The sequence below is a fragment of the Aptenodytes patagonicus genome, chromosome 7 (genome assembly GCF_965638725.1).
Source record: "Aptenodytes patagonicus chromosome 7, bAptPat1.pri.cur, whole genome shotgun sequence".
NCBI lineage: Eukaryota > Metazoa > Chordata > Aves > Sphenisciformes > Spheniscidae > Aptenodytes > Aptenodytes patagonicus.
Window position 1 is genome coordinate 53,456,091 of NC_134955.1, and position 288,358 is coordinate 53,744,448.

The following is a 288,358-nucleotide window of genomic DNA, read 5'->3' on the forward strand; positions in this document are numbered from 1 at the left end:
TGTATGCATGTGGATACACACCTACCCCTCCCACACCTACCCCTGGCAGTGAAGACATCGTGTAGAGTCCAACTCAAGCTATATAATTCCGTCTCCTGTCCTAAAAGCAGCTCCATCAGTGGAAGGAGACAAGGCTGGGGGTGGGGAATTGTCCAAGACAAACATTTCTGGCATTTTGGTTGTATTGTCATTCAGCTGTTTGGAGCACTCAGGCCACACAGTACTTTAGTGACAGCTGGATTTCAATTCAAACCTCTTCTCCAACCTCTGACAACTCTGGGGGAGCTGCCATGAAGGTCAAACACTGGAAAACTCTAAGGGCAGAGGGGGGACTCCCAAATGTGACCACAGCCACAGAGAACCCAGCCTGGCCATTGTGATGTCCTCCTACCCCTGAAGGAGTCAGAGGATGATGCTAATGCTTCCCGAAGAGGGTTGAATGGAGCAGCCTTGGGAAGAGGGGGGCAAGTAAGGCTTATCCCGGCCTGTATATCATTGATGGCAAGTGATCTGGTGCCACGTGCTCAGTAAAAGAGTGATCAGCACAGCCCAGGGAAAGCAGCAGAGATATGACAGCACATCTGTTATCCACCGAACACTGGTAACAGAATGGAATATAATCTGCGTGTTTACAGTCAGAGGTTAAAGACAGCAACCGGCTCCAACAGGACGTGTTGTCCTGCGATGGAGAACAGAAAAGGATGCTTACATAAAATGGCCTGGCAGCAACGCACAGGAGGTACAAGTGGACTCATTTTCTCCTGCAGGCAGCACAGAAAGGGATTACTATTGGCAGGGGAGGGAGGCAGGAACAGGGAGAGAGAAATTAGGAGTCCAGATGTCTACTCTCTATATACAGTTTCCAAGGGCTTTGGAAATAAAGTAGAAAAAACCATGCTGTGCCACAAAGTCAGACAAGTATGCAAGGAGTCCATATTTATTCAGGACTGAGGTTGTGTTACGTGACTGTCGTGGTTTAACCCCAGCCAGCAACTAAGCACCACACAGCTGCTCGCTCACTCCCCCCCACAGTGGGATGGGGGAGAGAATTGGAAGGGTAAAAGTGAGAAATCTCATGGGTTGGGATAAAGACAGTTTAATAGGTCAACCAAAAGCCGTGCATGCAAGCAAAGCAAAACAAGGGATTCATTCACTGCTTCCCATCGGCAGGCAGGTGTTCAGCCATCTCCAGGAAAGCAGGGCTCCATCACGTGTAACGGTTACTTGGGAAGACAAACACCATCACTCCGAACGTCCCCCCCTTCCTTCTTCTTCCTTCAGCTTTATATGCTAAGCATGACGTCATACGGTATGGAATATCCCTTTGGTCAGTTGGGGTCAGCTGTGCCGGCTGTGTCCCCTCCCAAATTCTTGTGCACCCCCAGCCTACTTGTTGGTGGGGTGGTGTGAGAGGCAGAAAAGGCCTTGACTCTGTGTCGGCACTACTCAGCAGTAACGAAAACATCCCTGTGTTATCAACACTGTTCCCAGCACAAATCTAAACATAGCCCCATACTAGCTACTATGAAGAAAATTAACTCTATCCCAGCCAAAACCAGCACAGTGACCTTAAGTAAAACCAATCAGCTGGACTGAGTCTCCTCAGTCTTCTCTAGCACCTGTGAACCTGAGAGGCAGATTTTGCAGAGCTAAAAGTCAGTCCCTCCCTTCCACTGGGATGCAGCTGTCTAAATGTCTTGGTCTCTCTTAGGAGGTCTCAGAGTATAGGGTGGGAGAACTGTAAGGGAAGCGGGGGCTGGTGTGATCCCCTCATTCACGGCTTTGGCAGCTACAGTCCATATTAACCCTGCTTCAGAAATCAATGGCCATGGAATAATTCAACCCATTCGGGAACCTAAGTGCAAAAAGGGGCAAGCTTAAGTTGGCCACAATATAGTCAATCAGAATTTAAATAGTATTGTAAATAGTATTCAAGCTTAATTAGGGCTGAGAGAAGGAATGCCAAAATGCCAGAGGCCGCCTTACCTTACCCCTTGGAGGAACACGATTCCTGACACTAGCAGACTAGAAGAAAGAAATCGTTTAGAAGCCCTCATGCCTTCCAAACACCAGGTGCGGCACTATCAATATCTTACCTGGCCCACGATTGACCTTTTAGCTCCTTTTTGTGTCTTTTCTCATGGGAGATACCAGTCATCTCTGCCATGATGAAAATAGAAAAGTTGCCATCTGCGTGTGCCCAAAGGTTTATGAAATAAGAGAAGAGTGTAAGAAACAAAAGCAAGTGGCGCTCTTCTTGCTATCACTTCCCTGCTCCCTTCTTGAAGACACTTTCTGTATCCTTAAAGATGCTGTCCTACTGGTGGTAAGCAGCAAGGTGGGAGCCTGTCACAGGAAAATGTGCCGAAGTTTCCTATTTTATCACTGCCAGTTGACAGCAGGACAGAAAATCATCCCTAGCCAGTCAGCATAGGAAAGTTACTTTTTAAGTGATGTGCACTGCACAGTATATGGAGGCTGAGATCAATGGAGGACAATAGAAATCTAAACTGACAGTACACTAATAATTGTTGGCATTAACTAATCAGATGGGATTTTAAAGTTCACACTGTGAACACTGATATTTTCTGTGTGACGGGAAGACAGTTTGAACTGATATTTTTTTCTATTAATAAGTGTTTGAAAGGCTGTTAGAAGAAATTATTGCTGTAGTAATCAGAGCTCTCTGTGTGAAATCGCTTCATAGGCTTTGAGTTTCATAAAGCAGGAGATAGTCTGTATTGAAAATAGTATGAGCCTTTACCTGGCTACCTAATAACAACGTGAAAGTTATCTTTGCTTTAAATAATCTTTTAATTCATTCACCAATATGCTGTTTTAATGATAATCTCTGGAAGACAGGCAGGGCCCAGGGCAAGGCCGCTGAAGAAATTTTGGGAGTTATCCGGAGAGGGGTTTCTGCCACCTTCCACTGATGACCAATAACGCTGCCCTGCTGCCTAGTCCCTCCGCAGACTTCATCAGGCAGTACTCTGCCAGGATGGAGCTACCCATATAGATTATCCCGGGTCTCTGGCGAGAGGAACAGGAACAAAGGACGCCAGCCCTGTGTGTTTCCGATAAAACTGCTAGATGCCACTGGCTTATATGCCTGCAGCCCTGAGGGATCCTGCATCAACATTGGAGTGGGTGCAGTTATGTTTGTCTGAGCAAACACTGTCACGTTTCTCTTCTCACTAATGAAAGTCAAACCATATCAGATTTAATGGCATCTTTAGACTACAGGGCACATCGGGTTAGACATTTCCCTGTGTTTGCACAGGTGTTCAATACATCAACTAGGGTGTATGGAAGAGCCCTGCTGGTGCTTACAAATAAACATGTTGGTTCATAAAGATGAGAATGTTCCTAGAATCCTAGAATCATAAGTTGGAAAAGACCCTTAAGATCATCGAGTCCAACTGTTAACCTAACACTACCAGGTCTGTTTCTTGCATCAGTTGTGTGGTTAGTGCACATGATTTAGCATGCACATGAACGAGCGTTTGACACTCAGTCCGTATCAGAATAGATCTTCAGTCAAGAAAAAAACAACTGTTAACACCTTCTGATATTCCTTCCCAGCAGCCTGCTACAGGGGTGAGCAGATTCAACCCTGCTTCAAATCAAAGCCTTTTGTTTTCTCCTTGCGTTTCCCACTCTCCTTTCTGCCTTTACATTATGATCAATACAGTCTAAGCTTAGGGAATATTATCAGAGCCATGATTGCAACTTCTAACATTATAATCCATAGGGTTGCTGGGAGCATTAGAACATCCAGGAGAAATTAATTCAGTGTAAGTAAAAGCTTTGAAGCTAGGAGCATCACCAGGCTTTTGAAGCTTAAGCCCTGTTTAGATTACTTGATTAAAGTAGGTCCAAAGCTTCACCAATCAATATATTTTGCTTAGGAGCAGTGTTGATACAGAAGCATATTTAATTGGATCTGCAGTACCCCGCCCAGAAGATGATCCTTTAGAGCAGAACGAGATAACGTGCATGGGAGGGAGAGGGGCAAAATCATTGCCACGTTTTTGTGCGTGCCTGCAGAGATTACTTGCAGCAGTTGTACAGAATAGCCTGTGTAAAGGAAAAGGGGGCAGGGAAATGACAAGAAAATTACTGGCTTGGAAAAGAAGTAGCTGAATCTTCTATTAGTCTAAAATTGTAAAAAATGACCAAATGTAAACAGATGTACCTACAGACGTGCATTATTAAAGGGACAGCCTGGCTCTTCGGCCAATTTAAGTTTTGCCACCAGCTTCAGAGTAACCAGGACTGATGGTTTGGTTACCTGGATGGCAGCATCTCTGACAAGATAACCAACATCATACCCTTGGGCCAATATTGACAAAAAGGCAATTCTTTGTACTAAAATTAAGAAAAGTTTAGCCTGACCACTAGATCATAGTTGAGAAATGCCAAAAATACAATAATCTCACAAAATTTTTTGTCACCTGAGAATATGAATATACAACAGGTAACGGGGGAGAGCACAGGTTTCATTTTGCTTCTCTTGCTTCCTTGCTTTACCTTCAGATTTAGCTACATGTTTGGTGATTCACATATAAAATTTCCTTCAAGTGAGGATCCAGGCAGGGCAAAGTAAGGGGTCAAGCCAAATCAAAGAACACCCACAAAAGTGCTTTGCTTTTTTCAGAGAAGGGAAGAGTTGTTTTATGTCAGTAGAGTATGGATGAAGTTAGTGGTGCCGTTGGCAGGATTGTGGGCAGCCCTCTGGTTAAGAGCTGCTGAAGCCTTGGTTACATGGCGAACAGTTTGGCAAAAAGTGCTTGAGGTCCTAGGTCCACCCAGCAGACTACGGAGCTTGCCCACTCTCAGCTGCGCAGCAGCTCTGCGCCAGGCAGACAGGAGGTGATCTCCAGCAATGAGCTGCTCTGGTAGGAAAGAAGCCGTGCATGCGTGAGGTACGCCCTCAGGGCTGCGGGGAATGCAAACCCACAGCTTCGATACCAGCACTGGTGATTAGAAACAAGGCTGTCGTTTGTATCCCAATGGAAAACATAATCCATTTAGATTTCTAATTGGACTTGATTAGACTTTTAGACAACTTTTTTGCAGTAGCAATTTAAATGAATTAGTTATATTTTCCAGCCTACTGAATAGATTAGATGAGCAAATCGTGTGCTAGCTTCATGGCACAACATGCCCCATCTGCAATGCCCAAGAGTCCTGTAGCTCTTTAAGGAGCACCGTGAGGCCTGACTCCACCTTGGTGCCAGCGAGCTGTGAAGGCAAGCTGCTCCCTAAGAGACAGGGACCTCTCCAGCCAGGGCCTGGCCCCCACAGTGCCTGAGAAATGGGAGCAGGGCAGACCTGGCGACACTCGCCAGGTTCTACCAAGAATCCAGATCTCATCAGGCAACTTTGTGCTTATGAGGCAGCTCCGAAATCAAGCTGGGAAGTCAATCAGCTGGTCAGAGTCAGGTTCAGTGATGGCAGCCAGGGCCAGATACAGCCCAGTGATTGCTGGGCAGGTCCACAGTGACAAGGTAGCTCTGGGATCAAGGTGGGAAGTCAGTCAGGGTCCAGATCAACAGGGTCCATGGCCAGGCACAGGCATGGCTGTGGCTGAGCTGGAGACTGGTACTCCTACAGCATAGCGCAGGCAAAGACTGACAGCCCACGGCTGAGCTGAAATGGGGCTCCTGGGTCGATGGCAGGGGTGTAGGTGGAGACCCCAGATGAGGCTGGTCAGGACCATTAAGGTCTCTTAGTGCCCTGACATTAAGTCTGATTGTGCAAGACAAACGTTTGCTTTTTCATTTCAGCAAGAACCTCAGTTTGGAGTTGGTGTTTGCTCATGTCACAATAGTAAACATTTCACGTGCAGGAAGACTCACAAAGAGAATGAAATGAGCACACTAGGATATTTTTTTATGTCTGAAAAGGATTTTGCTCTAGAGCATCCACCCCTGCACTGAAACTTGGAGCATAGCACAGGGTGGGTTATCTTAGAGAAGTGCAGATGTTTGCTTAGAAGACAATGCAAGGCAGTGGATCCTTGCTTTGCCGTGTTCAGGATCTATGCAGAAAGCATTTCTGCCCATTTACACACCTTGACCAGCACAGCTGCTGGCTGACCCACTGGCACAGCACAGAAATCCCCCCATGGACAGTGAAGTGCAAAGGTACCTGAAGTGTCTCACGGGCACTGATCATCCCTATTGCCAATGTAAGACAACAAATGCTCTAAGTACACAGTCCCGCTGATGTCTACACAGCAATGCCACACAGAGGTGTCAGAGCTGGTCCTGAAAGTGTCTTCCTGCTGTACTATTCTTGAGGTAACCGAGCTCTGCTGCTCAGAGCACAGCACAGCTGGGATGTGCTGACCTGTCCCCCTGGGTAGTTCATTTGGCACCAACAGCCTTGTGTACCTGCGCTCAGGGGTCCCACCAACCAGTCTCCTATCCCCCCTGCAGCTTGAGTGTGGTTAGCTGTGGCAGGCTGAAGATTTTCCTCACCAGTTAGCACTGGAAAACAGTTTGCATGTTGCACCATATCCCCACACACCTCCCTGGATGTGTGACAGTCCACCCATCCGATCCATACCTCTCCAGTTTAGAGAGAAGAATGTTGTGGGGGACCGTGTCAAAGGCCTTACAGAGGTCCAGATAGACGACATCTGTAGCCCTTCCCGTGTCCACTGATGTAGTCACTCCATCCTAGAAGGCCACTAGGTTAGTCAGGCAGGACTTGCCCTTGGTGAAGCCACGCTGGCTGTCTCAACTCACCTCCCTGTCCTCCATGGGCCTTAGCATAGCTTCCAGGAGGATCTGTTCCATGATCTTCCCAGGCACAGAGCTGAGACTGACTGGCCTGTAGTTCCCCGGCTCTTCCTTTTTTCCCTTTTTAAGAATGGGGGTTATGTTTCCCCTTTTCCAGGCAGTGGGAACTTCGCCGGACTGCCACGACTTCTCAGATACAATGGATAGTGGCTTAGCAACTTCATCCACCAGTTCCTTCAGGACCTGCGGATGGATGTCATCGGGTCCCATGGACTTGTGCACCTTCAGGTGCCTTAGATGGTCTCAAACCTGATGTTCTCCCACAGTGGGCGGATCTTCATTCTCCCAGTCCCTGCCTTTGCCTTCTGCGGCTTGGGCGGTGAGGCTCGAGCACTTGCCGGTGAAGACCGAGGCAAAAAAGTCATTGAGTACCTCTGCCTTCTCTGTGTCCCAGGTAACCAGGTCTCCCGTTTTGTTCCGGAGAGGGCCCACATTTTCCCTCATCTTCCTTTTATCCCCAACATACCTACAGAGTCTTTTCTTGTTGCCCTTGATGTCCCTGGCCAGATTTAATTCTATCAGGGCTTTAGCTTTCCTAACCTGATCCCTGGCTGCTCGGACAATTTCGACACACCAGAGGGATGGGACACCATCCAGAGGGACCTGGACAAGCTGGAGAAGCGGGCCCCTGTGAACCTCATGAGGTTTAACAAGGCCAAGTGCAAGGTCCCGCACCTGGGTCAGGGCAACCCCCTGTATCAGTACAGGCTGGGGGATGAAGGGATTGAGAGCAGCCCTGCCGAGAAGGACTTGGGGGTACTGGGGGATGAAAAGCTGGACATGAGCCAGCAATGTGCGCTCACAGCCCAGAAGGCCAGTCGTATCCTGGGCTGCATCCAAAGCAGCGTGGCCAGCAGGTCGAGGGAGGGGATTCTGCCCCTCTGCTCTGCTCTGGTGAGACCCCACCTGGAGTACTGCATCCAGCTCTGGAGCCCTCAGCATAAGAAAGACACGGACCTGTTGGAGCAGGTCCAGAGGAGGGTCACAACAATGATCAGGGGGATGGAACACCTCTCCTATGAAGAAAGGCTGAGAGAGTTGGGGTTCAACCTAGAGAAGAGAAGGCTTTGGGGAGACCTTCTTGCAGCCTATCAGTCCTTAAAGGGGGCTTATAAAAAAGATGGTGGCAAACTTTTTAGCAGGGCCCGTTGCGACAGGACAAGGGGGAATGGCTTTAAACGAAAGGGGGGTAGATTGAGACTAGATATAAGGAAGAAATTTTTCACGCTGAGGGTGGTGAAGCTCTCTGGCACAGGTTGCCCAGAGAGGTGGTGGATGCCCCATCCCTGGAAACATTCAAGGTCAGGTTGGACGGGGCTCTGAGCAACCTGATCTAGTTGAAGATGTCCCTGCCCATGGCAGGGGGGTTGGACTAGATGGCCTTTAGATGTCCCTTCCAACCCAAAGTATTCTATGATTCTATGAACTAACTTCCACAGTCAGACTCTGGGTAAGCGTGAGCCACAGTATAAGAGAAAATACAAGTCTCTAAGGCCAGAGGTGACTAAAACCCAGCCAGGATGTGCTGTGTATTTAGAGGCAATAAATTCACATAGTATTTGCCTCCATGACAGCCAGAGACCGAAACAAAAAATTTGCCGTTTGAAAGTTCAAATCCAAAGATAAACAGGCAGTGAGATGTCTTGGATAATGTCGGGATTGGGACTGGGGTCTTTTCCATGAGTTCACACATCAGAAGCCTGAGCCAATGAAACCCAGCAGTCTGATAGGACTCACTGGTAAGCAGATGCAAACAATTTGATAAGACTGACTGGTAAGGAGATGCAAACAAAACGCCCTGGCCCAGATGAAAAAGTTGTCAGGGGAGGACCCTCTCAGCTGATTACCCCTTCCCTCGGCAGCCCCTTTGCAGCCCCGTTCACACCGCAGCTCCAGGCTCTGTCCGTCTCCCTACCTAGGCGTGGGCTGAGCCTTCGCCCCAGAATCCCAGCACTGGCTCCCATGCAAAATTTCTGTCCTGGCGACATACCCCTTCCCTTCGGCAGCCCCTCTGCAGCCTGACTTGTACCGGGGCTCCAGGCTTTTTCTCCCTCCTAACCCTAACCTTAACAGTAGGAGTGGGCTACGTCTCATCGGACAAACCCTGGCCATGCCCCAGTGAAAAACTTCTGAGCGGCTAGTCCTTCTGGCAGCCCACCCCTTCCTTTGGCAGCCACTTTCAAGCTTCTCATTTTGTCTCAAAATCTATATTTTCTAGTAACATGTCTTCTTTCTAAAATGAAATATGTCTGTCTTTTTATTTTTATACGCATCAGACAGTTGTCCTCATAGTGAGCTTTCATGTATTTTAGTGGAATTTACAGCCTGCATGAATAAAAAACTAGAGGCACTTGCACGGATACAAGCTTTGCCTGCCTTTCAGCAAATAATATTTTCGTCTGCCCCTGAACCCTGAACCAGAAATGATTATAATTCTACCTTGCAAACACAGCCAGGCACAAGTTATTACTTGGCTGTTTCAAGATGAATTGCTTAAAAAAAAATAAAGTCTCCCAACTCTTGGAAATAATTAATCCATTTTTTTTGCCACTGCTGCTTAACCCTAAAACAGGCCACCCAATGTAATCTTTGAAGCCCAGCGACTCATGGCTACTTGGCTATGCCCAGTCCTTACTTCTTGAGCAGTGATTTGTCCTATAGACTGGGGTCCCTGTATGATCCCTCCAGTCGCTGTAAACACCACTGTTGATGGAGATGATATTACCAATGTGATGGAGTTGACTGATTTGCTTCCAGTTAGATACATTGTCACAGCCTATTAATTTTACTGCAGCCTCATTTGAAGGGAGTGGTAAAGCAGCAGGGCAAGCAAACAGCTACTGTCTGCGTGGGAGCACGAAATGCCGGAGCAATTAGGCTTCCCGTTCACCACATTTAAGCAGTCCCTGTTTTCACATTTGTTTACACTGCAGCTTACTAAAGCAAACACAATGCCTGTGTAAGGTGAGACCTTTCTAAGAGGTCAGAGGTTGCGTTAAGTCAGAGGGCTCTCTTTGCAAATAGCTGTAAAAACAGAGATAAAAAAAATGGCGAAAGGTAGTTAGTACCCAGATCTCGTGTTTGAGGCAGTCAGCCTGCCACCACCTAGGATAGGGTTCAATTGCCTGAAGCGAAGCAAAACAGGGTAGTGAGGAAGAAGAAAGGAGGCTGGAGACATGACTTTTCAGCAGCAGAGATGTATCCTGACGCGATACCCGGGAATGGGTTGGTAATTCTCTTCAAAGTCATTTAACAAGTGGAATAATTTCAAGGCTGTGATTTTGTTCTCACTCACATCAGCATTCATCAGTCTCCATCCAGCCCACTGGAGGTAACGGCATTTAGCCTAACTGGGGTTCAGGGAAGCCCTCCAAGCAGTTTTTTAATATCATTTAACTTTGGTACCTGGTGAGGAAGTCACACAAGGCAGCTAGGCCCCAGATGGCCAGGAGCAGCTGCAGTGCCAGGATCGTGGCAGTGGTGGCACAGAACAGGCAGCCACGATGCTTCAGAGTAGGCAAAATGCTTTAAAAAGTGGTGAGGAAGAAGTCCCTCAGAAACAAAAGGGCTAGCAGAGACAAAGCCATGTTGGCTTCCTACGTCAGATGCCAAGCACTCACTTCTGACAGGGCTTCTCACCCAGTCCTTTCCCCATGGCTCCTGGATGCCTCAGGCAGCATCAGGAACCTCTCATGTTATCGCCTTTTCCTCCTCGGCAGCCAGCAGAACCTTTCCCTTTCCTTTCCTTTCCTTTCCTTTCCTTGCCTTTCCTTGCCTTTCCTTGCCTTTCCTTGCCTTTCCTTGCCTTTCCTTGCCTTTCCTTGCCTTTCCTTGCCTTGCCTTGCCTTGCCTTGCCTTGCCTTGCCTTGCCTTGCCTTGCCTTGCCTTGCCTTTCCTTGCCTTTCCTTGCCTTTCCTTTCCTTTCCTTGCCTTTCCTTGCCTTTCCTTGCCTTTCCTTGCCTTTCCTTGCCTTTCCTTGCCTTTCCTTGCCTTTCCTTTCCTTTCCTTGCCTTTCCTTGCCTTTCCTTGCCTTTCCTTTCCTTGCCTTTCCTTTCCTTTCCTTGCCTTTCCTTTCCTTGCCTTTCCTTTCCTTTCCTTTCCTTGCCTTGCCTTGCCTTGCCTTGCCTTGCCTTTCCTTGCCTTGCCTTGCCTTGCCTTGCCTTGCCTTGCCTTGCCTTTCCTTGCCTTGCCTTTCCTTGCCTTTCCTTGCCTTTCCTTTCCTTTCCTTGCCTTTCCTTGCCTTTCCTTGCCTTTCCTTTCCTTTCCTTGCCTTTCCTTGCCTTTCCTTGCCTTTCCTTTCCTTGCCTTTCCTTTCCTTTCCTTGCCTTTCCTTTCCTTTCCTTTCCTTTCCTTTCCTTTCCTTTCCTTTCCTTTCCTTTCCTTTCCTTTCCTTGCCTTTCCTTGCCTTGCCTTGCCTTGCCTTGCCTTGCCTTGCCTTGCCTTGCCTTTCCTTGCCTTGCCTTTCCTTTCCTTGCCTTTCCTTTCCTTGCCTTTCCTTTCCTTGCCTTTCCTTTCCTTTCCTTTCCCTTCCTTGCCTTGCCTTGCCTTGCCTTGCCTTGCCTTGCCTTGCCTTGCCTTGCCTTGCCTTGCCTTGCCTTGCCTTGCCTTTCCTTTCCTTTCCTTGCCTTGCCTTGCCTTGCCTTGCCTTGCCTTGCCTTGCCTTGCCTTTCCTTTCCTTGCCTTTCCTTTCCTTGCCTTTCCTTTCCTTGCCTTTCCTTTCCTTGCCTTTCCTTGCCTTTCCTTGCCTTGCCTTGCCTTGCCTTGCCTTGCCTTGCCTTGCCTTGCCTTTCCTTGCCTTTCCTTGCCTTTCCTTGCCTTGCCTTGCCTTGCCTTGCCTTGCCTTGCCTTGCCTTGCCTTGCCTTGCCTTTCCTTGCCTTTCCTTTCCTTTCCTTTCCTTTCCTTTCCTTGCCTTTCCTTGCCTTTCCTTGCCTTTCCTTGCCTTTCCTTTCCTTTCCTTGCCTTTCCTTGCCTTTCCTTGCCTTTCCTTTCCTTGCCTTTCCTTTCCTTTCCTTGCCTTTCCTTTCCTTGCCTTTCCTTTCCTTTCCTTTCCTTGCCTTGCCTTGCCTTGCCTTGCCTTGCCTTTCCTTGCCTTGCCTTGCCTTGCCTTGCCTTGCCTTGCCTTGCCTTTCCTTGCCTTGCCTTTCCTTGCCTTTCCTTGCCTTTCCTTTCCTTTCCTTGCCTTTCCTTGCCTTTCCTTTCCTTTCCTTTCCTTTCCTTTCCTTTCCTTTCCTTTCCTTTCCTTTCCTTTCCTTTCCTTTCCTTTCCTTTCCTTTCCTTTCCTTTCCTTTCCTTTCCTTTCCTTTCCTTGCCTTGCCTTGCCTTGCCTTGCCTTGCCTTTCCTTGCCTTGCCTTTCCTTTCCTTGCCTTTCCTTTCCTTGCCTTTCCTTTCCTTGCCTTTCCTTTCCTTTCCTTTCCCTTCCTTGCCTTGCCTTGCCTTGCCTTGCCTTGCCTTGCCTTGCCTTGCCTTGCCTTGCCTTGCCTTTCCTTTCCTTTCCTTGCCTTGCCTTGCCTTGCCTTGCCTTGCCTTGCCTTGCCTTGCCTTGCCTTGCCTTTCCTTTCCTTGCCTTTCCTTTCCTTGCCTTTCCTTTCCTTGCCTTTCCTTTCCTTGCCTTTCCTTGCCTTTCCTTGCCTTGCCTTGCCTTGCCTTGCCTTGCCTTGCCTTGCCTTGCCTTGCCTTTCCTTGCCTTGCCTTGCCTTGCCTTTCCTTGCCTTGCCTTGCCTTTCCTTTCCTTGCCTTGCCTTGCCTTGCCTTTCCTTGCCTTTCCTTGCCTTTCCTTTCCTTTCCTTTCCTTTCCTTTCCTTTCCTTTCCTTTCCTTGCCTTGCCTTGCCTTGCCTTGCCTTGCCTTGCCTTGCCTTGCCTTGCCTTTCCTTTCCTTTCCTTTCCTTGCCTTGCCTTGCCTTGCCTTGCCTTGCCTTGCCTTGCCTTGCCTTTCCTTTCCTTTCCTTTCCTTTCCTTTCCTTTCCTTTCCTTTCCTTTCCTTTCCTTTCCTTGCCTTGCCTTGCCTTGCCTTGCCTTGCCTTGCCTTGCCTTGCCTTGCCTTTCCTTGCCTTGCCTTTCCTTGCCTTTCCTTGCCTTTCCTTGCCTTTCCTTGCCTTTCCTTTCCTTTCCTTTCCTTTCCTTTCCTTTCCTTTCCTTTCCTTTCCTTTCCTTTCCTTTCCTTTCCTTTCCTTTCCTTTCCTTTCCTTTCCTTTCCTTTCCTTTCCTTTCCTTGCCTTTCCTTGCCTTTCCTTGCCTTGCCTTGCCTTGCCTTGCCTTGCCTTTCCTTGCCTTGCCTTGCCTTTCCTTTCCTTTCCTTGCCTTGCCTTTCCTTTCCTTGCCTTGCCTTTCCTTTCCTTGCCTTTCCTTTCCTTGCCTTGCCTTTCCTTTCCTTGCCTTGCCTTGCCTTGCCTTGCCTTCCCTTCCCTTCCCTTCCCTTCCCTTCCCTTCCCTTCCCTTCCCTTCCCTTCCCTTCCCTTCCCTTCCCTTCCCTTCCCTTCCCCCCCCCCCTTGCTTGGAAAGCTCAGCAGTTCAAAATGGCTGACTGAATGCTGTTTGCAGCCTTTTAGACAATATTCTGCAAATCCATTTTTTTTGCATGGTGGATCACCAGCTAGGTCTTGCTGCGGGCACAGCTCCTCCCCACTGCTGTGCCAGGAGGAGATAGAGCTGGGTCTCTCCCCCGACTGATGATCTGCTTCTTACAATACTGTACTATGCAAAGGCAGTTGTATTTGATTACACCCCAGGTAGCGTGGCTTCTGTAACTGAGATGGTGAATGAACTAGATTGGAATAAGCAAGTGTATTAATTAGTATGCTGATAGCAGAATAAAGCTATTTTTAAAATCACTGAACAGCACTGCTCTTTACTATGATTGCAGAGATTATGTAAGATGATGATTAAAATCAGGTCCCTGCATCACAGACTGATGCATGTTTTAGAGATGCGAAAACAAAGCTGTAAAGGAATGAGGGGAGCCTGTGTTATTTTAAGGCTCTCTTTTTGCCTGTCCTAATTAAGGGCAAAGCAGTTATGTCATCAACCTCTTCGTTGTCATTCTAACTCATCCTACTTTTTCTTTTGTATTTTGCCAATAAGCCATTTGTTTTTTAAGACTGGGTGTGTACTTATGGAAATGTCGGCTCAGGAGGAATCTGCTGCGTCATCCAACAGTATGCAGCTGAGTTAGAGGGTGTCCCTAATGCACAGCTTCTGACTCCTAAGGTGCATCTAGCAAAAGTGTTTTCCTCCTATTTTTTGATGTACTAACATTCATCTAAAAAAGCAGGAGAAGAAAAATGTCTGCGCTTTTTATATTGTCTAACTGATTGAAAACAGACAGATAACAAGAAGTTGTGTCTCAGCAGCAGGAAGATACTGCATTTCAGGACCAAGCTACCAAAAAAGATGCTGTTGTTTTCAGTGACAGTTATTTGGGAAAAGCCTCTAGAAATTGATTGTCATTAAAGACCTGGAGAGAACATCGCTTATGATGATAAGCAGAGATTCCACAATTTTGTGTTTACAGTCTCCTGAACTGTAATGCTTAGATTGCCGTATATACACAATCATTATTTGATTTCTTACACCACGGTGAATAGCAGCACTGCTGATCAAATATAAAGCAGCAACCAATCCTAATGCAAACAGAAACATAAACAAAACCTGCAGATTTATAGGCAATCAAAATTATGTCAAACAGCATAAGATTAAAAGCAGAGTGTATGTTTGTTATTAATTCTGACAGGTGTTTGCCATAGAGTGTTTTCCAAGGAGTTTCTCACCATTGTTAATCATCTGTATTTTACAATGAAGTTTAAAAACTCTTTAATTATCTTGTGTGGATTGAACGTGCCCAGTCAAAGCATCACACTGTGTTAAAGCTGAAGATTTATTCCTTTATAATATTTCTTTAAGAAGTGGACACCACAGAAACCATTGGTATTTGATTTCCTGGCATAATACAGGATCTGCAGTACATAGAACAAAGCCTTTTGTCATTATTTACACTCTCTTCTTTCTTTCTAGGCAACTTCACCAGACAGCGTGCACACGCGAGCAGAAGGGTCAAATGCAGCCTCTTTCCAGGGGAGTCCACAGTAACAGATGTTGTTGTGTAAAGAAAGGAATTTAACATGGAGGCCATACAGACTTAGGCATTTTGTGTGTACCCATGTTGTGCAAGACACCCATTAGGTACCTGCTCCTGCAAACAAGCCGGGTGAGCCTGGGGACCCATGGTTTCTCCTGAGTGCCCTGACCAGGTGAGGTCTGCTTTGCTTGGTCTTATTTGGGTCCCAAAGCCTCACGCCTCCGGCCATGCAGCAGCTCAGCATCAGTGAGGAGCTTGCAGGGGCATCCGGGTGGGGACACGCGGTAGCTCTGCTGCCTCAGTGGGAAGGACCCTGTCTGTGCTCCCTGGGCTGTTTGGACTTCTGTAGCCAAAATTTGCAATGTAAAAGTTCATAGTCCTGTGCATGCCCTGCATTACACACTTACACAATCACACCTATTCAACCACATCTATTTCTACATGGTGAGGAGGGGCAGGAGCCCTACCATCACACTTTACCTGGGGACTACTAAAGGGGAGATAAGCCGGGGGCTGGGAGCACAGAGACAGCCGCCCTGGGGTAGGTGCCCGTACCAGGGGTGGGTGTCTCAGCCAGGAGGGCAGGCTGGTGCTCTCCCTCTGCCCCACGTGGCCTCCAAGGGCTCCATCCCAGAGCGCAGCCATGTTGCCTGCCCCCCAGGTTTCTCAGGGCCAGGGCAGGGCCAAATACTGCCGCCACCATGGCTGAGGTGCTGAGGGACTGAGGTGCTGCAGTGGCGAGGAGGGACCAGATTTCGGCATGGGGGTGGCAGCACCACACATGTGGAGCCGGTTCCAGCCAGCTGAGAGCTGAGGTCAAGAACAGGGAGGAACCCGCTGCGTGCCACCGCTGTGGGCAGCCAGAGGAGCAGGGGGTACTCCTCCTCAGCTGTATTTAATAAAGGAACCAGCAAGTGGAGGGCTGCTGGAGACCCACTTGATGTCAAAAGGGGTCTGTGTGCCCCTGAGGGACTGCTGCCATGCCAGGGCAGGAATGCCCTGGAGCAACTGCAGCCTGCAGGCAATGCATGCTTGGAGCAGGGACACCCCTGAGGGACTGCAGCCTGTGGGCCACCCATGCTGGAGCAGGGACTCCCCTGAGGGACTGCAGCCTGTGGGCCACCCATGCTGGAGCAGGGACACCCCTGAGGGACTGCAGCCTGTGGGCCACCCATGCTGGAGCAGGGACACCCCTGAAGAAAGAGGAGCAGAGGAACCGAGCATGCCCAAAGCAGTGGGACAACCAGCAAGCACCAAAAAGCAGCAGAAAGAGCTGGTACATAAATCACTTCAACTGCTTACACTGCCCAAAATGCCCAGAGGCATTTTGACAAACTGAGTGTAACCCGTGGTGGAAATAAGGGCGTTGAGGCTGGAGAGGAGGTAGGACAGGTGTTTATGTAAGTGGTTGGTTTTTTGTGTCCTTTCTAAATACTCAAATGAGCTATCAGAAGTCTGTGTTAATCGGCAATGAAGTAAAACTTGCAACTTGAGACTGTTTTGCCCATGACAGGCAAATTGCAAGGTTGCACAAAAAGCCTGTAGCACAACTGGGATTCAACAGATCTCAAATAGTGTGCCTGATCTAAATGGTTTAAAGCCCTCATGTAATGCCCTACGCTGAAAGAAGCCCAAGACCAGCCTCTTGGCAAGCTTGCTGGCTTGCATATAAAGGCTAAAACATTTTCTGTGGAGTCTGTGTGTCTCCCTGCTCCTCTACACATGTTGCTACAGATCCATCCACAGACGGTGGTGTATGGTACTTGCTTAACTGGCAGGGGACGGGAGGGGGGGATCCATTAGAGGAAGACGGTCCAGAGCATAATTAAGTGCTTTTTCCTTCTCACCAGTCTCCTCTCATCTTGTCTCCTTGGCCGAGGTTTTTTTTTCTCTTCTTTGTTCCATTGCAGTGGCAGCGGACGCCGAGGATAGATTACAAACTGAAACTTTCTCAGGCAATACACTGAAGTATCAACTGCCTGGTCGGATATTGGGGCTGGGCATTTTTGTGCTCTTTTGTGTATGTCATCTCGGACATGTGTTTCTTCTGCCCCACTCCCCGCAGGACCTGTTTACATCCATCTTGTCCCTCAGATGCCTACTGCAGTGGTCTCCAATACCAATCAACCCCTCAGGGTGGCGTCGAGACAAGTGAGGGGGACACTTTTATAGCTCTGGGTCAGCTGGAGTTCCAGCTTCAGCAGCCATACATTCTCATTACACAGCTGAGAAACCATCCTCCCCTGCTTCAGCAGTGTCTCAAACCAGGTGGGGGAAAAGATTTTAGTTTGACAGAAGAACAAGGGCGCTTTTTTTCTTCTCAATCCTTTTAAAAGTATAATCTACAGATACATAAGGCTGTTCATAGAACACTTTCAAACCACAGTGTTTGGGGATTGATTATAAGATTTCACTATTCAGTTTAATTTTAATTGGAGAAAGCTATGAGGCAAGTACAATTTTTTTATACCCTCTATTATTCACTCTCTGAAGAGATGACTTTTGCACTGTTTTCTTCAACTCTAGACTTAGGTTGGATTGCTGGACCTATACAGCCTGAATGGGCTGGTTTTTAGCACCGGTGAACAAAGAGCATTACTGATTCCTGCAGCAGCCCAAAGGTGACCAGGGGAGGTTCCAAGTATTTGAAAAGCACGATACCTCGTAGGGGGCTATGGATTGAGTCAGTTTAGGCAACTAGCTTTGAAACTCTCAGCTCTACAGGATTTCCTCCTGCAAACAGTCCCTTCATGCCGCAAGGTGAAGGAATAATGTGGCAAAAGAATTAAGAGTTCTAGAGCTGCAGAAACCAGAATAAAGCCTGGGGAGGGTTGATGCCAAGATTAGAAAGCGTATTTTTCGGGATGTAATATATACAGTTACACGTCTTATTACTGAATCCCTTCTGGTTGTTGCTAATTTAAAAAAAAAGATACAATTCCCAATGAAATCAGCTTTGTTTCCAGGCTGCAAAACTGGTAAGAAAGAAAGAAAGATCAGGTCCTAACTTAACAATTTCGTATGTCTAGCCATTTGCACGTGACAGCAAATTAACGTGAGCTGGTATCTACTGCAGTGAAGATACAGGTAACATCCCACGGGGGCTAGAACTATTTAATAATGAAAGAATTAATGTGTAAAAAAATCACTGTTGTTCTTCCTTAATATCTCGGCGTATTTTGAAGCCAAAATTCACACAACTACAATTGTTCAATTGATGCAACTCAGTAATTTTTATTGCAACTGGAAGACAATACATCACAGAAACTTTATGGTAGGTTTTGGGAAAGTGTTATTTACAATAATAATTGATGAAATAGTTTGTCTTTGGCAATATGATTACACATCAAGAAAATGTAAAATGCAAGTATGCCTCTAAATCAACATTTTCATATTTCCTAAAGATCAGCTGATTGCACTTGCCTTCGGACTGCTCATTTAGGTAAACACAAATACAACTTAACATCACTGTTCATTCCCCATCACAGTTTGTATTTTAATATTGATGAAATTGGCAGTTTCAGACGCCAAGTACAGGAAAAAAAATTGGCTTATCACTGTACTAAATTAACTTATTGGCCAGTTAAGGTCCTGTGACCCTTAAGCATTGATACTAAATCTCTTGGTCTTTTGATTGCTTTATCACTTTTTTCTGTAAAACAAAATATTTCAGAAATTACAGATCAGAGTATAAAAAAAATGTACAAGTCCATAATGCTTTTCATACACACACAAATCATTCCCCCCAACATTTTACATCATGGCAGTTTTAAGTAGTGAGTGTGAATGATGCAGGCATGGAACTGGTTATCAAATACAGGTATGACTTTCAATTGTTGTCCCACACACATACTCAGGAAATGTACAATGCTCTAGCAACTTAAAGATGTACTCAAGTTCAATGTCATCTGAACAAAAAAAGAAAGTCTTGGGATTTCAGGCCAGAGTAAACAATGAAAAAGATTCCCATTTCTAGACATCAGCCATCCCAGAATCCAGCATGTAATTTTAGCATCCGGCAAAATCCCTTCTAGCACTGAGGGCCAGCACAAGTTGTTTTTTATCCCTTAAACCCTCAGATGATGAGCTCTTGTAACTGCTGGCCTGATCCGAAGCCCAATGAAATAAACTGAAAATAAAAAAGTGAAACAAAACCCCCTTCCGTTGACTGTGAAAAGATGTTACATCAGGTTGATTTCCCCTTTGCAAAAGGAAATGTGATACAGTAGAAAAACCATTATATAGCTTCAGATAAATATACCTTGTTTCAATGCTAAAACAAAACAAAACCCAAACTCCCAAAACCAGGAAAGGCTACTTATTAGAACAACTCAAAAGTGACCTTTAAATCATTTCTGGTTTTAAATGTACACCAGCAAAATACAGCACCATAGACACATTAGGTTGAGACTTCTTTTTTTGGTCAGTGAAGCTAGTACTTGTTTGCTGAACTGTGGAAGAATTATAAGGTCACGTACATGATCAAAGATAAAGCAACCCAGCTGACAAGTCTCTGCTTAATTCAAGAATAACCAGTACTAAAAATAAAAATGCAAAAAGAAAAACCCCTAATAAACCACCATCAATTAATACTTTCTAAATAAAAGGGGATTAACAGATGAATTCACAAATGTATGCAGATTTATACAGAACACCGAATGTTGTGTGTAAATCCTTATAAACTCCAGCTCAAAACAGAAACACAAAATGTATAGTTTGACTTACACATCCCATTTCAAAGGAAAAGAGACATCATTACAACTTGGTAACTGTGCTAACTGCAATATAAACCAAACAGAAATTCAAAGTTTGGCAGATAACTAAGAAGAGGGTTATCACTTAGGTTATATAGCAAAGTGTTGATGTATATTACATAGAGTAGTATAAATAATAAAAAAGTATTATTTAAATTAGATCACAGTGCTGCATTATGTGCATAACAGTGTTTGATATATTACTGGAGGGCTGTGAAGAACACTACTAAAACTTAACTGGTCAGACGGTCAACACTGATACTCTGTTACAATCAGGAGGATGTATGGTTCAAATGCTCTTTTGGTGGCAAAGTCAAGAAAACGTTTCAAAATATTTCCTATAAAATATGCCAATGAGCTATTCAGGCAGTAGTGACATACCTGAAGGAGCTGGGTTTGCATTCTCCATGAAGTGAAGTAAATTGCATTGCATCTGAAACTGGAAATGCATTCTCTTGATAGTTTTATTCTGATCCCGGAGCATGGGAGAGTAATGTTTGCAAAAATGCCTAGGGCCAGATTCAAGGAAAAATGGTAGTAATAGTGAAACGATAAAAGATTTCCAGGAGCACTTGGGTGTCTATAGCTCCACTGACCGCAAAGGAGATCAGACACCTTCAGGTCCTAGAAAACCTCAGATTGCACCTATCTACATCTTTAGATGATTTGGGAGCCAAAATCTCAGTGAAAATCAATTGCGGCCACCAAGAAAATGGGACAAAGCGTTGTTTTGGTCATTTTATCCCTGGTGCCATTTGGCGTACAATTTAGGATTTCATTCTCTGCTAAAATATGTTGATGTAACTCTACCTCACTCCAGTGAAGAATGCAGCCCCCCCGAGTTTCTCTGTATCTTTTCCAAAGGTAGACAGTAATTCAGTCGAACACTGGGAGCCGATGCACCTCCTTTGGGACTCCCTTCTCCCATTAAGGTAAGAGAGGAGCCAGAATATGGACCTCAACTGAATTGCCAGAGAGAAGAGAACACAGTCACAGGACAGTTCTCTAGTCCTACACAGCACGCCTCCTCGCTCCCACATCAGGCTTTTCAGCTGTAAAACCCTGTGATCTCAGTAGAACTACTGCTGGTTTTGCCAGGAGAAGATCAGAATCAGACTGCTTTCAGAAACAGCTATGGGGTGATACATTAAAGCTGTTCAAGACCTGTGCTTGAATTTTTAAACGCAGGCAAAATCTGCATCAAAATGCAGTAGGACATCCAACTGCTTGCAGAACGCAAGCACGACTGGCAGATTTCACCTCCCTGCAGACACCAGTGAAATCTGCTTGTGGCATTAGCTCTGGCCTGCAAGAGCTTCTTGCTGCAAAAGGCATATTCCAAAGGAACCCCCCATGAAGTCCAGCGACCCTTACAATTCACGCCTATGTGAAACTCGTCACTGAATGCTTGCTGACCTACTGGGACTCCCCTAGCCCCCACCTGTCTTGGAGAAACGCTAATTTGGCAATACTGATAGAGTGAGGAAAATGGAGAGTTAGAGATTCGACGACTTCTCACCCCAAAATGGCTTAGTAAGGAAACAAACAAGCAAAACCAAACCACCTCATGTCTGGCAAGTGAGAGAGTTCGTAATACAGTGCAATTGCCACTCCGTTTTGGCATGATTCAGTCGAAGTAGAGACAACTGGATTGAAAAGCTGACATATTTTTTGGAAAACAAATCGGTCTCAATTCTCATTAAAAAAAGAGAACTTCTCTGATGGAGTAGAACCAGTTCTGACAAAGCTGCCATTGTCAGCCAGGCACAAAAATGGTTTAAAAGGTGACTCCTAAATATTTTATACAAATCCAAATTATGTACTTCTCATCAATAGTCAGAGTAAGGGTCAGTAAGGACAAGTTGTTTTTAAACTCTGGAAACAATCTGTTGATGGCGTTAGCCCTCAGCCAAGCTGCTGGTTCCTGAACATAACTTTGTAAACTCCTACTGAATAATACCTCCTTAGTGGATCAGACTAGGAGCAACAAATTTTACATGAAAATAGATGCTTGCCAACATTTTAGGTTTACCACCAAGTATATAAAGGAGTTGTTGAAGTCTTAGATTTTTTTTTTTATATATATATATATGTATAAAGATAACCTGCCTAATTAGATATTTATGCAAAATGACTGTTTTCTAAGGTGAGTAATACTAGTGGTAATTATATATTTAGCCACCAAGAGTCCACATTAATGAATGGTACTTGTTGTTCAGCAGATACCAATCTCGTTTGCACTGACACACTGCAATCAGTGAAGCTGCTCTGGAATTAGTGTCGTGACTGTGGACAAAATCTGGCCACCGGCACACAACCACATCACTTTCTCCGGAGGACAGAGATGGCTGAGCCATGGTTTATTCTCTGCCACTAACTTTGACTTTTCAATGCTGCTTTTTGATAGATATTAAACCACTCGCAAGCTGATACAACTATGCATTAATGAGCAAAGGTGGTGGCAAACTGATATTGTAGTATTTTATATTTCAAATTACTCTCCCCAAAGTCCATAAAAAGATGAAGGACCAAGTTTTCTTGTGCAGGGGTTGTGTAGTTCACTGCCTGCAGACTCCGGCTGTAGGAAGCATGGATCTGGGAAGAAGCCAATTATCCCAGTCCAATCACACAAGGGAAAAGCTATGGCTCATTCATCTCTGTGCTACCTGGCCAAGGGACCAGTCCTTCCTGTCTTCCCCAACTTTATCTTAAGGGCTGTGGGCAGGCAACAAAAGTTAGTATCCATGTACTCCTGACTTAACTAACGCTGGGAATCAACCCTGCATGCATCGGCCCCAGCAAACCGAGGGGAGCGCAGAGCTGTCCCTTGCACCATCCTTGGCTCTCTCCTTCCTTATCTGCATAGCTGGCAGCTGTGCTGGGCTCTGGCAGCTCTCAGGCAGCTCCTGGATCCCAGGACACGCTGGGTGAGAGGCACCGTTTTGCTGTGCTGCCCCCAGCGTGGCCCTGTTCTTTACATGAAAATGCTTGTGGAGCACAGGAACAGGTCCAGGCCAGCCCACCCTTCAGTCCTTCCACTGCCTAAATGAACACGCACCACGGGCATCTCCAAATGCAATTTTTAGTTCACTCCACTGAGTAGGAAGTCAAACCCTTCTCTAACTCACTCTTCATAAACTAGATCCGTCTTGGTGAAACTGCTGCCTGAAACAGCTGTTAGGGATAAACATAAACCTATATTCTTTTTAAGAAACAGACCATTTTGTTCTGTTAAGTGGTTGGTTCCTGGGATTTTCTTCTTGCCTCTAGGATATTCTAAGTGTAGAATTTTTCATGCCAAATTCATGAATCCAGGTGACAGAGACTGTCTTATTTATTTCACAGCTTCCCTCTGCTGTAGGGATCGCCAATCATTACCAGGAGAGTAGCACTATACCTGAATCACACTCTCTGTAATACTGTTTTTTCTCTGGACACCTCAGTAAGGCTCTTTACTGACTTCATTTTCTCATGGCAAATTAGCAAAGCTATTTTCTTGTCTACTTATTCCTGAATCAAATCAGAGAGTTTTCCTCAATTAACCTCCCGTTATTCTCTTGATTCTGTCATACACACTCACTACTAAATTTGCCCTCAGATTATTGCGTCATGTTACACATGTACAGACGAAGAAAGGACACACTTTTACTTTTTTTTTCTTTTTTTTTTTTCTTTTTTTAAACAGAAGTAGGGAGAGGGGGGCTGAATGTGCAGACAAGGCAGTATAATTCAACCATCCAAGCCCTACCAGAGCATGAAGATTTTATTTTTTAATATTGCAGAGTAAGTTCCCCAACAGTCAGTGTTTGTCCCTGAAGAAGGTTAAACCTTAAACACCTGCTTCAAAAAAACCCCAACAACAACAAAAAAGAACCAAAACAAAAACAAAAACAAACAAACAAAAAAATAAAACCCCAAAAAACAAACTCTAAGCCTAAGGGCTTAAAAATTAGAGGCATAGCCTTTTTCGCTATTTTCTATATTTATATGAAAATAATTCATGCTTCATGCTAAATACATTATTTACCTTACAAGAACTGTCATCTTTGAATAAAAAAAATTGTTTGCATTTTGTATTCCCGCCCTCCCAAAAGGAATCCATGCAACGTGGATCAAATTTCTTCTGCTGGCTACACTGGTTGAATCTGGAAACCTGTTGTCATTTTTGCACAGATGAATCCTGACTGATGGTAACTGCACACTCATTTCTGAGGGCAGTGTAGGAGCTCTCTTTGTTGAACTTCTGAATTTTACTGTTCACCAGTATGCTTTCCTTTTTTTTGTTTAGTACAGAATACTACTATGGCAGGTTTTGTAGCTTTGTTTCCCCAGTTAGATCAAGGATTTGATCCACAGAAAAAGATTCTGATGTATTTCCTTCCTTAATATCTACTGTAATTTCTTAGACTTGATTGCTTTTCACTCAGGCAGTTTAGAAGACATAGCTTGTTTTTCCCTATTACTATTATTTTTTGCACGCAGTGCCAATCTTCGGGCTTATGGCTTTTTGAACATTCTTTTAATTTAATATAGAAGACAGAATTCCATGATTAACGATGCTACTAACCGTGTGTCCCCCCCCCCCCCATTTCTTCTCTTTATTTCACTGAAACCCATTGCATACACAGTTCAAATTTCCCCAAACTTAAAGTTATCAGTCTTCACATTATGAGCCACGTATAGTAGGTGAAGCACTAAAAGTGCATTACGGTTTGCGCAGTTGCCACCAGTGGCTGTCCAAAGACTTCTATGGCACAACGTATCCAAGTGCCACTAGATGGTTCTTGGTTTGGTGTTGAGAAGTACGTGCCTCCTCTTTCCCCCAACTCTCTTTATTCACATTCACTGCTAACCCAATCGTAAGGCCATTAAACAAAATTCTTAAGGGCCAGGGCCTGAATGATTACTAAATTATGCACAGCTCTTCTAGTAAAAGAGCCCAATTTTACTCCCATCACATTAATGTTGATGTCACTGCATATTCAACCATGCATTTTTGACAAGCCGGAGAAAGCAATGGCGATTTTGGCTTTTTTTTTTTGTTAACTTTTTGTCTTCAGGTAATGAAAAGCTTTTGTAAATTAGCTGAGTGTCAGTATGAGTTCTATGGCTTCAATCTCCTTTAAAAATAAAAATCTTAAGGGTCCAAAAAAAAAAAAAATCAACCAAACCCCAAAGAAAAAGAAAGAAACAAAAACAAATAGAAAGAAAAACAAAAAAGGAAAAAATTGCTGATATTGCCACAAATCATTAGAATTCACCTGACGTGCTGAAACAAAACTTTGTAAGTTCAAACAAATCATTGATTTGTTCTAATTTTTTGTGGTTTCCTTTTGCTCTTTCTGCCCCTTTGCCGTCCGATTGGTGATGTTGTTCAAACAGGATCGAATTCCTGCTAAATGCAGGAGCGATCCTGCTGCTTCTTTCATCTCCTCATCGTCACTCTCAGGGGGCTTTTCTGTACGTCTCTTTTTAAGAGGCAGTGTGTCACTTGGTACTTTTTTTGCCTTCATTAAATGTTGCCTTTTCTTGTGCTGGGATGCATACCCACTGTCAGCTAAAGAATCCTTGGTCTCCTTCTGATTTTGCTTTTTGTCCTCCTCTTCTGTTTCACTATGGCTCTCATGGCTCTGGAAGCTAACTTCACTGCCTTCACTGCTGTCTTGGCTACCTTTAGTTGCAAATTCATACTGGTCGTCAGCAGAGGAAGAGGAAACGGAGTCACTAGCAGGTGATGTGCTCCTGTGGTTGGAAGATTTGGCACTGCTGTAGTTGTGATCCTCCTTTGGGTCACCGCTAACAACTGGAGAGCCACAGGACTGTTCGCTTTCTGTCCGCATCCGGCAGTTTGTTATACCATTCCTGTAAAAACAAATCGAAGCAGTCTTAGAAGCCACAGAGATGTGATCCTGCTTCAGTGCAAAAGATGATAAAGTAAAGCCAACTGACAGATCATCTGAAATTATGACTATCAAAGTAATGTCCATGCAGGCTGGTTTCAAAGCCTGACTCAAATTGCTTGTGGATTGGACGCCACACATAAAACAAGCCAAAAGACATGTAACAGCACAAGAGACAGGAGCAAGTAGGGGACGGTCACAAATAAGTGATGTCTGAACGGTCCCGATTTACACTTCAAAAAAAATGAAAAGAAAAAATCCCCATTATTTTACTGACTAGATATTAAATAAACTCCCATGAGTTGCATAAATATCCTCTCCCCTTTTTCATATAAAATGATACTACCAAAAATGTGGGGAAGAGACACTAGCTTTCTGGAGTACTTCTTTGCCTCCTCTCAAAGACTCTTTTCCAGCTAGGACTCTTTCTGATGGAGGGAGCAACTAAGTATAGCACCCAGGTAGTAGTCCAGTCCCATTTCTGATTGTGATCAGTTTATAAATAACCTTAAAAGCAATATAATATTAAGCCACTAGCTGCCAATAAAGTATTAAAACATGTTTAAAAACAAACAGTAGGAAAAAAAAATCTGGTTTTGCTCTAGAAGTTGTCATTTTCCCCTTTGGTTTTATGGCACTCAGTGCTGTGGGAACTACTGCAACACGATATGTTTAAAAACTAAGTGTCCTCTTCTGCACTGGAAAATATTAGAGCATTGCCACTGATTTTACAATACAGAATGCAATACTTGCAAGTCTGTTAAAGAAGGGACTGACCCTGTGCAACGCTTTATTCCTGCTGAAAAAAAGGAGAGAGGGCTGTTCATCATTGAGTAAAGGCATCATCGTTGCCACCCACCAGTTCACCAGCCTTGAACCCCTCTATCAGTTAAAAAAATAAACAAACCAAGCAAGACTGTTTAAACTATCACATAATAAACTGCTTTAAAATCTAGTCTTGCCATCTTCATGCTACCACTACAGTGCTTTTGCACACTCACAGCAGTGAGGATTAAAACCTTTTCTTAAACGCACACACTGAACATAGATATTTCTTAAGAGGAATGGCACAGTGGCGTGTCCAGAGTATTACTGGTCTTCTACCTAAAAAATGGGAAAGTGCTTTAGGTTTCAAGGAATGGACCTCACATCTGCTTTCTTTACAGAAGAAACAGCAGAGTATTACCCATTTCTGAAAGGTAAGGCTGAAAGGTGGAAAATACAAGAGTGGTATGTAATTCACAGTTCCTGTTCATCTAAATGCTCGTCTGTAGAGCTTGCTGAAATAAGAAACAGGCTTTTGTGAACCAGTGACAGGACAACACTAGAAGGTAGCAAATTAATCAGTCATTCCAAATGTTCTTATTTACAGTATTTTCAAAGAAATGTATATAATAGAAGGCCCCAGTTATTAGCAAAGAAAGCCTCTTGCTAACCTCTTGCTCAACAGAATTATTTTCCCCTAGATTTTCGAGTAGCTTTATGATCCATAAATTATATACAGAACCCAGAAGGAATACACAAAGCTCCTTCAATTATTAATAACTAAATGCAATGTCATTCATGATTGTGCAGCAAGCCAGCTGCATTTACTCTGTGATGGTTTGCCACCGCAGGGGTTGTCATTAGAGGATGCCAAATGCTTAAAAGAAGTCATCCATACTAAACTAGTTGTAAGGTGAATTTATAACCAACTCCTTAAGATCAGTCATTACAAGAAAGCATGTGATGCATTTTAAGTGACAGATTCTTCATTTTTAGGGTAAATTTACATTTAAAGATGGTAAAAATTATCATAAATTAGCATAAAATTAAAGTTACTTGATTTTACTAGGCAGCTAATAGTCAGAGCAATGTGGCTCAATAAAAATCACATGCTACTAATTTTCCATTAAAAAATAGCAATAAATTCTTGCTCCAAGGAAACAAACACAGGACAGAATAGGTGGGAACTGAAATGGGATTCCTACTGTCTAGGTTATTAGTGAACAAGGCTTCTAACAGATGGCATTTAAATCAAGATGCCCATTTTCATGTTATTAGTTCTACTCCTATTTGTTAGTTTGTATTGAGAGACTCTCAATAAAAGGAAAGCTATAGTTCCATGGAGCAGAGCAACCGCATGCCAAAAAGACATCCCTGATCTGCCCCGCTCTCGAGTCTCTAGTGTTTGCTTTTACATAAAGGGGCTATAATTTGGATTCAAAAGCTCTGCCCATGGGACTTACTCCTGATCCCAATCCTCTCAAAAAAGCATAAAAATAGAATGAAAGGCCCGGGGATTACAGAAGCAATGTCCTGGGGGAAGGTGTGCTACTATGGGGTTAGCATCCCACAGGGAGTGACTGCAAATAGGGATGATGACAAAGAAAAGCAGAAGACCACAGAAAGGTGAAAAAAAGAAATCACTTAAAAAAAAAAAAAGGGAGGAAAGGAAATACCAATACACTTCAGAAGAAAAGCATCTATGGTAGAACTGGTCAGGAAATGGACAGCATTTGCATCTCAGAAAAATCTTTGGTTTTCACTTACATTTTGAAAGATTTCCAACCAGTTCTGCTTGGGGAAATAAAAAAGGAAGAGAAAGCAGGTCAAGGAGAGAATTAGCAAAGGATATCCACAGAAATGAAAATGAGTTACACAGGCAGAGTGTTTTAGGATATTCACAAGATCAAAAGTCATGTACCCTGAAAGTAAATTAATCTGATTTGTATCTTGATATGCAATAGCTCAAACATAAGATATGAAAAATTACTTATAATTAATATTAGTAATTAATAAGAGTTGAATAAACTATCTAAACCATTCATATTCTGCACACGCTTCTGAGACATTCTAAAGCCTTATATTGCTCTTATACAGACACATACTAAGAAATGACTCTGTGATCTACTTAGTTCAAGCTAGATCATCAGTGGACAGAACTCCCCTGGGTTTCAAGGGATAGATTTTGGCCAGCTGAATCTATTTTTGCTCACAGTTCTGGTTGTAACTCTAACTTTGTTACTGAAACAGTAACAGATTTTTTAAAACAAGCGCTTGCTCTGATGTTTGGATTATTTTTAAACTACAGAGGGGAAGAAAAGGTATTTAAGAATTCTATGTGTACTATGACAGTGAGGGGAAATCTATTTCAAGTAATACCTTATTTTTCCCCCCCTTTTTTTGTTCAGAACTTTATTTCAAGATTTCCAGAAACTGACGTGTTTTCAAAGGTTTTAAAGCAGTGGCTTGCCCCTTCAAGAAAGTCCATGGGACAGTCTCTAGAGCTTTTCATCCTACTGACATGGACTATTTTATTCGCTTGAGGGATCTTAACCATAGTTATACAGATGAAAGTACCATGCACAGATTCTTCTTAAAATATTTCCATTTGGCTGTAGCACAATGACACAACCCTCAAGCACCGCAGAGGTAAATTTGGACTTTTGAAAGCCCGACTCCATTCCCATTGTTAATGGATAGGAGTTCTGCCACTAATGTCATCAGGAGCCAGATGGGACTCACAGCAGCTGGATCTCAAGTCAGTAAGGAAAAAATGTCCTTCACACAGTGTTAAGTGCCTCTGCCTTTCAAAGGGGTCTTTGAGAGATGAGACGAAAGTAAGTCTCAGTCATTTTACCAAGGGCAGATATATCTTCCTTAAATTTCTCTTCTAGCTTTAAAAAAAGATAGGTAATTACATTCTGTCTGCAAAATGCCAAAAGTTTTGCTGAAAAATACTTACTGTATTCCACACCAGAGACAGGTATATTCCTTTGATGAACAAAGCAAACCTATGTGGAGTTTAAATATCACCTTATCTATCTCTGATCCTTCTGGATGACAGATATTGTACACGCATAGGTGACAGTTTTGGTATGTAATTGGAAACACCCAGTTAAAAGATACGAAGAAAGCAGTACAGGTAAGTTGGGTTTGTGGATTTTGACAGGTTCCAGGTTTGCTAAAAAACAATAACACTCTTTTTTACTGTATAGGTAACATAATTTCAAAGGGAAATTCAGGACAGTCAGAACTTTTAAGCTACAGGTAGTTGAACTGTTACTTAAAACCACTACATACCAGCAGACAGGAGGATGAGCAAGCATATGAGAAGTTAGTGGTGCTCACTTGCTGTACGATGAGATTCTATCAGGGGTTATTGAGTTAAAAGTCAACAACAACAAGTTGGTTACACTATTGATAGAAGCTCTTACAAAGGTACTTCATGGCGTAATTGTATGCAAAGGACCACAGTAAATGCAAGTCCTGAACTGCCAGCAGAAAGAGCACTTTGTCAGTATCAACAGCAGATCTGATGTTAAGACAAATGCAGCCCTCTGCATTTTGCAAAAAAAAGAATAATTAAGTCAGCCAGTATTTTTGTCCTTTAGTTACTAAAGAATTCCTTCAGCTCCCAAAGATAACTCATCCTGCCTGTACAGGTGGGAAGGGGAATGCAATGCAACAAGGATGATTTGGAGTTTGTTAAGCTGATCATGCCAGTAATAAGCAAGAACATTAAGAAGATACAATTAAGAATATATAAAAGGAAGTACCTACCAGTTCCTTTACCTAAGCAAAAATAATCATTCACAGATAATGTAAGTATATAATTTTACTTATGCTTTGGCATCCATACTGCACGTTACTTATGTTTCGTTTATTTAATCACTGCTTGAATGGCTGCTGCAAGGGAGGAAAAAATATGCAAAAATAAAGCAAGCATGAGAAATAAAGTCACCGTAATGAAAGTTAGGCCTGAGGAATAATCTAGTAATTTCCCTATAAATTTAAAGTGAAAATAATCATAAATAACAATCTTCCATCTTTGAATAAAGTTAGGCACAAAACTCATTCTTGAGCTCTGCCAGTGTGGATGCACTTGCTTTCCCTAGGAAGAGGGAACATTTTGTCCTGGAAACTTGAATGGAAAATGTCTTTTACTTAGGGAAATTCCCTGGGAAGCCTGTGCTTGCAATTTACAGATAATTGTGAAGTTTCTTGAGAAGCTACAAATGTTTGGTGAGAAAGGAGAGTTGAAAAAAAAGGGGAAAAACCCAAGTAATTTCCCATTCATTTTTATTTTTAACCTGCAGTAATTTAAAAACCCAAAGTATTTCTAACAAACACTACTGAAAGTAATTTAACCTATTACCTAGGCATGAGTTGCATATAAAGAAGTTTTGCCTAAGTTTTCAACTAGCCTGAAACAATAGCTTGGATTCATTCTGGGGAAATATGAGCTAAAAAAGGCAGTTAAGCAATGGAGTCTATGCTATCTTCCATCCCAACATTTCTAACGGATTGACAAACAAAGAGAATGGCAAATCCAGCCGAAGCATCTTTCCTGGGACTGGCTCTGCTTAGCTCTTCTCAAATCCTAAAGGTTTTACCCGCTCCTTAAGGTTCCCCACCAAGGTGGCTGTGAACTCTTCTTCCCTCTTATTCACCTCCATCTCACACACATTTGCTGGCTAGTGTTATGGGATGGGGCTTTCATTTGGCCATCCCATCAGAACAGACCACTGAACAGGCCATTAAGCCCCATGGGCCAGGACTAGCAGCACCTTAATCTGGCCAAAAAAATGGGGAAGCATGGCCTACGCAGTACAAAAAGCACTGAAGACCAGAGCTTCATAAACCCTGGATTACCTGGGAGCCCATGTGAACGCTGTTCAGCAGCCTCTGTAGCAGTGAACATTTGGGGCAGAGGAAAAGAAAAAAAGGCCTAATACATAAAAATTACCAAGGATATTTTGTAAAACATCTTTTGCAGAATAACCTGGACCAAATTACAAGGCCTATGCCACACAGCTGGTGAGATTCTCTGTGGAGTGAAACTCCATCAGCCTCGTCTCAGCGGATTTGCCCACATCACACAGATGAGGCTTAGGCTCAGTAGGTCTACTGCACTGCGGCAGGACGTGGACATAGACACAAACCACTCATGCACTATGGATAACCAAAGAAAATGACAAACATCATGGTGGAGGCTGTCTGCTGAATCTACTGAAATCGTAGTTCAGACAGCTCTAATATTACATCAGCTTCCAAGCTTGTGCTCTTCCAAAGGGTTGGTGTAACTGGTAACACCTTACTCAATGTGGAAGGTGATTAAGTATGATAGAGCTTCTTGCACCTTGCCAAGATGCACGTTGGCAGATGCACTGGCCACTTTGATAGAGGCTATGCCTACTAAAGTGGACACAGAAGTCCTCCTAAATAAACATTTAAAAGGCATTTTCCAATGGATGTACATAGTAAGAGCAAAAGCTCACCTTCAAAGCACAACCAACTCCTTGCTGCATGTAAGGCACTAACTACTGGCTTTGCTTGCTTTCATTTAATACCTTTGTAAGCCAGTATTTTCTTTTCTACATATCCAGACTGTCACTCCATTTGCTTTTAGATTCTCTCAGGGAACTGTATAGGGATATGGTCTGCCAAAAATATATATGATGGATCTCATGTTAGAGACATGCTACATGCTGTGCAGCTTTGAAGCGTTATTTTCCCCTGCTGTCTTCGGGTGGGTCTTAGACTTGTCAGCCACAACATGGAAAATATGGATGGTAAACAGGCTAAAAGTGGTGTGAATAAAGTAAATAAAAAACTACTGTCAAAACATATCCAATTATGCTCTGCTGTGGAGATTTAACACCAGAGGATGATTTTCAAAGTAAAAATAGTGTGGGATGCCTTTTCCATTTGTAGATTAGTTTGGAACGAAAGGCCTATTTGTGCAATTTAAACCAAATGCACTACAACATAATGATGCTCTCCTCAATTGCTATTCTTTATTGATGGAAAGTGGTAGATTTGTCATGTTTGTTAAATACTTTCCAGAAGGGTCTTTTAATCCAAACTACTTAATTCAATCGTACTTTATTTTATATAGGAAAAATAAAGTAATTACATGTAATTACATGGGGAAAGCAACACATCGATACCTTGTGCAGGAACAAAATACGCTAACACATTCAGTCACACTGTTGAAAAAGAATAGCACAGTAAACTTTCCAACTGATAGGAGCTAACACATCAGAAATCACAGATTTCAGCATCTTAGTCCAATGCTAGGGTTTTGGCCTCCTTTCTGAAAAATAGATTAGTCAAAACACTCCACCTAGTCACAACTGCAAATTTAACCCAAGACCAAACTTTTTGTTACTCTGTTCTGACACTAATGGCAGTCTGCACAACAGGACAACATACTGCAAGTTATTCACACGCAGTTTGGGGGACAACAAAACCAAAGACCACTAAGACATTGAGGAAATAAACAGCTCAGACAGCAAGGAAGTGCCAACAGAAGACCAGCATCTTACAGAAGAACCCACAACTCCTCCATATGGTAACTAAAGAAAACCAGTTAACAGGTTTAATTTATTACACAAGGATCCACTACCAAGAAAATACTAGAGGTCCCCTATATGAATGATGAAAACCACCTTTTTAGGTGGTTTTAGGCCTTTCATTTAGAGCACCAAAGGAACTCTTCTCAAGAAAATATACATTTGACTAAAAGCTTCTTGGAAAGAAGCTGCCTGGCTTCTCAATATATAGGCAGAGGCACATAACTTCTGCAGATAACCGTAACAGGAGACTGCACCACCTCCCGTGGCTGCCCAGCAGACCACCCTCCTGGTGAAAGCAGGAAGGGGCAATCAACCTTCTTGCACCTGAACAGGTCTAAAAACATCCCCTGCCAGCCTGACTGGAGCATCTCTCTCAATGCAGGAATGACAGCTCCGTGTGAGCAGTACTCCTACTCTTAACTGCAACAGAAGAAGGCTGCATGGATGCTATGGTAAATTCCCACTGCTGCACGTGATAAGCAGAAGTTATTCTCATGAGATGCCATGAAAGCTCAACATGACAGGTCCTATTTAGCCCTGTGTATCTGAGGAGAGGGATAAGCACCAAGAAACAGGGTGTCATTTTTACAGTAACTGATAACAGAAGTATCCAGTTTTGAGAGGACCAGATGATGTTCTAAGAGGCATTGTGCATCCAGACTGACCTTCTTCCTAAAGAAATTCTGAATCTTAATATTCCCCAGAGAAACAAGACAAAACTGCCTGCTGAACTTGCTCTATTGCAGAGAGTCCCCTAACTTCTCAAAAGCTTTCAAAGCTTCTTCCCGCCCCCTTTTCAAGAATTAGAAGAGGGGATATTGCAGGAGCCCTTAAATATGAGCAGAACCAGGAATATATTCATAGCAAGCTATTTCTAATACTGCCTAAGGCTGGAGAAGAGAACAAGAAGAATTAGAAATGTCTGCATTAACTAATTATAAATGCTTTTCTCTGAGACAGAGCAAAAAGAACACAAGCAAGAGAGGGATAAAATCCCTGATTTCCCAAATCTACATTAGCAGGTAGCTGGTAAAGATCCTGTTCTACCTGCTGGGAAAAAACATGAGAGTAAGCCCTCAGAAAATGCATAAAATTTAACTATATACAGCCTTACAGCATAGTAATTTGAGGATGTCTACACAGAAGGAAGTTTTCAAGTGGCCAGGAAGAAAAAACAGTTCTATCTCCTCGAGTCAACCCTGATTATGAGACAGGGTCTAAGCAGGAAATGCAGATAAGCCAGGACCAGCAGGACCACAAGTGTGGGAACAGTGACTTTCCATTTGTGGACACTAAAATTGTAAGGGACCAGCTGTGTCAGCTGAACGTTCACAAGTCCATGGGGCCTGAAGGGATTCATCCCAGAGTTCTGAAGAAGCTAGCAGATGTTATGGCAGGACCCCTCTCGATCATCTACCAAAGGTCTTGGGAGGTCCCTGCTGACGGGAAGCTAGCCAATGTTATTCCAATCTACAAAAAGGGCATGAGGGAAGACCCAAGGAACCACAGACCTGTTAGTCTAACCTCAGTTTCCGGAAAAATTACAGAGAAGATTACACTGGGTACTACTGAAAGGCATTTAAAGAATAATGCAATCATCAGGCACAGTCAACATGGGTTCACAAAGGGAAAATCCTGTTTAACTAATTTGATATCCTTCTACGATAAGGTCACCCGCCTAGTGGATGAAGGGAAGGGGGTGGATGTAGCTTTTCTGGATTTTAGTAAGGCTTTTGATACTGTCCCTCACCGCATCCTTCTGGACAAGTTGTCCAACTGTGGGATGAGTGGTTTCACGGTGCACTGGGTGAAGAACTGGCTGAAGGGCAGAGCTCAAAGGGTTGCAGCGAACGGGGCTACATCTGGCTGGCGACCAGTCACCAGTGGTATTCCTCAGGGCTCAATTCTAGGGCCAGTTCTGTTCAATATATTTATCAAGGATCTGGATGCAGGAGTTGAATGCACCATCAGCAAGTTTGCTGATGATACCAAACTGGGAGGTGCTGCTGACTCTCTTGAGGGACAGGAGGCCTTGCAGAGGGATCTAGATAGATTGGAGCACTGGGCTATGATTAATGGGATGAAGTTTAACAAGTCAAAATGCCAGATTCTGCACCTGGGATGGAGTAACGCCCGGCACAAGTATAAACTGGGAGAGGAGTGGCTGGAGAGCAGCCCTGCAGAAAGGGATCTGGGGGTGCTGGTCGACAGCAGGCTCAGTACGAGTCAGTGGTGTGCCCTGGCAGCCAAGAGGGCAAACCGCATCCTGGGGTGCATCAAACACAGTATCACCAGCCGGCCAAAAGGGGTGATTATCCTGCTGTATTCAGCGTTGGTGCGGCCTCACCTTGAATACTGTGTGCAGTCCTGGGCCCCACAATTTAAGAAGGGTGTGAATATCCTTGAATGCGTCCAGAGGAGGGCAACAAAGCTGGTGACAGGGCTGGAAGGAATGTCCTATGAGGAGCGGCTAAGGACTTTGGGCTTGTCTAGTTTGGAGAAAAGGAGGCTGAGGGGCGACTTCATTGCTCCCTACAGCTTCATGAGGAGGGGAAGTGGAGAAGGAGGTGCTGATCTCTTCTCCCTGGTATCCAGTGATAGGATGCGTGGGAGTTGTTCAAAGCTGCATCAGGGGAGGTTTAGACTGGACATTAGGAAGCATTTCTTTACTGAGAGGGTGGTCAAACCCTGGAACAGGCTTCCTAGAGAGGTGGTCTATGCCCCAAGCCTGTCAGTGTTTAAGAGGCATTTGGACAATGCCCTTAACAAGATTCTTTAACTTTTGGTCAGCCCTGAAGTGGTCAGGCAGCTGGACTAGATGATCATTGTAGGTCCCTTTTAACTGAAATAGCCTATTCTATTCTAATTCAAGAGAGAATATTCAGACCACTATGTCCTCCATTTAGCTTGGACAACTCATAAAAACTATATATAATTAATGATCTAATAGTCCTACAGCTCTGCAATCCCCACTGGAGCAGAATACAAGTCCTGGCTAAAGCCAGCGGCAAAGCTACTGAAGATGGTTGACCTCCACTGCTAGCAAGGCCAGACTGTGGTACAGCGAGATGGAGAGGAACTCCGCAGACTTCTGGAGGATGACCCTCAGGGTTGCATCCCTTCAGCATAGAAAATGTGAAAAACAGCTGAAACAGTTGCCCATCAAAAAATATGGATCTTATTCCAATTAGTGTCTTCCCCTCTATGCATTTTAAGCATCAAGAGTAAATTAATGTCACAGGTTCTCTCTCTCTCTCTCCATTTATTGGATGGAAATACTACACCCAAAGGGCTAGACACTGATTCTGAAAAGGGATTAAAAAAAAAAAAAGAGCAAATGGGAAAAAAATCCCAAGTAAACAATAATGGGATAAGCAGCTATCCAGATACTTTATTTCACTGTCTTGCATCCTTTTACTGAGATCAGAGGGTGTAACTGGAACAGCCCAGCAAAGTGGGGTCAGTGCTAATTATGAAACCCCACCCAGAACACCCAACTGCCTGAGCTGAAATAGCTTTTGCAGATACTGAGAGTTCTGAAAGAGAAGGGCACTGGCAGCACACTTGACCAAATTAATCTCTGTTGTGACTGACTGAAAATGGAGCTACACCTGAGGCAAATTGTTCTTCCACCAATAAACCATCACTGCTTTAATTAAAGCAAATGACTGAACCACAGTTCTTATTGCCATCACTAGATGTCTCTTACTGCCCTGCTTTCTGAAAAAGTTGAGTATCTTCAAACAACATTTTACCCTTGAATGTTTCAGTATAACCTTGAAACAGAAACTGTTGTAAAAGAAACTGCCTCACAAAGACCCAAGTTATTAACACAATGACAGCTATACGTTTAGATATCTTTCAGAATTTGCTTTAATATTATTGATATTCTTCTCACTGGTATTTAATCCAAAAGGTCTTTAGGAAAAGGGAGGGAGGGAGGAACAGGAAAAAGCATCTGCACTTAGAAAAACAGGTCACTGCAGGAGGTTCTCACCATAAAATGCCTGCAATTTGCTAGTGAAAATAAAACTGCTTTTTACAAACCAGTGTGCAACAGACAGATATGCTATAGCTATCTTGCCAAGAATGATAACGCAAGAATTTTAGGTGGCAGAGTTTTATTTCGTTTAGAACCTCAGAAGTATTAGCAAGCAGCAAAGTGTCTGTTGACCAGAGCTTACATACACTTTTACATTCTCTGCAAAATACTGATTTATTTCATAAAGATCCTGCAATGAGCCACTCTTACCTTACTGCAACAGCCATGCTTCCTATAGGGTTGATTGGCAATGGCCTGGCTCCAGGAAATATTCCTCTACTCAGAACTCGAGCTCCATTTTGTATCACTCCCGGAGGAACTACAAAAAAAACCAAAAAAGGAACATTTTTTCTTTTAAAGGAAAAGTTAGAAAAATGTAGGAGCAAAGTGTGGAACTTAAGCTTTTCAATGAATTGAGAAAACATTAGAGAGGCTCATGTAGTACACTGCTTACCTTGAACATCTCAGCCTCAGTTCTTGTGAATGCCATGCTATTTCCAATGCTATTTTCATGGCAAAAAATTTAACAGCAACCAATGATAACATGCCTTGTGGAAGCCACTGCCTGACCCAGTTGCTGCATATCATTCCTTGTACAACCGAATCACTTTTGTTTTGTAATCGCCGTTCTGCTGGGAATGCATGTGCTTAGAGTCAAAACCAGCTATGAGCATAGATGTAACTATTTCGTCTACAATAAGAAACAACGACCCTCTACAGATAAACAGAATATAAGCACTTCACTGCAAGAACACAGGTCATAGCTTTTTATCATCCCAGCTTACTTTCTGAGCAGCCATCTCTTGGCCTCTGTCTCCTGCAAAATAAAATACTAACTACAAATGTGGATTTACCAGGAAAGCAAAGAGAAGAGGCTAAAAAGGCATTAGCTCCATACCACTAATTAGCCCCTCTCTCTTGCCACCGATGACCTCTGTCACCCCGCCTGACAGCAGTCATGTGCCTCCAGCACACGACTGGGTCACAGCCAAGCCTCCCCTCATCCAACACGGCGCGCTGATGCCACTGACACCGAACTGCGTAGGTACTGGCCACTACAGATGAGAGATTTCACTGGGGCCTTTTAACTTGGCTGTATATTGAAAACTGCAGCTCTGGCCAACAAGATTTTAACCTACAACCGAGTCCTTCTCTTCTATCCAGGCATGTTTCCGTGCGCTGCTCAGCCTCGGGCAGCCAACCCCCCAGCTGAAGGAATAGCAGAGGAAGCACTACCAAGGCACCACCAAAGGAAGAGTCTGTCCTTAGCAGGTCCTCAGCATTTTCCTCCTCCACTGTGGGATGCAGGACTGCTGAACGCAGTCCTCATCCTAGGCACTTACTAGGACTTATGTGTAATGCCATTTGTTTGCACAGCTATTATGTCCTTTCAGGTTGGAACAGTAACCTCCAACAGCCTCAACCCGAACTTGCTTCTTTAACGTCCACAGCTAGCCAGTTTGCTCACTTTTTCTTTACTATAAGTCATCGTTCATCCTGTAACTTCCCCTGATGGGGAACATCCAAAAAGAGAATGATGATCATTACTCTGGATGTATTATTTTTAAACATACAGATATTGTACAAATACATATAAGACAAATGTAAACCATATCACTTCATATACACCTACAGAATTTTATTTTTAAACAAATTACAGGGAGACCAGAAAAATCATTCAGCCTAAGAATCAACACATACACTTTACATGCCCAACTTCAAACGCTCACACCCAAAAATATTAGTGTATTCTGAAGCAGAGAAATGTAGTCTCAGAAGTACATTACTTCTAAGCTGCTGAGGTACATTTCAACTTCCTATCAGCACCAAGCCAGATCCACACCTCCCTTCCTGCTATCCTGATGCTCACCTTGCTTCACTCCAGACCACACAGATTAGTTCTGGGAAAATAATCTTCTCTCTCCTGCTGGTGAGAGCACATCACCCTCCTAATCAAATCCTGTCACTGCGTTATACCCACCCTTGCTTTTGAGCACCTCTGAAGAATAGGTCATTTATATTTAGGTGCTTAAGTACAGCCTCAAATGGCTAAAATTACAGAACCTACTTTATAACAACTAGGGTCAGCTTTCAATGACCAAAATAATTTAAAAATTGCTTTTTGCTACTTATACTTCACTACTTTGTGCACTTTTTCCTCCAGCACTAGATTATGAGAAATCGATCAAATCTGTTTCACTCAGGGGACACTATCAGGCTTTCAATGCTCCGATGTTTGGGTTTGTAGATATTGTAGAGGAATGTTATCTTGTTAAAAACTCCAAAATCTGAACTTATTATATTTGTTTCAACAGCATGACCTTAAGATGGCCAAAATACCAGTGTCATAAAAGAAAAGCAGTCTGCTCAAGGATATGGCTAACCTAAAATGCACAGATAACAGATAAATTCAAAGCAACAGATAAACCTACTAAGTATCAAGAGATGGATAAAAAGACATCATTTCCAATGGGCATGGTTTTTCCAACAGGCTTTCAAGAGGGACAGATTTTGTATTGCACTACACAGTACAGTTTCTCTACATTTACAAAGTCCCGTTAAAAGAAATGAAACAGGAGTTTTGACCAAGAAAGATCCAGGGATTTTCTCTTTACTGTGATACAAACCATAGAGTTTTATACTGAAATGAAACGTTTATGCATACACACAGAGCCACATGTCAGTTAGCTATGGATGTTGCCTAAATACATATACATATAAAACTTCAAAGCAAACACACTGACAGTTCTACTGCAAAAAGAGAGCAACAGGCTCCTCAATGCCCAAACTCTTCTTTCCATGGTTACCTAATTATCCTGGTCTGTTGGCAGAGTTAGCTGATGCTTACCTTATCCTCCTCTCCTACCCTCTCTTTCTGCCTTATTGACAACTCCCATTGCTTCTTTAAAAAATCCTGTTCACTTCCCCATGACTTCTTTAAAAACGTTGTCTCACGCCTTTCCTTCTTTACCTTCTCCGAGTTTCCTTTTTTCCTGCACTCATATATATATATGAAATACACTGCCAAGTCTCATAGCTTAGACTTTCTATATGTTGACATCCCCACTCGAACCCATCCTCCATCTTCCTCAACCCTTTGCAGGTTTGTAAGTCACAGTGTGCTATTCAGGAACACTTTCTTTGAAAGCTTCACATTTAAAAACATCCCCACCTCAACACACACACTCCACATCTTCCCTTCAGGAATTAAAAGTAGAATTTTGCTGTCCTCTGAAAATATCCCCAAAGAGACAACTTGGTACCTATTCCTGCCTATGACATTCACTTCAATCATGTCTGGTCTGTTCAGCGTGCCACCACTCATTGACTATTTGTGCCAGAAGAGGCCTTAACTTTTCTCTGAAGTACACCACAGCTTTGTATATTGAAAATCACCACTCAGAATTCACTAATTATTTCAGCTTACAACAGCAGTGTTATTGCTCCTGATTTTTATTTTTGTTTCCCCAAACTCTCTAAATTATGATGCAGCAATACCACTACATCACTAGTTAAGTTATGCAGACAAACAGATGCAAGGGATCAACTGAAGAAGGACACTGGGTGATGCAGTGTATCCTTTCAGTAAACATCTGGAACCATAATTAAAAAAAAAAAAACAAAACACCACAACTTGCTGGTAAATTAGTTTCTGTAGCATTCTAAACCTAAAATGAAAAGGAGGATCAAAATAATTCAATGGTAGAAGTTACTAATTTCTAGTTATCCACATAACCGATGTACCACTCTAAGACTGATCTCTATTGCTCACGCATCTCTACTCGTAGCATTTAAAGCATCAGTACCCATCCTTCCCAAAATGACACTAATTATTTAAAAAAAAATCTATTTATATAAAGTGCTAATACATTGTCCCTGGTACTCAGACACTTTCCTTGCCTTTGTGCAGGCTGTATGAATATGGCTACTTATTATCCAAGGAATTATTTTCACATGTTGGTACTTTTGAAGGGTTGTGGATTATTTACTGGAAAATACGTGGCGCTTTCATTCCAAAGATACATTTATGCCTTACAAGCTTTAATTACGTTTCAAAACCATACTTTGAGGTGAGGTATTTATATTTTAGATTGAAGATTCAAGGTGTGGAGGTAAGATAATTTACTCTAAGCCATATCATCAATCGGTGCCAGTCCAGACTAACACCTTACAGTCCAGACTCCTCTTTTCTAATGCTTCTTTAACCAACAGTACAGGCAGGTTACATGGTTCCCAATTCATAGGCAGAAGTGTGAAATGTAATTTACACCTTTTCTGTGCAAGTGCCGAGAGACGTTTATGTCTGAGAAATTCAGCTAAAGAAAACAATGCAAAAAGATCTGTGCATCTGTGATAAAGGCTTCCTCTTTCACAAAACATTCCTAGTGAAACTCAAAGAGTCTGAAACAACAAAATCATTATTCACCTTTCCGCTTTCATCACTGCTATGTTTTCAAGGAGGCATTGGATCTCATTCTGCTCTCAGGAAGCTTAAACCCAGGAAATACTTCCACTGGAGTAGAGTTAAACCGTGTACAGAGAATCTGCCCCTGATCTGCTGCATGAACGGGGAAACGATTTTTGGATCTCATGCTGCTCTGGTGGAATTCTACAACCTGAGTAGGATCTGCCAGCATTTCAAGTCTCCACCGATTAACTGTGGAGAGAAGCAATGCATCCAATGTCAAAAATCAAGACTGCATCTCTGAAATTCTCTAAGGGGGAAAATGATCTCTCTGTCTTTTCTAGCAAACTTTCACATTACAGTTTAACAGACAACAAAGTGAGTGCCATGTAGGAGAATATACCATAACCTGAACCCATCAAAACACTACTTTCAAATAGTATTAGAAAGATCCAACAGAAGTCCTCAAAAATCCAGTGTTGTTTTGTAGCCCGTACTCAGCCTCTGAAGGTGGAAAATAAGTAGAAGGCCACATGATCACTCCACAGCCAGCGCAGGACTGTTTCAATTCAGAGCATGGTCTTGTGTGCACGTTAGCTGCGTAGAATATCCCAAACTATGGACTTCTTTCATCACATCCCTTGACAGATTGCATCCATCTCTTACTTGCAAGCGTGCGTGCAGGTAAAGCAAACTTCCCCCATCCAGCTGAGCTAACAACCTCATCCAAGACCTTCGCAACAATCAAAACCACGTTAGCCTGGGTCCTTCCCTGAAGATTTGATTGTCTAACACACAATATAGCAATTTGGCAAAATTGAAATGGAAAAGAAGGAGGAAATACTCAATGGATAGAGCATTCACGGACACACTGACACCCCAACAGCTCACTAAATAAGGAAACCAACTTCTTGGTTAAATGTTGGCACATGGAAGTTAAATGAAATGTCAGCGCTGAAAGTGATTTGTTGTAAATCAAGGAAATGAAAAAGAAAGGGGTAACAAACATGTTCCTTATGTCATCTGGGAAACAACCATACACTTCATTAAACTGTCTAGCTCAAGGTAGCAAACATTTAGACTAGTGAGGAAGACTGAATAGTATTTATTGAAAACGAACTTTAAAAAAGTGGAAAATTAGAGTATGAAGGTATCCTGTCGGGACAGACTGGTTCTCTGCCTCTTCCGTCATCATGTGGCACATGCATTTATCTCAAGTTCTCTTCCCTGACCCATCTCTTCTAGCACAGAAGAAATCATTATAGACAAGAGAGACTCAGTTTCTGCTAATATCTGTCAGCTTCAGCTTCTTTCTGCCAATCTCTCTTCCAGGACAGTGTATAGCAAAATACTTCATCTCAGGCTTCAAGAACTGAAAATAGGAAATTGCTAATGATGTATAATTGATGGGATATCAGAAGTTGCCAAAAGCAAATGTTATCTGCCAAATGTGTAACTTTATTCACTTCAACTCTTTTATCCCATCATTTGGTGGGATAAATCCCATTTATTTGATGCCATCTGCCTAACTTCTTCCATTTTACTGCTCAAGGACAACTTTACAGCTCTTAAACTCCACTCTGTAGTCCTAACAAACTACAAATCAAGGATGCATCCAAGAAGATATTTACTCTAAACAAAAATTTGAGGGGGCGGAGAGAAGTGTATCCTGATAATCCTATCACACTCATACCTTGTCTAAGGACATTTAATAAAAGTAATTCAATCTTCCGAGTTATTTTTTGTGTAAGTAGAAAACCACGGCTAGCAATTCTTCATTTTGGTGATGCTGGAACTGCTCAGCAACAGACTAAACCATGCTGCTAAATCAAAATATGAGGAATAGGGAGAAAGAAGTAGAAAGTATTTCATAAAAGTAAGTTTTCTTTCCAATTCTATTTCCTCACTTTAATGACTTAATACTGAAACACTGAAGTAAAAAAAAAAACAAAAAACAAAAACCTCTTTAATAGAAGTTGAGGATGCCATTACCCCAAAAATCCCAGCAACTGGGAAGTTTCAACCCTATGAAAATGTCTTTTCCCAATTTTCACTTTGACACAGAATTGTCAGCAAAAATAAGTTTATGAAACATTTTACAGTCAATGATTTATCATTTTCTGATATAAAAAGTTAGGCTGGAAGCTGTCTAATAAGTTGGAATAAGTGACTTGTCCACAAGCAGTACAAACAGAACATTACAGTTATCAAGTTTCATATACGATAAAAAGTCCCAAGAAAACAGCATGTTCTATTTGATCCAATTTGGAGGATTTCTGTTATTAAGCAATTTTATACCAATTTTTTGTCTTGATTCCTGCAAATGTATCTTCCACATATAGAAGCCACTTGCATTAGCTTAAAAAGCAAATTTCATCGGGGTACAACTTTAGAAGTATAGAGGTACAGTATTAGTAGATCTCTTTAGGGAATTACTTCTCCTCCCACCAAATTTAAAATATATGTACCTATTCTGGGTTTTATATGCTTTGAGACAAAGATTAATAAAGATTTCCAAACCAGAGAGATGTTGATCTCACCCTTGGAAAGCCTGCTTTGTTAAGAAGCACCCAGCAAAACTCCGTGCTCATTATCTTCCCAGACATCTTTACCACAGCGCTTCAGACTCCTGTAAGGAACCACCCACAAAAACAGTGTTGCCAAGTCTCCTGAAGGCCACCACTTTCCAGCTAACCTGGGTGAGTAGTGGTGAGCAGTATCAAAAACAGAAGATGGATGTTCAGAGCTGAGGACTCTCAGTTTCCTGGTTTCTACCCAAACCCTGTCTGCAAGCACTGTTTATAGCTGTTTGCAGTATTAAACTTCAGCTTGAGCAACGTACTTACATTTGTGTGCAATTCCCAAATTATACAGCAACAGGCAAAGGACTACTCATGAATTTGAAGCCATGTATAATATCGCTGAGTCAGGAGCTTCTTGAATTAAATCAAGATTTCCAGTATAATCACTTTGACTGCCGCATTGTTTCACCAGCAGTAGCAGCAGCAGCAATACACTACACACACTCCCTTCTTACTGGTCCTTCCCTCAGAGTAAATGGTTCCAAGTTCAGAATGACCTCACCAATTAAGAAGGTATGCTACTTAAAATGCTTACAGTGACTTGAACCTCAGGAAATCCAAACACTGCAAAACCACCAAAACCAATCTCCATTTTATTCATGACAAAACACAATGGTTTGGCAAGACTAAATGACATGCTCAGGATGATACACTCTTAAGAGTGACTGGAGTGACAGCTGGTAACGTTTACTTTCAAATCACTGGTAAAAATTGAAGTATTGAAAATCTTAACAATTGTCCAAAACTAACCCACGGGCTTCACTGAGTTAGTAGTCATGACTTCTAAATTGAGCTTTACCATTTGTTCCATTTACCATCTCCTTTTCCTCTGCGCACTCTGTGAATTAGATTCCCATCAGGGAAAACAGGCCCAGAAATTTGACGCACTTGCCCAAGATGGCCCAGTACCCAGTCCCCTGCGGGTCAAAATACAGTTTTCAATGCAAGTCACATATTTTGGAATTAATATTAATGTACTGGCTACTAATAAAATCCAAAGTATTTGTAACTTGTGATAGTTGCTAATGAAGAAAGCAGGTGTTTCAGTTGCTGTTTCTTTTTAAACACAATCAAACCATACAAAACGATGAAATACAAGGACTTCCATAAACTGAAGCAAAAAAAGTATTAAAACTATGTTCCTACATGCCCTTTCTTAGCATATCACACTATCTTTCATGCTTTATTCTTGGTGCCAGCTGGATTGTATGTTTCAGTAGAGTCTTGCACAGAGCTGGCTACTTTGAACTTCTGCCTTTAGTTACAATCTAGAAGTATTTGCTCTGTGAAAATACTGCAAAGTGTTAATGTTTTAGAAATTGATTTCTGATGTCAACACCCCAACTATAATTGCATTATTTCCGACCTTTAGTGACAATGTGAACAATCAATTTCATGAGTCTATAAAGTAAACCCCCCCCAAACACAAAATAATCCTAATAACGGTGTTTTACTCTTCTATTCTGCCACCTTTTTTTGCATGAAAACTAAAGCATGGTGTGATTGGGGTAAATGGCAAGCAATGTTTATGCCAGCTCAGACACCATATCAGGATTTCCTATAAAAGCAAAAGCTGATTTTAAAATTCATGAGTGGTTGTTAGCAGTGTTTCACACATGGGTATGGAATTTTAAATGGTCATTTAAAACCATAAAGCTAATTAATCAATCTGTTACAAAACAGGAATAGTTTACTCTGGATTTTCTAATACCACTGAGATGGCATTCCTTTCTGACAGACTATATAAAGAGAATAAATTTTAATAAGACTTTGAATGATGGCTGGGGCTAACTTCTTCCTAAAGATGCTTTTAGCATCCACATTGCCTAGATGAGCACGGATTTTTATCCTGCTGGAAAGTTAGCTTTTAATCCAAGATGATGCCTTCAAAGTCAAAAGCTAACACATGTAACCGTCCACAAAAACATGAATCCAGACTCTGCCAGAATCCACTTTAGAGGTATCCATGTTTCACGATGGTTAAATGTTTGTAGGACAGGCAAAGGCCTTAACGGACTGGAGTTTTAAACTTTCTGACTTGTCAAGTTGTTATACTGTGAAATGACACTCAGGTTCTGCCTCCGTCTGACCATCTTTGTTGTGGAAGTAACTGGCACACTCGGAGTCAGACTCTCAGACCAAAAGGGGTTTTCAGTCAGGTATTAACACCTTTTGGCCAAACTGTAAACTATGTCTCTCCCTCTTCAAATCACTTCCAGGCAAGCTTGTCTTCAGAAGATGGGGCATTTTGCAGCCCTGATGGCTTGAGCACATGCTTGACACCACAGCCTGATATGACGAACGGAACTCTAAATCTTCAAGGGATCAAACAGTACCAGCATGCTTACTGCCCTGATCATTCACAGCTTGATTTACAGACCACTTGTAGTCACCGACAGAGAGCAGAGAATGAACTGTGAGCTTCTAGACGATGCTCAGCATTGCGATGAAATTTTTATAGCCCAATTGCCTTTTGTTTGAAAACTAATTTTAAATGTGATTTTTCATGCAATTGTTTCTTAATGTGCAGTAGTAATTAATATGCTTGAAGTTGCCTAAGATTTTCCTAACATGGTAGGTAAGTGAGACCCAACTGCAATTCATAGGACAGGCTGATTTACTTCCTCAGGTACCCATTCACACACACACACAAATATTTCTCATTTGTAATTCAGAGGATCTCTGAGGTTACGATAAAAACTTCTGCCCTTTCCTCCTGGCGCCAGCCAATTCTACCCAATGTTTGGAAGGATTCATGAACTCTGAGCAGACCCTGCATTTCAGTTTAAAGGCACAGAGGAAGGCCTCGTTATTTGCAGACGTTAAGGAGGGAGCAATGTGAATGAGGAGCTTTCTGCTTTCATCTCCCTCTCACTTTTGATGTCCTGACACAACAGCCCACTGGGAAGGTGACATGGAGGGAGAGATATGCCAAACTCGTAGAAGGCTAGAATTTCCTTCCTCAGAGCAACCTCTACAAACTAAAATAGCAATAAGCCATTTGCCAACCTGCAAGCTATGATCTCTATGAAATGGCAGTGCCCAAGTCTCCAAATCATTTCCATGCAAACACCTGCAATGCTGGCAAACATGCGCATGTGATAAAAATCTGCAGTGCGTTTAGTACATGCAGCTTACTATGGATCTCCTCCCTTACTTGTCTGCGATCTTCTCTTGCTCTCCAGTTCCTCCAGGAGTTCAGATTATTCTGTGTTTTTCCCATCCTTTTCCGTGCACATAGTGCTTTATTTCTCCTTCCCTCTCTCACATACCCTTTTACCCCTGCACTCTCATTCTACCCCACCTTCTTTTCCCCTTTTCTCTGCCCCACAAACCTGGCTTCTTTAAATTTCGGATCCTCTGAAGATCTCTCATTTTATTCTTCCCACTAAGCCAAATGATAACCTCCTCTCCCCGATAAGATCTTTCCTTTTTCCTACCTACACATAGCTGGGATTGCTCACCCTTTTACTGTGCGCAGTCCCTGAAAGCTGTTCAGGAGAGGAGGACAAGGACCACTCTTCTCTCTTTCCGGAACAGACAGTTTCTTCGTACATCGTGCTCTCCCTTGAGAGGAGCTTCTCAAGAGGCATTTCTCTGGCAGGGTCACAAAGCAGGCTGACAATAGCTTTCCTCAGCTGCACAGGAAATGCTTTGATGGTAATTGACTCTCTTCCCCAGGCAGAGTATCAAAGCGCAAATCCAGGCTTCCCCTGGAATTTGGATTTGGCTGCGTGAGCTATAACAATAGCGGTGATGCTAGACAGGCTTGATAATGGCTTCTATTTTAACTTCTGCCTTTATTTTTTAGAGCTGCCTGTCACTTGGCATTACTACCATGCTTGCTGACCAGCAATATGTTTGTTTTCTTGTACTCTCTGCTTTTGTACGGTTGTATTACTCTACGGATTCCTCTAATACCTTCACTGCAAGCTCTGTGGGGCAGGATGATTCCCACCCTATTTGCAAGCCCAGTACAGTAGGGGCCACGGCCCCTTCAGTGCTGTGTTAGTACACAGCATCAAAACCTCGGGTCCGGTCACAGAACAAGGAAGACAGTATTGGCAGGAAATGAGACCTTTCCTTGCTCCCCGGAGCCTGCCTACTGCCTTGCATCAGATAGAGCAAAGCAGCAAAACGGGCAGGATGTGTGCAAGGAAGGAGTTGAAACAGTGCCCAAGTGAATGGAAAGTATCCAGATGGCTGTGGTAACTCACACGATGGGAGTCAAATCAAAACAAAATGAAAACAAAACCATATGCCATCTACCCTTCGCTCTCTTGCTCTCTTTCTCTCTCTGCCTTTCTCCTGGCTGTTGCCCCAGGTCTTTCTATCAGTACGGATAATAGTATGTTACTCAATTATGTGTATGTCATGAATAACAATAACCCCTCTTTTACATTAGAGATCATGGATTACTATTATTCATGTAACAAAGAATGTAGTATGAACCACAAAATTATACTCATGTAAGGGTCAAGGAAGCGTAAGGGTCTACAAGGGAAGTTATATTTCTTCATTAAATCCTTCTTTTTATCTGGTATGCTGTATACTTATAAAAGAGAATATTAACTTTACACGTCTATGTTGCTATATGCTATAGAAATATCTACTCACAACCTGCTTGTATCTCAGGGGGAGTATTCAAAAGCATCATGGCAGTGGCAGCATCAATGTCAGGATCTGGAAAAATCAACCAATAAATACATTATTTACAACTGGGCTAATCTTCTTGCCCCCGTTGCTAAACTATAGGTTCAACCAAATCTCTGCAGTGAAAAGGTATAAGAGTTCATTATTCAGAGGGCTCGTTGATCACACATTGAATTTACCCCCAAACTTGCATGTAATCCCATTGATACTATTAAGTAGAGCGCAGCGATGAACGTCACCAAACCGTACTCATGTGTGCATGATTCCTTCGCTGTTACCCTCATGAATTCACTATTTAGTTCTGTGGAGAGTATTTAGATTTTCTTACAAAGGATCTGTGAAAGCAGATGCAACACCACAATTTGGAAGCAACACACAGGGATGAGCTGACAGTAGAGTGGGAAAGCGTAAGGAACAGCTACACCTGAGCAAGTACAGATGACACTCAGTCATTTCGATTTGTCGGTAAGGATTTCAGCGGTGTTTGAGAAAGTGTTGGAAGCCAAACTGCTACAATTAAGGGGGGGGGGGGAACTAGCATTTCATTGAAGCATCAACTTATTTGCATCCTCATCCATTGTCACTTTAATATAAGCAAAAATCATCGGCCGGCTGCTGTTATTCTTAAATTGGTTTCTGAATCCATCACGAACAGTCAGTTGACAGATGGTAAGTTATAGAGACAGAACAAGATATGATCCTTTTATAACTATATTCACTTGCTTCACACACAGCAGCTCGGCTGCTATGGAAATGTAGGTAGCTATGACAACAGTAAACAACCCCAGAACGGCCACTGAATAAGCTGAAAAGAACATCTGCCCCAGCAAAGCGTCCCAGCTGCCCTGGGGCGCAACTTGCTAATCGTGCAGTGATGCCGCGTGACAGAGAAAGCCGCCTATGCCATGTCCAAATAAATGAAGTGTGCAATTGAAGCAGACATAAAAACACACACCCTGGCCGACTGCTGCCTCTGCGCTGCTAAACTGAATGACTAATGAGTATGCATTTGTTGTTTCGGGTTTTTTTTTATTTTTCCAGCTTGTCAGTATTTATACTAAATTACATACCAAAAAATTCAATTTACTGCTAATAGCTTCATGGCACTTTATTTTGGCTATTATGTTAGAAAATTACTTTTCACTGTTAAAAATATATGTATATTGTACCTTTATATATTTCAAATCTATTGCCAGTAATGTGATGTGGTATAAAGTCCTGCAATTTATTAACAGTACAAATGACGCAGAGAGGATTTCAGTATCTGTTTAAGCAAAACAGAAATTCACTTGACCGATTAAGGAAAAAAAAGGGGTTTTTTATTAGTTTAAGTATGTACTATTTTTCCGTGAATAGCTGGAAACACACTTCTAATGGCTACTCTCTTATTTAATTGCTGAAACAGTAAACAGAGCAACAGTGTAGCAGGGGTAAAACTAAAATTGAAGCAGCAGCAGACTAAATTAGTGTAAAAGGTGCCCACATACTAGAAAGCAGGTGCCCATCTGTCTCCTGCACAGGTCGGCATATCCTTTTCAAAAGTCACCAGCAGACTCCTCAGAAAAGCAGCTTTACCAACTTATGTTCATCTTCAAGTCTGAAGATACAGCCAAAGCAATATTCCCGCTGCGAGCATCTATGCTAAAAGTGCCATTTCCAAACAGCTTCACTCCTGAACACGTGCCATGTTGCAGGACTGGATCCATACAGCACACAGCCCACATAGCAAGTTTCTCTTTAGTCAAACTGAAGAGGGATAATCTATCTAACATTAAAAAGCAAGACAAAAAGCAAAGAAGCCTGAGAAATAAAGCCAAACCAAACCAGAATTCTCCCATCTCTTTCATACCATAAAATCAGAAGATTGTTAGAAGTTGAATTTACTGTATCATAATTCATACAGCCAACTTCAGCATTTGTTTATCAGCTGTTCCTAAATTTTGTTTTCTTGTTTTACTTTAAATAAGGTCCCACCACTGGGTAACATTGTAGCATAACGTTAATTTTGCTATTGAAAGAACAAAAGGACACAACCAGAAAAAACACATTTCCTGCTGACTTCGGGTTTTGTCTGTGTAACACTCTGTGCTTTGAGATAAAATTGATGCAATCAGTTTATCTTGAAAGGTGCGTTCTTAGCCTTCGGACCACTAATGGTACCACCGTGTTTCTGTAATGACTTCACAACACTAACGAGCTGTTTACAACACACAACTGCATCCACAGCAGCTGTTTTCCAAAGCACAACCATGATTCAAGCACATCCACACCTGCTATGGCATCTAGCTCTGTTCCCATTGGTATATTCTTGAAGGAACCAGACAGCTATTCCATAATGCCTTGGCAGAGGTAAGAGGGCTTGGAGACACGCACCCAGGGTGGTGTCAGTAGGATCGAGGACACTGTGCTTTGGGTTGTCCTTCTGCAGAGAGGAAAAAAAAAAAAGGAGGGACTGGCTGCATAAGGAAGTCAAGGGCTGAGGGCCAGCAGTCAGAGACCACACAAAAAGGCGCAGAAGCAACATCCGAGGGCAAAACTGAAAGGCCAGTTCATTCTTGCGCAGCGTTTACGCTCGCAATTTGCAAGTGTTCTCCTGAGAAGGACATCAAGAAGAGCCAAAAAGTAGTCACGAGGAGCAGCACTGAAGCCAGGCAAATGAAGGGCGTCTTTCCTTGGACTGGCATTTCCTCCGTAGACTCCTGGTACCCACCAGTGCCCCCACGCCGACTGCCCTTTCCCCACAGTTGGCGCCTTGGTGAAGACTCTTCCACGCGGATCCTCTCATTTGTAGCAGTAAGGGCTGACCTCGCATGGCAGCCCGACCAGCCTGGTAACTGGATCCTCTCCCTTCTACCCGCCTGTCTGCATTTGTGAAGCTGTGGATTTCATTACTGAGATCTCTGTCCTACCTGAAGTCTGCGATCAACACAAAGGCTCCTGAATTTATTAACAGTGGGTGGTTAGTGAAAAATGATTGCAGGAACATCTTTCCCTAGGAAACCAGGTTAAAAATAACTACATACAAAGTTTTGGAATTTAGAAAATTAAGTATTTAAATGAATGCATTCTGGTTTCTTTTTGATAATTAAAGTGGTGGCTTGACTGCATACACAAACTGTATGTTCATTTTTTGCTAGTGGAAAGCAGAAGATGCCCAACTTTCCCAGTGAAAGAGGAAAGTAAGGAACAACAAAGAAGAGGAAGGATTGTGGGTGTTGTACGAAGAAGGAAGAGTACGTCAAAGTCTCAAACAGGCAACATCGGAGAGTGACAAAAAAATAGCGGCAAAAATTGCCAGCAGCCACAGCTCTCCCTAACAGATGACTGCCGTCTATATACTCAGTGCTTCATGCTACAATCTGAAGTTTCAGTGCTTGGTCCCTCATCCACCAAGTGTCCTTCACAGGGTTATCAGAACGGACCTGGAAGAAACGTTAAGCACTTACACAAACTCAGAAGGCATGAAAGCATACATCCCAACGCAGTTCAAAGCCAACAAGGGGCAGGAACCCCACCACTGCTGCAGAACCTCCCCTTGCAGTGGGAGCCTACTGTTATTTTTGCCAGCATTGCTTTCAAAGACAAAAGTTCTTTTGATGAAGACAGTATCAACAAAGGGTAAGTCACAAACCTCATGGCAGGTCTGTTGGCTGCATTTTAGATTCAAACCCCTCTTCAGCTAAGTGTGCCAAAGTGACCACCAAATCGCTGAACAGCATCTAGTTCTTTCACTGAGGAACTAACCTACAAATTATCACTCTGTGGAATTACTATCTAGTCCATAATGTCAAGACGTGCTTTGAGCCAAACTTCACTCTGCACATTACCTGTATAGATCAGAATCTGTCCTGCACAGGCATGTGAAGTGGCGAAATAGTAGGCATGAAATATTTTGGCACGAGATTACATACAAATGTTCAGCAATGCAGAGGATAACCCTCAGGTAGCAGACTGTTTACTCTAGAATTGACAAAAAATAATTAAAACCGAACAGGGTACCTGAGAAAGCCGGATGTGACAGCTGTCCTTTTATTATGTTTGTGATCTCTGATCAGAGTTCATTTCATAGAGAGAGGAAGTGTTTTATAGTAATTCATATTATTTTGATATTTTTATTTCAAACTTTGATCTAATTTCACTGAATGCTTCAAGTCCATCCCCTTCCAACTAAATCATAATAAAAATTAGGATAACACGGTCCCTCTTGATTTTGCTAGAGGGTATTTATTTTTATAGCCATACTATGAGGTTTTAAAGGAAATAGCAGTTGAAGCAGTTCAAAGCAACCATGGCCTGAATTTTCCAGCACAGATGCCTAGAGAGGCACTTAAGATGCATATTTAGGTACTACTAAAATGTTACCGCCAACTGACGTAAAAAATATAGTTAGTAAATAAACCGCACCATCTGTACACTACAACCATTGCCATGTTATCTCATCAGGAAGGAATTTATAAGATCTTCTTTTAATTTAAAGTTACTACCTCTAAAATAGAACTATTTTTGTAAAGAATTTCACTTCACCATTCAGTATGCTAGCTTTTGGCCCCTTCTGCTTCTGCCTCAGCACCCTCCACTGCTTTTTTCCATTCAAATGCTCTACTCTAGCTGGAATGCATAAAACTTGGAATGCCACTGTACTCAGAAGATAAAAGTCCAGTTTATTCCTTTTCTACAAGATCAGTCTTTTTATTCCCTGCTTCAATTCCTAGCACAGCTCATTCCTACATGTTTTTTGTGATCTGATTCTTTGATATTTTCAATTTTCAGCAGCAGGAAAATGTTGCAGAAGCAACACTGTCTTCCACCTTTTACCTTCAGGCTTATTAAACTGCAACAGAGCAAATAGCAGCTTGCCCCTATATAACTTGTCTGCTAATAGATGTGCCTTTTGCCTTCCCACAACATGATGGTTAACCTTGGTATGAGTCAGGTTAGGTCAAAGACATAAAGAATAATTAATAGAGTTAAGGCTTTTTTCCCCCTGGTTTTTTTTTTTCTTTTCCTATTTTTAATGTATTTTGCCTGATGACAGAATAAGAACATAGCTGTTAAAATAAAACTGCAATGTGCAAGATAGAAAGAAATACCTGAAGAAAACTGTAAGTACTGTAACTCTGTCAAACTCCTCGGTGTAGGATGCCACTGAGTCCACTTCTGAAATATTTAAATAAGGTTGAGTAGAGCTCTTAAAATAAACAGAATACTTGTGGAAGCATACGGTAAGCCAACAGGATTCAGAACCAAGATCTTGGGAAGAAACAAGAAATTATATTCGTACCTCAACAACAGTGCACGAAAGACCAAGAATGAGAATTCTGGAAGCTATATAACAGAGGCCAGGAGGAAGCAATTTCACTAGCAATACAAAACTGGTCTGTGGCAGTCACAGTGGTTCTCCCACTCCTTTGAAAGGATCTAGTATGAGACACAGAAGAAGAAAGGTACGGGTCTAAACGAACCAATAATTTTTCCCGTTTTTTAAGTTCATTTCCAGCACTGCCAAGTAAGCTATGGCACAAATTATTCTGAGAGGTCTAATTTTCAAAAATACAGAACATTTGTAAAAGAAACCTTCTTCCTGCTCCTCTAATTTGTTAAATTTGTACCGTCGTGAAGCTACAGATACAATTTCCATTCTCTAACAATACCATTTTATCAGCTGAAAAACTGTATAAACAAACAGTTACAACATATATTCTTGTTAAAAATATTAGCTTTAATAAAAAGAAAGATAGGAGGAAGAGTTACAGAAGGTCTTACACATGCCCAAACTCAGTGGTTCATCTATCATTTGCAAAGCTGTATGACACCAAAACATATCATTCTAACTTTTCATCTCTGTAGTAAAGATTAAGATCAATTAACTGTTAAAAGAAAGACTCACAACACTGATATATATTTTACCAGTGCAATACAAAAAACTTTTAAGAGACAGCTGAATAAAGAGAGATGAGATATACATCCTATGCATGAAAATGGCGTATTATAATACATTCTCTGCTTAGAAACAGGGCGGAGATGTTTGCTTTGGTTTTGTTCCTTTATTTTTAAAATAATTTTTCCTTTTGGTATACATTACTGGCAAGCTTAATTTTCAGTGCTGAAGGATGTGAAAATAAATTTTATCCATCACAGAGGCAACAGTAAAATCTTTTTTTGACTCCATGCAGCCTGTGCAGCTTGTAGTACTGAACAGAAAACATCAGCTAGAGAAAGCACTAGCCAGTGAGCCCAGCACAGAAGAAGAGAGAAACAATTTGCTGTTCCATCATGTACTTACCTAATTTGTGATCAGGAATTTCAACCATCTTCTTAACTGACTGCTGCAGCCTCAGCTTCTACAGTGGAAGATGGGATTATGAGGGCTGTAACTCCTTGCAGCCTTACAGGTTGCACACGTATTTTTTTTGACCAAAGGATACACATACACACAAATACACATGCTCTTTGTCCCCAGTTATGCAGATGTCTGTTATCTCTAACTGGGACATCAAGGTCATCACTGCTCAAGCTCAAGCTTTCATAATGGCCCTGCTGCTAACAATAGGTTTTTCTTCCAGCAAAGTGGGAGGATGGCTGGCAGGAGGAAGCCGTCCACAAAACTCTTGACCATTTAAGACCAAATAAACCATACCTTATTGTCCCATACAAGTGTTTGTTGCAAGCACTCATTTCCCTCTAATGCTATTTCAAAATACATTCCTGTCCACCAGACCCTGAGAACCAAGGATGTCTTTCAGTCCAGCATGCACAGGACATGCTGACTGGAAAAGAACCGATGCATCTTGCACAGCCCGAGTGACCCTTGGGGAAATGCTTACAAGTCCCCCCCTCTCTCAGCCACTGGTTCTGCAGGAAAAGGTGGCTTTTGAGTACTTTCACTGCAAGATGAGTCTCCAGGACAGCTTCACCCCTAACATCCCAACTACTGGAACCACCATGGCACAACCCACAGCATAAACACAGCAGGGGAAGGCTGGGGGAGGCAAACAAATTCCACACCGGATTCAGGGTCCAGAAAGGGAAGGAGGAAATGTCAGATAAACATGAAAACAACAGTGAGAAAGGTATTTCAGGGATTTGAAGGAAAAAAATGCTACTAATGATGAGAAAAGGGGTCAGGCATGTGACACTGCCAGTGAAAGGACTGTATATAGTCTAACTAGGGAGCCAAATGTAGTCTAAAACCAAAAACAAGAGCAGAAAAGGTGAACAAAAAACCCAACAGCTAAAATAGTTGTGTGCTAATAACGCAGGCAGACTGACATAAAAAAAAGAGGAACTCAAGGCACGAGTGTTATTACAGGAAAATTCACAAACAGGGTAGAACGGCAATTATTATTGAAACAGGTGTCAAAAGGTCTGTGCTTTTCAAGGAAAAGAAATACGGGTTTTCTATGGAAGGATACTGTCATGCAATAATGAAACAGCAGACTTCAGAAATAAAGAAAAGAGAAGAAAACAGAGTATGTTTGGAAATGCTGTGGAAAGATGGTCAAAGACGACTTCTAAGAGAGAGACACTGGGTCTGCTCTTGTCTTCTTGCACCAGATATGGATCTGGATAGAGCTCTGCATCATTAAAGAAATGGGCATTATGTCAACATGGGAGACCAACTTCACAGTACAGACTGGAGAACAAATGCTATTAACCATGGTAAGGCCAGTTATTCCTGGATGTGACAGTTGACAAGTTTCTTTATCCACGTTGCTGAATGAACAAGAACAGATTCTTTTCTGCTTTTTATCTTAAGTAACGAGAACAACTTTGGAACAGGGGACCATGAAGTGATTCAGTTTAGATTAAGTAGGAAGGATAACAGCAAGCCTAATTTTCTTTAAGATCTAGGATTTCCAAAGAGCAAGTTTTTATGAACTAAACGGTTTCTCTGAAACCTCTGGGAAATAGACTGGGCTGAGGAACTCTAGACCTCAGCCTGCGGGAGGCTGCAGTTCCTCCAAGTCACTGCGCAAAGAGCTCTCTCCAACTTGTATCCTGAGAAAAGTAGGAAAGATTCATTCTTTGGAAAAAAGAAGAAAAAAAGCTAAAAACCCAAGCTGGATAACTGAACCGACACAGAAACCTACTTTAGGAGAGAAAACAGAGAGCTTGGCTTGCTCAGTTAAGCAAAACAAAGGCAGAAAAGAAGTAAGACTCTATGAATACAATGAGGTGACCACAGGATGCAGGGCGGGGGAAACAAGGAAGAAGAACTATTAAGTTTAAAGACAGCTTCAGTGAAGCAACATTGGTTGAAGACAGACTGGTAACCAGAACACTTCTAGACAACACAGCAACAGTATTTTGGAAAACTCTTCTAACAGGAGCTGGAGCAAAGTAAAAAGATTGAATGTGAGTTTTCAGAAGTATTTACGCAGTGTCGCTGCTCACAACGTGACCCAGGGAAAGGGACTCTCCAGAAGCTGCCTGCCAAACTGTGCTTCTCTAGGGCAGGTAAGTCCTCCGCAAAACGCTATGACAGAGAGGGAAAGAGCACAAAAACACAGTCATGAAGAAACTATACCAGTGGAAGCCTATTTACACAGAGGCTCATCTACCTAAACCTGCAGAAGCACCAGGATGATGTCTGACACTCCAGAATCAGACTTCGCACCACTTCATGACAAAGCCGACCTGCAAAAAGCTTAAAGGCAGCGCTATGGAGGCACAGGACCCATACCTATCAGCTTCCAGCATGCCATGTGCCCTGAGCTGCTGAACTCAGGCAGGATGCCTGAAGCTCGGTGGCTATCTGCACTTGGAGGAGAGCGGCACAGAGCTGGAGCCTCATACCTGACACTCAACGCAGTGCAGAGTGGTGATGTAAGCCCACAGCTGTCATATGCGGCCGGCCTGAGCACTGTGGCAGCAGCTTTAAGCATGTAAGCGAGACTCCCGGTATAATGAAGAGGAGCTGGCCAGAGGCTACTCCAGTAGCACTTGAACCACAGCACTGTGAAGGAAAACCAGTGAGCAAGCCATGCGAGACCTGGCTTGCAAGTGGTCTCACCTCTTCCATTGCACTCCCATGCCTGCATATAAACTTCTGTTCAGACTCTTGCCTTCTCTCTTCTGCTCTCCTCTGCAGGACAGCAGAGCAGGTCCAGGCAGGAAGGTGCAGAGAGGTGCCAGCAGGCAGAGCCTCGTACGTGGGGGACTGGGAGAACCAGAGGGGAAGGATGGTGGCCCACAGCTTAGGGAGGTCTGTGCACAGGGGCTTCTTCGTGAACCTAGGAAAGGCTGGGAAAACTGGCTGCAAGCCCGACAGTTCCTACTCTGGTGTACGCTGTGCAATGCTGGGTTTCAAGGCGTGGATGTAGGCAGGACAGCTAGAATTGCCACCAAAAGTATGTTTAAAAAAACAGTATAAGCATGACCAACTAGCAGGTACACAGACCGGCAGGTATGCAGTCTGCTGGGGCTCAACTCCATACCACACAGCCATGACAGCCAGCCGAGGCTTGCCCTCCAGTTTTAGATTAGGTATGTTTTCCCCAGGAGGGACAGTGGATAAATGGAGGTGTGTTAATGCTAATTCTTGAGTAAAGTCACACCTGAGAGAACAGATTGCTTTTTGTTTGTAGAATTATGTCCAAGACAAGCAGGCATATTATAAAAAAAGAAAAATCGAAGTCCATACCATTTACTTCCCTTCTTCCTGAGATTGAGACCAAATAACAGTCACTAGTATGAATCAATCAATAAACAAATAAATCAAATTACTAGTTTTGAAAACCTATTATTAAACACATTGGAAAACCCTGCTGGGGCAACTCTTTCTCCCTTGCCAATCTTTTGCAAGTGTATCCCCATTAAAGACCAACAGGACTAGACACAAACTTACCCAAACAAACAGAAGCAGACTAAAGCCTATTTTCCATCTGAGCACATGACAACCATTATTTTGCATTGCTATGAGCCAGCTCCAGCCTGTACATGGAGACACTAAAGACTCGCCCAGGTCTGTGGATGACGGCTGAGCACTCTCCCCAGGGAGTGATGTTCAACATGGCTAGAACAAGCTGCTCTTCTGCTTCTCAGAAGGAAATCAATGGAGGAGGGAAGACAGCCCCAGCAACACTGCCATCATCTGACAAAACTGGTTCCACTCTTCCTGCAATACTCCTTCTAAAACTTCTTTAATTTTCAAATAAAGGAAACGACAGAAGAGCAGGAATCTAGTGTTTAGGGCCTTTTGACTTTTTTTGCTGGAGAGCTTCCCAAGTGGGCTGAGAGATGAGATGCAAGCCAACGGTAAGGCAGTGCAGGAACTAACGTCGTTTTTGAAGAATTATTATAAAGACATATGAAAACAAAGATAGCCTTTGAAGATCTTGACATTTCCACTGCAGATGTCTACAAGATAACCAATGGAGTAGCAGAATTACCTTCTCATTACAACAATCAATATTCTGAGACCATACTGGCCTTTTTTAGTGAAAGCTCCTGCTGAAAGCAACACAGTGAACATAAGCTGCCTGAACACCGAAGAGACTAAGAGTGAAATTAGTCAGCCTTAGGTTAGGGCTTTAACTTAGCTTAAAAAGCATACATAATAACAGGATTTATTTAAAACAACTGCAACGCAGTTTGTTTAGACTAAACATAGCATCCTAGTTATTAGGGGTTTTTTGTTTCTTACTTCAATACTTCATAGAAGAGATTTTGTAGAAGATACGTTGCAGACCTGTAAAAATCTATCAAACTTGCTTTCGCTTACATTTTTCTTGAATTCGGTTGCATATGCATCTCAGATCTTCCAGTAAACACTTTGCTAATGCAAAGATTTAGTACCATCTGCGCTATATAGAAGCAAACATCTAAGTTAAATATTGGCTTCGCTGGATTTTTTTACTTAAACATTTCAAAAACAGAGGAAATATGAAATACCATGAACTGAAATGTGACAAGAGAATAATTCACTCGAGTCTCTAGAAGGTGAGCACTCAGGCAAGACTTTGCAGCTAAGTCACATTTACAGGCCCCTTAAATGCTTCTAACATGCCAAACTGCTATCATGTAGCTCCTTTCTAACCAAAACAGTTGAAACAACCTTTTACTTACTATTATCTGTTACGTTTTAATTAAAAAAGAAGGGGAGACACAGGATTCCACTCTGATTTGCTATGAATGATGCTGTTCAAACTCCTTGGACTGTCAATCACTGCTAGCTGACAGGCGAGATTATCGGAGAAGTAAGGAATGAGTGGAATACAACCAGAATTCCTTTGCAAACTCTTTCAGATCCTCAGCTGAAAGGTGTAAAGCATATTTACTTCACAAAACAGAGTGGTTAAGCTAAGGGGCTCTTGTCCCGTTCTCTTTATGCGGTGAACGGGGACCCAAACTGACCACGTGCACAGGCTGTGCCTAAAAGAAGTTGGTAGACATTTAAAAAAAAAAAAAAAAAAATTATTTTTTATCCAGATAGTAGTGAGAGCTGTGGCTGTAATCCAGGAAAGCACTTATCTGTGTATACAAGCCAGAGAACAAGTAGTCCCTGTGGAAGAGGATCAGAGTACCAGCATCCTGCAGGGCTCAGCCCCAGACTGGAACAGCTGGGCAGCTTAACTATAGCTCAGGACAGTTTTGTAAAAACGTTAGTGCTTTCATTAACAAGAATCACAAGTGAGTTTTGCACCATTCTCACGGGCACACAGCAAGGCCGGAGAGGAAACCACCTTTTAAATGGTGTTAGATCTCGTTTCCCCTGCAGCTCCCCAACATAGCTCCCCATCCCAGGCAGCCGTGTCCCTGCCAGGGAGGAACGGCCGTCGCTCCAGCCAAACAGGTGGCATGACAAAAGCTGCCATGAAGAAAGGGTGGGCTTGCTTTTAGTAAGTATGAGGTCTTCTTGTCAATTTTGTGTTTACAGCCAAACAGAAAAAATGCCCACGTTTCTTTTTGTAATCCAAAATTTCAACAAACTCTAGTGAGAGCTGGCTTACTGATTTTAACCACAAGTTTCTGTAATCCTTGTCAGTGCAGCACACAGGCATCTCTCTGGCCTTTTAGAGAGTTCTGCTTCACGTACGTACAGCAAACGATTCATGCTAACTCTGCCAGCCCAAATTCAATTTACTAGCATGATCTGTGCGTCAGATCTGTGTGTCTGTGAGAGCAAAGCACCGGCTGTCTGGGAAAACAAATCTTAATAATGTTTGGTAATCAGATCGATTACGACAAAACAAAACAGAAAGAACACATTCATCTTGCCCCCCTCCCCATCTCTGCCCTCTGATCTTTAACGATCGCCTGCCCTCTCATGGAAGAGTCAAACGAACTGACTACCCACCACCGTACAGAGGCCCTCCCGACTCATCTCATCCTGACTTCCACGGCCAGAAGATGAAGAGTTTCTAAGCACCCCAGTGTCTGTTGAAGATTTCCCTCCCCACGCTGAACCGCCCTGCTTCTCTTCTTCCTGTCTCTAGCAGGGGGTAGAAAAATCTCAAATTATAAGGGTGTCGGACCTCCAGAAAAGGAAATGCAAAAAGAAAAAAGCTCCTATGTATTTTTCATTTTAATGTCATCATTTATAGGCAAACAGCTGTCTTGCATGCAGTCAGGAATAGAACTGAAAACCTTATAGGGATCCTTTCCTCTCCCCTCCCCTAGCACATACCTGATGCCCCAATTTAGAAACAATTCTTCATAAATCTGGTGCAACATTTCATCTGGTACAACATTTCATCTGGTACAACAAACATGCTAAAGGCATGTATAATACATGTCTTTGTATAATATAATACAAAGTCTTTGTAGAGCCTTTGTTATAAAAGCCACAAATATTCTTCCATTGGGAACACACCAATGAAAATATTTCTATTTTATGCAAATTTGTCAGTGAAATTCCAGTAAAGTTAGAGACCTGGTAGTTACAGGACTCCTTAGTGCAGGGAAGCAAGTGCTAGATTGTACAGTGATAAAACAGTTATGGAAAACAGTGTAAAGCCTTAAAATGGCTGGAGATAAGTCGTATCACTCACTTGTTTCAGAGGAGACTAACAGTGGTAATTATGCCTGATTAAAAATCAATGTTGCTGGACTTGTTGTTGGCTGGGAAGGGCCTGGAATATATAAACCCCCAAACTCTTAATGCTGGGAAAGCATTGAGCTACATCTTCCTTTATCAAGGATGAATGTAAACAGCTCCCTTCCTTTTAGTTTCAAGGCAAAGTATCTGGAAACAGTTTGAGGTTGGTTGTCATGTCATTACTGAGTATTTTAGCAGAAGTGTGAGGATGTATCTGCAACGTTACAAAGAGCTTATTTATAAAGTTAGTTTTAGAAGTGGGAAAACTTCCTTTTCTACTCCTCTTTAGTCAGCCAGCAACATCAAATCTGATCTGGCCCTCAATCATGATAATGCAGCACAGCTTGCTTAGGCTTTTTACTGATGGGACTGCTTTGAGATTGCTAGAAAGGATGCTGATGAGTATTAACTATGATGTCTGTCATTTTGTATCTCTGGGTAATCCTACAGCTCTCTCATTATGATAGCAGAGTGCCTCTCAAGAATTTAAACGCAGAAATTCTCTCTTTTCTTTCCAAACTTTTAGATTAAGTAGTTTGACTACGGGTATATGTGTACATCAAAGAAAAAGAGACACACGCGCGTACAAGGTACCGGAGAAAAAGTGCAAAAGGTAGAAAAATGAATTTTGCAGCAAAACCTGTGTAACACTGGCTGAGCATGGATCCTACGTGAACTCCACCTTCCACGGTCCTCAAAGCTAAGGCTACACTGCAATGTAATCTCCGAAGGAGGTCACAGCTTTTCAGGGGGCAAAACTGGAGGAAATCCCTTGGAAAACTTTGACTATTTGGATAATTATCTTGGCTTTCCAGGCAGGAAACTAAACAGATATATTCACAAAAGCCTCTATATAACGTAGCAGAAAATTTTCTTTTAAATCAGCTGAAGGGTTCTGTCAAAGCAGCAAATCCATTTTTACTGGAAAGTCATGTAAGAGTATATATTCCACCCAGACCAACAGAGAGGGTGTAAGTCCACTGTTACAGATGGATGGTAGCAGGTACTTCTCGCTGGCCTAGCAAAATGGGCATCCAATAGCTCTGAAAAACTGAAAGGCCCCCAGAGCAGAGGCAGAAGCAACTGTCTGCCACAGAAAGGACATTTCCTAGTGCATCTTCACCACCACACTTCTTATCATTTGTTCACAGAAATCTGGATTTGCTAAAACAGACCAAAGCCCTGGTTGGAAAGAGCTGCAGGACTGCCTCCCATCTTGGCTGATGCCCTCATCTCCATGAGATGAGATGCACAAATCTTACATCACCACAGTGCCACCAGCTGACCAAATCTAGAGAAAGCTCCTCACTGACCCCACACAGATGTTTAGTCTTCTCCAAACTTGCTCATTTACACATGTTCTTATCAAACCAACCCTTACCTCGCTTTACGAATGTGGCTAGGGAAGGGCAGCTGACTACAATCACCTATGAATTTCACAAGCTGGCAAAACAATTTTCCTTTCAGACACCTTAAGCACACCCACAGCTATTGCCATTAGTGACTTGCCCCTCTTTACCCCACAGAATGCAGTCAAAAACACATTTCTGGTCAAAAACTTTCATAATACTTAAACATCACTCCACTCCAATTTTCCTTTCTTTCTATTTTCCTGTTCCTCTTTGGCATGTATCAGTCCTTCCAGCAGGCTTTTTCCCTTTTTCCACGCAGATAAGTGTGCGATGCCATCGCCATGGTACCAGAGCTCCTCACCACCAGACAGACGCACCAACACGCACTGCCCAAGACCCCCAGCAAGGCTGGGACAGGGCCGTGGCCCGAGTTTTGGCGGGGTCGGAAACACAACCCCTCTGGGGCAGACAGTCATAACTGAACACTGAAATACAATGTGTTAATAAGTAGGTCAGCTTGTTCCTATAAAAGTAACGGGTTTAATGCCGACTGTGCCTGCCAGCAGGAATAGGAAGCAACTGCAGTTTTCCCCCGTTTCCCACATTCAGCCCCTTCAAAGCCACAACACTCCTCCTCTGCCGTTGCCCTCCCGGTGGCAGGACAGGGCTTGTGGGGTGCCCACAGCCCCGCCGCACCTTGGCCAGCAGCAACTCCACCTTTGCAGGGCTGCGGTCAGGAGCCACCGCTGAAACCTTGCACCAGAAAGCAAATTCCAAGAAAACAAATACTATCACTAGGCAATTGAAATGCAGTTGGTAGCAACAAATAAACCATCTGCAACGAGGATCTAGGGCTCTATTCTTGCCAACAGGTTCAACAGGTTTTGAACATTAAGTCACGCGGAGCTTTCTTAGTGCCTAAAAGGGAAATGCCGCAAAGATCTTGTCACCTGGGATTTCACTGCCATCCCTGCTTTAGTGCAGCTCCCCCACTCCGTTTCTCTCCCGTCAGCAAGGAAGTATTTTGACCCTCTTTAAATTAGTTACGAAAAACATTTCTCTCCTGTCCAACTAAAACATTTAGGCATCCCAACCTTATTGTGCGCACCTGAGGCAGGGCTGCACACGGGCACCGTGGGAAGGGGAGGTGGAGGGGGCAGCACCCTGCCTGCAGGGGAGTGGGAACACTTTTCAGTTCACACGAGTTTTCACTTGTGCAAGGAAGCGGACGCTGGACTGAAACATGGTGCCGAGGCAGCGTGCTGGCCCTTCACACAGCTGAAGCACACCTGGGCTGCCCGCTTGCCAGGCCCACCACAGGCGACCAACACAGTCCTGCGTGATCCCGCCATAAAAACCTGGGGCTGAACCTTACCTGCACAGCTTCTTCACCTTATCACAGCCGACACAGAAAGCTCTCCTTAACAGAAGGATCATTGCTTGCAAGGGACACCAGTTTATTTTAATAAAGGCTCTGATATACTGTTGTCATTTTCTTTAAATACAACAGCAGTCAATGGTATTTACTAAAAATAGTGCAAAAGGCAAGAAAGTTCATTCAAATGTTTCTTCTGTCAGTGAAGCAGCTCACTATGATACCTCTGCAAAGGGAGCTCTATGAATCAGCCCAACATAGCATCACGTGGACTGCAAGACCACAACACAATGCCCAAATACCATCTGCCCCTCCCACGAGCTGGTCTTGAGAGCCTTTAGCTTTCATAAAAAACTGCTGGTCCGTTTTATTTTGAGATGCTGCACAACGTAGCAGAACACACTTACAAGCTGACTATAATCAAAAGCTTTATAGTCTGCTAAACTTGTTTTAAATAATGCATAAATACCAAAAAAGATTTTCATGCAAACTCAGTTCTCTGTTTGTTGCATTTTCTGTTTATAGCAGCACGGCTTTAAACCACAGAATAAATAGTATTATTTTCCGTTCCATTTTCGCTCTAGTCCAGAAACATATACTACATTTAATTACTGTTTTGGTAGAGTCCACCTACATAGACGGGCTGTTCTTGCATGAATCAACTGGTATCTCTGGATTCAGAGCACAGAAGAGGTTAAAAAAATGAGGGCACTTATGTCAGCCCCTCCTTCCTCTCCCCTGCATTTCATCACACTGAAAGGGTTTAAAAGTAAAAAATTCCTTCCACTTCATATAATCCTGGCATCTGCTGTGCAGCAAATCAAGCTCACTCATTTTGCTGTGTTATTCCCAAAAGTAACTGTATAGATTCGGGTCTAGAACTCCATTTTCCACTCCCTGAAGTTTCCAAATACCTGTTTTTCCTATTTGGACACATCAGAAAAAGCAGTAAACACGGCTAGTAAATACAAAGCCATCTCCTCTGTCTAAGTGCAATTCTGATTGCATTACTTAAGAAATATAATTTCCTGAGGCTTTTTACTGCCTTACTTTATGATACACACGATATGGTATCAATCTACCAACCTCCTTCTGCTGCCCCTTTCTTCAGCAGCCCGCAGCTCACCCGTGACATTATGTAGTTCAAATACAAAGCCATTACCAAGATTAAGCCACAGAAGGAATCCAGTCTAGAGAGTGAGTAGGTCGCTGTGGTCATGTTTATTATTTAATAACAGTGGGAATAATTCATATCACAGCAACAATTCTCTACCACTCCATTTATCAATTTCAAAGTAAAGTACATCAGATCTCCAGGCAGTGACGGAAGACTGAAGGCTCAGTCCATCTGGACTCTCTCTGTTAAGCCCTGGGCCCATATTCACGTCTGGAATCCAGAGTAAGATACATTGGAACGATCCTTCTTCACCGACACCTATGTCCAGCAAGCCTGTTCCAGCAAAACCTTGGGAGTAGCACAGCCTCAAATTCACATCCTATTTCCATGCAGACACTGTGGTTTCAGAGAAGGTTTTTCATCCTCCCTCCTAAATGAATGAGGTTTAATTTTTCCTCCTTTGCACGGGCTGCCTGGCTGGTGTACTCACTGCAAACTTTTTGAGGCAAAGACTGTCTCTTACTACATGTGTCTCGGTTGACAGTAATTGCTGTAGTTGTCCTGAAGTCTGTAATTTCTCAGATTTTTTTTTTTAATGTGATTGAGTAAGAAACCTAATGTCCTCACTAACACCCTCCTCAGATATGTCGTCTTTGCAAACAGGGCAGTGTCTCAGTCATTAAGCTAACATAATAATTGATTTTCTTCTTTAACATGCTTTCCTTCACACCCTCGCTATTTGTTAATATGATTTTCAATACATATTGAAGCTGCAACGAAACAGAAACAGAAGAGAAAGGAAGAGATGACAATAAAACTTAAAACTTTATTCCAAGAATCTTCCCATTTCTACAGTTCTCACAGATGAGGCATTTTTACTTTCAGCTTGCTTTTTTCCTACATGCCTTTATCCTGCGGCCTCAACAATTGATGAACTACTAGCTGGGTTTCCAAATCCTTACAACAGGGCCAAGGTTTTTGCCTTTTTGTTTGGCTAATCTTTTCACATCTATTTGCCTGGCTGCCACGACAACTAAACAGCAAATAAGTGATTTAGGTTCATTCAATAGATTCCAAATTGGGAGCCTGCCTGTTTTGTTTGCTTTAGGGCAAAAGGAGGAAGCAAACAGCAGCTTTGTAAGTGAAGTTGCCGATATTCTTCTCTCAATTATGGCTGTGAAAAGATATAGAAATGCAAAGTACTCTTTACAAACAGAGTCACTTCACGCTGATCCAACTTGTTTCAATTCACTTTAATTTGATTCCGCCTCTAGAAGTGGTTTAACTTTGATACCTACTATGTTTTTTTACATTTAGACAGATTGTTTTCAACTCACCAGAACAAACTAATGTTAATAAGTTCCATTTAGTTTTCAGTATTTGCTTAAAAGGGGGGTGGGAGCTCATAACCAACAAACCCTGAGGCTACAACAAGCTCTCTGGGTGCCCAGTGCCATCTTCTGATTTGGATCATCTGAACAATGCCCAGTGCTGACAGTGTTTAATACTTTCAAGACTTTTCCACTAAGGTGGAAAGGAAAAAGCTACTTTAAAAGGTCTAAAAAAATCCCACAAAAGCATTTTTTAATAATTGCTTGCCACGGGTGTACTGCTGCATAATAATTTTGCAGAGTAGCTGCAGCAGGCAATCAGGTCTGGCATATGGTAGTTCATCTGCAGTTTGAAATAGGTACTGCTTTGAAGCACAACTTTACTGGCAGTAATTTGAAGACTTCTTACCGAACATAAAAAAAAAAATTAACAAAAAGAACCCACTGAAATCAACGTATTCTTTAATAAAATAAATGGATTTTGAAACTTTCAAGTTCATTCAGCTTCTTCCCAGCCTGGCCCTGGCAACTAAACAAGTACAACACCCATCATGGGAAGAGGCCAGAGTAGTATCACAGCTAGGAATCCCCCTTCTTTGAAAGTCCACTCAATTGCACGAATGAGATTCAGCATTTCTTACGTGGGTTTTGAAAAACAAACAATTCCTGCATCTTCACTGAAAGGGAACTCTCGCTCTTATAAAATTCTGCAAGGAGCAGAGTCCAAGAGCAAGGGACACAGAGAGGCTTAACTCACTTAGCCTCTCCAGCAGACTAAAGGCATCTCCCCTTTCAGCTACTCCATAAGCACCACAGGCATTGGCAGAGAACTGTGAATTCAGCATCATCATGCTGGAATATAAAACCCCATAGCCACTAACACACAACTATCAGGAAGTCCGTAACGGTGCCTTACTACTCCAGTCCTTATTTAATATGTGCTTGAAAACAGCCATGGCACCTATATGATTAAAAATTAAAAAAAAAAAAAGTAACTGGGATTTTTGTTGGGGGGGAGGATGGAGGAATGGAAGAAGGGGAGAGGAGGAACAACACATTTCTTACCTGGTAACACCACCTGAAGACATATGAGAAAAGAATCAAAAAAATGCCACCTCAGAGGCCCCAGAAATTCTGGGCAACTGATCAGGCAAATACAAAAACGTACAACCCACACAAGATTCACAGACCTGGAGGGGGATGGAAGTTTGCCCCTTTGTAAGCTGAAGGTAGAAAAGTCAACCAAAAAGACATGAACAGACCTCCACAAAGTTGACCCAGCTCTAGTTTCTGGTGTTGATTACAAGCCCTGTAGAGATACCCCCTGCCCCCCCCCGGCACTTCCCACACGAAGGTTCTCGCATTACACAAACACTACAAATGATTAAAAATTACACGAAATTTTACAAAATTACATGGTATGCTCCTGCTTCTGTTGCCAGCCCCATGTTTAGCACACTGTTATGCTATCAAGTTTTGTACTCTGTGCCAGTCACTCCCCAAGGTGTTTATGTGAAGCACTCAGGCAAAATGAACAGAACATCTGTATTCTATTTGCTAATGAGCAATCATCATTTCTACAATTCTCCAGCCAGGGATTTTGCTGTTTGGAATACTAATGCCATTTAAAAAAATTCAAGGGGAAAAAAAAAAAAATGTTCTGCTCATTAGTACTACAGTTACTAAAATACTTTTGCACTATTTACAGTGCAACCAGGCTTCTATTTCCATTGCTTTCCAGTATTTTTACAAAATTAGAGCTTTCAGAAATAAAAACTTTCGATGATATATACTTAATGTATTTTCAGAATTAGCATAATTTGCAATGCAGTTCTTGCTTTAGTTACATTTTACCTGCACAGAGGCAAGGATTTAAACTAAACTATTATAAAAGCTTTTCAAACACACCGTACTGAAGATTCCCTTCATTGCTTGCTTTTTATATTGTGGCAGCACCCACAGCAGGCTAGATGAGGTAAAAAAAAGAGTTATAAAAATACAGGCCATGGTCTACAAACTTAATTATATGAAATTCTTATGTGTGCAAAAAGAGTGAGGGAATACAACAGCTTTGAAACTTGGGACATTTCTTCTGCAGACAGAAAGAGCTATCAGTTTCCCTTCTGACCAATGGATAGTTGCATCATGTGAGGACCAGGATTATTCTCTGATGGAAAGGCCACATCGTGAAAACAGCAACATGCAAGGGAGTGCTCCCGGCTGCCTCCCCTCACTGCAGCACTTGGGCATTACAGATGTGAACCTCCCTTACCTCATTCTGCTGAAGTCAGTGAAGTTGAAGAGCAGCAAATGAGATCAGAATGGGATATTAAAGTCAACAAACTCAATTAAAGTGGCTTATATAAGAATCGTCTTTATACTTGCTCATGGCATACTGAAATGTAACTTACCAAGCAAGAGAAAGATGACTAAATACAGGATTTGATTGATCTATCTAAGAAAGTCCGATGTGGTACTCATGCTCTCACGTAGGAGCAGGTGAGGGGAAAGCATCCCTGCTAGGCAGAAGGAACACAGTACACCAGAAATGTCTGTTTTTCCACACGAGAGCAGAGATGTATTTCAATATGCCGTGATGCCCTTTCAGTCTAAAAATAAACACCCTCATCCTATGATCCCCAATCGCATCAGGTAGGGTCAGTACATTTCAAACACTGATGAGATACTCAAAAGCAGCTCTGCTCCCCAACAGGATGAGAAGTCTCTGCTGGTGTAGCCATTTCCCAGCAAAGACATCACGATAGAGCGTTTCTGTCCTCGGCTGGGGAGGCTTTCTATCGCCATGGCAACTGGCAGCGGTCCACAAACCACAGAGGACCGCATCGCATCACCCTGGCAGGACAGGAAACGCCATGCCATACTTAAAAGCCACCTTCCCTAAAGACAAAACAAAACAACACAGGAGAGAGCGAGAGACCCCGACTCTCACGGATGCCAGATGAAATAATCTGCTCATCACAAACGTCTCCCTCTCCCTCCATGCTTGGCTGCAGGCTGTGCTTTAAATCACTCCGAGGAAGGTGTTTTCTTTGACTGAAATACCCAGCTGGCCTCATTTCCGTCAGTCAGACAGGAGGCAGCCTTTGCGTTTTCAGTATTTATCTCTCTCCTTTTAAGCAGTTGCCAATCAACTTGGAAATACACATCTCTCCTCCTCGCAGAGCTTCCAGCCGGCAGCAAAGCCAGACCCAGCATGTGCAGAGGAGCTGCCTGCCTCGGAAAGCAGAAGGCCCCCAAAGCCCCCCACCTCTCAGCTGAGTACGAGGCAGACTGAAAACAAGGGTAGATGATATGCAGGAGCAAATAATTGTTTCTTGTGCCATGATAAAGTAACTTGCACCTGTCCCTTTCTGCCCTCAGATTGCAGGCTGCTCTACCCAAGCCAAGGAAAAATGCACTACCAGGACTACTTCAATTTGGTTAAAGCTTTCTACATCTGTTTAAAGAAATAACACAAACCTATTTTAATACATAGATGACCACAAACCGTAACTCTCTTTCGCTTCCCCAGAACTAATTATATACATGTCACCAGAGTGTCATACATCTCTCTCTTTCCACCTAGAGAACACATTTTTCACTGCCGCAGTCTAACACATTATATACTGAACAGTACTCTCCGTGCAACAGTTCAGGGAAAAAAAAAGAACCCTAGTCCTTCAAGTGATGTGTGTACTTTTATAATGTTACCTAGAAATAACACTGAGCTATAGTGGTTATTATTTAACAACATGTCCAATGGGGAAAAATAAACCACACACCTTATATAAATATCGATAAAAATGTTTCTTCTTACTGTGATAGTAGTAACCTACATCCAAACCAACAGCAAATAAAAAGGAACACCGTGTACTTGCACTGAAACAGCCAGCATGCCTGTACTGTGAAAGTAAAGCATGAAACCATGTTTAAAGGCAAACAAAGTTAAAACACAAAGTTACAGTTCACTTGCAGGTACAGAATTTGTGACCTCACAGTTTGAGCAAAGCTGCAAAATTATCTTTAGAGGGACAGAAGATTCTTTTAAAGGGAAATACAAGACTAAGCACCCAAAAGAACCTGGAAAACCTCAGAAACTATTGAAGGAAACTGTTAAACTGACCACGTACGATTGCCTGCAATAAACAAAATAGTGAGGAAACACCAGACTGAAAGACCAAAAAAGAAAACAGCTTACACAAATACAGAGTGCCCTTCATTTGCACATCAGGATTCCCCTTCTCACTGTGAATAAAATGGATACCCAGAGGCAAAATTAGTTGTTTTCATCATGCAATGCCTATGCAATTTTGCTAGAATATACTAGCAAAGAACTATGCCAATTCTGTTTCAAAATGTGTTAGAATCATAAATATTGATGTGTTTCCCCAACTTCAAGAACAGAAAAAACAAAACTAGCCTTGGAAGTTGAATGGCTCACACTTATTAAAAAGCAATGAATTAGAACTGAACAAAAAAGCCCAAACAAACATGGAAAAAGTACAGACAGGCCTTTGCCTCCTCTCAAATCTCCAAACATCCTCTCCTCTCCCAGTATGACAGTGTGCTATATTGGGCCACGTGCTGGAGACACACTACGAATAGAACAGGCTGCAGTACTGAACCAACATCAAGAAACCACCTCTTAAAACTAAATTTTAAACGAAGCACTTTCATGAAAATTGAAAAATATAAGGACACCAAGAAATCTGATGGAATTTGGCGTAACACAAGTAAGTCTGATAAAATTTTCAGTTTCTGTTTTAAGTCAAAGAACCAGATCTAGAGGATGTTCTCACAATAAGTCCACTAATGAGGAAGTTTGATGTTTTGAGCGTAAAAAAGATAGCATATTCAAATTTTAAGCGTGGGAATAAAGTCACCTACCTTCAAAGTACTTGTGACCAGCACAAGTCAAGAGAGTGGAATCTCACTTTCTTCTTAGACATTAATGAAGTAATGGCCACTCTCATCGTTACTAAACTAGTTTAAGCAGTGTAAGATTGTAATTAGGGGAGAAAATTCATATGCTAGTCCCAAAAGGAGACACATACAAAAAGCATCAAGCAGCAGGACTGCAGGAAACATCTGATAACCAAATGTGTGCACACAACATAAAATGGAGACATTTGTTTATTGACAGTTGCAAAGTAGGCTGAACATTTTATTTACTGTTATCTCATTTTCAGTATTACACAGATCATTTGAAAGAGGGCAGCAGGGATATAAGTTTAACAAGCATGAAGCATGTCCACGTGCATATGTTTATGCTAACAACCATGGGGAACTTCAGCTCTTTACCTTCTGCCTTTTCCCTGCACGGGGCTATGACAGCAGAACAACTTCAGTGCATGCCAAGCACGCAGCACTGAGTCTCTCCTCCCGACCTCTTTAGGCAGTTGCTGAACCAGGCTAACTGCTGGCTGCCAGGGCCATTCCCTCTTTGGCAGCAGCGCTGCCCACTCCAGGCAGAGTTTGCAGCTCTCTGGCTTCTTCCCTCCCCACCCCTCTGAAGCGAAGGTTCAGCTCTTTTTTCCCAGTCAAACCTTGTGTCATGGTTTAACCTCAGTCAGCAACTGAGCACCACACAGTGCTCGCTCACTTCCCCTCCCCACAGTGGGATGGGGGAGAGAATCGGAAGGGTAAAAGTAAAACTCATGGGTTGAGATAAAAACAGTTTAATAATTGAAATAAAATAAAATAGTAATAATAATAACAATAATAAAAGAATATACAAAGCAAGTGATGCACAATGCAATTGCTCACCACCCGCTGACCGATGCCCAGCCAGTCCCCGAGCAGCGGCCCCCCCCGGCCAGCTTTCCCCAGTTTATGTACTGAGCATGACGTCACATGGTATGGAATGTCCCTTTGGCCAGTTTGGCTGTGCCCCCTCCCAGCTTCTTGTGCACCTCCAGCCTTCTCAGTCAGTAGAGCATGGGAAGCTGAAAAGTCCTTGACTAGTGTAAGCACTACCTAGCAACAACTAAAACATCGGTGCGTTATCAACTTTGTTCTCATCCTAAATCCAAAACACAGCACTGTACCAGCTACTAGGAAGAAAATTAACTCTATCCCTGCCGAAACCAGGACACCTTGGCTCTCGGTACAGAGAACTAGCAGAAAACACTTCTGCCAGCAGAAGACACAGCCATGCACTCAGTGTTCTACAGTCAAACTTTTCAGGGTGGGATAACGCACTGGTAGGTCATCTACTGCTATGGATATAAAGGCTTGAAATACTAAGTCCCCAAAACATCCAGCCACCCCACATTGTCTGGATCCCTTTTAAGATGGAGCATTCAACCAAGTTGTTGCATTTAAGTTCAAACTAGGGAAAGAACAACCAAGCAGATTTTGAACAATCAGGGTTCTGATAGAGACATGCTGACAAAATCAGAAGGCAAAGTCAACATGAGTGCCGTGCAAGCAATGGAGGATGTCTCTTACTCCTTCCTGCAAGACAGCATGCACGACTGCATAGACCCAAAGAGAGACAGACACAGACACCCCCAGTCCTTCCAAGCCAGCCCCTCTCCAAGTAGCTCGGCACTAGGTGAGCCTCGTCCTTTAAGTGCACTGCATTAGACGACGCCGTTTCAGAAGAGCTACTCACTGAAACGATTCTTGCTCCACAATTAGCACCCACGTGAGTATGGAAAATCAGACCTAGGGCTCTTGTCCAGTTCCAGCCCTCCTGTACTGAGTCCAGGACAACAATTTTATAACACGCTGCAGTATTCCGTACAGCTGTGTCAAAATGGTGTAACACTGATCGCCCGTGACAGGAGGCATTTGTACTAAGAAATTTCTGAAAGCAGTACAGTATTTCTTTGTGTGAAGTAGCTGAGAAATAATACTCTCAACCCCCCCCCCCAACCTTCTTTTCCTTTGTGCACTGCCAAGCAAAATGGGCCCAAAACCATGCTCTCTTTATTCTTTAACTGATGGAAATTACATTAGAGAGAAGCCCAGCACAAAGGAAGTTTTGGCAAGGAATGTGCCTTTTATGTTACATTCCATAAACCACTGTGAGATGTATCGACTGATATTTACAAAAAGATGTTCTTCATACTTCTATACATGGTGGCTGCTGCAATGCTGACTTGATCTGCACTTCAAACTGGCAATATAAACCAAAACATTTTTAAACACGTTTGATATAAGCAATTTTTTAAGAAACAAGGACTTGAAAAAAAAACCCAACACCAAACCCTATTCCTTTATGCCTATATTTTAAACTAATTACAGCAAAGAAATTCCAACTTACAATGTATTTGAGTATTACTGAAAATAGAAGTGGTCTACATTATAAGCAACTGGTTACAAATGTATATGGAGTCTTTGGTCCTAAATAAAAACCACCATAACTAACCATAACCTGGCATAGGGAATCCTTGTAACCTCCTTTTCTGAGCCTTAGAGTCGGATTTATTCCCCCTGCTTGTTTGGTGCTTTGCCACTGGCAGCATTGATTTTCTGCCCTCCTTGATGATTGCCGAAACTTGAAAACCAGAAAGCCTTTCGGTTTCGAAGTTCTGCTCCATTTTCAGCGATAGCAACAGTGGTCCGGAGTAGTTTTTGTTGAGAGACAGCAAAGAGCCAACAAACTACACAAACATGGGGAAGGTGTGTAGCAGTGTACCAGAATTAACAGTCCTTCCCGCTAAAATCTTTCCATCACAGCTGTGATCTAATCTATAGCTACAGAGTTTTGCTTAGCACTGATACTACCACTGTGCTCTCAAATGCTTTAATAGCGGCAATTCTTCCCCAAAAGGCAGTCTTATCTGCACAACCATGAAGCTGTTCAGCAGTAACAATGCTAAGAAATTTTCCAGTTTTAATAAGAATAAATAATACACTAACACACTCGCCAATTCCAACTTCTTGCCCAGGTATAGCTGGCATATGCTGGTGGGGTCCCCCCGGGGCGGCGCTCACCTACTGCTGCATGTCCCAGTGCAGCAGGAGCCCGTCCCACCGCCGGGGAGGGACACATCCACGTCACCTTCGGATGAAACCAGGGGCGAGCAGAGTGCAGCAGGGCTGGGGCACGATCCTGGCATGCACCGTCTCACACTCCCAAGGAACCGAATCACAGCCCAAGCAGGTACCCAGGCTTGGTGAGGGAGTGCTGCTTCAGTGTAACACAGAGAGAGTCACTGCGTGCCAATTTGTATTTGGTGATGCCTCTGAAGACATACTCTAGTTAGTAAATGCAACTGTGCCAGCCAAAAATGCTTTTTGGTGGTATGCAGTGGTCTTGCCAGGAGAATTTACCTGTAAAACCACATTAACAAACCCTCACCAACACAAAATTCACCCAAGACTAGTGCTCAGGAGGTACAGCTGCAGCTCTGCACTTTTGGTAGAATAAAACATAGCACAACCCATCAAGCAAGAAAAAGTGCTCTGAATTATTTCCAAATAAGTACTTTTAAATACAGTAATTGCAGTGATGCTTTAAAAAGTTACTCATATTTCAAAATATTGCTGCTTTGCATATTAAATCATTTCTACTGCACTTGCAAGAGTTAGAAGCTTAAAGACCTGGAAGGTCTTTAAAGAAATGAGTTTTCAAAACAGGATGGAAACTTAATTTTATTTCTTTTGGCAAATTGAATCAGTATCATAACTTACTCTCCCTAACTTTGGTAAATCACAAGCAAGGATTAAAACCATTCCAACATTTGGGAAGAGTTTTAAGGTTACAGACAAAATAAACATTTCAAAATATAGAAACTGAACTGAAGTAATGACTCATCACCCATTACATCTCCCTAAATTTACTTCACAAATTCTGTTACTTCAGGTTTTGCCTGTTGTTTCTGGAAGGAAGGGAAATGCTTGCTTGAAAGATCCAACTAAATAAAAGCCATGGGGTCTGTTCTCCTCCTACGGTACACTTGTTGCCCCCAGTAATGTGACTGGCAGTCAGATACATCAGCATGGACGAGAGAACTGCATACAAAGAAAATTTTTTAAGTTGATTAGTAGTCAAAAGGCCCCTTAGATAACATGATAGCACTGCTGCAACCTCTTCAGTTTCAGCGTGTTTACTTTTGAACACGTGCCCCAGCTGTAAATCATACAACTATCAGAGTGCTGCATAAAGGTCCATGAGTCACTAGGAGGAAAAGTTAGACGGATAGAAATATCACTTCTTTAATGTCTTCCAAAACCACAATAAAACCTAAACTTTTTATAATTAAAGTTATGTTATATTCAGTAAATGATGTTTATGTAATTAAACACGTGTCAATACTGTGGGCAAAGTAAAGCCACTGGGAAAGCCAAAGCTGCCAGCTGAAGCCTCGCATACAAATGTTACGCTGCCACAGGATACGCCTTGTGCAAAAGTCCAGCAGAAATTCAGGTGATGCAGGAGTCATTTCTCTACTGCACCTCTTGAACATTAAACCGTTACAGCAAGATCATTTCACTTTCAGTTGCCTGCCTCCTCCCCCATTTATCACCCAGTACACCTCTCTGCGTTAATTGCTTTTTAAACATTGCTCACACTTAAAATTCAGACTCAGCCTATACCATTTACTTCCCAATATAACTCAATGTTCAGAGTAAAACACATAATTACTGTATAAAAAGTTGTACAAATATAATTAAAAATAAGGTGGAAACTTTTTCCCCCCTGCAATTTATTTTACAACATACATGCCATAATTAAGCTTAAAGCCCCCAATTTACACTAATATTTTGGAAAGAGCTCTTTTTTGCCTGTTCAAACTACAGCTACATGAAAGGGATTTGTCAGCACTGACTCCCACAGCAAACTATCAGCCTTTATTGGAAAGTTTTCTTTACATTTCCTTTACTGAGAAATCCTTTGGTGAAAGCTCCTGTAACTCAACAGAGTTCCAGGGGCCAAACAACTGGTTCTTCATGTGACATAGCTGAACATCACTGCTGGTGTTTCTGCCACCTACAGATTAGCCCACCAGCAATCACGCTGCACTGTGTGTACCAGATGTGCAGGTTGGTATCAGGACTCCACACAGGGGCAACAAAGAAGTGGCTTTAGTACTATTATTCATAAACTGTGTAGGTGAAAGCTTTTATTCTGCTGTATTAGTTGATATACCGCTCCCTTATAAAAGAAGGAGAACAATTAAAACCTGTATTTAGACAAGGCAACACTGGAAGACCGTGCTCTGCATCAACACTAGTAAATATGCACAGTGCAAACCTTGTGCAAACTTTTCTTCTTTATTAACGTGTCTGTGTGAAATTAGGACTTCCCCAAAAACTAAGCAAATCAACACCGTCAAAAGGTTAGGGGAGGAAATATCAGATTTGCCACCTAAAAAGAAATGGCAAAAATTTGCCCAAGACTACTCTTACCAACATCCCTGCACTGCTTGCTGTGAACAGTGCCTTATACCACAGACTCAAGTAAGAGGAACCTGTTTCCTTTTATTCCGCTAATGGCCGCAGGAGAAAATGACTGCAGGAATTATCATCAAACCTGGAGCATCATTATCTTGAATTTGTTTACCCTCTCAGGAAACGTAAATTTTTATTCATGCAACAGGAAGCTCAGTTCTTCACTGCAAAGTTTGAGGTGAATTATTCTTGGAAAATAAAGATTTTCAGGAAGAACTGAAGTTGTAAGATGTTCTGGTTTTAGCTCAACGGGGTAATACTGACTTTCTTCCCTTTTTAATTGATCTCCCATGTAGTGTTTTGGGTCATTTCTAATTTTTTTATTTTTATCTAGCAGCTCAGGTACTTCTTCCTTCTCTACACCACCTGCATCTGTTTCCACCATCTCCCTTCTAGGACAGGACATCATGCCTTGGGAAGTGTAAATATGAAACGCCCATTCTTCTTTCTTGATTCAGTCAGTGGCTGCTGCAGAAATGGAGGCAATTCAAAAGTTCAAACATTTTCAGAGTGCGAGCCTACTTCTCACTTCAGAGCAATAACTTCAAAGTTGAAGCGGCTGCCACAGCAGATTCAGATGCGCAACTGATAGGTCGTCCCAAACTTTAAGTAGTTGGCACCTTATTTGAAGCTTTTGATTGGAGATCTTGTTAGCTACTGATGGATCCCTCCATCAGCCACAGCAGACCTTCTGAGCAAATTTAATCATAAGTGACCTACAAAATCATCTTTTTATAATGCTGGTACAATGACATGTGCCCTCCTCTACAATTACATGATTTAATTGGAAGTGGTAGAAGAGAGAGGGGAAAAAAAGGAAAAGCACGGCTAGGAAACCATGATCAAAACCAGCTAGAGTGGATCAACAATTTGCTCCTGCTGTTTTTCCTGAGCAAACTGGTCAGTGTCTCATGGAGTGGGCAGGTATCACCCCCCAAAAATAAACAACCAAGCTGTGCTAAAACACTGCCAATAATATGTATACAGCATCAATGCAGCAAAATACTCTTGTCAGGGAAGAGAAAGTTAGGCTTGCAACAGATGCTGCAATTAAACTGAGAAGAGCTGCAAAGCTACTCTTCATTTCACTCCAGAAGTGAACTGTTAAACTGCAATTAATGATCAGTTTATTAAATAACAATCAGGCTTTTACGTCATAATTCTCCTAAAATCCTCAGCTGTTACATAACACGTAGGACTGAATTTACACAGGCTACTTCGATTCTGAAACATCAATGTTCATTTATCCATCAGGGGCCCAGCAGGATAGAGTTTACCATTCCTTTTAAAGTCAAATACAATGTGATTTTACTTGCTTTTCAAGATTAGCTCAGTGTTTGCACTTTTATCTGTCAGGCCAGTTTTAAAGACCCACTTTCAGAAGTCCCTGGAAGCCACTGCATTTATCACAGCAACAAAGCCACAGGAAAGGTCTTTTTGTTTTTTTATGTTTGCCTTTTTTTCCCCCCTTTGTAAAAGTACAGTACTTTCTGGCATTCTTTTCTTTTCACAGTCACTTTTAACAGACCAACACTCCAACAAAGGCAATCCGTTTCATCACATTTACCGAGTCCTTATTGTGAGGAAAGACTATAGATTTGTCAGTGAAATGCTGAAGTTGTTATCCTCTGCTAATAAAACTCGCTGTAATACAGTGCAATGCACATAGTTAATCCTAGCTAGTTTGCAGAACACAGTAAAAACAAGCATGTTCTCAGTGGCGACATTGTTACACTTTCTAGGGTACTACCAGACATCTCAGCTTCAGTACTAACAGCGAGAAAAAAATCTCCAAGTTATGCTTGAAAACCCCTAATCCACAGCGGAGCAAAGAATCACAGGTTTTATAGCCCTTTCCACTAACTCCAGAGAACACGAGCAAAGAACAAAATACCACCCTGTCAGCTTTGAGAGAGCCGTTATGCTCTGCTACCCATCAATGCAGAGAATGATTAAGTCTTGATTCCTGGTGCCAAAGACTTCAGATAAAGAAGCGAACCATTCATTTCCAGCCAGGATCGCACTCAGCAAAGCAAGCGAGGGAACCAACAGTAAAGTACGTTTGGCTACTGAAGTTTATTGTGAATCGCTTGGAAGTAAGATTTCTTTCTATGATGATGTCAAAAAATCCATTACATGGAGGCACCAGCAGGTATTTATTTATCTGAGGTTAGCATGGCTTCATGAAGAAGCAAGAAATACTTAGTTTGGATGACAAATCATTCCACAAACATTATTAATCCTCCAAGCGGTAAATATTTCAGGTTTCAAGAGCCAATTAGAAAGGTCAGCATTTATCTTTTTGTCTGTTTCTAGCCTTAATAACTTTTGCACTCTGCCTGTAGATTAATCATTGAAGGGAAAGATACAGAGGTTTATAAATAGGAAAAATAACCTAGGCATAATAAGAGAGGGTCTAGACTGGACAAAAATTATCTCTACCTGTTCTGGTTTTGATGACTATAGCCTACCTTAATCCAAAAATCTTATTATTTGGATTAGATTAGGACAGTGGATTTTCCTGAAATGCCCAGGCAAACCACATGCAATTTCATATTTAGGGCACAGGGTTCCATTTCATTTCCAAATCCCTTTTAATTCCGCACAGGCATTTGTAACTTCTTCTTCCCATGACAGGAAATATTTGTCCCTCTGCAAAGTTTAAAAAAACAAAATCCCTGCCTCTAAACCCAGCAGAAGACTGTTATTTGGCTTTCATTGTTATTCATTTGCTACACCTGAGGTGATTGCAATTACTAAGAATCCGAGAAATTCTACAGTTTTTCAAGTGAGAAATATTTTGCAGGGGGATTGGTTTGTTGTTTTTTTGAGGTAGTATGTGCCTATGTTCCATAAAAAGGCGAAGTGGCAAATAAAATATCAGCAGTACCCACCTCTGCTGGTGCATGAGATCATTCCACCCGAGACGCAGAATATGGGCTGTTACGCAGAAGCAAGGATGCATACAAATCAGAATCATGAATGCACAATAAAACAGCAAAGAAAGCAAAAGTGACAAGATAATGAAAAACATGCCTCCCATGTAAACATCTTCTGATTACTAAATGGGAACCTTGTTTCTACGCTTACCAGAAATACACAATCAGACCCACCTATAACACGTTTAACTCATCCAAACCTGTTCCTGGATAAGTTTGTTCAAGTAGTCTTCACAAAGAAGAAACATTAAGAAATAAGTAAAATTTCTTAACTGCTATCAAAAATTTTCTTTTAAAACTGATGACTCCTTTCTGTATTCTTGAACCAGATTCCTCCATCTCACTGTGTTAATCTCTACTGATTTGACAAACATGGTTTTGTTCCTTCCTCATTGAGAGAATGAGGATACCCAAACCGCATTATTAAGAACAAAATAAAAAGTTCCCCCAAAACTGTCAACATACATAAAACCCCATTGCTTAAAGAGAGAATATAATTTGGACTGTTTGCTTCAGTACAGTTCTCAGAGGCTGCACTGAGCAGGCATGTACAACTCACAATTTACTTCCAAAACATCCCCTTAGGAAAAGATCCTCCGAAAGATTTCCTAAATGCTCGTTTGTACACTATGTGTTTTAATTAACGTACAGAATAGAAATTACCATTTAGATAAGATAAAGCTCCCCAGCCACCCCACCCTTGCATTCTGAAACTCTGCCAGGTTTCTCAGTCCCTCATCCACTCGCTCGTATTTCTAGCAATCCTCAGGCCCTCGTTAGCATTAATTCAGCTGCAGTTGGAGAGTTTCTCCAAGGCAGTCTCTTCAATTCCAAAGTGCATGAACTGCTTAATTTGAGTGCTCTGCGATTCGAGTACTTTAAATAGAGAAAATACTGCAGGAAATGACAGACCTCATACTCGCTTATGTGACTGCTCCAACAGCTGTACGGACAGAGTGAGCTGCACGCGCATGTGCAGCCCCAGCTGCCAGCACAGACACCCGAGCAACGACACCTGAGAAGTCCTTAGTCCGCTGGCCGAAATTTCAGAGAGTTTACATGCCAAAGTTCAGAAACCCACAGCAGAAGATGTCACTGGGGTTTGTCACATGGAAGCTAGCCCAGATCTTACACAGCAGCCATGCCTGCAGTGAAGAGTCATACAGATTATCGGAGATAAAAAGATACCCTCTCTGGTCATGCAAGTACTAATGGGATTTACAACCACTTCAGACAGATAATCCCTGGTTCCTTTCCCCACTCCTTGGTCATGATGTGCACTTTCTCACTTGGCCAAGTGCAAGAAGGTCTTTCATCCCCTCTACCACCTGCCTATTTCTGGTCTTCTGTGAAGCAATCTTGCAGTAAATGTCCATCACCAGCACAGAAAACCTATGGCAAACTTCCTACCAAACTGAGAGACCGTGCAATTATTCATTCAGGCCTCCAAAACTCAGTGTCCAAAACATACAGGCAGATACTTAAGAATTCTGGGGCACGTTTCTAGAACACGAGGGGAATCTCTCTCAAGGTGGATTTTTAAAAAGTATGCAGGAATCAAGGAGGGATCAGGGATCCTGTGCCTCCTGCCACACCTGATGGGCATGGGCTTGCCCTGAAGAAGTTGCTCAAACTTTCCATTTAAGTCAGCGGTACTGGTGCTCACCCAAACCCACTAAAAAGGGTGCTGTGTGATTTAATTAGATAATGCTTTAAAGTATTTTGAAGATGAGAAGTGCTGTATGCGGCAACTGCTCAGTTATTATCACGATCCAAGTAATTTAACATTGTTGAAAATATTTCATAATTTTTGAGGACAAAAAAAAAATATCTAAGGGGTCTATTTCGACATGTTACATTTAGACTCTGGATATTGCAGGGCAAAGGTCTGTCATTTTGATTTTCTGCAAAGTGCCATGCCACCTACAGAAAAGTACTGCCTAAATAAACTTAGGTATAATATATTATACTTCTATCAGAGCGACCACATTATGAAGTCCTAAAAAATGCAAATGGTTTTCCTCAATAACAGAAACTGACCCAGAGTTTCAAATTCAGTGAAGGAAATAACAAATAATGACACCAGCACGTGTAATGGGCAGAGGCAAAGGGAACAACCCCCCGACTAAACAACTAAGCAACAGAATAATCTTTTTTGTTAAATGGATACCTCAGTCTCTACCTGAGTAGATTCAAACTTTTAGAATGGATGCTTAAGAGTTCCTTTTTTATTATTTTTTGAGCACCTCAGATAATATAATAAACAAACTCATTCTATCTCATACAGAATTGGCATGCAGTGTGCAAAAGCATGGCAGAACCGGTAGTCTAGATTTTCTTACATATACAAATAACTAACCTAAATGAAAGTCATGAAGGTGGCAGAACCAAAAAACCCCAAACCCAGCTCCACCCACCAAAAGGTGAAGCACTTAAAAGCCTGGAAATGCTACATTTCGGTAGATTTGCAGTAGCCCCCCAAATCTCAGCTTCCACAGTTAATGCACTGAATAAAGCAGGAGGCTAATGGCCAGAAAAAGATTAAGCAGTTACATAGTAAGAGGAACTGTATCCTAAAGTACACATAACAGGAGAGCTGAATTAAAACTGCATGGAAAGATATAAGCTCCCCCCCCCCAGCCTATACTCTACTTGTAGTAGACAAATCACTACCAATAGCTAATTAACGTAACTGACAGTCAGCTTTGTCTGTAGCATATATTATGGCAGAACAGCAGCCTGACGGGGTTCAGCAAGTGTAGAAGAAATATGAGTTGTGAAACCACCACCACAAAGCAGCGCAACGAAAGCTGGGACGAATCTTTGTGTTGGTGTAACAAGAACAGCATGTCAAAATCTTCCCAAACTTCAGCATTTGTCCTGAATTCATGCGAATTAGCTAAATCGTGAGTCATTTAGGAAACTTAGTACTCAATGTAAAACTTCCTTGCCAGCTCAGGGAATCTAAGAAGAGAAAAATGTACATCCAAATTCTCAGACAGGTGAGTTGGATGCAATGGGGCGTTTCTAAAGACATCTTTAACACTAACTGTAGTTTACCCCAGTTAGTCCTCACCCCCCGGTTTCTCCTTTCACAGGTCTGAATGTTGCTTTTCAGATTGCCTCTTTTGAAAATGGTAGCTGCTCACACGAATTGTGAGATCAAACTCAGAGACTGTTTCCTTTTACAGAGGCCACCTTGCTCTGCCCCTTTGCAGGGGCCTCCTGGCACCGGCCAGCTGAAGATCATGACCTTCCCCAAGAAGGGCTGACTGACTCCCCGCCAGTCTCCTGGCCAAAGGCAACTGCCACTTTCCAACCAGTGAGGACAAGGGGAAACCGTCATCTATTATTTCACATGCAGTTTGCATACCTGGAGCTACTTATCACACGGGCTTTTTTTGCTTCTGAATGACCAAATGTCACGCCTGCAGGGAAGAACTTCTACAGGCTTCAGCTTGTTGGCTTGCTATGTAAATTCAACAGCATTTCGCTTCCTGATTTTTGGTTAATAAATACTGGAGAAACAACCTAAATGAAGAATCCAGGAAAGCTGAGGTGTTGAAAAAGACACCTGTAATAAGACAATGCCTCAAGTGTGTCGGGTGCTGCACTTGAACACAACAGGCAGTCCCAAACAGCAGTGCAGGTGCCTGTTTTAACTAACACAGACATACAAGTGGAGGCTCATGATGCTAATTAGAGTTGGCACACCGTGATTCACACAACTCATGTCCTTTGACAAGAATATTCCAATTTTCATGAAATTATTTGTGAAGTAATATAAGTAAAATAACCTGACGTGTGCGAAGCGTGGCGGAGGGGTTACACATTTACAGACACAGTTGCTCACGTGAGTTAAAGAGTTCAAAATGAAACCACGTCTAGTCGTTTTCAAACCAGTTTTCCAAGGCGGCAGACAGGCAGCATGAACTGCTGAAGCTTGCAGCTCCTCTCCTCTCTTGGGACCCTTGGCCAGCCGCTGCAATACTTGGGTGTGCCCCAAATTGCAGGTTACAGGCTGTTCCAAGAAGCAGTTTTAAGATTCTTTGCATATTGTCTTGGGTCTATAAAGCTGTCCCTCCTCCTGTCAGGCTTACGGAGCACACTCCCCTAGGATATTATCTGGAAAAGAATTTCAGCTTACAAAACAGGCTTACCAGCTGAATAAAACATCTAGAGGAACTGTATACTTTAGGATCTGTTTTCACATAACAGATCTGTTCTAAGGTACATTTTTTCCTTATTATTATTTTAAACTAATCTTCAGTGGACGAGATTATTATTCCATTCAAAGTACTGCCAAAACATCGCTATTTGTTCAGATACACTCAAAAAACCGAGGGATGCCTTTAGTTAGACTGGTAGTTCACTATCATCATCTTAAGCTATTTTACTCAATCCATGGATTGCTAAACAGCTGTTCAGCAGTCTCGTGTACTAGCAAATCTCATCTGGACCTTTACATTTCATTTTCCTCCTCTTGCGAAACAAACATTTAAGATTTGTTGTTGCGGTTAATCACAGAGAAAGTAAAACAACAGTGAAAAACTCAGCGATGTTTGTTTTATAATCTTTGCTCGCTGTCCTCCCAAGGGTGGAAACTAAGGGCTACCTGGAGGAGTTTAATGTGTGTCACTCTTCAAGAAAAAAACATCTACATGTAGACAGAGGGGGCATCTCTAAAGATAGCAGTCAAATCATGAAATGTTTACAAAATAAATCATGATGCAAATGACCTATATGCATTTGCATGTCTGGCAAGAGAGTAACTGCTGATCCTAGCAACAAACTTTCAGAAGGATTCATTTCAGAAATCTTCCAGTAAATTTGGATCCTGTTCTTCAGAAGTAATTGGAGCTCTGCTAGCCCCATCATGACTGAACAGAAAAGCCAGGGAGTCGTGACCTTGCAGCACCGTGTGCTCACTAGGTTCTATCCCCATCCAGTTCTGCCCCTTCTCATTTCTGCCTCTGAGCATTAAGCGGTTCAACAGATGGTATAGAGAAATTAAAGGTTTGCTAAGTATTTTAAATATCAATTTGAGTAAACTGTACCAAGCTGCTTCTCTTGCCTTTCTGTATGAAACTGCACTCTGAGCCCTTATGTCGTACACAGGTTGCCTCGTCAGTGATGAATACCGTCCAAAAGCACTAAGAACAAGTGTCAGTGCTGTACTCTGCACCAGTCGTGTCAAACCCTCACTCGGACACCGGTTCACATGTTTCAGGCTTCATCTTCTTACAAATACTACACCGGCTTCATTTGCACAGAAAGGGTAGAAACAGATTATTTGTGCAAGATACTGTAACCCATTTAAAGAAGCAGCTAAGTTACAGACACAGTAAAAGGAACTATCTAAAAAAAGCCAAGAAGCAAAACCAAACGGACAGAACACCTCAGAGACTGACTACAACCCAATAAAATAAATAAATAAATAAAATTCTCTAATTTCTTAATCGATCATGCATCTTGGCCAGCATTTGCTATTTTATGCTTTTAAGCCACTAACTCATTTCTACAAGTTTGAAAATGTACACCTAGTTATTCTTGCGGTTTATCAGTGTGACCAAGGCAAGTTGTGATATTATTAAAAATAAACAAAAAAAAAAATCTCATCTCTCACCAGCCACTATAGCAAAATTTGCGAGACAGATGCAGAAGTATACCTTGACCTCTCTAGACATCATACAGTGAATAAGGTGTTTTCTACCTAAGACACATACAGAAACCGATCTTTGTTTGGTAATAGAGTAAGTTGTTACTGACATAATGACATCCAAGGGAATTAGGGGGGAAAAAGTCAACACAAACTCACGGCAGTGTAAGATTAAACTAATTTATTTAAAAAAAAATAAATAAAATTTTACAGTACACCTAATTTTTTTAAACTCCAAATTGCCTTAAGCATTAGCAATGCCTGCTGCAATGATGAAAACTGGAACTGCTTGAAGGGGAGAGAGGAAGAAAAAATCATCAAGGGAACAACTTCAGATTTGCTCCAAAGGACCAAAAGGGATGACTGACAGAAACACAAAGTACTAGAGAGAAGAAAATGTTTACAGAGAAAAAATTCAGGAAAAAGGGAGAGCTATAACACATGGTGGTGGGAAGGACAATATTTGTCACGAAAAAAATAATAAAACTTAGTATGTTGCTGTATTGATATCTCAAGCATAGCATTTGGATGACAGAGAAAACATTTCCAAACAAGAATGGAAATATCCGTGTTTCCCAGAAAAACATTAGAACATATTTACAGGTAATTTTTCCTCCATGGATAGGTTTCAGAGTTTACGAGAACAGGGCCGACGCACCAAATCTCTAGCACCAAAAGGGGTACTCTTCTACATAACTGTGTATTTCTTTGTACATGTTCAATACATTAGATAACCACACATACTTATATTTAAATGCATTTATTTAAATATACACAAGGGCACAGACGTATTTGTACACACAGAGCTGATCAGGTGGTCTGGCCTTAGCTATTTTATTTTTTCCATCTCCAGAAGAAACAACTTACTGTTCCTGTTTCTCAGGATAAAACAACTTCCTTAATATATTAGTATCAGAAACTGAGTGCTGAAACTCAACATGTGGTTCATAAAGCAGCATATCCTATTTTATTATAAAGAAAAACAATGTATGTATTCACACAAAATAAATAAATTATGTTTAAGAGCTGCAAAGCAAGGATGTACTGTAGAAATATGAAAATGAAAGATATGCAGGAAGTGTTCTTAGTATCTTCATTCAAATTGTGGATATATGTAAAAATCAGGACTGGAATTTCCCATCACTCTGTGAACAATTTTAATTTCAATTTCACCTTATCCTTCTCGTGCACCAGACAGCAGTATGATGGGCTAGACATAGAAATAAATATTGTCAGAGAGAAAGAGAATTTATTACCTTTATTGTATGCAATTGCAACCACTGTGAGACTTTGACCTATAAAGAGAAAGGAAACTAAGAGAAATAACATGTAAGAAGCAGCCAACGATCCTATAATGGTATTTCCAAATTGATGGAGGTTGTCCTAAAATAATTTAAAGTCATGTTTTATTTACTAATTTGTGGTTGGTATTAGTCCCAATTCAGTTTTGAGTCTGTTATAACTTGCAGGAAAATCAAGAGGTGCATTCACCGCTGTAATAATGAACTTGGCCATCCCAGAGCTCTGCATACTCTCAAGTGTACAGCTGAAGAATTTCTAGTGGTAAGATTTATTCCAGTAACAAACTAACGGATTTTTTTTCACATTTAGGTTAAGTAACGCACAGCAGTGAAATGTGCACACCACTGACCACCCTTCCAATTTAACATAGCCTCTAGTTTTCCCAACTGTTCAAATAAAATTAAGCTCTCTTAATAATATGCCATTTCTATTAATTTGCCATTTCTTCTAGATGTTTAAGAAATGCCTTTTACAGAACCAAAAACTTACCAATCTTTAACCAGCAGCACAGAGATCTGCTCTGACCAGCGGGGAGAAATTCTTAGCATGTTAGAGAGGAAAAATTATTGCCAATGTTAACCATGAAAAACAACACAGACAGCATACAAAAAACACAAGACATGAACATTGCTTGGACTTGATCACCATCACTGTTTTTCCCATCATTTTCTTCTGTTTACTAGTTCTGAAGCTTTGGTTTCCCCAGGGATCCAAAAACATGTAACCGTCCATCACACAAGCAGGTCATAGCAAGCCAGCATCTTAAAAATTCCCAGAGCTTCTGTTTTAATTGTCTCAATACAGGTCTGTCTCAAGAAACCCGACATGCAGTCAAGGAACAGCCCAACTTCACAACAGCTTTCCCTTGCTCATAGCAGTCTGCACGTCACCAAAACTGCTCGTAGCAACACAACTGCAATATTATTCTTATTTTAGTAATCTCCATGTAAGCACTTGTTACATGTTAGTAAGTTACAAGTTAGTAAGCACAGGCTTACACTTCTCTCATAGCTGTGCTTTCGAACAGACTCTACAATTATGAAAGCCAAGATTACTTCTAATATCAGCCACCTTCACATTTTAAGAATGCTTAACAGTCACAGGCTCTCAGCACGAAGCATATGCTCCAGCTCATCAGCCCAGAGATTTTGATGGCAATAATCACAATAATTTCACAGTTATGGAAAATAAATCTTTACATTACCATTTTCCAAGTTACTGTAGAAATTTTACCGCTAGTTTCTAACCGTGACTTGTTCAGAGAACTGCTGTTGCAAAATGGGATCTAACTGGTAGTACGTGATGTCCCTGTCACAGGCCACTAAAATTTCCTACTCTAAGCCCCAGCCTAGCCAGAGGTGGCCTGGTCCCAGATTCCACCTACAGAAAAGGTCTGACACCAACTGCTGCCAGACTTGTCTCTGTATCTGCAGTGATCACGTCCAGGACTTCCCAGCTACCTGACAGCCCCTTAGGAGATGCTCTCACCATGCTGCCAGGCATCCAGAAACCCTGGGCACAGGCAAACAACCCCCATGCTCTGAGCAGATTATAGCTCCTGGTGGTGAAAGGAAAACATCGGAGGAATCCTGGATGAATGGCAGTCCTGGTAAAGGAGAAAGCCACTGAACAGGAACTTGCCATTTCTCTTGCTGTATCTAGTCTGCATCTTGCTTCACCCAACTGAAATCCAAGGGCAGCACAAGCACAGTCAGTTTTCCACCTGTAAGTCAGTCCCATATGCATGTTGGGGGGGGGGGAAGGGACATGCCTCTGGACAAAAGCACCCATACTGATGCCTAAAGGGCCAGTCACAGAAAATACTTTTCCTAAAAAAGCTGAGATCAGCTACTGGTGATTTACAAGAAGTGGATTCCAGCGCTCAAATTGCAAAGCCACAAGCACATCACCTACAGGACCAACCTGAAAAGAAGCTAAGAACATGTTTGAGGCCATTTAGCAGCATCCCTGAAGCAATGCTACCTATAGGTTACCTGGGCACTGAACTCTGTCTGGGCAAGGACTATTAACTCCTCACCTCCTCCATACTTTAAGTAGCCTCCCCTTCCTTTCCTACACTACACCAGTTATTGGGGAAGCCAGGCCAGCACTGCGGGGACTTGCAGCAGCAGTTATTTCTCTCTTCGGTGTGTATTGCGAAGTGCTGTTTTACTGCCATTGCTCACACCACAGTTGACGATGAAGGTAAAACAGGTGGGTACACACAGATGTATCCTCTCCTCTGCCCAAGGTTAGCACCACGGTAGGACTTGCCTTGCAGCACTCACCCACACCCTCCAGTCGTCAAGGAAAGTAAACAAAGCCAGTAAACTTAATCTTGAGTCACTCAGAAGTAATAATTTCAAAGTCACTATGTGGAATTGTTAGAAAATAAGCAAAGTTATCTGTAAAGATAGTGAAGACACCTATGCAGATCTAAAACATAAGTCACTGAGTTTAAGCACGGTAGGAATTTAACTTATCTTTGTGTACTCTGCAATGTGATCTACCATTAGCAAGACCTGTCTGCCGCAGTTCAGTTTTCTTCCTTCTCAACTTTAGAGGCCAAGGGTAGCTCAGACATTTTGGTCACAGGGAATATAAACAGCCAGCGGTCACATTTCCTTACTAATGGTTCTAACATCAATGTTAACAAGACCACACTTCAGGCACTTAATAAATTACACCTTTTGCCACTGCCTTATACACTCAACTAGAAAAAAAGGAATAAAAAGACTACATACATACTGCACAGCTAATGCATAGCACCCTCTATACAAATGTCCTACACAGAACACATAGCTAAAAATGTCACACCAAAGTGACTATTTCTGTATGAATCTCTGCAAATGCTGTCTCTCACTGGGATTTTTTTATTGAATGCACAGTGTTAAGGCCATTTTAAAATCCTCTCACAAACATGGGCCCTTAGCAGCACCCTCAGGACCCCAGCAGCCCCACTAGGGTTTTACCCACTTTCCCAAACAAAGGAGAGCTCTGCTGTTCAAATTACTCCCTTAGGGACATGCTGCACAACCCCTCTGACTTAATTTTACTTCTTCAATAATACCACTGCAAACACACTGAATGCTAATAATAAATAAATTATTCAAATATTTGGTCTCTACGGAAGCACCACATGAATCATCTTCCTGAAAAGAAACTCCTGAAGAGATTGTCAGGTACCCTTCGGGGTGGGGTGGAGGGGGTGGGGGGGGTGGGGGGGAAAGCTGATTTAAATAATAATGCAACGTGAATGAAAAGTGATTTATTGTAACAAGGAGATATAGCAGCTTTGCTGTTAATTCAATAGGTTGACCAAAGCCAAGTCACCAGCAAACACAGAGCATGACTGTCACCACAGTTTCAAAGAGGGTGGAACTGGAGGCTGAAGAAGCAAAATTTGAAGAGAAAACATGGTGAAGTCAAAAGATTTGGAGCTCTTCTGATGAAGATAAATAAATTGCAACTAAACTGGATGCTGAAAACTACACTCCACAAAAAAAGTCATTTATAGAGCTGAAGAGTCAATTTCCAAGTGTACCTCTAAGATTAAGGAGCTTAACTGAAACTTCAATGGGACATCCCCCCTGCCCCCCCAAAACCTAAAACACACTTCCCTGCAAAAGGTAACAAACAGTACTGTTGCTTTTTACAGTTAGGTTCCCCCTGTTTAAGGTTCTCCCATTAGTGGAGCATCGGAATATAATACAGAGCCAGTATTTTGTAGACTGACAGCTCTGGGCAACGAGAAGCACTATTATTATCCTCATTTCATAGAGCAGAAAACCATGGAATTATAACCCCAAAGCAAAAAAAGTGTTTAGATTCTTGGGGAACGTGAGAGGCCCAAATACACATTAGGAAACTAATGTTTAGTTGGATTTGGGCATAAGGGTCTTGCCCAAGGTCATGTTACAGATCACAGCACCTAAGTCTACCTATCCTAAGGCTGGACTGTCTTGCATCACTTTTGGCCTTTTTTCTTATAGTCATCATTACATTTAGTTATTATATAATATTAAATTATCTGTAATATATATATGCTACCTTGCCATGTTAGTTTTTCTTTGCACCTCCAGATAGTAGAAGAAAACAGAGCATTTCTCTCCAAGTTTGGTTTTGAAGTGTAAGACATGCAATTCTGAAAGTTAAATGCACGTAAGTCTTACTGAATCCTCTTGTCTTGCAGCTCTCCCCTGCTCCTCCTTTCCTCACCCCTGTTAACACCAGCAGGTACGGACACCTTGTGTCCCAGGATGGGCTGCACCTCTCCCCCACATGCCCAGGACTTGCACCTGTCCTGCTCGTGCAGTGGAAAGAGCAGATGAACTGAATTTGCACCAAAAGAAAGAAGCCCACTGTGGCTGCAGGGGCCCTTGGGTGTTTGTTGGTGGGTGCTGACAAACACATCCCAATTTTTCACATTATTAGAGAGAAAACGCATGTGGCTGCATGCACGCAGGAGTCTTCTCTTGTGAATTTGTTGTCAACTTCCATCTTGAAGGTAACAAGAACAACTCTTCCCAAACCTCTCCAGAGAAAAGACTGAGTAGCTGGTATGGGCAGTACTTGTTGTCCAAAGAAACTGGTCCCTACTGTTGTTACATTTTTATCCTAATGTCACTATTAACATAAAAACGCAGGCTGGATGTCTTCATTTATAAGAGGGGACGATTCTAATTTAGCCTTCACAAGGGAAACCAGCAACAGTTGCCCCCTTTCTGCCTCCTCCCCGCTGGCTTATTTCCACCTCAGCAAGTACTTCTATTAATAGCTAACACTTGGAAATGTGAAGTCCCAAATCTGCTCTCTCATTTCATACAATTATTCAAAGGACGATGGATTAAACAAACTGTTTGGTCATTTCAAGGATTCTCATGCTTATTAGAGAAGAAAAAAGATCTCTGTACAAATGTGTGCATGTGTTCATAAACGAGCTGGTTCCCCATCTTCTTCTCTAGGACTTCTCAAGTCTGGTCTGTCCACATTTTGTACAAAATAAACTTTCAGAATTAGGGATGCAATTTTCTTGCTCTCTCAAATAAATTACCATTCTCATCCAAGAATAAAGTGATCCGTGTGCTTTGGCAATGTCCTTAAAGTCTCATGTTATGGTCAGATACCAGTACACTAAAATGTGAATACCACCATCTTAGACTGAGGGCATCAAGGGTTGATATCTTGCCTGCAGCAGCAGTGCCCAGAGTTTCAATTTCTACTCTGCAATGAGCTCCGGAGTCACTGTCTCACACTGGTTTTGGTGATACCTGACCCTGTGAAGACAGTGTCTTCCAACTCTTTCCTGCCGGAGCTCCTCACAGGTGGTGCCAGCTAAAGCCATGGCAGCTGGACCAAGGCAGATCACGCATGGGCTGCTGGAAGCATCAGTCAGAGATGAAAGTGGGCACTGAATGCCCAGAGTGGGCACACAATGCCTTCCCAGAGGAGAAGAGGCCAAGCCATCCCCATGGTTTTTTTTTGCCTCGGTCTTTACCAGCAAGTGCTCGAGCCTCACTGCCCAAGCTGCAGAAGGCAAAGGCGAGGACTAGGAGGATGAAGGAGCTGCCCACTGTGGGAGACCATCAGGTTTCAGACCATCTAAGGCACCTGAAGGTGCACAAGTCCATGGGACCCGATGAGATCCATCCACGGGTCCTGAAGGAACTGGCGGATGAAGTTGCTAAGCCACTATCCATCGTATCTGAGAAGTCGTGGCAGTCCGGGGAAGTTCCCACTGCCTGGAAAAGGGGAAACATAACCCCCATTCTTAAAAAGGGAAAAAAGGAAGACCCGGGGAACTACAGGCCAGTCAGTCTCACCTCTGTGCCTGGGAAGATCATGGAACAGATCCTCCTGGAAGCTATGCTAAGACACATGGAGGACAGGAAGGTGAGTCGAGACAGCCAGCGTGGCTTCACCAAGGGCAAGTCCTGCCTGACTAACCTAGTGGCCTTCTAGGATGGAGTGACTACATCAGTGGACACGGGAAGGGCTACAGATGTCGTCTATCTGGACCTCTGTAAGGCCTTTGACACGGTCCCCCACAACATCCTTCTCCCTAAACTGGAGAGGTATGGATTGGATGGGTGGACTGTCCAGTGGGTGAGGAATTGGTTAGATGGTCGCATCCAGAGGGTAGTGGTCAACAGCTCAATGTCCAGATGGAGACTGGTGACGAGCGGCATCCTGCAGGGGTCCATACTGGGACCAGTACTGTTTAATATCTTCATCAGTGACATAGACAGCGGGATCGAGTGCACCCTCAGCAAGTTTGCTGATGACACCAAGCTGAGTGGTGTGGTTGACACGCCAGAGGGACGGGATGCCATCCAGAGGGACCTGGACAAGCTGGAGAAGCGGGCCCCTGTGAACCTCATGAGGTTTAACAAGGCCAAGTGCAAGGTCCTGCACCTGGGTCGGGGCAACCCCTGGTATCAGTACAGGCTGGGGGATGAAGGGATTGAGAGCAGCCCTGCCCAGAAGGACTTGGGGGTACTGGGGGATGAAAAGCTGGACATGAGCCACCAATGTGCGCTCACAGCCCAGAAGGCCAGTCGTATCCTGGGCTGCATCCAAAGAAGCATGGCCAGCAGGTCGAGGGAGGGGATTCTGCCCCTCTGCTCTGCTCTGGTGAGACCCCACCTGGAGTGCTGCGTCCAGCTCTGGAGCCCTCAGCATAAGAAAGACATGGACCTCTTGGAGCAGGTCCAGAGGAGGGTCACAACAATGATCAGGGGGATGGAACACCTCTCCTGTGAAGAAAGGCTGAGAGAGTTGGGGCTGTTCAGCCTAGAGAAGAGAAGGCTTTGGGGAGACCTTCTTGCAGCCTATCAGTACTTAAAGGGGGCTTATAAAAAAGGTGGTGGCAAACTTTTTAGCAGGGCCTGTTGTGACAGGACAAGGGGGAATGGCTTTAAACGAAAGGGGGGTAGATATAGACTAGATATAAGGAAGAAATTTTTTACACTGCGGGTGGTGAAGCACTGGCAGAGATTGCCCAGAGAGGTGGTGGATGCCCCATCCCTGGCAACATTCAAGGTCAGGTTGGACGGGGCTCTGAGCAACCTGATCTAGTTGAAGATGTAGGGGGTAGGGGGGTTGGACTAGATGACCTTTAGAGGTCCCTTCCAACCCAAACTATTCTATGATTCTATGTAAGCATCCTATCGCTTGCTCTGTTCTGGAGCATGAGGATGCCTGTTCCCTGCAGCCAATGGTAAAAAAGAGAACAAAGCAGCTTGTGAGCTCTGGGGAAGACAATCCCTCCTTTCTCAGGCTCCCTCAGCCAAGTGGGACCGGAGGCCACACGCGACTCCTCACTCCTCCCCTCCCGTGTTCTGCAAATGGGATTTTTGCCAGTCTTTTTTTCCATTCTAATTAAAAGAGAATTGTGGCTTCAAAGGAAAGCCATGCAGTCTGAATTCAGTTTACTGACTGCTGCAATCCTGTTCACAGGTGTGAGTCTGGGTCTGCAGGATCTCTGGAGCAAGAGCTCATATCTTTGATTTAACATCCACAGGCGGCAGATTTAACTGTACTGATCATCAGAAGAGGAAGTGGAGGACCTTGCTCACACAAGAAAGCAGACAGCACGGCAGAGATCATGGCTGTACGGCCAGTTGGTCAGGAACCACTGGAAGCAGCAATCCAAGGCGGACCATCTAGTTGCAGTGATGAGGGCTGTCTCTTTTTTCAGCTCCAACAGCAATAGGGACTGGATGACCCAGGTTCACTTTCCTTCCCTGGACAATGAAGAATCACTAACTGTGCTACCACGAGGGTCTGCTTCTTCCAGGCTTTGACTAGAAACTCAGGAAGCTTATCCAAGAATGGCATTAAGCCTGGCAGATGTGTACTTGCTGTAAGCCAGAGAGGAGGCATTGCTTTATGTCAGCTCCTGCCCAGTTACGGGGCTCTTGCATCTTCTGGGGCAACTCCTGCAGTTCTTGCCCTCTTGTTTCAATACCCACTGCAGCTGCAACAGCAGACGCAGATCACTGTTTTCACTGTATAGCACTCTGTTTCCATGCCAGCTGTAATTACACCCACAAGCACCTTCTATGTACACCTCCTTGCAACTCAGAACAGAAAAAATTCGATACAAGAAGACATAGTAATATGTTGCATTTAGTTCATTAAAGTGTGAGGGCAAGTAAGACAAAAAGAGTGGTAAGTTCAGTATTTTTTCTCCTCAAAATGAAAGTTGTATCTTTAAGAAACAAAACCAAACCCCTCCACAGCCCAGTTACATCTTACAGGTGGCACTCAGCAGCTGGAATTTACATGACTGCTGCTAAAAGTTAATTTGAAGATGTATTCTTAATGTATTCAGGGAGAATGTTAGATATATTGAGAGCAAAATAGTTTTATTACCACCACTGATCTGTGAACAACTGCATCCTCAAGTCTGTAACATGAGATTAGTACCCAAGACCAGAGCAGAGGCAAACTGACCGACCTTACTTGAACACGATGCATTAGTTTCAAGGTCTTGAAGTTAATGTTATTATGTCCCCACCTATCTCACCCAGCGCAAGTTCCTGAAGAGTTTAGAATACGTCTAAATCTTTTCCACCGTAAAGACTTTTTTCTGTCACACATTTTATTAAATAAAAATGGATGTGTTATGACAGCTGAGAACAGGAAAGAGTGGGAACAAAGGCTCTCCATACAGCAGGTTTAAAAAAAAAATTAAGCCGTGATTTGAAACAAAAACACAGTATGTACAATAACAAGTTACAAAAACCAGTAGAAAAAAGTAGAGCAGTAAAAGCAAAAACCTGTTTTATCTGGGAATCCTGAAGGCTAGAACGCAGCAATCTCCACGGACATACAAGTAAGTTTTGAGAGAAGGTATCAGAGTCTGGTAAGGCTGAAGGTCCTACCTATATTAAGCTCTGTATGGGACTTCATGAGAAGACCAAAGAGCACAAGATATAAGGAGCAATCCTCACCTAGTAGAAGGAGCTCAACATTTCAAAAAACACCTGAGCAGGTGACTTACTCAACACAAGAAGAAAATTTATTGTTCGTTTGTTTTGATTAGAGAGTTAATGCTAGGAACAACAGTACCATGATCCTCAAAAAAGAAACTGAGGTAGCTGCCTCGTATCTAATAAAATCATAGGCAAAAAGAAAATGACATGTATCTATTTTGTTCAAAATTCTTCAACAAAGTACAAGCAAAGACAGCAACAAGATTCAGAGAATCAATCCTGCTCATGTCAAAGACATTCAGGACACAGAATAGCTACAATGAATTTTAGCTTCCCTTTCTCTTCCTTTGCTATTTTGAGGTACACAGGTAACTCGTTTCTCAGTCACTTTCTCTGGAGAGATATGTTAAATGCTTTACAACGGTTAAGATTACTTTGCCAAATAGTTCAGGTATAAAATGAATGGAAACCAGGAGCGTCTACAAGTCTTTCTTGGCTAAAAAAAGTACTACTTACATTGCGGAATATTTTTCTCTTCATTCCCCAGACCAGAAAAAGAGCATTTTCCTTAACAACTCAGAAGAAATGAGGTGTGACAAGTGCACGTGAATACCACATTTACTAAAATTTCAGAATTATTCTGTTATATTGTCTATAACACACACTGAACATTCTTTTCAAATGTAGCAAAACATTTATCAAGTAAAAATAATTTAAAATCCCTTTGTTACCTAAACTTTTGCCAATCAAAAGGCAGTACTATAACTTGAAACTGATAATGGAGTCAATTTTTTTATTCGCCTGTTTGCATTAAGCTGGATATAAGCACTGGAAAAAGAGACTTAAGATGGCCACGTAAGGTATGGCTCAACAAACCTCTCCACCCCTCATCTCACACCTCCCTGCACCAGCTACCATTCCTCTACACAGGTCTTCTGGAAAAAGACAGTCAGAAGCAGCAAAGAGGTGGATGCACTATTTCCATGCAACCTGATGAAGCCTGTACATGAAAGAGCTCATTGTAGGGAAAAGTGAAAGACAAAGAAAGACAGAAAAAAAGAAAGAAAGAAAGGCTTGGTTATTTTCTTGTTTTAAAATTAAAACCAGGAAGTGTTAAAAAATTACTTTAATGAGGTTTTTCTTCACACTCTCTCATCCTTCCAACCTCAGTCATATCATGCAAATTAGAGTTCAGATTGGCTGCGTTTTCCACTTGAAATGGCAACGCAGAATGCCAACTCAGTTAAAGGTCTGTTAGGCTTTGTTAGTTGCTTGAAAAGGCAGTCATCTCTCTCTTTTTCTCTATTTCTTTAATATGCTGAAATGTTTTGGGCTTTTAGGGTTTTTTCCCCCCAACTTGGAAGGCAGAAGAAGGCAGAGGAGAACAAGGTGGAGAACAGCATACTCTTCTTCATTGGGAGGCGGCTTTAAGCAACAACTGAGATAGGAAGGACTAGAAAATAGTTGTTATTAATTCCTGGATATCTTGCATCATAAGAATAGGTAGAACATTTGTGCCATACAGACCTGACAGAGTAATTTACATTTTATGAACTCAAATTACAAAGACTGTATATGTGCAGGTACACATTTAAAACTGGAATTGTTGAACAACTGAAAATGAATCAAGCACATCCATTCACAAGTTTATTTTTTTCCTTAAAAAAAAATAATCTAGTTCTTTCCATTAGGAAGGACTGCAAAGGTAGCAGATCTATCCTATCAAGACTAAAGCCAAAAGCTGCCAAACTCTACAATTTAAACCATCTCCTAGTGTTAAGAAATAATCTGAATGCTTTAATGTATTTAAAATTTGTTTGAACAAATCTCAGCATATATATTAGATAATAGAATGATGCAAATTCTTAGATATGTGCAAGGAATCAGTTGAAAAATATTCTCGGGTAAACTACAAATGCTGGATTACTTTGGGGTGTTGAAGGTGAGCAGTACTGCTTGCCAATTATTTGCTTGTGAGCCTAGTTGTGAGTAAGGCTCCATCCTAGGTGATTTGGATAAATGTTCCAGAGAACACTATACAGCATCTTCTGCCAGAAAGAAGAGCAGAAAACTCTTGGCACCATGAGAATGATCACAAAACTGAGACATTTCATGGACAAATACTTGCAAAGACCATAATATCATCCTAAATGGTGTAACTTACTTTTGCACCATAGACAAACGCATGCAGTCTGGGGAAACAGCCTTCTGTGTTCCCAAGACACTTCCATTAAGAGCGATGGTAGTTCTATGTACTCAATGGCAGAAATATAAACACGCTTAGCAGTGAATAATGATTTTTAAAAGTCTGGTAAGATAGACTGAAAATCTTCACCTATCAAAACTGCAGTCATACAGCTTCTGTTTATTTTGTCCATCCAATGGAAGTATTTAACATTCCTCTATGAATATAAGCACCCTTAAACATGGTAGGTTTCTTGAGACAAATACTCTGCCACTGTTTTCCCCACTATAGCACCGCTACCTACCTTCGGCTACATTTTGCTATCAGCACAATTAGGGAGTAAAAGAAAGGATCTCTCTCAAAGAACAACCTTGCTTCATCCACAGAGCTAAAAGCAGTGTTCCTGGAATATTTCCTTCTGGGCACTCTTTATCCACACAAAGGAAAAAAAAAGCCACCCTTCGCCATATTTTACAGTAAGCAAATCAATAATTTGAGGAAAGGAAAAAAGCAGCAACTTTCATAGACTACACTCACTGTACGTAGTAAATCGTCATTTTCAAGACACCAGATGCGCAATAAAGGAGACAGGTTAAAGGAAACAAAAAACATTTGGTTACTTCTTGCCCAGTGAATATTACAAAAGCTGTGCAATTTGCAAGAGGTATTTGTTAAGTAGAACAGTTACTCCAAGATGTGGCATCCATCACCTACCTTGTAGAAGGGCTCCATTTCTCTTGAAAAAGGTGCTTCCTGGCCAAATGGGTGGACCTGATGTGCTAAAGGTAATAAGAAATAAGTGTAAAGAAAATCTCATTTACATTGAACAATTATAAGTTACTATTTGCATGAATTCCATTTTGTTTTTAAAGCTAATGTAACATCATGGCATTTTTGCCTTCAAGCAAGGGTCTGAGATTTCACGTTAAAAATAGGTCAATTTGATTCAAGATTCACATTCCCTTCACAAGGAAAAACCTCCTCAGCAAAGCACACGCCCACACTCTCTCAGAGGAAGAGAGAAAAAAGCAATTTGGAATAAATAATTAAAAAAACCCCAAATCAACGTCAAAAATATTTACGGAGTTCTCGATACAGCAAAATATACTCCCTAAGCCATCTGCTGAAAACCCAAATGCTTTATGGCTTTTACTCAACCATAACAACATGCTACCCCAGCTAACGCATCAACACGGAAAAGCGTTGGCCAGACACCGGGTGGTTTCTGTGCTTCCACCAGAGCACTTCGCCCACCAAACCCCCTCACACGCAGAGGTCACCTCACCGCATCAGAAAACACACAGCTCAACGAGCTGTCCTGTGAGCACCCGAATTAATGAAGAATGCGTGCCGTGCATGTGTGCGTGCTTGGTGACCACGGTGGCTCCCGCGAGACCCCCGGCAGGGTGGTGGCCGCAGCGGGCCCTCGGGCGCCTGGCACACGCAAGCACCCGCCTGAACCGAAACCCTTCCCTGAACTTGGGCCACTGCCAGGTCCCTCTTTCGCTTCGTCTCCTGCTCGTGCAGAGGCTGCCCGAAAGTAATGGCCTCTGACAGTCTTCTCCTATGGCAAGTGCGGCTGAAGGCGAAGAACGAATTCAAACATGGGAAAAGAAAGAGAAAGAGGGAACATCTGTATGATCCTCTAAACCCTGTTTCCTTCATTGCCTCAGAGCAGCCCCATGGTGCTGTGGGCAACAGGACTGTGGAGCACCCACTGAACAACCTGTGGTGCCAGCGAGCCGGAGAAGAGGGGAGGTTGTCAGGAAGTGCCTGATGGCCGCCTGCGCCCCTCCTCTCCCACAAAGGCACCGGAGCACCGCTGCACCAACACCACCACACCAGAACAGCTCTCTCTCTTATGGCAGCTGCCCCATAGCCCGCATCTGTCGGCAGAAGGACCAAACTTCCCGGACATAAAAGGTAACCTTGCTCTTTTCTTAACAGTGCAGATGACTGTTGGCCAGGCACGCCCCTCCTTCCAGTACGGCACAGCTCGCCCTCCCCAGGGAAATCCACAGGCGGTGCTGCCCAGAGCAAGAGTGCCGCCGCCGCTGCTGCTCTTGGTGTGGGGAGTCCTCGACGGGAGAGGCACTGCCTGTAGGAGTTCACTGATCGCATCCTAGGGCTCAGGCGCAGCAAGTATTTTAAGAGCACAGTACCTAGGGGAAATAACTAAAAACATGGAAAAAATTTGTTGCAGCGTTGTCAAGGCAGGTGGAAGAGACAGATTGCCAGGGGGTCGTTCCTGTAGTCATGAAACAGGTTTCAAAGTCCTCTAAAGCTTGAAGACAATCACAGGTATTTTAATAGACTAAGCTTTTATTGAAATTAGTATAATGAAATTATGCTATCGATATATAAATAATTGTCCTATGCCCAAATTCGAGCACAAATTAAAAGCAAGGGACTAAATATCCTTCGGTAAATTACTGTAAGGCACTCTGCCTTTTTAAAGTAATCCACCTTCCTCTTTGGATGCAAAAATGTGAACCAAGCCCCACACGCCGTTTCTGTTCAAAGTTACTTTTGTCTCCTCGTGAGTTGACTACCGCTACACAAAATGCAATGAAACGGAAAACAGATGTTGTCTATTACATTGACAGCATTAGCAAAGTTCTGATAAAACGCCATATATAAAAACCACACTGCTTTCACAATTATTCTGCAGAGACTCTTGTGCTAACGTATAAAAAGTTCACTGTGTTAAAATACGGACTGTAAAAGGATCCAAAGCAATTATATGAGTAATAAAAGCCTTCGATACTCCTGAACAAAAAGGGGAGTTGAAAGAGAGAGAGAGAGACCAAAATGACCAAAGAGAAGTTAAGTAGGTCTACATTCATAAGTGCTGGAGTGTGCTAGGGCATGCACTCGTCTGAATATGCACGCTCACTTCATAGGGCTTAATGTAACCCATTGTTTGCATTCCTTATAGTAAGCACCAGCTCTTCAAGTGTAGCTCCTCAACTCACATGAAGGTCAAGAGCTGTTGAGGGCATTCACACTCCTGTAGGACAGGCTCACAGTTTTATACCACAGAGTCCAGGATAATCTCTGGGACAGGACCCATCAAGCTACAAGTGGAAAGGTGCAGCGTAGTTTTCTTACTGTACAAATTTGCCACAGAAATCAGAAATCACAGTACGGCAACTATATGCTCCTCAAAAGCCCAAGAAAAAAAGTGGTGACATTCTGAAATGAAGCCATAGAAAAAATTTACTCCCAGGCTGCCGTATGCCTGTACGTGGGTGGAAGAGGGTTAAAGAAAGAAGAGGGAAAAGCATATATATTTGAACAGACAAAATGTCTCCACTAGAGAAACAAAGCCATAGTGATTTATCTTATTTTCCAACTTGAAAAAAGGCCCAAGGCTCTCATAAAAAACTCCATCTGATTCAGCACAAACCCACATGAACTGAGAAAGTTAACTGTGCCTTCCCAGGGAAGGAAGTTAAAGAATTCAAGCATGTAAATAATGTACCGCAGCGACCGGTCAAGCCTTTCAAACAAACTTCTGAGTTTGCAGGGCTTTGCTGAAGTTTAGCTATGCCTGATCTGTGTTGGATAAATTCTCTTTCTGTTCCCAAACTTTTGCACATGAAGTCTCAGATGGTATTAATTATTAAAACATATTTCAAGTTGAGAAATGACAGAGTTAAGCTATCTCTCACTTTAAAGTGTTCAAAAGCTGCTTGATCCCTGTTCCAGATTAAGAAACCATTTGAAGAAGTTCATTGTTCTAAAGACCATCCATAACAAAAAAACATTGGGTCCATCCCAGGCAGTTTTTCAAATGAGTTGTTTCTTCGGTGTAGTCTGTAAGCTACTGGAGAAGAGTGGCTGGTTCTCCGATAGAAGTAACAGCATATTCTGCATTTAGGCAAAATAAAAATGCAAAATCTGGTTTTAGGTATTTCTTTTGTAATCAATACATGCTATAAGATTAATATTTATGCAGTTAGCATTATTGATGGCAGTTTTTCCCCAAACTTATCAACTAAACACACTGACTAAAGTAATATTTAATTTTTAATAAATCCCCACACAGCTACTAGAAGAAAAGCCATAACTAGTTTGAACTTTTATATCAGCGCGGAGAAACTTGTGGCCTAATACATTTTTGTTATGCACAGGTTTGGACTGACTTAACTCCCAGCAGCAGCAGCAGATGAGCACAGGGCACTTGGGGAGGGAAGAGACGGACTTGGATCAATCATAAAGAGCTGAGATTTCAAACTAGCATCTTGAAAGAACATGAATTAGTATAGTTTATGGATAAGATGACACGGGAAACACCAACCGTTACCTGTCAAGGACCGTTGGTTTGATTTGCAGAAAATACTACCGTTTCAAGCAGACCCTCAGCAAAGGGATATCCAGGCTGCAACAGTACTTGTAGCAAATGCATAAAACGGGATCTGGGGGTGCAAGTTCACGTCCATCCAGTGCAGGATCCACCTCTCTCTGAAGCACAGTCATTGTCACTGCGGTATCTATGCACCACCACAGGGAGCAAATGAAGTATTCACATGCTTGCTGAAAACCAGCAGCTGAGAGAACTGACAACCAACAGTGTTTAACCCGTGATCTCGTGTGAAATGAGATACCTGGAACTAGGAGCCACCCCTGATCAAACCTAACCTTTCCCGGGGATTTGCTATCGATTTTTTACCACAAGTGGGACTCCACTCAAGGCAAACGATGAACTGTTTTTCCTCTGATGACACAAACAGTAGGAAACTTCATTGTGCCGCAGGGCCCCGGGCATGGGAAGCTGCCTGACCAAGGGCTAGCAGGGATTTTTCTGAGGGAAGGCTTTTCCACAGGAAAATGTTGCTTTGCTGAAATCTAAAACATTCCATGGGAATGTGTTGATTTGGACACCACTTGTGCTGGAAACCAGGCCGACGTGAAGGGCTGGCTGGCCAGCCAGCGAGGGTTCATGGCAGCCGGCCAGCCCAACCAGGAGCTCCCAGGGTATGCAGAAGCAATAATGCATGTGAGACCCCTCCCATTAATTATTTCTACCAAAATGTATGCCACACATTTATAAAAATCTTTAAAAGGTGTGTAGGCTTCAAGAGACTTAAAAAAGGAAATATAAATCCTTTGTCTTATGGAATTCACATTAGAGCAAGGAGACTGCAGTTCTTAAAGCCAAGCGCTAAAAAAAAAAAAATCCAGGGTATGAATTCTCTCTCACAGTTGCAGTATTTCACAACTATGCCAAAAACTCTCACAGGCCTCTTTGTCAGAGGCCTGATTAATAGATTTAAAAAACCCAAACAAATAAAAACTCAAAACAAATTCAATTGTGTGGGACTACACGCCACAATTAAGGGATGATGAAAACACAGAAGAAAGGCAATAAATGTAGGCCAATGACTGTTACCAAATAGGTCCAGAGGGTGATGGTAAGCAGGAGGACATAGAAAGTGGGGAAAACAAACAAACAAGGCACCACCACCACCACCTCCTCCCTGAACGCACGCTTCAAAGGCCACTGAAACAGAGAGCTATTGGCCCAAAGAAGGAAGGCTCAGTGGGGAAGCAGGGAAGATGCTCCACACACACCTCGGCCCACCACAGCCAAGAGGTGGTGGGCTCAGCTACTGGGGCATAGCTGGTGCCAAAGCACACCCTGGCTCTCAGGAAAGCTTGGAGTACAGGGCAGGACAGCTCAGTAAGGGGCAGAAAGATGAACGGTGTCAGTTGTAAGCTAACAAGCTGTTGCACACAATATACCCAACACAGAGCCTGCAGTAAGCAAACAGCTGCCAGACCACAAACAGGCTGCAGTGACACAGAGGATCCCCTCTCCAGCCCTTACCAGTGGCAAAAATGATGGGCACAAGCAAAGATGATTGACTGAAGCGCCTCTACATACAGCTCAGCCCACAGATTTTGCAAAAAGGTGTGACAGGAAGAAATACAACTCTTCCTCTCTTGACAAGCGCAGTAAGTTCCCAGTAATGCACAAGTGGATGTGAGAGCACCCTTTGCCCCAGGGTTGACAGCAGTTATCAGGACAGCAATATAATTGAAAATTCCCAGGAGCAGAAGCTGCAGCTGCCAGACAAAGGGAATGAAGGCATCACTGTACCCATGCTGCAAGTACTCCATTACCAATCATCCACAGTGCAAAATACTTCTCTGCAACTCTCACCTACAGCTCCGACAAATAGTGAACTGAAGGAAATGTCAAGGACAACAACCTAGAAACAACAAACCATTTTGTCAAAGAGTAACCAATGGAGCGTCTTGCAGGTATAGAAACTCACCTCCAAAAGTTTCTGAAAAGCAGCTAAACCACAATTATTCTTATGTTGAAGTTGCTGAGATAACAATAGCTGTAGGTGCCTTTATCTGGCTGTAGCCCATGAAAGCCTGTATCTAGTGGCAGGGGGGAACGATACTCTTGACAAGTACATTCAGCTCCTGATGCAAGTTGGACTCAGACTGCTACCATAAGGTATATAAATGGATGCCCAATTAAGCCAGAAGATCAAAGTTTTTACCATTCCTTGAGAAGTAAATTTAGGATGGGGTGGTAACTGAGAAAAAAGCTTAAGTATACTTTTGTGGGAATACAGCATCCCTTGATGCTGGAAGATGAATAGTACTTCCTTACGGCAGTCACCCTGTATAAGGCATGAGAAATACTCATGACTACAGCAATGAGCAGCCCCCTTGGCTCCCATGCTGCACAAACACGGTCTGCAGAGCGGCTGTCGGACGGCACGGGAGGCGGTCACTTGGTCCAAACCACACTGCCACAAATTTGCAGAGTGAACACGGGACAGACGGCATCTCATTCTGGTTGAAGACTCCTCTAACGCTTGTCAGCTCTTCACTGCTTGCACCAGAGAGCTCAGATCCTTCTATTGCCATATCAGTCTCATTTTCTACATTCAACTCTAATGCCATTACTGGACGGGGGCTAAAAAGACTACTGCGCTGCAAAGAGGGGCTAATGCTCTACACCTGGGTACATAACCATAGTTGTATTAAAGAATTTATCACTCCCATTATAAATTGTGAGCAATACAGAAGCATTTAGATACTGCTGCACCTCTAACACATGCGTTTTGTTAACAAGGAAAAAAAAATTTATAATCCCTGCCAGCAGCTTGCTGGCAGTTAATATCACAATTAGCGATCACCTAGCAACAGGCAAGCAAGCTTCCTCTCCAATCAAAGGGAAAAAACCTCTACTAACCTGGGCTAATGACAATACATCAAAAAGTATCTGGAAGGTACGTGTTAAGGTATTTCCTTATTTTAATGAAAACTGATTACTTCAGAGATTTTAAATATATAAATCCATTACTCCGTCTTCTCAAATTTTCCATAACTGACAAAACATTATTCTTAAAGAGATTTATGTATTCACAATAATAATTTTAAATTTATGAAGGCTGATCTAATATTCTGGTAATGCTTCTCTTGCCTCTGTAATTCCCACTTTTATTGTCTCTTGGTATCTCTCACTTACTGTGACATGTGGGATTGAGACTTTAAGCTCCTAGATAGAGTCTTTCCCGGTTTCTCTAGGGTGTCTAACACATTTTTGAGTGAATAATAAAATTTTGATCTCTTGCACACTCTAAATGAGTTTTCTCTATGACACAACTGCCAGAGGGATTACATCTAAATTTTTATTAAAGACAAAAGAAAAGTTGCTCAGGAAAGCTATTCACGAATGAAACACCTGAAAATAACATTTAATGTTACTTTTTGAAGGATGAAGTGGAAAGTTGGCCAAATCTTTACGTTCTCCAAATAGCCAAAGCCATTCTCCTGCCACTGTCTCCACTTAAATAAGTAATTAAGCAAGAAAATAGGGGGGGAGGGGGAGTATAAAAAAGCTTCTCAAATTTCCAGAATTAGAGATAAAAAGGGTAATTCCCAATTTCAAGAAAGACATGGTCATGCGTCTTTCGGAGCCCATCAGTGACTCTGCTGTCATGCTCAAAAGACACCTCTCACTGCTGATGTGATATATGAAGCCTTCTTGTCCCCTTGGTGAGACTCTGTAGCCTTCAGCCAGAATTTTGGTCTTTGCTGAGAGCTGAATATATATTTATGGACAACAGAGGATTTGTTCTTTAAATAAATAAAAAAATTTTAATTTCTAGAGAGCTGTTGTTTTAAAGGAGATGGTTATTTGAGGTATGCCAGCCATAGTGCAAAATGCAAATTTCTCACTACTCTGTGTTTAAGTATTTTAACACATTTATTGTGAACACATTGTAATTCCAGGCTGAATACTGAAATAGGAAAAAGTCCAGATATATTTGAAAATTCATGGTGAGACAAATGTCCCACGTAACTTTTAATTAAAAAAGATTTGTCTCCATTGGGAATTGGGAGATGCCGGCTATCAGCCTCCAATTCTAATTCTGCCTCTACCACTGAATCACACAGTGACTTCAGGCAAGTCATTTCATCCTTTCTGTCTCAGTTTTATTTTTCTTCTTTTGTGTTAAAAACAGGAGTAAGTTCTTACCGACACAGTCTACATATCTCTGGCAGGAATAAAGAATTGTTAAGTAACAACACAATAGGTGAGGGAATAGTCTTTTGAAGTGCGCGTAGTTAAAGAAGGAATAACACAGCTCACTTCTAGAGCATGGGTTGTTACTTGTTCCTGCTTTCCTGATTTTGAAGTACGGAAAAGCACTGAAGGTTACTTCACATGCTGTAGTGCTGTGTTTCTCCTAACTTCACAACTGCTATTAAATGGTTCCTAGACTATCTATCACTGGATGAAAAACTGGTGGTCATCTGGCTGGGGAAACTTCAGAGTTATCTGAACTTGCTCATGTGCTACGGAGTGTGCCTGCGCCAGCTCATGCAGGCACCGCAGGTCAGTCCCCTGAAGCCCAGATGAATAAAAGATCCTGTTTACAGACAGCCACTGGCCTCTGAGACCACAGAGGACCATGGTCTCTTTTGGGCCACAGCAGCATCAAATGCTGACCTGGCCAGTGGGGAGAAGTTTGATTCTCTTCTATTCTACAAAATCAGAAATGGAGCGCTCCAGTTTTCTGATGATAGCCTTCATTTGCTGCAAAACAAGTGAAGGGGAAGAAGAGGTTAATTTCTGTTTTGGTTTTACTAGGTTTGAATTACACGGGAAGAAAAAAAGTCTTTATCTCAGATTCCAGAAAATAAATGAGTCCTAGCAATTGCCTATACCTAGGCTCACCTTCATTGTCAACTTGATGTAAAGAGTCTGCTTTGATAGTTAATGCTATAACACAGACACCTTCCACGCTGACCATCTGAGCAACTGAACCACAGTGAAACCGCAGAGCTGCCACCCAGGCACAACACTGTAAAGCTCTACTAAAAGAAGTATTTCTCCCAAACTGAAACTGATTAAATTTTTAAAAAGCCCAAGATCACCCAATTGACTTCTGTTATTCTAGTCCTGAATTCTCCGTTTATTACTTTTGCAGAACTTCACACAGCTTTGCTGGTAGACCTGCCTGGATTTCATAAATAGTTTCTACATGAGGCTCCCACTCACATTTCTAACCACGGCTTAACCATGGCCTGTCAGTCAATCGGACTTGAGATTAATGATATGCACGTCTCTGCTAGAACAGCTTGTCACCCATTAGTGAGAATATGCCGCTTGTTGATTTTAAAGACACCAATATACCTTGAACATGCACAAAGTTATAAACGTGCATATGCAGAAGGGCAAATCTGATCTCCAATGAAACAGAAATAGATGGGAAAAAGGAAGGGGACACCTTTAAGTCCCCTCCAAATGCTTCATGTCACTTGCTGAAATTCTTGTTTATCCGGTATGGTGTGATTCCCCATTTCACCAATTTAAGTACTAAGGAAACTCAAAACTGAGCATGACCCGCAGGCTGCTGCCAGTATGAACTCCCCCTCCACCACTTGCTCAAAGCCAAGGCGCTTACCAGCTGAAATTTTCCATACTTGGTCTTTCTCATTAATCTTGAATGAATGTGGTTCAGATGATTCAGAACTAATCTGGCTTCTGGAATTACAGAAGCAGAGGACAAAACGAATGTTTAACCTCTCCCCTGGAACATTTAACCTCTCCCAGATGCTGAGGGTATTTTTTCCCTGGGAAGCTTAATGTGCCTACAGGCTCTGCAGCGCTGCTGCAGAGGAGCATGCAGAGATTTGCAGTCACTGGGCCATACACCAAAGCGTTTGATGCACATGTCAAAGTTATGTAAAAGCAGAAAACATGATGATGATAATAATAACAACAAAACAGAAGTCAAGTACTCATGTATTTGGAAAGCCCCAATTACATTTTTTGATTAATCTCAATTCTATCTCTTCACGCGTAACTACCACACAAGTCCTGCATTCAATGGTCACACTTGTATCCCCCAGAAGATCGGTGCCTGGGGATCATACTGCACAGTGTGCGAGGTGCTCAAAAGATGAATGATAGACAGTTTGTGGGTGCTTCTATCACTAACACAAAAGTTTAATGCATAAATATGAAGTTATCCTTAGAGATACATTTTTAGAAATAAACTGCTAAGGCATAAAAAATTTAGTATCAAAATTTGTCAGTTTTCACTCATTCACATTCCTGTGATTACTCAGTTTGAAGCACTCAGAGCTGTATTTTAGGGATGGGGGAGGGACAGACCCACACACACATGAAACTACAGCACCTAACACTGGGCTATTTCACCTCACAGTCTGAGTCTACACATGTATCAAAAGAGGGAAGAGAACATAGTATTTTTTTGCATTCAGAAGCATTGTAGAGACATCACCTAGATCAATCCTCCCACCCACAGAGCTACAGAAATACCATTTCCATTCACAGAAAGGAAAACATACAGATAACAACGTACCTCCAAAAGACCCGGTAAACCGTGGCAGACGAGGACGAGCCCCCGGACACCCCACCTCCCAACTCCAGGCCCCTGCTGACAACCCACACAGCTATCACATTACAGCTCCTCATCACTGAATGATGTTAGTTGTACCTACGAGAGTTCAGCGTTTCTCCTAAACAGATCCCAAATGCCTCAGGTTGGATGCAGAGGAAATTAAAAGCAGAATTATAATATGCCCTCCACTGTACAGTAAATTTAAAGCAAATGGCACAAGTTTGACTAAATTCTATCCTATCAGCCCAATCCAGTCAGGAGAAGATAGGAATTTTCCATTTATACTAGAAGAGTCTTCAACTCAACAAAGCCTCAAATTCAAGGGGCAGAGCAGATGTGACCTCACAGGTATTTACACTGTAGAAGTCTCTTCCCTCTTTACAGCCTCTGCCAAAACGAAGAAGCCCCACTGAACTGTGGTTGGGAACTGTATGTCAGCTGTACTTCTCTGGTCTCCAGAACAAGAGCACTCCTTGTTATTTTTACAGGGCAATAACCACAGCACCCTACTCCCGATACCTTCTACTTAACATTTTCAAAGCAGAGCTATGAAATAATGAATCTCACACGTTCTGCAAAAATAACTGTAAACAAATACTCAGAGGACTTCATTTTGACTCATTTTTAAATTATCTTTAGCCACTTTCATCTTAGCAGAAAAATAAACCTCCCACCTGTAATGGGAAATAAAATTCAGCGTGCATCTTTATCCCTCATCCTTACCTCTCCGAACAGCTGTTCAGCCTGTTGAGAATAATAATATTGTACTTAATAATATTCTAATAATTTTCTCAAGTTACAATATTACCTGCATGAATGAAGGAACTCACTAAGGAAAAGAAAAGCTGACATTCACATAATTTATCACAAGAAGTCACCCCTCTACCTTTAAGCCAGCGATTCTTCATATGACTGATGAAGCTGCATCTCTACCAAGAAGGAGGCTACTTTTCCAGAAGCTGTCTACACCATTTGTTATTTCAACAAATCTCGGCTTCCCTGGTGGAATCTGTGATCTGGTCTATGTTTCCCTCCATTTGCTGCTTCTCCTCTGCTGTTTGTGCAGAAATTGGACACAACTCAGTAAGACAGGGCTTACAAACATTGCTCTTTACTCTAGGATTCTCAGCAGAAAGCAGAGATGTAGAAATAAAGGCTGTATGAGGAAAGGGGAAGGTGGGCAGGCAATTGCTTTTGCAATGAGGTACTGGCTTCTACATCTCTACTTTATCCGCTGCTACTTCATGTGGGGAAGGTTGAAAAAAATCATTACAAACATGAAAAAGTCACAAAAAGTTGCAAATATCTAAGTTTACTGCTTCTGCATGGTATATCTAAACAGCAGTTTGGTAACAACCTTGTGCCAAAACACAAAGCCAAGAGAGACAGTCTAGGCCATTCACTCTCTCTTGATAAAGCTCAAGAAAATTAAAGAATAAAACCAAGTATGACAATCCAGCAATCTTCTCTGCCCCTCGCCGAACAGCTCTGGTTTAACAGCCAGTGGAGGAAACCACAAGCTCTCTCCTCGACAAAGCAAGAGGTTCTGGGAGGTCCATCTGCTGGTACACAACCCCAAAAACGGAGGTATTTCACTAACAACGAGCACAATCTTTGCGGGCACCAAAAGGAGCTGCTAAGGATGGGCATGGTTATCTGTCAGATACTGCGTAATTCTCCTTCCAGTTGAATCAGTGTCTGCCATGTGGTTGCAAAAAATCCTCATTAGTATTAACTAGCAAAAATATGTTCATGACTGTATGTGTACTCTCACTCTCTCTCCATAATTAATCCCTGGAGTAAAGCTGTTCCTTGGATCACCTCAAATATAGAAAATCAATGAGTTAGATTACAGGAAACAATTAATTATGGTTCACTGGTGTTTAGAAAGAGACACTGACACCCTGACATCCCCAGATAGCATTTGTGCCCTCTAAAGCAGTAAATCAGAGAAAGTAACAAACTATGCTTTTCAAACATCAGATGACCTCACGCTTGCTCAATTCTAGTGAAATGATACTAATCAGTCAAAAAATGAATGGGACATAACCTTTTAAACATTAAAGAGGCAATTAATTTATAGTGCATCCATTTACTACAACCAATTAAGCAGAAATATTTTCTTCACGTGTTAATGCAACTTCTGACAAATTGAGGAGGGGGGTGGGATAGAACAAACGACTTTGCCAAACCATTCCAGTTAATTCTCATGTTAGTGGTTTCATTGATAGTCAAGTCTCTTCAAGTCTCTTTTTTCAGTGTCATATACAGTGCATCACTGAAGTTTCCCGCCAGCGCACAAAGGACTGAAAGTAAATAGGCATAAATTGGAAAGTGGCAAGCCCAGCCATTTGCAGCACTGAACCATCCAGATAGCTGCCTCTGCTGGGTGCAGCAAATACCACCTGCGGCTCTCAGTTCAACTGGAACATGCTCAACCACCTTTTTAGAAATCTGTGGGCCTAAATTTTACATCACGGAGGAGCATGACTTGAAATGAAGCAGGACTTGGATGGTATCAGCAGAAATTGTTGTCATCTCAGTGCACTTTTTACCCTTTTCAAACCATTTTTGCTGACCTACGAAGAGGACTCGCCATTCTGTTTTCATTGCCAACCCCTGCCTGAACTGTCTCCTCCACGTTATCTCCTTTGCTGAATCCCTTTTGGGTTTTATTATTGTCTTTATTCTACTTCAGAAAGTTCATGGCTATTTTGTAGAGCCTTTAGCATCTCAACATGGGACAACTTCACAACTAAAGCTTTAAGCCATTTAGACAAGTCCCATGGACAGGACGAGAGCTTGCGTTTCGTCACCAATCCCCCTTCTCCCTGTTTGCGTGGAAACTCTACTGGCGGGTTTGTCTCTTGGTCTCTCATTCCCTCTTTTCTTGGAGGGACTCTAGAATAGGTTGTGAATGCTAGAAAGCAGCAGGTCAGATACACTAGATTATATGAAAGCAGCGTAATGGAATAAAAACCAAAATGGACAAAAATTTAGCATTTAACAAGTGCTTTGGATGGGAATTAAAACACCTGTTTATAAACAAGTCCAAAGAGAATAGCTCAGCTCCAAGAACAGAGCACAGAATGTCCTATTTTAATGTTTTTGTCTAGAGAAAAAAGGTCCCCTCTACTAAAAGAGTGGTTTTCTCAAACAGTATATTCCCCGTACAACACGATCCTGCCCATTATTCATGCTACACTAGCATGAATGGCAAGATGATGCCCGTTAACCTCTCAGTGCCACACTGGAAGACAACTATAAGCATTTGCCTATGAAAGCAGGTTTAATAAGGGCTCGTGTGAAACGCAGCAGTTAAGGGAAATCGAGAACACAGCAGAACTCACTACTCCTCCACATCAAGAAACTCCCCTAAACCTGTGGGCATAGCAAACTGAAAGCAGGCCTTTTGAGCCAGGTGTTTCACATTGAGAAGTTCCACTGAAAAAGAAAAGGAAAGAAAGAAAAAAAAGCTGGTAACAGATACATTCACGATCCCTCCACACCTTTTGAGTTTATGCCACCCCAAGAAAAACAGCTTCCCTCTTGGGAAAGGCAGAAAAAGAGTCACCATTTCATGCAGTCTTGCAGTCGTGAATGTACTAAACCAAAATATTTCCTATTAAATCCACAATGTCTGTTCTTTCCTGTAATTCTCCCTTCTGAAATTCTCTTTCTGGGGGGAGAGGGAGGGGGGAAAAGCCCTGTTTTTCTGCTGTCTCCAAGCAAGCTCCAGTCTTCATCCCCAGAACGCGTACTGTTACATGGGTGTGTATCATGGTCTCTTCAATAGGGCAGCAAGGCTTAGTGCCTGCTTCCCTCCCGAAGGAAGAGAATGACGTACACCACTATGGCACTGACAGGAGACGGTGCTTTTAACTGAAGTAGGAACTGCCTGATTTGCATCTCTGAGCAGGCCAACAAGCAAAAAACAGCACTGAAACTCATCTGTAGGATGGGTGGTGAAAAGGTGACTCCGGTGCCGGTCTCATAGTAACCACCAGGAAAAACGTTTCCCCAAAGAAAAAAAAGGGAGTTCATTCTGCCTCCTTTCCTTGGCTTCCCTTTTAAAGAATACAAATAAGCTTCCTGAAAAACAACAGGCCTTTTGATGAGGCAATAGCTTTCCTCTGTGTTTTTGTTTGTTTGTTGAAAACACTTTGATTTCGCAGGAAGCACTAACAAATGCAACTGGGGATCAACTTAGTTAAAGAACCTTAAAAAGCAACAGGACACACATCTCCTACTTCAGCCGCTAAACTGGATTGTCTCACTGGCTTGAGCAAAACTGCTGAATTATTTCCCTAACAAAAGAAAGGCGCTTTTAGGTCCTATAATCTCATTTCAAATCCTTTTACCCACTCCCCACTCTTTTTGGCCTTGAAATTGCAATCCTCTTTCAGGACTAATCTCAGGACTAATTGGTGCCAGCATTCCAGTTTCTCTTGCCATTTCTTCACCCTCCCTCTCGCATTGTTCAGGTGCTGAAAAGGACGGCGGGCCAGGGTTCAGCGCCCCTATAATGAGTCTGTTCCTACAGAGTAACTGTTAATAATTAGCAGGAAGCATTTTGTCTTTAAATTGCACAGCATGAGCAGCAAGATTTCGCAGAGCCAAAGAATCACTTCACTGTTGCTCAAGGAGCTCCACAAGTTTGTGGGCATGCGGAGGGCCGGGTGGCGTGCAGGGCGCCGTGGCTGGGCCAAGCCCTGCCAGCTGGGCACGCAGGGCAGCACCGGCAGTGCCGGCGTTACCAGAGCTCCGCCAGCAGCGGGAAGGAGGAGGGAAGCAAAGGAGCACCATGCACACCTCACCTCCGGCACTGCGGCAACGCCGCCGCCGAGGAATGCGTCGTCATGACAGGACCAAGTCAGTGTGGTGAAAGGACAGCCTTTGTTTAAGAAATATTCCAGAATACAATTTCCTGAAGAATAACGAACAAAGAGGAGATTTAAGAAAGCCTGCTGCTTTTCAGCTAACGACTGTATTTGCAGGTAGTGCCAAAAAGGAACAATGACTTCTCTTACCAAGGGACTATCAGTGTTGACCACTTCCCAGCCAGACCTGAAAGCAAAATTAGTTTTTCTGTAATTGGAAACTTCAATCTAGTGAGTGCATTAAAACAAAACCACAAAAAAAAAGCTACTTGCAATGGATGTTCGTTTCCAGCAAACCTAAGGCTAACCTTGAGCTTTGATTCAGGCAAAATAAGCCAAAAACTTCAAAAGTTTTTCAAGCTGGTAGGACTGCATCACCAAGAGTCCACATAAAGTTTTGACAGCTATTGTACAGTGTCTTCTACTGTCTTGAAGCTGAAGGACAAGAGAAGAAACTCCATCTGATGAGACATACATTGCTCCCATCGTACCCCCCAAGGACCGCTCTGGAGTTTAAACGCAATTGTGACTACATCCACACCCTCATTCACTACTGCATGCCTTCAGGTATCTGCAAGCATGTACGCTATGAAGAATATGTTAGCATTAAAAAAGGAAAGAGATACAACTCGCCTCACTCTCCTGAAAGATCAACTCTTCTTGTGGAGCATCAATAAGAGACAGGCTGTCAGGTTCTGAGACTCCTGCAGAAGCCAGCACACAAGACACAAGGTCTCACTAGATTTAGGGAATCTACTGCTAGTGCAAAAAGGCAACACCAAAGGTTTCTGGGTAAAAAGGCATACTCTCTGGCACACTCAGCCAGCATCTGACTATCACTGGAGAGAGAGAGGGGGGGGGGGGGAGAAAAAAAAAAAAAAAAAAAAATCAGTCTGTTACTGCAAATACCCTCTAGAAATGGTGTGGGTACACAACAGCCACACAGTAAGAACTTGTCATTTATCTCCGCTCACAGAAATCAATAGCAGGTTTGAACACAGAGCTGAAGTTACTTACAATTGTCCTTCATTTGCACCATAGCTTGAGTCAGGCGGTGTCTCAGTGGCTTTTGAATTAAGATAGGTAGTAAGTATGCTTAGCTCTGTGCATATTACCGTCCCCTGAATGTTAGGTTCCCCCACCACACTAAAGCCACCCACAGCGCGACACCTTGCTCAGGGAATTGTGTTACAGAACATCAGTTGGAACAAGTGCATTTAAATTCTCCATCTCTTGAAAATGCAGTTTGCAAACCTTGTGCTCAGGATCCATTGCTTATTTCTGTTTGCCTTTGTGTCAGAAATTTCAGACAGAGGACTCTCCTTAGGCCATCCAATTCAGCTTTCTGCCAACAGAAAACTCCTTCCCACAGTCCATTTTCTAGGATTTTATTGAGTCTGCTTTTCAGCACTCTACCAGATGGATTTCAAACCATTTCCTTTTAAGAGATTAATTCGGTCTAAGAAGTTCATTATTTGCACCTGGTCAGCGACCAAGGAAAGATAAGCCAGAGTCTGTGTATTTGTTTCCTCCTCACATGCTATTAAAATGGCCAGTTTTCCATCCAAGTGTCAAAGTCTGTTCACAACAGCAATACAACAGAGCCAGAGAGACATCCCCATGAAAACCAAGCACCTGTGTTCACAGAGGGATACTGTTAACTTGTTTACAGCATCAAAGCAACCTCCCTTTTCTACCTTGCAGTTTGAAAACTGGAAATCAGAAGACAGCAAGTGAAGACCAGTTCCTGTCATCAGTCCCCTCTCCCCAGGTCAGAGTCCCCAGGTAGTGCTTGCCTACTTCAGTGCAGTCCAAACTCCTGTGCCAGCCGAGGCTGCTCTACTGGTATTGCATTAGAGCATAGGCTGAGAGATGCAGCAGATTGCTGAACTGTGCCATGTGAATTACCCTCTCTAACCAAGCTCGTGACGACCAAGGAATCATGAAGTTGAGGTGCAGCACCTCTTTTCCCCAACTGTTGCTTTACCCAGCACTGGAAAACTTTTCTATAGCATGTAAGTGTCTTGAAAACACAGGTTTGCAAGTCAGGAAACCTTTAAAGCAGGTTTGTAGCACTCACCTGCCAGAACACACCTGTGTCAACACTAAGCACAATGATGCCCCCATGCTCTTCTGTGCAGAAACTCTGCTTTGAGAGCCAGAGGCAGCATAATTTTACTAGCACAGCACCGTGCCATCCAACTAGCCTCAGGGAGATTATGGTTCAATTACATTTTCTATGCTTTAAGAAAGCCCTCATCCCTCCTTGACAAGTCCCAAACCCTTAAAAAAAAAAATTTCAAATCACCAGGATCCTATTTACAGTGCAGCTACACAAATGTCTTCACTAGCACAACTGAGAGGACAGTTTGCTATTGTACTAGAGCAGCAAGAGCAACTTAAAATGCCTTTGCAAAGGAAAAACAAACAAAACACAAAAAGAAGGAAAAAAAAACCCACAAAACCAAACCAAACCCCAAAACCAACCCTCTGCTGAGCAAACAGATGATACTGCTCCCAGGGTCCTCAGGCAGCTGGTTGAAAACTAGTCTGGAGACTGCTGCACGCCACTGTCTGGCATGGTATGGTTAAAGCCCAAGTATGCTTTTGGGCTTTTGTTGTCTTAGATTAGCCAAAGGGCAAACTCAGTAGCAAATCCAAACAGCTTGTGAAAAGTTTCCTCTGTTAGTTTGGGGGGTTTTAACTGACCAGATGGCAACTGCTAGTGGAGTTTTTAACTGTAGTGCCTGAGAGTACCACCTACAGAGTGCTAGTCACTCTTCTCAGGGGCATCTCATACCCACCGTAGTGAACCAAGGATGGAAAATGGGCAAAGAAATAGGCAAAAAAAACTTTTTTGGCAATGCCACTCAACACAAACTGAACTCCTAAAGCTCTTGTTCCATATCATTACAAAATACAGAGCTCATTAATACAACTTTCCCCCTGTTTTCAAAGCAGGGTTTTGATGGTAATATTCCCAGTGAGATAGAAAAAGACCAGTTCTAGCACTTCCAGCACAAATTTCCGTTCTCTTTTGTCCCCTCAAATCTCAGCAAGTCTATTTCTACATCTGAAGGCAAAAGCAGCAAAATATACTTAGTAACCAAAAGATCTACATCACTTTAGCAATATAGCTGACTATGGCTCTTAAACTATCACGGACTAATGTGTTTGTATAAAGTCTTCCTTTTACATTATGTTATACTTGCAAGTAGCAAAATAAAAGCTGGCTACTCCAGAAGCTTTGTTTGTTATTAATTCCCTTAAGTTTAGAAAATTATTTCATTCTAATTAATTGTTTTATTTTTTTAATCTCATGAGAAAAATGGTCGCCTTCATCTTGCATATGCAAAACAGCTAATGAGAGAACAATTTTTCATATACAGAAGGAACTCCAATTAATAGAGATCTTAAATACTTGGGGAGCTGTTATGAGTTCTGCCATTGATCAGACAGCTGCCTGGAAAAAAAAGTCTTTTCAGGAAAGTTACGTAATTAAAAGTAACCCAATTCCTTTTTGTTTACTTTTTTTCCCTCCATCTGCTAATCCAGATTAAACATAAAAATTAATGACATCCAAATAACCCCGAACTTGCTAAATTTACATCTCTTTTTCATATACTTTTACTGGAACGTACATCCTGCACTGCCATCAGTTATGAATTCCCAATGCTGCATGGACATTTTAAAGCATCACTATATTTTTTAGTAACTCACTCTTCAGTATCTGCATTATTATGCAATTAATTTTTCAAATTTCACATATTCTGTCTTAAAAAACACCACCACCACACCCACACAAGACTAAAACCCAGAATTATATAAACTTCTAAACACTGAAGTGTCAAAAAAAGAGTCTGTTCTGAGCAACTTTGTTCTTCAAGCTAACCTTAGGAAGTTTTGTATCAAGCCTGTAACCACTGTTTGAACAGAATTTTTTTTGGAAGGATATATAATGGAATCCTGATAAAAATAGTTACAGAAAAAAGCAGTGAGAGGCATAGAGCTCTGCAATATTTATATTATCCAGGCAGACAACATAGCGAACCCACCAGTGAGGTCAAAAACTGCAGTACAGAGAACAACTGGCAACAGCAGTCGGGTATATGGGGCCATAAGCAACAAATGCAAAAAACCACCAGCTGTATAAAGTTGGACACCTACTACTACCTTTGAAAAGGGCAGAATAGTAAGCTACAGTTATTCCACTTTCACAAATAAAGTCCATGTAGTATTGATTCTAATACCAAAAAATACATCATACAAGCTAATGAAAAGAAAATCTAACAAGTGCATGCATGCTGCAGCAAGCCAAGAAAGAAATACATTTACATTTGTGTTAGCAAGACCCATTGGCTGTGCAATCTTGGATGCTTTAAGAGCAGAGCAATGAAAAATTACCATACATAACCGAAGCATATGCATGAGCCCACAGAGCAAGTTCTGACAATTAACAAGAGGAGATTGCCAACAAAGGAGAAGTGAGTCAGGATGAAAAGAAAGGAAAGATATTTTATAAAACTCTGATCTACACTCGTATCTGAGATGGCCAATCTCTCCAGCCATTCCCCTTTCACAAAGGAAAAAATGATCTTAAAACACGGAGGTGGAAGCCATGCTCCTTTGTAAACAGATACACGGGTGTACGTGACAGCCCAACCAACTTCACCCTGAGCAGCAGAGCCAGGCTGCACCTTACCAATGCTCCTCTTCTGGTATCCACAAGTTATTCATCAACAAAATGAACTTCTCTAATGTGTTTGCTAGTCAAACTGCTTACACAAACCCACTTCAGACTAGTTGTCTCAAGCAATTCTCCTCTCACTGTTGCTGTGAGTATTTACTCTTTTGTAATGGAAATAGGTCACCTGCACTAGAACAGTACATTTTGTTTCTAAGCACAAGAGAGAGCAGCTTCCCTGGCAGCCAGGCTGCCTTTTGACATAAAAAGTACACTGTATGTACATATACCTGTGCACTGAAACCCCCAGAGGTTTGCACATTTATCACTAAAACAACATACAGTCATAGGGAAAAAAAGCCTCAGACTCAGAATGAGGAATCTTATCAAAAGTATAACAACATCAAAACCAGCAAACTGGATGAAACCAACAGCCTGTTTGGTCCAGGGTTTCCATGACCCAATGCCAGAGATGGAAGTTTCACAGAAAGTGGAAGAGCAGCATAGCACGGTAAATCTGTGCTTGCTACTACAGCCCACCCAGGCTCGAAATACTGGAGAGACTGATTTAAAACTGAAAATCCCACAAGGTCTAGTATCCTCTTCCAGATGCATTTGTATTAGCTCTGGACATGGTAGCTAAACAAAACTCCACCTTTTGGGCGACTATTGCATAATCCTTAGCCTCAGCATTTTCCTGTAGTAGCGAGTCCCACTAACTAATTTACACACTGTCTTAACCTCCCTCCCCCCTTTTTTTAGCCACGGGGGGGGGGGGGGGGGGGGGGAGCAAATGCTGCATTTTAAAAACAGTTGTGTAATTTAGAAACAGAACAAATGCCACCAACGAGCACCCCACACATACACACTGCCTTCAGGGCCACCTGGAACAGAAAGAAAGCCAACAAGAGAGTTTCTTGAAATCTATCTATCTAAAACACAGCCTCTTAATTCTCATTTATGTTTAGATGTACCAAAATTGCTTGACAGATTTTCTTTAAACAACTGTGGGGTTCCCAAAATTAAGTCAAAACACCTGTGAAAAAATAAAGTACAAATAATCAAATATAACCTTCAGAGTTTCATTGTGGCTTTACTGAAAAAAAACAAGAAGTGTAAGTCCTGAGCGCTTCTGTTTTGCAAGGGGAAAGGGGAAGGAACATTTTATCAGGCCACTGTAGCATAAAACACACCGGACAAGCAAAGAGCCGTAGCTCTCACCTCCTGTCTTTTTACTTTGGGACAAACAAGTGAAAGTGTGCGGAAGACAGTCTCTTCCCAGCCATACAGGACTTTGCTGAGGATGGAAGTTTCTCTACTAAAGATCCCCCACCTCCTCCAAAGAACAGTTTTTCAGATAAGTACTTCATTCTGATGAAACAAGCAGCTTGATTTTTCCAAGTCAAAATTAAAAGCCCAAGTGTAAAAAAGTTTCAGTATGAAAAAAGACTATCCTTTTTGTTCTAAAACTTCAAAATGAGACATTTTAACACCGTTTAAGCCCTTTCAGTTTTTATTCCTCTGAGCCATGGAAGTTCATGTGAAAGGAAACAATTCTAGCAAAATAGTTTTATTCATACAAAACCCAGTTCCATCAAAATGGGAGGACTATCACTTTTACATGGTAGGATCAGAGGACAGATTCACACACATTAAAAACCGGATACAACAGAAATCCAGGTATCATGGTGATGGAGAGAGTTATAAAAGCCACAAAAAACATGGTCACTAATCACAACCTGCATGTGGCAACTCCAGCCCTGAGCTGAGGTTTTATGACATCAGAAGTGAAGTCATAACTGGCAATGATGATGAAAAAAGAAATCACGATGCAAGCATTCAAGTATTAACAAGCAAAATTATCCCAAAACTTACTTTCTTCAAACAAACAAATTAAAAAACCTACCTTCTCCAGAAAGCATACTAAACTATATATAGATACTATACTATCAGCACACTGTTACATACACACATCTGTATGCTGGGATACCATATGTATCCCAGAAAAAGTGTGTTGGCTAATAAAGATTCAAAAAGACTAACCCGTTGAAACTTGTTTTGACATTTTTATCTGAGAATAAATATTTACTAAAGAAATAGCTTTCAAGGGGAACTGCCTTTCACTTTAAGATTTAGGGCCACTGGCACTGCAATAGGACAGTGGAAAAGCTCTATAGGTTTAGGACACCTGTGCTTTTTAAAAAGTCATTTGCAGAAAGACTGATTGATACTTTGAGAAATACTGGGGCAGGGATTACACAGACACCTAACACAGGTATGAAATGCAACTGCACTTTTCTTTTAACTCTATGTATAAAATAATTGGAAACACTATTGCGACAAGCCTCGCTTATAGTACACAGGTGCCCCTATGACTGGAAGATATGGAAGCCAGAGAGGATTTTGTTCAGGACAAAGACCAACTGGTCTGCAAGGTCTGAAGGTCAGTCTACCTTTCCCTGAAGCTCAAGATCTCCCAACCCGCTGCCAGCTGGCCCAGGCTGAGGGTCCATCATCTAGTTCAGTTTTTTACCTCTGATGGGTAATCCAAGGCCAGATGGGCCACCTTGCTCACCTGGACCCCACCTTCTCAGGATTTTCCACAGTCACACCGTGAGCAGCAACGAAACGGGATCCTCTTATGTTCTGCTTCTCTTCACAACGTTAGTGAGAAAAGAGGAATTGATTCTCACTGCCCATGCTCATCTCCCAGGACATTTCTCTATGGAAACCCAGTTTTTTTATGGTACAGTTGTCACCTTCTGTTATGACCTGGGGAGAAGCCGGGTCACTTGCAGCCAGTTCCTCCAGCTCTTGGACTCAAGTGGACTGTCCCAACATTATGAGAGGCTGCCAAGCAAGTCTGCCTGGCATCTTTCCTTAGCCAAGGCCATTGAACCCATGGGCAGAACTGACGTTCTCAGAAGGGTATTACATATGGAACAAATCAGTTACACAAATATTGGGAGTTTCACATAAACTGCAACAGCTCCATCACACTTTAAACATGTTCTCTATTCCCCAATATACATTCAAATGTTAGGTAAAAGGATGACAGGTCCACGCAGGTTTTTGTTTAAGACAGAGCTACAATTCTTGGCAATAGTCAATGCACCTTACTTTGAGTCTAAACAAATATTAAATAAATAATGAAGAGTTAAACTGCAGAATGTCTTAAAATCACAAGAGTAACCGTTACAGAAAAGCCACCCCTTCCCTACTGTTTGAAAGATTCTGAAATTCTCGTAACTTTTTTTTATTCATAGAAAGTTTATTACTACTACTATGACATTAGAAACTGTTCTAAGAATGTCAGTCTTACAACAGAACTGCAAATAAGGTGACTTTCCCTGTAAATCTTTCTTACTAAAGGAACCAAAGGAAAGAAGTCCAATAACTAACACAGAAGTGAAGAAAATCTAAAAGAAAAAAAATTAAAAATAAATTTAAAAATTTAACTTGAGTTCTGGAAATAAAAAAAACCTTTTCTGAATCCAACAGCAGCAAGATGTGAGACATCATGATACTATTTCTGGTTTCCCAAGCTTCATGAGTCTATGTTTTCAAATGCAGAAGTCAGATGACTGCCACTGCTGTAATACTGTGTGATTAACAAACATGATGCTCATGTCAGCCACTGTTCATCACACAAACACTTGTTCCCAAGTCCTAATTTTCAACTGCTAAAACTTCAGTGCACTGTTATTGAACTGCATTACACAGGCAATCCATCCATGCAACTGCTGCAGTTGTAATAGTGATGCAATGGCTATTAATGGGACGAAGGGTGAGAGAGGGACTGAATGCTGCCAAGTAACCAAAGAAGAGGCGTGCCCCATGCTCTCTGCTTTTTGCTATACCATATGGCCCGTGCACCGCGCAATGCATGCCCTGACTGTACAAGAGCACACGCTGGGGACAGCGAAGAAGAGGGATGGGGAGTTGCAGAAGACCATCTCAGAAGCACAGCACCCACGTGCTTCTAAGTTTCTGCAGTCAACAATTCACAGCTCTATCAATGAGGCTACTGTAACAGTTTTCATAGGGAAATAACCACAGCTAGAGAGGGATTTACAAACAAACAAAATTTTCAAAACACATCCCTAGACTTTCCTTTTCCCATGAACTGAAGTGGAAACATCTACGGTACCATTCCAAGCTATCTTTGGAATAAGGCTGTATTTATCTACAGAAGGCACGGGGGTGGGAGTGGGGAAGCCTAAAAAGCCAAGTAACTGGGAAGACTGTTCAACAAACGGGGCTATGAATAACAACAACATAAAGCAAGGAGCTGGTGTTTGCCCGGCATCTAGAGAAACGTGACAGGCTAAGGATGCTGCTTTACAGTTCTTTACCAAAGGTCTGCAAACACGCAGCCAAAACAAAGACTCAACCAAATCTTTATGTATTTGGCAAATAGGAAACAAGACATTTGTACTATTTTGGGGGTATGGATGAGAAAGAATTGAAAACATCTCAGCTGAGAAGGCTCAGAAGCATTTATCTAATTTTGAGAGGAATGAAGACGTGATTAGAGGGTTATTTGTACTTCCACCAGCCACTCCTGCTGAGCACAAGGGTGCTGCAGAAAGGATGCATGAAACTGTTGTGTGAAAGAGGGCAGACTCGGACTCTCTGCTTTTCTTTTTCTGTCCAGAATCTGCTGCCACCTTTCCCAGTTTATCTCCCTCCCCTCCGCCTTCCTCATACTATAATGTACAAGAAAATCCCCTTCAAAAGCTAAGAGTTGATCTGTTTTGTTTTCTGAAACTATGCTCAATGGGGTACTTCCCATATCAGAGAAGTCTACTGGCTAGAGAGCTGATAAGAATATGTTAGAAAACAAGTCCTGGATTGGCAAATCCTCAAATATTTATGCACTGATAGCATTACAGACATCCACTCAAGCAAAATTTCTTTTTTCTTTGCTATTCCTACCTGGCATCAAGCGGAACCGATGTTCTCTAACTTGGAGAAAACAGAAATAAAGCAGCATAATCCCGAAGTACAGAAGCTCTTTAAATCAAGATGTTATGGTGTCAGAGGGCACAATTTGGAAGAACTTCTGTCCTCTGTGATCTCTGAACTACACAAACAGCAAAATAAGACTCCCCAAAGACTCCACCGTAACACCTCACCAAGAGAGGAAAACTCATTCTGACTCTATCCAGGAAGTGAAATATCTAGATCGATCTTGATAACATGCACAGAAATTAAAATTAGACTGCTCTATGGTCAGCTTCACTTCCTACTGAAAGCAAAAACAGTAATACAGAATTAAATCCATGTTTCCAGACTGCAAAGGACAACCAATTAGTTTTTTTAAGTGCCTCCTTGCAGGGAGACACCCTGCAGTGCCTTTCAGTGCTTCAAAGTTTTCAGTGAATGGGAAAAGGTTGTTTCACCAGCTACACCAAATGGCCACAGAAGAGCATATCTGATCTCAACTTATAAAGCGTATGGATAAAAAGAGCGCTTATACATTGTCCCAAACGATAACCTACAACACACTGACTTTGATGCAGATTTAGCTTCAATAAACAACTGCAAAAGTGTGAAGGCTGTGACAGTAAAGCCAAAACCCGCAAATATTTGAAGGAGTTGTTCCAGTAAGAGCAGTTTCCTAAGCAGCCGATCTACAACAGCCGTCCTTGGTGGGGGAACACTTGTCTGTTTCGCATCCGTGTAACAGCTTCGAAGTTCCCCATCCTAGACAGGCTGTATGCAAACTGCGTATCGACAGCACGTGGCAGTGACTGCTCGTTGCTGCAGCAGTGCACGGGAGGCACGGGGGGACGGGGAGGCGCAGGCGCAGCGAGGGCCCCACACAGGCGCTGCTGGGGGAGCTCCCGTGGCACAGCCACCCCTCACCCTCCTCACAGCATGGTGGGAGGTCTTGTACTGATGACATGGAAGAAGAAAGCTAGGACTAAGAGTGGTAAGACTGTTTTCAGCCTCAAAATAGGTAAATGCAATTTTTTTTTGTTCAAATCCAAATGTAAGCATGCCCAGGTCACCTCTCCCACCGTTTACCACAGCGCTTGCAGCGATGGCAGGTCCTGGCGGCTAAACCTTTTTTCCCCAAATCCAAGTTTCACAAATTTTTCATCATGTCTCTATTAATACATTTCAAAAGTTAGACAGGGGTTCATAATCACAAAGTCCCCTTGTCTTATTCCTTCCCTTAGGGTAGAGAGTAAGGAAAAACATTTTTATCAGAAACAGGTATCAAAAGACAAGATACTGGAGAAGCGATGAATGTTTAAGGAGCTCATAGCATTTTTAGGGAAGCCACCAGCAGCAGGAGGAAATAGTGATAAGAGACACTAAATTTGATAAAACAGAAGCCACTCCAAATTTTTCAAATCCCGGACCAGTAAAGTTTCATAAAATGTTTGGTCACTCATGTACCCGCAGGCGCTCTGCAATCCATTGGCCTACCCCTGTACCATTCACTTCAACAAGGGAAGGGGAAAGAAAAAACAGATCACGAAGCCACGCACATTTAAATGAAATACTGTTCTGGAAAGTGACCCTGCACAAGAAGCAGAGATGGTTTTCTGCCGACTTCTTGCGGGGCCTGGTCCCTCCCAGCCGCTGAGGCTGCAGCACCAGTCAGAAGCCCAGCAGTGCAGAGGGATGGCTCTGCAGCACCTGCTCCGCCAACAACTGGCGGGCACTACGTATACCACCAACTGCGGATCGACTCTTCTCTCCAACAACCAAAATCACACTGCCGTTGAGTTTTTGCTACATGTTTTCCTGTCGGTTCCAGCCCCGCAAGACTCAAGCCCTCTTATGGAGGGCAGCCCAGCCGAAATGTAGTGATGCCCGCGCCAGAAGAGGCAGAGTATTTTTCTGATTAAACTGCTTTGAAGTGCACGGGAGAACTCCGTGTCCAAAGCCAAGCACAAATCTAGTTCAGGACTAACGGGCGTCTCAACCATTCCTAAGGCAGAACTTATCAACCAAGCTTGCCCAAGGAGCTGTTTCAACGGGAAGGAGCAAGCCAACGAGGAACCCAGTGAAGCCTTTATGAACAGGCAGGCTGGGGCAATGCAAGAAAGAAACCACTCTTCAGTTTCTATCTCGGGCCCATTTGCAATTCATCAGTTATATGGCAGCTTAGGACAGATGTGTCAACATTTGCCACTGGTTTAACAAACTACAATTAGCAAAACACACTGGAAAAATGAAAAGCAGTGGAAAAACGCTCCACAAGTCTGTAAAGGGATATAGCCAACACTCCTAGAAGGTCACCCAAATATTCAAAAATTTCTTATGCATCTGTGAAACTAATAATTTCTATTATTTTACATTACATTTCCCGGTAGTATTTCTCCTTCTACTGCTGAAAACAATTAAAGAACTAGCCTGATGTAACACATTCAGAGGAAAGAAAAATCCATTTCAAGAACTCCTCAAAGCACTACCAGAAGAGAAAATTCCACCCACGGTTCAGTTAAGAGTCAGAAAACTGGAAATAAAACATATAGATGAAGTATCAGGGCACTGACTTACGTAGTCACTTAAAGTTTCTGTCTATAAATATATTTCAAGGTTGCTATTGCCAACACAATTGTAAATGCTCAAAAAGAAACACATTAGACTAAAGCACCAATTTTTCCACACAAAGGAGAGTTTTTTTCTTTACAACGCTGTGTATCAGTGTAAGTTCACCCTTGAAATTCATCATAAATGACCTAATTGAAGCATATATTATAAGAACTACATAAAAATCCTTTTTTTTTGGTTTGGCATGAGTTTTGGTTTTTTAAGAATACACATCCAATCCAATTAAAATTAAATCATTCGCATTGCTATATTCTTCTTAAAGCTTACCGATAATCTTCTTCACTCTGAATTGCAGTAGCAATTCAGACAACTGTAGTCTGAAATTCCTTCTTATGTACAAACACTGCAAGGTTGCTTTTTCCCCCGAAACGATGGTATTCTATACGTGGAGCCCAATGTAATCCACACTTCCTGGTTTGAGTCATATGTCTAATCTCAAACGATACTAGCGTAACACCGACTCAGCCATCTGAATGTGTGGGTTCACATCGTAAAACTCCTTCATAAAATGTCCTCTCTGTTATGTTTATGCAGGATGCTATAGTGAAGTTGTAAAGCTAAATTATCTGATGTAACTAACTCTGCTCAGAAAAGGAGAATTTGTCTATTCAGTGATCATCTTGCTTGGGATATTTTTACAATGCATTCCTCCACTCTGTGCTCAATTCACCCCTAAGCTGCTTACGCAGATACTAAACAGAACATGTGATTCATTTGTGTATCCTTATTCTTTTAAAACATCTGATGAAGACAAGCAATAGGTCAGTTTGCCCCTCTGGAGTCGCACCAACTGATCCTTATAAACCTTGTAATTCCTCCGATTAATCCTGTTCCTAGAGGCAGGAGTAATACTGGCGAATTATCTGGTTCCAGACATATTTCATTAATATCAGGTGACATAGTTTCTCTTAGTTGTGGGCTTCAGTTATGTAAGACGGATGGACAGTAAAACCTCTGCCACCCAAGGATTTTTTCTAGACATATCTTCACCATCAGAAAAACTTCCCTTGGAGTTTGTTACTATGACAATGTATTGCTCTGGAGATCCGACGATGGCGGAGTGGATTTACATTTTTCTACCCATTACCGAAGCCTTTGTACACATGAAAAAGCAATCACGTACATACGGGATTACTGCTTTTCCAAACACACAGGGAATGTTCAACTCCTTGTGAATATATCAGAAATATATTTGAAATATATCAGAATATATCAGAAATACATTCAAAAAAATTACTTTGCCATGTAACTGCCAATGCATATTTAAATTAATTCAACGGTCACCGATAGCCTAGCCCAGCCTTGTGTTGATGTTTTGCCAGTCATTAGTAGATGAATAAATAAACATAGAAGACCATGGGAAGATTAAGTTTTATTTGACAGTGGAACTGCTGGGGAAAAAAAAAAAAAAAAAAACACAACAGCGAGACCACAATTCCTGCATACAAAACCCGGCCTCCTTTGGGCCTCTGTTTGCAAGGCGTTTGCTCCTGCAGCCACACAAGCTCTTTTTTTTTTTTATGACACAGTCATTACAAGGAAGACTCGAAAGCGCTTGGCAGCACAAGCAGCACAGTGGCAGCTCTGACATCCCACAGTTTCCAAGGAGAAGAAGTTTCCCTTTCAGTTTTGGGACTCGCTTGCAGGTGTCCTGGTAGCACCCTCCCTCTCCCTCACTCAGAAGACAGCTTTGTCATTTGCCCAGCTACATCTGGGCATCGGCAAAAGCAGGCAGTCTTTCAAAACACTTTCTTAAATCCCATGCTGTTCAGCACGTGCCAGTACACCTCTCCTCTCCCACACAAGAGAACAGGCTACGTGGTTCTGGCCACCCACCCCATTAGAAGAGGGCAGCACGACTTTTGCCCTAGGTCTGCGGCTCCGTAGGCATCCTTTGCTGCACGCAGCGAGGACAGGACAGCAGCGGGCACATGGCTGTGCAGGATGCAGGGCAACCGCCCCAGGGCAGGCTCCCTGATGAGCAGCACCCAGCCGAGGCATCTCTACTGGCTCGTCCCTGCAAGGACAGCTCGTTCCAGCACTGCTACATCGCTTCCTTCAACCTAACCTGCAAAAGCTATCTGTGAGCTCCTGCAGGCAACATCTGCCAGCAAATTGCACAGCGGTTCTGGCAAACCCGGCCCATTAAGTCAACACTCACTTCAAGCATAAAAAAATCAAGAGATCCTCCTGCTTTCAACTGTGTGTGTTTGCTGGATTTTTTTGCTCGCGGGGATTAGAAGGGATCAAAATCCCTCTGTTTTTATGTCAGATGTGCATTACACTTTTACTTCATATGAGACTCTCTGAATAAATCCGTAGGGGTGTAATTAAAATACTCTTAAAAAGGCAACAGAGGTGATAAAGTGAGGCTCTGGAAACAAGCCTTGTTCAAACACACAAGTTACGATTTTAATGCCATTATTCAAATTATTTTTCTGTCCTTCTGCAAAGCACAGTAGCAGTGGGATCGCTGGGAGCCAGGGAAAAGTAAAAGGGAAAAAATCCCTTCTAAAGGTGGTACTACGGAAAATATTTTTCTCGAGCTCCACACGAAACACAAGACAGAGCAACCTGCGCTGCAGCTGTACCGCTGGTGCTGCGCTGCTCCGGGAAATCCCCAACTCCTGTCACCTCCCGCCGCTGGCTGGCCCCACCTCAGCCGCTCGTTTCAAAATAGGGAGAAAAACCACCCAGCGCCTGCAATTCTCCTGACCTCCGCGAAACACAAAACCCGGTACAGGATCCCGATTTTCAAAAAAGTTTCGGAGCGGCTGCCGTTGCCGCGCAGGATTACCCGTTACCGCGGCAACGGCGCGCGGCTGAGCCCCAACGGCCGGTCCTTTCGCCAGGCAGCGCCGCGCAGCCCCGTGATGTAACGACACCTGTCTGGGCTACGCGTTGCCACGGAGACGCCCGCGTTGCTATGGCGACCATCACGCTCATCGGGCGGCAAGGGCGGGCGGCGGCCTCTCCCGCGCCGGCCCCGCGTCCCCGTCCCCATCCTCACCCCCCGGCCCTTCCCGCCGCCGCGCCCCACCGCAGCCCTCCCTCACCACGCCTCAACACAAACGCTGAAACTGCTCCCCGGAAAAAAAAAAAAATCCCCAAAACCCCACGAGAGCCACCACAGTCACTTCTCAGTCCTGATGATGCCGCTGACGCCTGCTACGGCTGGCTAAAGACACCTTCCTGAATTTGTGGGGTGCGGTACAGCGCTGGCCACGACTGGCATTTCTGACCCAGCTGTGACACGCTGCCACATTTGGAAAAAGTGAAGAAAATAATTGCCGTATTACCAGTGAAGAGAAAGCAGTTGTGTCAAAACCCGGTGTTTGCTTCCCCACTTGGCGGATGGCATTCGTAGATTATCTCTCTTCCTTCGCTAACATTAGTCATAAGCAATGGCCAGAGCAAAAGCAAATGCAAAACAAAACAAAAAAACCTGCCCCACACTTTTTTCACTGAAGCAAGGCAGAAAACAGCTATTGCTCTCCCCCGCGCCCCTCTGGGATAACCTTGAGGGCAGGCACTTGTGCAGGGAGCGCGTAACTACAACAAAGGCTGTTAAGTCACCTGGGCGCAGGGCTCGCGTGGAGACCTGATGGTTGCACAGGCAACACAGGCCCCATAGCACGCTTAGGGGAAAAAAACGAGCCCGTCTCCTCCAAGCAAGGGTACTGTGCTTTCACCTACTGCAAAGGGAACAAGCGGACACTTCAGAGCTCTCCATTTGCTTACATACATTTTAATTTCAGGCGTTCTTTTGCCAAAAGGCTCTGTGGCTCATGCGGGAGCAGGACTGCAAGCTCCGCTCGGGGGACTCGCTGCCGCCACGCAGGGGGATGGGCAGGTAAGGCATGCCGGACGCACGCTGAGCCAAGGCCAGGCTGCCGCCAGCGCTCCTGGGCTTTCTTCGCTAGCACATTTCCAAACTGCATCGCTTAATTACATGTAACATCTTACCCAAGATTCATACGCAACACTGGATGAAAACATTTAGAGTTGTAAAATGCATCTAGTTCTTACCTTTGATATGCCTGAGGAGATGTGGGAGGTGTATTGAACACATGCGAATATGGGTGATAGGGTGTCTTTTTCAAAGCCTGAATAAGATTTTGTCTATATTCTGGGTCTATACACCACAAGGACCCCTTTCCAATACTCTGCAAAGAAAAAAGAATTAAAAAAAAAAATCAAATATTTGATCTAATGGCATAGCCTTATTTATTTAGCAGTATTTGTCAGGAAAAGCAGTGGGTTTGGGTTTTTTGTCTGACAGAAGTGAACATAGCTTGCTTGCGAGAGATTATTGCTCCATTAATAACATATTGTGACTGTATGATTTCAATCACACTTCTGGGGGGGGGAAAGTAAGAATGAATGTTTGGTTGCTTCTCCCCCCACCCCCCTGTTACTAGTTAATATGATTTAATAATATCTGGCAATTTCCCCATCACCCCATATTGGAAAATTAAGAAGCTACAGTTACTGTTAAATGGAAACTTTGAAGAAAAGTAGATTCTTTTTGAAAGTGATTTTCTTTTCCTTCTGCTGTTATACTAACAAGAAACAGGGCTAAAAAGGAGGGGTTTAAACACCCTAGCAACTGTTTTAAAAATAAAAGGACTTAATCCTTCAACCACATGACATCAGTGCCATTATACTACAAGAGGAAATTAATCATCTTTTCTCCCCTAAGGGGAAAAAAAATACCCAAAAAACCCAAAACAAAAAAAAAGCCCACAGTATAATCAGAGTTTAAACCATCTAAGGGTGTTGTGAAATTGTGATCCATTAAAACAACAGTTACTGTAATTACCCCTTCTGGACACATGGAGCAACTCAAGTAGTCAATCTGTAACGCAAAGACTACACTAAAATTCAGTATTTATTTTGCAGTTACGAGCAGTGCCATTTCAGCTCTTCTCTCAATCCGATCAGAGGTCAGGGTGCAGATATTTTGAATTGTTTTGTGTGAGTTCTCAAACAAACAGAAAAACAACTTTCCTTGGCTCCACTATGAAAGCATACAAAATGATAGCTCAGTAACAGCCTTGGTCTGCTTGAGCATACGTAAAAACAAACACCAATCCTAATTACTGACTGAACTCCACTGGCAGGCTTTCAAGGCATTATGATAAGATTTTTGGCAAATGTTGACGTTTTCTGGAACAGGCGGGGGAGGCTGCACTATGGCCTCTAGCTGCTTTTCAAACCAGGACCATCCCTTTTCTCAACTCCAACTTCTATAAGCGGAGCAAGGCTCTCAGTTTCATGTGTAGAAGAACAAACACACACACACAATCACACCAGAAGTGGGATATTATTTTCTAAAGCCACGAGGGAGACCAAAACCAGACACTTGTTTCCTTTTGAAAACTTGTCATCTTTGTGGAGCCCTACCAAATCCTAAGCATTCCTTTGCCTCACGGATGGCTTTAGGATACACAGTGCAATGTGCATAGTGCTTACAGACCTCCTTCTGAGCTTACCGACAGCAGATCTCCACTAAATTCTCCCCCCAAAAAAAGAGAAAAATGAAAAAGAAAAATCTTCCCCAACGTCACTGGATGGCTGCGTGGGAGCATCTAGCAAGTCCACAGCACCATGTGAGACTTGGCTTGAAAGAAAAGGAGAGCGGCTGGCACAACCCGCAGGAACCGCGACTGCTTTCTTTCAGAAACAAGCACATCTGCTGGAGGGGATGAAGAAGGAACCATCTTCTGCACACTGCTCTGGTGGAACCAGGAACATGGGGTCAAGCCTCTTCAGGATGGCAGGGTTCAGGCCCATCTCTCCCCTTGCTTCTGAAGGGCACCCTTCCAGAAGGCCACTGAACACTAAGGGGAGACATCCTTCAGCTCTCAAGGTGAAGCGGGGCCCTCGCATGGCCAAAAAGCCCAAGATTCAAGGGGCTATAGAGAGAGAGCAAGCAAGACTCTGGGGCTTTCATCTCCGTAAAGCACTACAGCATATGACTGAAAGATCCACTGCTGGTATCAGTGGTGGAAGCTATGCACCACACATCTCAAACCAGTTTGCAAAAAGGAGACTGTTATGTTTAACCCTCTTTTAAACATGGCACAATGAGCCAGAGACTTGACATGATAAGCCTAGTAAGTGACTTTTTAGGCAAAGGACAGAGTCAAAAATAGAATCCAAGCCTCTCAAATTCCACTTCCATGTTCCATCCAAGAGCCAGAGCAAGAAGAACAGAAAATTTCCTTTTAAGCAAGCAATGTGCAAAACTAGGAACGTTTTTCAGGAGAAAACCTTTGCTGGATTCCTCACTCCTTACAGCATGCGATAAGCTTAAAAAAACAAGCTACACTTAAATACCATCTACCTTATTTGTACTTGCTGGAATACAACATATTGTTTCCAAACGTCTCTGTTTTTTCATTTACTTCCAAGACGAACTTTTCATCTACCTGGAAGAGATTACCCCCCAAAACCCATCGGAGTTAGTTCAAGTTGAGGGCCGTACAAGATGAAGTCACTACTGAAGGGTAACTTCAAAACCTTTCATTACTGTTAAGCTAAATTTGTTTGGCTTGCCCATATTCTTCCAAAAGCCAAAAATAATCTCACTGAAGAACAGAAACTCACACAAAAAGTATTGAGAAAAATTATACTCCTTGTTACAAGAAACACTGGGAAGGCAGATTTGCTATATTTTCACTGCAACTGAGCTGACTTATAATTTAGCAGCAAAAACAAATGCAATTTAAGGCAAAGCTCTCCAACCATGCAAAGTTCCTTTTTTAAGATAGTTACTTTTGTTTTTCCAGTCACAGGAGAGAACAGAAATAAAACGAAAACTGAAGTGTCATCCGGTTAAGAATCCTTCTTGACTGTCGGAGGTGTGAAGAGCTTCGTTAACTGTCTGTTTAGACGTGTCATTAGTCTTCCCGTATACAGAGCAATCACGGGAAAGGAAATCACTGGAACTCAGACCCATCGGTTAGTGATTAATTTCCATCTTATGACACTTAGCGTGCTGCTTCAATACCTCCTCCAAGCCAAAAGTCAATAATGGCTCCAATCAAAAACCAGCAAGGAAGGGAAAAAAAAAAATCCCTGGATTACATTTGTCTCCCAGGCAACAAGTGACTGAGGAGTGGATAACAGCCCCCTGATCACCTCCGCACTGGAGTGCTTTCAGACCTCCCGACATGCCGCCGCCGCCTCCTCCCAGGGCCAGGCACAGCCACCTCCCTCCCTCACTCCTGCCGATCACAGGTTACTGCTTCTGCATCCGTGTCTAAGGTTATTAAAGAAAGGGGAGTGTTACTACGAGTCCTCTGCGCCTTGTCCAAGAGTAGACTATAGTTGCAGGTAAGCTATTTCAGAGGTACTAGTGGGTAGAGAAAGCAACACGTAAAAGTTACCCCGTAAAAGTTTATGACTCAATACTTTTTCTTTGAAAAAATTCCTGATTATCTTTTCTATTAAGAAATTGTTATGCCTTTTTCTGTCACTTAATATATATGTAGATTGTATCGGGATATTGTGTACTAAATCCCAACTTATTAATTCATTTGCTCTTTCTCGTATCTCAAACATACAAATCTGATTCCCCAATAACAATTAAAACCAGCGCATTGCCATGAAAAGGTACACGATACACTCAGTGTCCAATTGTTTTTTCTCCCAATGGACTTTATATAAAAGTTTTTAAATCCTACTTTACACAACCTATTATGTTTGATGATCAGATGACAAAAATGTTTGGTCATCTTTTAGTAGAATTGAAGAAAGTTTGAAATTTAAAAATAAAATAATTAAAATGCTGCTTGTCAGCTCTTTCAGTTGTTATAGTTGGAGATAACATCCACTATTAAAACTCCTCATTATAAAGATTTTGCTTCCATATACCTCGCAACTAACTGCCTGGCCTTACATATCACCTATTGTCTGCCCAAAGCTCAATTAAAAGAAAAAAAAAAAGGTGCATTGAGCTCTTTCCAAGACTAATGGCTGGGAAAAAATACATATCCTGTCTATATAAAAATTCCTGCAAATGGTTATTTGAGGAATTTTGTTCCCTGGTTATTTTAGCACAGACTTTAATGTGTTAGGAACACAACTTTTTTCCAGAGTTGTTCTTTTCATTGCCATACAAACTGCCCAAAATAAAGCTTTGGGAAGAGAGCAGATACAGGAACCGCAAAACACGCAGGCTCAGAGGGATTCTGGCAATTTCAAATTGTACCTTCTGAAGCTCCGGTTACACGTTTGCTTTGAATCTGCACAGGACTGTGCTGAAACCAGGGAGGAATAGCTCCAGGCACCCACATTTCTCACAGCAGCATCACCACTGAGAGGGTCCCTAAGGGAATAGACCCCTAAGGGAACATTCCCCAAAAGGGATGCCGTGGATGGAGGGGTCTGAGCTACTGCTTCCCTGGTCCTTGCTGCACCGTCCTCCTCCCTGCCCTCTTGCATGTGCCTGGCCCTTCTTCCACAAGCCCATTTCAGCCATTCTCCTCGAAGAAAACTATTTTGCTGGCACAATTTTACGTCATTTAAACTCATTAAGCTGGCTCACGTGAAGGGTCTGATGAGCACCCAGCGCTGCTGCAAAGCAGCACGGATGCGGGGAGCCAGGGAGGGGAACGGGAGCTCTCTCCTTCTGCAGCAGGAGCCGTGGTGACATCCCGATGCATCCCTTGGAACAGCACACCGAGAAAGGAAAACCAGGACTCTGGCTGGACCAAAGCAGCTCAGAAGAGGAACAGGAAAAATGGCGCGACAGAGAGCAGGCATACATGGGAGAGCTGGGGTGAGCTGGCAGCGAGGCTGGCAGACATGGCACTGAGGGAAAGACCAGGAGAGCTGCGCAGCCGAGACCAGAGACACTGAGCTGCTGGGCACGGATGCATGAGGGCCGGGGAAGCCAGGTAGGCTGGGAGGAGAGGAACTGAAACAAGAGATCCATGAGTGTATGAGTGACTGCACAGCTCTGCACAGGCACCCAGGCTACGCCAGCAAGCTGAGAATTATTAAACTGAACTCTTTGAGTTAAGGACCTTGCTACCTTAAACAAGCTAACAAAACCGAAACCAAGCCAACAAGTCCCCACTGAATAGATCTGTCCTTCTCCACTACCAAACCACGAGGGGATGAGTGGCCATGGCTAGACTTTCCTGAACCCAAACTGTCAGGAGTATGAATTAGGCATATGGCAGCTACCCAGGCTGAAGTGGTGTAGATGTACACTGTCTTTGAGAACTATGCCATGTCGGTTACAGGGGTGCTTCAGGAACTGTAAAAACAAGCAGAAAAAGCAGAAATTTCCTATTACTCGAAAAAAGGGCATTTCCAACTAGCATCTGCAGTCCCAAGCTATCAAATCTTGAAATCACACCACTGTGACTTACCAGTCCCTGCCTAGCTCAATGTAAGTTGTTGCAGTCATTAACACAGGACCTGCGAATAATGCTAATGACACTCTGCAGCGATGAGGAACCTTTTGGTGTCAGTATTCACCATTACTGATCTAAGGGTTAGCTCTCAGCATGGATGAAACCTACTATTGTTACAGCAAATGACCTCTGTGCAAGTAATAGTGGAGAGATTATTGGGTATCAAATGTTCTTACTCTAAAGTAATATTTACCCTGAGCTCCTTGCACCCAGTTACCGTGCAACAGCAGCCTTGAAGCAAACCCTTCACACGGATTTGCCAACACGTTTATCCACGGGAATGCTGTACTGCTTCTATAGGTATGTTTCTATAGGCATGCTTCCAAGCATGCCATGTGAGCACAGAAGCGTTTCTCTAGGATCAAGCTTTAGTGAACCAGTTTTTGTAATGCAAATTTCAAAAAAAGAACTGGATGATAGAAATACCCATGATGTCATCACAGAATTTACAACAACCACTTGAGTAACTACAGCCAGGACCAGAATCTGAAAAAGTCGTTTTAGACCAGAATAGATTTCTGTGCATAAGGTATGAGAGAGAACAACAAACCCCCAAAGAGCACCCCATAAGTAGAGCCACAGGCACAGGTCCTATGGCCTTGTCTACCTGCCCCAAGTAGAGCAAAGAAACACTGCGTAACATCTCATGGCAATAGCTGCGAGACAGCACAGGAGCGACTGCATGGACCAGTTTGGGTTTTATACAAATGAAGGCATTCATGTGCTTTTAAGCAATTTTTTACCTCAGCGCTCCCCCTCATGAGCATGCAGAAGTCAGAAGTCAGAAGTGTCTTCTAGTGTGTGACCTAGACACCCAGCAAGTCTGAGCTGCCACCAAAGACTACCAATCCAAGGCATGTCCCTGGAGTCCAGGCTCCTGATCCCACAAGGGGCACTTCAACACCGGGTCTGGAACAATTCTCTATCATTTCAGTCACGGTGACCCATTGCCAGATGACACCACAGGCACAGCTGGTCCACCGCTCCTCCTCTAGCTCCTCCACTGCTCCTCCAGCACCTGTATGTCCATTAGTACAGGTAAGCTCACGCAATACTATTGCCTACAGCCTGCAGTGGATCTGCTACACCACATTAGCTTCCCACTGCTGTCATCATAAAATGACTCCTCCAACAGGCTCAGGAGGCGTTGCATTATGTCAACCAACTCCAAGAGTCACATTTAGCCTGTTAAGTATCTCCTTGTTGAGTTTATATGCAAACCACCCCATAAAGCTATTAGACTGCCATATGGAAATCCTGCAAGCAACTGAAGAAAGCAGTGTCGTTAACTGCCCTTAAACAATGCCTCGCTCCTATATAAAGTAGTAGTATGTTGTTTCATGCTAGTGCCTAGCAACTCCAGACGTTCCCCAAAGCCTCCCCAGGCTAGGTAAAGTCCAGGCACTGAAGAGGAGAGGCTGTGACACTGCTAGGGAGGAACAAAGTGCAAGATCAAACAGATGCAGGGAGACTAGGCTGGGAAGGCAGGAGAGCCCAAAAGACAAGCCTGTCAGCATGACGGGCCGTCACACAGCATACTTGAGGGAGATTAGGTAGCAAGTAGCATTAATAATGCTGTTTCAGCCTATAGAATTTCTGTGTATACATGGGAAGTGTAATTATCCCTACTCTAGTGAAAAGAAAATTGAGGAGAGACAGAAACAAAAGAATAAAAAAAGAAGTTAAGTGCTCAAGGTCACCTATAAAGTCAAAGGCAAAACAAAAAAGAAAATAATCCCTGAGACTCCAGACCGATAGCCCATTTAGTGGGATGTGCTAATTTCATGTCAGAGAGGCACTCATTTAAACACTCACTGGTCATCTGATACTCCTCATGTTATCGAGATTATACAATTGGAAAAGACACAAATTGCCTTTTCCTACAAATGTAGTTATGTCGTATATGAAAACCTAGCGACAATTTTAAAACACAACCCTTCACTCAACAGATATTAAAAAAATTATTCAACACTTATATCTGTGCTAAAGGTTTGCAGGTCATTTTTTGCCTACTAGTGTATTAATGATGAAATAAGCCAGTGAGTGAATTTCCAGGGGAAGGGGTTAACAGCTAGTAGAGACAGGTGGGAGGGAGTAGGTTGCACTAAATCCATTAGCAGTGACAAATAAAAATAGAAATAAGGAAGACCTGACAAAAGCTAATGGATTTGCATCATTTCCCCCTATAACTGTTTATTTAACATAGGGTTTTCCCTTGCTTAGTATTTAATATTGGTTCGCATGATGAATTGAGGGGGAAATAACAGCACTTTGATAAGTGATTTGAGAGGTGGCCTGGACGTGGGATTTCCAAGTGTCCCTGGGCTCTTCAGGGAAACAAAGCTGTGCTTCGTCCAGAGCCCTGCTCCGCAGCCTCAATAGATCCCCGTCACCTGCAGTAGACATGCGCTGAAGAAAAACTGTCCTCCTGCAACACAGATCTCAGTGCTACTGCACATCTATCAACACACAAATTATTTCTGCCACTTACATACACATATTCTACTCTGCTTGTGTCCCATTTCTACACTAAGTTCAGAAATACTTACTTTTTACTATCATTTCTCTTTCCCTCTCTTCTCATAGCTGAATGAAACCCCAGAAAGCAAAACAAAACACACACCCCCATGCTGCAAACATCCTCCAAAATGAGGCAACTTCTAGACTGCATTTGAAGCCTTCAGCTCACTCACACAGCACAAATCAACACACTTGCCAGGGCAGGGCCTGGCTTCAGGAGCCTCAACAGCCTAAATGTCACAAGCCCAAACCTCACAGACTCCAAAAAACCTGGGACTTCACTGTGACTCAGTACCTTTGCAAGCAGCCTACACCAGCCCTCCTTCCTCCCAAACGCCAGATACCATCACAAGGTTCTGGAGAAACGCCTCCTAAATTAGTCAGTAAGATCAATGGCTATGCAATGAAGGTGAACCAGGGCAGGACCAGTTTAGCTCCAGGAGCAAACTGGCCTCCTGCAGGGAGGTCAAAACTCAGCTGCTCCAGCAAGCACACTCCCTTCTCATACACCAGGCACTGGGACTAAAACAGCAGTGCCTGTGGGAGAGGGCTTTGCTCACCTGGTGGGATTTGGCATCTTGTTTATACTCTAATACAAAACAAGCAAGAAACCCCACCTGAGAGCCACATCGTTGAGACCTACACATGGCCAGACAGGGAGCAGCAAGCCCCTGCCGGGCCCAGCTGCGGAGGAAGAGCACCACCACCTTTGGCACTAACCTCTTCCCGCATCTTCTGGAGACCCAGCCATAGAACCCTTCCCAGGAGAGGCAGAAACACACCTCGATTGCACCAAAGCCTTCCAGTGTGGGGAGGCTCTGACCTCAAGACTGCAAGGGAATTAGATACCTGGGCAGAGACAGGGAGTGGGCTGCTAAGCTGCCTGCCTGCCTCCACCCACTACCACGTCACAGGTAGCTAAAAAGCACCCTTCTCCTGATCCTAGCTGTAACTTTGGTCTCCCCCGGCAGCTTGCCCCGCAGCCCACCTATACACAAGAGTATAAAGGCTCTTCCCGCTGCAGCTGGCAAGATGCCCCAGCCCACCGGTGGCAGGAGACAGCCAAGGCTACAGCGTTACTGCAGGTGCAAACAGGAGACACCGTGGCATGTGGGTTAAGCGCAGCGTGTCCTCCCACCCTGGCCACACAGGCAGCAAGCTCAGTCCCCTTGCCCGCCCCGCAGGTGTATGGCACCGGCCTGCACCCAGCCCAAGGGTACGAGCATCCTACCAGCAAAGGTCGGGGAGCGGGAAGCAGGCGAGAAATTGTCCTCTGCAGAAGGATGCGGTGGCAGGGGGGAAAAGAAAGCTACATTGCCAGGTCTCATCCAAGTCATCCTCAAGGTGGAGCAAGTTAAAAGGAACAATACAAGAACTTCTCATTGTGGGAGCAATTCATTCGGATGTGTTTACGTTTCCTCCTGTTTTTCTTTCAAGTCCACTGTAGAAGCACAGGCTTGTAAAAACAGTAAGAAGAGATGAAGTTGCTTAGCCTTCAAAGTTTTATTCACAGTCAGATTCATTAAAACTGTAAGAAGACTCCACCTATTTTTTTTTCTCCATACAGCATCTCAAAAATAGATTTGACAGTTACAATTTATTTTTTTGTTGCCTTGGGTTTTTTAGGTGCCTGTATTTTTACAAGCATGGCTACATGGGTTGCAACTGCAATGCTAAAAGCAGCAGATGCAACAAAGCTTGGCATGAGGAACTTCTCCAGCATGAGCCATTCAACCAGGCATATTTTAGAGTGGATAATTAATACTGCATTTCAGCTTCCCTGAGCACCTCCACCAGTAAAACAGATTTGAAAGTGTGCAGATAGTTCATTAAACATGGCAAAGTGATTACATTAGAGAAATAAGATGTAGACTCATTGGTGTGCATGGATTTAAAGCAAAAAAAAAAAAAGAATATTTAAATCCAGATTTTTTCCAGGGAAGCTAGCAAGTCGCTGATCAAAACCTACAGCTTGGCAAGAATAGGATTCACAGGTTTATTCATGTTATTTCCCTGGCAGACTAGTTCTGCATTAGCAGAGCATTAATCAAAGTCTAAATACTTAAGGATCCTGACTCAATATAGATTCTTCCTCTGTTTAAAGTCCACCTCATTTTTCCAGATGTGATTCCAAATCCCACAGTGATTTTGCTATTTCATACAAAAAGCAAAGGAAAAGCGGGTTTCCTCAAATTCACAGAAAAGAATCGAAAGGCATGTGACGGAGGCAGCAGCAGAGAGCCAGCCTGCAAACTCACTGAAACAAACCCAACAGAAATAGAAATGTCACTCTTCAGGGCGCTCTTTCAGCTAAGCTGGTAGCAAACGGGATGTGAGCATCAGTCACTGTGTGCAGAGAAGAGGTTATTCAGAATAGCAAGTTCAGGCACAGACCAGGTCTTTTACCCAGTAAGGAAAGAGTGGGAGGGGGACTGGGGGGTGGGGAGAAAAGCTTTCAACCCACACACCACAGCCCTGCCTACTTGGGTTTTCCCTGGTCTCTTTTTAACTGAATTATCTCGCAAGCAGTCATTCTCGAGTGCGATGTTCACAGGCAGCCCCCATGAAATAGGGCTGCACAGGAAGCCTGCGTGTGCTTCAAGTGTGCCAGGAGGAGAAATGACAGGCTCCTAGGGAAAACGAGACCGTGGACAACCTCAGCAGCACCAGCAGCCCTGAGATGAGGGACTGGGGCACTTGTCGAAAGACACACCATCCACAGAAAGGAAGGATTACTGCTTGGTTTGAGTATGAAAACAAGAAAAACAGAGTTTGGAGCAGGGGAGGGGAAAAAAGAAAAGACAACACTGATGGCATCTAGAAACCTCTGAAAATTAGAAAAGCTGTATCAACTTCTACATTGGGCTAACTCACCATCTTTACCCTCCCACTCCTTGGTGTTTACTAGCAAGCTATTACTCATTCTGATCATCGTATACAAAAAGGCTGCTGATCAATATTGCACAAGGGTGATTAGTGCTCAGTGATTAAACATCAGTGTATGAATTTATCTGACTTAACATGCCTGAAGTGGAAGGAAACAGGGAGAAACAATTTCTGAGCAGATTCCAGTAATGAAAATTGACAACTTGCCCAACATCAGATGTTGATGTTTTGAAGAGTTCAGAAGTAACAAGCAGAAGATGATGTATGATATTCTCAGAAGGAGAGAAAATTGTTTTCCTCCAAATTATTCATGATCAAATATGCCTTTGAACAGATCTACCATCTAAAGGAAAATAAAATCTCATTTAAGGATGCCAAAGCAAGGCTATTTTGATGACACAGGTGTCATGCAAACAGGCCTGCTGTGACCTGAGTCACTGCTCCAGGTCTCCTGTGATCTTTTTCTCTATCAGTTTCACACAGGAAGCCTTCATATTTGACACACCAAAAATAGCAGATGGTTTACATATGAAAATCTTGCTTCAAAAAAGGTTGCAACTTTTTTTTTTCCCCAAAATGCAAATGCACTTTCAGCACAGTGCAACGATGACTTAAAGCACTTGCCCCTGCCACATGTTCCTCAGACAAACGTTTATGAATGGTTCCATTTCTAGATGATGCAAGTAAGAAAAGAGAGAACTAGGAGGGGAAAAACCACAAAAATAGCAATTGGAAATGAATACCTGAATGTGAAAAGCAACCAAAAATAACGTACAAACTTCCTTACAGAGAAAAATGCATAGCTAGAAAACAAGGTCCAAACTGTTGAAGGCCCTATCCAAAGACTGAGCAAAAAGGAAGGGGCACCTTACAATTGACTCCATTCATCCTACTGATAATGAAAAACTTTGAGAGCAGCGATCTTACCTTTCAGAGCTGCATAATGTACCATGTCCTGCTGAAAAACAGTAACCAGCCCTTGAGCATGCTGTTGGTGTGAAAATCCACCATTGCTTGCCCCACAAAAGGAAGCCAGATATACCACCTCCAAAGCGCCAGCCTGTGGAAAAGGGCTGGCATCCTCCAAAGGGTCCTCCTTCTCTTCACAGTCGCACCCAGTGACCACAAACGCTGACATCTGCACTGTACAGAACAGCATTTCTGCAATTGCTGTGTTTTCCTTGCAAAAGACTCTCCAGGGCAATAAAACACACCACCACCGAAAGAGTTTGAAAGAAACTTGGCATTACAGCTTTATCATAACCTCCAGAATCTGGCTTTAATATTACAGATTCATAGCATTTTTAGCATGTTGGGATTCTAGGTATTTCTATTAGAAAGTCATGGGATGGTGCAAAATCAAAGGGGGGGGGGGGCGGCAGGGGGCAGCAGGGAACAAACCAAAATGTTTCCAGCTGTCTTCACTTCTGTAAAAGAGCCTGTAAAAGATCTTAAAGGCTCTAAAATAAGCCGCACATCCCCTCCCCCATTATTTTAAATGACAACATGATTTCTAAGCCAATTTCATAACTTCTAAGGCCTAAATCTCTATATAAATAGCCCCCCACACCATCCTTATCATATCCATCCATATTATTACACACACACACCCCTAGATGCTAACATTACTTGGTCTAACTTAAAAGCCATACAACACAAACACAGAATTTATTTGGGCAATTACAGAATCCCCTTCCTTTCCAAACAAAAGCCTGTCTCTGTACACAGTGTGAGAAGGCCGAGGCTACACGTGGCGTGGATTGAAAAGCCATTTGAACCAGCTCTGGAACCGTTTTATTGTTTAGCTTGATGCCAAACAACAGGAATCGACAGGTAGTCAAAACAGGAAAAAAACAAGAGTTTACTGATGAAGCAAATTCTTCCCCTTTTTAACGCATGTCTAAATTAAAGATTCAGAGTGCAAATCCAACAACAAGCTTGTGAACCCTGTTTTATAAATTACAAGGGAAACAAATCGAAGTTGATGTGGCACACAAGTGGATAATTCTACCATAATTAAGACACGGACTCTTATCCCATCAGCTTAAGCCCAGCCAAACGCATTTTTGGCATACTAGACACTGGAGGGTGAGTGGGACTCAAGTGCTGGTGAAGGAGCAGATGGTAATTAGCAAAAGTGGTTAGATCATAAGCGTGTTTACTTTGAAACTAAAATAATGCAAGTATTTTAGCTGGGGGGGAGGACATTTTCCTATTTTTTTCCTAGTCAGCAGAAAAACAGGATGAGAAAGCAAGATCTTTCCTACAATTTCAATGCTACAGATTAAAATCAAAGCTTTCTAAATGAAAATTTTTGTATTTTTTCTCAAACAAGAATGACAGAAAAGCTTGTCTCTTAATGGAAAGGGTCATAATTAGATTTCTGCTTTTCCAAATTCAAAATTACTCAGCTCTCAAAACCAACAGCAAATGCCACATCAAAGCGAACTTCTAAGCCAAGAACAAGGAACTTTATTCCTCCTAACAAAAGCAGCGCTGCCCAAAAGGCAGTGATGTCTTACAGGTGTTTTAGCAAAACCTGAAAGAACAAAAAATTAGTCAAAGTGGAGGTGTTTTACTAAATTTTAAGTGCTGGTTTGTTTTGGAACAAGCAAGAGAGATGGTTCAGGTTAGTCAGACTCTTTAATTTTGAGTGATCTGTTTAGACTAATTAGTAACCAGTTGTGGCAACAGAACACATCTGTCCCAAGGAAATTTTGCAGAGATGTACCACTATGACAGCATCTTGTTTTCCTAGCACAGAGATGCAAGTAGATAGAAAGCTTTGTATGACCACCCAAATCCATACTACTTTTTGCTCCCATTTTACCTTAAAAGTGTTTGGATGATCTAAGAAACAATATGACTAAGTAATGCTTTTTATATATAAAATATATTTGTACACACACACACATATACAGATAGATACAAAGATAAATGAATTTAAGCAGAAAAGGAGGTACAGCCTGAACAACAAAATCCCATTTGTCTCAATAGCTGGAAGCTAGCACCGTACTGAGTCTTCTGTGCAATTTGTCTCTATGACAGCTTCTTTCCTCTTTTTCTGCGATGCAGCCACAAGTCTAGAAAGTATTAGAACTTACTATAAAATTGTGAAAAACAAATCTACCCTCTTTTACAACAGCAAGGTTTGTATATTTAACCCTGAGCACTGAGGAGGAAAACATTCATCTTTAGAGAAGGGGGGTAAGAGAGAGAAAATCCAAATAAATTAGTGCAACGAGGTGATTATGTAACAATAAATGCGTTACATTAATTGCCAAAACAGGAAAAAACATTTTGGACAAGTTCATCTGACTGCTTCAAAACAAACCATACAACACTAAAAGCACCAGCATTTGTCCCATTCCCAGCTATCTCGGCCACATCCCGACTCTCCAACTTCCCATCTCTCCCAGCTAAAGAGCTAAAACCTGCATTTCCCGTGCACACCATGCATTTCTTCCTACCTTAGCTATGCGGGCAAACCAACGAATCACTTACACTATTCATCTACAGCTCCTTAGCCCTAAAATACTTCAGGAAGGGTGGAATTATGTAAGAATCGTATCATTATTTCCAGTTAAATTTATAAATAAATACAATCTCTGAAGGGGATTCCTGCAGAACTAAATAACTTTTGACCCAGGAGCCCCGTACCATTTTCTCTCAAAGTCTAATTGTAGCTCCATCTGAGCCGGCAGCATGCAATTCTTAAAGCCGTCAAACATTCCTCTCCAAAAGCCTTCGAAGTGCTCCCAGGAGCAGTGAGGATCTCTCAAAGTGCAGTACTTCTGTGTTATTCTAGGGCTGGAGAAGGCTGCACGCAGACAACCAGAGCAAGGCAGTGGTACTAAGGAGAATCTTGCAAATACAGCTTTTCCTGCATGGCAAGGACTTTATTCCTAAAGATGAACCATGCAAGAACTATTTAGTCCTCCCCAACAATTTAAAGAAAACAGATCTAATTGCAAAACTGCTATGTTTATTACGTTCTGTATCACTTAACTTTAACAGTGACGTTTACCCCCCTCCCCCTAATCTAAAACCAGAGCATTTCATAAACAGTTTCCCTATTTTTAGTGGAACACACATAACCTAAGGAGAGGTGTGTTCTCATTCTCCACTCTAAAGGGTGAGAAAAAGAGATAAAAATATGTAAATGAAAGCTTGAGATAAGGTATCCGCGTACCTAACCCTAGTCTTGCATTAACCCCCACAGCCCCTTCAAGTTGCACTGTAGGCGTTTTTTTTCAGCTGTAAACTCAGAAAAACATTTAGAATAGTTGCCTCATCTCGGTGAGTGCCCTCCCACAGTAGGCAGCCATGGGATCTCATAAATATAGCTCTGGAGCAGAACCTAATTTTCTGCTCATAGCTTGAATGAGTGTGAATTCAGCATTCAACTAGATGCTCTTACGCAAAATCCCATCAGTAAATTTCTGCTCCATGTACTGCCACAGACACTTTTCCATGCCGTTCCCCATACAGAAGCCCGTTCATTCCTCTGCTTACCAACAGTCATCTTTCAGCAAGTTACACTGGCATTTCAAAATCCTGATAGTACTCAGCTAATGGTAAATTGCTACCGTTCACTGCTGCAACGAAATATAGCAATTCAGCATGCTGTAGACAGTGTTTTGGTATCTTAAGTCACTGGCTGAGGGCAGCAATTTGGTTTCTTTTCTACTGTAGCAAGGAAAAACCCGCTCACATTTAAGATCCTTGGAATGAGTCCTCTCACAAATTCCTACAGCAGTTCCCAGGACAAAGTTTCTGCAACACCCAGAATGGAAACTGAAGAACATAACTAATGAATTAAAATGTACTGTCTCCAAAATTACTATTATGGATAACTGAGTAAAATCCAGAGACATCATTTATGGCCACAACTGCTACTTTGCACAGCTCTCAGTCCCAATTCTGCTGTTGTTTACTCAAGAGTAAACAGTTCCTCTGAAGTCAGGAGTCCAAACTGGTGGGAGAACAGAAGAAAACAAGTCACATTCCAGCCTGAGAAGGGCCAATAGTGACCTACCAAAAATTCAGGAGGAAAAAAAATTATGCCAAAGTAGGAAGGTCACTCCCCTTCTTCCTCCCCACTGTTGCTTATCTTACATGACCTCTATCACTGATGAGTCTGACAGCACTTACAGCTGTAAGAAATTTAGGACTTTGTAGAAGCCAGTTGAGTTGCCAGTAAGTATGTAAATCTTGTCAGCATCCAGACTGTTATAAATGTGCTTATTCTCCAGAAAAGATAACCACAGTTTTATTGCCATTGCAATAATCTGCACTAAATGACCAGACACAGTAGTGATGATGAGCTTGGTGTGGGTGCAGTATCTCAACTACCAGGCATCTCAGCAGCTCCAGCCACTTGATCAGTAAGATCCAAAGGCAAGCTAAGAGGAATCACGGGCACGATGGCATGGCAGAAGCAAGGCACTGCGCACTCCCTTGTGTAATTAAAGGTGAGAATCACTGTGAACATCAGTCCTGGACACTAATTTTGCTCAAAGGGAAAACCTCAGGAAGCTCTCGCTAAAAGCAGCACAGCTGAGGAAGGTGTTCCTTGCCCTCATCTATGAGGCCAGCTAGTTCCAGGACAGCCAGACTCCGCTGAACGGCGAGTGTCCCGGTAGCCATCCACAGGGCCTGTCCAAAAGCAACAACATTTCTGCTCCTTCAGAAGAGCCGCCTTTGTCTCTACAATTAAAGAAAATGTACCGTACTACTTCTGTGCCTGAGTTCTTCCAAACCAGAGAAAACACACACAGGAATTAAGTCAGAAAAGCTAAGATACGAGACTGATACAAGCATTCAAGCAGATGTACAGGATCCATTCTACCTTTTAAGAGGTCAGAGCACAAGCGTCAAGGATAGGGACTCGTAAGCAGCACCTGAACGGACTGCCTGTGTTTCTCTGCTGCTTGTCAATTAAGCACTGCCAGACAATCAGTTTTGGCACCTCCTCTCTCCCCCAGCCCACCTGTAATCATTTCCCAGCTCTGGAGCTGAGTGGGTACCCTGCTTTTGGCCAGCTCTGAGACACCAGAGCAGGTGGGGAATGATTGGGAGAGGGACTGAAACTAACTGGGAATTAGATCGAATGACATGTTAAGAAGCAAAATTAAACATTTTTTTCCTTGAGACCAAAACTTAAATATGGAATCATAACAAGCCAGTTGCTACTACTGAAGAAAGCAAAATCTCATTGTTCTTAAACTACTTAATAACAAACTGACTTAAACCTGAAGTACCAGAAAACCAGCAAGATTCATAGGCGTCTCATTAAAGCAAACTTTCTTCAGTATCTTCCTTTAACTAGAAGACAGGAGACTTGACTTATACTGGTTCAAAATACCAGATTATATATCAGAAGATAAAAGCAAATGCTTAGAGAGAGAAATCTTTATTAGCTTAAAAAATACATATAAGCGTGCAGCACAGTCTTTCCCTACATGCTTACTGAGCAAAACTTAACTAGAGGCAGCCACATGGTTTGTTTTTTTTTAATCTTGTGAACACAGATTTGCTTAACTGCATCATAACATATTGCTTTGTTATAGCTACAGACCATGCTTGCACCATGACCTCATCTAGCAATGGTCTGCCCAGTCTTGAAATGACGCAAGTCAATTACTTCTATATGCTAAGCCACCACTGACCAACATACAAATACCAACAAACTAAATTAAAAATAGTGTCACACTGGGTCCCTTTTTCATAAGGATTCCAGCTTGTGTTACCCTGGACCATTCATTTGTTTTAACTAGATTTATGATGAAGATACAGCAATTAGCTGAAAATAATGCAGAAGGAGCAGGTATGAGCAGCCTGGAGACTGCTTCTCAGACCCCACCGGGCCAGTCATTCGAATGACTTTACCAGGAACGCAGAGCTGCCACAGGAATAAGCCAAGGTTTCAGCTGCCTGGGTCAGTGAGTGGGACGCAGCAACTGTCTGAAACCAGAGCAAGGAAAGGAAGCTTCTCCAGCAACACAAAGGCTACCTCAGGCTGCCTGAAGAGTATTTTCAACTACTCAATTCTTTTCAACTGCTCAATTATGATCAAGTCTTTTAAATGCTTTTTCATGAGGTCTTCACCCATGAAGAGAAGCCACACAGCACAATTTACTGTGCCCTTTCAGCCAACGTAAAACGCTTCACTTCCCTTTTAGGAAAGGAAGGAAGAAGTCTAAAGGACACATATTTTGTAATTAAAATGGATTCTTTGATGTTTTCTTGAAGAACTAAAGTGTGAGACAGAAGAACGCATGCTTGGCCAGACCAGCAAGCCCAGTTCATCCCTGATGTTCAGCCACAGCCGGAGTTAGCGCAGCCGCCATCGTGGGCCTGGTGCTCAGGGGCATGTCTTGCCTACCACCACAGGAGTTTCATGGTGATCCCCCAAGGGCCAGCGTTCGTTGACAGACACGTAAAGTGCTCCTGTGTACATACATACTCCAGCCCCATCATCAGCGAGGCCTCCTGTACTCAAACAAGATTGCAGCCCCAGGATCCGTGCTTCACTTGCTGGCAGTGACAACAGCAGTTTGTTAGCTCTCCGAGAATTAGGAAGAAACCTAGGTGGCGATGGGGATGTAGAGACAGCTGCACAGAAAAGCCTGAGAATTGATTTTATAGACATCCTTCCCTCTCCCATAATAGCTTTTCAGAGGATCCATAGCACAGCTCCACTCAAAGCCACCTCTACTGCCAATATTAAAACCTTTGGACAACAGAAAGAAACAGACCTTGCAAAGCTGAGAAAAACATACATGCATGCACACACACCCTCACACAGTTTTCTTAGGACCATTTCATCCGTGTCATATGGGCCCAATCCAGCACCAAGCACATATCTGACAGAACATACAAGCAGCCCCAGTGATTTAAGCGCAGCCTATGCTCTTGAAGGTAAGAACATCCCCCGCCCCTTCCCTTCCCCATCTTCTACTGTCGCCGGGTCAGCTCTGATCTGGCTGAAAGCCATAGGCATGGTTTCATGCCAGATTAAACAGAGCTGAGCCCACGGCCTGTGCTGACACTGGTGCTCCTCTGACCACAGTGACCATGAGCTAAGCAGGGAGCTGAAAATTAATCCAACTACATTCACCCACTGAAAAATAACCCAAACGAAAATAAACACAAATAGTTTTCAGCCCGCTCATTGAGTGGTTACATACGTGCCAGTATGAGCTCGAGAGGGGCTGGCAATACAGCCCCAGATTGGTTCAATCCCCCAGCAAAGGCAACAGGCAACCAGGCTGGGCAGGAACCATGCCCGATGGTGGCAGCCCAGACCTTGATAACTTTAGAGCAGCTGTAAAACACCACAAAGAGCTGCTAACACAGGCCACTTGAACAACAAATAGCACAGTCCTGCTCCTAGGGGAAAACCAAAAGAAACATCTCCAGCAGAAGAAAGCCTCCCATTGTATTTAAAAGTCTTTTCTCATTTCACCCTAGCCTTTACCTTGTAGTAGGGACCACATCCATTACCCCACCAAGCAGTCGTGCACCAACTCTCCCTGCAGCTGCCAGCCTCTATCAGGCCTTTCTTCCGTCAGGAACGGCTTGCCTCCTCAGCAATCCCAACCGGAGGCATTCCCCAGCCTCCCTGTCACCTCTACTCCCTCTGTCGTGTTGGCACAACTGTTTGTTGTATTGTGCTGTGACCTAAATCGGGGAAATAAGCTGAAAAGCGACTCAAGAATTAAAAAAACAGGGAAAGATAAAAATCCAGCCGGATCAGATCCCTGACCAGATCTGTGGTTTGTCACAGAAATGCAAAAGTTCATGTGCCAGGAAGGTGTTGGAGCAAACAGCCAGGAGCAAGGGAGGTGCGACCACAGCTCATCAACCGCACCACAGCCCAAGCCCAACGGGTGAAGAGCAGCTTGCTCCTGCTTTCCTGTCTGGACTCTTTCAGTGCTACTTAACATGCATCGTATCATCTTTGCTGTGGGTTAGGAGCACAGCCATGGCCAGTTACTCTAGTTTATTTAACTTAAGTAGCCAATCCCCTCTGTTAGGTCAATAGCCTGTCAATGTGCAACTAACACCACAGTTACTCAGCAGGGCACCTGCCCACGGGCTATCTTAACCAAGAGCAACATAACGTAAATACCTTAGATATAAGGTTCAGAGCACTCTCTGGATATTGCCGGCTCTTCATCATTACTTGAAAAAGAACTGATTATGCTTTGTACAGCTCTAAACCAGTTAATACAGGCAGATTCCACTGCAAAGAGTAAGCTCTGATGTAAAGTCAACCAGCTGGAAACCAGTGAAATGGAAGCATGTTATTTCCACGCACAGCTTTAGGAAATCTATTATTTAAATATTCTGTATCATTTCTTGGGTTTGCACTTCAAAACCAAAACTGAAAGGGTTCAAGAAAAGCTCTCTATAAATCATCTGATATCTGGAAACCCCATGTTACAGTATGGTTCTAGAGACTTTTATGATTGCTCTGGAATGAAGTGACCCTCATTTCTCTAAATACCCATTTGAGGAGAAAATTTCTGGTACTAGAGAGCTTTTTAGTATGATAGACTGGAGTATAAGAAAATGGATTTCAAGTTAAACTAGACAAATTCCAGCTTAAAAACACAACACCTCCTTTTAACTATTTGGGAAATTAACAATTGGACCAGCTTATTTAGGGCATTATTTTATTAATGGAGTCAACATCATCTGAAGTCTTTAACATGAATCTGAGGGGTTGTTTTGTTGTTTGGAGTTCTTTTGGGGGGGGGGGGGGGGGGTTGCCTACCCACCCCCCCCCTTTTTTTTTTTTTTTTTTTACACTTTAGCTCCACCAGGTATTATAAACACAGTGAAATTCTGATGCTTGTGTTATTTGGGTCAGTCTAGGTGATAACAATATTAAAAATGGAGGAGATAATTTCTATCCCCAGAGTGCCACTGAGCTTTCACAGGAGATCTTCTCAAATAATAATGTTAAAAGAGGGAGGACAGGGTCCCTGGTCCCTTGCCTTTGTGTATATGCAGATTGAATTGGGAGATTCTAACAAAAAACAAGCAGGCTCCTTTTCCTCTCACTCTAGCTAGTGCTTATCCTTCTGCAGGGTTTTACCTGTCAAAAGCCCAGACATTATCACATCAGAAGAAAGACGTTGGCAGGAAGGACTCCTGAAAAGTTTCCTGCACCCAAAGGGTCCCCCGTGGCTCTCATCAGGTGCCCTGGCAGAGCCCTTACGAGAGGCAGTGCATTAGATGAGGACAAGTTGGATGTCAGCTCTCGCAGAGCCCAAGGACCACTCGGGAGTCCTCAGGTCTCAAAGCCTGCTCCAGACAGAGGAGGAGCCTGGCTGGATCTCCATGACCCAGTTATGGACCACGTACTTCTAAGAATAACTTTCACATCAAGCGAGGAGAATTTTCTTCTCCCAGCCCCATAAACATATCCCTTACCCTCATTACATTTTTATTAAGACGTCCCTCAGCACGAGTGCTAAACAAACCTTTAAGAGACTTGAATTTCTTCAGTGTGCACAGAGCCAGGAGCATGTGTGCATCTCCCTGTCTCAGACAACGCAGATCAGACACAAAGAGGAACCCTCTTAATAGGATGGATGCCCAAAGAAGCACAGACCAGGGAAAAGACAGCAGAATAGCGGAAAGCAGCATGGGACGAGAGCCCCAGCTTCTATAACCACAGGCTGTTCACTGAGACAAAAAAATTGCAGAGAAGCCAATGAGGTCAAACATCCTTTCCCCTCACCCACCCATTTGATAATAATGATTGAGAAAGTTTGCATTCATAAAAGGCACAGACGTATCGCATGCCCTGAAAAAACAATCCTAACAGCCTTTGTTCAAAGCAGGAATCCCTACACGAATAAAACAAATCTTCAAGGGGGAAAAAAAGAGGGCTTATAAAATTTTTCAACAGACCCTTAGCTAGAGCAGCACTAGTGGGCGCAGCTATAATTACAGCAAACCTACATAATGCGTCTGAACTAGCTTAGCCCTTTCCCTGCAAGCAGAGAAGCTGCCACATCAGTAACTCCGTTGCTAGGGCAACTGCTTACTTTCCATATCAACTGCAAACTCGTTGCTATGGAGACACATATACAAGAAAAATTCCTCTCTATAGCCAAGGACCAGATGGTAGGGAAGTCAGGGAAGTCATGGGCTAACGGGCTGTACTAAATGGGACGCACACTGGAGAACATTTAGATCTGTACGTTCACAATAGGATTAATCTGAATGACTGAATTCACAGGTCCGGACGCATAAACAAAGCCAGGGAACTCCTCGTCTACTCCCCAACATGTGATACTTCATACTCTGGCCAACTACTATTAAACTGCTGAGCTCAATGCAAAGAGGTTTGTACAATCAAGGGCTCAGCATTTTCCCTTCTTCAGCCCGGCTCTCTGTCTCAATCCAGGAGATCAGCCTCATTGCAAAGTTACATGAATAGTCACTCTGTCGGCTTGCCAGGTAAGCCTGATGGCATTGCAGCTGAAGTGGAATAGCAGCAGTGCATAAACAAATCTGAGGAGAAAAACGTCTTTTCCCAGCATTCCACACCAGACCTAAAAGCACCAGGACAGGGCAAGCCAAAAACTCAAGTGATGCAGCCTGTAAGCTCCCCCCCCCCCCCCCCCCCGCCATTACAAGGATCTCACATCAAGAAATGCAAGCATTCATTTGCAGGCAGAAAAAGCCGCATACTATTAAATACATATTTAGCCCCATGAATATAAATTAGTGGAGCCCAAGATTGAGAAAACTACCATGCAGAGGGAATTCAAAAAAGAATTAAGTGTTCAGCAGAACTTTTTTTAGAAAAACGATTACTGAAAGGCTACACAAACAAACACTGGAAAGCACAACTATGAGAGGAAAAGCTTCTAGCTTTTCACAGTGTGTCAACGCACATCAACTAGCAAATGCCTGCAATTCCCAGCACTGATTAACTCCTTCCCCCTGTACTGTACATGTTTCAGAGCCTATCCTGTTAGCATTTTACAACATGCCATTTGCTAAATGCTTTTTTTTTTTCCCACATAAAAACAGTAAGACAGGCAGACTCCAAACCTGCAGTTTGCAGAATCTGGCTGCAAAGGGGAAGAAGTGGCATAACAATTCCTTACAGAGGAGAGTCCCCCCCTTCCCCTGTCCCAAGCCCCAGCCCAAAACCGGAGAACCCTTTAGATGGACACCTTCCTTCTGAACAGCAGAGATGCTGGCTGCAAGGTACTCAAATCAACCCCGAGTGTTCGTGTGCACACACACGAAGGTATTTTCAAAGCCAGCAGCTGAAGTTTACTGCTTTCCAAGTCCACAATTAGCTATCAAGCACCTGATTCAGCAACTATGAGCAAGCGCCAATTCTGCGCTCAGGACTGCGTCTGCCCTGTCCCTTGGCCAGGACACGAGAAAAACCCAGCAGGGGATTTAAATGATCTGCCTTGGTGCATTTTATGTTTGAGATTCTCATCTCATTCACCTTAATGGTGGCTACCTGCAATTATTAGCATCTCCAGGAGATGGAAGAAATTCTCTCTCATAACCTGGGATTTTCCAGGAATGAATAAAACCCCACCTCACTATTCATATAGGCAAGGCCTCCCACCACACCTTGTTGTCTAGCTATGTAACCACGGCTCTAATCACGAACGGGAGACATAGGTGACTAGTCATGCATTGTGCTCCACCACTTCCCTGTGGAGAAGCAGCGCGTCGTGGTATTGTTCATACAAGCTCAGCAGACTGCTGGATATTTGACAGATAGACATGAAGACAAGTTCTTCATAGGAAGGAAGCTGTAATCTAAACAGTCAACTTGTAAACAGAGGAAGAGGGATAGAACAAAACACAAATGGCAATGTTAAACACATGCCTTGCCAGGTACAATATTTTTGGGTTTTTTTAAATGTATTGTCTGAAGGTTTCTTATGGTCTGAGACAGGATCATGAAAGTCTGGTGTGGCACTTGTTATTATAGTCTCACTTCCAAACAAGAATTCAAGACTCTGATTTACACAAAACAAGATCCAGTTCAGGAACAGGTTATTTGATCTCATACATAATCATTCACAGCAACTAATTTATAAAAATACCAACATACAGTGTGTGATCACCAACATGTGGACAGTGGATTCTAGGGAACAACATTTAAAAAAAAAAAATAAAAAAAAAACCTAAAGAGTCAATCGTTTAAAAAAAGGAAAGCTCCAGAGAAAAGAAAGTTAGGTAATCTCAAATGAAAAGTTGATAGTTTAGGGTCATGTATCACTCTTCCTCTAGAGTTACTTGAGCTCCTATTCCACAGCATTTAAAGTTAAATCACACGCAAAATAGGGAGAACAGCACCACCAACAGAAGTGTAGTTTCAGGGTAACCAGCTACAAGACAATCACAGTATTTACTTCACTGAAATACAGAAGTTAAGTGCATCTATTGTTTCTGCCAGGAGAAAGCGTCCACTTTCTGATCTTCAGCCAATTTTAGAGACAGATGGTCCGTGATCTGATTTTACCTGCTATTTATTTCACTAACCTGTGAGAAGGCCTGTGAAATTATTCTACAAGCTGATACTTTTATCAGTATACTTGTACTTTGCCAAAGATTCACCCAGACCACTGCTTCTGGAGACGGTCCCCTTCAGAAACTGGTATCTGCTCCCAGGCAAACTGATGCGGTAGAAGGGTACGCAAAGGACTGCCTCCACCACTCAGCTCACTTCCCCATTCCCTCACACACAGCCTCTTCCTGCAGACACCGCTGAGGATTCAGCAGTGAAACCAGCCGACAAGAAGAGAGATCCGAAAGCAAAAATGTGCTCCCCAGGCTTCTGCCACCACACCAGTCACAGCAGCTACATGAGCCCAGGGAGAAAATGACAGAAGTTCCGGTGAATGGTAACTTTCACCTTTGATGCCAGACCTATCTCCTCTCTTTGAAGAGTTTCTCCAAAACCTGCTTGAAATGGAATGAAGCTTCGTCACCAAAATTCAGAACTACTTCTGTTTGTTTAAGAGAAAGAAAAGTTTTTTCAGATTACAACACAGACCAGGGAGAAAGCGATGGACTCTTACATAAGGCATACCCTTTCACTACACATTTGTATAAGCCAAGAACAGCAAGCAGCCTATTTATAACATGATTACATTCATCTAGTATAGCTGGAAACCATTACCACAGCATGATAACTAAAAACAATATTTAACCACTATGCATGAAGACACCAGCTGGGGGGAAAAGAAGAAACACACACACACCGAGTACTTTCTTACAGATGTCTAGACAATGAATTTAATAAAATCAGAATGAGCCATGCTAAAGAAATGTTGGCGCTCTGAATTTAATGAACTACGTTACCAGGGACAGTGTTGCATATTCTGCATTTCACTGTTATGGACACGTTCTGGGATTAGCAAGTGAATATTTTCAGAGCCAGATAGGTTTCCATAGTTCCAAACTTACCTGACTTCTGTCTTTGTCCACTTTCTTAAAACACTTATTCAAGGATAGATTATGTCGCACAGAATTTTTCCATCCAGTGGGTGCGTTTGCAAAATATGGAAAATGTTCCAAGATCCAGTTGTATATATCCTTTACGGGCAGTCTTTTGGTTGGCGAGTCCTCAATGGCCATAAATATGAGGCAGCTAAAGGAATAAGGAGGTTTGCAGTTGGGGTTCTGCTTGGCATCGTAGGGCATGTCAGAGTGGGCAGGAGACGGCGGCGTGTCATCACCAATGTCCTGAACAGGGCTAACGCTCCTTAACACTGAGTCCCCAAAGCTCTTCAGCAAGTTCTTGCTCTCATGTAACCAGTTCAAATTAGTTAGTTCTTCATCTTCCATGGCCCCTTTATCTAATCTGATGGCAGGCAAAGAGAAATCTAGGTCCTCGTCATCGTGAAGTGCCTTTGATAAATCGCTATCTTGGTAACGTTGGCTCAATCCGCTGGGAACGCTAATTCCTGAGCCCTCTGGCTTCTTACTGGGAGGCATGACTGGACCCATTTAGACAGCAACTCCTGGGAGAGCAAATCCAAAGGAAGGGTAGAAAGAAAGAGAGAAAAGTTAGCTCATAAAAAGATAACGCGTAACATTTTGACAGCTTTTCCCTAACTGGTCACTCAGCCTTTTGCCATCTGTATTAAAAATGACAGACTCACATAAACACTCATTCACAACTGTTGAGTAAAATAATCTAAAGTCATGACAAGGGAAGAAATTTCAGTCAATGGAATAAGACGATAATCCCAATACACCTCAGTTCTGCATGTGCATGAAGCCCCACACAGGAAATCCTAAAGACATGTCCCTTTAGTGATGAATATGTGTATCAAATCATTGAATACTCCAATTGTATCACTTTAATAAGCATGTAAACTAAAAAAATTTAAAAAAAGAGGGACTTAAGGCCAGTTGCTTCAGATTAAGTTCAGCTGTTTCACTTTTGAGGACAATACAACAGCACCGTGATTAAAGTCACTCTGGCTAAAGGCCGAGGCAGACAAGCATCCAATCTGACTACAGTCACAGCTGCAACAAAACTCAGAAATGACAGCAGAACTTCAAAACCAGCAAGGGTGGGAGAAGGGAGGAAGGAAAGCAACACACGGTAGTTTTGGGACCAGGGCCAAGACACAGGGAAACAAACACCAGAGGAATACAGCACTTTAAAAATGTATGTAAACAGAGAAGATTTTAACATAAACCGAACTGTATTTCAAATGTGGCAGAAAACAGAGTCAGAAGGACTGCTGTGATGCTCAACAGTGGCCCAGGAGAGGTGGGATGAGCTGCCAAGGGTACCGCACTAGCAGGCCCTGGGGGGATACCTGCAAGCAGTAATATTCAGGAGGACCTGAGCCCTTCAGAAGCTGGGTGAAGCTGGGCACCTGCCCACCTCAAGAGAAGCAGACAGGAGCCCAAAAATTCTATTTCAGAAGCAGGAGACAGGCTCCCTTAGCTTCTCCATACAGTAAAACTCGCAGGATTTAGGTCTGAAGATGTGAACAGCAGTGAAATAAAAATTGGAAAGAGACTTTAAAAACGACTAAACTTCCTGCACAAATGCTGAACGAGCAAAATGATTCCCTGTATCTGAAATGTATCCGCAGCAGTTCCCTGAAGTCATGCAGTCACACACTCGATACTGTAAACGAAGGGCAAAAATACTACAGGTAACAACAGAATGAATCATCTATCTACAGGAAAAAAAGAGCAAGATAGCCATTCTGCGAAAGAGAAATGATGGACTTTATTTTAGCTGTTACAAAAGGGCAAAAATGAAAAAGAAAAGTTCCTCGGGCCTTTCTATAAACACTTTACACCAAAGCAGCCTTTACTAGAAAAGAAACATACAGAACTTCTATGCACAGAAGCCCATTAATACACACCATCACACAACAAGCTCAGCGAACACGCGTGGTTTCACACAAGTATCTGGAAGAGGAAAAAACACCGAGGCAGATATAAACACCGGGAGGCCAAACTTACTTAGGTCCCACTTCCTAGCTTTCAAAACAGCACCCAGCACAGGCAGAAGGTAAACACGAATATCACCGGCATCCAGGGGCACCGGCATCGCCTACCTACACTGCACACTCAACTTTGACTCCAAATGGAAGTTACGTCCCATGAGCTTCTAAACAGGAAAATTATATGATGGCTGACAGTAATTTAATTGCGCTGTTGCTATGACAACACGCTGCTCTCTTTCTGTTTAATTTGCTTATTTGCCAGTATCCTCCCAAAGGGCCGTATCATACCAGCTCTTTTTCTTTCTTTCTTTTTTCCCCTCTCCAGGCAGCGGTCCTCACGGATGCCGGGGGTGACCGGGCGGCCACGGCCCCGCGGAGCCCTCTCGGGCCGGCCGCCGGGGTCTGCAGGGAGGCCCAGTGGAGCCCGGCCGGAGAGGGGTTCCCAGCGGAGCCGCCCCGCCGGCGGCGGGGCCCGGCCGTGGCTGCGCCCGGGGGGTGCGTGGGGAGGGTTGTTAACGAGGCCCGCGGCGGCTGCCACGGCGCCCCGCCGCCAGACAAAGGAGCGCCGGTCACATGAGAGCCCGCAGTTGGGCGAACGTTTTTAATCCGCTGCCAATTGCGGGTGCTCCGCCAGATATCTACATAGCCGCTCGCCCGAGGGGGCCTCCGCGCCCGCCCGCCTCACCCGCGGCCCGGCGGGGGCAGCAACCCCGGGGGGGGCGCACCGGGGCGGCCCCCCCGCGCAGCGCTCCCACCGTACTTGTCGCACGCGGGGGGGGAGGGGGGGGAAAGGCGGGGGACGGGCGCCCATTGGCCGCCGCCGCAGCCAATCAATGGCGTTGCTAGGAGACTGGGACTGCTCCGGCTGGGCGGGCGCGGGCGGCCGGCGGCGCGCATACCTCCAATGCCGGCCAGATGTCACCGGCCCTCGCTGGCCCCGCCGCGCTGGGAAGGCAACTTCTCCCCGCGCCCGCCCCGCCGCGCGCCCCTGCGCACCGAGCGGCGCCTCTTTAACCCTCTTTTTTACATATACATGTGTGTGTGCGTGTGCGCGTATTCAGAAGTCCTTGCCCGAGCAGCTCCCGGAAGCCCCCGGCGGGACCACCTCGGGCGGCAGGCGGCCCCGCGGCTCGGCCCCGCGGCGCGGCCGGCCGGGCTCGGCGGGGACACGGCGGCGCGCACGCCGCGGCCGCGCACCAACTCCTGGCCAAGTTGTGGCGCGGGGCCGGGCTGGGCCGCGCCGGGGCCAGCCGAACCGAGCCGAGCCGGGCCGGGCGGCACCGCGCCGCCCCCCAGGCGGGCCCGCCACCGCCTTGCGCAATCCCCGCGAGCAACAACAACAACAACAACAACAACAACTTACCTGGCGGGGGGGGCGGTGGTTTCACCGCGGTCCCTTCATGGCTGTGGCGCAAACTTTCATCTGACGGAGCCGGGCATCGCGCGCCCCCCGCCTCAGCCCGAGCCCCGAGGGTGCCGCGGGGGTCCCGGCGCAGGGGGCACCTCCGCCAGCATGGGGCCCGGCCGCCGCCCGCCCCCCGCCCGCCCCGCGCTCCCGACGGGCAGCGGTCCGCCTCGGTGCGAGCCGAAGACCGAGAAATTGTTTCCACTGCAAACAAAAAAGGCGACACATGACCAGGGAGGGAGGGGAGAGAGGGAAAACGTGGGCTGGGCCAGCCGAGACGGGAGAAGCCGCGGAAGGGAGGGCCGCCGGCGGTGGGGGAGGGCGGCGGCGCGGGCGGCGCTCCTCACGGCAGGCCGCGGGGACCCCGGCCCGCCGCCACCCTCAAGGGGCGCCCGCCGCCGCCAGCTGCCCGGACGTGCCCTCCCGCGGGGGCGCCCTTCCCGGCCCGCCAGCCCCCGCCGGGCGGCGTGGCGCGGGGTCGCCTCCGAGGCAAGCGGGCGGGCAGGCGCCGCGGGCCTAGCGGCGTCGGGGTCGCGCCGGGCCGGCGGCGTTTGCCTGGGGCGGGCGGGTATTCGAGGTCGGGAGGGAGGCGGGAAGCGCCCGGGGAGAAGTCTCCGGTGTGGAGAGAACTGACAGCGCTACCGGTCCTCACCGGCGGCAGCGGCGCTCCCACTTGTGCGAGTCTCTCCCCCTACCCGTGGCGTGACGGCCGCTGGTGACAGGAGGCCCGGCCAGACCGACCCCGGCTAAACTGCAGTAAACTACACGGTCGCCACTAAAGGCACCGCCAGGCGCCAGAAGTCCAAAGAGCAACACACCGGAGCCTTGCTTCTCCCTCCCCCCTCAAGAGGAGCAGGGGAGACATCTTTCAACACCAGAACACCAGGCTCCGTCCTGCACGTCTCCCAGCAGTCAATCAATTCCTGCCGAGGAGGGCAAAACCTGCAAGCAAGCCCACCGACGACACACGACTCGGAGCAGAGCCTCCGGTATTCCGACTCCGTCAGCCAGTTTCAAACACATCCATCCTCCAGGAGCCAGGTCCTACAGAGAGGCGTGCAGGGCAGGGGAGAGCACGCCTGTGGGCAGCAACAAGCAGGGGATAATGCAAGGGGGTCTCTGCTGCTCACTCGGTGTATCGTGAAACTATGGCCTCTGCTGAGGGTCTGTCTTCACGTTGTGCAGTGAAGAACCGTGTTGCAGAAATCTGCAATAACCGCTGAGGAAAAAAACCGGTTTGTTTCTTTAGTCTAAGGAAATTTGCTTTAAAATAAAGCCTGATTTAATTAGGAAGAATGGTGTATTTTCTCCCCTGCTACCATACCTTGACATAACTAGTACTAACAAGTAAAAAAACCTTACCATCAGTTAAGTTAATTGGAGGGAACTAACTTGATTTAAAAACAAAAAAGAAGTTGCCCAGCCTAGACAACGCTAGTTAAACATACAGTCTCCCACATGCGACGTGCTTGATCTCGAGCAGCTTCAGTGATTCACAGCACAGAATTAAGGTATGGCTGTCCACCCACAAAACAACTACATGAAATTGTTTCGTAGCTGATCCACAAAAATCAAGGATTTTCCGCTCTGGGTAAACAAGGCTTGCAGATTTAGCATACTTCAAAATCAATTTTCCTTTCAGTATAGAAAAGGTCTGCTGCAGAAACGCATAAACAACATAATACGAGTTAGAAATACAGGTATATTGGTAGATCCTTTCCAATCCAGCCCTGGGCACAGAAATTATCCCTAAGCCAAGAAGAAAAGCATTTTAGCCATTTTATTTAGAAAAGTTAGGACAGCTGTCTCAAGGCCTTGCAGGAATTCTGTGCTAGCCCACACAGTCAATATTGTCCCGCTTAACTGGGATCACCACTGTATCCTACTGCATGTCTGTGTCCGTACTTAAGTCATTTCCCAAGGCATGGGTTACCTCTTTTAATCTGACACTTGCGAAATTCACATTTTTAGACAAGAGTGGCAACTACCTCATTCTCAAAGTGCAGGGATGAAAAGCGTTTCGTTGATTCTCTCAAACTAGAAATTCCTGTCATAACTTGCTAAGACCTTCTTTTGCCGATAGCTTTCCCTCCCCTACCCAGTGAACTGCTATTTCACATTCTTGCATATTTTCAAGAAGACATGCCAGCAGCTGGATTGTAGAATGGGAAGAATAGCTGTCAGGCAGCAGAGTATCATCGTTACCCACTGGTAACCAACCCTGCCCTGTGACTCCACCAGCCCTAACACTCCAACAGTCAGCAGACCATTAGTTTACACAGCTCTTATCTCATGGCCGTTTGGTTTCAAACCCAAACTAAATTACCAAGTCATAACTCCACCCACCTGAATTTAGTCCAAATGCTTCAGGCGTTTTTCTGAGTGAATCAACATGTCTCTTTATCGGCAAGCAAGGAGATTTATCGCATTTATCATCACTTGTAAAAGTCAAGTGTCTTAGAACAGAATACCAAGAAGAATTCAGCTAATGAGAAGTATTTCTGAAGTGAGAAGGGGGAAGCCTCGTGAGACGCAGGGTAGTATGCAAAGAATATTACACCTTGAATACATTATGTATGCATCCTATTCAGGTACACACCTCAGTTCTGTTCAAAATTAGTGGCAAAATTCCCCATCGATATTGGTGGAATAAGATCAGTTCAGAGTTTTATATCTTTTCCGTGGTGGCTAGGAATTTCCCCAGTGCGCAGACTAAGGATTACAGTGAAGGACCACTGCGAGCCGTTTGCCGTGTAGACAGAAAAGCCAGTGTGATCGAGCACAGGGGCCAGCCGTGGGTGATGCAGAAGCCTAGGAGAGCAGGGAGAGAGACGGCACGCTGGGCCAGAGGGCTGGCACGGGGCTCCCTGCTGAGGCACCCCGCGAGGGGCAGCAGTGCGGGGCAGCCTCTCGCTGGCTCCCACTCACCCCTGAGCTCAGAAGCAACTGCAGCTGCTGACTTGCAGAGCAGTAAAACACCAGCAGCGAGGTAAACATTGGCATCTTGCCTCTTCGGAAGACTGTCCCCCAGCTTCTTCTGACTCTTTGCTGGAATACTTAATACAACTTATTTAAGAAAGGAGAATACAGTCTCACACGGCACCACTGAAAGATCATTAACTGCTGGCTTAGAGACTACAGCAGCATCAGAACATCCGACATATGGCCATCAAGTAACTCACTGTAATCTTAGGCAAGCCACCAAATTTATTAGGGTGTCGATTTCCCCATTTCTAAGACAGGAATAATACTAACTCATTTAGCAAAAGATTTGCAACACTGACAGATGAAAACTGTACATCAAGACCAAAGTATTTGCCGTACCAAAGGCCGATTAGAAGTACCAATAGCGCAGAGCTGCACTTTAGCCTTGTGGGCTAATATACAACAGTCTAATCTTTCCATTCAGATTTCAGAATACCAACTGCAGATGTCGCAGTATCTTATTTAATGAGGATTTCCAGCCATCTCCCTATACTCCTTTATCTCTTATCCTCCTCTAGATTGGAATCCCTGATAACCTCCCACAAGCCATCGTTGCAAAACGAGCACAGCAAGGGTCACAGGCTCTTTATCAACCCTCCAAAGCTCATCTTCCCCCCTCCATCTCCACCTCTGCTGGGAACATCTTCCTTTGCCAGTATTATGACCATGCCACATGACCTTGCTAAATATTTCTACTTTCTGCCCTCTGACCTCACCAGTCTCACCATTCAACTGACCTGCACTTCTTATCCTCACCTTTAAGCCCCCATTCCTAACCTGATCTCCAATTATAATGTCCCCATTGACTGGCATCCTTGTCAATGTTTATTCTCTCTACATCAGAGTCAAATTTCTACCCTGAGGTCTACTTCAAGTTTGCCAGCTAAGCTTGCTCATTAGGATTTTAATCTGACATGCAGTTGTACCCAAAAACCTCCCAATTCTGAAAAGGTCCTGATGTGCAAGGTACCTTTCAAAGACCAAAGAGGACAGGGCTGCTGCCCCTTGTGATCAGTGATAGGACCCTCATAGTGGGACACATCTCAGGCTCTAACACCGTACACTGGCCATCTCGTTTTGTTCCCATTCTTTCCCCATGCAGAATGACTGGCATCACCCCTCAGTCTTGCCATTTCTAAATTTCTGTTTTCTCTGAGGCAATGGATTTAATCTTGTACGGAGCAGAAGCATGTTGAACACCTTTGGGCACTATTAAAAACTAAATCGTGAATACAGTATGTGTTTGCTTGTTTCCTCTTTCACAGCTCCTGTTCCCAACATTCTTCTCCAGTCCCTCATAGAGAACCGCAGTATCAACACTTCTTTATTTTTAACCATGCCAGACCAGCCTGGTTTTGTTGTTTGCACTATGCCTGCTTTTGGGGCAGAGAAACAGCCATATCTAAATTCCTACCTGAACAGCCAGTCTCTGTCTCGTACAGAGGAAACACAACCAACCGGCTGACAAACAGTGCAGTGCCTCGCTCCCGCGAAAAAGAGCAGCTCTTGCCCTCGCAGCTGCTCCAAGCGCAGTCGTACCCTGCCTTCCTGCCCCATGTCTTTACAAGCATGCGCTCCCCTTTCTTCTCCCACCCCAAGCACTAGCTAAAGATATAAGCTGCACACGCAATGAAGGCCCAGCTTACTCCAGCTTACTGATAGGAGATCTATCTTTTGCTTATTCACTTGAGACCATGGAATCAGATTTACAAAGCATTTTCCCAGCCTTTCATTTAATTATTCTTCAAGTTTTCATTTGCCCCAGCTGAAGAAACACAACAGAAACAGCAACAGAACTGAATCGGTGAGAAAAGGAGCACCGATAAGAAGCTTTGTCAGAAGTGCGAGCAAACAAAAGTATCTACAGCATTTCGGTTCCACAGGCTAAAATATAATGAATTTCTTACAATAAAATCCAGAGGTTTTATGAAATAGTTCCTTTATAAAATAATGTATGCACATTTAGAATGTTATTGTAGTAACACTTGCTTGCCGCTTCTAAGAAAATGAGTACACTTAGCACTAAAATTATATACAGCTGACAAGCTGCCAGCAAGTGTGTTTCTGTACATGAGTGCAGTGGGAGGAGAGTATCATGCGTGCTAGTTTGTCCTACATACATTTATTAAAACAGGTCCATATGAGATGCTTTCCCAGTGTAATTACACTAGCATCCTAGTGTAACTAGTGTAACTAGGATGTAACATACTAGCACGCCAAACACAAACCTAGCTTATACTGGTAAAGGGAAGCTTCTGCCAGTGCTGCTTATTTTAGTAGCCCAGCCAGTGGGAAGCAAAATGTTGCTGGGATAAACATATCTTTACTGGAGTCTTCTGCTATAATGGCTATATTGGTCTGAAATCACACCTAACCTAACACAGCTGGTACATTAATTGCAATACAAGCCAGTATTTCTGGTACTGTTGCAGTGTTTGCAGGGGCTGAAAAAAGAAACAACAGTTTTCTGGAGTTTGGTGCACAGACTCTGCTATCTGTTGTACAGGTGTAATGCCGCAAGATGTGGCCTGGAGTTATCTCAACATTAGTACTCACCATTTGGCAGCTGAAGTCAAACTTATAAGTAATCAGCAGAACCAGAAATCAACTGTATTTTTGTTCTTAAAAGCAAGGGGGAAGAAAAGCAGTAGCCAACACAGCATAGAAGTAAAGATCACAAGTTTTGGGGAAAACTATAATGGAGAACCAAGTTCTTTTTATAAAGTTCCCAAACTGTATTGCCAAATTGAATTTCTAAAACTAAGACAAAATTCTTCCCGGACAACATCTCGAGTCCTGCCCCAGCTTTCCTGAATACAAGCTGTTCATTTCATCAAAGACTTCAGGAGTTTGTCCTTTATTTGTGTATCCATGCACGCAAAATTAAGTTGGAACAGGACCTCACAGGTAATGAAGTTTGTGTTCACATCTCACCAACTGAGGACCTCAGGAACTCACACTAAATGCAATTTGCTATCATTAGTGCTGTAAGCTAGTAGATGATTATTCTCCTCTGACCATTTGCTTGCGCCAGGTGGATTTCCTAGCCACAACTGTACTGAGTCCCAGCTTGATTTCCAGCTCTTTGTAGCACAGGATATTCCAGGGTGCTTTCCTCTACTCACCACTCGGCACTAGTCTTCCTGTACGTTTCTTGAACGCTGTTCCCGGAGGAAATCCTGTGAGATGCGGGTCCAGATTCCCAGACTGCAGCAACGCAGAGACGGCTGCGAGAGCCTGTATGAGGCAATGCAGTGATGAAGCACAAGCATGGCTGACCTACAGTTGTGTCTGCGAAGGGATGCTGAGAGGATGCAGGTTTTGGGAAACAAGCAAAGTGTCATAAAATGATCAAGCAGACTTCTATCCTTAGTGTGTTTTTAGTAGTACCTACCAGCCTACCAAACGCATCAGGGAGCAAGGAACGGAAAGCAATGAAAAATTGCCGTGGAAGGACTAAAAAGAGTCAGTAGCATCTGCAGAAAGCTTCTGCTCTGTCCTGTGCTCCTCTCAGCAGCCACAGGCTAGGCGGGCTCCATGGCTGAACCAGAGAGCAGCTGCCAGGCAGAGCAGGTAAGCGAGATTTGGGAAGGAAGGAGGAAAGCTGGCACAGAAAAAAAGCACAACTAAATTACCCTCATCCCAGCAGCAACTGCTGTTACCAGCTATGGCCGAGAACCACGCTCTGGCCGCCACATTCACGTCCTGTGAGGTGGGTTTCCCTGCGAGTAGCTTTTGGCTTCTCTATGGTGACAAAAGTTCGTTATGATTATGGGCTGACTTATCCACGGGGGCACTAATTCATGCCGGGTCTTTTGGCACTGCTCCAGTCTTTTTGGCAACAGGTAACTGCCATTAACAGCTGCAGTCATCTGGGAGGTACGGCGCATCTGACACCTCACAGATTTTTTGCAGGCAAATTTCTCATTCCACAGGTTTCTCACAAGGATGCCACAAGGATGGAGTGGGCCTCGGCAGCCAAAGCACTAGGAAATAATCTTGGGATTTTTTTTTTCTTTAAATCTGCAGTCCTGTAAACACTGATAGTTATGCCTCCTTCTAAGGTTCAACTAGTTCCAGTACAGTTTAGCACTTCCGTAAGCATTTCAAGGACAAAAAAATGCTATGGCTGTAACAAAATTTTGAAGCACATTTGAGGAGAAAAGTAACTTTTATTGCTTGTACGCAGGTAGAGGGTTTTACTTATTCCACATCACTTGTCACATAATCTTCAGTATTTTTTTCCATAATGGAAAAAAGAAATACAACATGAAAACAACACAATATCAAACCAAACGTCACATGTAACCAAAAAAAAAAAGCTATCACTGGAGAAACCCCTGCAGGTTACTGGACCAGCACTGGGCAGCAGAGCGGGGGTTTCAGTAGAAGACAAAGGCCGGTCGAGGCTGGAAGGAGACGGGCTGTCCTGCCACAAGCCAGCCAGCCGCCAAGCCGTCCTTTTGCCGTGTGGTTGAACAGAAGGCCCATGTAATGACAACCACAAAACTCATTTAAGCTCTGAAAAGGTGACTAATGAGCTCATTCATGCTGCCTATAAATTATTCACTACCACACTGACCCCACTCAAGACAAACGGCAAAGTAAACTTTAAATACAGGGATCAGGCGCCTCCTGTGTTGTCAGCTTCTGCCTGTAAAACCTTTTGCAATCAGACACTCCGCTTGCTTCTGCCCCCTTGTTAAACTCACTTGGATGTTTAGGCCTTCTTTTTTACTACCTCTAGTAGAGTTAAAGCAGCTGCAGCTGCTACATATTTATTTCTCTGTTGCCAAGTCTTTTTCATTAGTAGTTGCAGGTAATCATGAAGCGCTATAAATAGCTTTAAATTATATTCTTCAGAAATTAAAGCCTGACCTCAAAATGAAGGCCAGGACTAAAGAAGTAAGAAGACAATGGCACATGCATGTTTAATGAGAAGCAGCCCATCTCCAGAGCCTGTGCTTATTGATACTTCTGGGAATATCTATGATTTGTCCCAAAATGAAAACAGAGGACTTTAAAAAACACACTTTCATTTTTTTAGGTGCTGGACCAAACAAGCTTCTGATATGTTTAGAAACAGCCCATTTCTAAGAATACTTTTGTTACCCTGTTTAGCGTGAAATAAGAGACAGGTTATAGTTCAATGTTAGCAGCACGAGCAGTGGCGTTTGCTGCTGCGGTGGCTGGAACAGGCGCTGGCTCTCTTCAAACAGTACTTTTCTTTGGAAGATAAATTGCTCACAATATTTACAAGTTAACTTTAGTAACTCATTGCATGTTGAACTAGCAACTACAAAGTGACATTAAAGACACTGTCTTATATGACGTGTCTAATATTCAGTGGAAAAACGTTACTCGCGCCTCTGGTTACACAACCCAACTCCAAAGGTCGGAAACAACTAGATAAAAGGGAAAGCCAGGAATTACATAGCTAAAGTCCAGTCACTGTGTAAGGTATAAAACAAGGTAAAGGGTGGGAGACATAAAGCAACATCATAGTGATAGCTAAAGACAAGAAAAAAAAGGGGCTAGCAAAGGAAGTTTGCAAATGAAATAATCATTGCAATTTTCACTAATCACTCTCTTTCTTCCAAGCTGGAAACGCTGTAACTAAGCAGAGTAAGAACTTCTGCACTGCTTGAAGAAAAGGACTTTACCACCTACCGACAACCATGTGATTAGTCTTCATTTATTTACATTCACGATTCTGAATTTACCAGAGGCACACAGAAAGCCTGTTGCCCTGTTAGTACTGCTCTTCAAAATGATGATTAAAAAAAACCCCAAATCCCCCGACAAACACGACAGCAACAGAGCAGCCTACACCACATAGCATGCAAGTCTTAACTTATCAAAAGCTCTCCACCTGATGAGATTCCTGAGCCTCTCGTAGCTGAAGGGTGTTGGCAAAGGGCTGCTTTGAAACCCCGTCACATGCTGGACCCCACTAACCTGTCTGGCGAGCGGAGTTCACCTCCCAGTTCAGTGGTGGGAAACCGAGGCGCTTCCTGCAGCCGGCTCCCCACACCCTGCTCCTCATTTCCCTAATGAGGCCCAGCAGTGATGTCAGTTTTGCCCCAAGGCATGATTTAGTCCAAATAAAAACAACCTACAGTTGGCTGCAAAATCAGAGGAATGCCAAATCTGGGGGAGGATGAGCAAACAAACTGACGGTACAGCTTTTAACTGCATGCAATAAAGCCAACCCTTAGCTGCGACTGACAGTGAATCTCTTTACTGGTCAATGCCACTAATCTGGTTGAGGGTGCCTCTTCAATGGTCAGTGCCACTAATCTGGTTGAGGGTGCCATGGATGGCTTTGGCCCGAGAGGTCACCTGTGGGTCTTGAGACACCGGTCTCAGCAAATTCACGCAAGACTCCCACACCATGGGTAGGGCGCACAGCCAGCACCGGCCAGCTGGGTAATCCTCACCACCACTCGGGCCAGCTGATGTCGCTGAGGTGAAGGCAGCTGGATCACGCTGGGTACCAGGGCAAACTCAGCCCAATCCAAAGCCATGCACAGCTGTTACCTCTACTGGAAAACTGCTCCTGCAACAACTCCTCCCCCTTGGCTCTCCAAACCACATAATCTCATAGCTCTCAAGGCGCCAGCGTGTGCCCATCTGTCAGGAAGGTTGGGCTCCTCTGTGCTTTGGTCATATCATTGCAACAAAGCATAGATATTTCTTACCAGAAAACAGCAAATTCAGATGTTCGCAAAGCAAAAAACTCATATATTCAACTCAAAGGAAAAGCTGTGGTTTCGCCACTCTTCCACTACCACACGCATGTCCCAATCCAAATAAAGTTAACATTTATACACTCCAGTAGCTACAGGGTAGTCAGTAGGAGAGTACAACTTCAGAGAGTGAGAAAGTCCGTACGAGCTTGCCAGATGAGGCCGAAGAATAATACATTTATTACCCTTTCTCTTACTTATTTCTGTTTATTGTCACAACTACTGCAGGAGTGAGGAAGGCAAAACAAATGGGCTTGAACAAGCACTGCCATCAGTAACTTATTACTTGCTCTTCTGCCACAGCGCTGGTCTCGCACACTCCTTGTACACAGCCATGGTTGACTGGATTCTCACACACACCTATCAGATTTAGGGAGCCAGAGACTTGCTGCACATGCGTGAATCATGGGACTGCAACTGGGCCTAAAGACGCTCTCTGTCTGGAGACTCCCCACAAATCCAGCGCAGGAAGGGGTCCCTGGCACACGAGCTGCTCTGGGAAAGTAATCCTGGCACATGCTCCCTAGCTCTGGACCAAGAGCCTGTGGTGTAAGGTAGTGAGCAAAGGAAGAGCAACTGTCTGCATCAAAATGCTGTATTGGGTTTGGTGGCAAGGTTTTGGTAGTGGGGGGCTACAGAGGTGGCTTCTGTGAGAAGCTGCTAGAAGCTTCCCCTATGTCCGATACAGCTGCTGGCCAAGGCTAAGCCAACCAGCGACAGTGATAGCGCCTCTGTGATAACATATTTAAGAAGGGAAAAAAAAACCTGCTGCGGAACAGCAGCTGGAGGAGAGGAGTGAGAATATGTGAGAGCAACAACTCTGCAGACACCAAGGTCAGTGGAGAAGGAGGGGGAGGAGGTGCTCCAGGCACTGGAGCAGAGATTCCCCTGCAGCCAGTGGTGAAGACCATGGTGAGGCAGGCTGTCCCCCTGCAGCCCATGGAGATCCATGGTGGAGCAGATATCCAGCTGCAGCCCATAGAGGACCCCACGCCGGAGCAGGTGGATGTGCCCGAAGGAGGCTGTGACCCCATGGAGAGCCCACGCTGGAACAGGCTCCTGGCAGGACCTGGGACCCCATGGAGAGAGGAGCCCATGCTGGAGCAGGTTTGCTGGCAGGACTTGTGACCCCATGGGGGACCCACGCTGGAGCAGTCTGTTCCTGAAGGACTGCACCCCGTGGAAAGGACGTGAAGAACTGTCTCCCATGGGAGGGACCCCACACTGGAGCAGGGGAAGAGTGTGAGGAGTCCTCCCCCTGAGGTGGAAGGAACAGCAGAGACAACGCGTGATGAACTGACCGCAACCCCCGTTCCCCGTCCCCCGGTGCTGGGGGTGTGGTGTGTGGGGTGTGTGTAGAGAAAATCAGGAGTGAAGTTGAGCCTGGGAAGAAGGGAGGGGTGGGGGGAAGGTGTTTTAAGATTCGGTTTTATTTCTCATTACCCTACTCTGATTTGATTGGTAATAAATTAAATTAATTTCCCCGAGTTGAGTCTGGTTTGCCCGTGATGGTAATCGGTGAATGATCTCTCCCTGTCCTTATCTTGACCCATGAGCCTTTCGTTGTATTTTTCTCTCCCCTGTCCAGCTGAGGAGGGGAGTGATAGAGCAGCTTGGTGGGCACCCAGCGTCCAGCCAGGGTCAACCAACCTCAAATGCTTATCAGCCAAGTTCAAGAGACAATAGAGAAACAAGAGGACAATAAGGCAAATTTGGCCACTTAGGTGAGCACCACTGGATTTGGAGAACGACTGCGTACTTTTACTGGATTTTTTTGATGGCTCTCCTAATGTACGTGTACACTCTGACTTGGCATCTACAAACCCCTCCGGACTTGCAGAACAGCCCCTGTCAAGCAGCTGATCTCCATGAGTGAGTAAGCACGTGTGTGCAGGAAGGTGTGTGTGTGTGTGCGCATGCACGCCATGGTAAGTACGTGCTCAAGTCTCTTCAAGACTGGGATTTTAGTTGTCAAGTACCCAGAGGGGGTCCTTTCTGAAGTTAACAGGTTCTACTAGAGCAGGGTTTCTTCTTTCATAGGTCAGGCAGATGGAATAAGGTCTCGGAAGTGGCCAGATGGAAATTTATGCCTGTGCTTGCCTTACTGAGTGGGAAGTGCAATACTGGTGCCTGCGGAGTCCTTAAGGAGGTGGGCTGAAGCTGCTCTCAGGTACCCCCGTGCACTGTGGCTCTCATGCACTATTTGATTGCACCCTTGGATTTATGCCAGTGCTAACTAAATCAGCATACAACCCTCTACCTTTATTTCTCCTTTTACGCCCCTGTCATAACCCCATTTAGCCTTTACTGTAAGAGTGGAAGACAACAGTCAGACCAAAGCTCCTCTTGCCCACGTCCTGGTTCCAGCCACACCCTAAGGAAGAGCAGGGCAAATGCACAGTGATGCCCTACAGCATTCTTCCGTGTTTACAGAGACCTGCTGCTTAAAAGCTTCAGCTAAAGATGCAATTAGGTGCTGTGTTTTGCTATAAGCCAAAGATACTTTTTCTTCTATCAACTTGTCTAAAAAAGGTTCGTATAAGCTTCAGCATCAACAACAGCCTGTAGCAAGGAGTTCCACGTTTTAACTATTGACTGTGTGAAAAAAGTTCTTCCTTTGCTTTAAACCTGCCACCTGATAGCTTTACTTGAAACCCCTATTTCTTGTATTATGATAATTATTGTATATCTAGGACACGACTCATGTCTATGCAGACTTCTCTTGATTTTATAGTGCCTTTCTACAGCTCAGACAGTGCTACTGATACACTTAATTCTGTATTTCATTCTTTGAAGTAACTACAGGTATATATAAACAATAAAACACAATACATAAACATACCTATCAATGACCATCTAATCATACAGTCATAATTATCAATATTGTGTCTACCCAGACAGGAGAAAAGGGTGTTCTTTTTCAATAAAATGGTCCTAACAACATGCTTTCCCTTGTAGTCTCACTCTGTAGTGTTCCCTTTATAGTCTCACTTGACGTACCTGGAGCTTTTCCAAGCACTTAATATGTCCATAGAAAATGTGGAAGCAGATCATTCCAGCTAACGATATCTTTATCCATGGAGAGAACAGCAGCTGGAAGATGCTGCCTCACACAGACACAAGCTGTAATGGATCAGGCCCTATGCAGGTTCAGTCCTTTAAAAAAGCTGCAACTTCAGAGTTACCAAACTTCTCAAGGGTGTTCCAGCGCAAGCCGCAGCCTCTGGCTTACACCTCACACCTGCCTAAGACAGCAAGAGCATGGCCAAGGTGGAAATGATCTGGGAGATAAAGGAAGGACTGTGGAGCGTAGTGGGAAAGGCTATGGGGAAGGGACAGAGAGAGAGTGCTTTCAAAGAGTGGCGTGGGGCTAGGTCGAGTTGGGGGTGGTGATATGGGAAGCAATGGCCTTGCATCATCTTGTACTCAAGTTTCAGCTCTGGCCCCATGTGAAAAGGGCAACCCCCCCTCCAACAACCTGCACTCATCATTATACATGACCTTCTTGTGCTTGGATCGATGCAATAATAACAACAACAACAACAACAACAACAACAACAACAACAACAACAACTGATAAATAAGGGTGAACATACATGCAGGAACTTAATTTCCACTCAAAGTATCCTGAATTCTTCACCTGCACTTCCAGCTCCTGGGAGCACTTCCTAACCGCCATGCACAGTGCGGGGCAGGAGACCTGTCCATTTTGAGGCAAAGATCGGCAGTGTTTTGCGGCTCAGCTGGCAGGATGTTTTTGAAAGCAGCTCAGTTCAGTCAACAATCTCCCCCTAGAGTCCAAGTACATCACCTCAAAAATATGTCTCAGCTCTTCTGGCGCAGAGCCTGGGAACCCAAATTTGTTTCTGATCCAGGTCCTCCAGCTGGCAGCATAACAAATTGCTGTCCTGCCACCAGGATGGATAAAGTCATTTTTCACTCATTATGTTATTAAAAAATAGAGCAGGAGCTTCATTTAAAACAAGAAAGCAATACACTGCGCTTCAGGAAATTAGCAGGACAAAAAAGCTCTTTTGCTTTATAAACCACAAGGACAAGAGACTGAGTTAGAACAATGTGAGTTAATATCCCAAGGAGCTTGACCAGAAAAAACATACTCTGGTTACAAATTCTACCGCTCCTGGTCTTGCGGCTAAGCCTAACATTACATCCACGTCAGGCAGCCTGGCTTTTCCTGCGGATCACTAATATTTTTCCCTGCAGTCTATGGAATGGCTTCAGGCAAAATGGTACAGATCCATACCAGCTGCTGGATGGGATAACCTACGGATGTTCTCCTCCATGAGCATGGGATATAGGTGAAGCGTGCTGCAGTTAGTGATACCTCTGCTGTTCTGACTGCACCTTCCTCGGGTGTAAGGTATCACACCTCCCTCTTTCCCAGGGCGCAATCCTGCAGCTGCTCCCACCGTGAGAGGCGGCCCTGAGAAGCAGCACCCTGAGCATGAACCCTGTTTATCTAACAAACTGCGAGGACTCCACTGGACTTCTGTCAGAGGCTTGTGACAGCGATAACAACAGTCCCTATAAAGCCAAGTTGTTACTTAACAGCCAGACAAAGAAGAGTAGGCACGTGTATCTTGTGTCACCCGAGGGCAACGTGGCTGCAGCTGAGTCATCCACAAGCTCCTGAGGAGACCCTGCTCTCCCCTAAGCAAGTCTCCCTTGGACTTTCCCTCGCCGTGGTGAGGGAAGGACTGGCCACACAAGCCACTCAGCCCGACCTGCTGGCCTTTGCCTGCAGGATCCTTCCGTCCTTGCACTGCCTGTCACCCGCCCGAAAAGCACTCCTGGAAAAGTGATTTATCGTCAGTTTTTATTACTGACTGGGTTATTTTTCCTATTAACCTAAATCAATATACTCATACAGTAAACATCCCAAAACTCAAGTCAATATAGAGAATTCATAAGGTATTACAGATTTATAGATATTTACAGCTTTGATTAGAAATCTTCAGATGGACAGTGCAATGGAGGCATAGCCAATAGATTAGATTTTCAAGTACTGATGGTAACTTGTAAGAAAAGCGCTGGGAAGATTTAAGAGCCCAAGTCTCACTGACTTTTAATTGACTTTCAGTGAAGTAAGTATTGCTAAAGCCTTCAGGTACTTTCAAAAGTGTTACCTTAAAGCCCTGCCTAAAGGTTTGCCTGTCTCTCCCCACTGAGACACCGCACCTGTGAGAGGGGAGGGCAGTTATAGTGGGATATTAATCTTACAAGATGTTTGTCTTGCCTAGGGGCAACGTCCTGCACAGAAATGAGCGTGATCCTGAGTATATTTGGCCTTCAGCCATTACACAAACCAGTATGGCCAAACTGTCTGTGGCTGCTGTTAGTCCCGCGCCTGTCCTGCTCTGTGGCTGGTGGAAGACAGCAACGCAGGTAACCGAATTGGTGTCTCCCTCTCCTCTGATAACTCTACTTTTAACTTCTAACTCAGATGGTGGTGTGGTTTAACCCTAGCCAGCAACTGAGCACCACACAGCCACTCGCTCACTCCCCCCGGTGGGATGGGAGAGATGGGAGAGAATCAGAAGAGTAAAAGTGAGAAAACTCGTGGGTTGAGATAAAAACAGTTTAATAATTGAAATAAAATAATAGTAGTAGTAGTAATAATAATAAAAGAATACACAAAGCAAGTGATGCACAGTGCAATTGCCCACCACCCACCGACCGATGCCCAGCCAGTCCCCGAGCAGCGGCCCCCCCCGGCCAGCTTTCCCCAGTTTATGTACTGAGCATGACGTCACATGGTATGGAATGTCCCTTTGGCCAGTTTGGCTGTGCCCCCTCCCAGCTTCTTGTGCACCTCCAGCCTTCTCAGTCGGTAGAGCATGGGAAGCTGAAAAGTCCTTGACTAGTGTAAGCACTACCTAGCAACAACTAAAACATCGGTGTGTTATCAACATTGTTCTCATCCTAAATCCAAAACACAGCACTGTACCAGCTACTAGGAAGAAAATTAACTCCATCCCAGCCGAAACCAGGACAGATTGATGAGATGGTGACACAACCTGTTATACAGTTTCTTCTGTGAATTATTTCAGGACTGTGCATTGCAAATATTGGCTTAGGTCCTACTCCTAGGAGGTACTGATCCCCAAAAAGGGACGTGCCCAGGTCTGCACAGACTCAGACAGCACACTCAGTGCGATGGAGGCCCGAGCCAGTCTAGAGGATGAAACCACTGCCAAATCATGTCTCTGCAGAGTCCATTTCCTGTACGCTTAGATTGTCTCTTCTCTGTAACTATTAGCAAGCCTCCACTCCTGGGAGCACGTATGAGCAATCATATAGATTTGGAAGCTAGCTGAAACAAAAGGGAATCACAATGTCCTCTCGTGTGGTAATCTCTAAGGTTATGTCTGCTACCCCCTGCACCGTACTGTGTAGGGACAGCCAAACTACAGCATGTCCTGTAAGCAATGTCCCCAAGCTAGCACAAAGATAAACTCATGGTCCAGGTGTCTGAACTTTGAGAGACAGCTCCTCTGGAGTTCACTGGGATACCTTCAGACAGCCCTAGGATACCTTTACAGAGCACTACACAGGCACGCCCCTGGAGACAACAAATGGTTTGGTTTTTTAAAGAATCTTTTTTAACAAGCAAAAGGCACATTCAAAATATTGATTTTTATTGAAATAAAGGAAAATGTACTAATAAATGAAAACTTGTCTTTTTGTCTTGGGCTTCTACACTGCAGAAGAGGGATCCTCTGCCCAGAGACTTCTGTGAGACTGTTATACAGTATTTCTTCTATTTAAATAGGTCACCTGACAGGGGAAAATATCTATGCAAAATTTCAGTGAAGCCAACAGATTTCTGATCAAGACTGGCATCTGGCAATAGCTATAGATTTCTACAGATTCATGCCTCCCAGCACAGAAGTCATATGTCTGATGCTAACTCAGATGCTTATGGAAAAAACTTGCACACATTAATACAAAATATAGCAACTTCCTTCCATGCTTTTAGATCATCCTCTAGAAAAAAAAAAATAGCACATCCCTGTTACAGAGTTCTGAAAGTGGATCAAAAATCCTATATAAGGAGAGATTTCTGTATTTAGCTCCAATTAATTTGACTTCAGTACAGATATGCTGGAGCCAAAAATAGACCCTAGACGGTTTGACTCCCATTTCCTGTTCTAGCCACTACACCACGCTTCGACAATGATAGGTTCTTTACATAAACGTTGGTTTCTCTCAGTATTGCGTATTTTCAGCTGCCCTTTCAAACGCACTCCACTTCAAGTGGGCTGCCACGTATATGCATTCTTCAAATCAGAGAGTTCAGTTTGTCACTTGGTGGAACTACCTCCTTACAATACAACCCTTGTGATGTATCAGCTAATTACTAGGAACTAAATATGTGGGTTTTATCAGAATACGTCTATCAGAGTTCATTATCCTGCTGACTGCTGCCAGCTGAGCATAGTATCAGGTACAGGCACAGCAGATCTAGAAACAATTGCTTGAAAGCCCAGAAATAGGAACGGGACCTCAGCAAGAGGTAAGGTCAGGGCAAACATCCATCAGAGAAACATGCCAGCATTGCTGCCACCAGTCCCATGCAGGCCAGGTCTCACCGTTAAGTGTGTCAATTTAAAGACTTTGAAAAAAACCCCACTTTACTTGGATACCAGTCTGAGGGCCCAGGAAGGGCAGGTCTTTCCAAACTGGCACCAAATCCTGCACTCTCTATTCTTGGAAAGGTTTTATTTACATTATTGCAATTCTGGGTAAGGATTGCAAGATATAACTCTGAGATCAGACCTCTAATCCTGCCTCTGTTTACTGCATTGATTGTGCTCTTTTAGACTCTGATCTCGCCATTCCTGCTTAGCGCAGGCTCCCCTCTGTTGGGGATGGGGAATTAAAATGGGATTCAACTGAAAAGCTGAGGCAGAGCAGGGAATGATGAAAACACATCATCTGCCACGAGCAGCCCTCACCATGGTTAAATTTAGAATGTAGGCTCCTCAAGCAGAGAGATGATCCTCTTTCCCTGTGGGGCACCAGTCACACAGTGCTACATAAATATTAAAATAATAATTGATGATTAATTAATAATGGCTTCCTTTTCCTCATGACCATCTCTCAGCTGCCATAAGAAATATTCATTTCCTTTCTTCTAGATGCAGATACAAACAATCATTCAAAAACTTATCTCCTCAGAGAAAATTCACTTTCCCACTCCTTTTCACTAAAATATTATCTTCTGCAGCCTCGGACATGAGATTCTGGACCATTCACAGGCACTCTGTTTAGAAATAAACACTAATTAAAAAAGCCTCAGAAGCCACAATAACCAAAATAAACATCAAGAAGGCAAAGTTGAGGTACAGAAAAAAAGTGCAAATCTATTCATTCCCTCTTGCTCTATAACCACGTCCTCTATAAAGACAAAAGTCTTTCAGTAAAAACCATTTTAGATGCTGTGAGAAGTATCTAGGGACACCTGTGTTCCTTTGGAGACGGTAGAGACGGACATCTGACTCTGATCTTACAGCTGCCTTGTATCAGTACATTGTTCTTTTGATTTGCACCAAATCTGGCTTCTGTAAAGTTAGAAAACCTCCAGAATTTCAGCAACCACTGGTTCCTTTTACTCATCATCTTGCTCTGCCCATCTCTTCCTAAGTCGGGGCAGCCTTACCGCACCTCCACCTACCAGCCTCGCTCCTGCTACCAGCGAGTCCTCTTGCTAGTTACTGAGCCATCACATGGTCTTCTAGCAGATCTTCTAGCTACTAGCCTCTCTTGTTACCCTCCTAATTAAAAAAAATAAAAAAAACCCAAAAAACCAAAAATCCTTTGTTCCCCATCTGCCATATTCTCCCAGCAGTCAGCCCTCAAGCTCCAGAGTTGGTTTCTGCTGCCTAAGTTCACTTCTCTCCAACTTAGACTGCTTCCTAAATGTCAGATGCTACCAAAGCCTTTCCTTACCAATGACACTAATACTTCTCTTCCTCCTCACCCTTTCTTCTGTTGGTTTTTGTTTGGGTTTTTTTTCCCAAACAACCAGCCTTAGCTTTTCCCAGCTGTTCAGCTCTGCAGGTGTCAACCACCTAGAAATCACTGACCAAGCCTTAAATCACAGACTAAGCCTTAAAATCCAATTTAGCTTTCAAGATAATTATTAAGATAATAATGCTTTTTAAATAAAATTCTTTTTCCTCATGGAAAAAAATTAACATCATCCAGGACATCAACATTTGTCTAAGAAATTTCTTAATGGTATTTTTACTGATAATGAATGCCATCTCTTAATAATCCCCCAGGTCCTCTTTAGAGACAATTATTATAAAAACAGATCTTCCTAATGAAGATAGAGTTACTGAGTCCAGAAGTTTAAAATCACTAATCAGGATGGCTGTGAGACTCCATGCAGCAATTAGTTTTAAAACCAGTTTTAAGATGAAGTCGGATCGCTTTCTGAAAGGGATGCTACAGCGCGCTGACCAGTGACCCCTGAGGGGCCCCGTGTGCCTACAGCCACGCAGCGGCAACGCACTGGCACCGGACTAGGTCATGTCCAGCATGTGCATTGGCATGTATGTGTTACGTAAGCACAGAAGGACTAAAAGCACATGAAAAGATTGTCGGAGAAATTAAAACAAGCAGAGACCCATGTGCAGGAAGCAGCACGGGGAACGCGTCAGGGAGCGCTGCAGCCCAGCCCTGGGGAGGCTAGTGGGGGCACGCGTGGGCAGCGTCCACCGCGAAGCGCTCAGCACGAACCGATGTGGCTGTAAACGCGAGAGATGCTGGGCTTCAGCTGGTTGTCCTGTACATGCTGAATGGCAGCCTGGATGTAAGAAACTCCCTCTGTAAAGGTTTCATCCCTTGAAATAGTTTCTCCATATTTTTAAAGCCCGTAGCAAAAGGATGGCACCTACCTCCAGGAACATCATCTCACCACAATGGATGACATTCACCACTATGCTAAAAATATGTTTTAAAAATTCTTGGGCAAACGAGCGAGGGCCCAGTACTTCAGCCCAAATCCTGCAGCTCCCGCAGCCCTCCATTCAGGCAGAAGGCTCCTGCCTCCTTACAGGAGGAAGGCCTCAACAAATGAGTGCAATTAAAGCATAGATAATGCATCTGAACATGTGCGTTCCTCATTTATTTAACAAGCACAGTTTAGCTTTAATTATTTATGATAACACTTCAGAAGAAACTAGTAAACACAGTGCAGTAGACTCTATGAAAGTAAGAAAGCCCTTGCTGTGGGAGACGGCTCCGTGGCCTCCTGCTCTGAAACCTCTGCTGGGACAGGGACTCAAGCCTCACTTAGTAAAGGAATTACAAGGTGCAAGGATTAGGGCAAATGAAGAATTTGAGGTTGTGTTTGACTTTGAAAGAAAACTGAAAATTTAGCAAGGAAAACAATGAGCAATATTATAAATAAAGCTTTCCATTAACATGAAGAGTCTTATTCTGAGTTGTCAGTGTTGAAATCCTCTCGCCTCACCTACACGTACAGGATGGTAAGTAGATGTGAGTGACTCGAGGAAATCTTTAGACCTAGTCCTCCTCCCTCTTCCACCAGGAAAATCAGGAGTTGTTGCAAATCAGTGTATTTACTATACAAATAGCTAAGGGGAAGGGGAGGCCCTGGTCCGTTTGAGCCAGGCAATGTGGGATCAGACATTGCCCCCCAAAAAGCTCACAGCCCGCATTAGGGCTGAGGACAGCAGCACCCCACACAAGCAGACTGACAGTCTGCAAATGTCAGGTTGGTGCCAACAATATCTTAAACACAGCCGGGGAGGAGCTTTGTTGGGGAGGACAGGAGGAGGGAAGGGGCCCATAAAAGGAAAGGCCTGGGGAGGCCTGGACATGGAAAAAGAGAGAGGGAAGAAGCTATGAGAAGAGGGGTAGGAGCACACAGACAGCCACCCCAGGGGCGCCTGTCCAGCATCGCCTCCAGGCCAAGGCGGTGCGGCACATCTCTGGCCATCCCCTCCTGCAGCTCCTGCTGCGGCAGCGGCAGTGCCGGCCGTTTGCTCCTGCTGCCCTGAGCTCCACTGCAGGCAAGGGGACCTCCTGGGGCACACCTCTGATACACCTCTCTGGACTTCTGCCATCCTTCCAAATCCAGCTATCTGCAGAGCAAATGGAGCTTTTCTGGCTGTCTCCCTCCTCGTTAGCAAAGCCTCTGTCCCCGTCGTGCGTGGCTCATTGTTTCTGCTTTCAGAGATCACTGGAAATTTCAGTGTAGAATGAAAGGCCGTTGCAGCGGGAGGGAGATGGTGCCAATACTGAGGGCCACTTCTCAGTTGCACTGCTGCCTGTCAGTGGCCATAAAACACGCTGCTGTCTCTTAGCCTGGATGAGTGCATCCAGTGGTGTAAAACATAATGGTTTAAGGCTGAAAATACTCCAAAGTCATGGTGCTATTCCCTGCCTTCCTGAGACAATTGCAGTGCGTGAAGAATCTGTGTTGTCTACTGAAATCCAAAAATACCTGCTACACAGAGCACTGCCAGGCAATTTCGGGACACTTGAACCATTAGTATGTTCAGTCGGTTTACATGGATTTTTGGTGACCGGATGAATAGCGTATCTGCAGGAACTGACATCCAACTCAAAACCGTCCTGATGCACAGACGTACAGAAGGACCACGCAGCCCCTTCCAGACAGCTGTGCGTGAATGCAGAGATGTCCAAGTCTCAGGCCAACTTGGGATTGTTATTCACCAGGGAAACCTGAAACTAAGTTTAGCACTTATCTGAAATCAATTCTTTCGCCCTCACTCTATAAAAGTCAGGCCTCTTCCTTAATGAAAAAGGTGCTATGCACTCTAGCTTTGCCTTTTCTATATTTCGACTTAAGGTATCGCTGGCTGTGTTTAATAGTTTCGCTCCTGCAGAGCAACCTTCTGAAAAGGTCAAAACAAAACACTAGGAGCCGAATTCATCGCTGGTACAACTCCATTGACTTCAGCAGCATTACACCTGGGATAGATCCAGCCGTAACTGTTTCCATTAAGGTAAGTGGAAAAGAAGTGTACTTGCTGTCTTAACTTTACTTTTCAATTGATCTGTTCTGTTCTACTCTGTGTGTTTCATTGCAATCAATAGGAATATATCTATTAGAGAAAGTTACAGCACAAAACATCTAAACAGCTTTTAAAAAACTTGGCTTCTCAGTTTATAATGAATGTCAGGGAGATGAGACAGTAGCAGGCATTCAGTGTGCACTCAAGTGCTTTATCTTTCGAAAAAGGATAGATGTAAGCAGCTACCGTAAATATTTTTATGTATAAACTACATCATAGCCAACTGAGATCTTCCTTAAAGATCTGCTCCTGATAGCAGACATGACCTGCCAGCCCTGAACAACAATGTCAAATATAGCTCAGACGATACAGGGATGGGCACCGTAAATGCTTGTAAGCAGTTAGATTAGGGGGAAATAAACTTCAATTCTCTGAGACTGTGTTCACATTCATCACGTTCTGCTCTGCACCACGTCAGCCATGCTGACAGACTCCTTCTTCTGAGGTAAGAGGTAAGATTATGGTAACCTTATTTGTATTTCAAGTGCTTGTTTTCCCTTCCAACCTTTCAATGCTTCTTGCTTCAACTCTTCTTTATATGCCATGATGGCACTCTACCACTATCCCAGTGCCCATTGCTCTGGCTGAAACACCACCCAAAGCACCACTAACTAACTGAGCCATTTTTAATAGGTGATCTTGGAAAAATACCACAAATCAGTCTTCTGGATCAGCTTTAGTCATTGAGGATGTCATGAAATGAGATGACATTACCAGACTAGAGAGCTCCTAGCATTAAACTGTAGTCATGTGGCTCTTTTAATTTGACATTTAGAATTTCATTTAAACCTGTGCCTCAGAACTACAGAAATATCTATTAATGCCTGCCATTATTCCAGATTTTAATTTTTATTGCATTTCAGTGTCATGCATCATTGCACTAGAAGCTTCTGAAAGACGTTGCAGACAGTGCCTAGCAGTGTGCAGCACCTCCCAAAGTGGGACATGGGACGGGCAATAGGTGAGACCAAGAGACAGAGCAAGCAAAACCAAATTGCAGTTGCATCACTCCTGTGCACATATGCTATTTACTGTTTTTATATGTGGGATTTGGATTTTTAGACAGTTTACTGATGGAAAGGCTCATCTGTTGCTGGAATGCTACTATGGTCACCTACAGCCACAGCACTCTTCCCTTCGCTTACGCCTGTGCCTATAAAAAATATCTAAGGTGGTCTTAGTGCCCTGAAGGACTGGGCATTAAGAGTATACCCGTGTCCTACCTCTTCCACAGGATAAAGACCCTCTGTCCCATACTGGCGACTTGCACGTGGCTCTCATTGACTCCGTTGTGCAATTCAGAAGGATTGTACCAACTCTAACTACCACACAGATCCTTCGCAATTCATCTCACGTCAGCTCAGTCAGCGCCAGTGACCAGATCTCAGGTGCTAATGGCCATCATTTAAAGGTTGTTTTTAATGCATAATCAGTCAAGGAAAAAGCAATCATTTTAAGGAATACTATTGTATTGATTCAGTTTGCATCACTGGGATGTCTTACCATAATGGATGCGGTATTCATGACCAGTGTGCTACGCTATTCCCTGTGAAAACATTCTTAAGATGTGAATCATGAGGCAAGAAGGATTTGGGAAAGGGGCTTTTTCTGCTCTTCGTATTTGCTTGCTCTTCTTTTAAACCAAGTATCATTCACTTTAACGTACATATTCTGAATAGCTATGCAACTGAGAGTAATTCAATTTTCCCACCACAATCAACAAAATGTTCTTCCCTTGATCACTCCACTTCGTATATTACTTTGTGGCCACTTCAGTGTCAAATTTGGTCTTCCCTGCAATACCCAAATGCTTCTAACACAATTTACAGCCTACTCAGAGAGTACCTTCTTGGAAATAATGTTAATCACGATAATTTCTACTCTTACTTTAAAGAGCTCTTGATTGGCTGCTTTCAATCAGCTGTTAGCCAGAGTTACCTCAGGATTTCTCAAGTTCTTATGGTGAAATGGGACAATGCCATTTAGCAGTCAGAGAGCATGTTTAATGGATCACGCCAATCTCAAGGAGGGCCTATGAAACTCTAATTTGTCAGGTTTCATTACATTCGATAATGACTGTAATTTTCCTGAAGCGTTCTGCTCACTAGAAAATTATGTACCATAGTTTTGCACGCCATTTTGTCTAACTCCGTACTCAGAAAAATTGAAGGCATCTCGTTCCCCACGGCTACTACCTGGAAGGGGCCTGCAAAAGAGGGGTTATGAGTTCACCGTCAGATGTATTTATCTCAGAAGCAGGTATAATTCTTTTGCAAACAGCCAAGTGTCAGTGCAAAGCCAAGCTGATTCAGGGTAATAAAAGCACTTCTGCAAAGCTTTTAGGTGACACTATATCCCTCACAAGCTTTCTCCACCCCTGCTTCTACTTTATCATCCAATACCATCATTACCTTGACCAATCTGCACATTATTTCCTTTCCAAATGGATCGATTTCAAAACAGCTCATCTGCTAATGCTCAGCACAGGTTTGGGTGATTCTCCTATTGTTTCAATTATTTCTTTGAGGAAAATTCGATCCTGTTAAGCAAATAAAGCTTTTATCTCAGCTGAAGACACCTGAGCTACAGTTGCCGCTGACAGATCAAGAGCTTCTTCTGAAACTCTCCTTGCAGTTGTAGCACCCTCAAGTGACACAGATGTCCCAGTTTAGTTCATTACACATAATAGACGGTGTTAGCTATACCCCCGCACATTAAATAGGTGAGCTATTAAAATTAACTGCACATTTCTGAAGGAAGATGTGCCATCTCAGTAAATGACTTGATCTCCTGGGTTTGATCTGCTGTGGCAAAGGAATGGCTTCCCAAAGAGCAAAGCAAAAGGCGCATATGGCTTCACCCCAATTTCCAGGGGCTACTGTCTGTTTTGGAGGGCAAACCAGCATTGATCAACATTTGAAAGTTAATCTGTCATGCTTTCTCGGATGTCTTTGGAGATTTGGCCTGGCAGTCCGTAAGTAATGCAGAGTATGCAGACGAGAAAGCCCCAGGCAGAAGAGAGTGGTCACAAAGGAATAAATAGAGCAAAATAGATGATCTTCCAGTTGTTGCTTGTGTGGCGAGTCTGCTGTACCCTTGTACCTCTTCGCTCTGAGCTAACAGTGCCTATGTGCTTTATAAACAGAGACTGTGGCTCTGTCCACAGCCATTCAAAATCCTCTCTATAAGGCACTATATACTGAATGGGCACAAAGTAATTTGATTATGAATTAGTCAAATTTTAAACTCTACAATCATCTCCCAGGACCATTTTATGTAAAATTTTGTCAGCTATACTAAGGAACAGTGTTTACCAAGATCTGCTTTTCATACAGTCCAATGTATCATCGCTAGAAATAAACACCACCTTGGTCAGAGATTCTCACTTGCAGGTTCATCACACCGGCATTTATATGCTTTTCCTAACCTTGCTCAGATACGCATGAAGGGCCCAAAACAACAGCCTGTAAGCATGAGACCAAAGAGAGTTGCTTTCTGTTCATTATTGCCTTTAATACGCCAGTCTGGTGCTGGACAGACCATTCTGTCGCCACCAGTGAAGTCCTGAGCAGCAGCCGTAGCTTGCCTACACTGGGCACTTAGTGCTAGTCCAGAAAAAACCAGGAGGAACTTAACTCTGCAAAAATGTCGCCTGAACCCTAATCAGATGACAGAGCACTATTTTACTTGAATCCCTCTAGGATTCCCACAGGCACAATTTTGCACACACAGACTTGTCAGCTCTTCTACAATAGCCAGATGTGAGTATATCTTTCACATGGTGCTCACCTGAATTTACTTTACAAGTGCCTTATGTCCCCAAGAGAGTAGCTGCTGGGAACTAGGAAATCAGCCCTGTTCAAAGCAAGGGATTCAAATGTCTCTTAAACTTGTAAATGGCTGGAGCTGAATGCAAACTTTGTGGCTCAGCCCATCACCAGGTATCTATAGATGCCTTAGTATGCCAAAGCAAATACAGTAAATAACCCTATTGTTTCTACATGCCATTCTCATTCCTGACTTCAAAAAAAAGTTTTTCAAGTGAAACATGCTTTGCATTACCTGAATGCAGAAACAGCTCTCTGTCCTGCAGTGTTTTGTTAAAATGCTTCAAATGGCCCTTGGTCTTCTGTGCCTAGGGCTGATGCACGCACGCTTATACCAGCAACTCTTAGGCTTAAGCCCTCATTGATGAAAAGCCAATTTGTTGTTCACTGCTTTAACATAACCGTAGCAAGAATCAGAACATTTTTGAAATATCCCCCTTGATCACATTTGTGACTCGGGCACTTGGGAAATTCAAGCCACTTTGAATGATGTCGTTTTATTGGGAGAATATCAGAAGTAGCAGGATGTCTTATATTGACATATTGGTTCCACTTTGCTAGACATACAGGATCAAAGTCATCCTTGGCGGAACTCCATAACCTTCAACAGACGGGATAAATTTGGCCCCATATGCCCATAGCAGCTGGGGACCACAATTGTTTTCCTCTTTTCATCCGTATTTTCAGGATATGGAGTCTGATTTTCTGCTTGCAAAGCAACTTGAGATTTTGCATATGTGCGATACGAGGCAAACAATACATGGCCCTGGTATGATTGTTACGGTCATCTGTGGCATATATCTAAATTTTAAATTAAATGCATGCTATAAATAACCTATGAAGAATCAGGCTGGAGATTATTTTATCAGACACTCAGCAATCTGTTCAACTGGCTTTCCTGCTTACTAAACATGGCATCAGACTCCATTTTGAATGTACAATTATGTTTTCTTTATGTAGCATCTCCTATCATCTATTGTATTCATATGGAGAGAAGCAGCTCATAAAAACCATTTCACATTCCAAACAATTTGCTATAGGCAACTACATCATTGCTTTGTTCAAATAAATTTACATAAATCATTATTAGAATGTTTTATCTTAGCAACTTTATTTTGCTCCCAGAGCACAAATTAAATGCATGCTTAAAGCAGAAAATTTTAGAGGAAGTTATTCCTGAACTGTTTATGAGACAGGAATAGACATTTCCATCTGATTTTTCATTCGTAATGTAATTTCTTTAGTTTTCTCTGTACATTTAAAAACCACACGTCTAATTTGCAGGGGTTTCCCTGGAAGTGCGCAGTAGAATAGATGACTGTGCCGCAATCTGTTCATCCATCAGCCGGTGCTTCCTTTGACTCACTCTGCATTCTGCTCCAAACACTTCGTGGGAAAGGCCAAGAACGACAGTAAGTCCCACTTGCTGCTTGACATGATTATATTATGAGCAAACTGTTGTTGTTAACCAAAATTTGCAAATAAAGTCATTGGAAGATAAATCTATTTCTAGTAAATATTTCTGTGTTTGGATTAATTGAACAGAGCTAGTCCTCGCTAGCTCAGATTTACAGCCCGGCATCCACCCGTGCATCTCGTAACGAAACGCGTTGTTCTCATTAGTATTATTCAATCCTGAATGCATACATTCTAATTGTGCTTGACTCACAGCCCACGATGAGTGACTCGGAGAAGAAAACCAGAGGGCACAGTCACCCAGTAACTGTCCCTCAAGCCCAGCTCTTCCACCTTGCCAAGCCCTCGCCAAGCCTGAAGACACAGTGGACCCGTCCCACAGCTGTCCGTGCCCTGTGACGGGCTTGCGTCCACTCAGCAGTGCCACTGGCGGGAGCTGAAGGACAACCAGTGCTGGCAGCTCCCAGCTCCACAAGCATCCCGATCTGTGCATCTCCACCCAGTGCCCCAGGGTCAGCCTGCAGGATCAGTCCCCAGTAGAGCTCCCTGCACAGGGACCAATTTTGAGAGACCTGGCAGGCTTATGCAGGGGCAGGGAGGCCAACGTGGAGACACCAGCTCTACGTGCCAGGCTGCAGACTCCCTATTAAAGCCCAGCTGCAGCTTTTCCAGCAATGCTGCCCCCGCTCCTGCAGCTCACTAGTGTGCCACAGGATCCGGCCCCTCTGCACCACGGCTATTATGTGCTGCAGACCTGCCCTAGGAAAAGCCGAGCCACTCTTTCAGTATGCTCTCAAACTAAAATACAAGCTTTTAAACACAAGGTGTGTTAAGCAAAATTTGATCTTTCATTTATCTGTGTCCAACACTGCTCCCACTTGCCACCTCTTCAACTTCTTTGTGACCGTTCGCAGAGCTGCTTTATTCCCTCAACTCCCTTCTAGGGAAGGGCGACCCCAGAGCAAGTGTTAAGAGCCCAAGTAAAGACCTCAGGAAATAAGGAAACCAGAACAAGAACGTTTGTTACTCTGCACTGCTATCATAGATCACCTTTGTGTAGGTAAGGAACCTCTCCTGGCCTAGCCAGTACAGCTACCGTTTTTTGTACCATCTCCGCAGCTGTCCCAGTTTCTTTTGAAATGAAACCCAGGTACGTGGATGGGAAAGAAAATTATAGTCCAGATGATCCACAGAGAGCTCCCAACAAGCACTGTGGACACAGCCATAATCTTGCTAACTATTGTAATGCAGAAGCCTTCATGAGAACTTCTGCATGACCCTTTCTTCCTCCAGAAAGGCATCACACCACGCATCTGCTGTTACACTTACTCCACTTGCATGTCCTGTTGTAGGCATCTCCGGTATATCTCAGCTGCCAGCCCATCAGCTATACATCAGTTTAAATGGTCATGAAAAATGCAGCAGAAGCAGAGACACAGCTGAGAAGCCTGCATGAGGACTCAATGCAAATACTACCCGCCCCAGTGGTGTTTCATCTCAGTCTTGATCTCGGAGATAAGCTGGAGTTGTGCAATCTGGAGCTACATCTGGGTCAAGCTGAATGTGTGGGAGAGGTTCAGGCCAGAGGATGCTCACTTCCAGGCCCTCACAACGTCGTGCTAGCATAGATAACTCCCTGCTGTTTGGGATAAAGGGTGGGGGGTGACTGCAGATAGTGGAAAAACCTCTTGCAGGTCCTTGCCTTTCCCCTTCCTGAGCATTCCTGCCCTCAGAAACCAGCAGAATTTCATGCAGAGCAGAAGGACCGAATCAAATATCTTCGCTTATACTTAATCTAAGTATACTGCATATCCTTATAGGTCTGGCCAGATCTGTTCTCAAACTAGCATATCATAGAAAATTGCTTCAAATGTAGAGGCTTTCCATTCCACGGCCACGGTGATACCGTGTGAATAGCAAGTAACTGAGTACTGGTAACCCAGTGAAGCTTCAGTAATACAGCCATGGAAGATGGCAGTAATTTATCATCTCTGCAGTAGTTTAATCCCAGATGCACCATTTGCTAATTTATTTCCATATGTACCTGGCAGACAGATTAATCAGCCATCTCTCTCTGAAACCTAGATTGCACTTTATCCCTTTAGTAAGCAAGAGAAAACAAATGTACACAGCAAAATAAGAGTACCTTACAGAGGAGCTTCGTCAACCTTTACAGCTTGCGGTTTCCTTTTTTAGCTTAACAATGGCTTTTTCAAAAATGTAGCACCCAAATCTGCTTTCACATCAGTGCATTTCTCCATCTACTGAAGTCTCTTTGCTAATGCTTGTGAAAACAAAGGCAGAGATACAGAGGGGACATCCCTTCTACTTCAGGAGTCAGCTGGAAAGAGCAACGTGCTCCAACGAGAGGGGCAGCAGCCCTGCACCCGGGACCAGGGCCATCCCCATGGCCGACAGCAACTCCGCTGAGCCAAGGAGGCTGTTTCTCTGTGCCGGGGTTTGCAGAGTTGCAAAATAGGGATGATAATATTTTACAAAACATTTTGAGCTCTACTGAACTAATTACTATTATCAGCAATAATGCGCTTCCGATGCACTTAGCCCTTCTTCTGGAAAACTCTGCAAAGGGGCTGCACTTGCCAGAGCTGAGCAGCTGTTAGCACTTCAGCGATGTTATTGGTAATAAATACGGTGTCAATTCTGTGCCTCATGCCCTTTAAGGATCTGTTTGCAATCCACTCTTTATTTTGATTATAAGACATTATCTGCATTAAACATAATTAGTCATATTATATCATTTGCCAATCTAAGCGTAGTCACTTGACAAGGCGGGATGGAGTTGAATGAAAGCGCAGCCCAGGCTGAAGCCCAAGGAGTTGAAGTGAGCAGGGGCTGGCGCAGACCTGGAGGAGGTGTGGGCTCAGGCATCCCCCAGCCACAGGCTTTTTGTATGAAGGGTGTCACTTGCGTAGCCACGCTGTGACTCTGTTCCCTGTGTCACAGCCTGAACGGGCACAGGCAAAATGTCATTATTAAACCATAGAAGAGTAATAAAATGATTGCTGAAAATGAAATGATTTATGAGCTTCAGTATCCTCGTAACAGTTACAATAATCAAAATATATAAATATTTGGATACGCTACTGACAGATGGCATATACTGGAATAATCATACAGAATATGTCAGTTTTCAAAATCAGCTTATTCCAGAGTTAGCATGTTTCAGGGCTTTCTGCTACTAAAATAAGCACCTGGTATTTGATCCTCCAAAAATGTATTTTCACAAACACATGGGTGTCTTTTGATAGAAAAGCTACCGGGCTTGTCACCATGCACATACTCTACCCAAATAACAGCATACTGCCACCGGCTTCCTTTGCTTCGCCCGCGTGTCAGTTGGAAAGGCAGTGGCGACACTTCTCGTTAGAGCTGGGGTTGTCAGGACGGAGTGACAGTACCTTGCTGAGGTGTATCAGTTTGGGTTTGATCCACGTGTTGCCTGCGAGACAAACTTTTCATTTGCAACCCCAGGAAGAACAATCTGACTTCTTTTGCCTATGCTCCTCTGTCAGCCAGTCTGAGAAAATCAGGGCTTTCGGAGAGCTCTGGTTGGAAATAATTAATGTTCATTAATAATGATTAAAACCATTATAGTGGAAAAATATGCCTATTTGTGTTGGGCATCAACGAAGCAGTAGCCTGTGCCCTGGACTAAGAAACCCACGTGGAGAAGACAGCCCTGGGTGGAGGGAAGGAGGAGAGCAAAGGCCATGTCCCCGGCTTGCTGCTCCTCTGTCCCCGCACCCAGGACAGTGAGGGACGGGACCAGCATGCACAAGGGAATGGGAACACCGTGCCGTCACCCTTTCAAGGTTATTACCGAATAGCAGCCTCCTTCCTCCCCTGGAGGAGAGGACACCCTGGAGGAGAGGACAGCCTGGAGAAGACCCTGCCTGCGCTGGCCCCAGGACTTCTCCTGGCCCCATCCTCCCCTTAGCGAGTCCAAAATGCATTGGCCACAGCACTCCCAGGTAGTAATTCCTCTCCATGAATACCAGTATTTTGGAAAAGCTGTTTACAACACCACGTAACAAGCCATTTTAGCAGATAGTAGTTGGTGGTAAACAGACAAATTTAAAAGATTAATAGGCATTCATTTATTACGTTACACTCTTTTCAATTTTCCCAGACAATCAAATTGGTAAATTAGAGCCATAATTTTCCACCAATTAATACCAGATGTGACACATTTTGACATTAAAAGAGTAAATATAAAAGAACTGTCAAATACTTCATACCCCTAATATAATACTGTCTGAATGGAAAACCTAAAATCCTCACGCCTCAGACCTGTTCAGAAACACAGACAACAAAGGATGCTGACGTTTCCAACAACTGCACATTCACATGCTGCACGCTGATCCCTCGACAGCTGCTAGCACCTTTCCAAAATGCATGTTGACTAAAAAGCCCAAACCCCGAAGCAATATTTATACCTGTAAGCTAGTACAGGACATACTGTCATAATATAAAGGGAGATGCCAATAAAAAGTAATAGAAAATGCCAAAGGCAGACCAGGGTCATTGCGTGTTTTCAATGCAGTATGGGAAAACGATAGTTACCAAAGCTTTTAGAAAAGAAAATGGAATCCAAAAAATCTTGATTTGGCTGCATTTATTATCAGCTGATATGGTTGCTTCTCCTTTGCAGCAGTTTCTACACTAGGACATCACAGCATCAGTTACAGGATGGTCTGCAGCATGCCACGATCCCAGAGTCAGCCAGACTCTGTGGTAATACAGCTGACCAGCGCGACCAAGTCAAGGGGACCTGCCTGGCACAAGGGGACCACAACATGCAGAGGCCCAGGGACGGGGGGGACAGACCTGCCCTCTGCGGCCATCCCGCTCCCCCAGGCATGCTGGACCCTGCTGCAAAGGACCCAGCGGTGCTGCCAGCGCTGCTCCAGGGCAGCTCTGCTATCCAGAGGGGAGAGACACGGAACCCTGGGAGCAATTAAGGCTCATCTGCTTTTAACTCTGCATCAGCTACGGTTTTGGGGAGGAGAGAACATACCATACAGCAGCTCTCTCTTACTTCAATTATAGCCATACCCCCTTTTTCCACATAGTCCCAGGCAGCATGGATTTTTGATACAGGCTGAAGGTGAGTTTGCAAAGAAGGAAATAGCTCCTTCACACGTCACACGGCCCTGTCTAGACCCTCAAGCAAACCTCCCTATGAAATTTCCTCATTTGTACTGTGGAGCTGAACTGGGATCACACAGTCTATCACCGGTATCACACAGCCGTCCCTCCATCAGTTGTCTGCCACAACCTCCAGTATCGCTTCCCAAACTCACCAGGCAGCAATTGCTGCAGACTTCAGGTTTCACTACAATGTACAATGAAAGGGAGTGAAACCAGGAGGATGCCTGGAAAATGAGAGGCTTTTTCCATCAGTGGTTGCTTTGCAACCCAGGGCAACAGGCAAAGCTCCACCATAATTACATCCCCCTGGCAAAGTCATTGAAGTAAAATGCGTCCGGGTAGAAATCACTTTCCCTCTGGTATCTCACCATGCTCACAATGAAAGGGCTTCTCATGCACAACCATATGCCATGTTTTGCCAGTACAGACAGGTATCTGACACGTTTCCCAGTGGCCAGACTTAACTGGCCAAATCTGGTACTCAACTGACTTCAGCAGAAGTTTTTTTTCCTGATTAGAAGTCATGGGCTTTGCCTGCCTTTTGACCCAAATTAACTGGCTCCATCAGGCTCCAAAATCTGCAGGGACATTCAGCCACAAGAAGAAAAAAGCCACATCCGCAGCAACGTTACCAGGAATCTGCAGAAGGGTGCCCGCGGGGTCCTGGATCCAAAGCAGACAGTGCAAAGCTACAGTCAACTAGCACGGGGGAAGACCATCCCTACTGGCCCTACAACATTCGTGATGGGATGAAATACAGTCTGAGGCTCCAGAGCAACTACGAAGCTCAGCCCAGCCTCTGTCTGGACACTTTCCTGGAAAGATGTGAGAATAGGGCTTGAAGCAGAATTGGAGCCCAAGCAGAAATCTCCCCCCTTCAGTCGTTTCCCATAGACAGACAGTGGGGGGCAGAGGGGAATGGACTTTAAATGGCTTTGCAAGAGGAACCCAGATGAAAGCAAATCAGCTACAACTGAGAAAATCCAATCTACTCAACTGTCCTGCACAGAACTAATTTTGCCCGATGCAGCTGTGACCTTCATGAACATCAGGTCAGTAGCAGCCTTACTATCTCCAAATGAAGGTGGAAGATAGTCATCCCTTAGCAAGCCACCACAATGTCAGAAAGGAAAGAGCTCTTTTATAAAGCACGGTCTCTGGATCAAGAGGAATGTTACCGGAAGATTACACTGCAAATCTAATCCCCTATCCCTAATGCTGAACAATCTGATACATGAACCTGCCTTTCATCAAAGAGGCTGGCAATTGCAGTATTAGGCAATTTGAGCAATGGGTAGGGAATGAGGTTGCCAGCTGTATCAGTCAGCTCAGGCGCAGGTGGATGGCCACACCAGCTACTCCCGGTGAGGAGTCCTTACACACGTGTTCATCCAGGTACACATTGCAGCACATCTGAGCAACGAGTTTTAAAAAGGGTCTTAACGTTTTCCGTAATGCTGGTACAAACTGTCTCCTGACTGTCTTGTCTCCAGGGCATTGCAGAATGCCTGTCAAAGTGGCATCTGACTGCTTTCAGTCTTTAATGTTCAGACTAACTTTCAGCAATCTCATTCTCGCCTCCCAGAAAGCGGGGGGACAGCACAGGCCAACTATGGAAAAAAGAGTCATATTCATTAACCTTGGCTACCCAAAAGCCAGGCACGTACAAAAGGTAGTTGTCCAGGTCCCACCTGCACAAGGCAGAGGAGGTCAAAGGAGCGAAGGGGCCAAGTGACTTGTGCCAGAATATGTTGGCCAGTTAGTGCTACTCAACTGGTGATGTGTCATTAACAGACATTACAGGTGTTACTCCACACCTTCCAATAAGCACCATGCCAGGGCAGGCAGAGGAGGCTATAAGGCTTGTATTTCAAAGCTGGAAAAAAAAGGATCTTACTTTCATAGTCTTAAATCAGGAATAACCTTACCACAAGCTGATATATAAACACTACTTTGAAATCAGAATCAGGCCCATCAGCTACAATAAGTTGTTTAAAAGTACTCAGAGCATATAGCCTAAAAAAGTGTTTTACATCTGTCTTCCCTGTAGAAGTGATCTCAGAGTGCACAGAAACTACCTATGTCACAGACTAATGGTTTTCTACCAGTGAAAATATTGTGAACCACATTTAAAGTATCTGCAAATAGTAACAAGGAGGAGTAAACCTCTTGTCAGTAGGTGTATGTTTGCTATACAAGGAATCCACACCACCAGGAAAAATTAAGTGGTCCACAGTGGAAAGAGCTGTAAAACCACTGCTGGAGATGTCTCTGTAACTGTCTAAGGGACAGAGATTGCCACCTATCTCTGCAGCAGACAATTAATTTGGGTGTTGAAAAAAATCATTTGGCCAAAGGGAGAAACATGCCAAAAAGGTTTCATCTTAATTTTACTCATTCAGTTCCTATCACTTCAATAGAAATAAACAGCAGAGTCGGTTACAAGCACCATGCATGCATGGCACATGTACGCACAGCGCACAATACTACTCACCACCAGTAGTGCTAGAATACCTTAAACTTTAGCCGTAACCTTTTGTGTTATCTGTTTTATCACACATCATTCTTATCACATGATTTGTTACCATATGCTGTTTTTGCAGGATCCTGCATTCCCGCTCTCTGAAGATGAGTCCCAGGCTGTCATCTTGAGGGAGCGGGGCACCTTCAAAACATGGATCCCCTTGCTTTGCAGAGATCAGCTGATGGCTGGAGGTGAAAACTAAGCAGACTAAGATTAAAAATAGCAATAATTTACCAACGGAACAAACTACTAAGGGAAACAGTGATCTACGTCTTGTCAGTATACTGACATGTCAGTATACGAAGCTGAACAGTGTTTAATAAGAGACCAGTTATTGGGTGCACTACTCGTCTGCGTTATATAGGGTGTGATGCTACCTAGCATATTGAGATCTTCTCCACTTAAAATCTGGGACTCTGCAAGTCCTCGTCCACGTCAGAGTGACTGCTGTGCTCGTTTTATGATATACGAGAGATGTGAACCATTCTGGGCTTTTTCCAAATCAGCAAACATTTTTTTCCCTGTAGCGATCTCCAATCTGGACTTCCTCTGGTTTTGTCGGAGGAGTTCTTCGTGACTCACATGTGGATTGGGAACTTTCTCAGCCCACAGCTGAAGGCAAGGGAGTTAAATATTTAATAGAGACAGCTTTTCTCCCAAATGTTTTGGATAAATAGCTGCTAAGAGAAACCAAAATACAAAAGGGTTTTAGCTGCTGGAATAAAAATATCTTTTTCCCTTTCGAACAACCCGGCTGCCCTCGCCTAGGTTCCCTCCCTGGTGCTCACCAGCTGTCCCCAGCTGCCACCACTGACCCACACCTGTACTTGGGAGGGAACCACGCTTGAGCCAGGCTCCTGCGGCCATACCCATCCCACAGCCAGGCCTGGCTTCAGTCAGGTTTAACTAGCGCAGTAGTCTAAAAGCTGTTCTGGCCTTCGGAGCCCAGTGCTCCTGGCTGGGCCCGGCTGGTGCCAACAGTTGTCAAGCAGCAGAGGTGGTAACAGTGTTTTGGGAATTTTTTGTAAAATACCCTGTAACTGTTGCCACGTAGCAGGGTAGGGGAGACATGTACCCTCACTTGGTCTCACGTTTGTCTGATTGTTTTTTAACAACAGAAAAGTAGTGAACAATCAAGAATTTCTGCTTTTTAATGTCCAATACAATATTTGTATTAAGCAAGTAACTGGACCTTCCCAGGTCCATGGTTCCCAACGCCTTATTATCTGCTGACTTAATTCTGTGCAACTATTATGTGACTATGTTCTTTATTTCCTTACGGTAATTTCTATGCAGTTAAAATACTTTAAGTTGGAATGCAAAAGAAAGTGAAAGAAAGGATCAAATCCTTGGACAGTGAATTATAAACTCTGGTATCTGCCTACAGACATAGCAGGATAAAATCCTTACCTAAGCATCAAGCAGGGTTTATTTAGGTATTTTGTTATCTCTGTTGAAGTATTAAAACAGCACATACCATTGTAATGCCAAACCCTCCTATCAGAGTACCTGCCCCATACAGGGGTGGTAAGATGTATACACACTGGGCCAGGATTTGGCCACCGGTCAGCAGAAAAACTGAAATGCACTTCCACTGTGGCTGTCCTATAGCTCCACGCTCCACTTACAACTTGGAGTATACCCTGAGGGCACACACCGCCATCCTCGGTGTTACTAATCTAGCAGCTGATGATCTCCAAGACCCTTGACTTTTCAAAATAATCCTGAAGAAGGTTTGCACTAAGCCATCCATAGCACCAACTTCTACCTCACCAGTTTATTTGCTGGGAATGTGAAAACTGATGAAATTCAACTTGCACAGCCATGATCGAGGACCTTCTCAGTGGGGAACCCTGGGCTTCGGGGTGGACCATCACCTGCAGTGTGCTGTAATAAAGGTTAGCTTTGGCATTTATCATCTGCAGGGCGAGAGGCAAGACTCATCTGCTTTGGTGAACCTTCTTGCAAGCCAGTGGCATTGCTGGGACGCAATCACCATGTTCTGCGTTGTTCCAAAGCTGTCGACATCTGTCAGGAATAGTAAATTTTACTTTCTCTCATTTAAGTGAAATGGGCTTCCATAAAAAAATTTTGTAAATAATGCTAAGAATAATAAAGAAAATTAATTGAAACAGCATGGCAGCAATTAGCCACAGGTCTTAGGGGGATTGGGCAAGCACTGCAGCAACACGCTGCTAACAGATGCAGCCCGAGCCCTGCCATCCACGGGAAGAAGACGAACCAGAGGCGAAGGCTACGTAGCCATACTTGGTACAATGCAGGACAGGACCCGTACCTAAAACAACACTTGCTGCTGGAACTCAGATTTTAAGATTCAAACTTCATGCCAACTTTAGCCAAAAAACCAGAAAGCCAAAATTTGAAGAAACCAACTTGAAAGCTTGTTACTGATACAAACCGAACAGAGGAATAACAACTAACTCAGAAACATCAAGTAGAGGTCAATGCCTCTCTCTGTACCTCACATAAACACACAGTCCTTTCTACCCACTTCAATGGCCGCTTCAAAAGAAGCAAGCTCTTTGAGATATTTCACTAGACTAAAATCACAAATTCTGATTTTGCTTATGCCTTTCTTCTGCTGCCTGCAGTCTCCCTGTCCTGTTTTACTACAGGATGTAACTGCAAGCAGAATGGGACCAAGCTGTCCTGTCCCATGGTGAGCAACAGACAGGACCGAAGCCCTGGGACTGAGTGGGTCAGCAGAGATGGTCAGCAGCGCCTAGAAACAGAGCTGGGCTGCTGCCCGTCAGTAACCAGCAGACAGTAGCTAAGCATCTGCAGTTATAATCATGGGAACAGTTAATATGCCATATATATAAGAAATTCCTTATTTTTGAGGACCTGTAAGTATGAATGGTTCACCTTCCTATAACCTCTCGGAAGACTAAAATAACAATTTTTTTTTTTTTCCCCAAAAAATATCACTAGTTTTTGCCCACTTGACTCAGAGGAGGAGACTTTGCTTGTACTATCTTCAAATATTAATAGTGAACTGCCAAGGCACATTTCTTATTGTGATGCACTTGTATAGCTCTGAGCAATTCCCATTGGCATTAATGAGAATCGCTTATATAAATCTCCTTGCAGCAGGTTAAGAACCTCATCCCATCACCACGATTGTGGCTTTAAAGAGGGCAATATGCAATTTCTGTCTCTCCCCATTACAGGACAGTTCCTATGTTCAAGTTCTCTGTACATCCCCAGTGTAGTCAAGGTACGCTAGTCAAACACCAAGTTGGGGTATCATCCCAGCTGTCTCTCTCTCATGGAGCCAAACTGCATTCGCTTTCCTAAGGGAAGTATTGTCCTTGCCTGGATGCAACACGTTGTCTGAGCCATTGGTGGTTCTTCTTTGGGAAGGAAGAGCACAAAATGCTTATTTTCATTTGCTGTAACGTCCCATTATAGTGGTTCCCATTACTATCATTTCACGCCCCCTTTTCTCTGCCAGAAGAGCTTAGAGGGCTTTTAGGGTGAAGGAAAGCCTTCCAGCTCACGGCGACAACCTTAACTCATAGTGTTCATCTGAGAGCGATTCAAAGAGTGGAGACAGCCTCCAGTACCAGCAGGTGAATTCCCAGATCTTGGGGGTTTGCGGGAGCTGCTGGCTCCTTCCCTGCCCAGAGACCTCCCTCAATCCATCCTGGGAAGCCTCTCTGAGGGCAAGGTTTCCCTGGTGCCACATGGATTCTGCAGCTCTGGTCTGCTGAGCAACGATGCCTGTCTAATTCTGAAACAACTCTATTCTTGCACCGCAACAATGCCAGCTCATCTGAGTCCCATTAAACCCCCAAAGAATGATTCATAGCAAACTGAACTGTATTTACTTTCAGTTCATTATCACACTCGCAACTTGTAATTTTGGAAATTTTATATTCTGAGTGCAGCAGCAGGCTACAGGCTGCACACTTCTTGCTACTGTATTGAGACATGCCTGAAAGAGACGTCTTTCTCTTTTCTTTTTTTCCCCCCTCCCCTTAGAGGGGAATTAAGGCAGCAGAGAACTTTAAAAGCTTTGATCTATTCATGGTATCCACAATACAAAATCCTAGGTAACACACGAACCAGAGGAAACTCCATCTTTAACCTGCTGGACCAGTCCCAGGATAAAGGTTTGCTCTGGGCAAGGACAGGACAAGTAGGTTCTTTAGTATTTTTTGTTTAATAACCTTTTAACATGAGCCTGGGCTGGTGCACGACTGCTCAAATAAGCCACACTTCTTTGTTAGGGCCTTTTTCTGGCAAAACTCCAACTGAACTCAGCAGGGGTTTGCAAGAGCAGGAACTGAGGAGCAGCCCAGGACCGAGACCTGTGGGATGGGTACATAAGCACAGGGCAGCGTTTCATTAAATACATCCAAGTTCTACAACGTGCAAATATTTGTAATCTTCACGAATGGCAAAACAATACAATTAAAACCAAAATGCTCAGCTCAGAGACAAGACAAAACTGGTGCTGAGATGCCAGATTGCATCATTATCAATTCTTAAAGCTCATGGTACCTTAAGTGCATTTAAAGGATCATAACTATTACAGCCCAATTACCAGTGGGACCCCAGAGCAGGTGCACTCATCTAAACAGAAGCCTCAGAGAAAGCAATTCAAATTGAAATTGCTACAGGATTTTCAAAGTGTGAAGGGGACTTGTTGAGAGTAATTAAAGGCTCCAGGATGCAAAATAAAAAGGACATACTCTATCCGGACATGTGGGAAAGCAAGTACCATCTCCAGGTATGCAAATCGATGGTAGGAGGTGAGCTCCCCACAGCCGAGTGGACACCCGGAGGGTGCCAGGGCAGACAAACTGGTCGGATAAAAAGGGGAATCTGTCTGCGTGAACCCTGCTTGATACCATGTAGTTATTACAAAGCGATTAGTGTGACAATTACTGGCTAATGAGCGCGCCGGTCTCCAGACAAATGTGGTATCCACCACGGGCTGGCATGGCCAAGGGAAGACCTTGGCAGGCAAAGGAGGGTGGTGGCTCGTAGGAAGACCACAGCCATGGTTTTAGGGTGAGACGCTTTGGTGGTATCAGCTGGAAGCGCCAAGAGGTTTCCAAGATGCAGCGACCAGCAACAACCCCCCCACACACAACTAGAAAACAGAATACGACAAAGAAACTACGAGCAGTAGAAAGGAAGAGGTTTCCCAGGACACGCTGCAGGTGCAGGCGGGATCCAGACAACCCCGAGCCCAGAAGGTGCTCCCGGTGGCAAAGCAAGATGAGAAATGCAGGGCCTGTTGCTATTTGGGTTACGATACTTCTAATTTTTCTTCTGTTAAAGAAGTACTGCTGTGGAGCGGTCTCAGGCTCTGGTTACCTCTGAAGGAAAAAAACCAAACATGTAAGTCAGAAGACTTGCAGCTCCAGGGTTACTCCGAGGAGACTATGCTTGAACTCCAGAGAGCAGCAGGCAGGGAAGGGCTGCCAGGAGCAGAGGAGCAGCAAGGTGGGATCCATCAGGACGCCGGGGCATTGCACACTGTACATTGCCTCTCCTTTGGGTCACACCACAGGGACTAGGGCCTTGGTCCCCCCCCCTTGCCCTGGGAGCCGCAGCTAGGGATGCGAGCCAAGGAAAACACAGGAGAAAACCACCATCTCCCACATTTTCCTCCTTTTCAAGGGCCTCTGACACTCCAGCTCGCAGATTTTCACTGTCCACGAGGACACCTGGGCACTCCAGCTTAATCCCAAAAGTCGAGAAGAAACTTAAACATTGGAATAAACAAATAGCAGTGCTACCCTGCAGAGGTTATTAAAGCATTAATTTCAACAGGCAGATGGTGTGGAGAGAGAAGGGCTATGTACAGAAAAGTGGAGCCAGGAGCTGGACATGAATTTTTACCCCTGACACTTCCACCCTTTGAAATACCTCCTCCCTCATGGAGGAGAAAATTTAAAAAAAAATTAAAAACCCACAAAAAAGCCCCAAAACAAAAAACACAGCTTGCACCTTCCATTTGTAGCAGTAACGTGAGGCTAGAGAAGTGCTGCCATTGAAGAGCATGAGCCTGAGGTTTGCCATGGGCCGATAAATAACGTCTTTCAGAGGAGGTGCTGTAGCAGTAGCTTGTTTCCCACTATCCAAACCCACACAAAAGCCCCCGTTGTGTTTCGGCGCTCCAGCAGCCCCTCATGGTGCCACGCTCCAGGGCAGAGCGCCAGGGCCCAAGGCGCTAAGCAGGAGGACACAGCGCACCCAATATCATCTTTTTCTTCTACGGCTTGGTTTAGTTTATATGCCACCTGACTGGGACAACACACAGAAGTGAGGAAAAGTTATGGGCACATGCCTAGACCTCTGACTGCCATAAATTTATAATTTTATTGCAGTAATATATCTGTCATAACTGTGATTTGCCTGCGGCTATCCCACCTTGTGCCACGATCCCATCAGATCTCAAAACCCAAAGGAGGAGGCGCAGAGCGAGAGCAGGAGGCGCCCAGGCACACATTCTGCCGCCAGCGCTTGCCCCCCCCATCAGCCCCGACCCTGCACCCCAAAACTGGGTTGGGTGGGGCATGCATGAGGATGCACTGCCCTTCGCCCGAGCCCACTGCTTTATACACCACCTTGCCTGCCATCACCAGAGGTCCTGGTATTCCCATGGCGGTGCTTTTCCCTGCTCTCCCTGGTCCCCCCTTACCCTGCAGCTCCCCAGCCCTGAGAAGACAGGGCCGGTGCTCGTGCCAGCCCAGGAACGGCGGGGGGTCGAAATCGAGTTTTGCCAACGCTGCTGAAATAACCGGATTCATCTCTGGGCATATGGTGGTATCTTCAGGGAGAGAGGAAGCTGCTGCTGCCTCCTTGCCAAATTCCTATTATTTATGGAGTATTTACATGTTGTGTATCTCGGGTTTCTCTTCTCACTCCGGCTGCTCACTGTGGCAGGATGACGCAGTCTGGCCGGCGGGGGCCGAGGATATCCTGCCCACAGCCCCTGCCACGCTAACTACAGACAGGCAAATTTTAGCTACTTCAATCTACTATGGTTTTCTTCCAGATTTAAGCAGAAGAGCCTCCAAATAAAATGAGCCGTTTTTAAATGCATCTGTAAAACACCACAGCCTCCCCCTTGAGACCACAACACAGTCCAGGGAGAGCTCAGGAGGGGAAGGGACCCGCCTGAGCCCACCACAGAGGTGGGCTCCTCGTCCCTGTTCAGAGGTTGCTCTGAACAACCATGAAGGACACAAGCATGAAAGCACAGCTATGTCTTTTTAACATGGAAAAGGTGTTTTCCAAGAGGGGCCAGCTTCACTTTTTAAGTGAGCAGGGAAAACCAGAAAAAGGGGAAAAGCTACCAGCCAAACAACCTCTGGCACTGGAGAGCCCCCAGCCCTGGAGGACTTCTGCAGGAAGGATGGTACAGAGGAGAATCTCAGCTTCCATTAAAAAAATGCATTGCCTTTGCTCTCAGAAATAAACCAGAAAAGCTAAAAAACAAAACTGAGTGGACAAAGTGGCTGACTGCCCAAGCTCAGAGGCTGGAGAACCAGTGGAGATTTCTTACAGATCCTAACTTTGTTTTGGGCTTCATTAGAAGAAGGTCTCGCCCAGCCACCCCACGTGGTGGCCCATGTCCCAGCAGGAAGGGGCTAGGCAGGCAGGGGGGCAGACCACAGGAGCTGAGGAGGCTGCTGACTGGGAGAGGGGTTTAGCTTTATCATCACAACCCTTGACTTCCTTCGAAACGATGTTCACATACAGAAGTTGGTTATATTGTAAAATCACTTTTCCCTCCCAACTTGCAGCCCTGTGTTTAAACACGAACATCGAAAATGACGTGTCCTGAAATGTTCAAAACCTCAAGCAAGGCGCAAGCAGCTTGCAGCATCATCAGATGAAGAACCACAACCAAAAGTCGCTCCATGGGAAGACAAAGAGAAGCCAGCAAGCACGTGGTGCTTGGAGGCACCTCTTCAACCCGATGCTTGCTCTGTGAGCTGCCGTCAGCCATGGACTCCCCCTGCCCAGCAGTCCATCCCCAGGACCCAAACCCGTTCCAGAGTCACAGTTTCAGACATGAAGACATTACAGCTTACATACCTTCTAGACAAGATGAACACTGCCGTGTTGATGTAACCATTGGCAAGCACGACTACGTTACTTTGAATTGGGAGGGGAAAAAAAAAAAATCACTTGCATGCCCAAACTGAAGCCAAGAACAATTTTGCCCATATATCTAGAAAAAGCATAGTCTTATGTTTCCCAAATATTTCCAGAAGATATTATGGAAAGGTCGTATCTCCATTAAAGTGTGACAACAGCATAAAAATATATCACAATGATTAAAAAAAAAGTATCTTCTCAATAGTACATTTTTGAAAGGAAGCCAGCTGGCATACAAACAGGTGATGGATTGAACAGGTTACAAACAAATACATGTTCTAATGAAAACGTTTGCAACTTTTTCCACTGAGCATTTAAAAGATATTCACAGCAATAATTACAATGTTCTTTGAATACTTAACAAAGAGACGGCTGCGTTTCAAAAAATCCACTTTCCAAAGACTGCATATAATTCTGTGTGCCAGTAAGCTATGTCAGAGCAACAACTACATACTTTTTCATATACTCGTAATACATATATATTTATATTCATAAATACATGTACTTTATACATATATATTATATATACACATAAAATACATATATATAGAAACAAGTCTTGTTTAAAGTTAAGAAGTAGAATTTTATCATGTCAGAAATAAAACAAATTGCAGATTAAATTCAAGAGCAATGAATCTGCCTGACATAAGGATGGGAAAAACATTTCTGCTCCAGGTTTTTCTTTCGCATTAAAATCTGCACATGCTCTGTGGTACCAGTTTGGTTTAAATTTTTACTAATTGTTTTCACAATTAGCATTTCATTCCTGCTATCACAATCTGAAAATCAAGGTTTAGGACTAGCTGACAATGGTGATGAGAAGTTAGTGAGGAACAAACTCTCCTAAGCTCCTTTCAGCAGGGCGGCAGCTGGGACTTACAAGCCCTCATGCCCCATCAGGTAAAGACAGACCATGAAGCCTCAACATTCACAGGGTAGCTGGTAAAGTTCAGTAAATAGATTAACCTTCTTTATGTATTTCCTTTAGTTTCAGTCACAGTCCAGAGGAAAGTGCCTTTTCCAACACAAAATCTTCTAAACCGTCACAGGGAATTCCAGCAAAACAACTTCAATTTTTTTTTCCAGACATGTTTTTCCTCATCTACACTTCACAGTAATCCCCAGCTTCCCAAAGGGAATCAAACATTATTCCTAGGTGTCCTCCTGAACTACTCCCAGATGTCTTAATGAACTGACCACCTTTTCCAAGCCAGTACAGACCTGCGCTTGCCCAGGTCTCCCCTGCCCCCTCGCTCCTCTGCAGGCTTACTCAAGAAAGAGAGGGAGATGCAGCAGCTTTAGCCTCCAGCCACCCTCAGCATCAAGTAAACATTATCCATGCAGATATAACCTGCTCCCATCTAGATCACAGCACAGCTACCCTGCTCCCCTCCCCATTAAACTTTCTCTACCCGATCAGGATGGTGGAGATTTCAGACTTGCACTGACTAGCACAGATGAACAGCTACCACAGGAGACTCAGGTGAAATGCAAAACTTTCCCCCCACCTGGGTTTCATTCCAACCTCTGTAACGTCCTTTAGTCAACAGAAATAGCCAAGAAACTGCTAAATTATAATGTGGGTATGACAGACTTCTCTGGAGCAGGGAAAATGAATTAAGGAGTCCCTCTTTCTCTTCCTTGCAGCAGCTCTCTGCGGATATTCATGAGAATTTGCAAATGATTCAGACAGCAGCATTCACCAGCAAGATCAGCTCTGCCAATTATTCGTACACCTATCTATTAAATTTAAGAAACCCCTGAGAGGCTGAGCCTGTCACAGACTGGGAGCTGAAATTAATTCACCAAGCAAGAAAAGTTTTTAGGAAACTCTTGCATCAGAGTGCTGGCTTGGACCCTCACTGGAGAGGGCCTGTGGACTCCGCCAGCAAGAGCAAAATACTAGCAGACCTGTGTATTTTCCTCAGTGGAGCATGGCACAATTAGTAGCATTAATGGATAGACTATTCATTTAATTCAGTTTTTTGTTCCACAAATAAAATCTTCGGTCTGTTTTTTATTTGGTTTTATAAATTAACCTCTTTCTTTTCTCATTAAGTAAACAATGAATGAAGGATCACTCTGTGGGAAAGATGCAAGTGCAAAGGGCAGTGGTTTTGTACTGCTGCAGCAATTTCCTTTCATGCTTCCAAGTAACTCTGTTCTAGAAGGCAGAAAATCATTTACGTCTAATCATTTATTTAGTAAGATACACTGTTTTCTTTTAGCTTAGGTAAACTTGTGGCTGGAAAGCTACACTAAAAGTTGGTCTGTTTATGAATGGCCTCCGGTCCTTCAAATGGTGATGGAGAAACTGCATGCATCAGACATTAAGCAATGGTGCAGTACAGGGAAGGAAGGACCATGGCCTGATGCCCTTTGTTATTTGGACCTGAAGTTCCCACCAGTCTCATCACAGACATTTCTATCTTCACTGTACCTCTGGTGCAAGGCAGTTACGCAGCTGAGGATCCCAGAGGCCTGGCTGAGCCATAGCTGACTCTGAGGTGGACCTCTCCGGGGGCACTTCGCTGCTGGTTTGTTTGCCCCAAGGTTCACCTTGTTCTGGTCTGATTGAACCTCACTTTCCCTTTACGGGTTTTAAAACAGCCATATGCTGGGATCCTGCCGAGAAAAGCTAAGCTTTACAGCAATAAAGCCAAATTTTTTCTTTCATTTCTCCCCTCTTAAAGCATAACAGCAGGTTGACAGAAATGACCATTCGCCTCTGCTCAGTGCCTGTGAGACAACCTTAGAGCACTGGGTCCAGAGACATTGACATACTGGAGCAAGTCCTGTGGAGGGCCACTAAGAAGGTCAAGGGGCTGGAGGACAGGACATACATGGAGAAGCTGAGGGAGCAGGGCTTCTTCAGCCTACATAAGACAAGGCTCTGGGGAGAGCTTATCACTGTCTACAACTACCTAATGGGAGGGTGTGAGAGGCTGAGCTGGATTTCCCTTGGTCATCTACAGAACAGGGCAAGAGACAACAGACACAAGCTGAACATAGACAGTTCCAGTTGGAACTGAAAAAAACTACAATAAGGGCAGTCAAGTGTTTGAGCAGACCACCCAGAGAGGCTGTGAAATCTCCATCTGGGAGCAACTGGCTCTTGTTGGCCCTGAGCAGGCTGTTGGACCAGATGACCGCCACAAGTCCCTTCCAGTCTAAATTATGACTGTAATTCTGTGATGCTATGTTCAGGTTTTGAAAATAAGGAAGGTCCCAGCACTACATGCACAAGCAGATCTGTCTCAGTCAAAGCCAAAAGCAGCAGCAGAAGAGTTGTCACCTCCTCTGCCTTTTCAAAATCTCTAACATAACAACCCTGAAGACGTTGCCAGAATCTTATTCCTGTGCATTTATCCCTGGCCACTGCTGAGGGCCCTTGGCACTGGTATGGCCCTCTTCATAATGTGGTACCTTATACTTCTATTGCCAATGGGGTGCACTACATGGCACCTGGGTACACAACTTCTCTCCTGGTCTCACCAGGAGGAAAAGCCTTGGCATGCCATAGAGTGCACGCATGTGCACCTGTGGTGTGCAAGTAACCGTGGATGCAAGGAACTTCTGCACTTAAGAAGAGCCTCTGTTACATGCTAAGCCACTAACGTAATATAGCCATGATATGGGTATGCGATACCTCTGTGTTTTCATTTCACTGCTGTATGCCCTTTGCTGCTGTAGCCTAGTATAAGTTTGGAGGTGCTAACTGAGAATTACAAGCCAGTCACACCAGGATGGACCCTGCCACATATTAGGCTAAACTCTACTGCTAAGTCTGGTTCCTGTATTTCTGTGACACAGGTATAGGGGCATCTTCAAATACCTCCAATGGACAAAGGTTAATGAGAAAACATACTTGAGATCCCACAGATACACAACCGAACACATAAATTTAGCCAGTCCCAAATCCATGTTTTTCTTAGACCTTCCACAGCACTGCAGATGGAGTTGTCTCGTATCAGCAGCCTCCTCAGGGAGGCTCCTCAAACAGCAGCACTGCCAAGCCACGGACCATCACCACTGTCACATGGAGGCCGAGGGATCCTGCGGGCAAGCAGCCTCTTCCCTAGGGAAGCCTCATTTCTCCAGAGAGGCCAGCAGACTGAAAGGGTTCTCATAAACCTTCTGCTTTCCAGGCTGGACAACAGCTTTGTGCTGCACTCCTCTCCAGATGCACGGAAACTTTCTTATTTAATCAGATTTAAAGGAATTTTGGAATTTTGTTTCAACAGGGACAATTAACCAAGTGACCGAGTGCACTGTATCCTACTGCCCTCGTTCTCACTTCATCAATCTTTGTGCCACCCACAAATTTTATCAGAAATAATTTTATATTTACTTCCAGATCACTGCCAAAAATGATGAATAGCATGGGGGCTCTGACTGATCCCTGCAGAGTTACATTAAAAATGTTCCCATTCAGTGATGATTCCCTATTGACAACTACTTTTTGAGCTCTGTCAGTTACCCAGTTCTTAATACATTTAACGTGTGCTTCAGTGAAAGTATATAGTACTAATATTTTAATCATAATGTCATGCAGAATAAAATCAAACGCCTTACAGAAGTTTAAGTATATTATATCTACACAGGTATCTTATCCCCCAAACTTGCAATCTCATCAGATAAATCAAGTTTGTTTGACAAGACATATTCTCCAAAAAAGAATGTTGAATGGCATTAATTATATTCCCTACCTTTAATTCTCTAAATCCTCCATCAGTTCCTCTATTCTTTTGCCCGGGACTGATGTCAGGCTAAGCTGCCTGCAGTTACCTGGGATCTTCTTCCTGCACACATTCACTCATTGTGAATTTCCCAGAGTGTAAGAAGTGAACAGAAGCAGACCAAAGATCTTCTGCATCAACTTCTTTTAGGATTTTTGACTACAAGTCACCCGGCCTCAGTCATCAGAAAATGTTTAAACGCTACCTCACTTCACCATGATGTACATACTAAACTGCCGATGCTGTGAACACAACACATAGCTCTACTTAGCCTTCACCACGTGCAGCGGGATTGGGCCACTGACAAAGACCAACTGGCCAAAGATCTGAGAAGGCAAAGATGAGTTTGGTGGGAAAAGGACAGCGCTCTGAGGAGTCTGCTCACACTGAGCAGGTCCCTTCATTTTAAGGTATGCTCTCGCTTGCTCCCTACCCCGTCTCCATCAGTCAATCCAACCTGTAGTCAGGCTTACATTTCACACTGAGACAAAACCATCCCACAGCAAAGTTTATGAGTGGCAAAATACTATCAACTTTGGGTAGGAATCTCCACCTCATTATAGTAGAATGATGACCTCGCTGCAGCTATTCATGCTTTACCACCTCTCAATTAGCAACAGCCATGCAATCTACCCAGGCATGAAGCATTCAGTGCTATGGAGACTGCTGCTACGTGTAAAAAATGCCTTGGCACACCTCTTCAGCAATGCAAGACATGGCTGTCCTATAAGCTTTGTACCACCCAACTATATCAAATCCAGACCAGTGTCTTCTCCTGTTCACAAAGTCCCCCGCAGCACAGGTCCAAGCTGTCTACAATATCTCCAACAGTGCCCAACTAAGGGCTGTGGTCAACACTTCGGGTCTTCAAGCACAGGAGAGCTTTCTACTGCATGGGGAAAGCAGTGCAGGAAACAGCACCTGCCTGGGAGCTGGGCTGAGTCTGGGGCTAACCTCCCAGGAATTAAGGAAATCTTATCTAATAATACATAAAATAATACACAAAATTCACCTACCACAGAAGACCTAGTACTGCATCCCAAAAAGGGACCAGACAGATCAATGCATTTCACCGAAATGCCCTCCTCTGCCTAGGGGTAATTTGTCTGACGGTAGGAGGTGGTGCTCCAGCTAGCTAGGACACATACTAGACAGGGAGCTTTATAAATACCATCAGCCTGATGTGCATCCAGAAGGGAATACAGAGCCAGTGTGTTTGCTCCAGTCAATGTTGTTAAAATGGGAGAAAATTATGCATTTAAATAAAAGTTTTCTAGCAGGAGGTACAGCAGAAGCTCAGCAAGAAGCATTAAACATGCTTATTCCACTTCACCCATTAACTGTTTTTAATTTTTAAGCAAGTTATTACAGCTACTATAATATTATAAATATTATATTACTCATTCAAAAAGATTAAATAGTCTCAAATAAGAGAAGATATTCTTGTTGCTGCTTTAGTAGCTCTTTGTGATCGGCTACCTGGCTTCTCTACCCTTCCTCCATGCTTCTCTAGGACACCATCCCGGATGGCACTGGGTGACCTCGACTCCTCCTCATCCTAAGGGAAAGTAGGAGCATCCAGCATCAAGCAGAATCAAGCTCTAGACATATCCCAGTTAAGTGAAACCATGCTGTGGGCCTGTTTTGGCGTTACGTCTGTGTTCTGTATCACATAATCTAGGATGCTGCAAAGTGCTGACCTCTGCCTACAGCTGCGCTGGTTGTCAGAGCTCCAGAAGAGTGACCGAGCGGCATTCATGGAGGCAGTCACCTGGCCTAGGTCAGAAGCACTCCTTGGGCTGAGCTGATTTGCACCCCGAGTGCCCATTTCTCTCTGCTGGCTACAGAGGGGTGCCGTCTGCCTGCGGCACGTAGGGCATCCACACCACACCAGCCAGGTGAGTCCCACTGCACAGGACAAACGGCAGGGCTGAAACCCTTCCTCTGTCTGTAATAAAGGCTCTCATCTAACAGTTAGACTGTGCGTACTACAGGGTAGTTTCTTATCATGTAAACCCTTTAAGGTGGGAAATGGTCCTTTTTGGTTTGTGTTTATACAGCACTGAGTAACGGCAGGATCATAGGTCAGAACCAGGCTCATCAGGAGTCCTTACAATGCAAATTAATGACATACTCATTAGGACCAGCAGTGGTAAGGGTGAGCAGGCTCCTCTGCGCAGACTCCGACTGACACTCTTTTCAGGGTGCAGTTTATAGCACATTCCCATCTGACTCCTCAGTGAGGGCGGGGGGGGAAGCTGACCTAACCACAGGAGGGAAAGTCTTTCTTTGACCTTTCTCTGAAATGGGAACCCATGAGCAGCAAACCACTCTCTCTTCTCTGTCAAAAGGAGCGAGACCCATCCCCGCTGGACTCCGCTAAAGAGAGGACCAGACACCAATCTCTCATGATTAAGAGTGAATATGGCGAGAGTTTTGCTCGGACTGGGACAGGAGCAAGACCACTTCTTCCCTGATCACACTTTCTATTGTAAGAAATGTTTCTCACCAACAACCCATGGTTCACCTGATTAAAACCTTAATATGTAGTCTTTTGCTGTTATCCAGTCTCCCATCTGGTAAACATGATGTTAGTTTTTCATAGTCCTTATTCATTTCCTAACAAATAAGTACACCAACATTCTGAAAACATTCCTCCTTTTGAATTTCAGGCATCTGATGCTCTGCTTCCAGGTACTTCTCTCTGCCACCCTGTGTACAGCCATTTTAGAAACAGCACAGACGAAAACAGCAGCATTATCGCTGAACAAAGCTCTACTATCCAGGTGATGGAAGTTATCAATCTAGAGTTGAAGGACTTTAACAAAATGAATCGGAAAGAATCCGTGTAAGGCAGAAGAACAAGGAGACAGAACAGCAGCTTTTCAATCAGGAGCCACACACCATATGCTTTAGGAAATAACAAGTTCAATAGCCAGTTGATAAATAGCTTGCCACCAGAAAGAGCATTCGAAATGGCACGTAACTGCCACATATATAGGCACAGAGTAAGCAAGAGCCACGCCGAACCGCTCCACAGGCAGCTCACTGCTGCTGCGTTTTTTCCCCGCCTGCGAATACAAGTATCATCTCTCAGAGGCAGTCCCTGCTCCCCTAAGGTCATGAGCACGTGGACAGAGTCGCCCCAGGACAGGGGTGCGAGGAAGAGCCTCAGAGCAGCTGCATGTCCACAAACAGCTGCTCCTGGTGGGTCGAGGGAGGGAGGAACACAGATAAAACTGGAGCAGTGTTTCTTGGGTTGGGGCAGATTTATCTCGGTTTAAGGGGCTGTATCATGTGGCTGCAAATTTTTTTCCCCTTAGGATAGCTGGTGCTTTCCCTGATAACCCTTTTGCGTTTCTACACCCTAATTTGCAGTGGTCAAAGAATGCGATCCAACGGCATCCAAGCCAACGTAGCCCTTACTGTCTTCCCCGGGCTCCCAGGTCCTGCTCGCTCAGCAACATCACTCACACAGGTCCAGATCCAGCAAAGCACACATTCAAGTTTAAACCTGTCAAGAAGTTCATTAGCTTCAATGGGACTATTCAAAAATTTAAAGTCAAGTACATTCGTAACTGCTTTCCTGAATCAAACCCTAAGTAAAGAGCTTGTCAACATAAATAAAGGCGCCAGAGTCAGACCATGAAAGATATCTGCAATTACACAGGTAGGATTTTGTGTCAGCTTTTCAGCACGATTTAGATCCAACCATTGTAAATGTGCAAGAATTTTAAATTCACCCTAGAGCACGAGATTGGCACATCTTCTAAAGAAAACCAAATAGTGAATAAATGCATCCTATAATAATTAAATATTCCATAAAATTAAAGAGACACTGTCAGGTCTTACTTGGTTTCAAAACGCTGGCATTACACAACACTCTCCGACAGAAACAGCCCTTTGATTTCTCCAGAGGCTTCTCAGGCTGCATCCCAACGGTGCCTGTCCCACTGCGTGCGTGGCCGGCAGTCCTAACGCCGGACAACTACAGGACAGGGAAGCACAGCCGAAGTGGACGTCAGACCTGGCCCTGCCCCAGCTGAGCCCAATTCATGAACTAAAGAAACCACCAAAGAGCAAGAGGTCAGTGACACACATGGCATTTACTGAGCTCCTACAGCCCGCTGTTTTATTTGTTACTACAGATAAGGGCCTTTCTAAAAAGGAGGGAGAAATGATGCTGGCAGTGTGGCTTTAAGAGCCTGAGGGAGGGGAAGAGCAATGCCAGCGATGTGAATGAGCTTGCAGCGCCTGCTCCCAAACTGACCTGATGTAGTCAACTGAATTAACAGTTTTAAGGAGGACAGTGTGAAATGCATTTTATCCGGCCCTGGCACAAAGGCCAACTATTGAGAGGCTTGACATCCCCCACCGGCTGAGCCCGTGTGCCCATCCCCTGCGTGAGCGGAGGATGCTGTACTGGGAATTTATTGTGGCTCAGCTAAAAGCGGAGCGGGTGGCAGGACATCCATCTTCCTCCGGGAAGGTTGCTGGGCAACTGGCAAGCTTTTGGCTGGGCGCTGACGTCTGCGCGCACACGCACGCCTCCTCCATCACTCGCAACTAACTTGATTTTGATGGATTAACAGAAGATGAAAATCTACTGTGCTTCTCTCTCTCTTTCCACCCGACACACGGGGATCATTAAGATACAAAGGAAAATACGATAAAGCGTCAACTTACAATGCGTGCAGAAGACTGTGCAAAGGAAAACACAGGCATTAATGAGATTAATGCTCTGAAGTGATCCCTTATTCTACGGTAGAGAAAAATATTTAGTTAGTAAAATCTCATAATAATAATAATAGTAAAACTCAAGCAAAACACAGATACATGCCCAAATTGTGATTCTGTTGCATCCTTGACTGTTTCACATCCTTCAGAAATGCCATCTCTTTTGTCATTGCTCCTTGTCAGACGATGTTTTAAGACTATCTCCCTTCACCTGCTGGAGACGCACCACTGGGACACAGAAGTTCCCTCTAATCCCATCCAGCCAGGCATTTATGCCACTCTTATTAGCTTGGTATCCGAGTACCCTACTGAGCTGCATTATCATTAATTGTTTCTCAAGTGTCAGCTACAGGCTCAGCTTTACACAGTACAAAGCAAAGATACGATCCCTGCCCCGAGGAGTTTTACATGCTAAACAGATGGTTAATGACAGCGGCATAATGACAGCGTTTGGACTTGTAGGGGATAACATTTATGGAATGGGGAATAAATTAACTGGGATTCATGACAAACTGCACTTGCTTTTCCTGGAGAGCTCTGAAAATGTGGTGGTGACTGTTTTTCATGATACCCTGGAAATGTGTACCGGGCTTGCGACCCAAAAAACAGAACCTCAGGTTTTTTGCAAACTAAAAGCTTTATTCTAACTGAAATTTTTTACTGACTAACCTTCTTCCACCAAACACACACAGGGTGTTTTGTCAGAAAGGGGGAGAATTTTAACTAAACCAAAAATATTTAATGTAAAAAAATAAAACATAAAATGTTTTAGTTACCCCGAGTTTAAAAAAAGTTCTTTTAAAAAAAGAAGATGAAAAGGCGAGATGGAAAACGACCTAAGAGCTGAATGGGAATTGGAGATTAAGGCGGCAGACCGTGCCAGCAGGGTGAATGCTGTGCCGACGATACAGTAATGCACAAGGCTTTGGGCAGGTACAAATAAGGAGCTGGGCAGAACCTGGTAACTTCAAGGACAAGAAACTCAGACCTGCAAGGCAGGCAAAGGAAGCTGATGAAGATAACCACACCGCACATGCATCGTTTATTTCTCCAAGACCGGCATCAGGTACAGTGCAAGCGGCCCCAGGCAGCAGCAGGGACATTACTGCTGGGACTGGGCTGGGGGGGGACCATGAACATCCACCACCAGGGCTGGGGCCACCAGTGGGGACAGGGCTGCAGGATGCCGGGCGGCATCTCCCACCGCCCGGCTGACGGCAGTGCATTGGGCTCAACAAACTAATTCTAATTGACTGGGGCGTTTCTTGTGCTCTTAACATCTGGTTGTGGCGGGGCTCAAAACAGTGTTTCTGTACTCCTTGACAGCATGCATTATGTGTTTCAATATATGTGTAAGAGGAGTATTGGCTCTCGTTAGCTAAGAGTCCACAAATCCACGGAGCCTGACTTCTGGAGTACCCCATGTGCAGCTTATGCACATGGGTGGGAAAAGCAAGGTCAGAGATTATTTGAATTCTTCTAATGCGACAGATTTTAGCCCGTTGTGTTTTATTGCTATCGATACTGATGATAGTATCTTCAGTGCCAGAAAGCTGTTCATTATTTGGGTAACACATAGCATTAAGTACAGGGTATTTCTGTATGACCTCTAGAAGTCAATTCTTGATTCTACAATACAACCATTTAAAAATATATTTTCTACTCCATTTTGCAGTGTAATGCACAAAACGGTAGATTTTTTTTCTCTCAATCTTATTGTGATCTTCTGGTATTGTCCAGGCTGCATGGGAGAGCTCTTCCCCACCCACCAGCCCTCTGCCGCATTCTAGAAACACATTTCCAGTTTCTTACTTGACAATGACACACTCTAAATTCCCTTGTGGACTTCACAGATCTTTAGATAAGATGCTGAATTGGGAACTACGACTGCAGAAAGGCTTCTCTTGGGTGGTGGAAGATGCAGGTCCAGCCAGCTTTCAGTTATGTTGCCCCAGTTCTAGCCTTCCAAGTAACATTTTCAAAAGCTGTTAAAAGGCAAGGCCCTTTTTCCATTCCAACTCAAGTATTTAAGATCTTATAGCTCATTGAAAGCCACAGAAACTCAGTCATTCGTGCCATTTCTAAACAGACCTGTATTATTACTTCTGTGTGGGCAGCTAGAAGTTTGCACATGCAAGACAGGTAAAATACCTGCAAAAAACAATGTCACAGAAAAGAAAACAAATCCTCAGCAATTACATTAAGACCAAAAAATGTGTAACCACTGAGCATTTAAATAAGGAGACAACAGAACCTTCTCCCCATTTAAATGAAAACCTTTACGCGTCCCAGCAACTTCAATGTAAATTCAACTTAGAACAGCTCTGAGACTATCTAAAAATGAATTTGCGAACAGAATAATTGATAATACTCTTGGGTCCTTACTTCTGTGTGCTCACATAATGGTAATTAAAGCTGAGCACCTTTGAACAGCCTCTAAACAAGCACATGGAAATCTAGGAGAACCTCTGAGTGGGGATTATGCATTAACCTAACGTTCATAATCATGCTCAGAAAGTTTGCTCTTTCAAAGCTTGAAACAGAAATGTTAATATTCTCAGGCAAATAAAAAACCTTAAGCTATTGCAAAAGGCAACTTTTGAATCAAGTATATAATAGGTAATAAAACTTCAAAGAATTCATCACACGCTGCAATTAAAATGCCCAACACAGATTTTTGAATAGCCTTCTCATTTCTAAGGAAACTTTTTTCCTCCAAGTGAATAGATAAACTCAGGTGAGCATCAGATTATTATTTATTTTAAGAATAAACATACTTTTTCATCTGTGGTGCAGTGAAAAGAGCACAGCGTCATAGACCAAAGTGGCAATCAAAGCCAGTTCCACCTCATCTAATCTTGTTCTTTAACAGTTCACAGTATCAATACCCTTCTCAGAAATCTTCAAGTATAAAGAGTTAACACAAAAGAATGAGTGGCTGTACACGACAGAGTAACAAGACCGTAAGAAAAAATCCCGTCCCCTCCCCAATTTCCAGACAATTGACTGGAAATCTTCCATATTTTGGAAGAGGACAGGATGTCTGTCTATAGCGTGATGATAGATATGAGCCACAAATAGGAGCAGGCTCCAAGAGTTTCTGCTTAGCCTGCCTAGGAGAGGCAAAAAAAAAAAAAAAAACATCATCCCTGTGGAAAGTGAAACTTGTAGCTATGGCTTTACAATGAATCGCCAAACAAAAAGCAAGCAGCAGGCAACTCACTTCCAGATTTGACAAAACACCTAGAACTCTTATTCTCATCACAACTGCCGATTACACAGTCCCCGGCACTGTAACCGAAGTCAATGCACGCCCATGGACCCAGCCAGGTGAAATCACCCTGTTTGACTGCAGTCCCCAAGTTGCAGTAGCGGAGGACGCATCCTTGGGATGGGAATCCTCCATGATTGCCTTAACCTAACAGTGGGAACAACTGCGGCACAAGGGCAGGTCTTGAGCACCAAGTTGGTATCATATTGGCCTGCAAAAAAACTGCTATGGATGTTCCTTTAAACAATACACAAAGAAATCATAGTAGGGCAGAGAAGTGAGTGGAAATTTTGAATATAATGGAAAATAATGAAATCAAACCACATGAAATAGAAACCACATGGTATTTATGGCAGGAAGTCACCTACATCAGCCTAAAGGACTTATTGAAGAGTGGTCCTAGTTAACAGCTGAACTAGCTTGAAGTCTTACACCCAAACTACAAAATTTAGGCACACTTCATTTCCATTCAACATAGTTTCAAAAACTGGCTCTTCTGTAGCACAGAACTGAAGAACTGGAAAAAAAAAAAAAGAAAAATCTCAAGCACCGCATCAAAAATCACTTCAGCTTTTTTGGTGCCTTTAATTTTCATAGGGAAAAAACAAACTTACTTCCAAATCACTTTGCACTTAGCAAACCCTCAGTATGATAGTATCCATTTATCTTCAGACAAGTTCAACTTTATCCTTTGTAGCCTGTCCAAAAACATAACAAAATCAAGATGCTCTTGTTTTTTAATCACTGAAATCTGAGCGTGACCATTTCCTTTCCTTCATTAGCAGAAGAATGCAAGCGTGGGACATAGGACGAAAACATAAAAATGCCTGTAGTTGGGGAAAAACAAAAAACAAAACCAGGACAACAGGAGCAATCAAGAGAACAAAAATTAGAGAACTATGTTGCTGTGGCCTGCCAGAGCGTCTTTCAGAGTATCTAACAGGTGATGAGGTCAACCTACTGCAGATGATCTCAGGATCCTCAAAAGTCATTGAGATCCTTCATTAGGACCAGGATTTTATCCCAGTCTCTGATAATTAACATCTTTTCTGCAGATGGCCTGAACAGAGGTTAAAGTTGCTACTCTATCTCCTCAAATGCTATTTCAGCTAGGACAAAATCACACAAATAAAATCTGAAAGCAAAGCCTCCTATGGCCAGGCACAGCAGCCCAAACAATTCCCAAACGTGCTCCTTTCCACTTCTGCTGAGGAGAGTGATGGTTTGCAAGTAATCTCAGCCCCTTACCTGGACACACACAGACTTTCAACGGATTTGTGCTCCGGCTTTACCTACGCACTTCTGGAAATCCCCACTTTGCCCCGGATCTGAAGCAGCACCAGCTGCAAAGCCAGAGCACGCTGCGTGCCTCACCAGCATGGACCTGCCTCCAGCTGCGGGCAGCTTCCCAAGGGAAGGGCAAGCCTTACAGTGACAACACTTCACATACACCCAGCACATCTGGATTTTGCTCCAGGTGTACCACAGGCTGCTAAGTGATATCCAGCCACCTGGAGCTTCATGGTCCCCATCTGCTGAATAAGGGCAATAGCTTCAGGGGACGTAAGAAATCGTATAGACATCAGCGTAAAAAGCAACTTCCTAATCTTTTTCTTTTCCGATTGGTAATTACATCAATGTTATTATCACAAAAACAAAACAAAAAAAACCCAAAGCCCCCCACATTACAACTTTGTTAAAGGGCCATGTCTAAAACCCAAGGAATCTGCTAAGTTTAAAGATGCACAGCAAAAACGTCAGGTATAAATGCAGAAAGCGCATTATGTCAGTACATATACTATGTCAACAGATACACACCAGCTGAGGAACTGATATAAGCATATGTTTAAATCTCAGAAGAGAGAGACCTAGACCAAAACAGAACTGGAGGAGAAGCTGTTCCCTCTCTGAAATGGCACTGTGTAGGAAGAAAATGCTTTTTGCTGTGTTAAAACATCTCAACATTCTCCCTTCTTGTTTTTCTTATACTTTCAAAACAAGACTTCCATACAGAACAGTGTGAGCAGAACTCAATGTATTAAAACATAAACAGTTTTCACCTCAGGAGCAGCCACAGATCAATATGTGTACGGTGGCACTGAGCTTGCAAAACTCGCTTAGACAAACTCCCCACTACGGGTACCAGCAGTTTGCCCGAGAAAGGCTACTGAAGCCTTTTATAGCAATTCAAGCTACAAAAGGATGCCCCTCTATACACAATCATCACAGCCTGGCATATCAAAGCACTCCATAAGTCTTGGTGCTCAGCATCATTATTTTTTAGCAATTATTGTTCTGATGAGTAACCCTTGGGCAGTGTCCAAGAATAAGGAGAATTTCTGCCATGGGATGCCTGGAGCGTTCCTCCTCTGCAAAACGAAGCAATAAAATCAGCGTGTGAATGTGTACTGAAATAACGCAACCCAACTCCATGCCAATTATGCCCAAAGAGGTCACAGGGTGAAAAAGCAGCCCGGCTAGTCGAGCGCTCTCTAGGAGCTGCCTCTCAGGCATCTCGGGCTACATGGTGCACTACACAGGAGACCTAAAAGCGGGCAGCCCCCGTTACAGGTACCTGAGCAGCGTCCAGCTTTCACTGAACCAGCCATCCAAGCACAGGAAAAGGGATTGGTTCTGAAAGCACGTTTAGTGGATGAACCAAAGCTAAGCCCTAGCTTTGGTGCAGTGACTGGTGAAATTCAAGGGCATCTGTCTACACGGTTGCAAACACCATTAACTAGATACTAACCTGGCACTAACCAGGAGCTAAAAAATCTTATCATGGTCTACACTGACAACTAAACCACTGTTCGGCCCTGGATTAATGAATATAATACCTGACAAGAGCAATTGGAGATTAATGGCCTGTAACTGCTTGGCTACCTTGCACTCTATAGGGTCAAGTACATTAATGTCAGCAAAGAAATAGTTTGTCTCAACCCGGTGCTAGTACTACAAGGACCCAATGAACTTGGAGATATGAGGGCCAGGCTCTCAGAGCCACTAAGGTTTAGTGGTGGCCGATTCTCATGAGGAAGGGTCCCCATGCAGAGGGACTTTAGCTTCCCCACAGCACATTGCGGACAGATGTCCCGGCCGGCATACGTCGCATGTGCCACCCTGCAGGACTGCGACTGAGGCGGGAGCTTCAGGGCAGCAAAGGCAGCAGACGTAAGTGAGAGCAGGTCACTGCCTCCGGCCAGGACTGGGTGGAGGCAGCCCGAGACTCAGACAACCGCAAGCAGCCCCCTGACCCCATCTGTTCTTTGCTTGGCACATCTTCATATGTATGTATACGGACCAAAATTTTCTCTTGCTCTTTATCACTGCATTTAATTGCAAAAAATTCACCGCTCTAACATTTGCAGAAATATGCCTTTTGCTCTGCTTTCCAAATCCAGGGTGTTTCCAGGGGGCTCAGGACCCGACTCCTGAGCAGTGGCCAGGCTCACTGGAGCACCTGCGCTCACCTCCAAATAACTGATGTGCTCAGGCTATACAGCTGAAACACTGCAACCTAAAGCAGTACTCCTAAAATCTGGATCCCTACACATATGCCCATACATAGACCCCAGCTCTGCCTGAATTAGCGTTAGCTGATTATTCAGCTGCTTTATCTTGGAGGGAAAAAGAAACAACGGATAATCTGGAGATTAAACTGGAACCACTCTCCCTGAAAAATTGCTTTCTGGAATGCATAGTGAAGAAAAAAAAAGTATGTAACTTATACAGCTCCCAGGGGAAAAATTAATATCCCAGTTGCCCTTAAAAGAGTCCAGTAAAAGTGCTGAGTAAATTTGTGAAGCACATGATGCTGAGCCTCCTTCAAACCCCTTCAAATGAACCTTTTCGCTACGTCTTTCAGGTAGCAGAAATTATGTTTGTGAGACCACTGTTCATATGCAACTTCTGGGTGCAGACAGGAGTATATTAATACAACAAAAGGTTGTATTACCCTATGCTACGTCTTCAAATAACAGAATAGTTTGAAATAATTTACAAAACCTCTCTCAACGCCTCTGTTCCTCGATTTCTCAAATGTAAGTGTGGAAGGAAGGGCCAGACGGAGGGGAGAAGGAAGGATGACCCTGGGGTGCCTCGCAGGGCTGGCACCGTAATACACACACCACAGACCATGACTTGCTCTGATACGATGGGAGCAGGAGCCACAGCAGCCAGGATGTCCTTCCACACTCAGCACATGCTTGTGAAGTGTGTTTTGGCCACAGAGGATATACAGCTTTCAGAGATGCTCCCAGCACTCGGAGAGGGGATGCTTGGCAGCCCACCGGCCCTTCTCAAGCTCCAGAGCTTCCCACGGGGCCAGTGGCAGCCACAACTCTCCTGCAGTGGCGCAAGTCCCCACCAGCACCGGATCATCCCCTTCTCGCCAGCTCCAGCAACATCCCTTAAAGAGGATCTGGAAGGAGCTCCAGACATGTGTGTGCTGTAGGTATCAGCCCCTAAAACATTGCTATGGAGCACACTGGAGCAAATATATGGTAGAGTGCTTCAAAGGAAGAAACACGTGGTAAAAAGTGGCAGCCTATAAATGCACCTTTTGACAATTTTTACTTTGCAGCCTTCTCAGCCAATAGTGCTTTAATAATATAGTCAAGAGAGCCAGCTTCAGGCTGCCTCTGAGAGCAGTGGACCTTTGGCCACAAGTGAGCATGGGGTAAATGGGGGTTTCTGTTCCCAACGCCACCCCCTCTCCCCCTTCCGAATCCTCACCCGACTTCACGTACCTTCCCATCACAGCAAGCTGTTTGGGGCAGAAACCCTTTTATCTGCGTGTCTGCAGGATGCACACTGCAGCCAGCCCGAGCCTTGTAGTGCTTCAATACCATCAATGCTACAAGCAAGGTCCACCACGGCTGTTCAACTCTCAAGTGCAAAATCAGCTCTGTCTAGCCAGAGAAGAGGAAAAAGAGACCAAAACAAAACCCCGAGCACATTAGTCACTGTTAACTGTTCTTTCCAGAAACACAATATTGAGGGGATTTCACATATTTCCTGGCAGGGAGATTTCGTGGTGGCTTTTAAACATGGATGATTAGTAAGATATAAATCCCCATAGCTAAGATCAGCAAGAAATCCTTTCAAACACACGTATATACACATTAAAACTTGAGTATTTTACCTTTCCCCAAAAAAGCAATTGCTGCTATCAAGTACACCCTTCTATTACAGCCACATGCTCTTTTTAAGAATAGCTAATCAGAAAAACATACAGAGGTATTTAATCAGGGTTTTTTTTTTCTTTAATGACCTAATGTTTTGGTTTGCAACTGCTGCCAACTCACGCTGGGTGGAAATTTAGTACTGTCAGCATTTAATTATTATTTTAACACAGATTTCTCTACCTTCCTACAGTGAAGAAATAGCTAGGAAAAAATGCAGCAACGAGCAGCTTTTTAAGCCATTAGATGCCATCCTCGTTATTGAGCTGTATTGGAAATTACCATTTAAGGATACACAGAAGCTCGCTCTGCCATCCCGTTAGGGCAGATACTCCCCAGTTTGCACCTCCACAGCCGACCGGAGGGACAGCGTCTGAGGGACAGCCGGGAGGGACCGCAAACACCTTGCCCTGGAAGCTGCCAGGCTGTGACACAGCTCATCGAAATATGTGCCAAAGAACTGAAACGCAGAGCACCTGGTTTGCGTTGTACCTTGGGCCATAAACAACAAATCAGAATGGTTCTTTTTGTCAGCTTAAAATCTGTTTTCCTAATTTTTCCCCTCACTGTCTCAAACAAATAAACTCAGTTCTGCAACCTGTAACAGGCTACAGGGAAAATACGTGTGTTGATCTGCTGCAGACTGCAAGACAGGTTTATTTGGTTCACACAGTGGGGAAAAAAAAAAAACCACAAAAAACAGGTTGTATGATTTCAGAAAAAATCCAGAGCTGTGCTGCTCACACTAAACTCCCAGCACCATGGAAGTGTTACACTTCGTGGTGCTCTGGAGCTGGGATGGGTATGTGGAGGGGGCTCTCCCCACACTCCTAGCCAGTCTGGTGAGAGCCTGCTCCCTGCTTTCTCCAAAAAAACAAGATTTAGGCTTCAGCCCTCGCAAAAACCAATGGAGAAATGAGACTGCAGCAAAGCAGGGCTTGTGACAGCATGTGTCAAATGACGCAAAGCAGGAAGGGCTGTGAAGACGCACGTGGATAACTTTATCTTCCAAAGCGGATGGAGTAGTCAGCCACACACTTATTAAAACAAGTATTAGTCTGTGATAGCAATCTAAGATAACACTAAGAGGTTTGTCATCCAAGGAAAAAAAAAGAGAGGCCAAAAAAAAGATGCTATTGCTGGACCTGTGTCCATAGAAACCACATTTAACCTTAACAGAGGATTCCACTACACAGGTGACTCCTTACTTGAGAAACACAAGCACCCTTTTTGGTATACGCTGACCTTTGCATACAGTCACACTCATATTTAAAAGAGAAACATGTATATATAAACAGACAAGAATGGAGGTTAGGAACAGGGAGGCGACAAATTTCATTTCTCTGACAGCAAGGTAGGGCTCTCTTGTCAGTTGGCAGGAATGAAGCATTGCTCTCCTCCACCTGAAAAAAGAGGTCGTGGATGTGTGGTTTAATATCCAGATGGTCACTATAAATGAAACCTACCTGTGATAATAAAGAGGCAGCTATTTCATCTGCTTAATATTAACACTTCTCACCGTGCGCTTTACAAGTCACATTCCTGGAGCAAAGGGCACGTGTTTAAGAAGCCACATACAATTCCAGTTTTGCAGAGTAAAAGAGAGGGAAATAGCCTTGGTCACTGAGAGTATTTGAATGTCACTTTGTTAGGCTGTGCATTGCATTTGACAGAGCTAGCAAAGGAAATGAGAAGTGATAACTGATAGTGCCGTGATTAGATCAGCCACCTTGGGAAAGGTGCTGAAGCAGAGATATTTCACTAAAATAAGGAGAATCCTGGGAATAGATTTCTGGCAAGTGATCGCAAAGGAGATATGGCCAGAATTAGAAATGGATTTTGCAGACAGATAAAACGTAATAGATAGAAGGCAGCTCAAAATGATGTATCGCAAGGGCCTATAGAGTGACTATAAAGTTTGTTCGCAGTTATTTAACATATAGAGATCCTAGAAAGACTTAACTTAAAATACACTTGCTGTGTTATTAACTTTAATGTGTAGAAATAAAACAATGTTGCATTAAAGCTCTCTAGTAAAAAAGGAAGTTGCCTTCTCCCCAGGTATCCACCTCTGACTTCAGTGGAGTTGTATTACTTTATACCACAAGATAGAAGTGGAACAGGAATCTCTTCTTGGACTTCTGACTGACAAAGGTACATGAAAATGTAAGTTTCATTATTTTATCTTGCAGGAAGTTGCTTTAATAATGAAGGACAACTATTGGCAGTGGTAATTAACACATTGTAATAAACTCATTACATGCATTTCTGTAATCTAACCATGTTTCCTTCTTCTGCAGCTGTCCTGGTTTCGGCTGGGATAGAGTTAATTTTCTTCCCAGTAGCTGTTTGTCGTGGTTTTGGCAGGGATAGAGTTAATTTCCTTCCTAGTAGCTGGTACAGTGCTGTGTTTTGGATTTAGGATGAGAACAAAGTTGATAACGCACCGATGTTTTAGTTGTTGCTAGGTAGTGCTTACACTAGTCAAGGACTTTTCAGCTTCCCATGCTCTACCGACTGAGGAGGCTGGAGGTGCACAAGAAGCTGGGAGGGGGCACAGCCAAACTGGCCAAAGGGATATTCCATACCATGTGACGTCATGCTCAGTACATAAACTGGGGGGAGTTGGCCAGGGGGCAGTGACCACTGCTCAGGGACTGGCTGGGCATCAGTCGGTGGGTGGTGAGCAATTGCATCACTTGTTTTTCCTGGGTTTTGTTTCTCTCTCTCTTTTTGTTGTTTTCCTTTTCATTACAATTTATTATTATTATGATTTTATTTCAATCATTAACTGTTCTTATCTCAACCCATGAGTTTTCTTACTTTTACCCTTCCGATTCTCTCCCCCATCCCACGGGGGGGGGGGGGGGGGGGGGGGGGGAGGGTGAGCGAGCGGCTGCGTGGTGCTTGGTTGCCGGCTGGGGTTAAACCATGACAGCAGCTCACAGACAAAGCAGTTCTTTAGGCTGCTACTTAGGCATTTTAGGGGAAGAGGATTAGCTTTATTGGCTATTAAAAACGGCTTCAATCATCCTGCTGTCCACGTCTGTCTGTCTCCTCCTTAATAGGTTTAGCCAATTAAATTTAAACTTAAAGACAACTAGCTTCTTGCAGTTCTGTAAAGCACAGTGGCCAAGACAGAGACCTGATGAGTTTGCTCACTTGAGGAAAGGCTGCTACCTGGGTTCAGTTATTAGACATGGGAGTTTATCACTACAAGACAAATGTGTGACAACCCACCTTCACTCGCTCCCATAGTCAGAAAACTTGGAGATCCGTCTATGGGCTTAAGGGTCAAGGGTCTGCAAGTCAGTAAAGGCCAATACACTGCACCCAGGGGGCTGAGTTTGGCCCTCTGCTCCTCGCTTCATTGGCTGGTGAAGTGTTGAATTTTGCACAAACAAGTAATGGATTGCATGATGTTCACAACAAGATATAGATTTCATGGTTACAGCAATATAGGTCTGTGCTGCAGCATATCTGTGTATAAAGAAGTCTTCTCATCTGCTGGCTCCAAAGAGCTGTATGTGCATCACTCACACTGCCAGAGTGGGAATACTCACATAAATCACCTTTGGTATCAACGGAGAACGCACTTGAGAGAGCGAGGATGTCTGGGGAAGAGCCAAATATTAACACTGTTTACCTACCACTGGAATACAAATTAATAATAACCATTTTCACCATCACTATATCAATGACGGCAATGGAGCATCAAATTCTGCATCCATAAAATCAGATGCAACTGCCACTGCGTCCCATGGGAGCTCCCCATGAATACATGAAGGTGGACTTTAAACATCAACCATCTACGTGATCAAATACCAAGCTATTTGCTCAGGCAAAATCTTCACTGAAATCAGCTAAGACAATCAGAGTCGATAGATTTTGGCATGAAAAGGGACAAGCTTCAATTTTTGCCAGCATTCACGCCCACACTGGCACCAGAAGGAACGACTGGCTAGATCTTCCAAAGCACCATGCTGCTTGCTTCAACACTTCTAGAAGTCAAGGCACTTCCTCACCTACAGGTGTTGCACCTGGGCTGAACCTCTTGCCCCTTGCATTTGGAAACAAAAGTTTCACTCCCAGCACTAGTACCTACTAGCTCTTTTTGAGAGCTCTACTTTTGAAATAAAACAAGGTCTTCCCAACAGCCCATGAGCTGAATCCTGCTGCCTGACTTTGTCATCGTTGTTTTGAATGAGTGAGAGGTGGGAGAGCAGTTTCTGTCTATATTAATCAATATTTAGGTGGTTTCCTGCGCATTCATTCATGTGCTAAAAGTGTTTTTGACAGCAAGAAATCCGCTGAACATAAGCCGGCCAGTAGCAGCTGCCCGAGAAAGGGCAATAGTACTGTGCATACCCTCCAAATTTCCCCAATGTTCATGTGTTATTAGCAGGTGACAGGAACTTAAATAAAGCATGTGAAATAGGAAAGTAGGACAAATAATTATATTGGTGTAGAGACTTCTATACTGGAGTAATTTTTGCTCCAAATACCTTATTTAGGCTGTAGGTTTTTGGGGTCAAAATCTTTTTTCCACACTGTGTCTATGACAGAGCAGGGTGCTTGGGATCCCTGCTGCTCTGTGGTCTCAGCTCTTACCCCCACACAATTAGCAGTAGCTAACAGTAGTAAACAAGACTCAACACAAATTCAGAATGAAAATTACTAAAAGAAAAAAAAAATCCTGCTCCAGATTTCAAAGCAATTCCTGAACTGCCCACACCACACCGTGAACAGGTGTCCTCATTTGAGCAGAAAGCACTTCACACAAAAAAGCAAGACAGGAGGAAGCATGGTTTGAATAAACCAAGCGCAGCCCACACGGGGAGCGGGCAGACTCCGCCAGCTTGGGACATAACCCTCTCAGGGAGAAAGGGCAACTGGGCAAGACCGATACTATTCTTATCATCAACGCAGCAAAGGCTGTTTCACGCAGCCTCTTGACAACAGATAATGCTGCTTTTCTGGTAAAAAAGCTTTTGCTACTAGCACTGCGAAATTATCCCCTCAATAAGGGGTTCAAGGCCTGTATAATTGTGCCTGGGCCCTTCCTCATCCGAAGCATCTCTTCAACATTTTTGAACAACCCTTCAACCTGACGGCACAGGTGCAAACTGCTGGGAAGCTTGATCCTGATCCTACAGCCACGGTCTTTAATCGCCATCGGTGATTTTTGAGGGTGCGCAGCCTTGTCACCAGCCCATAAGGAACCAGAGCAGGGCCACCGCCTGAGCTCATGCTGGTCCTCAACCTCACACCATCTGTGTGGGATCAGGAGCAGGCATGAGCCCCTTGGCTTTGCAACCGCTGACAGTCATTGCCAAAAGGTAACTACTGCTTTCTGGAGATAACCCACCTGAGCGACCTGTGGTGAAAGGCTTCACATCCCGTTACTGTGCCTCTGAGCCCTCCACATCTTTCCTTGCTTTCCCCAGGAGTCATCTCTCAACTATTTTAGCTTCAAAATGCTCAGCTTGTTTTTTCAAACTGCTGCAATGGCAGCAACACATGCTTTCAATACAACTAGGAAAGAAAGAAATCATTCTACTTGGAAAGCCAAAATGTTTTCTGTTTCTAAAGATACTGACCTTCCAACCCAGGCTGGCTGCCCCTGAGGTGCTGGACAAGGAGATCACCAGAGTCACAAACGGGGAATGGGAATGTCCCCACCCATCAGAAATGGCACCCTGGCTTACAAAAACCAAAAGGATTTTTAAAACGCACTTTACTTTTCACTTTTGATGCTTTTTTTTTAAATTTTTCTTGTCTTGGTACAAGTAAGCCGGTCTCATTTCTAGACAGGCTGTTTCCAGTCGTTGCAGCAGGCCCCAGCACTGTAAATGGGTTGCAGTTGCTCTAGTAATGAGACCTCCTTGTGAACAAGGGTGACCATCGTAACACACATGCCCGATTTCTATGTTTTTCCTCATTTTTCCTACATTCTACCTCATTTTTTCCAGTCTGTGTTTTCTTCCTCCTTGCACAAAGTTACTCCATGGCGAAATATGTCGAGTGAGATCTCCTGCTCGGTCACAACACAAACTGAAGCCGCGACGTTTTTCTCAGACCTTCTTCATCACACCCCAGCCCTGCTCCCGACAGACATCGCAGACCAGAGGGGAACCCACCCACTGCCTCCCCTGCCCCACCGCACCCACGGGTGGTTCAACACCGCCCTGCTTCCCCACATGGGGCCTAATAACTGGGGAACGGCAACCACAGCTACAATGCCAGTACATTTAATCAAAACCCTGTGACTTCCCAGCACCTGTTTGAATTTCCTGAGCAATAACCTGACTGCAACACCTCCCCCAGGACCCCGACTGCAGCAGGCACAGCGCCCAGCTGGAGGTAAACCTGGGCTGACATGGCCACTTCACCCCCCAGAACAAGCGAGGCGCAGAGCTCTGCACAGAGCAGCCACAGCAGCACCACGCAGCGCAGCGTCAATTAGTGATGCTGCCGTAACCATCCCCAGGACATTAAGGTCTGCTGCACCATTACATGAGACTACTTTGCAACAACAGAAGTCAGGGGGGAAAAAAATTAGACATACCAGTTAAGATGTAGTTTATTTATAGCTCAGCTTTTCAAAGTTTACTAATTGTAGTAGAGATTATTCACGGCTCATGTCTCCAAAGAAGTCAATGTCATTCTCTTTCTCTTCTCAACCCTAAATAAGTTGATAAGTTTTTTCTATTCCTCCTTCCAGACTGAAGGACTTTTGTCCCGCCTCGGCTTTGTGAGACGCTGTCTTCTGGCCCTCCTCGTCCTTGTCCAGCGATTGCTCTGTACCTCCATGTCCTCTCCGCCAGCTCCTGCTGTGGCCTTGGTCTTTGTCCTGCCCCCCCTCCTCACCCTGTGCATAATCTTATTCACTCACACACCAATTGCTACCGTGCCAATGAGAAATGTACTTTCCATCGCCAACTCTCCTCTCCAGCCAAGCCCATCTCTCAGCCTCCCTGACATCTCTTTGGCTGAGTGTCTCGCTGTCAAATCAAACCCAATATAGCTGCAATGGACCTTTTGATCTTTCTTCACTTGCCCAGCCTCACTATCACTTCTGAACAAACTTCCACCCTCCCTGTTGCTCAGGCCTATAACCTCTTTCAGTTCCCCCATCCTTCACATCTTCACTTTTCTTGTAATACCACCAGACAGACCATCAGCTGGTATAAGTGAAATTCCACTAACTCAAATGGCATTATACCAATTTACAAGAGACGAGTTTCTGTCCTGGTGCTTCTAAAAGCAAATATATTCTATTTGACAAGTAAAAACTTTCAGCCAGGTCCCTCAACACCTCCTGTATTTATTACTGTGATCTCTTGTCCTCCAGGCTCCCAACAGCCACACTCTTCAATACACGTAACCTCCTGAAATTCTTACCTGGCCCTTAGTTCTCCGCTGCTCACAACCTAGAAGATTCCCTTCCACTCTCAAGCCTCCTGTACCTACCCACTGTCCATGCCTCAGCCACGCTTGGCTTCTTATGCCTTCTGAATACGCCTGAAGTAATTTGGTGTGCTAACAGTATTTAATTAGCAGTAACAAATGATGCACTAATTCAGAGATTTATTTTATGCGAAAAAGAAAAGAAAAGGGAAAAAAAAAGGAAGGAGAGTCACCATGGAAGTTCAACACCCAATTTCAGATTAGGACACCATTAAAAAGCACCTGTTTAACACAATGTGGGCACACACCTGCAAACTTATGTACTTAATCACCAAGATTACATGAAATGTTACATGTTATTTGTGCTATCCTAATACCAAGCACTGTGCTATCCCAGGTAAGGCACTTGAAAGTTTCATAACCATTTTAATACCAGTATAAATCTCTGCTTAAAACAAACATGCCACAGTGTAAAATGATGCAAATGATACCACTATAACACTCTGTGTCTTCACGCTCTCTAGACCACACCATTAAAAGTTTTGTGATGGCTGGAGGCTTGGCACTTAGTGGCTCCAACCTAACCATCGCTGCTACCTTTGTATAAATGTTTCCATTTTGTAAAAAAAACCAAAACAACAACAAAAAAAACCCCAAAACCCCTTGCATGTTTTGTTCAGTTTACTATCTATTGGAAAAAGAGAAAAGCTCTTTCCAAAAAGCAGAATAGCACCTGCGTTTAGGGTTTTCCACACCTGGAGGGATATGAGAGTATGGGGGCAAGATCAGGCCCTTAATGAGACTACTAAGGAGTTCACCATATGCACAATGCCAGAATGATAAAATGTTAATGAAGTGAAAGTGTATTAGTGAATTATTAAAATTTCACTCCTCTCTGCAAAGCACAGAGCGAGAAAAATTCAGTGAATTTAATGATAAAAATAGGATCAAAACATTTGGATCCCTTCTCCACCTCCAACAAAAAAGCTTTACAAAATCTGGTGTTAAAATTAGCATATTAATTGGGTAGCTTCTACAAATGATCTACTGTAAAACCCAGATCAAAACAAGTTGGAGTTGGGGGTAAAATAAGATTTAATCCAGTTAAATCTGGATGGGTCAGACCTTCAGCTTTCTCCCATCTCTAATAACCTCTTGTAACCCCTCTAATGCCTCTGCTCCTTTCCACAGCAAGCCTGGCCAGCAATTAAATTGGCAACGAGAAGATCTTACTAAGGGGAGTAACACCAAGCGTGGCTCTGCAAGGATGGGTCAGGCTGGGGAGTTCGCATCTGATTGCTGTGCCGGAAGCCGACTTTATCCAGGGAAAAGGTTGGCCTCTCTACAAAGCCCAAGAGAAAAAACAAAAAGCAGCTCTGTGCAGCTCTGTACCGGGGAGCCGCAGAGCTGCCAGGCGTTGGAGAGGGGAGCCTGGCGAGCCTGAGACAGGAGGCAGGGTCACAGGAGACGCAAGGCCACTGCTCGGTTCAGCAGGGCGGGCACAGGTCTTGCAAGGAACTACACTAAAAAGAGCAACTGCTTTGCCGTACAGTATTAAGAAGCAATTTCCAATAAAGCTGCCACTCTGAAATGCTTTCCAGAATCTAGCTTGGATTGCCTTGTACGTAAAGCCCCGTCTGTTAGGAAGTCTGGTATATTTTCCTTGCAACAAAAATAAGTATGCCCAGACATCGTGAGTGGGCCGTATCAGCAAATAGGTGGCAGGTAAGCGCTTTGCAATTAGGCTCCCACCGGGGAACTTCGCACTCGGCCTGAGGAGTTCACAGACAGGGTCCCACCAGAACCTGGCATATGGGAGGTGCACAAAGGGAGAAAATGGTGTGGGTCAAAATCATCCAGGTCCTTAAATAATCTCTTTTTATTTGGTTTAACCTATTTTCAGTAAAAGGTAAACACATCCAGTGTTGGAAACTTTATTATATTGGCTAGCATTGATGTAAATTCCTGCTAATGTTGGAAAAAACTACAGTATCAAACAGCTAGGCAGATCTTTCCATTCAATGGCACCTACCAACCCTGACCACAGGTCACAGCCCTGCCGTCTGTCTGCCCTGCAGTCAGTGCCAACACAGAGAAAGACCATCGCCAGCAAAGAGACTGTTAGACTACAGACAGAGAAATAAAAGGAAAGAGCGACAAAATATGGTCCAGCATAATAGGCAGACGTTTCACCTCCAGCAGCCTTAGCCTGTCCAACTTCTGCAGACATTACGAACAGATGAGTTTTAAGGAGTTCTGAAAGAGCGTATCATTACTTCTGTTCCTCCCCGAAAGGGGTGGGGAAAACCTGACCCCCAGCAAGCAAGCAGCCACCAGCACTTGGGCTAACACGAGGGTGGTCCTATACGACTTGAATCACCTGAAAGTCGCATGTCCAGCCGTGGCAAGTTTTAGCCATTCCCCAGACCCCTCTCACTCGCCACCTCCAGAGCAGGGCTATCCCATCACTTCGTGCCCATCCCTGAAGGGGGACAACCGGGGTGCGGGGAGCCTTGCTCCTTCGCGGGCTATGCAGGCAGGCAAGGGGCACACCTTAAGCTAGACATCCAGCTTCAGTCCAGATCAAGCAGAAGTCCCAAGACTGCTAATGGCACCTAAAGCGTTACAGTGAAGTTAAGGAGGGTTTGAGTTGCCCTGATGCTTGGCAACTGAACTTCGGGCACCTTAAACGGAGTAATATTTCCAAAGAGAGTCGCTTCCCAAGAACTGCCTTGCCTTCCAGAGCTTCAGGATGGTTTCCCAGAATCAGCTGATTGCTTCTGAAAAAACATGGCTGTAATTTTTACATTTAAATGAAATGCTGTTTTGTTGGAGTCTTCCCCCCCCCCCATTATTCTTGTTACAGTTTTACTTTTGCTTGGCCATGAGAGCAGGTAACAAGCCAAATGCGGTTTCATTAGAAATATTTCAAAATTGTGACCAAAGTCATGCTGCACTGTGTTATGTCTGAAGTCATGAACTGGCAAATTCCAGCATCAGCCAGGACAGTCCCGTTCCAGCCCAGCTTAGGCTTCTGGACAGCCCTGGCAACCTCTTCTGCCAGGAACAGTTCCTAACACCAAGACATCTCCTACGCCAAAAAATCACTACTTGAAGCTGCTCAGCATGCCAGGCAGCTTCTTGCAAGTTTATGTAACTCTTCCACATTTCCTCCTCAAAACCCTCTGCAAAAGTTCAGCTTAATGCCATAAATACTCCGTTGTGAGCCGACATTAGAGAAATAACATTTATTTCCCTGAACCTCCCTGCTTACTAGAACACAATGACCTAAACCTCAGCCCTCGCCTTTAGTCTGGACCTTCATCCAAAGCTGTGTCTAATCTTGCAAGCCTCCAACCTGGCATCCCAGCCACGCCAGGCTGGACGGGGACCAGTAAATGACTGGCATGTTCTGGAACCACTGCTTATATTCTCACCCCCAACCCCACATCCCAAATACATACACACTGCATTGGCACATTAGCACGAGCGCACTCAGGAAAGGCAGACACATTTTCAAAGTTTTAATCCATTAGCAATTGCTAATTAAGGGGCAATTAATTTGACTCCCAGCTCTGCTCCTAATTTGCCTTGCAACTTTGGGCAGTCCATGTGAAATGCTACGTTTCGGCTTCCTATGCTCACACAACTTCTGTGGATATTAAAAAATGAATTTCTGTAAAGTGATTTACAATCCATGATGAAAGGCAGTTCAGAAGTGTAAGAACTGCTCCTATTAGTAAAATAACTGGTCTTTTTGATCTTTCATTCTAAGGGGGGGGAAGAAAAAAAAAAGCCTATCTGAGTATCATTAATGAGGCTCAAAAGGTATAAATTGCAAATGTGGCCCAGAGAGGTTGGTGGGGTGTTCTTTTATAACAGCAAAAATGGCAGGACAACACAAGCATTTAACTTCTTGCATTTCCCTCGGGAATGACTGACGTCATAAAACTTTTACAAACTAAAACCATCAGAGAGAGAGTAGCACAGACACGGAGGACGATGAAGGGTAAATCTAGAAAGTACCTAATCCAGCTCATTTCCTTCATTGTGTAAAAACAAGTAACTGACACGCTTCCTGCCGACGAACCTTCCTGCAGATAAGGGTGCTCCCAACAACAGGAAATTCACTTCTAGAAGCAAGCACACTTTCGCTACCAAGCCAAACTTTCTCCATTTGAACTCCACAGCAATTAAAAGCAGCATCTGGCTAATCAGACGTGCGCTGGATTAACCACGCAAGTGCCCGACTCCCTAAGCCTTTCCCCGACAGCAGGGAGGGGGGCCCCAGCTCCTGCACCCCGGTGCCATCTCAGCCCGGCAGCCAACAGGGACTCCTCGAGCAGAAGCAGGCGCTGCTCCCTCTAACTTCACCATCCCTTAAGGCTGCTCTGCCCACAGCCAGATTTTAAAGCCAGGCCTTGGGTTTTTCGGATGGCAAGATCCAAGAGTGTGGGTGGAGAGGGCGCTGAGCACCTTCGCTTCAGCGCCCTGCAGGATTTATCTCCTGATCCACAAGACCTCCTTACCAGCCTCCGGTTTTCTTAAGAAATAATAATGCAGAAAGTGAAATATGCAAGCAAAGAGGCAACAGAGGTCGAAGCAGCCATTTACGGTTTCAAAGTGCTGATTTATACAGTGGGTGAAGCACTCAAGTGCTTTTTCTCGGCTTGGTCACTGCAAAATGAAGATTAAAGGGAGCAACAAAATGAAATGTTTCAGAGAAAACGCAGTGAATACTCAAAGACATCTTTCCATCACAAACATCTGAAATCAACGGCTGCTGCCCAAGAAAATAAGCAAAAACACTAAAACCTTCCTCATGAGTTTGCTGTGAAATACTTCTCTCCTGCTCGAAAAGCAAAATAGCTCTCTCCTTTCACACACAATAAACTTTCAATAGTCCGGCAAAGTAAAACTTCAATTTACCACAATAATAGTCTGATTTTCTCATGCTGCATTCATCCGTAATGAAGTATATTTTATTCTCGTATCTCTGCTTTTGTCCTCAAATAGCTTTTATTAAAAGCAATTGCACAGGGTTTCCCATAGCCATTTACCTCTTTTTTTTTTTTTTTTTTGCAGGTGAGGCAGTTGTGAAATGGCCTTAATATTCAAGTCCAAATCATTACATTTTAATATTACTTTGAAATGCGGAGGAACAGAGGAAGATCTAATCAATCCCAGCTTTCTCTCCCAGGTCCATAGATTCCCACAAAAAGAAACGTGGCCTGGTCATTTGATTTAAAAAAAAAAAAAAGTCATCCCTCGCTACTACTTTTTTTTAACCCCCTTGGTCCTGCTGCTTTGAGCTTTCCTCCCCACACCAGCCCCCCCCCAGCAGCAGCCTCTCCCCGGCTGCAGGCCTGGCTGGGGCAGGATGCCCACCATACGGAGGGCAGCCCGCTGGGCACGGGGCAGGCCGGCTCTGTCTCCCAAACTCCTCCTTGGGTGGAAAGTGCGGGACAACGTCCAGAGAGGAAAGAGGGGAGACGATGGCGTGGGGTTTTATTGTAAAATGACCTTGATTTGACAGGCACGTTCTCAGGTTTCAACAGATGCTGTGGGAAAGGCAACAGCAGCCAAGGCGGTCTGCAGGCATTTCTGATGATATGCAGACTTTTTTCTTTTTTTTTTTTTTTTAAATAAATGGGAGAGGGGGGTAGTCTTCTCAGTTTCCATGACAACAGTGTCTCCACTTGTCTGTTATTAGATACCATCCGCTTCCTGTGTCTAAATTTTTAAACCAATCAGAAAAGTGTTTATAGATTTTACAGCTCCTGGGACAGTCCCTCTCCTCCAAGAGAGCTACTTTAATGACACGTAACGCTTAGGCAGCCAAGGGCTGCAAGGCCTTATATTTTCGGCTGCAAAGTGATCACAGTTTATGTTGTTTACTGGCTGATACGTGGGCTACGCTGGAGAAAACTGGGGGTTTGCTGCCTGACTTACCGTGCCCATAACAGACGTTACCACGTTGGGTTTTTTAATACCACACAAACTTATTTTCGTTGTTTGCTCATTTTTGCTTCTGATTCATCCCATGAAACAGCACAAGCCCTCCCTGTGTGAAAAACGATCGTCTAAGAGACGCCGTTATCCCATCAGAGTAACAGTCTGCTCTGACATAAACGGCTCCAGAGTAAAACATCGCCTGCTGCAATTAAAGTTTCAGTAAACTGGGTTGCAAGAGCAGTCGTGCCGTAGCCGTGCAAACAGATTTCCAGAGACATATTTTTGACAATATAAATTAAGAAATGAGCGCAGCGTAGTTGGCAGGTTAATAAGGAAATCCTTCTCCAGGGCGCAGGGACACATGCATATACATTGTGAAGAAATTAATTCACCGTAAGTCCAGATAAGTTAAGAGTCAGCACTGAAGAACGGCAAGCAAAGGACAGCTGATGTGAAAATAAGAAAATACCTTTCCTGGCGGCTCTGACAGACCAGCCCTACCAGAGGATGCCCTTCAGGCGTGTGTGCAGACACAGACGGGGCCCCTGAAGTACGGAGCGGCTTCTTCCCGGGCACGGATCTAACAGCCGGCGGCACGCAGGAACAAAAGGGAGACGGCGGGGTGGCTGCCCGCCGCCGGCTGCGCCGCTGACCCGCCAGCGCCCGCCGGGCCCCGGCCGGGGCTGCAGCCGCCGCGTCTCTCCCGCCCAGCCCGCCCGCCGCCCCCGCGGAGCCGGGGCCAGGGCCGGGGGCGGCGCTGTCGGGGCACAGCCCGCCCGGGATGCGGCCCGGAGGCCGCCCCGCACGCGTTCCCTGCTCGCCCCGGAGCGCCCTTCCCCACCGCCTGCCGCCGGGCTGCCGCCTCCGCGTCCCCAGCGCGTCGGGGCTGCGCGCCCGGCGGGGCTCGGCGGCGGGACGGGGGCGGGCGGCGCGGGGCAGCCCCGACTAACTCCCCGCCACGGCCCCCGGGGCGCCGCCGCTGCCCGCCCGCGGTAGCCAACGGCCCAGCGGCCCCAAAAGTTTGGCCGAGGCTCCCTGCCCCGGGAGGGACGGGGCGCGGCGGCGGCGGCCGCGGGGCCGGCCGGCTGGCACCCACCCACCCACCCGCACACGCTCCCAATGACACCGCGAAACGCCATCGCCGCGGCCGTTACCTCCTCGCCGCGGCCCTTGGCTCCCACCGCCGCCGCGGGGGTGGGTGCTCCCCGCGGCCGGCCCCGCTCCGCGCCCCGCGGCGGGAGGCAGCCGCAGCCCACGCCGCCGCCTGCCGCCCCCCCCTACCCCCGGCGGCGGCGCCGCGCCCCGCCGGGCCCTAGCGCCGCCCGCCCGCCCGCCCCGCCCCGCCCCGCCGGCCGCCCCGCGGAGCTGGCGGCGGGTGGCCGGGCCGGGCCTCCCCGAAGGAAACTTCGGGAGAAGGGGGAACGCGGGAGCGGGAAGCCGGCGAGGTCGGGCCGGGGGGTGCCGCTTGCCGGGGGGTGTTTTCCTGCGGGTACGTGGCGACGCAGCTGCCCCTGGCCTGGAGGAAGGCGGCGGATGGCAGGTCCCACATTTTCTTTTCCAGGGGAAACCCCGCTGGGGCTGGCTGTCCCCCTGGGGCGCCCGCCCTGCCCGGCCCTGCCGTCTTCTGGTGTGGGCAGGCAGCCCTGTCCTCGTCCCACCACCCAGGAGGGGCACGACCCCCTGGTGCATGCCTGCATGCCTTGGCTGCCTTCCTTGGCCATCACGTTGCAACTGTGAGCGACCTTCGTGTCACTGGAGCCGGGCTTCTGTGTGTTGAAAACTAAGACATGCAGAACTAAAACTGTTATTTTTGTTATCATCTTACCAGCCGGGAGCTCCAGCCGAGGCCTGGCATCTCGTTATACTGTATTCTTTACAGTCAAGTAACAGAGAAAACTCCCCAAGCCAGGAGAGCTTACAGTACCAAGGGTGCACCCTGCCTCCTCCTCCTTGCTCCTCTACCCCTTTGCAACCCTCATCCCAGCCTCCTCCTGCTGCCTCTCCTGCCTTGCTCCCATGAAAGCACGGGAGAGGGAGCTTTGGGCTGAACTGGGACCCGTCTGTGAGTGCAAAGGCTGGCAGGATCTCAGAGGGAGCTGGTGCCATCAGCACTGCCACACACCCAGGGAACTGTCAGGCCCATAAAGGGCATTTAATTATTCATTGTGAATTTACCTTTCTCCAACCAACCCTACAGAGCGATTGCTGTAGTGATTATAGAAAAAGCCTAGCTTTATCCCTTTAGATTTATTTTGCCATAATGTGGGAATGACTGGTTCGAGATGGGATGAGATTTTTTCCCCCAAGGGATACATCCTTTCCTTGACACTGAGTCTGGACAGAGGGCAGAACAAGAGCTGTGTCCTGCCAACCCTTTTTCCTGCCTACCCAAACTCCACTACTCAGCTGTACAGAGCTCCCAACCCCAGACCCAACGTGCTTTGGCATGGGAGTGACACAAAGAAACCCTGATTCTGCACCAGCATATTGCAACCTTTGGAAGTCAACAATATACAAAAAGTAGCAACTCTGAATTTTGATGGTAAGATTTGAAAAAAAATGGAATATTTTTCTGTATCTGTATCAAATACAGCTTTACTGGTAGAAGGGAATGGAAACGTCATTCCTCTGCCCTTTTTTCTTGCTGTCTCAGGATGGATTTTGAAAAGCCAGCATGAGTTGAAGTAGCAGCTCGGTCCTTTCATTCGTAAAAATTGCTGGCATGAAACTTCTCCCTGCCCCCACCTTGGTCCTAGCTATATCCCTGGGCGCTGCTCGTCTCTGCAGATGGCCATAACCTCCTGTTGATTCCCTGACACTCGCCTCTTCAATGGATGGATGGGCTCAGTTTATTCCAAAGTGAATATGAAACCCTGGGGTTTTCTGAGCAAAATGACAGTTTTCCTTTTACAGGTGGTTTTGGTGACATGGAGACGGAGGTGTTCCCATTCCAGAGGATTCCTGTGTAAGACACACAGGTCCCTCGTTCTGTTCGTTGAAAGTTTTCTACTGTCTTCTCTGCAATATGCCTAAGACTGCGGCAGGAGAGATCAGCCCTGCTCGCTGAAAGCCTAACGGTGCCCTTACAGCAAAGCAGTGACAAATAATTGGAAGGCGTGGAATAAACCCAACCCCAGGATCCTTTTCCAGGCTTGTTTCCTAGTTCAGATGCGTAGCCATTGGCGTGGTGGCCGCTGGAGGTGCTCTCGAAGTAGAAACACCTGATTTAGTTTTCACGAAAACACCCCTGAGCATTTGGGCTCAGCTATCGATGCAGCTAGAGCTGGGGACCCCGGGCACCATGTTAACAACAAGACATCTGTTAATTGTTTTTAAAAATATTAATATCTGTTTGCAACATCACCACATACGGAAATCCCAACAGGAGTCTCCACGAAGGGCAAAATACTGGCCCCATTCAAGGAAACCCCAAATCGCATAATCATCGTAGACACTGCAGGTGCCAATTACCCTTTGCAGGGCTACTCCATATCAACGTTATAAAGAACGCATTTTTTCCTGTGCTTACCCATTAACTCTAAGCCAGGTAATTTTCCTAATGAAATCAGTAGTAGCATTTCTTTGTCCTTTGATCAGGTCGTCTGAATTACTCTGTGCCTGTATCTATGCTAACCACAGCAGTTTTAAACCTCAGCCTAAGTTCCTGCAAAATTTAGCCACAAGTACGTCCATTTCCCTTCTTCTGTTGTTTGCCCCCAGTGATGCAAGCTTCATTATTCTTTCAGTTCTTCCTCCTTCCTCCCACTCATGTATTTGAGGCTTTCTTACAGGCTTTGTAGCGCTACTTCCCACCTCCTCTTCATTTAGATACTTCCTAAAGAAAAGAGTGTTTTAGAAGACCCACATTTGCAAGGGAAAAATATTAATAGTGGAAACTTTCTCAGAGATGCATTTTTCCTATGTCTCTAAGTGCATCTCGTCTCTCCGTGTCAATCTTAGCACTGTTAACTCTCCCATGTAGAGGGCTGCTTTGTTATCTGTATCTGCCAGATGAAATTAATGGAGATTAAATTCTTACCTCTCTCCGAACGAGGGAGAATTTCTGATTTATGCTGTAGAATGTTTTCCCACGTCCACGTCAGTCCATTTTGTCTAATTGTCCTTCAAGTTTTTCATTAAGCCTTGTTTTCTTCAAGAGTCTGTAAATCCAGGCTGTCCAGCTGGCAGCTGCTGGGTTATTTCTGGCCTCTTGGCCCAAGAGCTTACAGCCCCCAGAGCAGCCCTGGGGCACAGGCGGCTCTTCTCCTACCTCGAGAAAAAATGTCCCTGCCGCCTCCTCTCTGCTGCTGGCACAATACGGTGCTTGCTCCGGGGACAGACGGATGAGAAGCACTTTGCCACAGGGATCCCTCTTGGGAACGGCTCCAGTCCCACGAGGAGGGCAGCTCAAAGGGAGCTTGACTGCATCTAGAAAGTAGCTGCAGGTCCTGCTATAAAACCCCTCGTGTCTCTTCAAGGACTTGCTGTAGCACCATGTGATTATTTACCAAGGAGCAGAGTTAGGAGGTGTTGCAGCAGATGTGCACAGTGCTCCCGTGCCTGCCCTGCTCCACAGCTCTGTTGTGTTACGTTGTTACCCATTCCCTTTTTTCACTCCCAAAATTGTTTATCGAGAGTGGGACAGCTGGGGAGCTCCCTGGCCAGGTATTGTGGGTAATGGGAGCCACATGAAAATGGACATAACTGTGGTAGGAAATTGGTCACCATACAACTGCTCACTCATCACTTCCAAAATGGCATTTTATAGCTGTGCTGTTTACCCTTTTAGTTTCTTGAAAATGTTTAGTCTCTTCATTTGAACACAAAGATAAAAATGCCAGTGCTTTAAGCCAGATCACATGTTTTCAAGGGCAGGAAGATGCCAGTGACTTTTTTCCACTTACCCACTTGCCGTTCATATCTGACAGTGCAAAACCAGAAGGCAAATAAAAAAATATTCATCTAACTTTTCAGATACACCTAATATACCTAGCGCCCCAGTCTTTTGTGTGCCTGACTTGAGTTATACTTAAGATTTTCACAGGACAAATATTCACCTATGCAGTTCCAGGGCAATTTACTATTGCCTCTCAGCTGTACAGGGCATATGGTCCAGACCCTGCACCGAAACACTCCTGTTCCCAGTGCTGTACTCCCGACCACTTCACCATGTAAGGCTGAGCCCCAGACAAAGTAGTGAAATACAGGGGGATTACGGTAATGACATTCCCTCTTTCATGCTTTCAATGAATGAATCAAGTCCCACTCGCATTCCCCGTGGACAGCCAGACAGACCTTTTATGGTCACAAAGGGGTACTTAATTATGCACGTATATGTGTTCTTTTACCACTTTAATAACAGTGTAAGAGTCACTTGAGCAATAGATTTGATTTTATGAGTCAAAAGGATAAAACTCAGGTTCTCTGGTGGACAATGAAACTGGATTTTTTCCACTCTTCCTTGTTTTATTTTTGTTAATATCACCCTTAAACTTTGAATTATCCTGCAAGTATTAGGGCTCATTAACTTTGTTTCGGCTTGTACTTTGTGTTAATGGGATGGTTTTTTGTAACAAATATGAATCACTTGAATGCTAAGGCTTAAATGTTTAATAAAAGTCATTAGTAGAATTACGTGCGAGGACTTATAAGAAAGATGATGGTGTTGTTATGGTTACTGCTGTATCTCTAGCTATCAGTGGTCTTTCTGACTTACCCTCTACTCATGCCAGGCCTTGAGCTTTTACCTTTCTGTGGATGGGATAATCTGATTCTTGCACAGCAAGCTCCAGCCTACGTACCTGGTGCATTCTCCAAGCTTAGATATGTACACGAGAACAGAGGCCTTCAGCCTTCCTGCATGACCCACACAACGTTTTTAAAACAGAAGAGCCATTTAACCGTTGAAATAAAGCACGTTGGTTAAAAAATCTTTCACATCCACTTTATCTTGTAGTCTTGCCAACATCTACTAAATTAAACATCTACAGATCTGAGTACTTTTGACCCCCTTTGGAGTCTTGCTCTCAGAAACCTCTGTTTAAATGGTCCTCTGTAAATTCTCTGGGGTCTTTCATGCCTTGCTTTCCAGGCGCCTACATTCCTCCCAGGGACATCTCTCCAGCAAGCCTGGGAGGGCCCCAGCCAAAACATCACAGTGAAGGGTGCTTGCTTTGTTTCCCAAGTGTTTCCTCAAAAATGTATGCCTGGATCCATCTTCTCTCTCCTGGGTACACATCTTGACAATCCAGCTATTGAAGTAGCTCAATGTATGCACACAGTAAACATGTCAACACATCACATTCATAAATTATTACAGGCAATGCCAAATCTGCCACAAAGATTTTTCAACTTGAAGCCGTAGAAGAGGATCTTCTGTGGCAGAAATGCTGAAAGACTGAAAGCAAAAAATAAGAAGGTTACGTGTTAACCTCATGCAACTAGGATCCAAGATGGCATATGCTTTATTGCCAGTGGAAAAAAGACTGATGACTATTCAGAGGCAGATTTTAGAATAATGTAAAACTACCAGAAAACATTTATGAAGCTGTTCTGGTACTGCCAAACTTAGTCCTACCTGTCTGTCTGAGGGGATCACTGGGAAGCGTGGTAGTCTGCAATGTTTTGTAAAACTAGTTTTCCTTTTCCTTTCAATTCGTTGATTAAACGTCCTGGAATTCACACAGTAGTTACAGGTATTACTTTGGTTGCAACCATGCCAGTAAGATTCACTCAGTTTTTCTGGCTATTCAAGGTCTAGCCTGGAGCAGAGGAATGCTCACTCTGCCTCCTCATTCGCATCAGCATCTCCTCCCCAGGCCTTTTTCCCCTCTCCCTCGTTCTCCCACTTCTTCCCGTGCTTCTCAGGCTGCCCCTCCGTGCTGCCCTCCCGCCGTGCTGCCGAGCACAGGCAGATACGCTTTCCTGCATCTCACTTGGGGGGTTTAAGAATTTTGCTTCCTGGTGTAGCTCTGCTCCCCCTCTGCAGTAACACTGCTGAGCCACCATCACGCCCTGTGTGACAGCACAGCAAAAGGTCCAGGTCATTTTTTCAGGCAGTTCGAGCAAATTTACTTTCTTTAGCATAGAAATGGATTAAAAATGTAGAGCATCCCAGTTCTTTGTGGCTGAGGAGCAGTCAGAAAGTGCTACGACGCTGCTGCAAGTGGCTTCTGCAGCTGCCCCGACAGATCTCCCAGAGCTCGTTGCCAGCTCAGCAAATCCGCCTGCCCCATCCCCAAATCCACCACAGAGGCTTTGGGCTGCCACAATGCCTCAGACCTGGGTAGAGCAGCCCATGCATAAAGCCAAAAGAGTGAAAATCAGACCATCAATCTCTTAATCTCCGTTACTTTGGGATTTGTCAAAACTTGGGGCTGCACCTGGTGTGGTGGCTGTGCCTGGCAGCTTCCCGAGACTCTGCTTGGGTGGGTGATCACAATTTTAGCTCTTCTGGTGCCCAGGGCTGTGGAGGAGCAGCTTCGGGTCTTCTCTGGTGTTGTGCTAACTTGCTGTGCACCGCTCAGGCTAATCGTTCATCCTGCAAGCCTGTGTTTTGAAATTCCCATGTAACTTCATCTGGCTTTGCATTTTCCAGTTATGTAGACCTGGCTCCTTCCAACAATGTTTTTAGCAAGGCTCCTGGCAGATTATACACTGGCTTTCATCAGGGCACTCACCAGTCAGCCATTTTAATTATGGCAGATTTTTTTTCCAGCATCTTGGTTATTTCACTGGCTTTCAAGTTCTAAGTTGAATGGCATCTGATTCATTGGGTCTCTTTTTTTTCTCTCTGCTTCCGATACTGTCTTGTCTTTCATGTGTGTAAAGAGTAAATGGATAGGAGAGAGATTTTTACTACCATCCTATTCATCCAATATGCCAGCTACATGTTCAATACTTCTTAGGCATTTAAAAAAACCCTGATACCTGTATCAAAATGAAGGAAGTGAAAGTAAACAAGGAAACCTCACAGGTATTAGCCTCCATACCTGATACAAGCAGTAGGACTGGCATGTTGTACGGCGAGAGAACAAGAGCCTTTTGGCTGTTCTGCCTTGAGAGGGATGGAGAGCCCTGGCCAAAGATTTCCTCATAATCTCCCTCTTTCTCACTTGCCAAAGTTTGTGCTCTGTTCTATTAATCTCACCTGGCTGATATTAGTAACATGGTTTTGCTGGATCACATTTAATTGTTCGTATAGTTGGATTAATTTAACATGAGCTTTACTGAGAGAGTCTTTCCTTCTGCAGACTGAGAGCTTTCTGTTTCTAATAAGCACAACCGCTGTGTTATTCTATGGTCACCTCTGTGTCCCTGAGAAAACAAAACCTCCACATTTTATTGGGATGAATCAAAGGCAGTGATCAAGTTATCTTGTAAACTAGCTTTATGTGCATCTCATTAAATGATGTAAGTTGTAATAATGTAGTTAATCAGAAAACAGAACTTTTTCTGCCAATTTTTTGCTTTTCTTGTTTAAATGTTTATGCTGCAAGGGTAGCCCATCTGGTTTAGATTGTAGGATGGAAATCACAAGACTTACCCACCATCCCCTGACCTGTAATTCTGGAAAAGACTGGAAGTAGTTTGGCAACATAATATGTTTTCCTGCCTCCTGTAGAAATAAATCTCCAGCTTCAGAGTAGATTGAAGCAGACAACGAGGTAATTTCGAGACATAGACCCAAGCTACAAAATGGGCAGCTGAACCCAGATTCAGATTTCTAGTAAGTCAGTGATTGGAGTTCACATTGAGGTTTGGGCTATTATAAATTAAGTAGGGATTAGCTGTGCAATCTACATTCAAGCCCACGTTTGGACACCGCACTCCATGAAGTTCAGCGACACCTGGATGTCTGGGTCTCCAGGCATTTCCCCCTAGAATCGAGGTGTTAATGGTCTGGTTCCTCCAATAGTTCATTGAATACAAATGCAAATGAATGCTGTGTCTGCAGCTATTGCAGAATTATCCATTGCAGGTATTTGCGTGGTGATGGTCTCAGTACCATTAATGTACTACTTCTTAACATTCATGCAATCAAAGAAACATTATTGTCTCCATTTTACAGGTGAGGCATGAAGGCGCAAAAAGACTAAGTCACACATGGAGTCTTAATACATCTGGGAGTTGAGTCCTCAATGAGTGCTGCAACAACAGAGCCAGCCGTTCCCCAGCTGAATTCGATGTGACATACTGCTACAGATATCTGATACCTAAATAGCACTTTCCTTGCAGAGTTCCCAAAGCCCTTTGCAAAGGTGGCTGAATAGCTTTCTTCCCAATTTGCAGGTGGAAAATGGAAAACACAAGCAAATCCCTATGAAAGGGTCTTACCCACTGCAATGAATACCTGAGTCAAGAGAAGGACCAGGCCCATGAAATGCTTTGAGATAGCTGGGTGGGACATTTACCAAATTTTAAGGAATGATTAAATACAGGTGCTGTTTGTTCATAAATTGTTACAGGATGCTGTGTCTAATCACAGTGGAAACTCAGAAATCCCTGTGTGTCCTTGTTTGGCTGAGAGCAGGACGGGCAGGAGGTGCCAGGATGACAAAGCGCTGTACGCTGGCCCGTTTCAGCCACTCTGGATATATCCAGTCACGTGGAACCGATAAGGGCTTTGAAGCTATCTGGCTAATTTGTATAGAGTGTGGAGCAAGTTGTCATTTAGCCTCTTTCAGATAACTGATGTGGCCACTGGTTTTCATTACTAAGTGACCATCAAGATAAAGAGAGATTTATTGGTTTTAAGGCAATGAGGCAAGTGACACATTCTTCACATGCCAAAGCAGACATGGATAGTTCTTTCAGTAACACCTGGGTTTTTATAAAGGGATAGGACTGAAACAGAGCCAGAGATCTGAACCACTGCCTGCTTTAAGAAACGGCATATCCAGAGGTGGGAGCGTCACAGCTTGGATCTTTCCCTACGGTGGGTCAGCTTGGAACATGGGGGCCAGTTTTTTCTCTTGTCTTCGATTAACATCTATCTGGAGTGATGCCACCGAGGCCACATAGCTCCTCCACACAACAGAGAGAGCTGTGTCCCTGTGTTGGGGGAAGGAGCAGAGCCCTGGCGTGGGTGGGAAGGGACTGTGTGGCTGGTGGTGGCTCTCGCACTGTGCGGCTGCACGCAGAAAGCGCAGGCTGGGGCTGGCAGAGGGATGGAGGGGTCCCAACTCTGTGCATCCACCCCTCTGTGTCTGGGCCCAAACAGTGGGAATAATAAAATTTGTCAATGTTTTCCCCCGCAGAGTACAACTCTCAAGAGCAAGTGGGACCATTGTTTAGACTAGACAAGATAATGCTATGATAAAATATTTGAAATAACAGAAATAACGGAGGAAAATATGAATGCTGGTGGAGCTGGGAGGTCACAGCCTGTGGATTCCAGTGAGCAGGTGCTGGCACTTATATACCCATGAAATTTTGATTCTGTATCCTATTCTGTCACTACTGGAAAATGAGGTTATGACCCTCAGACTTGGGAGGCCCGGACTCTGCTGCAGACTCTCTGAGACCTTGGGGTGGATGTTTGGCCTCTTGCTGGTTCAGTCCCTCCCTGTGAAATGGGGATAACAGTTCTTCCCTACTTCACAGAGCTGCTGTGCAGATAAACACGTTAACAAGTGTGAAGCCCTCAGCTACCAAAGCGATGAAGGCCACTTAAGTGCAGTAAATAGAGCAGAAGATAGAGTGTTGTGTGAGGATGCTGGTTAGCCCGCTTCGCTGCGGAGTTCAGCAAACACCCACTGCTCACCGGCTCTGACATACAGCGTGGGTCAGCACCTTCTCCAATACCAGGATTATAGCCTCAGGTCACCAGAAATTCCACAGCTACCCCAGAACATCCGATGCGTGGCATCAGCCGCCAAAAGGTTTTACCCCCAAACCCCTCCTTCAGCTGTGCTTGGGTTTTGCAGGGGCAGGTGTGGAGGTTGCAGGCAGCACCTCCCAACCTGCTGTACTGTGGGGCCCCTCGTGCGCCCACTGAGAAACACTTGTGGAGCTAACGTCAGAATTTTAATTTACAGTATTCGTTCAGAATACCTGGTTTTATGGTTGTTGTGGGAACTATAACTGGGAATTTCCTGACTTTGGTGCAGACAAAAATCTCTGCACAGGGTAACATGGTCCAGCTGGGAGCAGGGCAGGGCTGTGGAGTTGGTGCTAGCATCAGGCATGATCAGGGGTTTGGTGTAAATTGGAGGGACTGCTGTGTGCCTGCTGAAGCTGGAATTGGACTTAGATGATCTTTCAACAAAGATGCACATGATATTTTGCCCAGCAAGCATGCTTTCCAGCCATGCAGTCCTCCACCATCAGGTGTTCTTCCCCTCTTGCTCCTCCTGCGGGAACACCGTGTCTCAGGAGCTCATCCTCGCTGGGAGGATGGACTACAGCAAGATCTTTTGCTTGTGACTGTAACCAAAGATGGAAGAAGCACCACTGGGCAAAAACATGCAGCTATATTTTCCTGGAAATGTCTATTTCTGGAAAATGCAATGCGTTGAATAACAGTGCAGCTCTGTTACCAAAATATGAGGGACTCGGCCTAAAGATCCTTCTGAAAAATGCCTGTTAGCTAGCGCAGGCTGGGTTGCTTCAGGTGAAAATCAGAAACGCAGCAAAACCCTTATTCTTCAGAAAGATGTTTTCTGAGACCCAGGGCTAGGTCATTTCTAGCAGGGTTAGTTCAGGAGCGTGCGGGCAGTCAGACTCGGGGAGAGCACCCCAGCCGCCCAGCTCTGGAGGTGCTGCTCGTGCCGTGGTGAGTAATGGCTCTTCAGCATGTAAGTACTGCACTTCACTCCCCTAACGAAGACAGGACATCACTGGGACAAATACTGCTCCTGCACTGTTATACACACGTGCGAGGTACACATGGTGCTGCTGTGGATTTAATTCACTTACTGTGAATTGAAACATCTGAGCATCGCTACGTATATACTGGCATTGCGCTTGCCAGAGGGAGAAACTGAACAAATCCCTCAAGGATGCACAGAGTTGGGAAGGAGCAAAGAGTTTGGGTCTCTGCACTTGTCACTGAGCTTTCTTCTCTGGACAGTGTTACGGCTCCACAAACACACCTCCTCAGGCCTCCCCGTCCGAGAATTGTCCTCTGCACAACTTGTTTCCATCAGAATTAGCTGTTTAAAATATTCAGCTAGGCCTCCCATCTTTTTTTCGCTTTTCCTCTGATCCTAGAAATACAGATAATGTCCCTCGGCCGCCAGGCTTATCAGCCAGGAGTGCTTGGGTGAGCTGTGAAAAGCAGCACATTCACTAGTTGTTAGAAAAAATCTCCTAATGCTTGCATAGCATTGTTCTGAGGTGTGTAAAGACACAACACATATGTTATGGCTTATTATAGGAAACGCACCAAAAAGAGCAGTTACATACAGACACTGCATTTAAAGCCATTTGCTGTGGGATTGTCAAGCAAAAATTAAGAGGGAGATTTACTCACAGAGAGCAGGGCTTTGCTTTGAAAACAGGCTTGCTGACCTCAGTCTAAACAATTTGGGATCAAGGTCTTATTTCACTGCAGGAGGGACCTCAGGCTCTTGCCCTAAAAGAGATTCACAGATTACAGAAAGGCAACACAGCAGAGGAAGGTGATACACCGATGTGACCCTCTGCCAGTGACCTGCCAGCCGTTTCAGCCAGTGGCTCAGATAAGCCCGTCACCACCCTGCTCCCAGCCCGGCTTGTGGGTCTGAGATGGGCGTTTTGGGGCCTGTCCTCAGGTTGGTCCCTGCCCAAGGCTCTGCTGGGAGAAATGCTCAGGCTTTGCTCCGGCTCAGGCTGCCAAAGCTGTGAGGCCCTGGCAGCAAAGTGGCCTTGGGTCACCTGGCTGCTGTACCATGTCCCCAAGACCTGGAAAGGGGAGGTGGCATCAGGAAAAGGTGGTGGCACAGGCAGAGGAGCGAGAAAACAGCTGGGACCTGGGGACATGACGTCAATCCCATTTCCTCCCTGCTCCAAGTCCTGCCTGGGTAATGAAACAAAGAGGACACAGAGACATCAAAGAAAACTGAATGATGCCACCTGCCATCTCCCAGAGATACTAAAAGCAATCTGGAAGAAAAAACATTATCTCCTGGGAGGTTAAATCAGCAAGCCATTACTAAAAAAGATAAAGGGAGACAACTTTCCTCAGGAAGCAGCAAGCACAGGGTCCTCAGAGGGATCAAGCAATCAAAAATACTCTTTTGCCTTTGTTTCTTCAAGTCAGGAATGAACTAGATGCATATGAAATAACTTAAAAAACCCAAACCCTTGCATTACTTAGTATGCTGCGTTACTGCAAGGTGAAAAAAGAGCATTGTAACCAATTATATGCTTTAATGAGAAATGGTGCTGTCTCTCCTCACCCCTTTCCCCCGCAGAAGAGATCCGTGCGCTCAGACCTGGGTTTATTCCCTTGATTGTACACTGGCATTTGCTCTCACGACTGCAGCAGTGCCTTTTGTGGCTCCTCCTCCCTTGCTCCATCTGAAACCGAAACTCCTGGAAGCTGAAGGAAGGTCTGTGTCACGGCTAGATGAAGATGTGGCTTCATTGCTTCAAATGAAAATTGTAACAAAGATTAATTATGCCTTCTTTGAAGAATTTTTAAGTGATAAGCGGTGAATCTGGCCTTGTTTCTGCCCATGTTTTGTCCTGAGAGACTTAAAAATGTAGTTTGGAGGTCATCAGGCTGGATAGTGTCCTCCCCAGAAACCACATTTCAGGGCCTTTTGCTCAGCCAGCAAGTCAAGGTTGTCTCAATTTTCTCAGACTTGCTAAACAAATGGGAGTGTTTCCCACTGAGGCTGTTCTGCCTTCTGCTCTGGAAGGATGGGGCATGTGGGTAGGAGAAGCAAGGGGCTGCTGGAGTCAGGCTGGGAGCTTCACATGCTGCAGATACACACACACAAATATCCAAGAAGCAACAACCTTGAACTTCAAAATTTCAAAGTGGAGGCTGCATACTTTTAAAGCAAAATAAAATATTTTGAATTTCCAATACTGCCCACTGTGATAACAACCTATATCAAAGTGTCTGTGGTATTTCTGGAATGCAGGATGGCTGCATATTTGCAAATCAATGGGTGAAAGACTCTACATTTGTAATGATATGAGAGATCACGGGAGCCGTGATGGCATCACTCTGACCGGTATCTGTTCTGTCACTTATCTTCTAGCAATAATAAATGATGGGTCTAATTCAACAACATTCATATCTAGCTTTTATCTATATAGAAGTCTCAAAAAGTAATCTTCCATTGCCCTGCAATGAAACTGGCTATATTTTTTGATGAACTGTGCTCTAAAAATGTGTCTGTACTTGTTATCACCATGCCTTGGTTATGAAAGCCTAATGCCAAAAAAATGAACTTGCTTACTACATTATCAGGACATGCTGGGGTTTTTTTCTGCTTTCACCATCTGCTTGCTTTCATATGCTTCCCATTACTGAGACAGTGTATTACACTGCTAGCAGAATTAGGAGGAATAATTTAGCTCCCAAAACAAACATGATAGTAAATACAATGGGCAACATTCTGCTCTCTCCTCAGTCTGTGCAATCCATTGAAGTCTGTTCTGTGACACCTAACTGGGTCAAATTATTTTCTTCATCCTAAAGGTGCAGCTCCAACTGACTTCAGTGAGGAAATCCGGGTGTAGATGAAGGAGGAATGCAGCTCACATTATGCCTAACATCTAATTTAATGGAATAAGGGGTTTTCTTCCTTGCTGTGGTATGCTACACTTTCGAGCTACCTACTGAAGTAGGTGCAATCTATTTAAGGCTTATCTAACATACACCATGCATGGAAATTGCAAGGAAAGGTCTCACTAGGCTGGTGTGCCTGCTGGGTGAGGGCAGCCAGCAACACCAGCTTCACAGAGCAGCAGCGAGCGAGAGGCCCTTTGAAAAGCCAGTCGTAAAGGGGTGGCTGAGGAGGGGCTGTGCTCTGCATGTGGGCTGGTGGGAAGAGAGGCATCCCAGCACTGCGGTCACCAGCTATCAGGGACTGCAGCTGCTTCACTCTCTTATGAAGAAGACCTGGACCCAACAGGCTCTGCTGACTGACATGACTTGGGAACCCCTGTCTGGTGCTGGACAGACAGCTGTACTTAGGGTTGGCTCATGAAGGAGGACAGTGGCTAGACTGAAAGCCTGTTTGTCTTGTGTGAGCACAGAATTTTTGTGCTGATTCAGTAAGGAGGTGGCTTTGTGGAGCAGCCTGAAGAAAGGGAGAGCCAGCCACACCTGGTGGTACGTGAGAGACCAGGAGCAGAGAGGGAGGCTATACAGCAGCACTGCCACACCACTCCATGGTGAATGCTAGGAAAGCACCAGCTATGTTTGGGGACGGCAACCTGGCCACTAAGGCGGCACAGGCAGCTGGTGCATGGGGGTAGCAGCATCACCCATTCACAGTCAGCCCACTTCAATGAGGAGTACTGGCCTTTGGGGTTATACTTTCAGGGAGGGAAGAGCTGGTGCCAGAAAAGAGACTTGTTGGGGCTACCACTCCACCAATGGGGTTGTTACTCATATCATGAATTGATGTGAGTGCTTTTGAGAGCATAACCTCATAAAACAAGTTTTTCAGGGATCACAAACAAGAGTGCAGGCTGTGTATTAACAAAATATAAAACAAGAGAATACTTTTATATGCTATAACATGAAAAATACAAGCATGCTAGTGATCTGTAATGACTTGGCCATTCCTGGGTTTTTTACAGACAAAGAAAAACATGGTTCTGCTGTGTATTCTTCTCACATTCTGCTGGGGAGTCATGCACTCAGCTTCTATGAATGCTCTTCAGCGTCAAGATGATGCTATACCGCTTAGTCTCAATCACTTCCACTAGTATCTCCGCAAGGAGATGATTAGTCTGAATAAAAAGAAAGTAGCAAAGTGAAGAGGTTCACTCCATTGCATAGGAAGAGCAATGCAGGAGAACGACTTTGAGGTGAAGCTGAACACCTTCTCTTTATTGCATAATTGCAGAGAACAGAGAAGCACCACTTGTCACTGGCTTATGCACTCTCCATTCTGCCACGTTTACTAAAGCTTGTTTTCAGGTTTCACCATAAAAGAAAATGAATGGAACCAGGTTTATCTCTGAAATGAATTGAGCACATGGCTGCTGATTCTTTTCACCCATACAGCACCATTTTGAATGTTGTGAATTAAATCACTGCTTAACAAAATAAACCGTAGTATATAAACATTAATTAATATTCATAGTAAGTGAACTTCCTCCCAGGTTTACTTCTGGTGAATAGATCTTGGCTCCAGTCCTTGAAAACCAGCACTGAAAGAGCAGAGCTGAAGCTGTTATAAATTATCGTTTGTGATGGCAATGTCATAGACTAGAAGTCTATCAATGTGAATCATCGTAAATCAGGAAGGAACTTACACAAAATGTGCTGCTGCAATAAACAACAGGCTTCTGCAACTAAAAAGCACGATTGACATCAAGTTCTTGATTCAGTAAAACATTACTTTCTTCATGACACACGAGCTTCGCTTTCACAATATGGCCCTGCACTGTTTTGTATTAGGTTGTTAGAAAAGTTACTTCCTTGAGCTGTTCGACCCGGTCTCCCCCCAGCGGGAGGAGCTGCAGGCAAATGGAACTTAATAGGAAATTTAGGATAGTGATATATAGTGTTATTGTTTTAGCAGGTTTACTTTGACTTCATAACATGAGGAAAACAATTTATCTGGAATATATATGGCTAATAGCTCTAGGAAACTTGGTTATCTAACATAGCATCTAGCTTACTTGCAGAAACTGTAATGAATTATTCTCTGTGACATGGTAAATCATAAAGATTGCATAAATAGGTAGATCTGAAGATGAGAAACACTGCTGAGGATCTACCTGGCAACAGACACCCATTGGAAATCAAATGACCATTTCAACTGCCAACATGGTATAAATCTTTTGTTATTGGGTTGCTTGGTTGTGGTTACTTGCAAATGAATTTGATTATTAGAAAAGGGAAGATAATAACCAGGAAATATTTGAGCTCAGCCAGTTGTATACACTTCCCTATTGACTTCAAAATTTGTCTAAACACATACAAATCAAAACGAGTTAGTGGCATCAGTGCCTTCATTATTCAATCCACTTCAGTTCATCTTATGAACTGCAAATTAGTTCTTCACATATTTGTCATGATTAGGTTAGGCTTATGAGTGACTTATAATAGATGGATAGTGGAGTACACAATAAAGGATGAGGAAAAACCAAGGAGGCTGGTGTCTCTGTCATGCCTCAGGCAGGAATGATATGTGGTGAATGTGCTAAAAGCACTCCTGTCCTCCAGAGGGGCGGTGAACATTAGCATAGTATTTGTACAGCTCAGATAGTCCCAATAAAGGCCCTGAAATACCTGTTCCTCATACAAGGCAAACAGGTTTCCAAGGGAAGACTTTACTGCCTTTTTTTTTTTAAACCTGGAAACCAAGCTTTAAAACAAGAGAGAGAGAAAGAGAGAAAAAATGGTTAGCGTTGTTATTTTTGTTAAAAATAACACAGTAAACTTCAGTGCAAGAAGAAAAAGAAAGGGTGTAACTGAAGCTCTGCGTGATTCAGGACACAGATGAAAGTATTTGCCTCTATTCCCTGTCAGCCTAAGGTGAAAGATAAGCTTAAGAAAAGTTAGAGAAAGGGCTACTTAGTCTTTGCTAGTGCAGATGAAAGGACTTGAAAGGCCTAAGGAAAACGCTATCCTAAAAATGACTCGATTTGCTTGTGTTTCACAAGTGCTTGGAAGGTACATGCTGTTCAGGAAAGATAGAAATAGAGATTATCATGGCAGAGTAACGTTGTCATGCAATGATGCGGTAGTTAGTAAAGGAAAAAGAAAAGGCAGCACGGATGGGAGGCAATCTGTTCAGGCTAAAATAAGTCTGAGGAAGGACAGTAAAGGTTGGTTCTACTGCATCTCTAACGGTCCCCAGGAACAGCATCAGGAAGGGTTATCGTTCTCCGTAATGCTCTCACAGAAATATCACGTCCCATGCCTCAATTGCAGAACAAACACTGCTAGCAATATTACGGCCTAAATACTTGTGGATCGGGAGACTCAGATTTCTTCATCAAAGAGCCACTGAATCAATATGCAGAGCAGCAGTTAAGACCTGGTTTTGGTAAGCAAGGAATGTATCACGCAAGTGCTAATCATAGACAAGAATTTTGCAGTGAGCGGGCATGGGCTGGCTCAGTTAAAATTAAATCAAACAATAAACAAAAATAGACCCGTTACTATTTATTGAACTACCAGGAAACAACAAGTGAAAATAAGTTGACCAAATAACTCAAGGACTTCAATTTAGGAAGGGCTTGACATTTAGATCAAAGAAACCTTCAAGTAAGTTGGGGGAAAAAATAACAACTTTAGTGAAATGCTTCAGATCTAACAGGATGAATAATCACTTCAAAATGGCTGTTACTCATAAGGAGATCAGACATCCCAGATTGCCAGAGCCGTCCTGAAATATAGAGATTGTCCTATATATATATATCCTGGCAAAAATCTCTGAGACACTACGGAACTCTGGATTTTCCCTGTCCCCCCTCCAGGCAGCGAGAATGACCCCGTTCCCAATGCCACCACGACGGAAGGACAGGAACAACTTCAGCCCCTCACCAGGTCACAGACCCCAATGCAAGGGACGTGCCTCTTGCCACAAGACCCCATGTCCCTTTTAAAACAAAGCAAAGTTAATCACTTGAAGTCTAAGTAATCGAAGCACTTACAAGAAATGGAAAAAGAGACAGATCAGCAATGAAAACTGACTTGGAAGTCAGAGAGTGTAGAAATACAGTGGAAACTGTTGAAAGTGAAGCATTGCAAAGGAAATTAAAATAACAAATGGGTCCTCAGCTATATAAATAAAAGGACAACAAGGGAAAAACGGAACTGCTCTGAAATGGGAATGATGTGAAGATTAAAGGTAATTCAAATACGGTTCCAAATCTAAATGAGTAGTTCACTTTGGTTTTCTGTAATGACAGCAATACTGAATTTAATGGCAGAAAGCTGGATGGACAATAGGAAAGAAGGTCCTTACCTGGAAGTGTAAGGTAGTGTGTTCAGGCGGGGAAGGAGGGAACAAGAGGAGGTGCTGTCCCTCCCCGATTCTGAGCGATGCAGCACAGTAACCAAGACACCAAATGACACTGTCAAGGGGCAGTGGCTCCCTGGATAACAGCACTGGTAGCACCTACAGAAAGAAAATGAAAAGTAATCTGGACAATTACATGTCCTTTTGCCTGAGATCAGTTCTGTGCAATTTGTTAGGACAATTTCTGAATAAAATAAAAGTTGAGGACATGAAAGTAAATGGGATAAAATGTAACCTGAGCTTACTGAATAATATATTCTTCTGGAGAAAGAAAAGAAAAAAAAATTATAACTATCTGGACTTTGGCAAAGCATTTGCAATAGTGTTATGTGGGAAATTACCATTTAAATCAGCCTGTGCAATGCACAGCACAACCATTTAGCAGGCAGTGATCTGGCCAGTGCAACAGGACCACAGGCTTTACTGAAGAAGGAAGGACCGTGCTGAGAGAGGTTTCTGCACAGGGAAGCACTGTCCATGGAGTGCTCTTGTACAATAACTTTGTCAGAGGCCTTTACAAAAAAGGAATTTATATTAATACATAATATTTAAATATATATTTCTATTAATAAAATGTTCTGATGTCACAAATTTAGGAAGTATTGCCAGCGCAGCAAAAGGTCGGAATATCACACAGAAAGACCTAGATGATTTTGAAAAGCAGAAAGAGGCTGAATTTATCTGGAAAAGCAAAGGCTGGTAACAAAACTGTTGCGGTAAGATGGAAAGCTGAAAATTAATTAAAGAAGATAAAATCACAGGGTACTCAGCTGCAGGGTGAGTACTTCTAAAAGATGATCATATGCACGCCTAGACTGTGGTAAATGAACTCAGAAATGTTATTTCTCATCTTTGGAGAAGCATCCGTGCCATTGCAGCCACTGAGGAGGGTCCCCTGTGGACCTCCGTACCATTCAGGTAGTGGGTGACACATTAAGAGGAATTCAGGCCTTAACAGATGGGGAAGGACTTCTGCCAGGCCTGAAGATCTGCCCGTCCTGCCTGGGGAGTCCAGAGGAGCGGGGGCTGCTCTGCTCAGAGAAAGGCAAGGCTGGGAGGAGTGAACACAGTAAGGAAGTGAAATATGAAGGAGCGAGAAGAACATGTTATATTAAAGTAAATCAGTCGTGCATGCGGCAATGCTGGAGGCGAAGCCAACCAGACTCAGCAGGGCCGTGCAACTAGGAGCAAGGAAAAGTCCTTCAGAACAGGGCTCACTGCTGCCGGTCTCACCGAGCCCAAGCAGACCTCATGTCCCGCAGGGTGGGTGCGCAGGGCAAGCGCAGGGTAGCAGCCCCCTCCGAGAGGATGTCGGTGCAGATGCAATGACGCTGGGAGGTGGCATGTGGCACAGAGGTAGTGGTGCCCTAGCCAGAGCTCACAAGCCCTGCAAAGCCCACGCTGGATTCCTGCAAAGAGACAGAAATGCCTCTGCAGCGCCTGCCCCGCTGTGGACCCTGGCCAGACTGGACACTAGACACTGGACGAAATCTCTCCTTTCCCTCTCCACCACCCCAGATAATGAAGTTTGGTGTATTTATAATTTATTTTGCTTATTGTGTGTACTTGCAGGTATACACTGTCCTGCAGCTTGAATAACATACTGGCAGCTGAACAAGGCACTTCATTTCTGTTGACTGAGGGTTATATCCTCAGGTACTCCAAACCAGCAAAGCTACATTAGCTTGCCCTGGCTAGAGATCTAGCCAAAAATATCTAATGGAGGAGAGAAAATACATGCAAAACCACAGATATTAAGCAGGACTTTGTGTTGTAGCTAGCACTGGTGCCCTGAAGGTTCTGGTTCACTGAGGGGTCCTGGCGCAGGGAAGGGGGTAGCACTTGCCAAAGGAAATGCTTTTTGCAGTGTTAGCTTCCTTTGTGCTTCATGGTGCCCCAAGGCTCAAATCCCCAAATTTTCACAAGTGCCCCAAGAAATGGCTCTGCGAAGCATAGGTGAGTCCCTCTAGTATTGCCAAGGGTATCTGAATACATGAGAGCTGAAGCTAGCTATGCAGGTGAAACAATCCTGGCTTCTGTTTCTGTGCTACTTCAGCAGGACCTGAAATACTTTCATTTTAAGGAGAGTCTATAAATCTAGCTGTACACACATACACATGCATTCATTTAATGTCACTGTTATGAGTAGCTATATAAAACTCCACAAAAATAATTTGCCAGATTTCTACCTCCTCTTTAGCTAGGTTATAACAGCTGGTATATGGATTTATATTTTGGACCTAATACAGTAATTGCAACTCTAATAGTGTGTTATCCTTTTCCTCCTGATGGACCTGGCTAAGAGTGTCACCCTAAAACTAACTGTATAGGTATACAGAGATGGATGCTTAATCTGACAGCCACATCATTTCTGATCTTTAAGAAAAGCTCAGTGTAGGATGGATAGTGCAACTCTAATAAAGTGATTGTAAAATGTCTTTTTTTTCAAGGGCTGCAATTTATAAAGTTTTACCACTGTATCCTTAACACGAGAAGCCTGGCAGTCAGGAGGAAACACACAAAATAGCCTGGCTCGCAGGAAGAGAGGGACAGCTCTTCACCTGCCCACCAGTCCTCAGCAGCAGGGAGGGGAAAGCTGTGGCCCTAAGAAAGCCCCAGGATGCACCCGTCCTGGGGCCGGGTGGGATGGTGAGGGGGCAAATCTCCTGGGCTAGGAAATGGTGAAACAACTTAGGAAGATCTTAACTGATAACACAGAATTGCATTTTTCTCTCTTAAAGCTCTTCTCTTTAGTAACAGCTTTCACTGTTGCCAGCCTACATTTTTGGCCCTTGCTTTACCTAAATAAAATAAACACGTCTTTCTTATCCAACCTTAGAATCATAGAATCATAGAATCATAGAATCATTGAGGTTGGAAAAGACCTCTAAGATCATCGAGTCCAACCGTCAACCCAACACCACCAGGCCCACTAAACCATGTCCCTAAGCGCCTCATCTACACGTCTTTTAAAAACCTCCAGGGATGGGGACTCCACCACTTCCCTGGGCAGCCTGTTCCAATGTTTCACCACTCTTTCAGTAAAGAAATTTTTCCTTACATCCAATCTAAACCTCCCCTGCCGCAACTTGAGGCCATTTCCTCTCGTCCTATCGCTTGTTACTTCGGAGAAAAGACCAACACCCACCTCGCTACAACTTCCTTTCAGGGAGTTGTAGAGAGCGATGAGGTCTCCCCTCAGCCTCCTTTTCTCCAGGCTGAATAGTCCCAGTTCCCTCAGCCGCTCCTCAGAAGACTTGTGCTCTAGACCCTTCACCAGCCTCGTTGCCCTTCTCTGGACACGTTCCAGCACCTCAACGTCCTTCTTGTAGTGAGGGGCCCAAAACTGAACACAGTATTCGAGGTGCGGCCTCACCAGTGCCGAGTACAGGGGCACGATCACTTCCCTACCCCTGCTGGCCACACTATTTCTGATACAGGCCAGGATGCCATTGGCCTTCTTGGCCGCCTGGGCACACTGCCGGCTCATGTTCAGCCAGCTGTCAACCAACACCCCCAGGTCCTTTTCCGACACGCAGCTTTCCAGCCCCTCTTCCCCAAGCCTGTAGCGCTGCGTGGGGTTGTTGTGGCCGAAGTGCAGGACCCGGCACTTGGCCTTGTTGAACCTCATACAGTTGGCCTCAGCCCATCGATCCAGCCTGTCCAGGTCCCTCTGCAGAGCCTTCCTACCCTCAAGCAGATCAACACTCCCACCCAACTTGGTGTCGTCTGCAAACTTACTGAGGGTGCACTCAATCCCCTCATCCAGATCATCAATAAAGATATTAAACAAGACCGGCCCCAGTACTGAGCCCTGGGGAACACCGCTCGTGACCGGCTGCCAACTGGATGTAACTCCATTCACCACAACTCTCTGGGCCCGGCCATCCAGCCAGTTTTTGACCCAGCGCAGAGTCCACCTGTCTAAGCCGTGAGCCGCCAGCTTCTCGAGGAGAATGCTGTGGGAGACAGTGTCAAAGGCCTTGCTGAAGTCCAGGTAGACCACATCCACAGCCTTTCCCTCATCCACTAGGCGGGTCACCTGGTCATAGAAGGAGATCAGGTTGGTCAAGCAGGACCTGCCTCTCATGAACCCGTGCTGGCTAGGCCGGATCCCCTGGTTGTCCCGCTCATGCCTTGTGAGCGCCCTCAAGATGAGCCGCTCCATAATGTTCCCCGGCACCAAGGTCAGGCTGACAGGCCTGTAGTTCCCCGGATCCTCCTTCCGGCCCTTCTTGTGGATGGGCGTCACATTGGCAAGCCTCCAGTCTTCCGGGACCTCCCCCGTTAACCAGGACTGCTGATAAATGATGGAGAGCGGCTTGGCGAGCTCCTGCACCAGCTCCCTCAGCACTCTCGGGTGGATCCCATCCAGCCCCATAGACTTGTGAGTGTCCAGGTGGCATAGCAGGTCATTGACTGCTTCCTCCTGGATTACGGGGGGTTCATCCTGCTCGCCGTCCCCGTCTTCCAGCTCGGGGGGCCGAGTACCCTGAGGATAACTGGTCTGCCTGTTAAAGACTGAGGCAAAGAAGGCATTAAGTACCTCAGCCTTTTCCTCATCCTCAGTGACAATGTTCCCCCTTGCATCCAATAAAGGATGGAGATTCTCCTTGGCTCTCTTCTTGTCATTAATATATTTGTAAAAACTTTTTTTGTTGTCTTTAACGACAGCGACCTTATCCAGTTATGAGCCCAATAGCAAGTGCTGTGGCAGCAATGATCCCCCTCTTCACTGGGATGAGAGGTGTGTTTGGGCCGTATGAGGCTGCTCTCTCCATCTGGCAGCCTCTGCTGGGTTAGGAGCTTCTGGGAATCTGGAGAAACATCTCTCAAGTTTCAAGGTCCTCGCTGCAAGCTATCAACTATGTGGACGTTTGTGATGTATTTATTAAGATTAATCTAGCTGACATATGAGTAGAAATGCCTGTGTGTCAAAGCACCATAAGAAACAAGAGCAAGGTTTAAAAGAATATCCCATGTTGATTACCAAGGATGCGACTGGCAGAAATTGAGCTATAAATGCTGGGGAGTGTATTCCCATGAAGACGAGTTGGCTACTCTGCAGTAAGGCCCCGTCAGAGATGGTTCACCAGCAGAAGTCTCATACTTTGGTAACAACAAGATGGGAACAAGGATATACCACAACTCTTTTGCCATTGTCCTCCTTTTGTCTCAACAGGAAAGAGGATTATAATCTTAAAATGGGGAAGCAAGGACAAAGGGGAGCAACCTTGCTTTACATCCTTGGAGCAAGGACTGAGCAAGATTTGAGGCCAATGTATTACATCACAGTAATTTGTCAACTCCTAGAGAGTATAAAAGGACTATCCAAAAGGGAGTTTGTCATTGCCAGAAAAGAGGAAGTCCAGAGAAGTGGTGAGGGCTCAAGGCTCGGCATCCCTTGTCCCTGCGCCCCCAGGCACAGAGAGAAGAAAGCTCTTGAGTGGGTGTGAACGCACATGAGAAATGCATGTGTGTGCACACATGAGCAATCTGAGAGAATGAGCGTGAGGGACTGGAAATAGATTTGTTTAAAATAAAATCACCCTCCCTTTTCATAAGGTCTTACACTGAGTTTTGTTATGTTCATTTCCTGCAACACATAGTGACAAATGTAGGGAGGAGTGTTCGTCAGCCTCTTTGGCAAGCGCTGGGGAAGTGGAAGAAGTACCTGAAACTTGGAGGTCACTCCCCTATTGTTAAAATCCCCTTTACTTTTTCCAAAGTACCAAATTTTCTGGTCACCAAACACCACTTTGCTTTTGATGAAACACCATCCCCTATCTCTTACAATGATGTTTATTTTCCCCTTTTTACATTTCCCGGTCAAAATGTGCATTTGATTTCACTTGGAAATCAGTATTGGTCAAGTTGCAGCCACTCACCAGTGTAACACTCGTTGGCCAGGTTCAGGATGTTGGTAACTGTCCTGGTTTCGGCAGGGATAGAGTTAACTTCCTTCCTAGTAGCTGGTACAGTGCTGTGTTTTGGATTTAGGATGAGAACAAAGTTGATAACGCACCGATGTTTTAGTTGTTGCTAGGTAGTGCTTACACCAGCCAAGGACTTTTCAGCTTCCCATGCTCTACCGACTGAGAAGGCTGGAGGTGCACAAGAAGCTGGGAGGGGGCACAGCCAAACTGGCCAAAGGGACATTCCATACCACGTGACGTCATGCTCAGTACATAAACTGGGGAAAGCTGGCCAGGGGGGCCGCTGCTCGGGGACTGGCTGGGCATTGGTCGGTGGGTGGTGAGCAATTGTACTGTGCATCAGTTGCTTTGTGTATTATTATTATTATTATCATATTATTATTATTATTATCATTTTATTTCAATTATTAAACTGTTTTTATCTCAACCCACGAGTTTTTCTCACTTGTGCTCTTCTAATTCTCTCCCCTGTCCCACCGGGTCGGGGGGAGTGAGCAAGTGGCTGGGTGGTGCTCAGTTGCCGACTGAGGTTAAACCACGACAGTCCTTTTTGGCGCCCAACGTGGGGCTCGAAGGGTTGAGATAATAACAGATTAACCGGAGTGTATTAAGGAACTTATATCTGTTAATAGTTGTGGGTCACAATGTTGGTTTCTCTGTTCTCGATATTGATTTGTATAATCTGCATCGTGCTCTTTTTTCTGCTGTACGTGTTAAAGATTGGTGTTGGGTTTTGCAGTTTGCTGTGGTCTGCAGTGAGTAGTGATGTCTCGCTTGTGAGATTTGTTTTTAGAACATTGACCTTGACGTTAGTGTGGTATGTAGGTTTTGCAATGAAGCCGTTACTGTACCACGGAGACCATTTCATGGAGACAACTAGCAATTACAGTGACTTTTCTGAGAGTCTTTTTACGGAGGAAATACAGAATGGCAGTGTCACTACCTTCTTCTGTGATGTTTCCTCCTTCATTACAGTAACTTTTCAGTATTTTGAACAGCCTTGGGTAGTTAAGATACTTCTATTGGTACTTCTTGGGAATATTGTTTCGGTTTTGTCTAAAGTTGATAAGCAGTTTAAGAGTATCATCCAGAGATCTGCCCCGAAGCTGAATAGTTATGAGTGGCAGGGTGTGTGGGACAAGATGGGCAAGTACCTAGGCCAATGGGCACCCCCAGTGTTTTGGAACTTCACCCCTGAGCAAGTGCGGAATCCTGAAGAGTTAGTAGAATATTTGGAAAAAGTATGCTGTCACCCTGGCAACTCCAGAGAGATGCAGCTCATTGCAACGTGCTGGGGCCTGGCCCATGCCTACCGAGCCCTGTTCAACACCATTCAGTACCCTCAAAGGGAAGAGAAGGTCTCTGGCTCTGACAGTAAAACGATATGCCCTGCGGCCACTCAGACCCCAGCAACACGCCCTGTGGCTGAACCAAAGAACCAGCCTGTGCTGGTATCAGTCGCCCCTGTACACAAGAAGAAATTTTGGAAGCGGAAGTCAGCTCGTTTAGTAAGGGAGGAAGAAGCTTCTTCTAAAAGGGAAGCGGAGGAAGAACTGCACAACTACCCTGGAGAAGGGCCATCACGAGAATGGGAGGAGGACAGCCGGCTGCTGACTGGGGAGGAAGAAGAGGAAGAACTCATAAACGAGGCAGTGACCACCCGATCTCTATCCCTGAGTGAGCTGTGAGATATATGAAAAGATTTCAGCCGTCGTCCAGGTGAGCATATTGTCACCTGGCTGCTCCGATGCTGGGATAATGGAGCCAGTAGCCTAGAATTAGAGGGTAGGGAAGCCAAGCAGCTGGGATCCCTTTCTAGGGAAGGGGGCATTGACAAAGTAATTGGAAAAGGGACACGAGTCCTCAGCCTTTGGAGGCGACTCTTGTCAAGCGTGAAGGAAAGGTATCCCTTTAAGGAAGATGTCATATGTCGCCCAAGCAAGTGGACCACCATGGAGAAAGGTATCCAGTTTCTGAGAGAATTAGCTGTGCTGGAGGTGATTTATGATGACCTGAACAATGAACAACTATCCAAAGATCCAGATGAAGTCAAGTGCACACGACCCATGTGGCGGAAGTTTATAAGGAGTTCATCATCGTCATACGCCAATTCATTGGCAGTGATGACCTGGAAAGATGGAGAGGAACAAACAGTGGATGAATTGGCTGGTCAACTCCGGCAATATGAGGAAAGTCTCTCTTCCTCCCTCGTCTTGGCTGTGGAAAAACTGTCCCAGGAGATCCAGCAACTCAGAGAGGATAGGTCCTACTCCTCCCCTGTACGGACCAGTATCTCGGCTATTAGAGGTAAGCGTTCTTTTGCTCAAGAGAGAGAATATAAAGGGTACACACCATGGGGCACCCTATGGTTTTACCTGCGTGACCACGGAGAGGACACAAGGAAGTGGGATGGAAAGTCTACCTCAGCCCTAGGGGCACGTGTACGTGAATTGCAAGGGAAAACAATCACAGAAAGAGGTTCTTCCAGGAAAATTGCTGCTCCAGTTTCTAGCAGGCAGTTCCCCAGAGAGAGTAGAAGGGCTGATCTTACTCCTGATCTTAATGAAGAAACTTCTGACTCATATGTACAAGAAATGAGAAATGAGTACTGTGATGAGGATTAGAGGGGCCCTGCCTCCAGCCAGGGGGAGGAAAGGGACAACTGGGTTTACTGGACTGTGTGGATTCGGTGGCCTGGCACATCAGACCCACAGAAGTATAAGGCTCTAGTAGACACTGGTGCACAGTGTACCTTAATGCCATCAAGCTATATAGGGGCAGAACCCATCTGTATTTCTGGGGTGACGGGGGGATCCCAACAGCTAACTGTATTGGAAGCCGAAGTAAGTCTAACTGGGAATGAGTGGCAGAAGCACCCCATTGTGACTGGCCCAGAGGCTCCGTGCATCCTTGGCATAGACTACCTCAGGATAGGGTATTTCAAAGACCCAAAAGGGTACCGGTGGGCTTGTGGTATAGCTGCCTTGGAGATGGAGGAAATTAAACAGCTGTCCACCTTGCCTGGTCTCTCGGAGGACCCCTCTGTTGTGGGGTTGCTGAAGGTTGAAGACCAACAAGTGCCAATCGCTACCACCACGGTGCACCGGCAGCAATATCGCACCAACCGAGACTCCTTGATTCCCATTCATGAGCTGATTTGTCGACTGGAGAGCCAAGGAGTGATCAGCAAGACTCGCTCACCCTTTAACAGTCCCATATGGCCAGTGCGGAAGTCTAATGGAGAGTGGAGACTGACAGTAGACTATCGTGGCCTAAATGAAGTCACACCGCCGCTGAGTGCTGCTGTGCCAGACATGCTAGAACTTCAATACGAACTGGAGTCAAAGGCAGCCAAGTGGTATGCCACAGTTGATATTGCTAATGCGTTTTTCTCAATCCCTTTGGCAGCAGAGTGCAGGCCACAATTTGCCTTCACTTGGAGGGGCGTTCAGTACACCTGGAACCGACTGCCCCAGGGGTGGAAACACAGCCCTACCATTTGCCATGGACTGATTCACCCTGCATTGGAACAGGGTGAGGCTCCAGAACACCTGCAATACATTGATGACATCATTGTGTGGGGCAACACAGCAGGAGAAGTTTTTGAAAAAGGGAAGGAAATAGTCCAAATCCTTCTGAAAGCCAGTTTTGCCATAAAACAAAGTAAGGTCAAGGGACCTGCACAGGAGATCAAATTTTTAGGAATAAAATGGCAAGATGGACGTCGTCAGATCCCAATGGATGTGATCAACAAAATAACAGCCATGTCTCCACCAACTAGCAAAAAGGAAACACAAGCTTTCTTAGGCGTCGTGGGTTTTTGGAGAATGCACATTCCAAATTACAGTCTGATTGTAAACCCTCTCTATCAAGTGACCCGGAAGAAGAACGATTTCAAATGGGGCCCTGAGCAACGACAAGCTTTTGAACAAATTAAAGAGGAGATAGTTCATGCAGTAGCCCTGGGGCCAGTCCGGGCAGGACAAGATGTAAAAAATGTGCTCTACACCACAGCCAGGGAGAACGGCCCTACCTGGAGCCTCTGGCAGAAAGCACCTGAGGAGACTCGAGGTCGACCCCTAGGGTTTTGGAGTCGGGGATACAGAGGATCCGAGGCCCACTATACTCCAACTGGAAAAGAGATATTAGCAGCATATGAAGGGGTTTGAGCTGCTTCGGAAGTGATCGGCACTGAAGCACAGCTCCTCCTGGCACCCCGACTGCCGGTGCTGGGCTGGATGTTCAGAGGGAGGGTCCCCTGTACACATCATGCAACTGATGCTACATGGAGTAAGTGGGTCGCACTGATCACACAACGGGCTCGAATAGGAAACCCCAGTCGCCCAGGAATCCTGGAAGTGATCATGGATTGGCCAGAGGGCAAAGATTTTGGAATATCGCCAGAGGAGGAGGTGACGCGTGCTGAGGAGGCCCCAATGTATAATGAACTACCAGAAAATGAGAAGCAATATGCCCTGTTCACTGATGGGTCCTGTCGTCTTGTGGGAAAGCATTGGAGGTGGAAAGCTGCTGTATGGAGTCCTATGCGACAAGTTGTAGAAACGGCTGAAGGAGAAGGTGAATCGAGCCAATTTGCAGAAGTAAAGGCCATCCAGCTGCCTTTAGACATTGCTGACTGAGAAAAGTGGCCAGTGCTCTATCTCTATACTGACTCATGGATGGTGGCAAATGCCCTGTGGGGGTGGTTGCAGCAATGGAAGCAGAGCAACTGGCAGCGCAGAGGCAAACCCATCTGGGCTGCCACATTGTGGCAAGATATTCCTGCCCAGGTGGAGAACCTGGTTGTAAAAGTCCGTCACGTAGATGCTCACGTGCCCAAGAGTCGGGCCACTGAAGAACATCAAAACAACCAGCAGGTGGATCAGGCTGCTAAGATTGAAGTGGCTCAGGTGGATCTGGACTGGCAACATAAGGGTGAATGATTTATAGCTCGGTGGGCCCATGACACCTCAGGTCACCAAGGAAGAGATGCAACATACAGATGGGCTTGTGATCAAGGGGTGGACTTGACCATGGACCCTATTGCACAGGTTATCCATGAATGCGAAACATGCGCTGCAATCAAGCAAGCCAAGTGGTTCAAGCCTCTTTGGTATGGAGGACGATGGCTGAAATACAAATACGGGGAGGCCTGGCAGATCGATTATATCACACTCCCACAAACCCGCCAAGGCAAGCGCCACGTGCTTACAATGGTGGAGGCAACCACCGGATGGCTGGAAACATATCCTGTGCCCCATGCCACTGCCCGGAACACTATCCTGGGCCTTGAAAAGCAAGTCCTATGGTGACATGGCACCCCAGAAAGAATTGAGTCAGACAACGGGACTCATTTCCGAAACAACCTCATAGACACCTGGGCCAAAGAGCACGGCATTGAGTGGGTGTATCACATCCCCTATCATGCACCAGCCTCTGGGAAAATTGAACGATACAATGGACTGTTAAAGACTATGCTGAGAGCAATGGGTGGTGGGACATTCAAACATTGGGATACACATTTAGCAAAGGCCACCTGGTTAGTCAACACTCGGGGATCTGCCAATCGAGCAGGCCCTGCCCAGTCAGAACTTTTACGTACTGTAGATGGGAATAAAGTCCCTGTAGTGCACATAAAAAATATATTGGGGAAAACAGTTTGGGTTATTCCTGCCTCGGGCAAAGGCAAACCCATCCGTGGGATTGCTTTTGCTCAAGGACCTGGCTGCACTTGGTGGATAATGCGGAAGGATGGGGAAGTCCGATGTGTACCTCAAGGGGATTTGATTTTGGGTGAGAATAGCCAATGTTCTGAATTATGTGATGTTAAGTACTAATTATAGTTATAATAGTTATACTAATAATACACAGATACACTAATCATACTAATAATATTATATGCCATACTAATGTTATTACAATAAGAATCACCCAGACTAATGAAGAATAACTTCAGTGAAACCAAGCAAAGCACAGTGATGATGGTACCAGAACTGACTTCAACATGAAACAATCCAACACCACATACCATCTCCATTTTTTCCTGCCCTGGAAGATTATTATGACAGATGGAGCCCGAAGTCATGGACTAAATGAACTCACTGAACCTTTTAGAGGGATGGCCCACAGACGAAGGCAATGATATCTCTGTGTGTGTGTGTGTGTGTGTATATATAGGAAAAAAAAAGGGGGTGGTGATTAATGAAAATGTACTGGAAAATATGAGACTTGAGCATGACGCAGATGGTATAGAATAAGGGGTGGATATTGTCCTGGTTTCAGCAGGGATAGAGTTAATTTCCTTCCTAGTAGCTGGTACAGTGCTGTGTTTTGGATTTAGCATGAGAACAAAGTTGATAACGCACCGATGTTTTAGTTGTTGCTGGGTAATGCTTACACCAGCCAAGGACTTTTCAGCTTCCCATGCTCTACCGACTGAGAAGGCTGGAGGTGCACAAGAAGCTGGGAGGGGGCACAGCCAAACTGGCCAAAGGGACATTCCATACCACGTGACGTCATGCTCAGTACATAAACTGGGGAAAGCTGGCCAGGGGGGCCGCTGCTTGGGGACTGGCTGGGCATCGGTCGGCGGGTGGTGAGCAATTGTACTGTGCATCAGTTGCTTTGTGTATTATTATTATTATTATTATCATATTATTATTATTATCATTTTATTTCAATTATTAAACTGTTTTTATCTCAACCCACGAGTTTTTCTCACTTGTGCTCTTCTAATTCTCTCCCCTGTCCCACCGGGTCGGGGGGAGTGAGCGAGCGGCTGGGTGGTGCTCAGTTGCCGACTGAGGTTAAACCATGACAGTAACAAATGACGTACTTCTGCATACTTGTGTCTTGCTATTTGGTTTGTTTTGTCTTTCTCCAAAAGGATACTTGTATTTCACTTTCAATTGGAATTACTTTATTTACTTTCTGAAGGAGCAGAAGTTAAGATGTTATAACATAATTATTCTCATGCTGACCTTTGTGTCTTTCTCCTGTGACCTTTGGGCTTTCTGCTAAATATCCTGAACTCCCTTTTTTCTACAGTTTATCATGACTCACCCATTACAATAAGTTTGCTTCACTTGGTGGAGTCTTGGGTATGTTAATTTTGGAATGAATTTTCTACAGCTGTGATATCATCGCTAGCGCTGCTATGTTTTAGCAATCCTAAATTAGGAAGATACAAGAGAAGAGATTTCTTAACAGAGGTAAGTTTCCTTTACTACTGCACTTCATATAATGAAAAAGGGAAGAACTGAAAATAGGATGGTAAATATATCATTGAAATGTTTTCTGGACCACTGGGAAATGCTGTCCCTCCTTGACACATGGGTCTGTGCCCATCCCGGGCCCCCAGTAAACACTGACACACCCAAAAGGCAGAGATCTCTCACTGGGTAACCTTAAAAACTTATGAGGTAATTCTTGCTTGTTGGTTCAGCACTGGTGAGATCACATCTCCAGTATGTCCCAAGGAGGACCTGAAACAACCAGGGACATACCAGATGGGAGGATCAAAAGAGATCATCTGTCTAGAAATCACAATCTGCAAGTACAGGCTGAACCAGGGTTGTTTAAACTAAAGGGAAGTCCGAGCTAGGACACAACAGCATCCTTTAAGTACAACCAGGCTGTTGCACAGAGAAAGGAAATAATTTCCATGCCCATGATGGATTGGACTGGAAGTAATTGCAGAGAAGTGACAGACGAGAATGTAATTGCAACAGTGACAATTTGAGAGATTTAGGTTAGATATTAGGAAAACCATAAACAGGATAGAGATGCACTAGGAGAGATTCACTGAGGCAGCAGTGGAATCACGATTAAAGAAGGTCTTTAACAACAGGCTAAAACAATCATCCTTCAGGGTGCATAGTCTGCATAGTCTGACTTTCAGTCAAGCAGAAAACTGATGCCTTGCAGCCACATCTAGCTCTGTTCCGTAAGCCGTGTCTACCACAGCAGTTTCCATGCAGGTCCCCACAATCCCAGTGCTCTGTCTCAGTCCTGGTAACTACAGAGAAAACAGTTCTCCACATGTAACTGACCCTTATAAAGGTGGGCAGCATGGGGTTTATTGACTGGCGGATGTAGCAATGTAGATGTCAAACCTCCTGGAACACTGTGCAGAGACATGTGATGTCCAAGCATCAACTGGCTCATATCAGCATGTATACTGCTACATGTGCTCTCCCCGAGCCATGCTATTTATACGAACAATTGCATTCTCCTTCAATTTATGCAAGTGGGGAGAACTACAAAACACAGCGAGTTCAAAGGGAGCACTGCCATGAGCTTGAACAGCACAAGACATCAAAGAAAGTGCAGTCTTCAGTATCCTGGGAGGCTCCTAAATATTATCTCACTTCAGCCATGCACAGATGGCCCTTATCTATGCTAAGGAGGACTAAGGAGGAGCACGTTTTCTTTCTATTGCAGCAGCAAGATGCTCCAAGGCTGTTGCTTCACCCCTGGTATCATGGCTCTAGAAGAAGCAGCAAGAGAGGCAGGACAGAGCTGCAGTTTCTGCAGAGCTACCACAACACTGCTCAGTTTCTCTCTGTGTCTCTACTATGGATCTACTTCTGCATTTCCCTGAGGTGTGAAGATGAAACTTCAGGGCTGTAGCCTGGCTCTAGCAGTGTAAGCGCTGGCACTGGCTTGCTGGGATTTTGACTGCAACACCCCTGGAGGCCCTATACCCCAGTTGCCCAGGCTGTAGCTCGCAGCCCGCTGGGTAAAAGGCATTAGTTGTGACTGGCTATATTACACTGTGATGGACAGAAGTAGCCCAGCTTCCTTTTGAATCCCAGTTTCTACATTACTGTGGAGAGTCTCATTGAACTGTCACTTGCTGGGTGAGGAAAGGAGAGTGCTTTTTAGTAAGAAGATCTTAATTTCTGCCCTGGCTGATGCCAGCAGTAGCCACAGCATGAGGCATAGTGACAACTGTGAAGTCCTTTGTTGGCCCGTGGCTTCTAACAATACATACGTAACTCCCTCAGGCTTTGTGAGGATTAATTAGCTAATGTTCGTGAAGCTTTGAAGATAAAAAACACTCTGTAAGTGTTAAAGGATTGCTGTCCTGATGTGTCATCAGGATATCAAGGAGTTACTTCTTGCTCTGCAAGGCGCAGTTACTTCAGGTGATCCTACACAGCAAGCTATTTTTTCCCCACTTGTGCTAAACTTAAAACTTGATTGGGGAATTATTTCAGTGAAAGCTGCAAGAGTCTTCTTTTCATCCCAGGCTCCCCTCACTTACATGGGCCATGTCCCCACTGCCCCAAGACTGTGTCATGAGCCATGCTCCTGAAAGGTTTATTTAAGCTTTCCAACACACTTTACTGCAGGAGAAATCATGCTGCCAGGATGCCAAGAAGAGCAGATGCAGCACACCTAGGCCTGCCTTCCTCTTCCGCAGCAACAACATGCTGTATTGGTCCAAACATACACCTCCGTGGAGTGGCTTCTGGGGAATCAGGATGCAATTGGAACAGCTTTGAAGCTCGGTTTGTGGCTAACTGCTCAGTTCCAGCCATACTCGACACACCAGTAATTTGCTTTCAGTTGTCCCTAGTATCTCTCCTCGAACAGTGACAGAAAACAAGAGAGACTGTCAGGTTTGGAAACCAATTCACCTATAAAGACATACACAAATTTCAGAGAACAATGAGGGTACCTATCTATAGTACCCCTTCCTAGAGACGTATAATTACAAAATGTTTATAAGATATAAGCTGCAGCTCAGACGCCAGTGGTCCATTGCACCGGGGCTGGACACAATTCACTCCTTCTGAAATATCACTTGGCTCACCTCTGAGCTGAAATCCTTCTCTTAAAAAGTAAATTAATCCTCATTCAACCCTGGATGCTTACTGTTGGTTGTAACTCCAAAACAACTGTCAGCTCCAAAGCATATTAGAAACTGGAAACAAAGTTTGGTGAAAGAAAAAGAAAAAAAAAAAAAGAAAACTTTTCTAAGCTTTCTGGGAGAGGAAAGCCAATTCCTTGACTGGCAGTGCAACGGAGGGCTTTCAAGTACTCCACTCAGTCTTAACATTCAGGGGGCCAGATTTTACAAAGCTAAGCAGGATCTGGAAGCAGGCATCGGGTGGTATATTTGGTGGTATCTCTTGGTACCCAATTTCTATCAATGTCATTGTAAATCAGAAAACTACAGTCCAACCTTGACTTAATAGTTTTCCTCAGTTACTCTGAACCAAAATTGATTATTAGACTTAAAAATGGCAGAAAATGAAACATATGGAACATTTTTTCTAAAATACCCTCTGCTCTAGTTGGATGAGCCATTATGTTCTAAGGGAGAAGCTGGTTTGTTTGGGTATAACAATCCTTCCGGTTGGACATGTTTGGAGAACTTTAGGAAAGCTCTACAGCTCCCATCTTCTGGAAAGAAGGATGGGGCTTTGCAAAATTCAGGATAATTAATTCTTTCTCAACCTCCCTGGGTATAAGATTTAATATGTGACATAGGCAAATGCATTTCATCATTCAAACAGAAGTTCACAGAAATTTAGATAGATATAAGATGATGTTACAAATATCATAATTCACAAAATGTTGTGTAACTTGGACCTAAAACAAAGCCTGAAGTTCTGAAAGTTTCCTGGTTTGTGTCTTTATCACCCCAAATCTGCTGTTTTATGGAAAGCCGAAGATGCCAGTCTCAACATATTGCACATCTAAAGCCAGAGGTGGCAGCATCACCTCAAAAGGCTGCTGGAAAGAGTGTTTCCTACACCACGTGTATACTCATGCTGGAGGACTTCTAAGGCTTGTGAAACACAGCTGTTTAAGAATTAGATGAGGCTGCTTTCTGATTTTTCAGCTGATTTTCTTGCTTGGCCTAGAGAAGAGATATCTCTCCTTTTTTAAGGGATCTCTTCAGAGCAGTTGCTGAATTGGGACTTCAAGCAAAAAATTCTCCAGTCTTCTCTGGAGAGGAGGCTAATGCGTAAGCATAAGGTTTCATAATTTTATCCAGATAAAAGTCTCTTGACCTTCTAGGTCTGGACAAACAAGCCATGCTGCAGTGATACTAATTGAAAACTGGAGGCTCCAGCATTTTTTATAAAACTTCCAAAAAATTAAAAGCTTCCTGCTATTAATAATCAGCTATACAGATACAAACATCTTCACAAAAAAAGGGAATAGCAGTAGCTACAGAAACAGAGTTAGACAGACGACCACTCACTCTGGCTTACTGTTTATTTCACAAAGGGACTACGATGTGCTCTCTCAGCCAAAATGACCCAGGGAAGGCAAACCTGCATTTTGTAACCATAACTGACTGAGACGCAAAGCTAGAAATCCCAGCAGGGCCGTTTCAGCTACAGCTTCAGCTACATTCCTCTTCCAGTTTCTGTTTTTTATCCCTATGCCATTCACATCTTTTCAGCTCCAAAATGCTCCCTATTTTTAGTACACAATTTGAATTAAAAATTAAACAAAATGGGAAATAGCAGACTGGAAATCACTGTCCCAAAGCACTGTATGCTAACTGCAGACACACTACGTGTCTTGGCCCGGTTCTCTTTCCACCGAGTTGAATGCAAGTTTAACAGACCTTCCCTCCTTGCTCCTGTACTTGTCTGTTATCCTTGTTTTGCTCAGTGTATACTTGGTTCCTTCCTTTGTTTTTACCTTCTCTTAATTTCCTCTTATTTCCTTTCTCATAACACACTTGCTCTTGGGCTAATTCCTAATGTGCTTGTACCAATGAAGCTCCTATCGACTAAAATGCTGAGGAACAGCTAGGGGCAGGAGAGGACTGGGAAGGATTGGAGAGGGACAATGACTTTATATAGATGAAAAATTTAAGTAGCACAAATAAAAAGTAAATCTGAAGCATAAAGCTTTTACCCATCCAGAACTGTTTAGAACTTAATAGAAAATAAAGTCCTTGTAAGAGGGCATAAGGATACAATCACTGTCTGTTACTCACCCTTATTTATAAAGCACAGTCGCACTGCCTGGTGGTGCACAGGTGAATAAAAGGGGAAGAGTTTAAATGATGGAAATGCAGAGTAACTTCCTGGAGCAAGCAGTTATTCCATCAGTATAAATGCCTTCAAAATTGGGTCCCTATTCTAAGAGATTAATAGTATTACAGTCTGCTCCAGAGACCTCTGAAATCAGCAGAGATCTTTCAGTCTATTTTATCTGGCTTTTGATTAGCCTCTTAGCATAGACTAAAAACATGACAAGGTACAATAGAGCTGAGAAACAAGGAAAAGGCAAGGAAAGGTTTGCCAGAATATTACAGACAACCCTCATTAATTCAAGAGAATTATGATGTCAGGTCCCAAATAGCTGCAAAATGTTTGAACTAATATGTTCTTTCTAATCCATACTTTATTTTTAAAGTGGAATCATTATGCATGTGTCACCTGAAAGATGTTCACTGCTTAAATTTGCTACATTAGCCTTAAAGTTACTGCGTTATTAGAATTCAGGATTACCAAGGTTGATCTGCAAATAGCTCTGCCCAGAAACACCGCAGGTTACATCTCTCCTGGCTATAAAAATCATTGAAGTTCAGACTCAGGTTCACTGGACCATGGGGCCCAAGCCCATCACAGCCACACACTCTGGCAGCTGGTACATCCAGTATTTTGGCAGGCTGGCTCCCGTCTCCCATACCTCTTGTCTTTGCATGCAGGGACCTTTGAGCACACGCAGCCAGCACATGCCATGCCCTGAATCTCCAGCATGGCCTCTGACAAGCATCCTGTCCACTTCGGCCTCTCAGTACACAGGTGGCCCTTTCCATATGAGCAGGTATCCTGTTGCACAGAGGTGCCCAACTGAGAGGTCAGCTCAGAGCAATTTTTCTGAATAAGGTTCAGAGTACAAGCCATTCCTGTATGTCAGGACTCTGCTATTGCCCTAGACAACACAGCTACCCTCAACTTGGCAAAACCCAGCGTGGAGAGAAGCAGCCCATCGCAATTGCAAAAGATGCATTTGAAAGTCTGGGACACACCATTCCACCCAGTGTTTACAATTGCCAAACACATAGTGCTTTCACTTAATATGGCTTTGCAAACTGCATTAGCAGCAGCATACACATATCAGTGGCCTGTTACAGTCTGCCCAGAGGGCCCTAGTGCTATGTGTATACAAAAATTAAAATAAAAAATATACTGCTTTGCCCCAGTTCAAAGGGCCTGGGGAATATCCAGGCCACTTCACATACTCTAATACAACCAAAACATTGTGTGGCAGTACCTTCTGGCCTCTTTGCCACAAGCCAGCACCTATTCTTGCTACAGGTAGCATCACAAACAGGAGCAGAGTATCAGACTACCCAGCTTCTCACACCAGAGGTGCTCACGGTCACTTTAACTGGAGCTCAGTCCTGAGTGCCCTACTAAAGAGGCAGTATATTAGCAGGAACCCTTACACATTCAATGCCTTACAGACAGGGCAGGTGTTTCTAGTTGCCTCTGAAGGCATATTTGGAAGGTGTGGATGAGCTAGGTCAAGCCAGCTGGGTGTTGCTGGTATCTGTATCACTGTTAGGGCTGGGACTTGTGCACTGGCCAGCTTCTCCACACCCACACAGGCTTAGCTGCTTGCAAACATGCTGCAATGAACAACCAAACATGCAGAAATGATAAATGCAAGTGGGCTGTGGGGAAAGGGTGGGCTCAACTCCAAGCTGATAAGAAAGCGTAAAGGTAGCCAGAGAGACCATTCGTCTGCTTAGCCTTTTCAAGACAAAACATTTGGTACATAAATTCCTGCTGGGTTTGGTAATAGTGTATGAAGATCTCTTTATTGCAGTTAGCATGTGCGCATCACTGCATACACAAAGTGTATGGAATGACCTACTTTGCACACTTAGTGGTTATTTTCCAAACCTGAGTATCTTGGTCACATGAAAAGTCAAGTTATAACAACCTGCGCAAGGTGTTTGGGCCATGGGCTGAGGCCATAGCCCCAGTCTGTCAAGCCTGCCACACGTGAACTTCCCCGTGAACCCAGGTCTAGGCCCTTTACTTGAAGAAGTAGCATAGAAGAATATTGCACACAAATAACTCTTCTAATTTTGACAAAGAAATTAAACTGGGATGAGGGTTCAAGGAAGGAAAAAGAGGGTTAGAGGGTGTTCAAGGAAGGGAATGACCAGAGCTCCTCCCCTAGAGATGGGGGTTATTGCCAAGTTCCCTAAGTGCAAGTGTCATTGCACAAAGTGCAGTAATGGTGTGAGAAGCTCACTATTTATACAGAAACTAAGCAAAAAAACTCTCTTTCCAAATATTGGCATTTAAGGACACTTCAGTGCCAAGGCAGCCTCTACGCTGTGGGCATGAGTACTTTGCACTGAGCCCTGCTGTCTGGTCCCTGGGTCACTTGGGTGGTTCTCCACAGCCCTCTCTGGACTCCTACACGCCCAGTTTATTTTGCATGGAAAGAAATATATGAGGGAGGAGGAGGTGTTGCATCTGCAGCTTGTACCTGTGCGTGGGGCTCACATAGTCCTCAGAGCAGACACAGCCGTAGTTCAGTGGACCAGCCTTGGGAGTGCAGGGTACCCGAGATGCTGGCATCTTAACTCAGGCTATTTCTAGAGCTACAGAAACACCATAAAGAGTTGAACAGAAACAGTTCAATGCACGATTGCATAGACTGGTATTTGATATGCAAAACTTGATCTATATTCCTTAACAGACGTGTTCCATGGTGACTCTAAACCACTCCTTACAAAATCACCTGTGTGTGAAGCACTTCAGAAACACTAGCACAGCATCCAGGGAGAGGAGGTGTTGCTGGGCTTATTTCACAGAGCAGCATGCGGAGGTACACAAAGGTGAGTGATCCTGTCACAATGGGGAATTTGGGCTTGTGTTTACCTATACATAATATTTTGGACGATATCAGAGCAGAAAAAATCACAGTTTGCCCAGGGAACTAAATAAAGAAGGAAGCTGCTTTACAGACGATTAATGGAGAGACAGGAGTATGTTTGCTTTAGCATCGCCCATCGAGGGCCAGTGCATGGGTACCACAAGGCAGGGCTCCACAGCCGTTTCAGTCTGTTCAGCCCTAAAAGCAAGGGTGCAACTTCTGCAGGGCATCCAGGGCACGCTTCACATGCTCAGCATCACTGCAGTCACTGTCAGGCTGTGTCTTGGGGTATCTCTTCCCTGCACCTTTCCCTACAGTGCACATCCACAAGTGGGATTAGAAAGACAAGCTCATGGCAAGCCTTCCTGGGGCAAGGAGAAGGATCTTTCCAGGGGTACTGGGGTGTTGGGGAGCTTTAGTGGGGCTCCCAGGCTATGCGGCATGTCCTGCAGCTCAGTCCCTACATGGTTACCTCCAGCTTCACTTCCCGTCCCTGCCCTGAGCAGGGACCTGCAGATGCTGGCGTGTGACCCATGGTGCTGCTGGCCAAGGGATGAAATGTGCTCAGTGCACCAAATCTCAGCCTTGCCCCCAAGGCAAAGACAGGCACAAGAACAAGGGAAAGCAAAAGCACAGGACTCTAAGGCCTTAATTAGTGCTGCTCCCCCACGGCACCTTCTGGGGCGCTGGCTGAACTTTACTGCCGAGCTTTCAGAGTTGTATAAGTACCAGATCCACTTCTGGGTGTTTAGGTTAAACTGGTCCGGTCTGATTTTCATAAGTGGAAAGTATCTGGGACTCCCACTGCAACTCAACACGTGGGACCATTTTAAATAAAAAGATTGATTCTGTGTTTCTGTGCTTTTCAAGATATTCACTCACTCTTTACCTTTTGTTTTATGCTTGAGACGTAATTTGAATAATAAGAGAATATATCAGCTGTTTCCCTATTCTTTAACGTGTTTTGAATAGTATTCTTTCCTGTTCTTGTAAAACCAGTGTTAAAGGGACAAATCTGGCATACAATTGAGGTAAAAGATGTTTCGTATAATCAGAGATCAACAGGCATGTTTTTAAGGGCTTTCTTTTTTTAATTCTTTCCACTGAAATGTGTTTAAACACAAATAAGTATGTCCTGACACTATTTTCTAATTGAACATGGAAATATTATTGTATTGAAACATCAAAGCCTAGGAGTAACATTGACAGGAAACAGATACAAACAGAAGTGCAACATTACTAAATGCAAAAATGTAAAAGATAAACAAACTGGCTGAGTAAAAGGGAATTAAGACCTGATCTCAGTTTTCTAAGCTGCAGTGTCACAAGAAAACGAGAATAGAAGCTCTAGAATGTGTTGTCTGATATGATTATTTCTCCTAGCACAGAAATACAGAGAAGCCTCTATTTTAGAATTCACTAGGTTGAAATTCAGTACTCCAGCCCTCTGCTCCACCGTAGCAACCCATTTTTTGTCTTTTTTTAATACATACTCTTCTTTTTGGTTTAGTACCAATTTTTTTTTATTTTATTTTCATTGCATAAGCTTTAAGGAATTGCTTCTTTTAATGTGTTTTATGCCAAAATGTTGGGGGTTTTTTTCAATGCAAAAACCACATTGTGGCACCTCTGAAGAATATATACCTGCATGAGCAATGGCCACATGGCAGGAATGTGCACTCTCATTAGTCTGACTGGGGGCATGGTCACAAATCACTCATCTGAGTTCTTGTCCATATTCAGTTTATCTACAGAATTATTGTTTGAGGTGCTTTGGCCAATAAATGTAAAGGTCTTCCTGACAATGTCGGAACAATAACCAAGAGAAATAATGTAGCAGATGTAAGCAGTTTGCATGCACCAAGTAAATATTCATCTGCATGTCTGCAGGTGAAATTACCCGCATGGCTTTTCAGGAGGGTAGAGGGAATCACATCTATTCACTAGCTTGCAGTCAATTCAGAAATAAGAAGTATGCCTGCTGGGCTCTCCTAATGTACCTTAGCAGAAGTATAATAAAGTGTTATGTGATCAGACATTGTTACTGACTGACCTGGAGCACAAGTGCTAGTGAGTTTTAAGGGGAGCTGAGCTTGTATGTGCTGGAGGAACTTTTGAAATTCCCACCTATATTTTCTCAGTTGTGCCTAAATCTTATAATTTGCCCCTGGAATTGAATCAAACCGTGGAGAGCAATTTGGGCTCATTGTGGTAATAGAGAAATTGATGTTGCCTGAGGACAGCAAATGCTCCAACTGCCCAGAAATTTAGGCAGCATCTCACACTGCTGTGAGAAGCTGAAGTGTGGATTTTTAAGCTGTAGAGCTTGGCAAACTTTGAAGAGGCTTGAAAATTAGATTGATTGAGCTTCATATATAAGACCATTATTCTTATACAACTCTTTCACTGTTCCCAATAAAAAGATTGTTGTAAGCGCAGAAATGTAGAGTGCTTTGACAAGAAAAAGCAACAGCAAGAAGTAGACATTGGCTGACTTCTGTAAACCTGAAAAGAATTAATCTTTTGAAAACAGGAGTCAGATTCTCAGCTGTGGGATAAAAAAGGCTCAATTCCACTGTCTTCAACATAATTGTGCTGTCACAGCCATCTACCACCATGTCATAGTCACAAGACACTCTTGTACTATTATCACGGATTCCTCCTTTTTCTAGCATGGGCAACAAGACTGCTCGGCTGGATATGGTGGGGAGAGAAGTACAAAACAGAGAGGGAGGAGAAAAAAAACCCTATAGGGAAAGAAAGAAATGCAATGAAAGAGCCCAAGCAACTGCAGTATTAACCACTGCCTAGATGCAATTGCTTTGAGTACACAGGGTTGTCATGAATTTTAGAAGAGACACACTGGATACTGAAAGGTCTACCCTCAGAGCAGCTTTCTCCAGGGTATCGGGAGTGGGAAGCCAGTCTTCCCAGAAACTCATCTAACACCCCAGTGTCAGAGTACACAGAAAGGAGCCAGATAAGCAGAAGACAAGTTCTCAATATAGAGGGGACCAGAGATTGCAAGGAAGAGAGAGATGGATGCAGCGTTGCTCGTTTCATGGGGACTAGTGGGGAAACCAGGCTCAGTCCATATAACAAGTGGGATTTCAGGAATGAATTAGAGGAAAAGAGCTTGGCCCAATGGGGTTCAGGGACTGTCTGCAGGAAGGGCCAAAGCAGGGATGTAGCACCAGGAGGAAGGGCACAAAAAGGGCCCAGCTGGAGCCTGGCCCCAGGCTCAGCTCTGGGACCCCAGAGGGCTTGTGTGGCAGTTGGGACAGCAGCAGAGGGCACAAGGAGCGGCTGCAGCCACTGCAGCAGAGGCCTTTCCTGTGCTCAGATGTCCCCCGCTCTGAACAGACTTTCTTCCCCCGTCCTTGCTGCCCTTCTCTTCAGCTGGTCCCCCTCCCTGTCACCAGCTGTCTATATTCAAAGCCTCGCCACAGTGCCCACATTCCCCTCAACCCCTCTAATTCTACAGAAGCTCTGCCTTTCCCTTTGCTGCCCCTTCTCCCATGGCTTTTTCTTTCCAGCAGCCCTCACCTAACCGTGTGTGTTAAGGGGGAGATGCTAGTGGGCTGGCTGCATCTGCAGTGCCTGGGGCACCCACACTGACAATGCCATGGGCCTGCCTTGCCAGTTTTGACCACAGGCTTCTTAGGAGCAGGCACTATCATCAGCTGGAGTCTCAGGACATTAGCCTAATGACCCATGTGTTGTATAGAGGGCCAGCACCTGGAAGCTGAGTGGTGGGTGCAAGGGGAAGAGGATTTTTCATGGCTCTGTGTGTGGGAGGAGGAAGAGGAGAAGGTGGCTATGAGGCTTGCTACAAGCCTGAAATAGGCAGCAGAGAATTTGTTTGAGAGGGACTGCAATGTTCCTGTTGTTGTCAGCCCAAGAAAACTGGGGGAGCTGTGGTTCTGAGCAAACCGGTGCTCTTGCTGGCTGCTGAGGATCCAATAGATGACCTGGTGCGGTTGTTCAGCCAAGGAGGACTGGGGGCTGCAGCTTGTCGGCCATCTGTGCCTGCCAGGCTCCAGCCAAACCAGCTCCCTACAGGAACCCGCACTGATGCTCACTCTCATTTTGGCAGGCAAGGAGGGGGAGACAAGGGAGGAGTGGTACAAAGCTCTGTCTTAAGGAGGATTTTTAGTGTCAACGAATTTCTGTTTTCCTGTAAGAGCCCTGACTGATTGCATAAAACTCCACTTGCAGACAAAATCTGAAGAGTACAGTATAAAAAATGCATGTGTTACGCAGAGCCATACTTGTCTTACCGCTTTCCTACCTGCGGCACATCCTGTGTGCCACTGACTTCATTTGAGCTATATTAGATTGAGGACTTATTTTAAAGAAACACCCACTATGTAACTGAGAAGCATCAATTCATATGGATACCTACACTCAGCATCAAATATTGAATCCCTCATCTACAGAATTCAGTGCCTGAGTAAAGGCAAATTTGGATCTGAATAAAAGCCTCCTGCATATTTATCCGAGTCTAACAATTCTCCATGAAATATTAATGTGCCTGTCTAACTATCTACTTGTACATTAAAACTTTACACTAGCTTTCCTAACACATATGGCTGGACTTTAGGAGCAGCAACTTGTGAGAAGTTCTCAGTGCAGCAAGGTATCAAGTGCCTGTGAGCATTTTTACTCCTTGTGTGTAATATCCTACACTTCTCCCAGCCTACGTATGGTTATTTACTTACTCCCTTCTCTCCGCCTTAAACATCTGAGACAAAACAAAGGTGAACAAAGGGGACTGGGTGAAGGGTATCCAGCATCCCTCTGGCTCTCAGCTGTGAAACACTGCGTGTGCTGTGGGTTATATTTTTGACAGTTTCTCCATGCACATCCCCATGCTGTGAGGAGCATAGTCTGATCACAGGCACTTCACTTCCCTCTTTCAAGGAAACCTCCTGGCCACTTCAGTGGGAATTTGAGGAAACACCTCAGGCTTCCCCAGCTGTCGGCTGCAGTGCCATAGCCACGTGGAGTTGCTCGTAGCCATATTTGCCATGTCTGAGTCAGACCAGATGACGTAGTCAGAAGATCATTTTGAATTTGTAGATAATTTTAAAATGAAATGGCATTGAATGAAGCATTAGCTTCAAGAAAAAGCCAAATTATGCTGGAGTTATCAAACATCACCCAGCTATGAACAAAACTGTGTTATTCCTTCTCTGTGCTTATTTGCTCTTTTCACATCCTCTGCATTAATTTCCCTTGGGTTTCCTACCCCTAAGTACTGTCTCATGAGGAGAGTCTTGTATTTGGCCCCTGTTACATGATCCTCCAACTGCCCAGTGACAACAGACATAATTAGCCCGAACAGGAGGGAACAGCAAAAGATAATCCTGCAAAATGACAGCTGCAAACATCCCGTTTGATAGCCTTCAGCGTGTGCTAATGACTGTTTTCAACACATGCCAACAAAACACAGTGCAAACATGACTGTGGAGTGGGCATGCATGAGAGCTGAAGAAAGTAATGCAAAATCTTCTACCAAATGATAAATGGGCAAAGAATCATTATAGATAATTCCTTGCTGACATATACGAGCAGACAGATCTTGGTCCATTTCTGCCCTCAATTACATGGTGCAGTGACCAGGCAATTTAAGGAGGATGGCACCTATGTTAGTGACGGCACCGTGGATCCTCCATATATTATAATTACAGGAGGCAGGGCAGGTTTTCAAACATGCGTAAGCACAGCTTACACCTAGTTCTGTGAACAAAGCATAATAAGCATGCTGATATTTCTTGATTGTTCTAGTTTTATATCTAATAATCATATTTAATAAAATCAATCTAATAATTATGCTATTATTACTAATAAAGGAAATACAAAGCACTTAGCATTTTGTCATAGAAACGTATAATTTTTTTGAGTTTCACATTCCTTGGAGCACTTACATTAGTCTAGTGAATCATTTCTTTCATCTTCTCAGACTTTCAGAGGATGTATCAGATTAGAAGAAGCTGTAACTTATCTTTGCTGTAAAACCATTGAAGTGACTTGGACTTCTTTGGAGATCAGTTTGTTCAGCTACTTGTACTAGCCTTAAGACAGGGAACAGACTTCTGGAACTAAAAGTGTTCTGCATCTTGGAATACACTTACACATAGGTATTTAAAAATGTATGTCTTCATTGTCAGGCAGGACAATATAAGTAACTGTTAAGTTAAAGTCTGTTGATAATGTTTTCTGCTTACTGTCATTAATAATAAAATGTCAAACTATTCTAAAAGTCAAAACTATGTGGAGGGGGAAGATGTGCTGGATTTAATGTGGACAATAAGCAAAGAACAAGTCAGACTATTTTGAGGGGCAGCTCAAGTCAGAGGTACTGCTATGTGATGAGGAAAAGGGAATTTGTTACTTGACATGACAATGCTTTTGTTTGTTATGTATATTGACCTACAAGATTTACTGTGAGGCTTGCACAGTCTTTAAGTATTAATTTCCTTGCTTTTAAGTCTTGTTTTGTAAATACTGTGATAGATAATTATCATAGTCATTTCACAAATGTGGCTTTTGTAAAGATGTCTATTTTCTACATTTTCTGGTTCTTCAGAAGTATTTTTCAGATTTTACTTTTCTGATAGCTAGCTAGACAAAATAAAAAATGGAGTCACCAAGGTCACCAAATAATTAAAAAAGAGCGAAGGTAGCTGTGGCTTGAACTGGATATTGATGTCCAATTATACCTGGAAAGCATCAAAGAGCAAAAGTGCACTGCCTGCACAGAATATGAGTTGTCGATACACTTGCAAAGGCGTGGGGCACCGCAGCTGCTCGGTAGCACGCTGGGTGCCAGCAGCAGCCCAGCCAGGCTCTCCGCTTTGCTCGCTGACAGCATGGGCGGCAAGGATACACAGCGCTGTGCAACGCACGCTCTGCTTTGCCCTCAGCTCTGCTATGGAGATGTGCTCCCAGTTCTCAAATAAAGGCAATTCCCTTTCCATTGTACTATTTCTCACCTTGAATACTGTGTGATTTAGTATCAAAAGCCTATCTATCTATTGACATCTCTAAAGCACTTATCTCCATGGTGTGATACCTTGGCATTATACACGGAGTAAAACAGTTACAGCAAGACTGCCTATGGGCAGCTTGTAATGATGGCAAAGATTTTCATTTATGCTACTATTTCTATAGGTAGTTTTGAAATAAACAACGTGTACTTGCTCAGCTTCCTATGAAAAGGTTTGTTAGATTTTTTCCATTTCCATTTATCTGTTTCTCCTGAGTTTCTTCCTTTTTCTCCTCCTGCACTTGCATTTCCTTGCTTCCTTCTTTCACATTGGCCCTAAAAGAGATGAGAACAAAAAAGTCAGAACCTTTTAAAAGAACGTTTCCAAAAGGTTTTCTGAGGAAATGATTGTGCTGGCTAAAAGAATGCGAATTGCATCTGCTGTTGCTTAACTCACAGAGAAAACTTATCTATTTTAATTTGTAGCAGACCGTAGGACTGTATGAGGCTAAATAGATATGTGAACTCTTTTGTTATTTGAGCTCATATTGTCTACGGCTTAGTTGCCTCAGCTAATAAACAGACCTGTTTTTACTATGTTACTGTTTCTGGTGACAAGATCAAATAAATACCCAAATAAAATTGGGTCTATTTAAAACAATGATTAGAAGATAGACATGGTTATACCTAAACTCTGATCTAAACCTGAGAAAACGATGAGTTTTCATCCTGAGACAAGTGAGACACAAGCCCCCCTGTTTGAGGGACAGCACTCAGATCACAAAGGAGACTCAGACAGTTATGCAAAAGGGACAATTCACTGAAATTATAAAAGTCTAATTAGAAAAAACCTTAAATTATTTAAGTTGTTTGCAATGAGTTCCTGTTCTCATGCAGCTTATTTCTAAACAATATGAAGTGTCTTTCCTTCTATTTGTATACTTTCTATAGACCTTAACTGGAATTAATTTGCCCCTTAGAATCAGGTATAGATCCATCCTTTTACCATATAATTTAATAAATCCCTAAAACTTGCTGGGCTTCTTAAAAGGCCTTTATTAATCTTCAGCAGATAAATAAGTATCATGTAAATAACAGTTTACATTGTTATTTACAACCGAGTAACAACCAAAACTGCCAGCCATCTTCCTTCTCCAAGAAAAAACAAAATTCATCAGTGAGATCAATGGGTAAAAAGAGGAAACTTGTAATTTACCCTGAATTCAACAAAGCAAAAAGGGATTCTTAACAAATCATTGCACATCTTTATACACGTTGGTAGAAAAGTTTGCTGGGGAGCCTCCTCAGCTTGGGAGCACCAGACGTCGCCACAGAGGGCCCTGGGGGGCATCGGGGGGCTGGCAGCAGGGAGCAGACATAGAGCTGTGGGGACCCAGGGGGCAGCAGGTTTCTCCAGGAAGCTGGGAGAGCTTCGTGGGCTTGCTCAGCCTAAAAAGCCACTGAAAATAACAGGATGAGAAAGCCAAGCTTGAGGGAAGGGTGTACCCTGCAGGGAGATGGGGGCAGGAGGGAGGCTGGTTTCCAAATCTTGTGCTCCATTTTGGGCCAGAAAGCTGAGTTTATCTATTGAAAAAGGTTATCCTGGTTTAGTTTAATATTATAGCATATGAATAAGACAAAACTCTAAGGACTGCACAGTGCTGGTGTCTTTTCACATGCTCCCTTTTAAGAAAGGGAGGGATGTTCCTGTCTCAGGGTTGCATCACGGGTAAGTGCTAGTTCCCAAAGTGCTGCTCTGCATGAAGAGGAGCGACTCAGGCTTGTGGTGGAGGAAGAACAGAAATGCAAAGCAGACACAACTGGATGAAATTTACTTTTCTTATGTTTTTCTTTATCATTCATGTTGTTACATTCTTAATGCATGCAGCATTCAGAAATAATTCAATTGTTACTAGAGGGAAATTTCAGTTTCTCAGCCATTGATACAAACCAAGGACAGGTCTCTGTCTTTGATGTATTACACAGCAAACGTTATTCTTTTTGTAATCATGACAGATGGTAAAGGATTTCCAGGGATCCAGAGATCAGCTCGGTCTATCAAAATTCTGCCCTACGAATGAGATAAGGCACCACATGCCACTTCCCAGAGCCCAACAGCTAGATACGCTTGTAGCTGGCAGCATCTTAGCAAATTCTGCTCAATGTCTTAAGCAAAAAGAGGGGTAGAAAAAAGTTTCTGAATAGCAGGTGCCAAACTCTGTTTTCAGAAAGCCGGGGGACACAGAGGAGAGCAGTCCATGGGTTTCCATCGGCTCAGCAGCGCAGCAAACAAGAGCAGCATCACATCCCCCTCACTTCCATCCAGTTCCAGGGAGCATTCGAGCGCTATCAAGGCAGTCAGACATCTATCTCCTTCACTAAGCACCTCACTTTAAACAGTGAGATCTTCAAAATGTTGAGCAGCCACAACTCCCACTGAGATCATTGAGGATTGTAGCAACTTAGCATGTGCGAAAGATTGGGGGATTTTAATTTCCACATTTAAATATCAACTTTGGTGTCTAACTTCAGGTGTCCAACACTCACAATGGGAGCCAAAGCAAATAAGCACGTCTGCTCCTGACTAATACTTTTTGGAAAGCTGAGCACAACAGAAAATAATCCTGGGAATGAAGGCTTCTTTCGGTAAATTGTTTTCACATAAAGATTACCAGAACAAAGCAATATTTTTTTTTAAGTATTTCTTAATGTGTTTACTCATACAAAATAACAGTGATTTCTAATATAGGACCATGTGTGCAGAACAAATAATGGAGTAGACTGGAGTTTTCTCCAGCACGTCTTTTAATATCCTCACCTGCTTCTGATTAGGTTGGAAGCACAGTGCTGGGTTGCAGTAATGAACATCTACCCAGTAATTTATGTGACAGGAAATTGAACAACCAGCTCCTCGGCCATTATTTCTGTGAATTTCCCAAGCCGTACATGCATCAAACAGTAACAGAAAAACATAAATTCTGTTAAGCAAAAGGTCTCATTTTTCTAAGTATGTCTACAGGCTTTATGGGAAAAAACCTTCAGAATTAACCTGTTGTCAGAAAATCTGTAAGACCAAATGTTTACTCATTTGATAACAAATTACCATGGTGACCTAAATTGTATGAAAGTGTTAATGATTTTAGATGCCCCATAATATGGGATCCGAAAACCTATAAAATGACATTGGTTTCAGAAAAAAGCCATACATTTGCTACCCAAACCTCAGACCTTTTACTGAATGTTTTAAATTGGGACTCCAAACTGCTGGACGCCAAAAACAGCTCAGTATTTTTACCCAAATGTTAGTTGGTGGACTTGGAAATGGAGAAAGGGGAGGTTCCCCGTGAGGAACATCACTTTGACAAGTCCACAACCAGACACTAAAGTACCATCTTCCAGATGTGCTACAAATATAGGACTTGATTTTACTTATCCAAAATTAATACCACTAAGAGTTTATAGAATTAGTTTTGAAAAACTGGAGAGAATTACTAACTTTGTGAACTTGCCAGCCATAAATTTATAATCTGATAAAATATATTTGAACAAGAAAAACTCTGTGGTTCCTTAGTAACCAAAACTTCAGTGAAGTTTAATGCTTAGGTGTGTTTAAACTGTCTGAAATATACTACATCAAAACCCTCAGCAGCAGCAAAGAGCAAGGTACCTGTGTCCATTGAGTAATACAAGTATAAAATTCAATTCTATTTTTTCACTTTGACTGCCAATTTTATGGCACTTCATTTAAGGCTGAATCTCCAAAGAATCAATTCAAATTAGCTTTATAATTTTCCCCAAAGAATCTGCTTTAAAATAAATTGAATTGGAACGTAAGACTTGGTAAATGAGTATAAAATTCAAGTGAACTTCTCTGAAGGAAAACCTCTTTTAATCAGAAGACAAATAAAGCTCAGGTGCAATAATATATGGCAGCTCTAAAAATAGTTTGTCCTTGCTGGTGGTTTAATATCGGACAAACCGTACTTCATGTAGTTGCAATGTCTAAGGGCTTCATGCCATGTTACTGGGAATATGAGTTGTTATATAAGCTCGTGTTTTAAGGCAGACATAAGAATCCTTTTTTTTTTTTTTTTCCCCAAGAACTGTCTTAGTGATGTTGTGGCAGAGCACCAGTGCTTTTTGACTTGTTTTTGTACAGTTGTGGTTCAGAGTGAGATTTATGCAGTTTTCCATCATTGACAGAGGTATGATTTGTTACAGCTTTGGATGTTTTCCGGCACAAGTGTTAAAGTTTATCCTCCCTAACCAGCCGATAGGAAGGCAAGGGACCGCATACCTGTGACCAGGTACCTTGACCACTGTCAGTGGACACAGGCTCCCGGGGACAGAGCAAGGAGGTGGGACAGTTGCAGCAGTCATCTGCCAATTCAGCTCAGCCTTCTCCCCGAGGAGGAGGAGAAGAGCATGTCTGGCACCAGGCTGGAAATGAAGGCACAAAAGCATAGCTAGCAGCCAGTGGAGTTGTCAGGGAAAAGCCGAGGATGCTCACCTGAGGTGATATTAACAGATTTTAACCAATGATGGGGTGTTCAGCTGAGCACTGAGCCTAGATGTCAACATCCCTTCTGAGTCCCATCCCTGTCATTAGTTTTCACTGTGTCTCCTTGGCAATTCATTTAGCTTTCTTTTACGGTTCTGAACTGCAAACGCTGAGAAAGTGCTAAGTTTAATTATCATATCACATATACATAAAAATCACTTTGCATTCTACTTATATGCAGCTACGTTCAAGGTGGAAAGCTGAAATTGAGATAATATTAATTCCAGCCACAGCTCCATGCTGCCCCGGTGTCAGGTGTCCCCAGTAATCCACCTAAAGAAGGATGATGAGGAGACGGGGATGTTCTCCTGTGGACTCCTGTGGCTCTTGCCCTGTTGTAGTCTTCAGAAAGTTCACTTGAAATCTGGCTGAGGGAGGTGTCTCCTGTCGCCTCACTACGGCGGCAGAAGTCTGTGTCTCAGCCTGTGCAGCTCTAATCACAAGCATGTTAATAAAATATTCAAAGAACAAAAAAATCATGTGTTCACTTTGTCTGATGCCACACGTTTACAGAGGTACCGAGCAGTCACTCGTGTTGTCACCTTTCTTTTTCTGTAAAAGCAATGAAATCAGCGAATCAGATTACCTCCAATTTATTTTTCAGAAAATGCAAGGAACAGACAAGTGATTGTTCGGAGATGGCTGAGGCAGGTCTGTGCCTGAACCCAGCAGCTTCTGCCCCTTGCTCTGTCCTTAGCTGCTGCATGGACTGTGAGAAGAGTTGCCCTTCATGACACCGACGTACCAGCGATTTGAACATTTCCTACCACCATCCATTGCAAAATCATTATGTACGGAAGATGGCACCTACATCCAATGTGCTGCCAAGTCTTGGTGTTTTGGGAGGAGCTGATGAGGGAACAGCAGCATTACCTCAGGAGTCCTAAAAATGTGAAGACGGGGACTTGAATTTTTCTGCCCCAGAGGAGGCCTGGCATTGTTTTGAGCGGCACAGCAGGGCTGTGTGACCGCCCAGCACTGCACACAGTGACCCGGTGCGGGAGGCTGTCTCTAGCCAGGAGGTGAACAAACCCTTGGGGCTGTCCCTGAGGCAAGAAAACAAAAATACCCCAAGAATTTACAGACCTCCACTTTGTATCAGGACAGACTGCACAACGCCTCCAATGTAGCTCTTCTACATTTCTTCTGAACTTAAAAGAAACCACCTCACAAGCTGTTGAGGCAGCATGGGCTGGTGGCTCCCTGTGGGCCATGGGGGCTCCCTGGGGTGACAGAGCAGAGCCTGGCAGCCAGGACCCGTCCCACCCCCCGCCAGGAGCAGGGCACCAGGGGCAGCCCCAGCCCTGGGCAGCGTGCACCTCCCTGAGGTCAAGGACGGGCCGAGGCTGGGCCAGGACGTGGGTCTGCAGGTAGGCCCAGCTCAGCGGGGCCCGTGGCGGGGCAGGGCAGGGCTGTGGGGAGCTGGAGACTGGCCCTGCTGCGGCATCACTGGGGCAGGGACTGACGGCCCCGGGGGGGTGACATGGGGTCCTGGGCCGTGGGCCGGGTGGGGGAGGCCCTGGGGAGGCTGGCAGGGGCAGTCAGGCCTGTCAGTGTCCTCAGGGCCATGACACGAATTCTAATATTCTTATGTTTTACCCTCTCATACAGACAGATAGAGTACGAAGGAGCAAAAGCCCCTCTGCTGTATCTGACAACCTTCATTAATTTTATTTCTGGCTTCTGCTTGAAAAATATATTGCTAATATCCATATGGGCAATGAGATGCCCAAGATGCCCAACAGAGAACAAACAACAGGAGTACAAACACTCCATAGATGCAGTCAGAGAAGTCTTCATTCAGGACACCTCATTATTCACTTAATTACTCATTTTGTTTATTTACAGTAGAGATATTACACATAACATGGTGTAAATCCCCAGCATCCTCAAACACCAGATGCTGGTTTTTCTCTCCAGTCCCAAAAGGAAAAACCAAAGCATCACTGTGAGAATTAACAAAAAAGCCCAATTAAATTCCTTGCCAGAATGTTAATTTCCCAAAGATAAAAGCAGCATATTAATAATAAGCTTCTAGTCACCTCCCTTATCACTTTTGCGCACATTTGAAATGACAATAATCTCTGTTTAAAATGGACATTACCAGGTAGACAAGCAAATTTTAAAGCTGATTTTAAAAAAGCAAATATATAATGCTTCACCATTTTCTCATCTCAAATACAGGTCACAGGGAAGAACTGCTAAGGGCGTTGCTCCACTGAATGACAAGTTATGCACAAATGTTGGTATAAAGACATGGGAGATGAGAAGTCTTCACGCAGAATACAGAGGACCACAGCAGGGGCTGGAAGGATCTCAGAGGTCATTCTTTCATCTCCCTGCTCCATGGCAGAATGGACTATACCTAAGCTTTTTTTGGCAGGTATATGTTCAGCCTGTTCTTAGAGCCCCCCTGTTAATGGGCATTTGACAACTGCTCCAGGCAATAGATCCCTGCCAGTCACTCCCTGATCATTAAAGAGTTTTTCCTGCTTTAAAGTAAATCTCACTTGCTGCAGTTTAATCACATTACTTTTTTGTACTATCAATGGACGTGAAAAAAAGGATTTTTTTTTTTTTCATATCTGCAAGTCTTTTGTGCATTTGAATAATGTTACCACGTCCTTGCCCAGTTTTCACTTCTTCCTGGGATTTTTCCCAATAGCTCTGACACCACCCCCTGTTTTGGGGGGACAAGGGTGATGCCATACACACTTGTGTCAAAGGGAGTTCTGCCATTTACTGCAGCAGAAGCTGGCCTGAGCCCCAGACGCCTTTGAACCCTGCTCTTGCCTGCCATTTCCCCTGTGCCAGGGAAGCTCTAGCAGTGTGTGGTAAAATAGGCTGAAGGCTTCACACTGCCACTCCCTGCTGGCAGTAAAAATTAAATTTTTCAAGCCCAAAACAATCAGGTATCTTTCAGCCATATTTTAATTCAATTTAGAAAAACTATTATCAAATGCACATTTCTTAAAAGGTTTTGACAAGGCATTGCTCTTTTTTGTATCGGGGTCCTACAAAATCATAAAGCCTCACATTAAACACACTTCCATTTCATGTGTGGGACCAAATCAGCGCTTTCATTATCAACGAACAACACATCTTAAGTTGCAACCAGACAGCACTTGAGCAATTATGCACATATATTGTCTGGTGCAGGGAGGAGGAACATCAAACATAGCTTGCCAATCTACTGTTGCACATGTGATTTTTATGATAATAGCAGAGACTATTTCACAGAGGTGAAATAGTTAGGTTTTCTGTTGATTGATTAAGGAAGGGGCATTAATGGGTTTTGCAAAACATGCAAAAAATGCAGTATTCACATAGCTGGAGATAACTAAAATCAGTCAGAAAACAGTGGAGTAAGGACATCATCTCAGCAGGAAGAAAGATGAACTGAGTGTGTACCCTGTTCTTAGAGGCAGAGACCCTTTTTGACATGTTTGGGGAGTACTTTGCCTATTGGGATACTGTGCAAGGACAGATGCTGCTGCAGTGAATATACCTGAAATAGTGATCAAGAGTATTTAAAGGAAAGAAAAGATTTTATACTGGATTATGTGCAGTTTCGAGCAGGGAGACTTTAAAAGTCATAAAAATACAAAGTTTAAGATAACCCTAGCCCTATATTGCAGGTAAGTGAACATCACAT

At 44.1% G+C, this 288,358-nt stretch overlaps 1 protein-coding gene across 7 annotated transcripts; it reads right to left on the reverse strand.

Annotated features, from left to right (window-relative positions):
• Positions 1-18,092: 18,092 nt before the first annotated feature.
• On the reverse strand, positions 18,093-233,810 carry FOXN3 (forkhead box N3). 7 transcript variants are annotated; one of them, XM_076345255.1, is made up of 8 exons: positions 233,657-233,810; positions 155,563-156,119; positions 130,283-130,419; positions 98,922-98,986; positions 48,530-48,595; positions 37,136-37,244; positions 28,073-28,096; positions 18,093-25,502 (listed from the first exon to the last, which is right to left on the reverse strand). In XM_076345255.1, exons 2-8 carry the CDS (start codon positions 156,103-156,105, stop codon positions 24,953-24,955), a joined length of 1,494 nt encoding a protein of 497 aa, XP_076201370.1. In that variant the 5' UTR covers positions 156,106-156,119; positions 233,657-233,810; the 3' UTR covers positions 18,093-24,952. The 7 variants fall into 7 exon arrangements, with proteins under 7 accessions (XP_076201370.1, XP_076201373.1, XP_076201369.1 ...); XM_076345258.1 differs by lacking the exon at positions 233,657-233,810 and adding an exon at positions 158,938-159,085 and having other exon boundaries at positions 48,533-48,595; XM_076345254.1 differs by lacking the exon at positions 233,657-233,810 and adding an exon at positions 158,938-159,085.
• Between the last annotated feature and the right edge of the window lie 54,548 nt (positions 233,811-288,358).

Excerpts from the sequence above, each read along its gene's own strand:
- FOXN3 (XM_076345255.1), bottom strand. The coding sequence starts at position 156,105 with ATGGGTCCAGTCATGCCTCCCAGTAAGAAGCCAGAGGGCTCAGGAATT. Across the intron at positions 98,987-130,282 it reads TCTCCTCAGGCATATCAAAG|CACATCAGGTCCACCCATTT; the intron begins GTAAGAACTAGA and ends TATTACCTTTAG. Across the intron at positions 48,596-98,921 it reads AAATGGAGCCCTTCTACAAG|ATCCTGACATTGATGCTGCC; the intron begins GTAGGTGATGGA and ends TGATTTTTCCAG.